Source organism: Sabethes cyaneus, chromosome 2 (genome assembly GCF_943734655.1).
Source record: "Sabethes cyaneus chromosome 2, idSabCyanKW18_F2, whole genome shotgun sequence".
NCBI lineage: Eukaryota > Metazoa > Arthropoda > Insecta > Diptera > Culicidae > Sabethes > Sabethes cyaneus.
The window spans coordinates 7,278,661-7,567,018 of record NC_071354.1 but is presented as its reverse complement, the minus strand read 5'-3'; the positions used below and the strand labels follow the sequence as shown (position 1 = coordinate 7,567,018).

At 41.1% G+C, this 288,358-nt stretch overlaps 6 protein-coding genes across 14 annotated transcripts in view; 4 read left to right on the top strand and 2 right to left on the bottom strand.

Moving 5' to 3' along the window:
* LOC128738698 (lysophospholipid acyltransferase 5) overlaps nt 1-3,272 on the bottom strand; it is a 21,054-nt gene extending 17,782 nt beyond the window's left edge. The window contains exons 1-4 of the mRNA XM_053834023.1: nt 3,143-3,272; nt 2,314-2,787; nt 2,012-2,236; nt 1,442-1,936 (exon numbers count right to left, since the gene is read on the bottom strand). Coding sequence (XP_053689998.1) covers nt 1,442-1,936; nt 2,012-2,236; nt 2,314-2,395 — 802 coding nt within the window. The 5' untranslated portion in view covers nt 2,396-2,787; nt 3,143-3,272. The remainder of the gene's footprint in view (nt 1-1,441; nt 1,937-2,011; nt 2,237-2,313; nt 2,788-3,142) is intronic.
* A 22,438-nt stretch (nt 3,273-25,710) lies between these two features.
* LOC128733547 (zinc finger protein 449-like) lies at nt 25,711-27,902 on the top strand. Its single transcript, XM_053827199.1, has 4 exons — nt 25,711-26,118; nt 26,180-27,339; nt 27,409-27,551; nt 27,610-27,902. Exons 1-4 carry the CDS (start codon nt 25,827-25,829, stop codon nt 27,851-27,853), a joined length of 1,839 nt encoding a protein of 612 aa, XP_053683174.1. The 5' UTR covers nt 25,711-25,826; the 3' UTR covers nt 27,854-27,902.
* A 3,269-nt stretch (nt 27,903-31,171) lies between these two features.
* Nucleotides 31,172-36,982, top strand: LOC128733540 (uncharacterized). The gene has a single exon (XM_053827192.1). The coding sequence runs from the start codon at nt 31,172-31,174 to the stop codon at nt 36,980-36,982; it is 5,811 nt and encodes a 1,936-aa protein (XP_053683167.1).
* Nucleotides 36,983-43,202: 6,220 nt separating this feature from the next.
* Nucleotides 43,203-47,243, bottom strand: LOC128737890 (centrosomal protein of 131 kDa). Its single transcript, XM_053832637.1, has 7 exons — nt 47,217-47,243; nt 45,262-47,134; nt 44,948-45,203; nt 44,024-44,888; nt 43,754-43,965; nt 43,399-43,692; nt 43,203-43,335 (listed from the first exon to the last, which is right to left on the bottom strand). Exons 1-7 carry the CDS (start codon nt 47,241-47,243, stop codon nt 43,203-43,205), a joined length of 3,660 nt encoding a protein of 1,219 aa, XP_053688612.1.
* Nucleotides 47,244-57,604: 10,361 nt separating this feature from the next.
* Nucleotides 57,605-75,358, top strand: LOC128734344 (uncharacterized). 2 transcript variants are annotated; one of them, XM_053828494.1, is made up of 7 exons: nt 57,605-57,710; nt 57,803-57,843; nt 57,922-58,144; nt 73,797-74,038; nt 74,111-74,234; nt 74,297-74,382; nt 74,441-75,358. In XM_053828494.1, the coding sequence occupies exons 3-7, from the start codon at nt 58,126-58,128 to the stop codon at nt 74,525-74,527; spliced, it is 558 nt and encodes a 185-aa protein (XP_053684469.1). In that variant the 5' UTR covers nt 57,605-57,710; nt 57,803-57,843; nt 57,922-58,125; the 3' UTR covers nt 74,528-75,358. The 2 variants fall into 2 exon arrangements, with proteins under 2 accessions (XP_053684469.1, XP_053684468.1); XM_053828493.1 differs by having other exon boundaries at nt 57,803-58,144.
* A 17,852-nt stretch (nt 75,359-93,210) lies between these two features.
* LOC128738018 (plasma membrane calcium-transporting ATPase 2) lies at nt 93,211-274,703 on the top strand. 8 transcript variants are annotated; one of them, XM_053832817.1, is made up of 4 exons: nt 93,211-93,658; nt 93,725-93,752; nt 95,401-95,996; nt 262,678-274,703. In XM_053832817.1, the coding sequence occupies exon 4, from the start codon at nt 263,558-263,560 to the stop codon at nt 267,152-267,154; it is 3,597 nt and encodes a 1,198-aa protein (XP_053688792.1). In that variant the 5' UTR covers nt 93,211-93,658; nt 93,725-93,752; nt 95,401-95,996; nt 262,678-263,557; the 3' UTR covers nt 267,155-274,703. The 8 variants fall into 8 exon arrangements, with proteins under 8 accessions (XP_053688792.1, XP_053688799.1, XP_053688798.1 ...); XM_053832824.1 differs by lacking the exons at nt 93,211-93,658; nt 93,725-93,752 and adding an exon at nt 94,025-94,486 and having other exon boundaries at nt 95,093-95,996; XM_053832823.1 differs by lacking the exons at nt 93,211-93,658; nt 93,725-93,752 and adding an exon at nt 94,025-94,665 and having other exon boundaries at nt 95,093-95,996.
* Nucleotides 274,704-288,358: the final 13,655 nt, after the last annotated feature.

Sequence of the window (288,358 nt, the reverse complement as noted above, 5' to 3'; positions counted from 1 at the left end):
CACAAATTCTAGACGGAACTCTTTCAGAATTCTATTGGCTAGCATATCCGGTCCTGTAGACTTAATGTCATCGAGCTCACGAATACCGTTTTCTACACATGCATTGGATAATTGGTACATCGTCAGTATCAACGGGCAATCCGGGGATGCTGCCAGTTGCTGCAGTAAAAACACCTTCGAAAAACTTCGCAAATAGTTCTGTCGATGATTGAACATCAGTAGATGTGACACCCTTGTAATTAACACAATCCGGAACGCCAGAACTCTTTCTTCTACTGTTCACAAATTTCGAAAACGATTTGGGCCTCTTTTCAAACAAAACTGAATGTCTGCGATATAAACCTGATACGATTCCTGATGGGCAGCCTTAAACATTCTCAGTATTTGTTTGTAATTTGTGTTTGTCACGTTTTGGTTTGAAGGAGACCGACGCATTTGTTTCAGAGCTGCTCTTTTCTCCTTTGTTTTACCATGGTCGTAGTTTCCCAGTTAAGGCGATTCATTCCGGGCTTTTTTAAATTCCGAAAAGATCCAAAACGTAGCATATTTTAGTCGTGGGTAAAATCAACAAACGAGGTTACCACGGTTACGATACCTTCGATATGTTACTACAATTACCAATTCCCGAATTTCAACAGCTGACTTGAAATAATGTCAGCATTTAAAACGTGAGTTAGACATTCAAAAACCTGCTCAAATTCTCAAAATTGTATAAAAAATTTTAATAAGAAATTTCTATAAAATGTTCATAATTTTTGTTCATAATGTCAGTATTCATAGAGTACACAAAAGAGAGCGAAAATATGCGCATATCAGATCAGATCTCCTCGCTAATGCTTCTCTTTACCGATAAGATAAGGACAATATCGACACAAAAGCATACATATTCGTACTTGGCTGAGCAGAGATTAGCAAAATTCCAGCATTGACAACAGATTACAGTGTCTCGTAAAAGTTGCAATCGCAAATGTTTGATTTTTTGTTGCCTTCTGCTTATCTAAGTGTGCCACCAGATGTACGGAAAACTGATAGCAATTTTTACGCTTGAAGAATTTAGTCGTTCGCTCATGCATATAAAATATTAGCACGTCATTGTTTCAACCTACACAAACGCCAGACTAATCAGCACTAAATGAATCAAGAATCAAGGCTGACGAAAGGCCACGTCAACCTATGCAAACAAACATAATCTTCCTGACAATTTCTAACGCTCGCATCGCGTGATTCTCAACCAATTTTGCCCTCACTCATCTTTCATGAATCATCTCAATTTATAAACGATCGTAAACAAATTGTAAACACGCTTATGGAAACAGATAGTCAACTCAGAGCCAGGCGCTAAGCTCTGATAGCGTCGAAAGCGAAAACGAAGCTGTCCACATGCGTGCGTGCGTAAGTCTTATCTGCTACTATCGATTAGATCCAAAAACGTAACACTTACCGAACAATACGGCGGCCCCTTCGGCTAGCAACCAAATGGAAATGTACTTGTAGAGCGCACAGCGTCCCCACAGGCCCATATAGATGTGTTTCATAAACAGTGATTCCTGCTCAAAATCCGCGGATAGCAGATACGAATCCGACACCAGCTGTGAGCCGACCTGGTTAACGATCAGATAGAACGTTCCTTGGAGGAACTTTTTGGCCGAATAGGCCGGTGCTCCCGTTGTGTGCTGCTCGTACAGACCGTCTATAAATCGTCGATAGCGCAGCATCGTAAACTGTGGTCCGACCAGAACCGTTGCCGGGAAGTAGGTAAATCCAATCAGCTCTAGCAGTGACGGTGGATCAACGCAACGGTCGTCCTTTTTGCCCAGCCGCTCCTTTTCGCGACTGTCGGAAATGTCGAACGCTAAGCCGATAAGCCGCAGTACCAGAACGCAGTGCGGCATCGTCCACTTGATGTCGTAGGTGTCTGACGTGGTAAAATAGTAACCTGGCAATCGAGGGCAGAAAAAGAAAGCGGAAAATTAAATCGTCACAGTTTGCTGTGACTTCAAATAGCTGTTACCGATGAGAAGATAACCCATGTGGTAGCAGAAGCTCAGCGGTACCAGTAGGATGCTGGTGGCGAAGAATGCGTTCAGTAGATAGGTTACCGCAACCGCTGAGGCGCTGTGGTACAAATCAAAACCATAGTTGAACAGCACAATTGCGATGCCGGTGCCGGCAGTGTAGAGATTCTTGACGAAGGCGGTAGCCTTTAAATTTCGATAGAATGCTCCCAACGGGTAGGCTGTAACAAAAGGATAAGCAGTTCAAAGGTTATGGTCATAGCCATCCTACTAAGCATATTTTCAAATCATCACTCACCAACGAGAACGGAAAGTATAAGTCGAATAGCAGGCGGCGAAGCCCCCGAGAGATTCGCTAGCGCTTCCACGAGATTCAGCATTCTGCCTGCTGACGTCGGCTATTTTTATGCGTATTCAACTTTTTTTTTTGCAATCTGGTGTGGTGCACCACCAGCTGTCCTTCGATAAGGCTTGTAGCAGTCAACCTCTAACGTACTGTACTACAAACGGGGTTCGGTAAACACACCGCAAGTTTCCTCCGCTTCTCGCCAGCCCCGGCCCGGCGGCAATCAAGAGAAATTCGCTGCTGTTCGGTTGCTTGATTGACACAACTTGCGCTGGTATTTTTTATTTTTTTGCGTCTACGGGCAGCTGGTGTTATGTTCAATTTTGCTGCAGAGCGGATCAACCGCAGTGCTTCTGCACATTTACACTTATATAATACTTTTCACTGTTGCAAGAGGTTTGTTGTTACATATCACGGAAGACGAACCTGCATGTAAAACAAAAATGTATTCCACTGAATCCATTGCACTTTCTCAAATTATCTTAATCAACCTAATACACGAGTTTGAATTGCAGTGCGAAATTCTTATAACAAAATGAAGTACACAAACGACACAAACACTTCTAACTTCCGTCTTGGTAATCGGAGAAAAGAGAATCTGAAATAAAACCACGGAGGCTACAACTAAAAGAAAACACCGATCGATGCGGCTCGCGTGGCTTATGATTTTCACTCTGCACGATCAGAAAATAATGAATTAAATTTATGCCTACACATCGCGCACTCCCTTAGTAGTACTAAGTTTGCTGAATGAATTCAGTTGAAATTTAAATATTCTTACCAAGAATGATCACGTTGATTCGAAAAAGTTATTCAGAGAAGCACTGCGATGGAAAAACGAAGCCACGTACAGTCCCCACCATCAGCAAATTGAAAAATATTTTACGCTCCGACAGCCAGTCACTGAGCCAGCAGCCGACTACAGGACAGATTGAATTAGCTAGTGACACTAATTGTGAGAGACTGGTGAAATCAACCTTTCTTTCAAAATGCAACGGGAAAACCAACGTATATTGAGCAGTTGCTACGGGTATATGTTTTGTAATTCGCGTTGACGAACGTAAGCTGCTGCCACCTCCAAAAGTTTACTGTAGGGGTGAAGCAGAATAGAAATTTGTTAAAGGAGCGCAAGAGATCGAAACATTTTGGCAGATTTTCAGCCACACTCACATATGGGAATTGCTATGAGTGTGCAATGGGTGGTAAATGGTTGAATAATGCGCTCCAGAACTACCACGAAGTTCCACAGCCTCTTATTCAGCAACTCCTATCTCTACCTCCTCGCGACAGAGAAGGGGGCACTCATACGAAGGCTGAGTGTAAACTCTCCGCCTGCGACGGTTCTTGTAGGAGGTAAGACTACTAAGAGCCAAAGCAGAGGGTCCAAAGCCCCTAAAGGAGGATGGTTTTAATAGCTGTTATCCATGGCTATTATGTTAAAACTTGAATGGATAAACCCCTAATCCAAGATGTGTCGCGACCCGTGCCGAGGGATGAGTGGTGAAGGGGGTTCTATAAATTCTCTCGCCGCAACGGAACCTGTGGGGTACCAGAGCGCCCTCCACTATAATTTGCCCTTGCTGCATCAAGCCGGTCACTGATGCAGTGGACGATTTCTTACCGTGCATGCTCTCTCTGCCGAAAAACAAAGAAACGAAAGAGGTGGAGAGGAGAATAGACGAGCAACAGGACTTGAACGATGCGCTAGCAGAGGTTCAGTCCTGATCCTCATCTGTCCTTAACACGCCGACTCGTTGTGAGTCGACAAACGAAGATGTGGCTCCAACTCTCTACTCACGGGTCGAGATTCACTCTGCCTGATCTCTGACTGTGTGCTGGAACAATCACTCTGTACAATCACTCAAACAATCTAAAAATATATAACGTCGAGTATGAGGGTTACTCAAAAGCTGCCGAGTCTCAATAAGAGAGATCCCAGCATGCTTAATATATAAAATACTAGCTGACCCGACAAACTTCGTATTGCCACAAATTAACCTGTGTTGTACATAAATCATGAATCTCGGATGATCTTTGTCACAATCTCGAGTTTTGCAAGCCCCCCAATGGGCGGCGCTTCCGACGGCGGGTCACCGGCAACACTCGCGACCGTCTCGTCCTGAATGATCTAGTGTTACTATAGATAGTTTTTGTGGTCTTGTATTGACTAATGTTTTATAGAAGAGTCTCGAATTTCTCGAGTTCGATTAGTTTTTGAGTTTCGCAAAAATTTCTGTTTTATTTGTATGAGAGTCCATATCCCCCTACCACAGGGGTGAGAGGTCTCTAACTATCGTAAAATAAATTCAAGACTCCAAAATCTCCCACATGCCAAATTTGGTTCCATTTGCGTGATTAGTTCTCAAGTTATAAGGAAATTTGAATTGCATTTGTATGGGAGCTCCCCTCTTAAAAGGGGAAGGGGTCGTAATTCACTATAGAAAAAATTTCTGCCATCTAAAACTCCCACATGCCAAATTTGGTTCCATTTGATTGATTAGTTCTCGAGATAAGAGGAAATTTGCATTTCATTTGTATGGAAGCCCACCCTCTTAAAGGGGAGATGGGCCATAACTCGCTTTCTAAAGAAAAGAGGGGTCTCAATTCACCATAGAAAAAAATCTTGCGTCCAAAACCACTTACATGCCAAATATGGTTCCATTTGCTTGATTAGTTCTCGAATTATGAAGAAATTTGTATTTCATTTGTGTAGAAGCACCCCCTCCTAAAGTTGGGAGGGGTCCTAATTCACCATAGAAAAAAATTTTGCCTCCAGAAACCTCCACATACCAAATTTGGTTCTATTTGCTTGATTAGTTCTCGAGTTATGAGGAAATTTGTATTTCGTTTGTATAGGAGCCCCCCCTCTTAAAGTTTGGAGGGGTCCTTATTCACCATAGAAAATATTTTTGCCCTCTAAAACTTTCACATGCCAAATTTGGTTTCATTTGCTGGATTAGCTCTCGAGTTATGAGGAAATTTGTATGTTATTTGTATAGGAGCCCCCCTCCTAAAGTGAGGAGGGGTCCCAGTTCATCATAGAAAAAATTTTTGTCTCCAAAAACACCCACGTGTCAAATTTGGTTCCATTTGCTTGATTAGTTCTCGAGTTATGAGGAAATTTGTATTTCGTTTGTATGGAGCCCCCCCCTCTTAAAGTGGGGAGGGGTCCTTATTCACCATAGAAAATATTCTTGCCCTCGAAAACTTTCACATGCCAAATTTTGTTCCATTTGCTTGATTAGTTCTTCAGTTATGAGGAAATTTGTATTTCATGTGTATAGGATCCCCCCCTCCTAAAACGGGGAGGGGTCCTAATTCATCATAGAAAAAATTTTTGTCTCCAAAAACACCCACAAGCCAAATTTGGTTCCATTTGCTTAATTACTTCTCGAGTTATGAGGAAAATTGTGTTTCTTTGGTACAGGAGCCCCCCCTCTTAAAGTGGGGAGGGGTCCTAATTTACTATAGAAAATATTCTTGCCCTTGAAAACCTTCACATGCCAAATTTGGTTCCATTTGCTTGATTAGTTCTCGAGTTATGAAGAAATTTGTATGGAAGCCCCCCCCCCCCTTTTAAAGAGGAGAGGAGTTATAATTCCCCTTATAAAGAGGGGAGGGGTCTCAATTTACCATAGAATAAATTCTTGTCACCGAAAACACCCACATGCCAAATTTTGTTCTATTTGCTTGATTAGTTGTCGAGTTATGCAGAAATTTGTGTTTCATTTGTATGGGAGCCCCCCCTCTTAGTGGGGGGAGAGGTTTCTAACCATCACTAAAACCTTTCCTGGCCCCAAAAAACCTCTACATGCATATTTTCATGCCGATTGGTTCAGTAGTTTTCGATTCTATAAGGAACATACGGACAGACAGACAGACAGACAGAAATCCTTCTTTATAGGTATAGATTAGCTGACCCGACAAACTTCGTATTGCCACAAATTAACCTGTGTTGTACATAAATCATGAATCTCGGATGATCTTTGTCACAATCTCGAGTTTTGCAAGTTTCTGAGGAGTTCAACCTTAGATGATTCATTTTGGCAGTTACGTAACTATGAAATACATCGCAGGTAACCAATAAGCATCACCAATGCTATTCAAATGTAGGCCAATAAGCATTTAAGTCGCCTTAAATCGGTGCGTACACATTTAATTCTAATGACACGCTTCTTTTGTTTTCCATGTAATAAGAAATTGACCCATGCTCTGCTTGATTGTCGCCACTGCAGTAGATGTAATACTTGAATGTCGTGCCTGCAATAGGATCTACTGCACGGAATTCGTTCTCCCGTCTTCGGCCATCGCACTTCCTGAATGGCAGCAATCTCGACCTTCGTCTCCTGCAGCTCTCTTGCCAGGATACCCATGCATGCCGGTTCAAGTAGCGTCCTGACATTCCAAGTACCAAGTTTCCAATAAACGTCTTTTTTCTTTTGCCTGGGTCCATACTGATTATTCCGTTGTAGTTCCTTTCCTGAATTTCTCCTAACATACGTTTTGTAGGCATACCGCCTTACGGGCGCTGCGATGCCTAGTCTCGCGGACAGGGCTGCCGTCTTGTAGAAGAAACTGCAGAACATGTTTTCTTTATATGCCCTCGTATAGCTGGCGAGACATAGCGTTTCATGGGTCAGCCGCCCGCACCGGTTCAGTCGTTGTTGTATGCCGCCCCTAAGCTGGAGGCAGACGCTCACGGCGATAGATGAGAAATGGTAGAATAATGCGCTCGAGAACCTCGCGGTTTATTTTATACATGCAGCTATAAAATGGATACCACGGAGAACCACAGCCTCTTATTCAGCAACTCCTCTCCCTACCTCCCCGTGGTACCATCCGGGATACGTTCCTTAGTGAAAATCGGACAACCGGTTGAAACTAGGGTCGAATACGGACAGGGAAGTAGGCACTCATGCAAATGCTGAGTGTAAATTCTCCACCTGTAAATGACGGATCTCGGGAGGAACAGGTTCGAATGAATCTTTAAATACTAGGAACTAGAGCAGAGGGTCCAAAGCCCCAAAAGGAAGATGGTTTTTATAGCTGTTATCCATGGCTATAATGTAAAACGTGAATGGATAAAAACCCCTAATCCAAGGTGTCATGCGACCTGTGCCGAGGGATGAATGGCGGGTGGGTTTACAAATACTCAGCCGCAAATGGGGCCTGTGGAGTACCAGGGCGCCCTCCACAGTAATCTGTAAGTGCAGATATGGTGGAAAACCCGTTCGCGAGAGGAGGCATCCAGCGTTCTCCACCAAGGGTGGAGAAGGATGCAACTAGAAGCGCTAGTGTGAGTGTCAAGGGCAGCGGTATGCCTACCACGTCGGACACAGCGATGAACGGCCCAGCGCCAATCAGGGCAATGGAGAAGAATAGAGACGCAGTACCTAAAGTGGTAGCAGAGTGACAGTAGCTCGATATAATAATCGAATTCACGTCAGGTCGCGGCAATTTCTCTACCTTGAAACTGGAGAACCTTGAATGAAGCGACCAAAATGCACGACCTCGTGGCGCGTGCAGGAGAGGCGAAGAAGGTGCCCGTGACGGCGTCGAAGACAGTACAGATGGACACCTACCCGTAGACGAAGTGACGCAACGCGGCCCAGGAGGCCACGGAAAGCGCTACCAGCAGCGGTAAGGCGTCCGCCAAGCGTCTGAGACAGTCCCCGGGTGATAGCATCCCAGGTGGACTGAAAAAACGCTTGATCGGTAAAAGCCCTCAGGCTAGCGGGTTGGCAGAACTAACCGATGAATCAGCGGGAAATCTCCAAGACGGGTGGCTCGTGCACCGAGGTTAAGGTAGAGGAGGCTCCACTAAAAAAAACAGCTCCATCTAAATCGGCAAGGACGCGAGAAGAAGGGCGACGCACTTATCCTGAAAACCGACGGGTCGAAATACTTGGAGGTTCTGAAGGCCATGAGAGGAGACGCTCTACTCAGGGATCTGGTCGTGCGGAGCATCCGTCGCTCACGCACGGGCGATATGATCCTTGAGTTAAAGAAGAACGCCACCAAGAAGAATTCCGCATACAAGTCCATAGGGGAAGGAGTGCTCGGGGACGGAGTGCAGGTACGTGCTCTTACACCAGAAGTGACTCTCCAGCTTAAGGGGGCATAGTACTTTTTCAATTTAAAAAAAATCGAAATTTTTTTATTGTTTATTTCGAAAGATTAACATTTTAACCATATGTGTTTCAAGTCATTTCGGTGAATACCAAAAATTGACAAAGTTACAGCTATTTGTACCGCGCATGTCTGGAGCGATTACATAGCGAATAAAAACTTCAACGTCGTTTTTCTCGAAACCAGGTATTGAAAGTCGGTACCATAAATATCTCAAGAACGGCTCAAGCAATTTCCATGATTCTTTTTTTGTTTCAAAGCCAACAAAATTATCTAGTGTTTGACCCATCCGTTTTTCGATATTACAATTTTTGGATTTTTTAGAAACATTTAAAGTCAATTTTTTCGACTAAAAACCTTACTTTTATTTTTGAATGTCCGCCATTTTGTTAGCGTTCGAATTTAAAAAAAGGGAGGTCAAACATGAGATAATTTAATATACTTTCATGTCGTTTTAAAAATTTTCAATTCAGATAAGCCTGGGGGGCGCTAATCCATGGTACCGCAAATCCTGTTTTTTTTCGAATGATCATGTTCAAGGAACCGTCGGGAAGAGGGGAAGAGGTTCTCATTTGCAAACAAAATTGTAAATATTAGTATAAAGTGCAATGTTTAGAATGCGAAAAACCCGAATCGATTCACTTTTCGCGTTATCGAGAAAAACATATTTGAAACAAGGCAAAAAATATGGTGTAAAAAGTACTATGCCCCCTTAAGAACAAGAATGAGATCACCGAAGTGCGCGAGGTCGTACAAGCTCTCAACGAACAATGTGGAGTCGTGGTGGCAACCGAGGCGGTTAGCCTACGCAAGGGTCCGACCGGGACTCAGGTAGCCACCATACGACTTCCGCTGGCGGACGGAAACAAAGTTCTGAAAGCTGCTAGGCTAAAAGTGGGGTGGTCGGTATGCCCACTGAGCGTGCCCAAGCAGTCGGAAGCTTGGTGCAATGTGACAATGAGAGATTCTCTTCGCGTCTCCTCTCTCCCGCTTTTCAGGGCTACATAAATGCACAGAAAAAAAAATTTTCAAACCTTTTAGCCATGTGTCACACTTCTGAATAAAACAGTGTTGCACATTTTACGGTTTTTACATCCGCTGGTCTATAATACAGTGTATTTAATTACATCTTTTGCTGCTTCTATATCCGCGGGTCTATAACTCAACGTCTCTATATTCCAATTTTTCGCAATGGCTGCAAAAATGAACGCTGCGATAAGAAAAATTTTAGTCTCGGCAAATCAGCAGAATTTGCAATATCTATCCAATGAAAAAAGTGAATGTAAGAATAAGCGAATCCGTCAAAAGGAAGAGCAAGAAGCTCTAAAAATACTGGTAAGCATATATTTACGCCATTTTGTCGCACAATTTTATTTGAAAAAGGATGAAACATCGAACGCAACAGCAGTAAAATCTCGCCAGGCACTTCGCAGAAGGATAACTCGTGGAAAAAAAACAACCTCTGTCGTCAAGCCACGACAAGTGAAAGTAATTCGAGGACGTTTAGCTCGAAAACCCAAGTGTGTCGACGCCCGATTGGTGGATACTTATCGGATTCGGAGAAAAGACAAAATTGAAAGTTCACTGAGCGGCTCGAAAAGCTCTTTAGAGCCAACAGATAACTTACAAATATTTCACAAGGCGGAAAATTGTGATGCGCGTAGAACTGAGAACAGCTCTTCGTGTCAAAAAATGAGCTTGTAAACAATGTAAATTTATCCTTTTTTCCTTTTAATTTGTAAAATGATAACACTGACCTATTTTGTAGAAGCATACCCGAGGAGACAATCGAGAGTCTGTAAGCGACGGCGACTCGGAAATCCCGGACACTGCCGAAGATTACCCGGATGATTCAAAGCAAATTGGTAAGTCAACCAAAGTGAAGTTAAACAATACATGTTGACACGTTCCATTTGCAGCTTGCTTTTGCGGACATCAAAATATAATCGTTGGCCTGCAGAAAAGGAACGCTGCGTTAGCGAAGGCCAATCGGCGTCTACATGCAAAATACAAGGATATCATTAAAAGTTGTATGAATCTAACGCACGCCCTTAGCTCAAAAGTTATCGGAGACGAAAACCGATGTGTTTTTTCCGCGGTACCCGGATTTCCGAGCACCGAGCAATTGACAATGTATTCACAGGCAGGCTGCAAAAGTGACTACATATTTTTAAAACTTCTAATGTTTGAAATATGGCCTGAAGGCTTACAAGGGTGTTCCGTCACAGGCCGCCCATCCAATAATCCTCTTGGCCGACGGACACATGCTTTGAAAATGTCATTGCCTGAGCAGAATCGAACGGCTCTTGAATCAAACAAAGTCGAATATGTTGCAGGTATATACTGTTTAACTTTTTTATATTGACGATTAATATATTTTGATTTTTTGTTTTAGCACGCTTTTATGAGCATCGGCTTCATGTAGGAGATTCGCCTGCTGTAGCAAAAATCAACTCTGATCGATCTGATATTATAATTTGATCAAAATATTTCAGAATTATAGCAGAATTTGCTCTTATTATTATAACACATTATTATAACTAACGAGACCAAGATTATAGCACAGCCTGTACAAAAAATAACTTGTAGCACAGTATCTCATTCTGTAATAATTTTGATACACTCAGCTGATCGGGATGAGATGCTGGAGCAGATCAACAAAGGCCTCTTTCCACGCCACGAGCCAAGGCACTGGCCTCAGGCCACTGAGTTGTTCCATGTATCTCATATTTCGACGTTCCAGTAACTCAGACCAAAGCGTAAGATGGTCGGCTTCTCACTCGAACATCCAAAGTAACGTGGGCGACGGTAGTTTAGAGGTCGGGGAGAAAATGACGGTTACGAACGAGGAACTCATTGAGATCGCTTAATCCCTAAAGGTAAGCAAGGCATCGGGACCAGACGGAATCCAGAATTTGACTATTAAAGCGCCTATTTTGGAAACTCCCGAATTATTCGGGGCAGTAATGAGTAGATGCCTGGCAGATGGCTACTTTCCGGATAGATTGGAAGCGACAGAAACTGGTTCTATTGCCGAAGCCGGGAAAACCTCCGAGTGTCCCCTCGTCATATAGGCCGATCTGTCTGCTCGATACTGCCGGCAAGATGCTGGGGAGGGTTATCCTTAACAGATTTGTACAGTACACTAAGCGTACAAACGGTCTGTCAAGGAACCAATTCGGCTTCCGGAAAGGCAATTCTACGGTGGATACTATCTTGTCGGTCACTAAGACAACCGAGATGGCCACGCTCACGTCACGCTCGACGTGAGAAATGCGTTCAATAGCGCTAGTTGATACTCCATAGCCAATTCGCTTCGGAACGTCCAAGTGCCGGTGTCGCTGTACAAGATTCACCGCAGGGGTTCCGCAAGGTTTCATACTGGGCCCGGTGTTGTGGAACGTCATGTATGACAAGGTGTTAAAGCTAAAGTTCCCAGTAGGGGTTGAGATTGTCGGCTTTGCGAACGACATCAACTTGCAAGTCTACGGTGAATCTATCCGAGAAGTTGAGTTGACGGCTGCCCACTCTATAAGTATTGTCGAAGATTCGATGCGCTCCAGGAAACTGGAGCTAGCGCATCATAAAACGAAGGTTATCGCGGTGAACAACCGCAAGTCGATGCAGCAAGCAAATATCAGCGTTGGGGACTGCACTATTTCGTCAACGCGGTTTTTAAAACTCCTGGGAGTCATGGTCGACGACAAGCTCAATTTCGGGAGCCACGTCGACTATGCCTGCAAGAAGGCTTCCACAGCTATTTCGGCATTGTCTCGTATGATGTCTAATAGCTCTGCGGTATATGGCAGCAAGCGAAGGCTTTTAGCCAACGTGGTCCAGTCCATACTTTTTTTTTGTATTGTTTATGCAGGGAGAAAATCTTCATAGACAGCACCTTCGCGGTGCCGAATAGGATTCACATGGTGCCAACATGCGCCTACCTACTAAAAACTCTCCTGCTGCCCGTTCCTGAACCCCTCCCGGAACTACCGTTAGGTTTTACTTCAGGAGGGAGGACGTGCCGAAGCACTCCGACTTGTCCGTTGCGTGTGTGGGTCCACACAACACCCTTGCCATTTCATACCGCCACTACCCTTCACCTAGGGCCTGGGCTGCCCAATCAGTCCGTTACTGACCCTAGCAAGCTATGTCGGCCCTGTCGTTGCAAACGTTCTAGCCGTTGCAACTCCGTTATCACCGCGATTGCCGCCCTATCGACGGCACCCCATGCACGCTGCTCAGCGCACATTCTCTGCACGATGTTGTCGGCGTTGGTGTCTTCTCCAACGACCGCAAGCATCACCTGCCGAGTGGACGTAAACCGCGGGCAGTGAAAAATCACATGCTCCGCCGTTTCCTCGGCTACCGTGCAAACGGGGCAAAAGGGTGAATCTGCCCGCCCGCGCGTATGTAGATACTTCTTAAAGCATCCATGACCCGACAGAAACTGGGTAAGGAAAAAGTTTACCTCACCATGACCTCTGCCGATCCAGGACGATATGTTCTGGATCAGCCTATGGGTCCACCTACCATGGTCGGTGCGATCCCATTCCGCCTGCCAACGCCTAATAGAGTCCAGCCTAACTCTGTCCCTAGCGCCCCTGACGTTCCTCTGCCTATGGCACTCGATATCCTCACCTAGGAGTATACATATTGGAATCATGGCTGCAATAACCCCAATCGCATCCAACGATATGGTACGGTAGCCGCACGCGACGCGCAATGCTAACAGCCTGAACACCTTGTTCAGGCATGCCTGATTGCGCTTACTCTCCAAAGCCGGGGCCCACGCCGGTGCACCGTATCGTAGCACCGACATGGCAACGCTGGCCATCAGGCGTCTCTTACTGCTGCTAGGACCGTAGCCGTTCGGCATGATCTTAGACAGAGCAGTGACCGCCGTTGACGCTTTACCACAAGCATAATCCACATGACTGGTGAAGTTCAGCCTGTTGTCTGTCATGACACCCAGGTACTTCACACTTCGTTTGGAGACAATCACCTGTCCCCCCACGATTATTTTTGCCTCTATGGCCGACTTTCGGTTGCTGACCATCACAGCTTCCGTCTTATGGTGGGCCAATCGCAGATTGACGCCCGCCATCCAACCCTCTATTATGCTTATGGCGTCTGATGCCAGCATTTCCACTTCCTCCAGAAACTCGCCTACCACTGTAAGGACGATATCATCGGCGAAGCCAGTGATATCGACCCCAGTGGGTAGTTCGAGCCTCAGCACCCCATCGTACATGGCATTCCAAAGCGTGGGGCCGAGAATCGAACCCTGTGGAACACCCGCTGTCACTTTGTACCTCTTCGCCCCGTCCGCCGTGTCGTACACTAGCGTCCGGTTCTCGAAGTAACTCTTAAGCAACCTGCATAGATGATCCGGTACCCTCATCCTATGCAGCGCTACCGCAATTGCACCCCAGTTAGCGCTGTTAAAGGCGTTTTTGACATCGATTGTGACTATGGCACAATACCTGTCGCCTCGCCTTTTCCGTTTCATAGGCTTCTCGGCCCTCTCCACTACGGACTTTATGGCATCTACAGTGGACTTCCCCTTACGGAAGCCAAACTGCGTGTTTGCCAGTCCGACATCACTTTCCACTACAGGCGTCAGCCTGTTTAGGATTACCCGCTCTAGCAATTTGCCTAGCGTGTCCAATAGGCAAATTGGCCTGTACGACGAGGGATCACCAGGCGGTTTCCCCGGCTTTGGCAGCAGTACCAATCTTTGGACTTTCCATTTGTCTGGAAATTCGCATACCTCTAGGCAACTCTGAAGCGTCTCTCTAAACATATCGGGATACGCTTGGATCGCCGCTTTGAGTGCCTCGTTCGGAATCCCGTCAGGACCGGGCGCTTTCTTCGATTTCAAACCCCTGGCAATTACGATGAGTTCCTCATTCGTGACCGGAGTGAGGACATCATTCGATTGACCGTACGGGGTCGGAGGCCACCAAACTGGATCGTGTTGCGGAAAGAGCCCTTCCACGATGACTTTCAGCTTTTGGGGGCAGGTTTCCTGCGGCGCAGATGTACCCTTCATCTTTTTCATTACCACCTGGTATGCACCACCCCAGGGGTTTGAATCCGCATCGCGACATAGCTCCTGGAAACAGGATTTCTTGCTACGCCTAACCTCTTTCTTAAGCGCCGACCTTGCCGCTCTAAGATCAACTCCCCGAGCTTCAGCATCTGCATCGGTCCGGGCCCTCTGCGCTAGCCTTCTCGCTCTGTGGCACCTGGAACGGAGCTGGGCAATGGTATCACTCCACCAGTATACCGAGCGACGACCGTTCATTGGCTGCCCCGTCCTAGGCATAGTGGTATCACATGCCCGTACTAGGACGTTGGTCAGCTCACGAGCACTCAGGTTCGAGCGGGTGCTCTCTGCACTGAGTGCTTCAACGAACAGGTCTTTGTCGAAGGCCTTCACTTTCCACCTCCTCCCTGTCGACTTCGCCCCGCGTGGCCGTAGCGCCCGTCGTTCAATCGTGTACCGTATAGCTTGGTGGTCACTATGCGTGTACTCATCTGACACCCTCCAGCCCATGTTGGCAAGCAACGTTGGGCTGCAGAAGGTGATGTCGATGATCGATTGTTGTACCCCCCTACAAAAGGTACTGACGGATCCCACGTTAGCCAGACTTACATCTAGCTTGGACAGAGCTTCCAGCAAGCTTTGTCCCCTCGGAGTAGTGCACCTGCTACCCCATTCGACAGCCCAAGCATTGAAGTCTCCTCCAATGACAACGGGCTTGCGGCCCGTGAGTTCGTCGGTGAGCACGTCTAGCATCCGGTCAAACTGCTCCGGCGACCACCTAGGTGGAGCGTAGCAGCTACAGATGCAGACGCCATCGACCACCGCGGTCACGAACCCCTCTTGGTCGGACGACACCACCTCCTGGATCGGGTATCTACCCATCACGGCGATCGCTGCCATCCGACCCTTATCGGTAACCCAGTTAGCGCCTCCACGGAGGACCCGGTAGGGATCCGCGATAATGGCAATATCGCACCCCGTCTCGGCTGCCGTTTGCCAAAGCAACTCCTGTGCCGTTTCACAGTGGTTTAGGTTAATCTGTATAACCTGCACCCTTATCGTTGCAATGCCCGCCTATAAGCCGCACACAGTGGGCCACCTGTGGCATGCTTATTTCCCGCATCGACTGTGCAGAGCATGCACCTGGGGGGTTTGCTACATCCCCTGGCGAAGTGGCCATCTTCGCCGCACCGCCTGCACAGCTTGGACCGATCGGGGGCCTTACACTTGGCCGCCCGATGGCCAAAGCCCATACACCTGAAACAGCGTTCGATACGCCGTTTCGACACCAGTGTACACACTGACCATCCTACCTTAATTTTGCCAGACGCCAACATCTTGTTGGCGATTGCCTCTGGCACGTTTAAGGTCGCAGTCTGCATATCACCGTATGCCTTCCTCAACCGGATGTCTGCGGGTGCCACATCAACCTTAAGCTGATCCCGCAGAGCATCACTCAGGTCCACTGTCGACGTAATCTCGTCGAGGTTTTTGCACTCGACCAGAACACGCTGCGACAGCGCCTTTACCTGGCCCGCTTCGCCCAGGGACTGCTCTACCAGTTTCTGGTAATTCGAACTCTGGACCGTTGGGTCCTTTTTGAGTTCGAAAAGCATATCCCCTGCCTGGGTTCGGCGGGTCTTTACTACGTTGGCCCCAAGCTCCTGCAACTTGGGGTCCACTCGAACCTTACGCAGTAGATCGGCGTACGACAGCTCACCTGTCAGCTTCACTACTAAGGCGTCGCCCTTATGGACGCGCCTTGGCTTTGGCTTTGCAGCCGCAGCCTCGCTCGGTTTCGGCCTCGGCGGTTTAGGCGGTTTACGCCTAACCACCTGCCATTCCTCATCCCCGGTCCCGGAAGCACCATCCGGGACCGCCTCCACACGTTCGCTGGTAGAGGCGCGAGCAGAAGTCCGCTGCCTCTTGGCTACCAGCGTTGGTCCATGGTCGGGCGTAGCCGCCTTGCGCTTGGCAAGCGGCGTACGCGCCTGACTAGGCATGGCCACAGCCTTAGCGGCTATGGCCAGCGCTTCGGCGATTTCGCATCGCTGCAGAAGCTCTTGCCTCTCCACCTCGGCAGCTATGACGGTAGAGCGGAGGCTCACCGCCAGCTTTTTAATGTCGAGGTGGACATTTGACCTTGAGTTGATGAACGAGTACAACTCGTCCACCAACTTTTTGGCTTCCTCCAGCTTGCTACTGGCTGGAGGAAGCCCAACTTCGCCCTCAGGAGGGTGCACCACGCCCTCCGTTGACATTTGCCTACCGCTGTCGCTCGCCTTCTTGGCTGAGCTGGCAGCGATGGCCACCGGCGTTCTAACTGGGGTGTTAGTCCTAGGTGGTGTCAACTTCCTCTTCGGTATCGCCCCCGTTTTCGGGGGGCTTCCCTGTATGGGCTGTGCCCCCGATTTCGGCGGGCTTCCCTTCTAGGGTCGCGCCCCCGATAACGGGGGGCTACCTGTCTTTGCTGTTAGTGACCTTGCCAACTTACTACTTTTTGCAAAGATATCATCTTTGCAACTAGTAGCACCCGTATTCGATCCCTCTTTGAAATTCAAATTTAGAAATTTGTCCATTCGAAAGGGTCCCAACTCTAGGCCGCTATCTCCACTCGTAATTTGTGTAGTCGCCTTAACGATCCCATGGTGATCTATGCAAGCAGGGAGGCCATGGCTAGGGACACTCCCCCATACCCTTCATGGGGGCAGGGATGTCAGCATCCGATCAGCGTTAGTCAGGAATGTATCATCTGAGCCTACACCACCGCACTTTGACGTGAGTGACGAGCTTTGAACGTACCTAAAGACCAGCTACGGTTTTAACGGGACGGAAGGCAGCTGTACCATTAGCCGTTTCGGGAAGGTATCACCCTTCCTTACCTAAGGTAGTAGAATAGCACAGCCGTCAGCCCTGTAGCGCCAAATCCAAACGTTTATTCCCGCCCGTCCAGTACACCGTAATTAGGATCTTCCTGGAACCGATCCTAATGTGCCCATGGCACTCCTGACCTGGCTTTTTTGCTTAAAGTCCTGAGCTCTAACAGGACGCTACTACGTCCGCAGCTGGCTTATAGGAATTGAGCCCCGCTCGCCTCTTTACACCACTGCGCCACGCTAACCGCAAACACTACGACGCCCGCAGCTGGCTTATAGGAGTTGAGCCCCGCTCGCCTCTTTACACCACTACGCCACGCTACCCCCAGGCACAAGGTGCCCCCCTTTCCCTGTTAGCACACAACTGAGGGTGCAACCAAAGACTGGTATTTGGTCGACCCTAGGCCCAGTTGCGTCCCGGCCGGTACCGCGTGGAGGTAGGGATAAGAGTTCCCGCTCTCATCGTAGTGGCTATTCGGAGTCGCGCAAAGTCGAATGCGACTTTGTTCGGCGCCTTAACCTCGCTGAGTTAGGGCCTTAACCGGCCGTCCAGTCCATACTTAGGTAAGGCGGACCGGTGTGGTCATCGGCGTTAGGAACCAAAAGCTACCTAGGTAAGCTGGAAAGTACCTATCGTCTCATGTGCTTGAGAGTGGCGAGTGCGCATCGCACAGTTTTATATGATGCAATCTGCGTCTTAGCGGGTATGATGGCCTATTGGCTATCATCATCAGTGAGGACGTAGAGTGCATCAACCAACGTGGAACTAGAGGCATACGGAGTACCACAAGATCGGCCTCGATGACCACATGGCAGCGGGCATGGTCTGATCCCACAAAGGGCAGGTGGACTCACCGACTTATTCCGGAAGTATCCACCAGGGTTGATTGGGTGGCTTTTTTGACACAAAAACAGTTTACGATTGCATTAAAAACAGTTCTTTCTTCAATTTTTTTCACACTCACTAACTCATATCATTTGATAAAAGCGGGTCAAACCAGTTCAGACCTAAGGTGACTAACCTTGTTTCAGACTATAACGGCCACATCCGGGTGCTCCTTGCAGATATGCTTTTCAAGGTCCACATCCTTGTGAAATAGCTCCCCGCAGTAGGCACACAGAATCGAGTACTCCTTTGCTTCACCGCTCTTCTTGTGTCGCTGAAAGTGAATGTAGTAGCCACTGCAACTGTTCGAGGTACTGTCGCAGAACGTGCACCGATAGGGCCGTTCGCTGGTGTGAATGCTTCGAACATGGTTCAACAGTCGGGCCCTGAAATAGTGCCATTAAGTTTAGGCTAATTTTAATGACGTTAAAAAAGTAGACTAACCTATTGAACGTCTGAAACGGGCAATGCGGACAAGGCAGATGCCGAATTCCGAGGTGTTTGTGTTTGATGTGAAGCCGCAATTGACTTTTAAACGTGTAAACAGCATCACATTTATCGCAGCTGAATTTCGCATTATGAGTTTCCTAGAAATAGAAAAGGAAAGCTTAACACAAGTTTTCAACAACGTTTGTCATCCCATAAAACCTCGTGATTCTTCCGACTAGTCCAAACGTAAAACACCCGATCGCAAATTCGACAGGGATAGCTCTTCTTTTTGGTGTGAATATTCATGTGGGTCGTAAGCTGCCGTTGATTCGGACACTTTCGCGGGCAAAATTCGCACTGAAACCCGACTCCACTGTGGCTGTTCAAATGATTAACCAGATCGATCACAGATTTACCGCACAAATGGCATTGCTTTTTCTTGCTCCTAGTCGGCTGGCTTTTGACATATTCCAGATATTTCTGCTGATCGCTGACTGTTGTTTCTTCTATACAATCCTCAATTGTTTCCGGCTCTGCTTTGAACAAGTCTTCGGGCGGAGATGGATTCTCCTGCGTACTGGCGGAGATGGATTCAAATGCGTACTCGACTGCTTCATCCAAGCATTCGATCACAGCAACCTGCTGGTCGGTTTCCAGAATAGGGTCCTCTTCAGTGATGCAATCTTCTTCTATGAAACATTCATTAAATTTTATCGGCATGAAAGCAGTACAAGCCTGCTTACACTGTTGAATGAAGATCAAAAGACTCTCTAGGAATTTGGAGCAATGTAAGCAAATTTTACTACTCATTTGGCCATCGCAAAGGATGTGCACTTGAATGGTTTCCTGGATGATTTCCCCATAAGTTTGGCTATTGTAAGTATCTTGCAGCAAGTCTTTATAAACCGTAAGCTGCGCTTGGCAGATTCGACACACTTTAACAATCGTTTCCACTTTTACTTCGAGTTTTTCAGGTGATTTCGGCCGGCATAGCTGGCGTCTTTTTTTCGAAATACGAAAAACTGGTTCGTTTTCTCGCAGCACACTCGATTTCCACAGCTGGGCAGCTTCGGCCGGTAGGTTGAGCGCTCTACCGGTTAGAAATTGTTTTCGCATCCTAAAATAGGCTTGCTTTAGGTTCAACACATCCCGGTTAAGAAACATTTTGACTGCTTTCAGTTCTGAGAGAATTTCTTCGAAGGCACACTCTTGCTCGTTTGGCGGAAGATTTTCTAAATTTTTTTGCAGGGCCAGCCGGACAATTTCCGACGATTCCGCCTTTAACACGTACGGATAGCATTGTTGACGTAGCAGGGTACGCTCAAGTAACGCGAACCAACGTCCGTCGTTCTCGGCAGCTAAAATAAGGGAAACAAGAACCATCACAACAACCGCGTAAGTTAACACAAATTAAAAAAAAACTCACCATCTGCATTATGTGTGGCAGTTCCCCATAGCTGCCTTGCTTCCGGTGGGTAGGGATTTAATTTTCTACTGAGAAAGTCTCGCTCCAAGCGGATGTAGATCTTCCGTAGCCTGTAGAGCTTTCGCTCGGGAAATTCGCCGTAGTGGGCCATACGCTGTTGAACATCGTAGAACAGATGTTCGGTGCGGTCGCCACCGCGCCGAGCGTCTTCGACCCCAATATCGATACAGGATTTTAACAGCGCTTGAAGCTCATCTGGTTTTATGTTTTTGTTTCGCTGTTTACTTCTAACTAGCGATTTTTCAAGCTCCTCTGCCATATTTATTAACTTAGAACTTTTCGTTTGAAACGACTATTTGTGAATAAATTTCTGCAAATAATACTTTTTTATGCAAAATTCTCAATGCAAATTAAAGCCGCAAGCCGCAAAATAACAAAACAAAATAAACCAGCAGTGTTACCAGATTGATAGACTATTTCCCCTATTTCTTATGCGCGAGGCTGATTTCGTTGATTTTCCGCTGAAACAAATTCTTCAAATAAATTTGAATATTTGTGTACTGACACAATCAAATATTGGAACAAATTTTGTTTTGCCGAGCTTTTCAAAATATTTTTGGCTGTTTGTGAAACAGAGTAATGTGCCAATCAAATTAACATATTTATTTTCGTAATGTCTTCACTTTGCGTCACCTCATTTGCTGCGAAACTTTTTGCGGAGTTTCCATCTATTTAGAGTCCCACGCGAAAATTATTAGCGTGGTTATTTCCTGCGTTTACCGTTTACCAGTTTTTCGTTATTGCCTCCCCACTACACCCCTCCTTGCTTGACAAGCATATTTTCAATGTATTTAGTAAGTACAGGATAATTTTTATTAAAAAATAAAATTTGCGTACGACTCGTAAAATTGCTGCCAGGTGCAATATCAAAGGGATCACAATGAAATGGCTTATTGAAATAGGTTTCATTATTTGAATTGCTGTCAAGATTAGTGATGTCCGTTAATCGTTCGATTAATTCAACTAGGGTAGTTGATCCAGTAGTTGTGGTAGTACCAATAGTTGCGCTACTATTCATTATTAATGCATATTTTCATCACCGTAGCATTTTAGATAAAACAATTACATTCATTATATAAAACAGGTTTTTAGAAGTATTGGTAGTTAGACTACACCATTTAAAATTAAAGCATTATTTGCTAAAATGCCAATTTTCCAAAATCTAACGCGCAGTTGGAGCGCACAACTATAGGCGCTCATCTATAGTTTTGCTACGATGTTTTTTCACTTAGCAACCTAGCAATGTATATGGAATAACACAATTAAAGGAACATCAAACTTAATTAAGGAAACATTAGCACAACTGTTGGTACAATATAATTGAATCGGAACATTCATTTTTTCTTTATAAAGCTTCTCGTACAACGAAAGCAATTGTCTTGGCTTGTGACAAATACCTTGTATTTGATAAATTTATATCCCACAAGCATTAATTGAAGCATATACCTCAATAAACAAGCAAAATGAAGGTATATTGTGCTTAGTGGCGCAACTAATGGATCATCTACCCTAATCGAATAACTATAAAAATATTCGAATAATTTTTAATCGAATACTGCCAGCACGAGTGGTTGAATTAATCGAACAGTTCAAAGGAAATGATATGAATGCGAATAATCCCCGAATAATGGCCGTTAATCGTTCATAATCGTTCGATTAATCGAATTAATGAAAAAAATATTCGAATATTTGTAATCGAATACCACTACTGTTTTACCTGACTCACTGCGAATATGCGTATTATTGAAATAAAACGTAACCATGCGTTTTATTCGTTTATAACGCATATTCAGTTAATATCGATAACAAACGATTTTTTATAAGTTGTGCTTTTGTTATTGCATTTAATTTGTAAAAAGTTGCATAAATAACAATTCAGTTTCACAATACAATTATTGCGTACTACTGGCACATGAAATATAATGTTTAAGTACGTTATTTTTAGTGATCAAAATTAACGATGTTTTCGATACAAGGGCGATATTTTTCGAAACCTTTCGAACCAACACGATCCCGCGAATACAACGCATTTCGCAGTGAGTCAGGTAACACAGTAGTACGAATAGTTGAATTAATCGATTAGTGCAGACAACGCTCGCCGATTAATCGGTAATCGAATAATTTAAAATTTTGGACATCACTAGTCAAGATCAATCCGGATATACTTTATATTGCGCACATTTGCCCCTATTTAGACTACCCCGATTTACACGATTATCACAGTCGAATGTCGCACACGATTTTGCTCAAGGAAAATGATGTAAAAAGAAGTGCAAGGAAAAAGAAGTCAAATTCATAAGTAGATTTAACTAAACGCCACTCTAGTGTTAGATTTATAGTGCAAAATGCGATATGTTTCATTAAATGTCACAGTAGTCTAAATAGTGATAAGTGGAGCAATATAATGAATAATGCAGAAAATCGCTTAGGAAAATAGACATGTTTTTCAAGAATGATTTGCTCAAATTCTTTTTAAAATTAGGCCGTACTACGTCTATGAAAATAGTTATCGGGCGTTTCATTTGCTGCTTTTGCGCCAGTTAGTGGCTCGCAATTCACGTTTTTTCTGGGGTAGAAACAGGCTTGATTTGCTCTTTTTGCTTTATTTTTGCTCTTTTGACTACAGCGTCCCAGTCAAACAAAATTCGAAACAGTGATGCATAGGCCAATTGTAGAGTTGATTATTATCTACAATATTGTTGAAGAAAGTATAGTTTTATCTTTTATATTTATGGCGCTATGGAGCTGATACCCGCTGGTAGCCGAAAGAACACTCTTTTCGCTACCAATGGCATTGTAGCTCTGTAACGCTATAAATACAAAAGATTAAACTATACTTTCTTCAATAATATTGTAGAGTATAAGTAACTCTACACTTGTCCTATAAATCACTTTTTCGAATTCTGTTTGGTTGATGCGCTGTAGTCAAAAGAGCAAAAAAGTAGAAAAAAGAGCAAATCAACTCTGGGTAGAAATCTAAACCGGCCATTGCTGTTTGGCGCCCAGCAATTCCTCTCCATTGTACTCGGTCGGTTTCCACTGCACTACTTAGGAGTTGGCCACCCTTGGTGAAAGTCATCCCTCTCGTTTCGATACCCGCCTGTCGTATCACCCCCTCAAGAGCGATGTTGAATAACATGCAGGATAAGCTGTCACCTTGTTTCAACCGTCGTCACGTCTTGAAGGGACTCGAAAGTGTCCCCGAGATGCGCACGAAACACATCACTTGATTCAAAGTAGCTCGAATCAGTCGCGTCAGTTTATCCGGAAAACCGTGCTCGTACATTATCTGCCATGGTTGTTCTTGATCGACTGTATCGTATGCTGCTTTGAAATCTATACAGATGTGATGCGATGCCTTGTAGGCGGCGTTATGCCGCAATAGTTGTAGCGGAGCCGATCATCCATTTTGTAGATGAGACAAACCTCTCGTTCCATCCATTCCTCTTTCCAAATCTTGGAAATAACCTCACTGGGCCGTTGCTAGCGTTTCTCGGCCATGTTTATTAAACTCTTCCGGTAGGCGGTCCTTACCAGCGGCTTTGGCGGTCTTCTGAAACCAAATTTCTCGTTTGAAATCATGGAGATCAGGTGCTGGTACATTACCGTGGACCCCCGTTCGTTTGACCGTTTTTAATCTGAACACTTTTGAAGTAGGACTACTTCTTTGATTTCTATATTGGGGTGCACTTTAGAAAAACGAAAAGGAAACATGTAACGAAAAGTGGTTATGGTTTGCACGCTTATAACTCAGTCATTCGTCAACAGATTCTAGAGATATTGGTATCAATCGATTGGAAATTTTTCAAAAAATCCATTACAACACAGTAGATTACATGTTTCCCTAACAGACGTTTAACAATCGAGAAAATATGAGTCGAATATTTAATATTTCATTATTTGCATTTTTTTTTTGCCTTCCCGCGCCAGTGCTTCCCTAGCACGGATGACAGAAATATATACGAGATGAGCTATGGGCGAGGGGCAAGACACTGTCGAAAATATATTACTTTTCCCTATGGAAATATTTTTCCAACCTTAATATTTTGACCTTTCCCACCCATAATATAACCGAAAGCCCTATAAAGTTACATTTATTTATACATTTATAGGGTTTTAATAGAGCCTAATATATTAATATTATGATAATATTATGAAGTGTCTTGCCCCTCGGCTATGGGTTAAACTTCCTTTCCTTACCTTCTTCGGTCACCGGCTTTCGTTGGCGAAGCATCAGCCAGCAGCAGCTAGCTTGCGACGCATCGGACAGCCAGTTTTCGAGACACATCGGTGGCAAATTGGCAATTTTAAAGGTTGTATTTGAAACTTTGCCTTTGCCTCGGTGTGCGTGATCAGTCTGTAGCCGACTTTCGTTGGCGAAAAATCAGCCAGCAGCAGCTAGCTTGCGACGCATCGGACAGCAAGTTTTCGAGACACATCGGTGGTAAATTGGCAATTTTAAAGGTTGTATTTGAAACTTTGTTTGCCTTTGCCTCGGTGTGCGTGATCAGTCTATTTCGCACGTATCGCCTCCACTTTGGTTCTTATATGGCGTGAAATATAACTTTTTCGTTCAGATATGATTCCGTATATCTCAGTTGCAACCGAGATATACACACCAAATGGTTTACTGGGTGGTGTGTTGCTATCTCTCTCATGTAGGAGTAAAGAGAGCAACTTTCAAATCGTCCTCGGTAAAGGGGGATTCCCAGCAAGTTTTTTGGCTCCTATCAAAATTAACAGTTTGATACCTATGCGTACCTATGCGTGGGACATCGAAAATGTGTGAGTTTGACAGCCATTTCACCCCGTAGATAAATACCAGCATTTCGGCACCAACTTTTCATAAGGGCCAATATCAAAATGTAAACAAATCGAGTGGGGGTTTCTCTCCCTATATAAGGTTTTGCAAGGTGACGTCACGAATGAACGCGATTCACCCATTTGACATTCACTCGTGGTTTGTTTACTAATTGTTAGTCGAATTTTGCAAACGCTATATTCATAAATGCGAGTTAAACGTCTCAAAAGCGGCTTGTCCTCCTCCGGCAGTGTTCTCCTCCAAACTACTTGAAATGGCAGTTTTTGTGCTTTTCTGACCTGCAGACGCCTTTAACAATATGCACTTAAATCATTTTAACCCGTATTCTAAGTCGATGTAAACAAACCACTGAAAGACGCCAAAAAAGCGAGGTTATGTTCGCCCGTGCAAAACAGAAACTCTATACTATAGTCCAGCAAAAAATAACCCTTTTGAAAAGTTGGTACCGATTTGATCAAATTTTGCTAACCCAAAAATTTTATGATTTATAGCAAACAGTGTGCTGGTCTGTACGTACCTTAAAACTGGTATGAAGATTTTTCGAAAAGTCTACTGGCATCCCTGGCTGCAGCCTGATGCACCACGGTCTGCAGAGCAGGAGCAGCTGATCTCCATTAAAAACATTGTTTTTGTCTCCATGTTTTGTTAAGTTCGGCTGGTACGATTGGTTTTGCGGTGGAGTGGATGTGGAATCTGTGGAATTCGTAATTCGAATGGTTTTATCAAATTTTTCTAATTAACCAAAGTGGATATAACTAAAGGACCTGGAGAGTAAACAACCTTAAACTATGTCCGGTACGCGCAACAAAAACGTGAGGCCGGATGAGCTTCAAGCGCTACTGCAGGCCTGTATCGATGTCGGGGTCGAAGCAGCTCGACAGGATGTGGGCCGAACCGGGCATCTCTTCTACGATGTTCAACAGCGTATGTCGCACTACGGAGATTTCCCCGAGCGTAAGCTCTACAGGCTCCAGAAGTATTACTATCGCGTTCAGCGAGAGTTTCTCGCTGGAAAATTAGACCCGTACCCGCCGGAAGCACGAGTGCTGTGGGGAAAGGCCGAACATGCAGATGCAGATGGTAAGTTTAATTAACTACCATTGATTTCCAGACAATTCCTATTGTAGTTATTGTTTTTCAGATCCCGACAATGATGACCGTTGGTCTGCGTTAATCGAAAGTACAGTGAAACGCAAGCAGTGTCATTCGTATGTGTCATACGAGGAATTACGGGAAATTATTACACTGGCTCGGCAAACAAATGTAGAAAACCTTCCGATAGACACGCATGATTATGTGTTCGAAAAAATGGTTTCCATGCTGAAAGAGAAAAAAATGTTTCTTAATCGGAATGCAGCAATGTTAAAGCAAGTTTATTTCCGACTGCGAAAACGGTTTCTGAAGGGTAAAACTGCTGACTTTCCACCGGAGGCTGCTAAGCTTTGGGCTTCAGAAACGGAAGGAGAAGTCGGTATTAAATTTGAAATTGTATGTTCGGACAATGAGAGCGAATCACTATCCCAAGTTTTCGATCTTGAAATTTCTGCGGAGGTTCCAGAAACAGCAGTGGATAGTCATAACGTCTGTAGGATCTGCCAGGCGCAGCCGCTTTCAGACTGTAAAGATTTATTGCAAGATACGTACAATAGCCAAACTTATGGGGAAATCATACAGGAAACTATTCAAGTACAGATTCTTTGTGACGGCCAAATAAGCAGTAAAATATGTTTGGAATGCTCCAAATTCGTCGAAAGTATGTTGATCTTTGTTCAGCAATGTCGGGAGGCATGTAACATTTCAAGTTCCTTGAAATTTGATGCATGTTTCGTAGAAGAAGATTACATGGCTGAGCAGGGCGCCGATCACACAGCTGATACCGCCGTGGAGTACTTGATTGAAAAAGTAGAGCCCGAAATTGATGAAAATTCGCTAAATGAACAACAAAGTCCCGCTCCTGCAGACGACTTTTTCAAAGCAGAGCCAGAAGCAATTCCGGATTGCACAGAGCAAACAATGAGCGATCAGCAGAAATATAGCGAATTTATTCAGAGCCGACCATCGAAGCACAGGCAGAAAAAGAAACAGTGCCATTTTTGCGGCAAATCCGTACGTGATCTTGCCATCCATCTGACCAGACACGGTGAAGCCAAACTACAGTGTGAATTTTGTCCCCGAAAGTTTCCCAACAGTAACCAGTTGAGAGTGCACGTTAATACTCACACGAAGAAGTACAGCTATCCCTGTCGGGTTGGAAGCTGTGATCGAGTGTTTTACAATTGGACTACGCGAAAAAATCACGAGGTAAAAATTGCCAAACAATTTGGCGGGTTTTAGAAACGTCATTTAATTTTATTGGTTTTCCATTCGTAGCAAACGCATGATTCCAAATTTAACTGCAAGGAATGCGATGCATCGTACGCCTACAAAAGCCAGCTGAGTATCCACGTCCGACAGAAGCACAAAGGAATCCGACATTTGGCCTGTCCACATTGTTCGTTTAGAACATTTATCAAGTAAATAAAGACGTTACTTTACCTTCAGTAGCAAAAAGTCACAAAATTTATGTTCTAGATCCCGGTTGCTGAACCACGTTCGAAGCATTCACACCAGCGAGCGGCCCTATCGGTGCACGTACTGCGAGAGTACGTCTAACAGTTCCACTGGCTATTACATTCACTTTCAGCGACACAAAAAGAGTGGTGAAGCAAAGGAGTATTCGATTCTCTGCGCCTACTGTGGGCTGCAGTTTAGCAAAGATGTGGCTCTCGAAACGCACATCTGTCAAGAGCATCCGGATGTGGCTGTCGTTATCTGAGTAAGCAACGAAGTGAGTGATTGTCTGTTTCAAATATAAGCTTATTCATACGGTGATCTCATGCCTATTGGGGCATCATGACATCTGTGGCATAGTTCGACAAAGAAATTATCTTATGCATTTTTGTTGTGAAAACGAAGGTCGTCTTAAACCTGCTGTCCTCGTTTAAATATTCGGAAGGGTTTAACCCCACGAATCCTTCTTGTTAAGAATTGCGTCTAACGTTCCAGCCGTACCAGACAATGTGACGTATACTGCCGCTATTCGCATAAAAGTCCCATTTTTTATGGAGTTGTCTAAATAAATGGGACTGTCCGCTACTCGCAGACATTTGGCGATGCCAGCGTTGCTGATATTGTTCAGGGTTTTGCGCGAGAAAAAAAGATAGGTAAGTATGTTTGTTTTTGTCAACACGCAGGCGTTGACAGTTCGGCATGAGATTTTCTGTAGGTGCGAGCAGCCTACGAAATCTCCGTAATCTCTCACTGCTGGCATCGCCAATATAGCGCAAGTAGTAAAACGCCTGTGGAGTAACAGCGTTTCGGCTAGAAAACATTGAACGTTGGCTAGAGAACTTTTTGTTCTGTAGTCAAATACAATAGGCGGGTGCTATCATAAATGTTTCTAAAAATAATTTACCTCAGTCAGTGATAATTGACTCTAAGCGAATTATCTACCATAGCTGATCGCGCTCAACTGTATCGTATGCTGCCTTGAAATCCTTGAAAATATCATACGTGGGCACGTTGTATACCCGTTCTTTTCTGGAGTATTTGTTGGAGAGTATTTGATCCGGAACATTTCTTTATCTCAAGGATGTGTTAGGATAAGGACGGCAAGACAAACTAACATTGCTGGACAAGTGGGGAAAACACGACCAAGATGAGGATTGTACGCGACGAACAAGTTTTGAAGCAGGACAGGAGAACAGGAGGAAGTCCAAAATCAATAAACAGTCGACGGAATACTGGTAGAATTTGTAAGAGCGTGTTAGGGACCAAGGAGGATAATCTTATTCTAGCAGCTTAGAGTCGGGATGGCTCTTGCTATATTAAAAATTCCTCTCCACTGTACTCGCTCATGGGCTACTCGTTGCCAATTCATTGAGCGTCTCGACACACACAGGTCCGCTTCAACCTGATCGATCCAGCTAGCATTTTGATATGTATATTAAGGTTACAAATGACAACCACGTACTGATATGTATCCAACAAAACCGTATTCGATGCGCAAAACCCGCTTATCCGTACCATTGAGGATACGCACTGAGGGATATTTATAAGCGATACACTTATATAAGTATTTGTTTACGATAAGATCCGATTAAGCGCGACCAGCTTCATACAGCTATACACCTAATACAGCTATATATCCTGCGATATATCATTCGTGCCCGGTGGCCTGATAGCTGGATATCCAACGAGGAACTCCATCGTCGATGCCATCAACGGCCGATAGCAACAGAAATTCGTGAACGTCGATGGAAGTGGATCGGAAACACTTTGACGAAAGAAGCAAAGTAGACTGCAGAGAAGCGCTCGACTGGAATCCGCAAGGACAGCGTAGAAGAGGCAGACCCAGAAAATCATGCTAAGAATCATCTTTAGCGGCGTTCCAAAGAACGGTGCATACCGGCAACTATCCTTGGTTTTTGCATCGCCTCCGGAAGGGCTGTAACGAAGAGAAGTACAGCGCGCGAGGTGGCAAGACCAGGTGGAGCGAGATCTAGCGAGCACTGGGTGCCCGCGGAACTGCAGACTAGCTGCCATGGACCGAGTTAGATGGAGGAATTACGTTATGCAGGCCTTGTCATGTTGTCATAAGATATCATAAGATATCGTCAACTAAGTAGTAAGCAAGTGGCAACCAATGTTGCTACCTGAAGAAAATGAGGAAGTAGCGTCAGCAAATCGTCTTGAACCGGGAGTAGTACCGACCCCCCGACCAACTAAGTGTAAGCTGGAAGAGGCAATAAATCTGGTGGACGATTTGTTCATCATGGCGAGGTTCAACGTGCATTTGGATATTAAGCAGTTGACTGTAAGCCGTCGTTCTACCATACAAGCTGCAGAAAAGAGAGAGTTGCTCAAACGGTGTTAAATGGCATGGCTACCATGTAAGTTATCGCTAAGCACAGCCACGAGCGTAGCATGGACCCCCTGAACCAATGCCTCAGGATCGGCCTGCCTATCCTAGTTTTCGCGGGTAAAGAAATGCTCGTGATAGATAATGGAAAACTCTTAATACAAGTTTATACAGGTTCACAAATTTATTCAGCGTTCACAACGGTTATTGTCTTCACTCTTCCCACTTCTTAAGCTATCTAACCTGTCTATTTCTCTCGTCGACGGGGCCCCGTTTCCACCACACACTCCTTCCTTACTCCTCCAGAATCCGTACTCCAGCCACTCCGTTTCCGTTCCTCTGCTTCCGCCAACACACTCTCTCCGCATACACTACGGCCCTTGCCGCCAAGTGTATCTTCGAACGGACACTATTGCCGGGATCGGGGGCCACTCAATCCAATTCTACTATGTAACGGTGTAACGGTGATCACACTCCGACGCTGGCGATAAAGCTTTTCAAAGATGACCCAGCGGGGTTCTGCAGTCCAATTAGCGTAGTTGATAGAGAGCTCTTTGAGCAATAGTATTTGCACTTGGTCTTTGTCACACACCTGCGGCGAGTGCCGATACTCCGCCGACTGGCAACCGTGACCGACCGAACGTCATCTGCATGTCATCCTCTGATCTGGACGATTGAGACCGTCATTTTCTTTCTCTAATCGCAAGCAGTACATGTGGAGTAAGTGCGGTGAAAAAATTTACTTAAAACCTAGTTTTTTTTCCTTATTATTAATTTCAAAAGTGCCTAAAATAGTATACCTTATATTAAATCTAAAGGGGATTTCTTACGCTAAACTATTATCTACTTATCTAAAGACATACAGGTAAAATTGTTACATCATGCACATACGATACAAAACTAACCTAAATTAAAACTATCTAGATCTAATCTACAACGCATACGGTTAATTATAATTGCTGCAACAAAAAGGCACTAAACGTGAGTAACGATAAACAAATTTATTATGTTAAAAATATTCTACACAAGCATATTGTTAAAATTTACACGAAAACTAGTTAAAACTTAAAACTAATGTACAATTGATTTGATTTCATCCCAAAGGGATTTTATAACCCTGTCACACAGTACAACAATAAAGTCGGGTTACGAAACCGGAAAATCGTCGCATTCTTGTTTGCTTACGCAACAATTTTATAAAATCCGTTTACGCGATCGGGAGGCTAGTTCGGTATGTCTAAAAAGAGTGATAGTCAAAAGCGGGGAGTTTCTCCAGCAAATCAACTCGCGGAAATAAACTGCGATATATGCAGAATGCCAGACGATAGTCGGATGGTAGCGTGTGATCTGTGCGGAAAGTGGTACCATTTTGTGTGTGTCGGTGTGGACTCAAGTGTTCAGGACCGTGATTGGAGCTGCGAGAATTGCACCGGAATCGGAGCGGCAGCTCAAGTCCCAGCCGGAACTTCAACACCAGCCGCCACGGGAGGTAAACCAAAATCCGGAAGCACGAAGACACACGATGTTGTTCCGGTTGACAGTCTTCAACGGCAGCTAGCAGAGATGCTGAAGAAAATGGAAAGGCAGCAAAAGGAATTCGAACGGGTTATAAAGGAAAAAGATGATCAACGTCGAGACGCTCTCAGGGAACAACGAGATAAATACGAACGAGAGCTACAGGTTTCTGATCGACGAGTACGTCAACAGCCTGTGACAGCAGCACTTGGTGGTGTACCAACTGCGAATTCAACGAGTAATCCCCTCCCGTCAGTTCATGTCAGCGGTATCAGCCAAGCAGATGTTCTGGTTCAAGAACTGCAGTTACTAGAGGAGAAGCAAGCGCTAGAACGAAGACATTTGGAAGAGAAGGGTCGACTATTGAAGCGATTTGGAGCGTTCGACGGAGGTGCAGCCGAAGGTGCTTCCGGACTCAACCCTCAGGCGAGTGCAGTTCAACCACCTAATAGTAGTTCGTTCGGAGTTTCTCTGTTAAACCAGAGCCAAGTGTCAGCGCGCCAAGTTGTCAGTAAGGAGCTTCCAAACTTCTCGGGGAGTCCTGAAGAATGGCCACTCTTCTTCGCAAGTTACGAGAACTCAACCCGAATCTGCGGTTACAGTGACGAGGAGAACCTTCTACGCCTCCAGCGAAGCCTGAAAGGGAGAGCATTGGATGCGGTGCGCTGTCGACTGCTGCATCCGTCAAACCTAGCAGGCGTCATCGCTACATTGAGGACACTATTCGGAAGACCGGAAATCATTGTCCACTCGCTAGTTGCCAAAATCCGTGATATGCCTGCACCGAAAGCAGAAAAGCTGAGCACGTTGATTGATTTTGGAGTCGCTGTTCAAAATGTCTGTGCCACTATTACGGCGTCGGGTCTTGATGAATACCTTTGTAATGTAGCGCTTCTACAGGAGCTAACGGAGAAATTGCCACCTACCGTCAGGCTCAATTGGGCATATCATCGTCAAACGCTGGCCAGCGTTACCTTGTCGGACTTTGGTGATTGGCTAGGAAAGTTGGTGGAAGCCGCCAGTGTTGTTACCATTCCATCCATTGGCGTCTCGAAACCGGAGAAACACGGTCGCAGGGAAAATAATTACCTCAACGTTCATTCGGACAGTACCAGTGAAGAACTCATCCCGAAGAATCGCTCTGTGGCTGCTTCGAAAAGTTGTACAGTGTGCTTAGGAGAATGCAGCGGCCCTGAATCGTGTCGTAAATTCCTGAACATGAATATCGGAGATCGATGGACAGTAGTCAAGGCGAAGAAGCTGTGCCGAAAATGTCTACAAAAGCATTTCGGCGCCTGCCATGTTAAAACGCCGTGTGGAAAGGATGGTTGTTCGTTCATGCATAGCAAGTTGCTACATGACGACAAACGGTACAAACCCGCAGTGTCCGAGATGCCAGCTTCGTCGAGTGAAGGTTTGACAACGCAGAGTTGCAATACTCATTCGAATACGGCCGGTAAGATACTTTTTCGCTACGTGCCCGTGACCATTTTCGGAAAGGGAAAGACAGTGAATACTTTTGCCTTCCTCGACGATGGATCGTCGGCCACCTTCGTGGAGCACAGTCTAGTGGAAGAATTGGGCCTCGAAGGGATACCCCATCCATTATGCCTCAATTGGACGGGTGGACAGCAAAGGGAAGAGAATGAATCGGTCAGATTAGCGCTGAAGATATCGGGAACATTCGATTCAAGCAAGGTCTACGAACTCTCGAAGGTTCACACGGTACGCAACCTTTCTCTACCGAAGCAGTCGGTCTCAGTGGAACAATTGGCATCCAAATACAAATATCTGCGAGGACTGCCACTAGACTCGTACACTGACGTATCTCCCAGGATCCTGATAGGAATGGACAATTGCCGCCTTGGTAACGTACTGCGGAGTTCCGAAGGAGCCGAAAACGAACCTGTAGCATCCAGAACCCGTCTTGGATGGCTTGTGTACGGACCTTGTACGACGATGTCAACAAACACGACCTATAGCGGCTGCCATAGTTTTCACATTTGTCCGTGCAATACTGAAATAGATAGAAGCTTGGACGGTGCTTTGAAGGAATATTTCTCAATTGAGTCTTTGGGAATATCCGGATCGTTTAAGCCGCTGCTCTCGAAGGACGAAGAGCGAGCGATGAAAATCTTATCCACAGAAACGCATCTGAATGAAAACCGCTATGAGACTGCACTGTTGTGGCGCTACGACAATGTGCGGTTGCCTGATAGCCGAGCAATGGCATTGAAGCGTCTAGCGTGCTTGGAAAAAAGGATGAAACGGGACCCCGAGCTAGCTGTAGCGATGAACACCAGGCTGAAGGAGTATGAAGAAAAAGGGTATATTCGAAGACTTTCAGCGGTCGAGCAAGCGGACAGGCGTCCCAACGATTGGTACTTACCGGTATTCCCGGTTATCAACCCGAACAAGCCCGGGAAGATACGGATGGTGTTTGACGCAGCCGCGAAAGTGAACGGCGTGTCCCTCAACTCAGTACTTCTTACGGGACCGGATCAACTGGTATCGCTACTTACGGTTTTGTTTAAATTCCGTGAATTTCGTTTTGCTGTAGTTGGGGACATACGCGAAATGTTTTTTCAAGTGCGGATGAGGGTGCAAGACCAGCGCAGCCAGATGATTTTGTGGAACAGTGGGAACCCCAATGAAGACCCCGTGACATATGTAGTCAGCGTCATGACGTTTGGGGCGGCATGCTCCCCAAGCTGCGCACACTATGTGAAGAACCTGAATGCAGACAGATTCGTGGAACGGTTTCCCCGAGCGGTTGAGAGCATCAAATACGAGCATTATGTAGACGATATGCTGTGCAGTGTGGAAACCGAGGAGGAAGCCGTACAGCTGGCCAGGGACGTACGTTTTGTTCATTCGCAAGCGGGTTTCGAAATCCGGAACTGGTTGTCAAATTCCAGCAAGGTTACGGCATCGCTACAGGAAGATACCACGACGGAGAAAAATATCAACCCGTGTACAGAGATGGCAACGGAGAAAGTGCTTGGAATGTGGTGGGATACTGCCAGCGACACGTTTACGTTCAGATTATCCCCCAAGCACGATGCGAAACTGTTATCCGGGGCCAGGATGCCCACGAAACGGGAGGTACTCAGAACGCTAATGGCGATATACGATCCGATAGGACTAATCGGAAATTTCCTAATGTATTTGAAAATCCTTCTGCAGGAAATTTGGCGCTCTGGATGCGCCTGGGACGATGAGATTGCAGGGAGTTTAGCTGAGAAATGGTTGACCTGGATCGCAGTGCTACCTGATGTACGGAACGTGCGTGTTCCCCGATGCTACCGAGTCATCACGTCCGCTAATACCACGAACGTTCAGCTGCATATCTTTTGCGACGCAAGCGAAAACGGAATCGCCGCCGTTGCATACTTTAGATTCGAGGAGAATGGTGTGATAGAATGTGCGATGATAGGATCGAAGACGAGAGTTGCGCCGCTGAAATTCCTGTCGATTCCGCGGTTAGAGCTACAGGCTGCTGTAATTGGAGCCCGGCTGGCCGGTAGCATTGCTGGCTCGCACCGAATTAAAATCTCACAACAGATATTCTGGACAGACTCCCGGGATGTGGTATGCTGGATACGCTCCGACCACCGTCGCTTTAGTCCGTTCGTGGCATTTAGGGTGAGTGAGCTGCTGGAAACTACCAGAGTAAACGACTGGCGATGGGTACCCACCAGATTAAATGTAGCTGACGACGGAACGAAGTGGCAGAGGTTGCCGGACTTACGACCCACAAGTCGCTGGTTCTGCGGGCCAGACTTTCTACGAAAACCAGAAAACGAATGGCCAGGAGAAGGTTGTGACCCAGGGACGACTGTAGAAGAGATGCGTTCAAGCGTTCTTCATCACATGGTGGCAAAACCGTTAATAGATTTCGTACGTTTCTCCAAATGGAAGCGCTTACTGAGGGCGGTAGCATACGTCGTTCGATTTGCCGCGAACCTTCTTAATCGTCGTAACCGAATACCTACTAAACTAGGACCGCTCGAGAAGGACGAGCTTAATCGTGCAGAGCAAATCATCTACCGAGAAGTCCAGCGACAAGTGTACCCTGACGAAGTTCGGCTTCTAAGCAACGTACCTTCGGACAAACCATCCTGGCAATACAATGTTCCAAAGACCAGTCCGCTACACGAGTTTAGCCCGGCCGTCGACGAGCACGGCGTTCTACGAATGCGGGGAAGAATCGATGCATGTGAGTGGGTGGACGAGAGTGTTAAGCACCCCATCCTGCTCCCGAAACAACACTTTGTGACCGATTTGATAATCGCCAGCTACCACGAAACGTACCGTCACCGAAACCATCAGACAGTGTTGAACGAATTTAGGCTCAAGTACTGTGTTCCTCGGTTGCGGTCAGAGTACAATCGTGTACGCAGAAACTGCCAGTATTGCAAGATACACCGAGCGGACCCGGAGCCCCCTGCCATGGGAAATCTGCCTCCTACACGCCTGGCGGCTTATCAGAGACCGTTTTCATATTCCGGGATAGATTATTTTGGCCCCATGTTGGTATTAGTCGGCAAACGAGTTGAAAAACGATGGGGTGTCTTACTCACCTGCCTGACGACTAGAGGAGTCCACATTGAACTCGCCCACTCGCTTTCGACGGATTCCTGTATCCTTGCTTTGCGCAATTTTATTGCGAGAAGAGGAACACCTCTCGAGATCATTAGCGACCGAGGCACCAATTTTGTTGGGGCTTCACGAGAGTTACGAGAAGCTTTGAAAACCGTGGACGAGGAGAAATTGATGACCAGCTTCACTGGGGCAAACACCAAGTGGATCTTCAACCCGCCAGCCGCTCCCCATTTCGGAGGTTGCTGGGAGAGGCTAGTGCAGTCGTTTAAAAAGGTTATGAAGGAGTTCAAGCCACCACGTCTACCATCCGACGAGATCCTCAGATCAATGCTTATAGAGATCGAGATGATCATTAACTCTAGACCGCTAACACATGTATCACTAGACACCGAAACTGAGCCCCCCTTAACACCTAACCACTTCTTGTTAGGGTGTTCGAATGGAAGCAAGCCCCCGATCGCATTCGACGACCGACCCATGGTGCTGAAGCAGTCGTGGAAGATGTCCCAGCTGTATGCTGACGTATTCTGGAAGAAATGGGTGGCTGAATACTTGCCCACCCTGACCAAGAGGACAAAATGGTTTCAACCTGCAAAACCGATAGAGGAAGGTCAACTGGCTTTGATTGTGGACAACGGACTCCCAAGGAACTGCTGGCCGCGGGGCCGCATCGTGAATGTCGTCCGCTCTAGCGATGGGCAAGTACGACGAGTTACAGTGCAAACTGCAAGCGGATTGCTGGAGAGACCGGCTGTCAAGATTGCCATCCTGGACGTCGATCCAATGGAGAATAAGCCGTTGCAACTCCAACAGCGTACTCGGGGGGAGTGTCACACACCTGCGGCGAGTGCCGATACTCCGCCGACTGGCAACCGTGACCGACCGAACGTCATCTGCATGTCATCCTCTGATCTGGACGATTGAGACCGTCATTTTCTTTCTCTAATCGCAAGCAGTACATGTGGAGTAAGTGCGGTGAAAAAATTTACTTAAAACCTAGTTTTTTTTCCTTATTATTAATTTCAAAAGTGCCTAAAATAGTATACCTTATATTAAATCTAAAGGGGATTTCTTACGCTAAACTATTATCTACTTATCTAAAGACATACAGGTAAAATTGTTACATCATGCACATACGATACAAAACTAACCTAAATTAAAACTATCTAGATCTAATCTACAACGCATACGGTTAATTATAATTGCTGCAACAAAAAGGCACTAAACGTGAGTAACGATAAACAAATTTATTATGTTAAAAATATTCTACACAAGCATATTGTTAAAATTTACACGAAAACTAGTTAAAACTTAAAACTAATGTACAATTGATTTGATTTCATCCCAAAGGGATTTTATAACCCTGTCACACAGTACAACAATAAAGTCGGGTTACGAAACCGGAAAATCGTCGCATTCTTGTTTGCTTACGCAACAGTCTTCAAATTGTAATACTTTTTTCACGTATTATATGTTTACTTGTCGACTGTTTCGACCAAGATAATATGCACAAAAGTTAATTGTGTCTCGCCAAGACCTTTTTAATGCCTGCAGGTTATTCCCCTTAGCCAAAGGACGTTGCCCTCGTCTTGTATATAAACAGTCCCCGATCGCCATCTTTTCGCCACCTACAGCCTGTCAGCGGTGTCCAGCTTTCTGCCTGTTTTCTCCCCTGGTGGCAGCGGGTGGAAACTCGATGGGTGGTGGGCTGCGTACTTGGGATATATGGCCCTAACTGTTGTGGGATATCTTGTGGGAGTTAACATTAACCAGAACCAGCATTTCCTACTTTTTTAAAATAAAACAACAAACAAACGAATAAAATAAACAACAAATCCATACAGCCTTCATAGCGGAGCCTACCGACGCTTACAACCAGTACCCAGGCTTGGCATACACTTTGCACTTTGATTTTGCTCTTTTGATTACTGCTCCTCAGCCAAGCAAAATTTGAAAAAGTGATGTATGGGGCGTTAATAGAATTTGCTTTTATCAACAATATTGCTGGAGTAAGCATTACTGTGCATTTTGTATTTATGGCGCTATAAGGCTGCTACCCCTTTGGTAGCAAAAAGAGCGCTCTTTTTGCTACCAACGGCATTGCTACCCTACAGCGCCGTGAATACTAAAGATAAAACTTCACTTTCTTCAGCAATATTATAGATAATTACTAGCTCTACAAATGCCCCATACACCACTTTTTCAAATTCTGCTTGGGTGAGGAGCAGTAATCAAAAGAGCAAAATCACAGCGAAAAGTGTATGCCACGCCTGTCAGTACCCCAGAGAGAATATTAACTCCGCTTATGGCTACGCGGAAAATAGTACACCGGGGGAGACACCCAAGTAAAGAAGCCACTGAGAGTGCCTCAGCCAGTACGGTTAATGATTTCCCGGCTGCCAGTAACGGAACTAAGACTAAGAACTAAGAGTGATGGATAGTCACGAGAAAATCGCTTGCCAAGAAGCCCAAAGAGGCCACGGAAGTTAAACCAAAGCAAAAGTGGGAACGCCTGCTCTATACGGTTGGATTAGGCAACAAACACGTGACCAGCGAATCAACGTGTCCAGTTTTCAAGAAAGCGGAAGCCCTGAGAAAGTAAGAAGAAGGTGATAGAACTAAACCCCACGGCGCAGCATTTTTCTGGTCATCGGCAACCGGGATGAATCCGATATTGCCATTATCGCAGACCCTTACCGGTTCCCTCGGACAACGGTTCCTGAGTAATAGATAACGGTAGAATGGCAGCGGTTGCTATCATAGGAAGATATCCCATACAAGAGGTGATATCAAATAATCAAGAAGGATTCGATCGTTATGGTCGATGACATCCACATCTCTGGCTGTGATGTTTCGCCTAGGTGGACACTAGAGCAGGTTGACCGGATACTAGACAAGTTTATTTGCTGACGACCTCACAGGCCGCAAACCAGTTGTGACCATCAAGCTGTATGGTACAAGCTTGACCGCCGCTAGTCGCCGTCGCGAGGGTTAAAGTCGACCGGTCGAAGATGAAAGGTTAAAGCCGTGGTAGCATCACTGCAGAGAGTAACCGCTCATACCTGCCTGCTAATGAGCTGACCAACTTTCTAATGAGAGTACGCGACACCACCATATCTAGGAATGTGCAGCCAGCGAACGGTCGTCGTTCGTTATACTGGTGGAACGAGATCTTCGGTTTCCTTCGTACCGGGTGCCATAGAGCGATGAGGTATTTGCAAAGTATTCGAACCGCTGCGGATACCGAAACGAGTAGGGTAGAGCTTAGAGCAGCCAGAAAGGCGTTTAAGAACGTTGTTTTGCTAATGAAAAAGCGGAAGAGTTATTTCCGCAGCTAGTTTAACGCGACATTGGCTTCCGGTCACTCTTCGGGGATCTGGAAGATTTCACATATAATTCTGATACATAAAAAAGGGTCTGAAAGGTGATGTAGAAAATTACCGTGGAATCGCTATTCAATCAGCTATTCCGAAGCTTTTCGAGACGCTGGTTTATAGTCATCTTTACGACACTATAGCTGAACGTTTTCCCCCTGTACTACAACACGGATTCTTGAAGAAGAAATTAGTGGTTATGAACCTTTGTGAGCTCACCTCAGTGGTCACGGATTGCATTGCTAGTAGGTTTCAAATGGATTGCATATACACAGATATGAGCAGAGCATTAGTAAAAATCACCTTAGAGGCAATTGAAGATCTCGGCATTCATGGCCCGCGTTATAACTGATTAAGAAAGTCTTTTAAACATAGCACACAATTTGTAAAACCTGACGGTAACAAATCTTGCCCATTTCCCGTGCACTCAGAAGTACCACAAGGTAGCCCCCTAGGACTCTTACAGTTTGTGATTCTAATAAATTTTTATGTCTGAAGCTATCTCATACGCAACCGTGCCGACAACGTAAAAAGTAGGTGTTCAGTAATTACATTTACTGGGAAAGCTAGTCCTGTAATCTTCGACTACGTTCACCGGGATAGTACTGTATCGCGTGCAGAATAAGTGTGCCTCAAACGTTTTGCGTTTGTCAGGAGATTCGTGCCCCTGATGTTCCGTTTGCAATACTGGCGTTTTGCAAAAGTCTCGTCATAAGCAAACAGGATTTCGCTGGCATTATTTGTCTTCTGCAGTATATAACGCATGTTCAGCGCATCACGAGAATCCAGAAGAGATTTGTAAAGTTTGCTCTTAACAATCTCAGATGAAACAAAAGACTTACAACGAAGATTGTCAGAGGGCAACTGCAGTGTTTTTGTTTTTATTTCATATGTTATTTGTTTGTATATGTTTATGTATATTATTTGTTATACCGTGTACCCCCGTTGGTATGACCTTCTTTAATCTGAACATTTTTAATCTGTACCCCGGTGGTAAGAATGCGTTCACATTAAAAACTGACCAAGCGTCACACACAATTGACGTTAAAGTTGACCGGTAAATTAAAAAAAGCAAAAAATCTTAATGCGTTTCCTCTTGCTCCGGAGCTTTGGCAATACAGCTCATATGCAACCTACATCTCTCCAGAACTACTTCGGGTAACTTTAACGTGAACGAGGGGTTATTTCGAAATGGCCATTACAAAAATTTACATAGGTTGGGTATGCCAGCATGGATGTCTGTTCTCTGTGGTTTTATATAAATTATAAAGTCGCCCGTTGTGCTTTGATTTTGTTACACTATTTTTGAATGAACCATTCGTACAAATATTGTTTTTGATTGTTTCTTGCAGTGCTTTAACATTTCTGTATATTAACTTACACAATTTTCTATTATTTAATGCTCTTTAATCAAATTTGAATATAGATCCCACTTGCCCCGGTATTTGGGCCAAGTGGGACCCATCGCCATAATTTTGAAAATTCTCCTCCAGATTCATTTCATGTAAATTGATAGGCCCTTTTCGTAATTAATCCTTCGAAGTGATACCACTGAAGAGTTTCTGTGCTGAAAGAATTTTGAAATAATCATAGGTATAGATAACACAGTGGAATAAACCCAAACTATACATTTTTAGGTCCCACTTACCAAGGTGTACCTTAATTCTTTTCATCTAGTTCTCTCCGCGAATTTGAAACGTCCCTGGAAAAACCTTTCCCCTCTATTGTGTTTTGTTCCACTTGCAGCGTCATTGATAGGTGAAGGAAAAAAGCTTTTCGTAAAATTCTGTACTTTAGTTTCAGAAAAACAAGACATACTCTGCGTCTTATTTTTTATTTTGTTAGATATAGTGTAGATGGTTGATAGTTGTTTCTTCCCCTAAGCGCGAATGATTTAAGTTTATTATAGGGTGCGAGGCCTATTGATCGTGTCAATAGTAAATGTTTCCTAGATGATTCAGGGTGAGACTGCCACAGGCCGCGAGTGTGCGCCGGTAACTCGCCGTCGGAAGCGCCGGTCACTGCGGGGAGGCAGCCCCCGCAGAAACCACTACTATTTAGGTGCATGCATTTTCCTAGGTTTACTGACTAGTGGGGTTTATTCCTTAGTTAAGTCCGAACGAGCGGCAGCGAGTAAGGACAGCATATACCCAACATTTGTGCAGGCTGATCACGGCCATTTTCGGCCGAATATGACGTTCGGCCATTCGTGTTTGAGTCTTTTGTGATTCAGCCTTTTGTGATTCGGCCATTAGATATATTATGCCATTTGTTATTTCGGTTATTTGTGTTTCGGCCATTCGTGATTCGGCCATTCGTGATTCGGCCATTTGTGTCTCGTCCATTCGTAGGTAATCCGTCTATGGGGTGGTTTACGGATTTACACTACTGCCAGCTTCCGTTTTTCTGCGTGTTGAGATAACGAAGACGGTGACTATTCTTGACCGGCGAGCGCTCGCTGATCTTCGGTAACGGTTGGCGAACGGCGTCTTCTTTGCCGGCTGGCAAAATGGCGTCTACGTGTCTTCAGAGGATGACGGATGGGCGACCTGAAAAGGCGTTCCAGGTGGGTCCTCTCAGGCGCTTCTTTCCTTGACGAATATAGGTTGGCGACGGACGATACCGACTTTTGCCAGACCGAGAAGGGAATCCTCCTTTAGAATTAGGGTCGTTGCTCGATGGTAGGCGTTTATGACCATGGATGATCAGAGGACCAATCGCTGGTCTTTTACGCAAGCTTCTGGGAATGAGTCGCCAATCGCGATTAAAAGTATGATAGAAAGTATATAAAAGGTCCTACAGGTGAGAGAAAAATTTACCCTTTAAACAAAATCTTTGCATTATAAGCTTTGTATTTCCCTAGAAATTACCTGAATGCCTGTCTCGGATAGTTAGCTTCATATAAAAAGGACTTTCAAAAGTCGCACTTTGGCAGATAAATTACTTAACTTTTTGTACTACATAAGCAATCGCTCGCCTGACTCGAAATGGTTGTTCGCGCATTATCGTAGACTGCTCATAGCTTAACTCTTTGGATTTTGGCGGTTTGTCGACCGCATTGTTATAGATGCCGAACGAAATTCCTACATATTTTTCGTAAAGCTGTGTCGAACCAGGCTCGCTGACTTGATTTGGCGGTCAAGCTCCGTTCATACGGTTTCGTGAGAGAAAATTTTTGTGTGATGTGTGGACAGGGAAGGACCTTCGTTTCTTTCTGTTATTGGCGTCGGAGGATCGGAAAAATGACTTTATACTCTTATTTTATACGATAAACAGTGGATGGGAAGCAATACGGCTACATTCGTTGCATTGCTCAGCATCAAATACATGCAGTACGTATGAATATTACCTTAAAGCTTGTTATACTACCATATTTATGGGAGGCTCCACCTTCAGCAGGAGTCAGGCAGACCTCATACTTATTGGGCGTGCGCTGTTGACGAGAATGTTCAACAGCAGATTAGGGACGAATGAAGGATAACAACCCAAGATCGACAAATGTGAGGCTATGTCCTAAATTTGACACTGGATCGATAATCGAGTTGTCGCGTAAAAAGAAAAGCAAGTTGGTAAATTTTATAAAATCAAACGCTGCCTCAAAATCTGTAAGCAGCAAGTTGTATTTTCGCAGCTGGTGCTTTACTCTATATTTACTTGGTAAAAATGCCTACAAAAAGTATATAGTTAAATGCAATGCGGCTGAAATTCTCCAGCACGTTTACGAAGCTTAAATGCAAACCTAAGCATGCGCCATTTACTGTTTACCTATGCTATTTTATGCAGTAATCGATTCGCTGCTGGCGAATAATGGCATCCTGTTTCAAGCATCGTTCCTTCAGAGAATTGACCTCTTTCTGCAAACTACTGATGGTGGCGTCCTTCTTGTCGATGGCCTGTTGCACTCTACAATACCAGTAAATAATTATTACCCTCTGCATCGGATGTGGCCATCCGACATCAACTCACCTGCAGTAGATCCGTTCAATTTCCCGTTCACGCTCCTGTTGCATGCTGACCAGATCCTTCTGAACCTCCTTGCGCGCTTCTGCCTTCATGGATTCCTTCTCGCGCAGCAATTCATCGCAGAGCTTTTTCGAGTGGTTCAGCTGCAGCTCGAGCTGTTTCGCCGAAGATTTCATATTCTGTATTGTGGCTTCACCCTCCGCCAGCTGAGCGCGGGTGTCCTGATAGCGCTGCTTGAGCAGCGCTTCGTTCGCTTCCTGCTCGTGCATTTCCACCTGATGCTTTTCCTTAAGACGACTAAAATAATTCGGTAAAAAAATTACAACGCCTGCGGCGTTTTTAACCTAAAAAAACTCACTTCATTTTGGCATCAAACTCCTGCTGATATTTTTGCGTCTCAGCATCAACCTTAGCGACTATCCGGTCGATCTGTTGATCTCGCTCCGCTCGGAGCTGCTGCCGGACTACATTCTCCCGTTCTTCCATGGCATTTTTGGCAGTCTCTTCGTGCTTTTTGCGCCAAATTGCAAAATCAGCTTCAAGCTGATTTTGCAATTTTGCTAACTCCTCCTGAAATGATTAGATTCATCAGAATATCATTACAGAATGTTTTGTGGACGATCGAAACCTTGTGTTTGTTCTCCCGATCCTTCAGCATTTGCACGTACTCTTTCCGAGCGAACTCCAAGTTTTTGGTGTTGTCGCATTTCAGCTCCTGAAGCTGCGTCTCAAAGTATTGGTTGCGGTTTTTGAGCTCCTTCAGGTTACGATCCTTTTCGATGTCGAACTCGCTCAGCAGGTGCTGACGTTGCTGTTCGAAAATCGATCGTTCCTCACTAACTTGTTTGTCGAAACGATCCAGCAGCGTTTGCCTTTCCCGTTCGATGAAAGCATCCCGCTCCTTCTGCAAACTTTGTTTGATGTCAGCTTCCTTTTGTTCGTACTGCAATTTCAACTCCGAAACCGCAGCCATCAGTTCGTCCTTATGCTGTCGCTTCAGTTCGGCCAGCTCTTTCTGGTGGGTTGCCGTCATCTTGTTGATTTCCAGCTCCAATCCCTTAACGGTCAGTTCCTTTATTTTCTTGGTGTTCTCCCTGACCCACTTCTCGCGGCGAATCTTTTCCGCTGCCAGGGCAGTATCCTTTGCCCTCTCGAGCTCCGTCTTCAACCGATGCTCCCAGCTCTGGTTCTGCGATTCGATTCTCCTCGTCAGCTGGGTTACCTTATCGCACAGACCGGACTTATCCTTGATCAGTTGATCGATAAACTCCTGATGGCGACCGATAATGTCCTCGTAGTGTTTCTTCTGTTCTTTCATCTTGCTGCCGAAGGCAGCCTTTTCCGCTCGCACTGCCTTCATCTTGTCCGCTTTCAGATTCACCAGATGGTCCTTCGAGAGGGCCATCGCGTTGCTGAGTTCGTTGGCCCGCAGCGACAGTTTGATTACCCGTCTAGCCAGTTGATGGATCGGTATTTCCAGTAGGTCGTTCATTCTGAAAATAATAACTTTGATTTTACGGTGTTTTAATGTTGATTTTTTTCTGAATTTCACTTGGGAATCGTCTCCATATAGTCTGGTTCTGCGGCAAACTCAAACTCCGAACGGTCCGATTCCGAGGGGGCCATTGTTTTCAGTGTCTTTTCACATTTCAGGTCCACCTGATCCAGATAGGAGAATAGATCTTTCACCTTATCCTTATCGTTGTTGTCGTGATGATGCTGCAGAGCTCCGGAGCTATCCGGCGAGTCACGGGAATCCAAAATATTACTCAATCGATATTCGACTTCCGTCTTCAGTGCTTGAAAGTCTAAAATAGAATATTTTTTGGAACTTTGGGATTGTCAAACCTAACATCAATCACTCACCGGACTTCGTGATTTCGTTAGCCAGCAGCGATTCATCGTCGTAATTGCTCTGCTGACTACCGGCCGCTTCCCGTCGGCCGGGATCGAAGTTGAAGTTCGACTCATCATCGGTCGCTATCAGTTGCGTTGTCGCTTTGCTTGCTTCGCCGTCGCTCGTCGTCAAAATCGCCAAACTTCGATCTTTGGCTGCGCCCAGTTCCTGCACAGCCCCATCGAAAGTCGGAACTAACTTCGGGAATGTGTCCTCGTTGCAGGACATCCAACTTACCACTTTGTCCATCTGAAACTCGGATATGTTACTGTCCTGGCGGCTGAGTGAGGTCGAATATTTGCCGGATGAGTTGTTCTTCTTCGGATTCCGAAGAATGGATTTTTGTCCTTCGGCAGATTTGGACTTATCCACCGTTGGTTTTCCGTTCTTTTTACTGGCCAGCACGTTGTTTTTCTGACTTGTTTTATTCGACTTTAAGTCGTTAAAGTTTTGCTCTTTAACCTTAAAATAATTTTTGATTATAGCATTCGAAGAACTGTCCAATTTGTTCTTATCTGCCGAAACAACCTCTTTGGTGGTGGATTTTCCAGCCTGAAGATTCTTATCCATCAAAAGTGGTTTTGTTTCGTTGTTGAGATTTAAATTTAAACAATCCTCTTTACTGTCATGTTTAGTTTTATCTTTCTGCTGGTCAATAATCTCGTTGATACATTCGTAATACTCATTGATGACGTCTTTCTTCCCTCCTCTGGCTCCACATCGCGGGCTCTCATTTTCGTTTTCCGTATCATCCGTGGCCGAGGTACAACTGGCAGCAATCCGGTAAGTCTCTTCCACGTACGTTTCCGTAACTTCAACCATCGTGTACTGTTTCGGATCATAACGGCTAGCACCCTCCGCCTGCACTAACTTCAGCTCCATCTCCCGCCGACGATTAATGTCTTCAATTTCCTTTTTGTAGTCTTCTATAATCTTGTTAGAATCGTCTTCTTCTCCAAACGACTCTGGAGTTGAACCAAATTTAACGATTTTATCAGTCTTTTCCTCCTTAGTCTCGTAAGCTGAACTGGCCAAATCATCCTCAAATTTAACTGAACTATTAAATCTAGTTTTGGAAGGAGCTTCAAAAGCAGACTCTTGAAAATTTCGTTCATCATAAACGGAACCCGAATTTTTGAGTTGATCCGATTTCACCACAACGGCAAACTCATTATCGTCGTAATCACTGTAGTCTATCTCGTACGGATCATTAGAACTGAACGACACTCTCCCCGGCAGATCAATCTTCTTATCCACTTTCTGCACCACGTCTTTCCCAGCCATACCAAGATTACTAGCTTTTTTCGAAACTGTTTTACGCGCAACCCTCCTCGGAAGTGGAGGCTTTTTATTAACCCCCGGATTAATCCTTAGCTTGTCTCCTCTCGACCAAATATTCTCCAACTCCGTCTCATTGTTCGATTCCTGCGTATCTTCATCCATGCTGCTTTCCTCTTCCGAACTACAATCGACAATCTTTTTCTTAGCCACCACACTGCTTCGCTTTTTGCTCTTGACCTTGGTGGGCATCTGCTGCTTCGTTGACCGGTGCTGACCGCTGCCTCCTCCGGTCAGGGTTTTCGAGCCCCAGTAGCGTGAGATCGGTTCGGCCAGAAGGGATTTTAGCAAGCTGGACGACGATGTGCTACGTTTCGATAGATTGAAACCGGCTGCGGGTGCTTTGCGTTCGATTTGACTGTCCGCCGATAGGGGACGGCGCACTTGCGCCGAAAAGGGTCGACTGTACAAGGCCGAACTGGGCCGGTAATGGTGCTGGCTCGTTCCCACCGGGGGTTGATGACTGAAGGTGGGGGTGGTTCGTTCACGCGTTGCTAGGTTAATCTGTGTGGATCAACAAATTGTAAAAATTTAGTTTACATTCTTCAAGGAAAAAAATCCCAATTTTTAGGATAATTCCACGCACCTGCGAGCCGTACAGACTAAGCTCCATAGTGATTCGACTGTCCTGCTGGCGGCAGACATAGTTTAAGCCATTCTAGCGACAATTTTCACACAAAAATTACGATTTAAAAGGAAGCGCGCAAAACCGATGTAAACACTGGACGTAGGAAAATTGCAATTCTGATTTGTTGAAGGAAGTAAAACATCGAGACGGCTCGTTGCCGGTGGTGATCGGTATCCTTGGTGGGCTGTCATGGAGACGCACGTGGTGCAAACAATCGCTCAAGCATGCGAGCTGAGTCGCCGACCAGTAGCAGCAAGCACGTGGCCGGAGGACGTCGCGACGCTTGATTGTGTTTTGTTTTGGTGAAAAAGGAAATGGAATGGTGGAATGCTTACGAATCGTATTGCTTTAAGAAATTAAAAACAATTTCTAAAAGAGATGGGCACTAAATTTTTGTAAAATCATGCCTAATGAAATAAAATCTAGAACCAGAGAGATATTGAATAACTTTAATGTGCAGTTTACGTTAGGAAATAATTATCAATTGGAAACAGTATTGTATTCGTCTCTGTATTCGAAAACAGTCACTGAGGAAGCCTGCAAGTCATAGACGAAATACGTATCTATCAAGAATAAATAACTTTGTATACTATGTGTATATGTAAGAATTAAATTGGATGAATTTTCTTTTTATTATTAAAATAAGTTTAACTACAAAATTGGGGATAATTTGGTCGACTGAAATTTTTGGAGCGTCTTAGTAAAATACGAAACCTGAAATTAAAGAAAAGAAAAAACTTTTTCCAAATTAAATTCCACTATTAATATTTATTCACGACAGATACGTATTTTGCCTGCGAAGCCTGCAATCACTAGTGTCCTAATTTAATTTCCATCTTCGAGATTTGATGCACCTACAAAGTCGATGGAGCTATACGTCTATGCTTAAATTTTCCAGTCGAGTTTTCTGGGTCGTTCGTCGTCGTCATAAGCACCATAGAGTCGAGGTGGCTCGTGCTGTTTCAAACTTCATTCAACTCTTTCAGCTCTTGGGCCACTCGTCACCAATTTCCCAGACGTTTCAAAAGTCGTAAATCATTTTTGACCTGTTCGAGCCATCTTACACGTTGAGCCCCTCTGTTCATGGTGCCGGTTGGGTTGTTTAAGAGATAGGTTTTCGTCGCACTATTGTCCGGCATCCTTACGACGTGTCCGGTCCATCGCAACCTACCGACTTTTGCCAGATATACGATGGAAATCTCTCCAAGCAGGGCCTGTAGCTCGTGATTCACAAACTCTCCGCTTTCAGTTTGTACTCCGCCAAATATCGTCCGCAGCACTTTCCGCTCGAATATGGCAAGGGCGCGTATGTCCTCCGTGAGCAGTTTTACAGCTTCAAGTCCACAAGGAACTGCTGGTCTAGAAAGAGCTTTGCACATTGTCCGCTTAGAACGACGGCATATGCTTCTTGAACTGAATACAGCGCTTAATCTCCTTATTAGTGTTGTTGTGGGCGGTCACCAGCGATGGGATTGTCTCCTTTGACCCTTTTCCTTTTATGTATTTGCTATTCGACGCATTTATTCGCATTTATTATTCAGTCTGGCGTAGATTGTCTCCGCCGTAGCAAAGTTCCTAACTATGACAGCATAGTGATTTGCGAAGCTTAGCAGTGGACTACCTTTGCTAAAAACCGTGCCTCTCGTTTCGTTACCCGCTCTTCGGATTACTCCCTCAAAAGCGACGTTAAACAGCATGAAGGATAAGCCGTCACCTTGTCTTAACCCTCACCGCTTCTCGAAGGGACTCAAGAGTTCCCCGAGATGCGTACGAAACACACTACTCGATATATGTGCATTATCTGCCATAGTTGATCTCGATCGTATGATGCTTTTAAATCAATAATGATGTGATGTTTGGGCACATTGTCCTCCAGATATATCTGTAGTTTACCAGCGTTATACCGCGATAGTTGCTGCAATCGAGCCGATTACCCTTTTTGTAGATGGAACAAACCATCGCTGGTGTGCCCAGAAACAGAAGGTGAGTCCAGCGCCGTAGCGTGCGCTTGGCCAGACTGGCCTTTGCCAAGGGCGCCAAAGAGGGCTACAATTTCAGTAAGGCATTAACAATAACGTATACTTTAAAAAAATGGCCTGATTTTAGCGATTTTTTAAGCAATAACCCTGTCACCTGATGGTGAATCCACCTATATATCGCTAATCGTAGCAACCCTGTTATGTACAGATAAAAGTTTGACAGCGTTATCAGTTGATTTTCATGCAGCAATGATGGCGAAAACAGTCAAACAACTACGCTCAATGCTTTGTTCATACTGCCAGCTCCTCCCCGGGGCGAAGAAATTGGACATGGTGGGGCACTTCGTCCTCTCCCTTGTGAAGAAAGACATCCTCTCTCTTTTGGAGAAAGGCAAAAGCGTCAAACGGAAGCCTGGTTCTAGCCATCTGGCGATGCTGCACGGTCGTAAATTACAGTAAACGCTGTAAAGGAAGACTGAGAGCAAAGCAGCCTCATCGTTCCGCGAATCGCAATGTCGTGGTCATAATAGGTGACAAGAGAGCTACTTGCAGGACTGCACCGACTAGCAGGAGACCGAGTACTTTACGTCCCCCACCAGAAAGGTAAGTGATGACGTCAAGTATATCTTCCGCACCAAGTTCCCGAAGTTCTTCTGCGATTGACAGTCAGCGAGAAGGGAATATCCAAGCCACTATTTTTCCTTCAGGGATTGCGAGGAAGGAAGAGATCGTCAAGAAGTATTACGCAAAATAGGGTGTGACCTTTAGGACGGACCTGGTCTCGGTTTATCATGCCAAGAGACCACTGAAGAAGATGAATCGGCTGAAGATAAACGTTTTACCGAGAACCGCCAAGTCTCCAACGTCCCTAAACTGTTACTGATAGAAAATTTGGACTTAAAATTAGACATGAAAGAGGGCTTGATCTGGGACTTAATAGAAATAAAAATAGACTTGAATAGAACATAAAATTACACTAGAAGTTATATTTGAAATTGAAGCTAAAAGTGGAATTAAATGCAAATAGAAATTGGAACTAAAGCGGAACGTGAAATAAGGCTTAGATTAGACTTAAGATTAAACTTGTAATTGGACTTATCTTGAACTTCAATTTGGATTAAAAATCGGAGTGAAAATTTGAATTAAATTAAACATAAAGTTACCCTTAGAATGAGACACAAAATTGTACTTGAATTTAGCTGAAAATTGCAGTTGAAATCTAATTTGAAATTGAACACACACTTAGTTTACTTTACTTTTTCGACGACATTCCGTTTATCGAATCTGTGCCGAACTCAGCAAACGTCTTTACCTTTCTCGGTCTTGGGCTGCCGCTCTCCAGTCGCCCCTAACACTCGCTGTCAACAACGCTCGTCCAACAGGTACGGGGTCTGCCTTGAAGTCTTCGATCTCTTCCGGGTCCGAATATTGTTTTAGCTGCTCTCTCATCCGGCATCCTTTCTACGCGGCCAGCCCATTGCAGCCTGCCGTGTTTTAGCCGCTACGCAATATCCGCATCTTTAAGTATACAAAAATGTGTATTTCATGGTCCATGCGCCTAGGAATCCGCCACCCTTCTTCTTCTAATATGCCGCCGAGAATTGATCGCACGTTCTTACGCTCAAAAACTACAAGACTTTGAATTATGTTTGAAATTGGGATTCAAATTGTACCTAAAATTGGACTTGAAATCAGAGTTCGCATAGGACTTAAAATTGAATTAAAAAATACGTGAAATTGGGCTTAAAGTCGTACAAGGAATTTGACTGAAAATTGAGCTTTTGACATTGGACATTTAATTAGGCATTAAATTTGAACTGAAATTTGATTGATTTGAACTTTAAACCGCACATGGACACGAATTTTTCTTGAAATTAAGATTGACACTTTTCGTCTTATTCTCTCACATATTGTAACTTTTTCTGTCCAGTTTTTTTTTCTAGTCCAGTTTTTCTACTTTATTCTCCTTTTCTTGGTTTTCGCTAGCACTTTTCTTCTTTTTCATTTCGTTTTCCTCCTTTTTCATCAGTTTTTTCTGTTCGACGTATCCCGTTCATTTTTATTATTTCCAGTTTGACATTACCAACTGTTTTCACACGTTTTTGCTAGCTTCTTTCCCTTTTTCTATCTTTCTTCCCTTTTTCATTTCCAGTTTTCGTCTGTTTCTTACTCTCCATCTCCTTTTCGTTCCGTTTTTTGTCTTTTCAATACCGCGTTTTCCCCCTTTTCTGTCACGCTTAATTTGTTTTTAACTCCCGTTTTTTATTTCAACTTCTCCTTTTAATCCCGTTTGACTATCTCCCGTTTTCCCAACTTTTCTGTCACATTTTTTTTGGCAATCTCCGTTTTTCCTATTTATCCGTCCGTATTTTCTCTTTTTGTCTTGTTATCCCTCGTTTTCTTTGAGTTGCGGACCACTCCTCTCATAAAATTAATACCAATACCAATACCTCCTTTTCTCTCTGTTCTCTGTTCCTTTTCTTTCCGATTCATGCTGAGACGAGACGTGTCAACTCGTAGCAGATTTTTAGTCCATTTTAGACCAGCCGATGATTGGACGAATTGGACTACTTTGCACGCATGAAAAAAGAGAAAAAGGATACACAGCAGTGTTGTCAAGAAGAACATATTCATAACATTTGACAAAAAGTTTGCTAAAAAGAAGACAAAGAAGCCATTTGTCACGTCTCGTCTGAGGTTTCATGCCCCATTTTCCGCCCTCTTCAGTCCTGATTCTCTTGTTTGTCTCTTTGCGGTCTTCTTTTTCGTCCTTTTGCTTCCGTCTTTCTTCCTTTTCAGGCCCGTTTTCCCTCTTGTCCTGTCTCGTGTTTTGTTATTCCCAGTCGCGTTTCGTCTTTTTCTTTTCCCATGCTCCGGTTTTCGCATTTTTTCCTGATAACCCCTTTTTTATCCCGTTTTCGCTTTCATCTGCTCCGTTCTTCCTCTTATTTTGTGCTACTTTTTCTCCTGGCACATTCTGCTCTTTCTTTTACCCTGTCTTTCATCCATTTTAATTTTTTGCTATTTTTTCTTTTTCCGTCGTGTTTTTCCTTATTCTCTGTTCTCGTTTCTCGAATGCCTCCGTATTAACTGGTTTTCTTATTATTATTTTTCGTTTTTCTCCGTTTGTCCTCAATTTCTTTACCGGTTTTACTTCTTTTCTCTTCCGTTCTCCCTGTTCAGTTTCCTTTTTTGCCTCTACCTTTTTGTCACACGTTTTTTCTCCCGTTTTCCTTTTTTACACATTTTTTTCCTGTCACTTTTTTCCCTTCGTTTTTTTCATGCTAGTTTTTACTCTTTTTTTTCGCGTTTGTCCAACTTTGTTACGTTTTCTCTCGTGTTCTTATCCATTTTTTCTCCTTCTGTACTGCCATTATACATACTTGAAGATGAACTTAAAATCAAAGTTGAAATTAGACTTGACAATGGACATGAAATTAGACTTGAAAATAAACTTGAAGTAGGAATTAAAATTGAGTGAAAATGAAACTTAAATAGCACTTGAAATTGTATTTGAATTTCGACTGGAAACTGGGTTTAAAATTGGACTAGAAATCGGTGTTGACTAGGGCTATAAATTGGGAAATTAGAATTGAATTGAGCTTTAAATTGAGCTTAAATTATCTTGAAACTAAATTTGAAATTTAATTTATGACTTGACTTGAAATTGAATTTGAAACTGGAACTATTTGTATGCAATTAGTTTACTTATCGCAAGAGAGAAATCCTGAAGGTGGTTATGAGCATATATTCGACACTCTCGGATTCCTCCCGTTCTTCACCATTCACGGAAAAGTCCTCATCCAGCAAATTTGAGCTTCAGGAACCGACTGGGATGACGCCATCAACGACGATCTAACGATTCGATGACGACAGTGGAAGGACCTCTTTGGGTAGTTTTCACATACCTCGATGCTACTTCAATCATTTTTCGACCAACTATCAACTGTTCCATGTATTTGTTAACGCCAGCGAGGTGGCGTACTGCTGCATAGCCTATTTCCGACTACTGACCCCTTCGGGATTTGGAGTGTCTCAGGTTGCTGCCAAATCTAAAGTTGCTCCCATAAAACCCTTAACTGTTCCTAGGATCGAACTGAAAGCCCCGGTTATTGGTGTTCGCCTTGCAGAATCTATTGCCTGCACCCATACCCCCATACCCAAATTCACCAGCGATATTTCTGGAGTGATTCAAGCACCGGTCTTGCTTGGATACAGTCGGAACATCATCGATATAACAAATTCGTCGCCTTCCGGATTGGAGAAATTCTTAGTCTGAGTCATCAAACCGAGTGGAGGTGGGTGCCGACTGAATTGAACGCTGCGGACGAGGCCACGAAGTGGAAAAAGGGTCCCGATTTCCATCCAGATAGCGTCTGGATGAGAGGCCCCGCATTTCTGTACGAGCAGGAGGCAGGTTAGCCTCAACGTCAAACTGTAACCACAGAGGAGAAACTTCGCTCGAGATGTCTCTCTCATTGGGTGCCAACACCGGCGATTGAACAGAGGCACTCAAACTTGAACCTCTTGACCAAGCGGATCTGAAAGATGCAGAAGCGATGCTGTGGAAACTTGCACAAGCTGAAGCATATCCTGACGAAATAAACATGCTGAAGAAGACACAGGGACCACCAGAAAAACGCCATGCTGTAGTTGCAAAAAATAGTCCCATTTACAAATTGTGGCCGTTCCTCGACAACGAAGGGAACTTGCGAATGCGAGGCAGAATCGGTGCTGCTCCATTTGCACCGTCCGAAGCTAAGTTCCCAACGATCCTTCCCAAGAACCATCTGATAACCTTTCTCATTACAGAGTAGTACCACTGCCGTTACCACCACGCTAATCGAGAAACGAGATGCGCCAACGATTTGAAATTGCCCAACTGCAATCGCTAATCTACAAGGTAATGCAGAACTGTGCATACTGTAGTGTTTTGTGAGCGAAATCAAAACCAGCTTCAATGGCACCACTTCCAGCATATCGAATGCAGCCGTTTGTGAGACCATTCACATCCGTTGGACTGGATTATTTTGGGCCTGCACGAGCAGGCAGGAATGGAGTGAAGCGGTGGGTGGCTTTGTTTACCTGTCTCACAATTCGCGCTGTGTACGTGGAAATAGTGCATAGCCTGTCTACAGACTCATGTATCATGGCGATACAACGTTTTACTTACTGCCGCGGAACACCTGCTGAATTTATCTCCGATAACAGGACGTGTTTCGTTGGGGCCAGTAACGAATTAAAAGCTATTGTATCTTGAGCAAATGCTTTGGCATCGACGTTCACCAGTGCGCTGAAAAAATGGACATTTAATCCACCTGCCGCTCCGCATATGGGCGGAGTGTGGGAAAGACTTATCCGAAAACGGTCAAAACGGTGATGGGGACAGCCCTGGATGCTCCTCGGCGACCAGACGACGAAACGCTGGCGACTATTGTTTACGAAGCGGAGGTAATGGTTAATTGTAGGCCGCTTACCTACGTGCCACTGGAGTCGGCCGGCAGTCAAGCTGGCGATGCTCGACGTGGAGAAAGGTGAACCTAGGAACGAACAGCTGGAGAGAGCTCAGTCAACCACCAAGGTTCACGGGCGGGGGAATGTCGCGACGACCCCCTGTTGACGCGGCGCTACCACGAACGTACTACCATGTCGAATGTACGATCGGTTTCGTCGATCAATCGGTCATGCCCTTATAAGAATAGTCGATCTGTCAGGAGAATGACCAGCAGATTCTTTGTGCATTCGAACAAAAGAAGTACTTACGGGCTTAAGTGAAATCTTAATTAATAGTCCTAATTATACCTACCGCTTATACATTTATGCTTATATTATCCTACATCTAATCGGTTAAACTTACATTGTATCCTACATCTAATCTAAAACTAACTAGTGAGTATTGGTCTTAATTACGATTGAAGTGAACTGAAATTAAGATTGTGACATGCAATGAATTTATCGACATTATAACCTATTTTCTACAGATGTGGTACTGGCTTTTGGTCACGGGTTTCGTGCGAAAATATTTATATTTCGTTTATTGTCGACGTTTCGAAGGGTATCCCTTCATCCTCAGTATGAAGGGAGGATGAAGGGATACCCTTCGAAACGTCGACAATAAACGAAATATAAATATTTTCGCACGAAACCCGTGACCAAAAGCCAGTACCACATCTATAACAAAACCAACGGTCGTTTTTATTATCATCGAAGACCTATTTTCTACTTAATTATTGTCTAAAATTAGAATTTGTCTTAAACTACGCGTAAGATAAAACCAGCGGAACTTAATTCTCAGTGGTCCAAAAAGCGAAATACGCGATCGTGTGGTATTGCGCCAAAACGTGAAGTTTTTCGCATATAGTGTTTTTAGGAACATTTCTTGGTATAACAAGCCCCTTCTTGTGACAGAAATCTTTGGGTGATTAATTCCCTTGAAAGTGAGATACGAAATTTATTTTCTCGTACATTCGAGATACAGGTTTGGTACTTTCGGCAAAGTTGTAGTAACTATCAATGCAAATAACTTTGTCAAAGACACCAATCTTGTATCTCTTAATCGAAATTATCTATGAAGGGTTGTTCGAGGACAAACCCTTCAAAACAGTGTTTAAACCCTGACTTATTCTGGTCAACTTTTACGTGTTCATAGTGTTCTAGTAAGTTGTTTGTCTTGCTAAAATCAACGTTTTTGTAGAACATTATTATACGCGATTTTCTGCAGTTTCGGAGATTTTGAGCTTTTTTGATGAAAAATAGTATTCCTTTGAGCTTAAATATTTCCCAAGGTGGCAAATGGTGGCAGATCCAACAACTCGTACTTAAAAGTACAACAAAAAGATGTGTTGCTTATTTTATTCCTAAAAGTTTCTAAAAGTACAATATGGGCAAAATTACACGTTTCCACACGGACCACTGTGCATTGATCGGGAACATCGCCAAAATTGTAAGCCACACTATATTATCTTAAATCTTAATTCTCTATAATAAAGCTTATTTGTACTTTAAAGCTATATACCACAATTCGGTGTTTGCTCTTAGGAGCTGGAATCACTCTACTATTCCCACAAAATGATTAAATTAAAAGGGTTACAGAAATTTTTTTATTTTTCATTACATTTTACAGAGAAGGTGCTCCAGCGTTCCCAAGCCATAGGCCCGCCAGTGTTCGAGGCTGCATGATTATGATGAAAGGCAGAGACTTTTTATGTTAGCCAAATTGAATCAAATTATCAACGCTTGTACGTAACATTCCATTTATTTTACTTTGGGTCTAAAAACTTATGAATGCGTAAAATATTTTCCACGCTTCTTTCGAAATAGTTAATAATCTCCTTTGGCAAGATGCTCGCAACGAGCCGTGTCAAGAAATGGATTCTTTGCCAAAATTGATGATGCTAATTATCCGCTACATGGCGATGACAGTATTCTATGCACTGAGTGTATGTGTAAGAAAAAAGTTACGAACAGTTAGATTCGTCACAGACCTGGAAGGTTTACAACATTTATTGTTTATTTATAACTTTACAGAAATTTTCGTTTGTCAATTTGTGGTTATTTGCCATATAGTTTTAGATTCTCTCTACTTAAGCTAGCTTTAAAACTACAGATGCAATTTTTTATTCACAGACCGATTTAATAGATTAAAATTGCCCTAACAATTAAAATTAATATTACGCATCTAACATCGATTCCTCGATTGCGATCGAAATTCCAGCGCAATAAACGCATAAAGCCTTGCTAGCACAGTGCAGTCAGTGACGACGTAGGACGTTGCTGTTGTTGCTTGTTGTCATCGCTATTGCATTCCACCGACCGGAGGGGAATCGATGGAATCGACCAACCTTACCTGCCGGCTGCACGTACTGCTGCGACTGCAAACGCGGTTGATTCGCTCTTATGAGCGCGAATCTCAGCATGCGCTGATGCGAGAAAAAATTCTCTATCCTCTATGTCCTATACGATTATCGCTCAATTCACCGTGGGAATTTAGTAGGAATAATGTTACTATTTATTGTACATTCAAAGCAATATTGTTAGGTGGGCAGGGTATGTGCTCTAATTTTGTCGAAGTCTAATCTGAGCGTATTTTTATTTGATTAAATGTGAATTCCTCTTGTATTAAAATTCGACAAAACCAACCAAAACAACTTTTCTGATACCGCAAGCATGCGCCCACCACCACCACCACCCAGTCGGACTGGTCCGCCCGTGGGCCGCCCCATCATCATCCGGTTGGATCTCCGCGGCGGCGATGCCGTTCTCTTTCCGTGCTCACACCATCATTATTATTAACATCATCGTCATCATCGTCAACGATTGCGGTGTGCGGTACATGTGAAATTCCGCTGTTGTCGCCGCCAGTAACGGAGAATCTCCCCATGGTGGCGGATGACAATCGCCAGCTGTTCGCTGAAACGCAGTATCTTGCAAGACCCCGTCGGTGCTAGTAGTTCGGTTTTACGCCTCGGAAGTGGTACCACTCTAGCTAGCTAGCGAGCGAGTTTTTTTTTAATTATTTTTTTTTTTGCGATCCCCCTGCTTTCCTTGGTTTGGTCTGTGACGCAGTGCGGAACGTGTGGAAAAAAACGGTTGCAAGAAGAGTGTGTGTAGGTGCCAGAAGGGTGCAACCTATACCCGTTTTTAGCCGAAAGTGAGATCATTCCACTGCTGCATCATCCTTTCAGGAGGTCGTGCGGCACAGTGCAACAAACGAGCCAGCAGCATTACTAATCGAGCATTCCCCTCGGGATAGGATAGGAAAGTCATCATCTGAATCGGATTGGTGTGTGGTCACAGACAGCAGGCGCCTCCTTCGATCGATCGTTGTGTCCTTTTCGGAGCAGAGCAACCCATAGCAAAAAAAACCTCGCCGACCAGTGTACGCGATAATGTTCAGCGGATTCACAGGTACGTAATAAAGTGACCAATAAACTGTGTGCATTCATTCAACGGACGGACGACAACCAACGGAATTCGGTTTCACCAGCAGCATGGGTTGAATATTGATTTTTTTCTTCACGTAATTTGCGTTCGAATTTAGCAGCTGGATTTTTCCTCGCATTTATCCAGTTTGAATTACGCATCATTTTATGTGCGGTCTTCAAGACGCGCCTGCTGCGGTTTTCTAAGCAGCGCGGAAGCGCACAACAGCCGTATAAAGTTTCAAGTGTTCACTACTAGAGTTTTAACTACATACTTTCAGTTTTTCGTTTCCGATTCTGCTTTTTACGGCGCTACAAAAATTCAAGGCTATCGGAACGTTTTGTTCAAAGGCATTTTTAAAAATAAAGTCAATTATTCATCACGCTTCGGCTGCCGCTCGCTTGGTGGCGCAGGGAGTGTTTCTACCTATGGCGTGTCTCGCTCACTAGCGCTGCTGTCACTCGAAGTGTTACACGCCACAGTTGGAACACAGTTCTCTGCGATACGGCCACGCACAGTTCAACAAAGTCAATAAAAACTAGCACTATTCGGTTATTAATTGTTTATTTATGTCTTTATTCTTCTTTGAATGCATTCCTTGCTCTCTATGACGGACAGGAGGGGCGAAGTGTAAGTATTCTATCCCCCTGCGATGGGTGTAATCAAATTAAAGCTCTCAACTCGAATAATCGAATCTAGACACGGACGTTCTTGTTGAAGGTTGCCTTCATACAGCAAGAATTCGAAAATGCGATAGACAAACTAGCGCAGCTCAACTGTGGTGACCCGTACGAATGACATCATTTCTCGCTGCTTCAGATTCCAACGCCAGAGCTTTATCTTGATCAGAACAACATACATAACTTTGGGTGTGTGGATTGTGAGCTGAATTGCACGTGCAACTGCCACGTTCTCACGGAAGGGCAAACGGACAGGCGCATTGCTTGCCGATTTACTTTGTAGGCACTGGCATATTACGTGTCCGTATTGGGTAGTAAATCGTAACTACATCGTTTGTTTGCCATTTCAATTTCAATTTGTTTTGTTTGCTTTATCGGACCAAAATTTTATTTTAAATATATATTTAGTCTAGCCAAAAAAACCGCGAATTGATTAGAGACTTGAGCGTTGGATTGTGACGCCCTGAAGATGGTATGTGTTTGCTAATCAATTGGACTGCCATCTGTGACAATGATGATCATTGCAAAAACACATTTTCTCACATGTTTTGTTGTTTTTCTTTGTTGTCTTTTCCACTTCGTCACGAGTCATTAAAAGCGCGTGCTTGTTTAGCATTTTAACTCTTGATTGTCCTGTTTATCAGAATATTTGTTGTTTTTTTTTCGATTAAGTTCTAATCCTGTTTAAACTAGTCGTGAAAAAAAACAAATGTTGTTTTGTGAACTTTCCAGTAAAGGGTTCTGTTTACCTTTCCACATACCTTTAGTTAATCGGTGAGTGCGAACATTTGTTCGCATTGGTTTGCTGCTGGATCTAAACGGTCTAATTCCTTCGAAATCACCCATTTTACGTGCTTAAAGTTCCATTGCGCTATATATAATTGGGCCAGTCGCAGAAAGCATTCTTTTCTGGCGTCTTGGAAAATGCGCAATTGCAACTAGGTAGGTAATAATGATCGAACGCAAGAGCTAAGCTTAGCTGACTAATGTTGTGCAAAAAAAAGAACCAGTCAGTCACATGGAAGTTGCGTCATAATTACGAGACAGATCACTGTAGAAGCACCGTTCCGGCATTAGCATTTAAAATAGAAAACATATTTTCTCGAATACTTTTTCTTTTAATTTGGTGTATATTTCGCGGGGCTATCTGACGCAGGAGAGTGTTTCACTGACCGAACCACAAAAAATCACGTCCCTAAGAAACATCTTATCCAGAAACTGCTGGATAGAAATTATGGTTGTTGCTAATCTTTTCATATTCTAGTTTTTCAACTAAATGATACGTTTGTCTTCAAATGAACTTTGTTTTTGATAAAATTCTCCCAAAACTTTTCATTCGATACTAAAATGGTTGAAATCGGTTTAGCGGTTCCGGAGAAAATCGGATCATTTAATTTTCACATTTTTGCATTCCATAGTGAACTACAAGGTGATACAGTCATGTTCCGATTACGACAGCCCCATGTTGAATTTAGGGCTGACAAAATGGGGAAAATGACCAAATCGATAATTTTTTTCGAAATTTTTTTAAAAATTCAAGACTTAAGATCGAGGACTTCTACTAAAAATTAAATTTTAACCCTCAATTGACCTACCAAAAGCTCAACGCAATCTAATAAACCGTGTACAGGTGTACTTACTTAGTACATCCATCCATTTTATTCAAGCTTTGCGTACTTGTTCGTTTTCTGAAATTGTTAGATCCTTATTTTGTATTTGAAGTTTGGGGTGCTCTCTCCTGAGAATCTGTATTTGAAGTTAGGGTGGTACCAAAAATCATTATCTGTGCCATGAGTTTTTGTTTAATTCATAACTTCGATTCACTGCACCGGTTTTAATCTTTTTAATGATTAATTAAAGGCATTTTAATGGACTTAAAATAAATATTGCATTGTAATCGAAATGAGCTTTTTATGAAAACATTGGATTAAAACCCACACTTGTCATGCTTCTAAATACATTGAAATATTCAAGTTTTGGTGTTTTTACGGTGTGATACCCAAAAAGATCCCAGTTTGGCCTTTCTACTATATGAAAATACAGGTATACCTCGATATAAGACAGCCTCGTTATAAAACAACCTCGATATAAGACAATTCGATATAAGACAATTTTGTTTTATATCGAAACAAATCCCTTTGACATAGCTGATAACGATACCAGAGCTGATTTTCCATTCCGAAATCGGTGCCATGAAGATGTTCATTATTTCAAAATAACCCCAAAAATAGTAAAAAACTAATAGTTCAAACAATAATAAATAGTTCAAAAACCGTAAACACATAACACAGAGCAAAACTGGCGACCGCTAATGCAAATTGTTTTTTGAAAAAACCATGTTTCGATATAAGACAATTTCGATATAAGACAACTTTTAGAAATTATAAATTGTCTTATATCGAGGTATCCCTGTATAGTATAAAGGCATAGGAATCACTCGAAAAACCGAAAATCGTAAGAAAGCCTAGCGGGACGAATGTCATATATGTCATGTGTGTGTGTGTGTGTGTGTGTGTGTGTGTGTGTGTGTGTGTGTGTGTGTGTGTGTGTGTGTGTGTGTGTGTGTGTGTGTGTGTGTGTGTGTGTGTGTGTGTGTGTGTGTGTGTGTGTGTGTGTGTGTGTGTGTGTGTGTGTGTGTGTGTGTGTGTGTGTGTGTGTGTGTGACGCTTGACTTTAGTCGTCTGTTTCTCGGAGATGGCTGAACCGATTCGTTTGCTATTACGCTTATTTGAAAGGTGTTATCACCTTGTAGATCACTATTGAATGGTTTTACGGTCCGACATTTTGTTTAAAAGTTATAAGCAAAAATGTAAAACATGATTTTCTCCGGAACCGCTCAACCGATTTCAACAATTTTAGTATCAAATGAAGGCTCTTGCTACTGCAAATTTTTTGTGGAGAGTTTTATCGCAAACAATCAAGCGGTTCAAAAGTTATGCTTAAAATTGTGCTTTTTCAAGGTGTCAATTAGTCGAACGTTTCTCAGAGATGGCTAAACCGATTTATGCGCTATTAGTCTCATTTGGTAGGTAATATAGCCTCATAGATCACTATTGATTTTTTTTTTGATTGGATGTTTAATTTGAAAGTTATGAGCAGTCGTGTACAGCATAATAAAAGTTACAATTATTTATAACGTATTTAACCAGATAATTAATCAGATTTCAATTATTTTAGTATCAAACAGGAGGCCTTAATGCTGTGAACATATCTGCTAAATATTATTAAAATTGGCCTTACCAGTCAAAAGTTATTTGAAAAACATTGATGAAATTATTTACAACTTTACTGATATGAACCAAACAGAAAAAAAACGCGATTATGTGTTCTAGCGTAAAAATGCTTAATTTTCCAGGTGGTGTGTCTTTGGAAAAGTTTATTTAAAAAATCTGGCGCAACTTTTTACACTATTAGGGTGACCGTAAATCTACCTATTAGGGTGATACAAATTTTTGTTTTTTTTTAATGCGTCCAAAAAAGTACAGTGTCTCCACAAAAGTTATAGAACACAGTAAAATAAGCAACTTTGCTGTACATAGCAACTATCCATCTCTTACTGGTTGCGAAGTGTAACGATTTTTTTTAAAATGCAGCGAAAATTAAAAAGTTGAGATATCGAAAAGCGGTTACGTCACAATTTATTTAGATAAGTAATTTTTACACGTCAAAAAAAATTCACTCAAATCGATCCTCTAAGATACTGCGAGACACGCAGAGTCGCTGAAAATATATGATTTCGAGGAGAGCGCGTTTAAACTATTGTACAGCACTGTATTCAAGTGATCCAACAGTTTTACTGTAAATTCTCAACGAGACCACGTACCGAAAAATACTATGGGCTCAACATTTCTAAAGATAAAAGCCTTCTGAAAATGCAAAACAAACAAGTTTTTCGATTTTCCAGTGAGGGTCCCCCTTCAGTTTCTGAATTCAGCTAAAGTACAACATATGACATCTTTAAGTAGGTACTCAAAATTGCAAAAGTAGCTCATTTGTTGACATATAAAGTGTCCAGGGTTACATTGGCCACAGCTGGACACATTCTAGGAACGTTCCGAATACATCCAGGAAAACGGACAGTTGCTCACTTAAACCAAACCCCAGAATGTCACCCCGCTATTAACTCAAAATAACAAATTATACAAATAAAAGGAAGACATTTTTTGATTGCTTTGGCATATTATACAAATTTATCAGTATATTACATAGACATGCATATGTATTGATGATAACTATCATAGTGTTATCAAAAAGTTGAGTTCCGAAGGCCTGTCGAATTCTAACTCAAATGACAAATGAGATGGTATAACAAAGGTTCCTTTCGCCAATAGGTGGATTAAATCGGGTTTTTTTATTTAAGAGTCGCCAAATTAAAAAAAAGTACACATTTTTTCCAGCAAGTACACAAATTTTGAATAAAATCGGAGTTTTTTTTATAGAATTACTAAATGGATACAAGGGTACCGGTGTGATCGGTGTGTGCTGGCTACGATTGTTGACTCTTGACTCAACCTGACACTTTTTTACATGATAATGTAATTTAATTTGTTTATGAAACATCAGATTAATTTACTAAAGTTTTTGAAGCGTCTTAGTAGAATACGAAACCAGGAATTAAACGATAAGAAAACTTATACATAGTAGAGTTAAATTGGATAAGTTTTTTTATTTAATTCCAGATTAATTAAACATAATCGTCGAGAGTGAGTTAAACTTCAGATATCTAGATAACAAAACGTGAAAAATAGATTTATATTGTTAGTGCATATTGAATCCTATTAATCTTGTACAGTACCATGTCGTTAATCCGAACATTTCGTCTTGTTTATCCGAGCGTGAAGAGCTTCAGAAATTGTCAAGAGATTTTATCGCAACTATTTGGTAAATATGCATGCTTTTTCCTAGGCTGTATTCATTAGATGTTATTCAGAAGGCAAAGAAAAAATTGAGTTCCTGATTAAGTGTAATGTGCAGTTGGAAGGAGAACCATATCGTTTCCGATATTTATTGGCGAAGGGAAAGAATCAAGAGTTCTATGTATAAGTTGTGGAAAATTATGTAGATAATCTGGTTTGGTAAATACATTTTTAAATACTACAGTTTCGAAGATTTTTTTCGATTGCGGGAAATGCAAGCTTTCGGATCCGGATTAACGAGTCGTTGCATTATCGAGTATAGAATTAGCGGGGGCATACTGCACAAGATTAAAGGTGCATCATTACAAGCTGCAATCACAGGCGACTGACACGGATGACATTAACCTTGCTAATTGGTTCCTTATTGATTGGTCAGATCGCTTTACTTGTCAGTTCCACGTGACCCCTAGTTTTAAAAGCAAAAAAGGGATCATTTTATGCAAAAACTCTCCCCAGGGAATCGTGTCATGTAGATTAAAAATTTGTAAAAATCATATTTAAAAGCACAAAAGTTAAACAAAATTTATAGGTTGATAAAATGAGGATAAAAAGCTGACAAAATTACTGTAGCGTAAAAGCGAACAAATCGTTTCAGCCGTCTCCGAGAAACAGACGATTAAATTCAAGCGTCACACACACATCCACCCACCCACCCACACACACACACACACACACACACACACACACACACACACACACACACACACACACACACACACACACACACATACACACACACACATACACACACACACACACACACACACACACACACACACACACACACACACACACACACACACACACACACACACACATACCAATGTCCTTTTCAGTTTCTGCTGCACTTAATTTTTCACCAGAAGAAAGAGGATGTTTTATGTGCTAGATTGGCTATGGGATGGATGAGATTGGGATGGGGGTTCAACTACTTCACTCCGAGCTGCAAAGGGTAGTACGAACAAAGCATCGAGTGTAGTTGCTTGACTGTTTTCATCATAGCTGCTGCAAATCAATTGATAACGCTGTCAAATTATTTCCGGACACAATGCACAATGGGCAAAAACGAGCTCGTAATCCCAAGAATTAGAAACCGCTGGTTTGGAATCTTACAAGATAGCTATTCTAATGTAATAAAATGCAGGAAATCGATTGGTGATGGTTTCATCCTGCGCAGACTTCGGGAAGTGGTACATTCTGCATTATTCGCCCCAAAAATCATGTTAAAAGCTTATTAAACAGTATAAAAGCTTATTTACCGCCAGTGAAATGAATTCAAATAGCTTCCAAGCGTTGTCAAAGCATCAGAAGAAACAAATCCCACTCATTCCATATTGTATGAAATGCAGGAATAGTCCATTTTGCCCAATTCACCCCTAAATACATATTAAAACCTAATTAAAGCGATTAAAACTAATTCAAAGACAGCGAAATAGACTCGAACACCAGCAGTACACTCGAAAGACATCAGGAGAGTTGAATGCCATCGATTTAGTACCGTGATGAATTCACAACCGGTCCGTTTTGCCTGATTCTCTCTTAGATATACAAAAACACGTTTATTTGCTATTGCGTAAAAAAATAGTAATTTTTCAATGATGGTGTATTTAGAAAAGTTTATCAATGAAATACAGCGTACCTTTTTAAACCACTAGGGTGATCTTATATTCATCTATTAGGGTGATGCAAACTTTTGTTTTTTTTTGAATCCGTCCAAAAAAATTTTTTTCTTCAGAAAAATTGTAGAACGCACAAAAATGAGCAACTTTGCTGAATATAGTAACTATATATCTTTTACTTGTTGCGAGATATAATGATTTGCTTAAAAAGTACACTTAAAAATCAATTCTGCACAATAACTTTGCATCCAATTTATTTATTGCTTTCAACTGTTCTCCAAAGTTATTCAGTATGATAAAATACACATTTTTTCTGAAGACTGTTTTTGCCTTTGAGTTAGTTTTAATCGCTTTAATTAGGTTATCTACGTATATGGGGGTGAATTGGATAAAAAGGACTATTCTTGCATTTCGCACAGTATGGAATGGATGGGATTGGTTTCTTCTGATGTTTTGACAACGTTTGGAAGCTATTTGAGTTCATTTCACGGGCGGCAAATAAGTTTTTATACTGTTTAATTAGCTTTTAGCGTAATTTTTGGAGAAAATAGGACAAAATGGACCACTTCCCGAAGTCTGCGCAGGATGAAACCATCACCAATTGATTTCCTGCATTTTTTTTACATTAGAATAGGTATCTTGTAAGATTCCAAACCAGCGATTTCTAATTCTTGGGACTACGAGCTCGTTTTTTGCCCATTGTGCAATGGGTGGGCTGCTGTGACTGGCGGTACATAGGTGGATTCATCATCAGTTGGATGAGTAACCGCATAAATAATCACTAAAATCAGTTCATTTTTTATTTATATTATATGTATATTATGTCCAAAAATTGGCAAATGTGGACAGTTATTTCGGTATATCATATATCATATATATCAATATCAATATCAATATATATATATATCAATATATATCAATAAAAAATGTGCTAATTGTTGGGTAATTTAGATTTAGCGATTAGTGAAACTTTCGCTAATTTGAGTTTATCGATTAGTGATTAGCGAGCTAACTTTTTCAGTTAACGATGCCCGTCACTGAGTATAACAAATGTAAAAATATTTAATTTACTTCGGATATGGGAGTTTGAGATTCCGTATTATCAAACTCCGGATGATCTGATCCTCGAATCAATCGGACCGACTTGTAGGATGATTTTTGTTTAAATAAGCGTAACCAACAAGAGGAAGGTTAGGACTAGGATAATTCTTTACTATGCAAACTGTCAGATTCTAGTATTTCATTTTCACTGCACGTATCTTATTACATATTCTGATTGAAATATGTTTTTTTTAATGAATAGTAGAAGGTGCCATAAAGCAGTTTTTTGCCTGATAAACGTTTATGACCCCTGCCCGAACGGACCGCACAGAAAGAGATAAAAAAGTTAGTGAGAGTTAGAGAGAGAAACAGAAATATACATAGTGAAAGTATTGCACTGTATGTTGGGCGCTAGAACGTTAATTTTGCTGCGATTGACTTTTTGTGGTTTGTTTTTATTGTTGGGTTTTCATGTTACACCGTCCTCCTTTTGGAGAATGATGCAACAGTGCAATTATCCTGAAAATGTTATTTCCAGCGATAGTCTTTGAAATAGACAAAGGAAATGGTAGAAGAAAGTAACATCAAAACATAGGTGATTTACAGCATCCCCAAGGCTGGATAAGACATGAAGGGATAAGTGCGGAAAATAAGATAAAGGGAGGGTCAGTGAAGCAGCACTTACTAAGTTCGTAATTCGTTCTTTTTTACCAAACTGAGAGATCCGCTATCATGGGAGCCATTCCTGTCATCGCTCCAATCTAATCTAACCTCATACCTATGCAGCCAATTCTTGAAAGCATTTAGAAAAAGACGATTACTTGAATCAATTATTTTTCTTGTCAACTGGCAGGCCAATTGCGCAACATGTACCGCAGAGAGAATCCTAACGAATTAAATGGAATCCAAAATATTACATAATTCCATTTTTGAAACAAAAGCGAAGGGAGAAAGCGTGGACATCCCGTACCAAGCTTTTGCTTTTTAATATACTAGCTGACCCGACAAACTTCGTATTGCCACAAATTAAACTGTGTTGTACATAAATCGTGAATGTCGGATGACCTTTCTCACAATCTTGAGTTTTGCAAGTTTCTGGGGAGTTCATGGGTGTTTTAATATACAAATTTTCCTCACAGTAAAGTAGAAAACAACTCCTCCCATTGCTTAGCCTGATAAAATAAAGCAGATAGCATTTAAATATTTGCCATCATTACAAACCATTTCGCCGAATATCATTTTGCGGAACACCAATTCTCCGCATAACGCGGAATATAGAATTTCGCGAAAAACCTTACGCAGGATGTACCGTTTCACGTAAAATCTTTTCGTAGAAAGTACCATTTCGCATGGGTGACCCATCTGAAGGAAAGTAATAGAGCTCAGTAGATCCAGGAAAATGCATAAACCTAGATAGAGGTGATCTCTACGGGGGACTGCCCCCCGCTGTGGCCGGTGCTTCCGACGGCAGGTCGCCGGCAACACTCGCGGCCTGTTGCCGTCTTGCGCTGAATTATCTAATGTTACTATTGACAGTTTTTGGTGGTCGTGTTATTGATTAATGTTTTATGAAAGAGTCTAAAATTTCTCGATTTCGATTAGTTTTTGAGTGACTTAAAAATTTCTGTTTTATTTGTATGATAGTCCTTATTCGGGTGCGGGGTTTCAAGCCATCATTAAAAAAAATCCTGCCTCCAAAACCCCCGACATGTCAAATTTTGTTCCATTTGCTTGATTAGTTCTCGAGTTATGAGGAAATTTGTATTTCATGTGTATGGAAGCCCCCCCTCTTAAAAGGGAGAGGGGTCATTATTCCCCTCCTAAAGAGGGGAGGGGTCTCAATTCACCATAGAAAAAAAAATTGCCTACAAAAACACCCACATGCCAAGTTTGGTTTCATTTGCTTGATTAGTTCAGAAGTTATGACGAAATTTGTATTTCATTTGTATGGGTGCCCCCTCTCTTAAAGTGGGGAGGGGTCCTAATTCATCATAGAACAAATTCTTGCCTCCTAAAATCGTCACATGCCAAATTTTGTTCCATTTGATTGATTAGTTCTCGAGTTATGCAGAAATTTGCTTTTCATTTGTATGGGAGCCCCCCCCCCCCTCTTGGTGGGGGGAGGGATCTCTAACCATCATAAGAACCTTCCCTGGCACCAAAAACCCCTGCATGCAAATTTTCACTCCGATCGGTTCAATAGTTTTCGATTCTATAAAGAACATAAAGCAGACAGAAATCCATTTTTTTAGGCATAGATTTGTATGGGAGCCCCCCTCTTAGTGTGGGGAGGGGTCTTTTGTCATCGAGAGAACCTTCCCTAGCTCCAAAAACCTCTACATGCAAATTTTCACGCCGATCGGTTCATTAGTTTTCGATTCTATAAGGAACATACGAACAGACAGACAGAAATCCTTTTTTATAGGTATAGATCTCGAGTTTTTTAAATATTGGTTTATTTCATGAGTTCATTAACTGCGCCCGCGTACAAAAGTTTATGAAGTTTTGGAATCTTTCGTTCCAGATCTATGCGATGCGATAATATTGATAGATTGATTGATAGCCAAACAATTGAATTAAAAGAAAATTTTCATATTTCTCAATGATTTTCTTTTTGCTAAAAAAAAGTTAGCGGTTTATTTAGCGGTACATAAATTTAACGGAAGCTAAGAAAAAAGCTAACGGTTTTAAAAATTAGCGAAACCGCTAACCGCTAACCAAAATGTTAGCTCAGCTAATTAGCTGTTAACGGATTAGCGGAATTGTGCCCACCTCTGCTCTGGCCAAAACATATTCCCGTGTAATTTTTTTTAATGAAATTCTGAGAACTGTCGGACCAAACCTGTATGATTTAAAAAATGCCCTTATGTAATGTATATTTCAATTCAAATTGGATTTCATAAAAATGATAACAAAACTGAGTAGTAAAGCAATATGCTCATTGCTAGTAAGCAGGATTATCCTGCTTTTTGTGCTCCAATTTTACTTCTTTGGCCGCCATGCGCCGTAAATACATAGGAGTGTGCCGTAAATCCATAACATAGAGTTTAGCAATTTGATAGATAATAATTACTTCATAAATGCCCCCTACATATTTTTTTCAAATTTTGCTTGGTTGAGATGGTACGACCAAAGAAGTAATATAGGTACCATTTTGCATTGATTGAAAAAATTATTCCAGGCTTGAATTTAAAGTCCCACGGTTCTACTGGAAATCCCGCTTATTCTAATGGGGAACTAACGGGTGGCAACTAAAATTTTGGAATTTTTTCGCTGCCTCTATATTCAACAACAAGCGAGCTCAGAGGGGTATGAGAGTATGTATGTGTTAGCTCTCTCTCTCCTCTTTTTTTTCTACGTGTCTTCCTCAGATTTGACCTCCTTGACCTAGGGGGGGTTCATGTCCTTGGGTACGAAAGTAACCCCGTTGGGTTTGTACCACTCCAGGACATCCTTTGAATAGTGGCACGAAGCTAGATTCGTAGGGCCCTCGTGTTGCTTCCACAGAGAAAGCAGACGGTTTTGTAGACACTCCTTGAGGTAGATCTGCCGGTTTACAGTTCCGGTAGTCACGAACACGCACTCCGTTTGCCATACGGGATCGCTTGCCAAATCATGTATTTCTTATTTGTTAGGAAGTAGTGAAGAAGCGTATGATGCGAAGAATGATAAAATTGGTTGAACTGGAAAATTACAACATATGAGCCAAAAATATATCGGGGAGGTGGGATTTGAATCCACAATCGTTCGGTTGGTACCCGAATGCCGAATGAATTTTTGCGTTAAGCGTCATCCGTTATATGTTGGTAGTCCAATATCCAATTTTGTTCCCCCAATTCTATCATCCCCCTTAAGTCTCATCATTCATGATGAGACAATGAGGCTTCGTCCGCATCTGGGTGTGCAGTTTCCGCGCTCGTGATTTTCCTACCGTATTTTGCCGTTTGTCACGATTTGCATTTTGTACGTATGCAGTCCCTCCCGTTCCTTGGCTCTCTGAATGAAAGACTTGGACAGATTCAACTTTTTGGTCACATCCCTGACCGAAGCATTGGGATTCTCTTTAAACATCCATTCTGACCGCATTCTCCTTCCGTTCGATGCGCAGAGTTTCGTAGTAACGTTTAATCACGCGACTCACAATCGAGTGCAAGATTCCGAGTTGTTTTACGATGTCCCGGTAAGATAGTTGAGAATTTTACAGATGCTTGCGCAAAATCAATTCGCGACGTTCGTTTTCGGGTGACGCCATTTTTTTAAATTTTCGAAAAACTGACAGCGATAAAAATACAGTGTCAACAATACACTCTAAACTGCTTCGACCCAAATTTTCAAGAGAAAATACCCAATGGGTAATTTTCTACAGCGTTTCTTCCGTGGTGCAATTTGATGTTGGACACCCTTTAATGTCACGTGGCTCAATGTATGCCTAAAACTACAGTTCACAGTTCACTTTTGCGGCTAAGCGATTCATAATAGCTCCCCACAATGTTCAGCAAAGTTGTTCAACTCTAACAGACAATTAATTTCAAATCAACGGCTTGTTCCAAAAGTTCCAGATTGGCTTGTAAACACATAACACTTAATAACTTTTTATGGGAAGGAGATAGAAGGATAATTTGTTTGACAAAGTTGTAGCTAAAGAATATTTAAGTAACTTTGCCAAAGATATAATAGGCGTATTTTTTATAGTTTCTCTCTCAGAGGGTGTTTTATAAAAAGATCTCTCAAAAATCACTTTTTCGCTCATTACTTCAAATTTAATGATTTTATTGCATCATAATGTTTTACAAAGTTGTTTCTCTTATCATAAGACACATTTTTGTAGAATAATATAGTACAGGCGGTAGTAAGATCAGGAACTGAAAACCACCTCGCACCTCCTAGCTTTGTTACCGAATTACACAAATTGATGGAGTGTTTCCAGACCATGCGGAATCGCTAGGTAGAGCCTTGGGATGGTTAGAGCTATGTTGGATGCTTTCTTCCTAGTTGCTTCACCATTTTCATAGTCCAATTTGTCCCCCCGGGCCAGCAAACTTAGAGCAAAATCAAATGGAGTTGTCCAAATTATGTACAGCTGCTGATGGGGTTGTCAGGCCCAGTAGAAGAATGTAATAAAACAAACGTGTTAATAGTATCTTTAAGTAGACAAGGCGTGAAGGGGAAAGAGCGGAAAATTGAAGCAACGCTTATTTAGAGTCTTGCAGGTCAAGTTGGAATCTACTGTTTCATCTGCGTTTAAAAATAGATCTGGTGTTCCTCAAGGTAGCAAAAAGGGCCCTTTGCTGTTCATATTATTCTTCAACGATGTAGTTAGGCTACTAGAAATCGGAAGCACACTTTTCTATGCTAGTAATTTTTAATTGTTTCTCGCCGTGCGTTCTATCGGTGATTGTCGTCGGATCCAAAGATGATTTATTCGTATTGTCCTTAGAGTTTTGCCTTATCAAGAATGTTGTCCACTACTTGGTTTGGACACACTGGAACGGTGTTGAAAAAAACACTTGGATTGAAAATTCTCAACAACAATATTGATTCGCCGCCGTTGCTTTCGAAAGTGTACATTGCTTTCGAAAGTGCACATTGCACACCGAATTCCACCGAACCACGTTTTGTTTGAGTACCAGTGCAGTGACAGTTGTTGAAGGTTGTTTGAAGAGTTGCAGAACTTTTCGAGTTTGGAGAACCTACTCGAATTTTTGTTAAAAGATTATTGAGAGCTGATGGTTTATAAAATTTGTTATATGACTTTCATCTGTCAGATGAATAAATATAAATAAATACTTTCCCCGGAGCTCTTGGAAACATAAGGTCGCAGTAGCCCTTGGGTTAAATTTTTCTTTGGTAAGCGAAAGAATGGAATGGAACGGTTTTTTATAAATAAAACCAGACTTAGAAGAAAGTATTATCTTTAGGTTTCACGATAGTGTTCATATTCTTCGTAGATGGCGTGAAAAAATACCATGAATTATTATTACAAATACTAAAACTTTCGTAGATTAGAACCACTTTTCAGTAAAAATAGGTGGTTTTTTGTTTTGTCTTAACATTGTCGGTAATACGAACCCAAGTTTCTTGGTCAAAAAAAGTCAACCACTGATAAATTGAGCGTAAATGACATAACAGAAGTTGCCAGGAGGATAAAAGTTATAGAATTACCAACTTGGATCGGCAGGACGCCAAAAGTTAGTCATTTGTGAAATTTCTCTATTTCAAACGATGTATGCCACCTGTTCCTGGGGCATGGCACTCGGTTTTGGTCGAACGAACACACTCGTGCTACCGGTTAACAAGAAGCCATGCGTCATCTTCTTTTCTGGGTCGATGGAGGCGCCTTATATGGCACCAGGAGACTTCAATGCCGCAACCGTTAATTCTATAATTCAATTCTCCTCCTTATATTTTTTAAAGATAGTCCTAAAATCTATGGCCCAATGTTCTAAAATCTGGTGAAGGTCTATTTTTGGAGACTCTTTCGGCTTTTTTAGCGCTTTGAGCTGAAAATGCTTAAAAGCCTCTGGCTACGAGTTAGCAAGTAACCATGCGTCATCTTTTTCTCTGGATCGATGGATGCGGCTTGTACATTATGAAAAACCTCAAGTCACCTGGAAGCTCCTAAAGCTGATCTAAATAGTTTCCTGAATGTGTTTTTAAATAATAATTATTGCTTGTCCTTACCCAAGGAACAAATAAACGCTTGTTTTGCACTGAATGCCATTAAAAATCTGTTTTAATGTCACCTGGGAAATAACAAATCACTTCACAGGGCTTTTTAAGCGCGATCTAATCTAAATGTAGAATATTTCTAATCAACCGAAGGAAATTAATTTATATTCCGAAGTAATTCCCAAACGTTCCAGTAAGTACATGCTACACCTAAACTTGAAACTCGTAGAAATGATTCCCAAACAATTTCCGTTGCAAATTCTATTGACGCTTAATTAACAGTGGGAAAAAATTTACTCTCGTATATTTAACTTCGCATACCGTTTGATTAGTCCGCTGACCTTGATGAATCTTTTACACCAAAGCGTGACATCATCGTGAACCATCCATCGTCTGTTACCGCCGCGCTGTCGATGTTCGCGTTCGCACGTCTCCGAGCAGTAATGGCAGCAGAGGAAATGAAACGCAGCCGCGGGTGGAGCACTAAATATGTATATGCGAGTTATTATTATTCACCTGTTTGTTTCGTTTTTTTTCTGTTCAGCTGTCATTGGTTTGGTCTGTTCCCTTGATTCCAAACTTGTTTAAATACTTCCGTTCGGAAATGTACCGGCTGGACATATGATATTTTTTGGAGACGTTTTATCTATCAATTAAACTAAGAACTTTGTTTTGTTTTTATTATTTACTAATTATAATCCCCTCTCTGCAGCCTCTCTGAAGAGCCTCGGCAGCAAGGCCGAGGGGCTCTTCGACAAGAAGAAAAAGGAAGCACAAGACATGGCTAACGAGAAAGTGCAAACCGCCCAAAGTATGGCCGAAGATCAGGCCAAAAAGACGCAGGAGGCGTTCGGCAAAACGCAACAGGAGGCCCAAGGCCTGGCCAATGCCGCCGCTAGCGAAGTCGAAGCTACTAAGCAGCAGGCAACGGCCGCTGCCGAAGGAACCGCCCAGGTAACGGAGACACTGTTTCAGTCGTTCCGTTGGATATCGAAAAACTAACTAACAATGGTTTATGTTTTGCAGGCCGCTGGAACGTTGATGGATCATGCCAAGGAGGCCGCCACGAATGCCGCCCAGCAAAGTGCACAAGTAGTCGAGAAGGCCATCGAGGATCAGATGAAGGCCGCTGAAGAGAAGGTTGATGAGGGTAAGTTCTCATACTTACCTTTCTAGGGTGAGTTTTTTATTACTAATAGTTTCACGTTTCAGGCATGAAATTGGTCAGCAATGAAGTGGACAAAAAGTTGCAAGACGCTAACAAGTATGCCGACGAAAAACGTGGTGAAATTGTGCAGGTTAGCTTAATTTCATACAAATTTTTAACATTGTTGCACAGCTAATGTTTTATTTTAGACTGTTAACGACACCGCTGCCAAGGCGCAGGATTCGGCAAGCTCCACGGCTGCCGGTCTGCTAGGAAAGCTAAACCTTGGGAAGTAAACATAACATCAACGCTGAACTAACCACACCCCCAAAAACAACCACGAATTAAGGCAAACGATTAACCTTTTCTTGACTCTCCAACGATGATATTACTGAGTAGTTGATTAGCAGCAGCCCAACAACTAGTGTAACGCCAACAAAGTCCGTTTCGGCACGACACGTGTCCGTCCAGTAGACAACTTCACTGAATACGGCTCGGTTTTCCTTAGTTCGGAACCGAGCTGCTTCTATTCAGTTCATGTCGTTTATTCGGGCAGCTTCATATATTTAACATTTTACTAGACATACCAGAAGATGATAAAAAAAAATCTGTTTCAGAAAACCATTGTTAATTATTACCACACTACTGTCAACACTGAGCCGCGCAAATCTCACAAACACAGAGAACAGAAAACTCAAACTTTTTTAACCGCTTCGCGGCGGAAGCAAGCTAAATGGCCTTATGATGCGAATCTCAAGCAAAATCGTGATGCAGAAGATAGATACAAACCAATTATTAAATGACTATTGAATACATATTTTCCGCTGATGCGCTTTGATGTTTTTTGAGAAGAAGAAAATCGTTATATAGTTCTTTACATTTACTCGAACATCCCCCCCCCTCCAAGGTCAGGGGTAATTTTCAAGCTTTGAAGAAATAAAAAATATATAAATGAAACTAGCGTGTAAGCATACGTTTGACAACAAACAAATGAAATGATGATATAACAATGAACATGAAAGCTATCTTTTGTCGATGTTTACCTTTTTTCTATTTGATAAAAAAAAACAAACAGTAGTTTTTAGCGCACAGTCAAATGCAGATGGAATACGTGAATAAATGTTACAAAAATTAGTACAGTGTTTGTTGTTCTGGACAGAAAAGCCTGTCGCCTGGATGTGAACACATGGTGGTGGCCAAATAAGGGGCCCGATTCTCACAGTCACCCCACCTAAATTTTTTAGGTGAGAGCACAATTTGCTCATTTGGGTGACTGTACAAATCAATGGGGCCTCTAAGATGAGGTGAGAGTGACTGTGAGAACAGGACGGGTGAGAGAAGTGAGGTGAGGTGACTGTGAGAATAGGGCTCATAATGCAAAAATGGAATGCCTAGATGAGCGATATTGTAGATAACAATTAGTTTTACAAGTATCTCATACTTAACCTTTTCAATTTATGCTTAGCTGATGTGATGTAGTCGTAAGTCATGCAATTATATATTCTTATTGCAAGGGTTCATACTAAATGTACCGAGCCGTATTTTTTCGATTACTCGCAGTAGTTAGGTTTAGGTGGGTTGTCTTACTATAAGGTCACGTTACCGAATCTTGTGATTGGGCTACCATCTTGGCTTTAGTACCGAGACAACACGGTCCATAATTCAGTAGCCGTCTTGAGACGCCCAGTTAGCTTCAGGGTACGATGATGGCCTAACAAGCCTAACTAGCCCCATAATCCAGCTTTCCACGAGCGATAATGGCGGCTGATGGGTACAACTTTCTGAAGGGCACAGTTCGGTTTTGACATTCGATGCAGGACCCGTCACTGCGGTTACTATGGAAGCCACTACGGTTGTTTACCGGTTGAGTGGAAAAATGTAAACATTGTTTAGTTTTCGCAGACCTGCTGAAAAGGATTTTAGTTATACGGAAGCGCAGTTTTGTGGCTATTCTTTGTTGAAATATTGTCACATTGACCCAATGCAAAGATTATTTCACAAAATGATAGCTAAGAAAGCACAAAAACTTGCTTCCCTTCAATTAAATTCCTTTACGGCTGGTCTGCGAAAACTAAAGAATGTTTACATTTTACACTCAATCGGAAAACAACCGTAGTGGCTTCCATAGTAAGTTCTCAACAGGACGTTTAAGCCCATGGCTTTGCTTTGCTTCGTATCAGACGCTGTTGTGAGCTACTCCTAACCTGGAATGCTCATTAGAAACCAGATTTTGGGCAACATTTGAGATCAGACTTTACACATTTTTTATTAAATTTTGTTTCAGATTTTATATCAAATTTAGGAACCGATTTGAATTGGATTCTAAACCAGATTTTGGATTACATTTCGATCGTATTTTAGACTAGATTCTGTACCTGAACCAGCTGTTGATCTTCCATCAGATTCTGGGGCAGATCCCAGACCAGATTTTGGATAATATTTTTGATCAGATTCTGAACCAAAACCAGGTTTTGGAGCTAGACCAAATTCTAGACCTGAGCCACATTTTGGTTCACATTTTATTTAGCAGATTTCGGACCAGATTTTGGATTAAATTTTGAACCAGATTCTGGAACTGCAACAGGTTATAAATAACATTTTTGATCAAAATTCTTGGGCCCCGGATTTTTATCAGTTTTTTCTATAATCTAAAGTTTTGTTACTAGCAGAAAATCTTATTATTTTATAACAAAACTGAAAAAAATTCTGAATCGATGGGACCTGTTCTGCAGTAGCAGCAACGGTAGTGATATTCGTAAACTATCAGTGTTGCCAAAAGATTGATACGATTCTGGAAATAAGAATTATATAGGTTTGAAATTCACTGAAACCTCCAATGGTGAAAACGTGATTCAATACTTTCAAGAAATGTATGTTCATAATTAATTTTTCTTTATTAGAAACAACAGAAAAGACAGCTTTTTCAATAATTTTTGACGATTTTCTCAGTGATTTAACGAAGCAACGATGTGTTTCAATGTTATTTGCTTTGGCAATACTGTTTTGCAGTCGGACCGTGTGCGCTGCTATGTTTGCCTCTTTTGTTCTCCCACCATCGTTATGATCAAATCTATTAATGCAGATGCCGATTACTAACAGCTTGAAGAACTAAAAGGAGCAAGAAGATTGTTATGCTGATATCCCCCCCTTAGTCAACCCATCGCTTGTAATAAGGTAAAACAATCAGTGATCCGCTTAGACTGCTTAAAAACGGTTCTTTACCCTAGATAGACTTTGGGCCAAATTTTGAAACAGATTTTCGACCAGATTTTGCAGCCGATTTTGAATTAGATTTTGGACCACATTTTTTATTAAATTTTAGACTAGATTCTGGATCTTGCCCAAGGGGTCGACCACTCAGCACATTGTGCCGCGGTACTCCGCAGATATCAAGCGGCACACCTCCGGTTCAATTTGACATATGAAATGGGAGCACTGCCAGTTGTTAAAATCATCTCACACGGTTTACCAAATCTATCAGATTATAACGAATTTAACAAATCTTACAATTCGGCACTTTCGGTACAGCACAGTTCGGCTCGTTTCAAGTCAGCTGACATAAAAACGGTTGTGCCGAGTGGCCGACCCCTTGCTCTTGCCCCGATTCTGGACCACATTTCTGATCAGATTTTAGACCACATTCTGAATCGTATTTGAGTCCAGATTCTGGAACTGGACCAAATTATAAACCACATTTTGGGAACCATTTTAGAGCAGACTCTAAATCACAAACCAGATTCAGAATCTGGACCGGTCTATTTTGGACCTGGATTTGATTTCCACATTTTTTACAAAGTTCCAGAATTTGTAACAAATTTAGGAACAGATTTTATTTTATTTATTTATTTATTTATTTAGTCGTCAAATCATAGTAGACCTTTTACATTAGTTATTACATTATATTAGTTCTATCACTACAACACAGTCTACAAAGAAAAGTGAACAGTGCAACTTTTAAATTACATAATATTGCTTACATTTTTTGCATCTAACGCGTAGAATTAAAGTATTGTTTTAATTTTAATTTAGACATAGTAAAGTCAATATTTTCGCAATGTTGGTTATAGGCGATCATAATCTGATTTAAAGGCCCGAATTTGGCATAGTTTGTGCGACAGTGACTTATGCTAAATATATTTCGGTTCCGCAATTGACGGTTCGGTACATAAAAGCTGAGTTTGGATAAAATTTCCATAGAATCTATACGGTGTGAAACAATATCGTTTACAAATGACACTTTGGCGAACTCACGTCGCTGTTTTAGTGTCTGTATATTTATAAGCAAGCAGCGGGCTTCATAAGAGGGAAGAGGAAAGCTTGTCCAATTTAGTTTACGCAAAGCAAACAGCACGAATTGTTTTTGTACTGATTCTATTCGTTCCTGGTGTATTAATGAAAATGGTGACCAGACTATGCTACAGTATTCTAATACTGACCTCACATATGCAAGATATAGTGTTTTTATTGTGTATGGGTCACGGAAGTCGTAGCTAAATCTTTTTATAAATCCTAGCATACTGTTAGCTCTGTTGATAATTGTGTTATAATGTTCAATAAATGTTAGTTTTGAGTCTAATATAACTCCTAAATCTCTGATTTTTTCACACTTTTCAACCAAATTATTTCCTAGAGAAATTGTAATGTTTGGCATGTTTCTTTTTCTACTGAAGGCTATTGATCTACATTTATGAGTGTTAAGTTTAAGAAGACTTTTGTTACAACAAATATAGAAAACCTGTATTTCGAGCTGGAATACTCTGACGTCCTCCTCGTTTGTTATTTCTAAAAAGAGCTTCATATCATCGGCATATACTAATACCCTAACATTTCTCAGCAAGAAAGAGATATCGTTCACAAATAAAATAAACAAAAGAGGGCCTAAATGTGAACCTTGGGGAACTCCAGAGGTTACTTCTAGAGGGTTTGACTTTTTCCCTTCAAATTTGACTATTTGCTGACGATTAGTCAGATAGGATTCGATCCATTTAAGCAGATCTGATTGGACTCCTATTTTTTGTAATTTAAATAATAGCATGGGTATATCAACGCGATCAAATGCTTTGCTGAAATCAGTATATAATGCTTCTACATAACTCCCTTTGTCCATTGCATTCAGCGAATAACTAACGAATTCAATTAGATTTGTATTAGTTGAGCGGCCCTTAAAAAACCCATGTTGCATATTAGATATTCTATTTTTGACTTGATTGAACAACGATTCATTAATGATTGCTTCAAAAAGTTTGGGAATACAAGAAATAATAGCAATACCTCGATAGTTACTTATATCAGATTTTTTACCGCTTTTAAAAATTGGAATGAGGTATGAGGCTTTCCATGCCTTAGGGAAATTGCCGGATTCTAGTGACATGTTAAAAAGCCAATACAATGGAGCTGTAAGTTCTAATGCTAACTTTTTCAAAAACACGGGAGGAATACCGTCGGGTCCGCAACCCTTGGAGGCATCCAACTTAGTTAAACCTTCTAAAATAACATGTGCTTCGATTTTTTTGATAGTGATATCAGTAGTAAATTCTGGGAGGAAATCGAAATATCTGTAATCCCGATCTGTTTCCGAAAAAGCAGTATAAGTTCCTTGAAAAAAAGTTGAAAATAGATTGCAAATTTCATCTGGGTTATCAGCAACCGTTTCGTTGAGATACATTTCTGTCGGATAATTGTTCGATTTCAATTTAGTTTTTACATAATTAAAGAAATTTTTTGGATGACGTTTTAATTCACTTTCGGTTTTGGAATTATATTGCTCGTATGCTGTATCAATGGCTACATTTAGTTGGTTACAAATATCTAAGTAAAGGGCCAGATTTGCGTTACTGCCATTATTCTTGTACCTTTTATGGGCTTTTTGTTTGCGATTTTTCAAGTTTTTTATTTGTTGGTTAAACCAAATAGGATATTTTGAATACCCATGTCGCCTGACTTTCTTTAGGGGGACATGCTCATTTATAATTTCATTTAATAATTTGTAAAAGATTTCTACAGAGGTATCGATACCTTCATCACAATTGAAAAGGGTTTGCCAATCTAATGTGCTAAGACAACATTTAATGATATCATAATTTGCCAAATGAAACTGGTGGACATCTTCATATTCCCAATCAAGGGGTCTCTTATTTTCATGTACGAATATAGAAAATTCAATGGCTGTATTTTTTTTTTTTTTTTCATGTTGGGTATTTTTATCACTGCGACCATTTGTTTGATCTATTGTGATATATCCCCCATTTTACTATAGCTATGTTGTCAAGATGACGCACCACTATTAGAAGCGACCGTCATTGTTTGACTAATAGCATTTGTCCAGTCCGGTGATACATTTCGGTTAAAGTGCACTACCGTACTGGGAATTGTTCTCCAAATATCAAAGGGTTCTAACAGCCCTCTGTCGAAGAACCTTAATCTTTTATTAAAAATTGCCGGACATCGGCATAACAGGTGTTCCGAGTCTTCCTTTTCTATGCCACAGAAGCGACATATATCATCTTGAAGTTTTCCCATTTGCTTCAGATGATAGCGGCTCGGACAATGTCCTGTTATTAGACCAGTATAGATGCTTAGATCTTTCTTTGAAAGCTCCAGTATTTTGCGAGTCATAGAAATGTTTGGAGAGATAAATCGTTTCGACTGCCTAGCATTGAAGGTGTTATTCCAATTTGATTCCACTTTCCTACATTCCCATGCCTTCAGCTCCATTTTTAAAACAGAAGCAGATAGGCCGCAAAAGGGCTCAGGTCCTATAAATTGATGGGAAGATCCGAATCTTGCAAGCGCATCAGCCCTTTCATTTCCATCAATTCCACAGTGACCTGGGACCCAATATAAGTTGACTTGGTTACGGCAAGATAATTTTTGGCTGTATGGAATGCTTCGTTTTTCCATAGTGGAGTCAATGAAGCGGTTACACAAAAGTCTTCATGCATGTTTGTGCATGCATGCATGCATGCATGCATACAGATTACAGATTTTTGTCATAAAGTACAGAAAGGTTCAGTTTTTTTGGGTGTCAAAAACCCATCTTTTTCTCTCAGTATTGTTACTTTAAATCAATAGAGGAGCATCTCTTGGCACGCATGCAAATGAAACAAAACGTGCTTGTATTTAAATTTAGTAAGAATACGTACAAACATCTTCAAAGAAATAAGTAATTTGCGACTTATGTATTTTTTAAATCCAACAAACCAGGTTTTCCTATGCAACAAATAAACCTAGTGGTACAGATTTTGGTACAGGTTTTTGAAAGCAAAAGTACAGACGAAAAAAATCTTTTTGCCTTCCAGTACAGATGAATATGTGGCAACACTGGCGCCAACAGATGCTACCAACCGGCGGGAGAAAGAGAGCTTTTACAGCCAGCTAAACAGCGTGGTTGAGAAAATCCCGAAGGGGGACATCCAAACCTACTTGGGCGACCTCAACGCGAAGATTGACTCAAACAACGCGGACCTTCAACGCGTTATGAAACGCCATGGCCTAGGAGAGATGAGCGAAAACGGAGAGCTGTTTAAAGAATTTTGTGGTAATAACTGTGGGAGAATAAGTAATACTAGAAAAATGTACTAATTTAATCGGCATGATACCGTAAAAATAAAATATCCTACACTGAGAAAACTTTTCGTATACAGTCATCCCAGTATTACGGGCCAGTTAAGCATGATGCTGCTACAAAATTATCGGTAGAAACACAGATTTAAATAATTTACAGATTATTTATAACTTAATTGGTTATAAATATACCATAGTTTGATGTTCTGTAGGCAATCTTGTTCAAAAATTACACACTTTTTTGCAGAACAACAAAATGTGAGCATATTCCATTCCCAGTATTATGGGTCACTTTTAAACCTGGTCAGAATTATGGGTCAATGTTCCCAGTATTATGGGTCAGTAAAACAACAGGTTTTATTTCGAGAAAATCGCACGCACGCGTGTGTGTGTGTGTGTGTGTGTGTGTGTGTGTGTGTGTGTGTGTGTGTGTGTGTGTGTGTGTGTGTGTGTGTGTGTGTGTGTGTGTGTGTGTGTGGTTCTCGCGATTTAGGGGTCTTGTTGTATCTTGTACTGCACTCAGCAACTGTCTGAGTGAGTTGAGTTTAGATTCAATTTTAGCTTCTTCTTCAGGAAGCTCATTAAACTGACTCAATGGAAGATGGATGGTACTCAGTGCTGTGTTCGGATTTCGAGTGGAATGTCAAGTTCATTCGAGTCACGCAAAGGGCTTCATCAAAGTGATGGTCTCTATGGCAAACCAAGTATACAAAAGGCGGCCTAAGCTAAACGGATACGATAGGCAGGGCATGTTGCAAGAATGCCGGACAACTACCCTACAAAGATGGTATTTGGCTCACATCCGGTAGGAATAAGGGCGCAGCGAGCGAGGCCCACAACCGAGTGCATTGGAGAAACATTGTTAACCAGGCTTTATCTTAGAACAGCAAGCCAACTAAGTACAGTAAGTAAATTCAGGAAAAAGAAAAATATTTGATCCTTGATTATTAGTTTTGGGTGGTTTCCAAAAATAACGCGGAACTGTACTGTACGGTAGATTGTGATCCCTTGCAACTTCTCGAACTTTTTCGATTTGTCTTGCTGGATCAAAAGCGTGATGCAATATATCAGAATCATAGAGCTTCGATTTCTGTATACTGATTTTCTGTGCACGTTTTTTTCGTTTTACTGAAAACAAATTACAATTATAGTCAAAAACAGCGAATACTGTTCATCTATATGCTTGACCCATAACACTGGGAAAAGTCAATTTTGCTCCCAGTATTATGGGCCATTGTTTAATTTCGTATATTAAAGTGGAAAATAAATTTTTCTAAGCGGTTTCACCGTAATTCAATGAATACATACCTATTCCCTCGATTTCCGTTCATTTTATGCTCAGACACACAAATTTACGCCGCTATTCAGCTTATAATTCACAACCGACTTTTTATAACAACCACAAAAATAGCAACAAATCGACAGTCGATTGGAGCCAACTGACAACTATCGAAAAATTAACAAAATTAACGCATTTGAACTAAGTGTATTGCTATCAAGCATGCAGCGGAATGTTGCTTCTATCTATTGAACTCATACTCGATAGTTAAATACTAATTTGTTACGTATGAAGCTAACGTAAAGTATGGACTGGCCCATAATACTGGGTGGCCCATAATATTGGGGTGACTGTAGTTTCTATGGGTCCCACACATAGATTTTTGCAATGTGCCCAGTTAATGAACTTTATATGCCAAACAGTTATAATTTATGGATACGCGAAACTTTTGCACACACACTTAGATTTTATCACCGAGCACGGTAAAATAAATTGCCGAGATCCCAACAGCTGAGATCTCGGTGAAAATCTCGGTAAAACATTGAAACACCGAGATCTTGGAAATCCAAAACATCAAACAACTGTCAAACTTTACCGACAATCTCGGTATTATTTTTCCAAGATATCCGGTAATCAATACTGAAACTCGGCTGAAATTGCCGAATATTCGTAAAGCGTAAGCGACCCAAACTGTCAAATTTTAACGAGATTTTCTGTAAAACACTAGCTGAAAATGCCGAACTACGGTATAGATCATTTTGCGATGACGTCATTTTGCCGTCAAATGACACCACTTGGTGGTTTGTTTACATGTTTTTTGTCACATCCAGCAGTTTCGATTTGAAATTTCGTGAAGGATTACTGCATCAGTTTCTGTAAAATGCATGTAAGGTACTTTCTCTTAAATAAAAACTATAAATTTCTATCATTATCTGCCGGACAAAGATAGAAAACTCAATTCAAAATTTAACACCATGTAAACAAACCACCAAGTGCTGTCAAAAAAGTGTGGTTAGGAGCTCCCGTGAAATGATCTATAGAGCTTTCCAGTTATGTGTGTATTGGTGCTTGAAAATGAGGCAAACAACAACAGTAAACAAAAGAGATGCATTCCTTTGTCACCAAGGTATAGAATGAATTTCGTCTTCCGCTGGCTTAAATACCAGCAAATTTTCAAAATATGTGCTTGAATTTGGAACAGGATGAAAAATTTGAGCGAAATATGTGCTCTGCTGTGTGGCAAACGGAGCAGCGCTACCAATAATCGCTATTTTTCGGTTTTTTCCTCCAGCATCAGCTGTTCCCCAAAATGAGGTAAACATCATGTATATACACGCGTATTTCGTGTTCGCTAGTGTGGGTGCTTGAGCTGTCAGAAAGCTCTATTAATATGCTGAAAACTCGGTATTTTTAAAGTTTATGAAAATCAATAAAATTTTGAATAAAACTATCATAATTAACCAATGTGCGCATTTTCTTATTTTAAACAATTATTGTTTAACAGTTTAACAGTGTAATAGTAGGGGAAGGGCGGTAAAGACGGACACCTTAAGGTCAAGAGTCAATATCTACTCAAATATAACTGTATTGATTGCAATTTTCATACAAACTGAAACTTTAAGTCTCTGTCTAATAAAGTTACAGCGTGTACTAGAAAATTTCTTCCAAAATTTATACTTTTTTTAATACTATAAACATTATGTATAAATCAGAGTTTCTGCGCATGGGCGGGAAAGACGGACACTTGATATGGGAAAGACGGACACTCGCGAAAAGGTGTCACGCGCCGACGAATTATCAGTATTAAGAATGATTAACATATTTTATCATGTATTTAGGAAAGAATTGGCTTGGGAAAACCCCCTACCCAATTCCCCCTTTGAGCGAGGAAATAAAATGGTTCCCTTTTATAATCTTCAATATTTTAATTGGTGATGAATTAATCGTTTCTAAAAGTTGGCCTATTCCAACTGTTAAATGGTTTCTGGATACTTTTACATGTATTATATGCAAGTATTTGCAATTTAAATCGTTGTTAGGCAAAATGAATACGGAATCTTTGTGTCCGTCTTTCCCTACCTTCGGGTGTCCGTCTTTCCCGACTTGGATACCATTTTTTCAAACTTTAATAACTTTTTACTGATTATTCAAAAATTCACTAGATTTCCAATGGACATTCAGTGAAGGGTCAAACTAACGTAATGTCGTCGATATAGCACGAAAGTATTGCTTTTTAACGATTTACCAGCTATTTTCTTCACACACAAAATTACATCGGTTAGCGTATGTAGGCATTTTTTCTTTGTTTTGCTTATAAATTTGACAGCTGCGCTGCTAGAAATCGGCAGTTTAATTCAAAAGTGTTTATTCAGTCTATAGAAACATTTCCCATCATTGGTTCGCTTCAAAAAATTATTGTTTATGAAATATGATAAGTGTCCGTCTTTCCCGCAGTGTCCGTCTTTACTGCCCTTCCCCTATAGTTAATAGTATAAACTATTGAAATATAAAGGCAAAGTTAAAAGAAATATAAAGGCAAAGTTAATGGTAGAACCACGTAGAACGAGCAAATTTTTCACCTGTAGTGGTTAATTTGCCTGTTGAAAAAATTGTTGCTCTGATAAACACAAAGAATTGCTTGTCGTTGGGCATGCAGTTGGTGGCAAATACATCGTAACATTCGCATAGTCTAAGAAAGCCTACTACTGCATGGCAGCAGCCAACGGGGATGTTGTATTCTTTCCATGAGATGACGCATTGGCCTCCACACTGCAACATCTCACCACGAATTATTAGCACAGGATTCACGTTATGGGTTGGGAGGGAATCGTTAACCTAGAGAAATGTTATTCATATTTTATCTTGCAAAATTCAGTACGGTAATTAAAAAAACTTACTCCAATCCATTGCACTAACCCGCTCAAAGGATTTTCCTGTGTTGCGGCTGCATCACGCGTGCGCTTACAGCCTCTGGTAGCGTTCTTAGACCGAATGATAGCCATTTTAACTTCACCGGTAACGAAACTGCTGTCGATCGCGCACAGTTAATTTTTGACATTGCTTTCCGAAATCTCGGTAAAACAGTTTGTGGCTTTTTTCAGTAGCATTTAACGAAATTTCGTTAAAACGATATTGAAGTACCTAGATTCGGTACTTTATTTTACTGAGCTCGGGGGTTTACTGTTTTACTGATCTTCTCGGCAAATAAGATTGCAGTATCTCGGTAAATAAGCTTCATTTCCGATATCTCAGTAAAATAATATTCCAAGTTACAGTAAAACGAGAAATGTTCACCGATATCACGGGAAAACAGGCCTATTTTTGTGTAGTTCGGTATTTTACTTTACCGAGACTTTATTTTGGAATTAAGTGTGCATATTATTCATATGCATATATTTTTTATGTGTATAATTGCACATACTATTCATATGCGTATAATTTTTATGTGTATTTCTGGGAGGATTGTGTTTATATGCGGCTCATGATAACTATACACTCAGAAAAAATTAAACGTCGAAGCTATAAGGAAACACTTATAGAATGGTGCAATAAAGGATGGTCTTTGGAATCTATTAGACACCGAACATGAGAAGTATTATTCGCGCCGCATGCATTCTATGTGATATGAGCTTTTGACGTTTATGTCAAATGTGGTATGTGTGTTATATGTGTGGTACCATAACTCCAATGTGTCGTCACATTTAGTTCTATGTTTCATCAACATATGATTTATAATGCAGTCGTTTACGTTATATTAAGCATGCGCAATTCTGATAAATGTAATAATAAATATAAAATATAAAAAAGTTTTTGAATAAAATACATGTTATCAAATATAAAATTCAAAGTTTAAATAAAATGAAAAATACATTAAAAATGCTTAACATGTATGGTTTCATATTTTATTGTTTATATATCTGTTGTGATATATCAATGCCCATCAAAAAAGTGCACAATTTTTATTAGGCATTTATTTCCATTTTCGAGCACGTTATTCAACACTGCTTCGCCAGTAGGAACACTAGTAGTTTAGGAACTGGCGTTAGAGGAAGGATTCTGCTGTCGTTTGTTGCTTTTCCTCTAGCCCCAGGCTGCTGTTCAATACGGCGACTCATCCGGTTGTGGCTGAGAAGCTAGGTGTCTATCAAAAGACTCGCTTGCCTGCGTTTGTTGATGATTGTCGTTGATAAGGACACATGGCGGATATCTTTGTTCGAGATGCGACTTCTGGGTAATATGCAGGACAGGATCGGGAATCGCCAGATTGCCTTTAGTTTTTCTGAAGTACCGCCACGTAGTTGCTAAGACGTATCATGGTTCTGTGTGGGAAAAAAGAAATTAAAACTATTTTATAGTTTTCTTTAGGAGATTCATCCCTCCTTACTTACGGTATCTAGAACGTAACGTTGAATACATTCTGTCAGATCCAAACAGAAACCGCTCAAAACGCTAGTCCATTTTTCGCATTGCTCAATAATGGACGATTGCAACTCATAAAAGTATTCGATGGACATCGACGCTTTTGCGGTATTATTCCCTGTACCTACATGAATAGAGAAAAAAAATATTACCAATTCCAAATAAAACCGGAGCAGTAAATTAAAAAATGTATTGTTTACTTCTGTCCATCAAGACATTACAGCAAAGTGCCCAAAGTCCTTCCGTGTTGCTCCAACTTTTCAAAATTGGAACATATTCGACATTAAGACATAGGACTAGGTGGCAATCGATGGCGGTTACTGAACTATGATTGCTGAAGCGCCGGTTGCGGAGCAGTTGCAAGCAAAGCATCTGGTGCTGCTCGAGAAACTGTGAGATCTGCCGCCTCGGCTCTAATCGACCGGTAACTCAAAGATTAATGCCATGGCGGTTCATCTCGTCCGTGTCGAGCGAGGCATGAGTAGTAACATCAAACTGTTATGTTATGTTACCAATTTTCATCGGTCGTCCAGCTAACTAAATTTGTTTGGCTAATCTAATCTAGCGCTTTCTTGACATCATTTGCATTGTGGAACTGAAAAGTTGAAAAAAATAAAATAAATAAAGCTGAATGCGACAAATAACAATGAATACTTACTTACTTATGAAACCGTATCCCTTTGATCGTTCTGTGTTCGAATGCAGCTGAATACGGTCCATTTTTCCGCGAAGCATATCTTTAGTAATCAGTAATGTTGAAATGTAACGAAACAACGTACAATCTTATCGGGCCAGCTGTTACCTTTGACGGAGCCACTGGTGGTGAATTTGCCAATCGATTCTCTTCTGTCTTTGCACCGAGATAGGAATTCAAAGCGGCCGTTGGCCGGATAACCCCAAGGCCAGTGAGACCGATTTGGGATCCTTGAACTCAATGTACACTATTCCTTTGAAAAACTTCGTTTTGTTGTGCTACCATTCGCACATTCGGTACTTTACAGACGCTGGAGAAAAATTCCTCCAAAGCACGGGCGCGGATTCGTTGCGTGAGCTGCAAACATAAAACGATTAAACTCACAGAAACAAAGAGTGAAAATCGTGAAAACACATACCTCAAATCTCTGGTCTGGCTGCGACGACGAAAATGTACGAAAACAAAACACCAACCAAGATGCGAAGGTACAGTTACTAGTTCGCTTTTTTGCTATTTTGAGACAAAAGCGAAAAAAGGCCTAGCCTATAGTAAAATGATTAAATCGAAATAGTGACATATGTATATTCCATAGAGGCCCACACATATGTTAGATGTTTTTTGAATTATTGCATGGATCTATAACGATTTTTAGTTAATAGTTATTAGTGTTGCTATTGAACTATATATTTTCATTCACAATACAGTTTAACACCTCACATAATTACAAGTTAACATTTATAAAACATGATTATCATTTGAATAGTGACATTAGGGATAATTTTCTCAACTAATACGTTTTATGAGATGAACTATTAATTTGGATTCTATGTTGGAAATGTATGAAAGTTATATAGTTATACTAATAGAAAGCATGTTTGTTTTATTTATGTTTAATATTCATTAATACATAAAATGTAAAAACCTATGTAAATAAGTCGTAATGCTTTTGTGGTATGCTTTGAATGTTCCGTGCATTATTGGTTTCAAGAAAAATAATAATAATTGATTTGTTATGGGAATCATAATTCAAAAGTAAAAGGGGGTTGCTTTAAATTTATATGTAGTAGGATTACGGATTAAGTAATTTGTCGGTATAAAACATCCCAAAGCTTTCACATGAAACAGATTACACGTTGTAACATGAATAAAACGTTTCGAATTTTTTGAGTGTAGGGAATTTCATATGGAAATTTACTATTAGTTATGTGTAGAATATTTTGAGTGTACACAAACAGAATTTATGACAACACTGGCAATGCACAAATGTGTGGGAGATTGGCATCGCTGGGCGATGTTATATGAACAGATGTTATTCACACTGACGCTCATTCTTGTGACGACTTTTGAAGAAGCAGCAAGCAGCAGACGGATGATCTCTGGACCATGTACAAGCAGCAGAAGGGAAACTGGTGGCTAAACCGGTTGCTGGCCAGTTGGGTGCGCTTTCGGACGGAAAACCACTGCCACAGCAAGCGGTCGTGGAGACCCACCGGCAGCAGGAACTCGGTTCGGTTGCTCACTACTCAGCAACAGTAGCAGTATGGAAGAAGCTGAACACGAATCGCCTTCTGTTTACGACAATAACCATATGGTCATTGGTGGGCCGCTCTTTCCCCATAGACCAGTACATAAAGTCACGTAGGTTTCCCGCGACGGCCGAACAGAAAACCAAATAAACCAGATCTGCATCAGCCGAAAATGGCGAAGGAACTTTCTTGATGTACGCAACAAACGCAGCGCTGATATCGCATCCGACCATCATCTTGTTATCGCGGAAATACGTTTGTGCATCGCACGTGTCCAACAACGGGAGGAGAAAGTCGGGTACCGTTACGACGTCCGCCGATTGGAGAATTTTGAGGTGAAAAGTGCCTTTGCGAACAACTTGAATCCCGAGCCTTGGAGTTGCCACCTGGGTGAACTAGTGATGAAATTCTCGGCAAAGCGCGCAGCGGGCGGAGGGAGTGGATTTCGGATGAAACTTGGAGGAAGATCGACGAGTGGAGAGAGGCGAAAGCCGGCATTGAGCGAGCGCGAACCAGATCGGCTAAGATAGCTGCCCGTCAACGATACGCCAAATTGGAGAGGGCTGTTAAACATGCTTATAGGTGGGACAAGAGAGCCTGGACTAACTCCCTAGCCGAACAAGGAGAAACCGCAGCCGCCAATGGTGATATCCGTTTGTTGTACGATATTTCTCGCCGCCTTAGTGGTGCCAGGATGAATACAAAGATGCCGCTAAAGGACAGAGCTGGTCAGCTATTAAATGACCGTACAGAACAGCTTAAGCGATGGACTGAACATTTTGAACAACTCTTCCGAGTTTCAAATATCAGAGACCAACAAAACCAGCAGTGTACGACGCCTACAGTTCGTCGAATAAATCGCGTGAACTCGGGGGTGCCATCGCTGGATGAAATTGTAGCAGCCATCAAAAGTATGAAATCTAAAAGAGCGCCAGGGATAGATCGTACTTCAGCCGAAATGCTCAAAGCTGACCCATCTTTGTCAGCCCAGATGATGCATCAGCTTTTCAGCAATATATGGGAAACCGCGAGATGCAGGGCATATTGGTCAAAGTCGCTAGAAAAGGAGACCTAACTGAATGCGGTAACTGGCATGGCATCACGTTGCTCTGTATTACTCTCAAAGTACTCTGTAGGGTGATTCTGAACCGGATCCAGGAGAAGATCGACGCTGCTGTCCGGCGACGGCAAGGTGGATTCCGTGCTGGCCGATCATATGTAGACCATATCACAACGCTCCGCATCTGCATTTTATCATCGCTTCTGTTTCTCATCGTTATGGATGAGATATTAGGGCGAGCAATTGACAGTAGACCACATCGAGGATTGCCTTGGAATCCTCTAACGATAGAGCAGCCAAATGACCTCGACCTAGCCGACGACATTGTCTTGCTCGCACAGCGCCGAAACGATATGCAGAGCAAGTTAGATGACCTCTCCGAGAGCTTTCAGGCAGCAGGTCTCACAGTCAATGTAGCAAAAACTAAGTCTATGGTAGTGAACACTGACAATTCCACCAACTTCAACAAGTTGGGCAGGTAGACGCCTTTCAATATCTTGGTAGCCAGACAACGCCCAATGGTGGTACCAAGACTGAACTTAGGGTTATACCCGGGTATAATAGGTTGTTAGCCTACAGTCCTAAAGGTGGGCGTTCCACGGTTACGTACGACAACCGAGGTTGCGTATCCCACTCGGCACCATGTGGAGGTAGGGATAGGAATTAGTGAACAGATGGGATAGATTTGCACATGTTCACCCTTTGCCAGGCCCCTGAAGTTAAAAGTAGGGGAACTGTGGGTAAAACCGACACCCTAATAATTTCCACAGGAATTACATATTTGTAGGTCAATTATTATCCGACAAACGTCCCAGAATCTTAGTTTAACTCTAAATCCCTCATTCCACGGGGTTTGTTTGATACATATTTCTAATGTTTTTGAAATATAATGAAAAAGAAAACTCTGTATCTTCAGGCATAACAAGCAGCAGTGCGGGTAAACTCGACACCCTGTCAGGGTAAAACCGGCACCTCATAAATATCAAGTGAAATCTTTGCTTAAAAAAATTATGATTCTCAGGGAAAGTGCCTATAGTTTGCCTAGCGACAGCGAGGAAGAATCAACCCCCTCCCCTCCTTCCCCCCTGGTTATTCAATTATCCTTGGATTCGTCTTTTTTAATTCAACGGTCGATAGCACTTTTAACATTTTTCACTTGTTTTTCGGCCCGGATTCTCAGTTTTAAACCAAAACATAAAAATAAACGCATTAAACTTAAAACACATACTCTCTAAACGCAGAAAGCCTGTGTCGTTTTCACCCTGACTAAAAGTGTCGATTTTACCCCGAGTTGAGTTGAGTCATCATTGAGTCAAAATTTCAGAACAATGGTTTAGAGCAGCAATAAACGAAAAAATCACCTGTATTTTTACAAAATAGCCTAAAAAATAATCGCTGATAAATCAAGGATGCAGAAACCGTCGAATTTTACAAATCTTTCTTCCTTAAACACCTAAACTCCACTTGCGAAATTTTACAAGGACTGCTTTTTCACTGCTTACCGGTCTTGTTTTGCTGTTTGTTTTGACAGTTATAGAACTTCGGCGGTGTTAAAATGGCTCGAAACGTAAGCAATAACAAGTGTAAAAAGAATGCATAAGATGATTTGCAAAAAACAGCTCATAACTTTAAAAATCGAAGGGTGTCGGTTTTACCCACAGTGTCGATTATACCCGGATTACCCCTACTTCATAAACTATTTTTGTTGTCCAAAAGATTAGACTTGGAAATAATAAAATACTCGGAAAAAAAATTATAGAATCCGAAATTAATTCATATACAAATACCTAGCATATTGACATCGCTGTTGTAACGCGAGGCACCGATGTTATGCATTATCCGGCGTTCACCAACCAGAATGTTTGATTAATTGTTTGCTAATTAAAGTACGATTATTCAACTGTTTACAGCGTTGACAGTCGATCAAAATAATTAATTTCTCGGTCTCTTATCAATCACACGTTTCCAACGGGCGACTATCGGTTATCATTTCTTTTGATAAAAATTAGGAATACCTAAACTTTATCAGCACACATATAAAATAATTTGCCTTTTAAACAGCTCATAGATATTTCAAATTGGTGGTTATTAGCTGATAAGGCATGAGATAAGGGTAGTAATGTTTTTGTGTAAGCTGCATGTCGCACTGTAAACGCTTTCGAACGAAACATGATGGTATCCGCCCAATCTTCGATCAGTGTATGCATCGAAATCCAGTGAATAAGGTGAATAATCGTCAGCCGTTGTCTCGCTCTAGCTCACTGTGAACCGTATGCAGCAACTGTCATCAGAATGTTGCGGACACTTTCTTCCTTTGAGGCTGCTCTCGAAACTGCCAGCATAAATCGAAAGGCCAGATCGGCGACATCGGTGATCGACGGACGGAGTCGGTCGAAAAACATTACTCATTGAGTCATTGCATTTCGTTCGCTCGGCTCGGCGTGGCGTGTGTGGTCGTTCGCTGTACTATCGCGCACTCAGTGTACTTATTTGACGGTCAGTAGTAATAAGAGTAATAAGTAGGCTAACCAAGCAAAAGATACTACAATTACAATAGCAGCAAGCAGCAGCAGCAGCCCGTGTTGCAATTGTTTTTTTTTCTGTTGTAGGCACTATTATTAAACGTTTGTCACATCAGGCAGTGCGTATATTTGTGAATGTGATTGCGGTTTACTACAGAACGGAGCAGAGCCCGTGGTGTGAAGAAAATGGTTACGACTAGTGCCTAGTATCAAATTTTTCTAATGCAAGCTTCTTGTTATAAACGGTGTTACCGCTGATCGATTCCGTACTCGGGAAAACGAAACAAAACAATAAATTTTAATCGAACCGTTTTCAACTGGCTAGTTCCGTGTACAGGAATTCCTGGTCGAAATTCACGCTACGGTGAGTGCTTTTTTTTTGCTTGGCTGCAATTGCAATGCAATGCTAAACTGTACCTTTTCCTTTCAGCTGTTGGTGTTAGTGTTTGTGGAAAAAGGTGCGATCCAATTACTCGCAATTAGGGGAGAATGTTTTATGTTTTGCATACCTAGCTGTGGCACAGACGAACGAATACCTGGTATTTTTGCAATCTTTTCCTTAACCAAGTGATTAGGTCGATCATTAACCTGACAACGTTGCTGTCGTCGTCGGTCGAGTAGGTGGTATTGGTGTTGATGGTGGTGGCGGTGGAAAAGCGATTTTTGGGCCTGCTCACACGAGCGGTGCGTGATGAAAACAAAAGACTTCACACACTAGTGCAGTGCAGTGAGTGCGAGCCCGACGATCGCGCACACGCGGAAACCGAATGCTGTGAGTTTCGCATATTTTGACAGAAGTAGCCGTCAGTTTTTGAAGTTTCTCTCTCCGCCGTCGCCGTGTTGGGTTTTGGGTAAGAGTATGTAAACAAAAAAGTGGGAGACGCTCATGGTTGGGAAAATTATATTGCACCTCAGCGCGGCGGACGGAGAAAATAGGACGAGATGAATAATTTTTCTGCTACTGGTGGTTGGAGGATTCACACTCGCGGTGAGAGTGGTCGAATGTTGGAAAAATCGCGAGAGCCTGGGGAGTGAATTTTCCATCAGCAGCACACAGCACGGACGAGCAGACAGCAGCGTTTCAGAGCAGAGCCAACGAGAAAAGGGAAAAACCTTTCGCAGTCGAGTTCTGTCCATTCTGGCATTGAGAGTGGTGTACGAGGAGGAAAAGTTTTTCTCCTTTCTCGACCTGGTGTGTGGTGTGAATTTTTCAAGAAGAAAAAACCCTGGTGAAAAGTGCTGTTCCACTGTCGAACGCACGTTAGGACTCGTCAGGACTGCCCCAGGGAACTTCCGCTGGCCGGCTGCATGATTATCCAACAACGGAAAGCCTACGGATTGAGTGCATTTAGTTAGTGGCCTCGGCTACATGTGTGTATGCAATTTTCCAGTGATCAATAAATGAGTTAATATTTCTCGCTCTGCCAGTAGGAGGATAGGGCCGAAGAAACGGAACAGAGCTCTTTGCTAAGCTGCCCGAAACGCGGACTGACTGGCTGGCCCCGTCGCGATATACATAGAGTTAGTGCTCTGCTGGTGTGATATAATGTGATTTTTCCTCCTATTTTCCGTGCGTTCAAGTGTGGGCCGCAAAGCTGAACTCGGTGTGCTTGGAATTCGACAGGAAAAAAAGAAGAAAAGATCGATTTGTGCTGGCTGGTGGCCAGTCCCGTGTATTGGTGTGCGCGTGTGTGTGTATATGGCCATCAGCTTTGCATTTGGGTTTGCAGTGGAAAAAGTGGCAAACTGCTAGCGGAAATTGTTCCATTTATGTGAGTTTCTTTTTCGATTTTTCTAGGGAAAAGTTGCGAGCACTACCCGTGCCCTTCTACCTTTACACGGATTTATCGGATCGGTGCATGAGTTAACCGTCCATGGCACGGAGTGCCCTGTGTCCTAAGAGCGTAAATCAGTGTTGACCCAAAATTTGCTAGCTAGACAGAAAAGAATTGTTCGACTGAACGAAAAACAGCAGAGTCCGAATCCGAAGTTAAGGAAAAGATAGCGAAAAACGTGAAAAACCGCGGTGTCTGTGTCTGTGCTAGAAATTCGAGGAAAATTATGTAATAAGTTGGTATATTTTCACTCTCCCAACATCTTCTGCAGAGCGGATTTTCCCTCACATCGATTTCGACGTCGGACGCGCTCCGGATCGCGCTCTAGAGTCGGTGAGTCTGTTGTTGCTCGAGTTGCCTGAGGGAAGATGACAATGATGGCTCCCATTTGACGGTCGCAGGATTAGCGTTTTTTCCTTCGATGAAGCTGCTCCGAATGGTGACCACACTGACTTGGACTGCAGCAAGCCACCAACAGCATCAACAGCGGAAGGAAAAGCGGAAAAGTGTTGTGTGATTTAACCACACAAACCCCCCGCGAATCAAAAAAAAAAAAGAATAATTCAAGATAGAGAGCTAGGCTCCACTAGAAAACAGTACTCCTTCGAGTTCTCCTGTTCGAATACTAGCAAAAGGAGAAAATAGGAGAGTAGAGCAGCCGAGCGAGAGCCAGCTGCTGGTGGAAAAACACACGCTTGTCCCTTCCACCCCGTGAAAGCAGCCAGGCAGAAGGCACTGAGCGGAAAAATCGACCGAGTTGAAATAGGACCAACATCTTTCTCCTCTTCTTTAATGGATTAGAATACAGAAGCAGCAGAAGAAGCAAAATAACCGCACTCACTAAGCTCCCGGTCAGCAGTTATCAAGGTAAGTACTTAATACTGTACCGTAGTACCATGCAAGCAAGACCTTTCAACCACTTGAGGGCAGTCTCTCCCGTTCAGCCATCACCTCGTACCCCCCCTTGCCATCTCCTCCGGTTTTCGCTTCCTTTCGATTCGTCAGCCAGAGCAGCAGGATCGAATCATCCTCCCACAAACTAGTCGATTGGCCATCGAAGGCCGAAGGTTGCCTTCTCAAGTGTGTCAATCCTCAATCCAGTGTCTCTCACTCGTCAGGCCACCACTATAATTCTACTATTTTCTCTTGCACTCTCGCTCATTCGGTGCCACACGGACCCTCCTGCAACCACCCACCCAATCCGATAAAGAAGACAGAAGTAGCAGCACCAGCACCAGCAGTAGCAGTGTGGCACACAATGTGCAGATTTTACATAATTATTGAAAAATCGATTTTTCCGCGCGTTCTCCCGACACAGGAAACCCTGCGTCGCATACCCTTTTTTCTGCTCCACTGCAAGCCGGGCACATATCAGTCGTCGCGTACTTCCAGGTTCCGTTCGCGTGTGACACAATTCTGCTGTCGGGTTGTTTCTGGAATTCCTAGCAGGCCGGACATTAAATATCACACCTCAACTCTTGCGGGCGCTACTCTCCCGGTGCTCGGTGCCTTATCTGATAACGAAAATTCCACACCCGTCCGGTTCGGACTGGTTTCAAACGGACGCTCGTATTTAAGCTCCAATCCCTCCCCACAACCGTGCCCGTGTCCGTGTCCGCGTCCACCGCGTTTTTTTTTGTCACCCAGCAGCGTCGTAGTTTATTTTAGGACCCACTAGCGGAGAAAATAAATGTCATTATTCTCACGCTCCACTTAGTCACAAATACAAACCGAAGCACACACAAGCACGCACACACACACACCCCGATCAGTCCGTCAGTCAGTCAGTCAGTCGCGCGTTCCCGCGACTTGTCTGTCTGTCGCTGCCTGCTGCTGGCCAGCGTTTGGAACACCTGTTTTCGCTTCGGCGTTCCATCGCAATCACACACACGATTCCCTCACAACCCCCCCATCCCCCACCATGACAAGCCAATCCATTTCAGAGTTGGATGTGACAATTTACGACGCTGCATTGAATCCATTGCTTTGCGCCTTCGGCGTGTAGAACATTTCTAGATCCGATTTAGCTGTGGTGTGAACGGAAAAAAGACGACACCAGCTGCTGCTGCTGCTGCTGTCTGCCTGCAACTCCAACTCTCAGCGGAGAGGTTCTTCGGCGCTGTGACAAACAAACGTGATCAATTTTATGGGCTTGATTTCGGTGCTGATAAAGTTCTAGCGTTCCTTGTTTTTCGTGTGTCTGTAGTTTGATGACGAGGATTTTTTGTGAAAATTAGATCAAAATAATAACGTACGGAAAGCTTTTCTAAGCAAAACTACCCATTTCGGATAAATTTCTATAAACAAACCAGAGGGGCATCCATGGGAAATCCTTTGTCATCATTCTTACAGGTGACCGATATGTCGATGAGGTCTTTAGCATCATTGAAAGAGATACAATCGAAAAGTTCTAGCTTCTATAAACGGTATAGATAAAGATATAAATTTCCCCTTTAAGTAGGATTGGTAATCTTTCGTTCTTAATTATCCTCGTTTGGACATAAAGAAAGGTTCAACCGTAAGCACTAACAACGGCAGGTCAGGTAATCAAATTCTTTTTGCTGCCGTGGTGTCGCGAGTCATTCAGATGACTACGGCAAAAGAATTTTATCCAGAGTACAGCAAGCTTTCCTAAAGGTTACACTTGGGAAGCAAAAGATGGAAGACACATCGTCCAATCCATCGTCCAAACCAATGCAATCGATTTTGCTACCCGGTAAAAGCTCTTCCTTGACTGCGTCTCAGTGAAGCAACGGGTAGCACTGGGAATGGAAAGGCCTATGCTCATTGAATTCGGGTTTTGAAGGGAGCAGCTGTAGCTGTGTAGCAAGTTTTTGGGAGTAGTGTTATCGAAGCACTCAAAATACACGTTATTGCGGGAGACCGCGAATCTCTTGGACCTTTACTTGCTGAGTTATCGCATATTCAAGCTTTAAATTTCCATTAGCTTCACCAGCCCATGGGATAATATAGGGTAAGCGGATTTTTGAAATCAGCACTTCATCTGAAAGCTTAAGTCAAGTACTATAAACTCGTATGGGTTCCGCTTGTCCCCAACCACCCAAATGAGAGTACGGCAAGCATATGTTTTATGTGTTTCGCGTTCGCTATCGGCTCGATACACGTCCATTCTTTTGTGTTAGTAGATAGACACATGGTTTCTTAGGCACAGTTATAGAAAATATAAAGGCAAACAACTTTGCTAAAGAAACCACATTTCTATCGCTATCGAGTGCAGAGCTATAGAGCATTTTCTTTAGAAATTCTTCAAAAATTAGTTTTTCATACTTAGCTTATGTTGGGTTGCATTTTACTAGAACATGTGGTTCTAAGCGATTATTGAAGGACTCAAAATACACGTTTTTACAGGAGATTGCAAATCTCTAGGACCTTTCCTTTCAAAGTTATCGCTTTTGACTCGTGAAGTTAAGGAAAAATAAAGCTAGAGATTTGCAACCTTCTGCAAAAACATGTGATTTGAGTCCTTCAATAATCGCCTAGAGCCATATACTCTTATAAAATGCAACCAACATAAGATAACGTGCATTTTGAGTGCTTCGATAATTGCCTGGAACATTGTATTGTTGTAAAATGCAACTAAGAAAAGCTAAGTATGAAAAACCAATTTTTAAAGAAGTTTTAAAGAATATGCCCTATAGCTCAACGCACGATAAAGATAGAAATTTTATTTCTTCAGCAAAGTTGCTTGTTATTATATTATTTACAGCTTTCCCGAAGAAACTATGTCTATATTGACTAGTTTTGAGCTCCGGTAGTACTGTCCACTATCAATATTCCGGACTGTACCGCTAGCCAGTTAAATTGCTGTCTTTAATGACGTGGAAAATAACCCCAGTGCAATCCGGTATATCTCCAGCAATATGAAACTCAATTTTATGAGTGTATTTTTTCATTAAAGACCAATCCACCGTAGTTCTTATGGGACTAGTACCAGAGAAATTGAACAAAAATCAAAAGTGTACCCTTTTTTTTGATGACAAGAATGTACTGTAAGTTTAACTAGAAAAGTTTTTTTTCCAAACCATCCTATAGGATTTATTTCGAATGTTTGGATCACCGTTCAATTATATGTTTGGGTTTGGTTGATTTTTTTCGGTGAGGAATCATCCTATAGGATGATTGGCATTCTGTTTGTTCTACGAAGTCGACTTAATATCGTCGGATCAGGATGAATGCTAACGGGTCATCCCGTGGAGACCTACGATACGAAATCTACACCGCACTCTCTCTGGTAACCCGAATTCTAAAGCGTCGTCGAATGGAGACAGTAGGTTTTCGATTGCATCTAAACAGATAGTTCAGGACGTTTACGTGGATGAAGACATTACCGGAGGAAGCACATGTTGATGCACGATGATGAGTCTCTAAGTAATCTGAGGATAAACACCGAGATGATCTCCATTGCCGCTACGCGACTGAAGTCCTCCTTCAATCCCGGGCCTGATGGAATTCCGCCCGCTCTCCTGAATAAGCACATCTCTTGTTAGGCTAGACCACTACAGCTTGTATTCCAGAAGCGGTCCATCTCCAGCGGTATTTTTTCGTCTTACCGGAAATCTACTTATATGCTTTCTGTGCACAAAAAAGGCACCAAGCGAGATGTGGACAATTACCGAGGAATTACATCGTTGAGTGCCATCTCTAAATTGTTTGAGCTAATCGTCTTGGAGCCACTTTTTTCACATTGCAAGCATTATTTGAGCGCGGATCAGCATGGATTGCTCCCTGGTCGATCCACTACTACTAATTTGCTGTGCCTTACAACGCACATCGTCGACAACATATCTGCATTGACGCAAACCGACGTCATATATTGATAAGCTCAATCGAAAGGCTTGGGATAGGCGGAACTTTCCTGCGATGGTTTCATTCTTATCTAACAGATCGTCAGTCGATGGTTGCCATCGGTGATTATAGATCCAGCACATTCTGCGCCACCTCCGGTATTCCGCAGGGTAGTCATCTCGGACCGCTCATATTCCTGCTCTATTTCAACGACGTGAACCTCGTGCTTGAAGGGCCAAGTTTATCATATGCCGATGATCTGAAAATAGTCTCCCGTATCCGCTCAACTGAAGACTGTATCGCTCTCCAACGCCAGCTGGATGTCTCCGCTAATTGATGTACCTTAAACAGAATGGTTGTAAATCTCTCAAAGTGCTCCGTAATATCCTTCTCACGTAAAAAAGATGCTGTTATTTTCAACTACACGCTACTATCGATCACTATCGAGCGGGTCGATCGTATCAAAGACCTAGGTGTAATCTTCGATACAAAGCTAACATTTAGACAGCATGTATCTTATATCGTTAACAAATCCTCTAGGACCATGGGATTCATTTTTAGAATCGCCAAAAGTTTCTCCGACGTCTACTGCTTAGAAGCATTATACTGTTTCCTGGTCAGATCGACTCTAGAGTACTGTTCTGCGGTTTGGAACCCGAACTACCACAACAGTTCTGAACGAATCGAATCCGTTCAGCGCCGCTTTCTGCGTTTTGTCCTTCGTCGGCTGCCCTGGCGAAATCCGTATCACTTATCGAGCTACGGAAATCGATGTATGATGATCCACCTAGATACTCTCTCTACACGGAGAGATACATCTAAAGCCCTGCTAGTGGCTGATACTCTACGAGGTAATATTGATTACCCTCAACTTCTAGAGCGAATCGACCTTAATGTGCAGCCTAGACAAAATACTGCTATGCTGAGGACGTCATACCACCGTACGAACTACAGCAAATATGGGGCACTCAGCGGTCTCCAAAGGACGTTTGACAAAGTATTAGTAGGATTCATATTCGATTTCCATCTATCGCGCCAAACTCTTCGTGAACGATTCAGCAGCTTCTTCAGCCGGTCCAATTAACTTGTCTATCCGTTTGGTTATGTTTATGTGAATTTATTACTATTTATACACTTGACCACTGGTTTTAAGAAGTTAGACCATCATTAGGACCATGTAAGTCTGTTGATGTAATAAATAAATAAAAAATACTAAATGATCAGCTCAGAGTCGTTCTGCTTTCTGCTAGATCTCGAATCGGGCTACGAAATCGGCAAACGATTGCTTGTTTGTAATTTATGATAGAGAAGACAACTGGGTTTGTTCTTGTATCAGGATTTATCACCGCGACCGCGATCGAGTGAGCGATATGTTATTAAATTTTATATGTGCCTCTGTGTGTTCTGAATTTACCCAAAATCTGCTATGCTCACTCGTTCCTCTAACCAGTACTGTCTTCAGTTATAACTGTCCCCGGCGAGGCGAGAACTGACGGTCCCCCCTCTGACCACTACATACTCACTATGAGGGTGGTCTTTTTGTACTGTCAAGAGGTTCCAACGGGTTAAGGTAGAAATCAGAATGAAGGGAGTATAATTAGAGGCCTGAGAATTAACCCATGCTCAGGTCACTTGATTCTACCAAAATTCGAACCCACATGACTAATACGGGTTACAGCTCGTTGCGAAAGCTTAACTTACGAGTACCGGAATCAGTGGGACCGTTCCATTAACAGCTTCAAAACTGCGTAATGCTGAAATCAATTTTGAATCATTAACATAACAAGAGACTTTTTTCCAAGGAAGTGAATCGGTTCATCGTTGCTCTCGACTTTGTTGGTTCAACCTTATCTTAACTACGGAAGGTATTATTCGGCTTGGAGGTTGATTAGCTGAGTCGGACCAGTCGACACGAATCATTGCGGTTAGTCATCAGTTGTGCAAGCTGCTACAATCTTAAAAAAATGTTAATTCCACAATCTATGTACAAACAAAGATAGAATTGAATAACGAAAGCACCCGCGTCGGTGGATTGTGGGAACCCGTGGTGTGATCCTTTAAAAACCATCGACTCTTCGAATTCTTCGAACTCCCCCGTCTCATTCGAAGATCTTATTTATTTTATTTATTTATTTTATTTATTCATTTATAAATGTCTATGAGCCTTTGGCTCGTTAAGACTGACTATAGTGCTATGCAATAAAAAATATTTAAACATTAACAGTAGAACTTTGTATAAACATTTGAAGAAAACCGTACGAATATAAAATCAGACATATTATAAGCTATTTTACTATATGCTACATTGATTTGACAATAAATCTTTTTTCAAACGCAATTTGAAGTTATTTACAGGAAGTAATTTTAGTTCATCTCTTAGGTTATTGTATAAGCCAGATGCTTTGTTGACTGCTGAATTTAATCCGAATCTGCTGCTGTAGCTACGGCCAGTTAATATGTTGCTTCGACCTCTTGTGTGATGTGTATGTTGTTCCGAGAGTCTGCTCAGCGCAGTGTTAGTGTGTATAGAGTTATTCAGTATACGATGAATGTGCAAGCATGCACTGGATTTGTAGACATTCTCAACCGAAAGCAAATGGTGCTTAGAGTGAATGAAGACCGTCGATGTTCTGCGGGAGTAGCCGAATAAATTTTTAATCGCTTTGTTTTGGATGACTTGTAGAGATTTTAACGCTGTTTTACTTGTACTACCCCAAACAAGTATGCCATATACAACATGGCTGTGGAAAAGTGCGTGGAACAAATTACGCTTAGTTTCCGCAGGAATGAACTCGCTAATTCTTCTGAAGACACCAGCAATTTGTGCCAGTTTGATGCCTAGTCTGCTGACGTGCTCAGACCATTTTAGTTCGCTGTCCAACCAGATGCCGAGATGCTTAAAGATGTCCACTTTTTCAACGGGAATATTTTTATAGAAAACATCTAGTTGACACGACTTAGGTACGTTGAATAGCATATACTTTGTTTTGTCGGTGTTTACAGTCAGTTTATGCTGGTTCATCCAAGTTTGCAAGGCATAAAGATCGTGATTGATGTCTTGCTGAAGTTGCTCACACAGTTCAGCTGCATAAACAATGACGATATCATCAGCATACATAAATAATACTCCACGAAGGGGAACATCCTTAAGATTGTTCACATAACAGTTGAACAGTGTTGGACCTAGTATGCTTCCCTGAACAATTCCATACTCAACATTAAGTTTACTGCTACATACATTGGCATCTTGGACAAATTGAGAACGGTGCACCAGGAAACTTCGAAACCACTGCATAGATTGACCTTCTACACCTAGCTCGTTCAGTCGTCGCATGAGAATTTTCCTGTCACATGTGTCGAAAGCCTTGGACAAATCCAGAAATACCGCTGCTACTTTTTTCTTTTTGTCGCAGTGAGACTGGATTTCAGAAACCACATCAAAAAGCGCTGTTTGTGTGTTAGATCCCGATCGAAAACCGTATTGTTTGGGTGAAATCAGATTGTGGTGTTCTAAATGCTTAATTAATTGGTCATTGACTAGTTTTTGGAGAATTTTATCCGTGACGCAGGGTATACTAATCGGCCTATAATCGGAAAACACGTTTGCCGCTGGTATTTTGGGGATGGCAACAACTTTCGATACTTTCAGATCGGAGGGCACGTGCGACTGTGAAATTGAGGCATTGATGACATCTCTAAGTCCAGAACATAGCTCTTCTGCACAGAATTTAAGTGTTGTTGTTTGAATCTGATCGTATCCAGCCGATAGGGATGCACGAAGCGAGGAAATCGATCGTTTAACATCTATCTCTGTCACTGGAGCCAGATGAAGAGACGCCGTGGTTTGCTCTCGACGTGGTTGTAGCGCAGTGTACGGGATTCTGTCGGCTAATTGTTTGCCAATAGAAGCAAAATAATCGTTTGCGTCTTCGGCAGTTCGTTGTTTCTCCTCACTAGAGCTACCACTGTGAGTGAGCGATAGAGCTTTTTTAGACTTGTTTCCCATCACTTCCCTAATAGTATCCCAAGTCTTTGCAATACTACTACTGTTGCGATCGAACTTTGCAGCGTAATAAAGCTTCATCTTATCGCGCTTCATTGCTGTTACCTTATTGCACCAGTACGAGTAAATGTTTCGAGTGAACTCATCTGAGATATTTCTTCGGTGTTTCGAGTACCAATAGCTCTTGGTTTTTATGCATGTTTTAAGCTCACGATCTATCCAAGGTTTTGAGTGTCTGTTACTGGTTTGTTCTTTGAGTGTATGTGTCGATGCTCTTGAGATGCCTTCTTGCAAATTAGTAATCAAGGAGTTGTAGTTTTCGTTGACGTCGTTTCGGTAGTCGGTGATGATAGGGCTCTCGCGTAGAAATTCACGCACGGCAGGAAGATTAAGCTTCGGATAAAATTCAATCGGTTGACGTTTCGCTTCGGTAGTGTGACTTAGTATTTCGATAAACATCATGTTGTGGTCGAACAAACAGTGTTGCAAATGTTGAATCGACATTTCAATCGTTATGTTGTTGGTAAAGATGTGATCTAAACAGGCATTATAACGCGTTGGTGTAATATCACAGAAGTGATATCCGTTGGAGAGCACAGTGTTTTTATACTTATTTATCACAGGCGTTGCGGAGTGCAAGTCAAAGTTGAAATCTCCTACTACGATGGTATTAGAACGTTGTTTAGTGAGGAAATCATCCATAAGTTCGATAAACTGGTCCGTTTCAAAGATTAGTGCTTGCGGCGGTCGGTAAACACTGACCAGAGTGATTTTGTGTTGGTTCCCAATTTCGACAGCTACGATGCTGTTGTATTCATCGCAGTAACTGTGAACAATTTTACAGTGGACATCTTGGTGAATAAACACGGCTGAACCTCCACCTCTCCTAGTGGAACGTGAAGCGGAGAAACACCTGTAGTTTTTTAGCAAATTTGATGCTTCTTCAGTTTCGTGGAACCATGTTTCTGTAACCGCTATTACGTCGATACGATTATGAATTTCGTCCAACAGAAACTCCAATTCGGTGAGTTTTTCCCTCAGGCTTCTTGCGTTGAAATAGAAAATTTTTAGACTATTTTCTTTGGCAAAACATAATTGACTAATCGAACTTATTGATCTAGTGCTTGGTTGGAATGGTAGGTGTATGGCAGGATCATTTTGTAGACTCATTTAACACTTTTATGGATGTAATTTCCTTCACTTTGGATTTTTTTGTTTTCCTGACCAGAAGTCTACCATCCCTGAACCAAGCAAATTTCAGTTTCCCATCGCGTTTGAGATCTCTTGCGTTTTTGAACAGGTACCTGTTGCGTTTTGTCAACAATTCGTTGATGTAAATATTACTGTTTCGTATATCACCGGTAGCCATGTTCAGTCTTGCTGTTGTAAGCTCTTTTTTGCCTTTTTTGTTTGCCATGCTCTAAGACACTGTTTGATACCCTGTTTTGATGTTTAATTAAATGAAATTTCGAAAATTTTAAATTTTTGCCAAATTCAATAAATTTTTGTAACTAAATATGACTCCAGACATGCCACCATAACTTTTTTATGGATGTATTAGGTCCCAATGATTGTGAAAAAAATAGTTAGGTACCTTGTTTCATCTATTATAACATTTCTAAAAATATTTTTTTGAATTTACTCCTGAAAAATGCCATTTTTCCATAAAACTCAAATGTGCGACCCCTAAATCGCGGCAACCAATGTTGACGTCATATAAAAGTTTTGTTGTGACACCCTAAGCTATCATTTGAGGGGTGAGCCCCCGGGTTTTCTGACATAGTGCTATTTTGGGACACTCTACTGTGCAGTCATGTGGGTGTTACTCCCCCCTTCCTGTCAGCAACCTCCTGTCATCAGCTTCCTCTTTTGTCCCACCGTCACTTAAGGAAGAACCGTGCAAACATCTCGGAGTCTTCCCCCTATTATTTCTCCCCTCTTTTGTCAACCCCTTCAGTTCTGATTCCCTTATATCAACGAGCATGTATGAAAGTTTGATAAAGAACGGTCAAGGCGTTTCGGTGCCCTCGCTCCTATTAAAGACCCTCCTCCCTGTCAGGGAACCTCCCTCTCTCGTTTTTGTAAACCCCCCTGCTGATTCTCTTATATCAAGGACCATGTGTGCCAAGTTTGGTGGAGAATGGTCAAAGCGTTCTGGAGTTATGGTGGAACATACAAACATGCAAACATACTCACGCTCACTTTTATATATATAGATGGGTCCACTCATTCCAGCGAAAATAACAAGCACCGGAGATTATATCGATCATATTTCCCATCCTCAAGCATATTTATGGGGCCGCATTTGCACTATTTCTTTATCTCATCGTTTTCTAAGACACCTAACGGACAACATCGTATAAACGATACGATCAAGCTAATGACTATTTTTTCATTAAAGTTTGTTCAAAAGAAGCCCAAGCTTTGATTTTTATGCAAAAATAATTAACTGAAAGAGCGCCAACTAAGAAAAAGTTCAATTTCTCTTTTTTGGTTTTCATATCTACTCAGTTATTTTTTCAAATTCAGATATTATCTTTTTTGTTTACATATATGTTTCTATAAATCATGTATAAATATTATAAAACTAAATAAGGTGTTCATAATGTATTTACGCACCTTAGGAAAGAAAATATAATTTTTGTACGCAATATGTTGCGAATTTTACTGGCAAATAAGAAATAATTTTTTGATAAATTCATGAGAAATTAAAAAATAATTATTGCGGCAGTAGAAAGGCTAGGTCACACCGCTAGGTGGATTAATTCGGGTTTTTTTTATTTAGATTCTACTAAGACGCATAACTAAGGAACTATAGTGACTTTAAATAATATTGTTGTTGTACGAAACCAACATATAGGATAATTTGCGTTCTATTCGTGCTACGAAGTCGACTTTATATCGTCGGTTGCAGTCTGCTCCTGCAAAGCATTATCCCGCGGAGACCATTGATACAATATCCGCACTCTCCCTGGCAATACGAATTCTAAAGCGTCGCCGAATGGCGTTTCTCTCAATTTCAAACCTATTTTGCCTTCGGAAGGCATCATTCGCAGCATCGGAGGATGGTTAGCTAAGTTGGAGTTATCAGTCTCCAGGTTGCTACAATCCTTAAAAAATCTTAATTCCACAATCTGTAAAAGCCGCACCCGTCATGTACAAACCCTGAAGGAATGCAATAACGAAGGAATAAATTTAAATTTTAGCTCTCCTACTGCCCCATTTTGGTGGGCAGTGGAAAGTCGCAGTGCGATCCTCTAAAAACCATCGAGTCTTAGAGTTTTAGGCAACTCACTCACACGAAGATATTACCACTCTTCTTGTGTAAATAGAACTAACCTAAGCCACCTAAGTGGGGCAACCTAAGCCCACCTAATCGGCTTTCGACAGCGCATCCAGCAGCAACTACAATTTTTCTTCAGACATGAGTAAAAAATTGGTGGTCACAAACGAGCGCGAGATGATCGACAGATAGATGCAGCTCTTCGATGGGCATCTCAATGGTGATACAACAGAAGAAGACGGAATGACAGTTAACCTAGGAGTGTCTATAAACAATAACAGCGAGCCGTCGATGAAATCCGGCGAGAAATCGGTCAGCTGAATAATAGAGCAGCCGGAAAGGAGCGACTCCCGGCAGAATTTAGTAGTAGTAGGGGAAAGCCACCATATCAGTTCAAGGACTTGCCAATGTATGTGGGTAGAATTACAGCAGATCCAAATTTGATTATCAAATGAATTTTACACTAATGTTGTTACAGAAGGGCCAAAAGGGATTGGGCGGACCCACGAGCAGAGGTACTTGTGCGCATTCCGGGGTTGTAAGAGTCGCCTTCCAGCATTAGGATCCCTCCATGTAATAATCAATTTCGCTGTACCAACTTTAACCCACGTGATGATTTGTTTGTTTTGAATTGAGAAGTGCCATATTAGCTTCAGACCTTAAGGATTCGGGTTGGCAATCCACTCCATCATTCAGCCTGCCACATTTATGATATCAATAATAATACTGTTAATAATATGATATTAAGATGAAATGCGGTATGTATGGTAAAAATAGAACAATCTCACCAGCAGTCCTTCGTATGGAATAGAGTAGCGTCCTTTGAGGTTCCATAAGTGCTTCTAATAGTTAATTTAATTTTTCATTCTGGTGTCCTTGTGCAGTATTAAGACTCGTTTTGGCCAAAGCTTTTACTATACAGCAGGAGATGCTTGATAAGCTAAAACGAAAAAAATAATTAAAATAACTTATTAGGCTTACCTATTAGCTAGGCCGTGTGGCTCCGTCGTCTGCCCAAAACCGCGGTTTTGAGACCAGGCAGCCGGGAACCACCCAGCATCGCACCTCCTAGCTTGGGTACTCAACAGAGCATTACCAGGTATGGCCACGTGGAGGCGCTAGGATGACTAGAGCTATATTGGACGCTCCTCATTTGCCTTCCCCATTTCATACCCAGGAGCGACTCCCGACAGAATTCTTCCAAAAAAGTAAAGAACTACTAGACACATCCACACTTCACTGAATAATTTCGAAGATTTGAGGAATGTTACCAGAGGAATGGAGCGAAGGCTTGGCTTGTACCATCTATTAAAAGCGCGTTCGGTTCGATTAATGTAATTACCGCGACATTATACTCTCTCAGATCATGCATTATGGGGGCTACGACGGATCAAATGTTAATATGCAGATGCAGATAATCCACGAGAACGGATTTTCGGAGTAATGTGTTTCGTGTGTCTCTTCTAATCGTGCAGAGGGTTGCGGTAAGGGGACGTAATGCTCTGTGTGTTATTTAATATCACTATTGAAGGTGTGATCCGGCGAGCGTGCATCTAAGCGAGAGGGACGATCTTCAACAAAAGTCTTAGCCTTCGCAGACGACCTTGAAATCATTATTAGAAACCTTGGAACGGCGGAGGTCCAATCCACACCAGACAAGGAGGCTGAGAGGTTTGGGCTAAAGATTAATACAGCTTAAACCAAATATATGATAGGAAGAGGCTCTAGAGAAAACAACGTTCGCCTTACGGATAGTGACTATTGACGGAAATGACCTTGAAGTGGTTGATCATGTGGTTCCCACCACTTCTCCGGTTTGTCGTCGGGAACTGCCCCATTTTGCTCATCTTCCCTATTCTCACAAACAGGAAAGGGGTGAGTACCACGCGATTCTCCTATATTTCATCAGCATGCAGGCCGTATCTTAATTGCGTCCGTTTTTTGTCTAGTTTCTGCCCACAGTGCAACGGTAAAAATTTTATCGGAGCCTGGAGCACGTTGGCTGAATTTTGACAACCCATAAAATTCAGAAGGAATACAGTAACGAAACCCACTGCCGCCCCCATTTTGGTGGATTGTGAGAAACTGCAGGAAGATCCATTAAAGTGAGTCTTAGGTAACTTCCCCATATTTTGCGAAGATTTTACCATTTTCTCGTGCAAACAGAAGCTTGTGTCGATCGGCCCCTCAAAGAGCTTTAGGAATTTAGGAATTGTTAGGAGCTTTAAAGTTTAACAATTGCTTAACAAAATTTTTTTGAATTTTCTCTAAGGTATATTTCCGAATTTTCTTCAGAGTTTTCTGTCTAGTGAATATTTTGATACAAACTGCCTAAGTAACATCTTTTTTGACATGCAAAAGTAATCAATAAAGATACTGAAAAAGACAACTTACTCAACATTTTTTACATCCCTTCGGAATGTACCTACTATCACTTTATTTACATTTTAGTTGTCTCATTTTATAACTTTTCTTTTTGTAACACAAAATAAGACCATTTTTTTTACTAATTTAGTTTATTAGGTCTGTGTATAAAGTTTGTGTTTTTGTAAAAAAATATGCTAGATAAAATCATTTCTTGCACATTTTTTTTTAATTTCGAAATGACCATTTCATCCGTTATCCTATTAACCGCGAGCCATAATTGCATTGCTGCGCAATACTTGGCTACAAAAGCAAGCAATCCGCAATCTCATCGGAATAGCAGCAATGTCAATTATCTGCCGATCTGCTTGCGAATCATCCCGTTTCGACCCAAATAACGTACTCCTTCTTTATGCATGCATTCTAATCATGGTCCCACTCTCATCAATCAGCAACCAGCTAGCTAGCTAGCTAGCTATCTAGCAACGGACCGAAAAGCATGGCCAACCAACAAACCCAGGGTCAGAGTGGCTGCTCCACGTGACATGACCTGCCGTGAGCAAAAACGGTGACGTCATCTCGCATATCGACGACGGGTCAAGTTTGCCTTGACCGATTCGATTAGCAGCAGCAGTGGCAGCAGCAAAGTTACGCAGAATAGCGTGGATAGCAGTGCGATAGGATTCGTAAGACGGCATGGAAAAGGGGTAGAAAAGAAGTAACATAACGAGCCAAATAATAAACCCCCAAGGATTGAAGGCGTACACAATGTTTATACGTTTAGTTTTACTGTTGACTTATTGTTTAAATTAGAAGCCGCCTTTCTTCGGGTACCTCTGCTGCAAGGCGTGTTCGTTTTACCGAAATACATTCGCTGGTCGTAATCGAACATTTGTCAGAATTAGTTCGATTTGTCGTTTAATCGACAGTGAAATATGGATAATCGAATAAACATTGTGCCCAAGCGTAAGCAGCACCAGAGCATGTAGATGTAGCAAATAAAGCCTGACATTGAGGGATGGCGTAAATTTTCTGGCAAATTTCTAGCTGTTTAGATTAGCGGAGAAAATCGGACCGGGAATGTCGTGAGCTGCAATTTCTCAACTCAGCTCAGGGTGTCCACGGCATCGCAGCACCGCGCCCGTACCGTACCGTGCGCTAATCGTGTCTCGTCGAGGTCTTACGTAATGCATTACTGACACCGGCCTACCAGCTTTCCGAAAGGTGGTGGTTTGTGGTTCGTTCTCAATTTTACTTCACTTGTTTATTTGAAGCATGAAATTCTGGCGGTCGGGGTTGATTTTTCCTCGGGCGGCGGTTTCGGTTTTCGCGCTATTATCATCAACATCACATCCGCTGGACGCCGCCGCGTGTTATGACTATCTTGGCTTCCGGTCGATCTAAACTTGAACCTAATTTGCGCTGGTTCTGAATCTAAATATTTATGATTGTTGACTTCCGACGATTTTATGCGGAGAAAAATAAAATACATTTTAGTACCATCAACCATACAGAGATTACAAAACAAAAATTTGAATCGCATTAGCACTGACGTTCGAAAACCGCACGACCAAGTGGCCGAAACCGGCCTACTTGCACAATATGCAAAAAGGGAAAGTAATACACTTGAGATTGATAGACTTGGCAGGGGAGGGGGGAAGGAATGCAGTGTGGGACGCAGCAAATAGAGCATCAAATGAAATGTAAATTGATTGAAGCCAGCTGATCGTTTAGCATTTGGTGTTCAACATTTTGAATGCCCCGTGCGTCGATGAGAATTTATTTTTCGGCTTTTTTTTTCCTGCTCGGTTATAAACGTATACACTCGTACACTTTCCCTGGATACAAAGCAAATGAATCGAGGTTCCGATTGCGTTCGGTTCGTTCCTTCCACCATCCAATGGTTAATAATGCAGTGCACAGCTCTCGCGAGGGTTTACGATGCTGCTGCTCGCTGCTGTTATTCATGCCGGTCCCGGGAGCCAACAGGATTATTATTGATCTCACATTGGGTGGGATACCCGACGACGACGACCGGGTGTGAGTGTTCTGCAACCATCCTCCCACAGCGTTCGTCGTTTCTCTTCCACTCAATGGGGAAACCGTCTTGGGAAATCCGCACGAAGCACTTCATGGCGGCACGGGACGTGCTTTGATTGAGTTTTCCTTTCGGTGCCCTTTCAAGATTCGTCTCGGATAGCGTTATTTGAAATATGCAAAAATTAGAAACGAAAAAAGAAAGGTAAAAGGCCAATCGGGCTATCACAATCGGAAAAGAGCATGGATTTTAGATTGTTTGCAGGTCGGTTTTTGTAAGTTTTTCTTTCTTTTTGTGGCATAGTGGAAATCTTTTTGGTACAAGGAATTAAAAAAAAAAGTTGCTGCGTGTGTATATTTATTTGCTAATTGCAGAAAGAGTTGACTAGCGAAAGTTCCAAGAGAAATAGCATTATTGATCGAGTACAGCTTTGGTGAGTGTACAAATGTATGTATCTTGATGTGTTAGTTCATTTTCAGGGGTAGTCAAGAACAGCTAAATATTAAATCTTAAATAAGCAGTCCTCTCACATTTCGGTAGTAAATATTCATTTTTACTTATCGCACTTATACACATCGCACAACAAACGCTCAAAAGCTTCAAGCACTCGTAGATCAACTTCCATCTGTAGAGCGCCAGGTTTGTGCAAACTTGCAGGGTAAGGAACTACAGCTGGCAACGTAATCCGGCTACAATTCGTCATTTTACTTCACGTTTTGACTCCCACGTTCCCTGCCAGCAACTATGTACTGCGTTTTGGCGGTGTTAATAAGTCCCAACCTCGCTGCTTTTCATATAAAAGGCCTAAAGGCATCTTCCACTGCACTACGCTTGATTCTGGTGATATCGACGTCATCCGTAAAGCTCACAAGAAGCTTGTGAGATTTCGTGATGATTGTCCCGTTTCTTTCCACGTTTGCTCTTCGTATTACATCTTCCAAGACCAAGGCAATATTGAATAGCACGCTAGAGAGTTCATCCCCTTACTTTACTCCATTCAACGTCACGAAAGCGGCTGAGGTCTCACCCGCTATTCTGACGCATGATTTCGATTCACCCTGCGTCGCTCGCACGAATCAGCGTAACTAGTTTCGCCGGAAAACCATGTTCTAGCATTATCTGCCACAGCTCATTTTGTTTGACCGAATCGTACGCCGCCTTAAAAGCCACAAACAAATGATGAGTTTGCGAATTGTACTCCCGCAACTTGGCTATTGGCTATTTTGTTTGACCGAATCGTACGCCGCCTTAAAAGCCACAAACAAATGATGAGTTTGCGAATTGTACTCCCGCAACTTGGCTATTTAGTAACTGACGCAGGATAAACATCGAATCCGTGGTAGAGTGACCCTCAGGAAAACCAGCTTGGTACTCGCCGATGCGAAGGACGCCACTAACGGTCTCAATCTACGGAAGAGGATACGGGAGAGCACGTTATAAGCAGAATTGAGTAATGTCCCTCGAAAGTTTTCAGAATCGAGTTGAAATTTGGCAAATGAGCCCATCCAACCACTCCACAGTGGTCCAATTTTGAAAAAACGCGGACATTAGCAATTGGGTAAAAAATGCGTAATTTTTCAAGGGTGGTGTCTTGGGAGAAGTTTAATATTAAAATATAACGCATCTTTCCACACTATTAGAGTGACCGTGAATTCACCTATTAGGGTGATACGAACTTTTTTTTTATTTTAAATAAAATAAAAAAAAAAATTTTCTTCGAAAAGTTGCAGAACATACTAAAATAAGCAACTTTGCTGAATACATTAACTATCTATCTCTTACCGGTTGCGAAATATAAAGATTTGTTAAAAAGGTGCGCTTAAAAATCAATTATGCTCAATAACGTTGCACACGATTTTTTTACTGCTTTCGAGTGTTCTACAAAGTTATTCAGTATTCTAAAATGCACATTTTCACTGAAGACTGTTTGTCGCTAGGACGCATATTTAATAAGTTATAAAATAAATAAAAAAAATATTTTTTTCAATTTCGGGCAGCTTCGCACAAACCAGACAACCATTAGGTGAAAGTATTATATTTTATCTATCAAAAAAAAAAAAAAAAAAAAATTTCCATCAGGAGCGCTCCAAAGGAATCTCAGAAAAATCAATTGAAAATTGAATACTCATTAAATATGCATCTTCGTGAAAAACAGTCTTCAGAGAAAATGTGTATTTTAGCATACTGAATAACTTTGTAGAACATTTGAAAGTAATAAAAAAATTGTGTGCAATGTTATTGAGCATAATTGATTTTTTTAAGTGCTCCTTTTTGGCCCATCGTTATATTTCGCAACCGGTAAGAGATAGATAGTTACTATATTCAGCAAAATTGCTTATTTTAGTATGCTCTGCAACTTTTTGAAGAAATTTTTTTTTAATTTAAAAAAACAAAAGTACGTATCACCCTAATAGGTGAATTCACGGTCACCCTAATAGAGCAGAAAGATACACTATATTTCATTATTAAACTTCTCCAAAGACACTTTGTCTCAAAGATAACTCATTTTTGCGTTATAGCAAACTGTTGTGATTTTGGCGTTCAAAAAGATATGGTGAGAAAAGTTGTTAGGACACAAACACATTAAAATAAGCAACTTTGTTAAATTCTGTAACTCTCTATCTCTTTCGCTTAACGAGCTATAAAGAATTTTATCAAAAAATAACACATTTTTCAGTTGATTTTTCTGAGATTCCTTTGGAGTGCTCCAGATGGAAATATTTTTTTTGATAGATAAAATATAGTACTTTCTCCTAATGGTTCTCTGGTTTGTGCGAAGCTGCCCGAAACTGAAAAAAAAAAAAAATTTTAACATTGCAAATTTTTTTTCATTTTATAACTTATTAAATATGCGTCCTAGTGACAAGCAGTCTTCAGTGGAAATGTGTATTTGAGCATACTAAATAACTTTGTAGAACACTCGAAAGCAGTAAAAAAACTTATGCAAAATTGAGGACATCAATTTTACCAATTCGTCAAATAATTTCTTTTAAGTCTACCAAAAATATGCAAAAAGGCTTTGGATTCAATCGTGCTGGCGAAATATGGATATTGACCAAACTCGTGACTTTAGTCATGACCTTGAAATGCGGTCAGGCATATATTAATATTTTATAATCTCTGATTACAGCTTGGTTCGACCCATGCACCTTCCAGCATTGGACAAAAGACAGGAGTCACAACGACAACTTGTTAACCATAGCTACCTATTACCCCCCCCCCCCTTCCTTTCCACCCTTCCCCTTCATTCCCGAAAAAATCCTTCTTCATTACTTTCCCTTACCGTCCCTTCATCAATTGTAGAATCATCGTTTCAAAAAAATATTAATATATGCCTGACCGCATTTCAAGGTCATGACTAAAGTCACGAGTTTGGTCAATTTTCATAGGAACGGAGCCTTTCTCCGAAGAACCGCGCTGAGAAACGCGGACTAACACGCTTTCGGACGAACAGCGTCACACGCAGTACCTTGCAAGTCGTAAGGGCCTGCATAGTGTCGTCGTCCTGAAAGTAAAATGACGTTAGATTAAAACTTCTCGGTCGGTGGTTTCTACAGTAGGTGGAGGAAGAGGCACAATTTGTGTGTCTAAAAATAGATCAACCCATGTCGCGCTATGGTTAATAAGGGGGGTTGTGCAGACTTCTTTTGTCCAGCGCCTCTGTGGTTCAAAGGTACACGGGTACCAGTGAGCGACACGCCCTGGCAGGTGTTGTGGGTTCAAATCCGGTTATAATCTCTGATTACAGCTTGGTTCGACCCATGCACCTTCCAGCATTGGACAAAAGACAGGAGTCACAACGACAACTTGTTAACCATAGCTACCTATTACCCCCCCCCCCCCCTTCCTTTCCACCCTTCCCCTTCATTCCCGAAAAAATCCTTCTTCATTACTTTCCCTTACCGTCCCTTCATCAATTGTAGAATCATCGTTTCAAAAAAATATTGAAATATGGATCCTCTAACCTACTAGTTTTTTTTAACACGAATGGACTCCGCTTCATTCCTTCAAAATGTGTGATCACTTTTATCACATTTGTTTTATAAGCATTGTTATTTGAAGAAAATTAGTACTTCTTTAATTAAATCGTTTCATTACATTTATAGATTTGAGACATGACTTAAATTAATTAAGGACGCATACTCTCGGCTTTCGTTCATCTATGTTTTCCCGTTTTTCATTTTTCTTCGTGGTGGTTCATTGTTTCGTTCCTTTTAACATCTGCCTTTCTGGCTACTTTACATTGTCTGTTTGTCTCTTTACTGCGAATGGTTGTTGCTTTTTATTGTCTTTTGTAGCGTTTTGGTTGCTCTTGATGGCGTCCTTTTGCCCTCGTTTGTGGTCTGTTTTGGCATTTCTTGTCGTTGTTTGACTGTCGTTTATTCGTCTCTTCATTGCCTTTTCTGCATATATTTTTAGTCGTTTCGTCGTTTTTCACTATCTCTATTGACTTTTTGGTGTCTTTTCTTTGGCGTATTTTCGATCATTTTTCGACGTATTTTAATTGTCTTTCGTGTTTTATTGGCATTGGCGTTTTGCCTGATTGTCATCACTTCTTCGTCATCTTTCGGTTGTGTTTTCGCCGCCTCTTCGTCGTCTTTTTGTCATCTATTCGCTGCCTTTCCTCTTCTTATTGCGTTTTTTCGTTATGTTTTTGCAGTTTTTCCGTCGTGTTTTGTCGCTGACGTCTTTTTGTCGTCTTTTCATCGTCTGTTCGCCATCTTTACATCATATTTTCGCTTCTTATTAGGGAGTAAATGTATTTTTGTGAAGAACGAACATTGGAAGAACGGGGAAAAACGATATGCAAACTGTGAAAAATCATTAGCTGTGCAGGCAGGTGGGACTTGAACCCACAATTCTCACTCTCACGACGAGTGCGATACCATTACACCATCAGTCAGTTTATCATATTTTTGTCGTCTGTTCGTCTTTTGTTGACCTCTGTTTTTGCATTTTTGGCCGCTTTTTTCAACGTCTCATTCGTGTTGCTTTTTCTTGGGTTTTTGACGGCTTTTTACCACTTTTGTCGCAGTTTTGGCGTCTTTTCGTTGTCTTCGTCGCACTTTTGGTATTTCTGTCGTCTGTTTTTGTCATGTTTTTTGTTTTCTTTGTCGTTTTTTGTCATGATTTTTTTGCTGTTTTGACATCTTTTCGTCATCCTATTGCTGTCTTTTCAATACTTTTTGACGTCTGTTTGTCGTCTCTGCCGCATTTCTCTTTTTTTGTTGCGTTTTTTTTATTATTTTTGTTGTTGTTTTGAAAAACCCCAGCGTCGTTTGAACGTATATTTGGCCATCTTTACATCGTTTTTTTTTGTCTCTTTGTCATATTTTATCGTCTTTTATGGCATTTTTCCAGTGTTTTTTTTATTCTACTTTTGTCGTCTTCCGGCTATTTATTATTATCTTTTCGTCGTGTTTCCGTCATCTGTTTGCTGCCTTTTCGCCATTTTTTCGTCATCTTTCTGTCGCCTATTTTCTGGCTTTTTGCCGTTCTATCGTCTGCTTTTGTCAAGTATTTGTTGTTTTTTCTGCGTATTCATCTTCTTAATGCCATTTCTTTGTCGCATTTTTATTGTGTTTTTGTTGTATTTTCGTCATCTGTTCGTCTTTTTCTGCGTCTGTTTTGTATTTTCTCGTTTTTTTGTTTTTTTTTGTTGCTGTGTCATTTTTTCTTCATTTTTTGCGATCATTTCAACATCTTCCGTCGTCGTTTCCTCATTTATGTATTGTCCTTTTGTCGCTTTCTTGCCCTTTTTTGGTGGCCTTGTTTGTTGTCAGTTGTCTTTTCACTGCCTCTGTGTTGTTCTTCCGGCGTATACTCACCGCTTCTTTATCGTGATTTAGTCGTCGTATTTGCTGTCTTTTGGTTGTTCTGGTAGTCTCATAATGTTGTCTTATCGATACCTTTTTGTCATTTTCTGTTTTCTTTTCTTTATATTCGTCATCTTTTTGGCATCCCTCCGTCGTATTTTTGTTATTTTTTCGTGATATTTTTGCCATCTTTTTAACATATTTTCGTCGACTATTCGTCGTTTTTTGAGCACTTTTTTCAGAAATTTTTGTCTTCTTCTTCAGCATAGAGCCGGGGTGGCTCGTGCTGTTTCAAGCACTCGTCTCCATTCAACTCGGTCTTGGGCCACTCGTCGCTAATTTCCTAGTCGTCTCAGAAGTCGCAAATCGCTTTTGCGCTCATCGTTCATCTTGCTATAGTGTATCCGTAATCTTTTCGTCATCTTTTTGACGCTTTTTGAATATCTTTTTGTCGTTTTTATCGTGTTTCTTACGTCTGCGTTCAACTTCGATTTTGATTTTGAGTCCAACTTTAACTTCATGTCCGATTTTTTTTTGGAAAGAGAGGAAGTGTCTGATACGTCTGAATGATTAAATGGATGAACTGGAAAATTTCGACATAGACCGAAAATATATTGGGTTGTGTAATGGCAGATAGGGCTCGCTCAAGCTCTTTTGGTTGGTACCCGAATGTTTTACTCAATCAACTACTGCCGTCCGTTATATTAGATAGTCTAATGCTTCATGCTGGATTTCAAATCCAGTTTATTTTTTTATTTATTTATTTATTTATTTATTTATTTATTTATTTATTTATTTATTTATTTATTTGTATTTGTTCATCTGACCTCAGAGGGTCTCAATGAAACTTGGGAGTAGGGAAAAGCCCACTTGAGGTCGACCTGAGTGCGCGTAAGAACCCACCTATCTTTTGACACTATTACAAATCTGACGTACATACTACATACAATTACAATATCAACATAGTACAACTTAGTTTAACACTGACACATTTCTAACTTAGCATATTACATTATGTGCCACTCGATAAATTGAAGTCAAACAATTTAAACACGTTATTAGACACACATCGCCCTAAGGGGTTCGTTTTGGCCATAATCTGTGCGGTGGAATGAAAGGCGCAGGAAATCACGAGATCTTAGGTTTCTGAGGGGCACATTCAAATCGATTTCGAATAGTATATTGGGAGTATATATTTCTCCAGTTAATAGCTTTCCCACGAAAATTGCTTGAAAAATATTTCGCCTCTTTGCCAGTGTGTCGATTCCGAGCAGTTGACAACGGTCAGCATAAGGCGGCAAATAGTTGGGGTTTTGCCACGGTAAAAACCTCAGAGCGAAACGTAGGAATCTGGCATGTACTGCTTCAATCCGGTTGCTTCAAATTTCGGTATAGGGACTCCATATTATGGCCGATGTCTCCAGAATGGAGCGGACAAGTGAGGAGTACAATGACCGCAGGCAAAACGGGTCGGTAAAGGTTTCTATTAGCACGTGCTATGATATGAGAATAGTGATGTTTAAAGGAAAGTTGGGAGTCTAGTAATACACCAAGGTCCTTAATTACTGAGACACTTTCAAACATTTCTCCAGATACTGTATAGTTAAACAATATTGGAGTTTTCTTACGTGTGAAAGAAATTACGGAACACTAATAGTAAATAAGTTTCGCAAGCACCAGTCAGAGAAAGAATCCAAAAATCGTTGCAGTTCAATGCAGTCCGTCATAGTTCGTACGACAAGAAATAATTTAAGAGCGTAAATGAGTTTACAACCAGGCGGGATGATAAAGCACACGTCATTGAAAGAAAAGAGAACAACTGCGGTCCCAGGTTACTCCCTTGTGGAACACCAGACAGGGTAATAAAACTGTCTGACTCAATGTGGCCTAATTTCACAGAGAGCGAGCGGTTAACGAGATAAGATTTCAGCCACCCAGTAAAGAGTGTTGAGGCTCCGAGACGTTCAATTTTAGCTAGTAAGATGGAGTGATCGACACGATCGAACGCAGCTTTTAAGTCTGTGTAGATAGTGTTCACTTGCACGTCATGTTCCACGCTTTTAATGCAATGCGATGTGAACTGCAGTAAATTTGTAGTTGTTGATCTGCCAGAAAAGAAGCCATGCTGATCCATGAAGATATATGAACTCACGAAGTAGTACATACCCAACCAGTATTTCAAATAATTTTGATCCAGCAGAGAGAGAGAGAAGTGATTCCTCGATAATTAAATACATCGTGTTTATCCCCTTTTTTGATCACAGGAAACATAACCGATTTTTTTCAACACTCGGGGAATTTTGCTTGCGACAACAATTGGTTAAATATCATGCTTAGTGGGACACATAGCGCAGTCGCGCATCTTTTAAGAATAACAGCTGGAATGCCGTCTGGGCCACTTGATGTGGAGGGGTTTAACTGTTTCATAGCTCCAAGTATATCTTCGTTGGAAAAATTAATACCACTCAAGCTTATCACGTCACAAAGGGCATCTTCTATTTGTGTCCAACTAGTCGAAGTCGAATTAAACACGCTCGAGAAGTGTTTCGCAAACAAGGTACAGATTCCATTAGATGTACTCGAGCTTTCATTTCCCAAAAACATACTGGTAGGAGGGGAAAGAGCGGAAAGGTGAGTTTGGTCTATTTCATAGGAACGGAGCCTTCCTCCGAAAACTCGCGCTGAGAATCGCGGCTAACACGCTGACAGACAAACAACGTCACGCCGACGCGTAAGTCGTAAGGGCCTGCATAGTGTCGTTGTCCTGACAGTAAAGACAAGTTAGATTCGTCGTTTTTTGAGCACTTTTTTTCGGAATTTTTAGTCGTTTTACCCTTTTTGAAGTCTATTTTGTTATTGTTTTAGCGTATTTTCGTCGTCTTGTATCACCTTTTAATCGTTTTTTGTCGTTGTTTCGTCATTTTTTCGTCTTGTCATCACTTTTTTCTCATTTTGTCTTTTTACTGTCTTTTTATCATCGCTCATCTTGCTATAGTGTATCCATAATATTTTCGTCATCTTTTTGACGCTTTTTGAATATCTTTTTGTCGTTTTTATTGTGTTTCTTTAGTCTGCGTCTTTTCGTCGTCTTTTTATCATATTTTTATGTTAATTTAGACGTAATAACATCGGCTTTGGCCGTATTTTCGCTAATTTTGCATCATATTTTCACTCTCCTTTAATCACTTTTTAGTCAGCTTTGCATCTCATTTCGTTGCATTTTCGCCAGCTCTTCGTTGTTCTTTCTTTAAATTTTAGTCATTTTTACATTGCCTTTTTGGTTATGTTTTCTGAAGGCTCACATAATCAAAAGTTTTTAATTATCGCTTAGAAGAAGCAAAGAGAATTAATGCAAATAAGACAAGGATTTCAGCTACTAGGTTATAAATATCACGATAATTCGCTTGGCAATAGTGAAGTTCTATCACACTACAGAAATCTTATTGGGAACTGTTGAAATGTACTAAGAAATAGAAACGAAAATATTGCACTTTTCTCCCATACTTTAACCACGAAAAGCTCAGTAATACTAATAATTTGAATTGACTATGGTCAGCCAAGCCTAAAGCCGGAGTCAAAACCTGAGAGAGAGGGAGAGAGAGAGAGAGTGAAGAATAATATTCCATCAACGCATGTAATGATGAAGACTGAAGAGTTCACATAACTTGAAAATGAGTTTAAAATTGGAAATAAATACAAAATGGTTCGATATTTGACTTAAACTGGATTTGAAATCGAACATGAAGCATTCGACTATCTTATATAACGGAAGGCAGTAGTTGATTTAGTGAAACATTCGGGTACCAACCAAAAGAGCGTGAGTGCGAGCCCTATATGCCATTACACAACCTAATATATTTTCGGTGTATGTCGAAATTTTCCAGTTCATCCAATTAATCATTCAGACGCATCAGACACTTCCTCCCTTTCTAAAGAAAAAAAAAAATCGGACATGAAGTTAAAATTGGACATAAAATCGGACTTAAGATTGTACTGAAAGTTGGACTCAAAATCAAAATTGAAGTCAAAAATGAAAGATTGTAAATCTTCCCTTTTTAATTCACTAATCACTACTCATTTAAGTAGGATAAACCCTCTTCAATATTCTGTTCGTTTCTTTCTCTCAGAAGAATTCTATAAGAAACTTTCATGTTAGTTCTTGAAGAATAAAGTTATACTGTTTGAAATATTCATCGATTGTAATCGTTTGACCTAGATCTTCGAGCAGGCGTTAGAGGAGATAGGTAGGGGATTGAGAGAGCCAGAGCTATATTTGACGCTCCTTCCAGAAAACTCTCCCTCTTTCATATTCTTTAGTAAATGATAGCAGTCATCAATTCATCTTACCCCGAAATATACTTAATTTTAGATCGTCATGCCACTTCGTTGAAAAATATCGTGAACAGCATGGGTCCCGAGAGGCTCCCCTGTGGTACTCCACTCCAGTTTTACATGCTCCTAATTTTACACGTACGCTGTTAAACCCATTTAGGAAAGTTATCGGAAGTGCTAGGATCGCGTAGTTTTTTGATGCAATAGTATAGGATGGTCAATTCTATCAAAGGCAACTTTGAGGTCAGTATAAACAACGTCAACCTGAGCTTTTTCGATTCAGTTTGTGTTTAACCCATTTGTGTAAATGAGAAATCCAGTAAAATGTAAATGTAATTGAATGGCTGGGTATAAAACTATGTTGATCCGGAGAGACATAGCATTTCGTACCGGAGCGTGTGAAACATTCTCCTCCAACAATTTCTAATTTTAAACGATAATTTAGAAAAAAGCCCAGTTCTGTCCATTGTCTAAATAAGTAAGAGGGGTTGCATTACTCTTGCATTTAAACCGATTGCAGTTGTGCAACTTATGGACACGTTCTCCACCGTGGAGGTATATATGGTAAATAAACCGTGTGTATGAAAGTATGTTCCGCCATAGCTCCGGAACTTCTGAACTGTTCATCATCAAATGTCGTTTGTCAAACACACGTTTTTTGGCATAATTTTTGATAAGCAAACTTTGAAATCAAAGCGAACCGGGACAGTGTCACTGTTTGGTCGGCACAAGAAGGTTGGTTGTGATTTCAGCGGTCTGGACAGTTATTCTATTGTTCATAAATTGTTCTCTAGTTTATGGAAGTGTGGATTCGAAGAAAACTACGACTTCCAACATAAAGTTGCTGAGTTACAAAACAAAACAATGAAAACAAAGCCGAACCATTGAAATTGAATTCATCGACTTTGGAGTGGAATTTTTTCCACGAATTTCTTCATTATCACCCGTTCGAACTGTTCGGAATGTCTTACTAATCAGTTTACCACCAACAGCAAACAAACAGATCGTATTGACACAACACTACTGGTTGGCTTGGCTGATCAACGAAGTGGATTTCGAGGAAACAAGCAAACAGAGCAGGTGATTCACAGCCGGGGCGAACGATGACACATCTAGTTGTAGTGCAGCGTCGAATCCGATCACAACAACCATTACGTCACGGTCTTGTTACGGTTGGATGGAAATAAAAAGGGAGTGCTGATATTAATAGCACATGATGATGATGATGATCATCAACTTCACCGTCTTCTTGGTCGTTCGTCATCGTCTTAGTAAATCGGCACCGGAGGCCAAAATGCTATCACTATCGCCGCCGAGCAGCAGGGCCGTTCGCCTTGATGAAGTCTGAAACATCACGAGATCCGTACCCGGCAGGAGACGGTTGAAAGGGCGAATCCTTCGTATCATCTGGGTGAGTCAGAGGCAGAACCGGTGTTGTAGGATGCACTGCCTATATGTCTATATGTGCAAAACTGCGAAGCTCGCGCAAGAAGGAAGCTCATTATCAACTTTTGCCCTACCGACGACGACCGGTGCCGCGCCGGTCCCGTGCCGGGAGCGATTCTTTCCGATGATGACGCAAAACGATCGCAAACCAACAACGAGACGGAAAGGCTTACTCTTTACTGCACTCTGATGATTGTTAACATTCGCCAGCTGCTGCCGTCAGTTCGTCACTGTTTAGTGTAAAACGAAAAGGTTCGAATTTCCCTTCCGTTCCGTTCGTGTTGAATCCGACCAACCAAAGTTTAAAAGTACCAACGCAACGTTGTGATATTCAGCTAAGCTCAGCTCAGCTCAGACGCATGCTTGCACGGTCGATGCGAAATAAATAGCTGACTGGTGTGAAATTTAGCCATTTATCGACGTCATTGGAGTATCACTCGGTATAAAGCACCAGACGTTGCGTTGCTTGTGCTGACTGCTTGGCAAAGGACGTTCAGTTCAAAGCGAAAACGCGAGCCGTCCGAACGGCGGAGGGCGGAGTCGGGAGGAAGATTACTACACTCGACCTGTTTAGCAGGTATCCATTCCATTCCTGCTGCTCGCAACGGATGCTGTGATACGCGGAGTCCGTATGACGTAGGTTTCTTGTGCGATTATAAATGCCACCCAAGCGAGCGAGCGAACGAGCGAGCGTGCGAGCAGGGCCAGAAGGAAGGAATGCTATTTCGTGTTTATCATGGCTGCACAAAGAAAACATACTCTCAGCTCAGAAGGAAGCAGTTACAATGAAAGCTGAAATTATCATTTTAAATGTTCCATAATAAACAGCAATACGCGCGGCTTTCCAGCTAATAGGCGCGCGAGCTGCCGCGCCGCGCACCGCATTCCGGACGCGCGCGCGCCAAAGGGGGAAAAGAAATCGCCGCGCTCGTAAAATACTGGCGCATAAAAATAATTGCCAATTTTGCTCCATTCTTCAAGCCGGAATCATTCCCGATGCCAATAAATAAATAAATTACGGACGGCTTTTTTTTCCTGTGCTTCCCCTTCCCCCCAACCGTCCTGACTGACGGATTGGTTCGGATCGGATGGATAAGCAGCGTATTCTAAAGGGGTCTTTCTGTGTGTGTGTGGATTAATAATTGTTTATCTGGAAATGTGGCACAACATTCCAATATTTTTCACTCCACGCCGGTCAACTTTGCATACTCGTGATACTAGTCTAAACGCATCCAGAAGCAGTTCACGGTAGGTTCGAGTTGCCAGCGAGCTGGAAAAAACCTTAGGTTTATTTGGTTCGGTTCTGTTTAGTTTTGCTGCTGTTGAGAACCTTCTCAATTTGATTTTTAGTTCAATTCTAATTTTTAATCATTAAAAAAGGACAACCGCAGGCGGTCACTCCCACGTAACGATGAGGGTTTTATAGCACTCTTATGATGGTTTTCATGACCAAAATTGATCACAAATCCATCATAGGATTGTAATAAAACACAAATTGCTTGGGCTTACAAAGCTTAAATTCATGCAAATCAGATTCACTGATCTGAATCTCACCACTGGCGTGGCCAGGTTTGGGCACAGTGGGGCACGTTCCCTACCCAGCGTTGCCAACCTTCCATACTTGTCTGGATTTTTCTGACTTTTTGATGCCAAGCCAGACAGAACAGACACTATTTTCAAATGAAAGAATGAAACGAAGAAACTTATTACAATAACTGGTTGAGCCCGAATCTTATGATCCGCAAGTCGCATCAAGCAATCAAATCGACCAGTTGAATCAAGCTGTTCAGTCAAGCAGTCCAGTCGAACTATCTAATCCAGCTAGTCCAATCGAGTTGTCCAGTCGAGCAGTTGAGTCGAGCTGTCAAGCCGTACAGTTACATCGAATAGTCTAGTCGAGCAGTTTAATCGGGCAGCCGATTCGAATGGTCAAATCGAGCAGTTGAGTCGAATAGTTGAATCGAGCAGTTGAGTCGAGTAGTTCTGTCGAGTCGAGCAGTTTTGTCGAACAGTTGAATCGAGTAGCTGAATTAAGCAGTCTAGTCGAGCAGTCAAATCGAACAGTTGATTCAAGCAGTCGAGTCCAGTGGTGAAGTCGAGCAGTTGAATCAAGTTGTTCAGTTGAGCAGTTAAATCGAGTAATTAGTCGAGCAGCCTATTCGAATAGTCGAATCGGTCAGTTGAGTCGAGTAGTTCAGTCGAACAGTTGAATCGAGGTGTCGAGTCGAACAGTTTAATCGAGCATTCGGGTCGAGTAGTAAGTCTAGCAGTCGAGCTGTTTCGTCAAGTGGTCAAATCGATCGTCCAATCGAACTGACTGGACTGTTCAGTTCAGTTGAGCAGTCCAGTGGAGCAATCTGATCGAGCAGTCAAGGTGACCAGTCCAGTCGAGCAGTCTATTCGACCGGTTGAGTAATCGAGCAGTCCAGCAGTCGACCTGTGAGGTGACTGAGAATACAATTCATTGCTACGGAAGCATGATGTCCTGTCAGGGGCCTGTTTTTAGTTACCGATAAACCTTTTATGATGTCCTGTCAGAGACTTGGTTTTGGCTACAGACAAGCCTCTTATATATATAGATTTCAGTTCCAAGTCCAATTGTAAGTCCAGTCATAAATTGAATCTAAAACTTAGTTTCAAGCATAATTTAAGCTTAACTTCTAGTCCAAATTCAATTCTAATTTCATGCCAAATTTCAACGCTGAATCCAAAAGTCCAATTCCTTACTTTAAATTCAACTTCAAGTGTAATTTCATGTTCATTGCCAAGTCTAGTTTCAAGTTCAACTTTAATTTTGATTTTCAGTCCAACATTAAATACAATCTGTAGTCCGATTCCATGTCCAATTTTAAAGCTTCCAATTTTAACTTCAAGTCCGATTTTTTATTTGGAAAGGGAGGAAGTGTCTGATGCGTCTGGATGAACTGGAAAATTTCGACATAGACCGAAGATATATTGGGTTGTGTAATGGCAGAGCCCTAACTCGCAGTCACGCTTGGCTGGCACCCGAATGTTTTACTAAATTAACTACTGCCGTCCGTTATATTAGGTAGCCTAATGGTTCATGTTCGATTTCAAATCCAGTTTAAGTCAAATATCAAACCAATTTATATTCATTTCCAATTTTAAATTCAATTTCAAGTTAAGTGATGGTGGAAAATTCCAAAAAAAAGTGGGAAAATTATGTTCTGTCAAATGTCAAATTCTGTGTAAATGGCAAAAACTGGATAAATTGAATAGAAAAAGACGTGAATGTGTGTGTTCGTGTGAAAGGGCGAGAGAGTGACAGAGAGAGAGAGAGAGGAGAACTGGCATTAAAAAGAGAAAGAAAAATTGAAAAAAAGGAAAAACAGTAAATGGAACAAAAAAGAAAACGGGGCAAAAATCGAGGAGACTGAACAGAAGAGGAGGGAGAACTGAATCGAAAAATGGAAAATGAGAGAAAACAACGATAAACGATAAAGAAAACTGGGAAAGCGGCAATGAAAATGAAGAAAAACTAGACAGAAAACGTTAAAAAATAGATCAAAAAAGGAAAAAATTGAATAGAAAAGCAGGAAAATAAAATAAGAAAAAGAAAATCGAAAGAAAACAAAAACAATAGATAAACGGGATGAAACGAAAAACAGAATGTGACAAAAAAAGGGATAAAGCAAGACCTGATAAGGCCATTGCAAATAATTTTAAAAGTTTTTGTCACTCCCCCCCCCCTTGGAAATTGACTTAAAAAATCGGGGGGCAAAAAAATAATTTGCAGGATTTGAGTTAATTTGGTTTTCATAAAGTCAATTGTCTGTGGGTTCTACAGCCTGAAAAACTCGAAAAATGAATGTACGAGTTGAGTTAATGCTTCTAGCACGAAACAGAAATGGAAATTCAAACAAAGGAATTTCCGGAAATCGGCCGAAAAATTTTTCTTTCGTTTTTGTCTGTTTCCGTAGATTTTTGTATGGAAAAAATAATGTACCGTGACCGCACCTAATTCTGCGCATTTTTCTTTATATAAGTATTTTTTAGCATTGTGCATAACTATGATCATTGCGTTATTTTTTTATAAATGTCTTGAATATTACGCCATTATTCACAAACGGGCCATAATATTTGAGAGCGAAATAATTTACGTGAAACATAAAGTATTTTTTATGGCAGAAAACATCGTCGTTAGCAGCAACGCTAAGATTATCCTTCTAGAAAATTAACAAATTTATGATCGAAATTCTTTGCAATGATCAAATTAGCCAGCATAATTAGAAAGAATAATTAGTTTTAGTCATGTTTTAGACAAAAAGAGAGATTGCATGCATTGCTTTCCTTAGAAAAATGCGATGCAATAATGCGCAGATTTAGGCACAGATTTTTTATTCATGTTCCAAATTCTGCGCAGTAATGTATCCTACGAAGAAATCGCGAAAGAATACGCAACCTCACCCAAATGGCTGAGGAATAGAGGCATGAAAATTCAAGTAGAATCTTTAACTTGCATTGATTGGACTCCTGTGCTGTGTCTCGGGGTCCGAACCTACGAGCGCCAGTTCATGAAACCATGTCTTCTATTTTTTTTTAATATCCAACCTCACGGGGCTGTCAGAGAGTGGGGAAGTGATTTCTATATGAAAACACAATTTTTAGTATTAATCTAAAGTGTAATGTTAAGTATGCAGAAAACCCGAATCAATGCGCCCTTAACACTATCGAGAATAAAATATTTAAAATGAGGCAATCAAAATGATAACAATATTCCTTTGCTACTCGGACAGCACAAGAAGGCCGGATCATGGATTGATTTATGGTAATAGCTAATGCCGGATTTTTTGGTGTGATTTCAGCGTATAAAGACATAAACAGTATGGCAGGAGTATTTATTTTCACTTTTTGGGTGCGCAGAATTAGGAACATGGACAAGAAAGTGCGCAGAATTAGGCACCGTGGATAAGTTTACAAAACGAAAAATATACTCAATTGTTAGTCGACTTAGAATTCCTATGTTTTTTACCAGATATTATAGATCGTAGCACTACACGCTGCTGCTATCTACGTTGTTAATCTAAATCTAGAATACTTAGAATAGCGGGAGAATCATAAAAATGTCTTAACTGCGCAGAATATGGTACGTTCACGGTATATATTAAAAGCTAGAATAGATTTGGTTTTCACGTTTAAACTTTAAGTAAAAATGCCTAAAATGAATATTTTTTTTTGTTCCCCCCCTTCAGTGGCCCAACACCGAAAGGACAAAAACTTTATAAAATGTTTGTAATGGCCTAATAGGAAGAATGGAATAAACAAAAATGAAAAAAAAAAATAGGAAAGGAGTTACAAGCAGAAAACAAAAACAGAAACCGGTAAAAGGGAAAACGGGCCTGAAAATGTGAAAAATCAGAAGAAAAAGACGGGAACCGGAACAAAGAAGTAGAAAAACAAGAGAAAAAACGGTTCAGGAATAGCTGGTAGAAAAAAGGAAAAGCGATTGTGGAAAAAGAAAGGTCATCGAGAAATATAGAGGGAAGATGGGACAAACAAACACAGCAATGGTGACAGAAAAGGTAGTAAAACGGGGAAAGATCAAGGGCGGAACAAAGGGAAAAAGGAAACAGAAAACGAGAGCAACCAAAAGGGAGATGAAGAGAAAAAGAGAGTGGAAAAAGAAAACCGATAGAGAAAGAGGTCATACGCGATATTAAAGAAATATACCACAAAAATGGAGAAATGAGAAAACGGTACAGAAAAAGGAAAAAAAGAAGAGGAGAGTAAAAAAAATTATCGGTGATGCATTCGTGTCTAAATATAATACATAAAAGGAACAACGAACCAAAAAAAATAAAACTGGAAAGAAAAAAGGAAAATCATACAGCAAAGGGACAGAGGGAACCAGCAACAGAATAACCGTAATAGAAAATCAGAAGAAACGGGCCATCTAAAGAGGAAAAACGCAACAGACGATGATGAAGAACGAGCAGCAAGGGAGTGTTAGAAAAAGACGAAAACTGGAAACGGAAATAAAGGAATGATAAACAGATTGTAAGTCCAATTCCTAGTACAATTTGAAAATTCCAGTAAAATTTTGTGTCATTCCTGAAAAACTCGGTTTTCTTGAATTCTGGTTGTAATTCGTTTCATGATGCTCCTGGAGAAATAAAACAGAGAAAACGTGGCAAAAACTGGACAAATGGGTTAGAAAAAGAAGAAAGACGTGTGTGCGTGAAACTGGCATGAGTATAAAACAAACAAAAATCGTGACAGAATACGAGGGAAAACAGGGTTAAAAACCAAAAAGCGGAAAACAAAAAACCGGACAAAAAAGAAAAAACGAGGCAAAAATGGTTGAGATTGGACAGAAAAAGGGAGAACAGTTTAGAAAAAAGCAAAATAAAAAAGAGAAAATCTAAACGAGAAAGAAACAAGAAAACCGAGAAAGTGAATCAGGACAAACTGGACACAAAAGAAGAAAAAATTAAAATGAAAAGAAAGAAAAAGATGGGAGAAAATGAAAAATTAAGAAACCAAAACAGATGAAGTGGAAAATGAAGAGAAGAAATTAAAACGGAAGACAAACGGGATAAAACGACAAACAGAACATGACAAAAAAGGGGACAAAGTAGAACATATCAATACGTAGAACGGATTAAACGGAAATGAAATAAAAGGAGCCGAAGGGACAGGAAACAAAATACGAGACTGGACAAGAGGAAAAACGTGCATGAAAATGAGAATCGGAAGAAAAAGGTGAAAAACGGATCAGCAAATAAGGACTAAATCAGGACTGGATAAGGCGAAATACAGAGAAAAAGGAAACAGCAGGTACAAACACCGAAAGAGAAGGGAATCGAGATATAGAAAGGGGAGGACAGGACAGAAAAAGAAAACAAAAGTGACAGAATAGCTGGGAAAATAGGGAAACAAAAAGAAGGAAAACGGAACAGAAAACAAGAGTAACCAAAAGGGAAAAGAAGAATAGCGAGAGAAAAAGAAGAACCCCCTTGGAGAAAACGAGAAAAAGAAGAGTAACAAAATAGGAATGGGAAAATAGAACAGAAAAAAAGAAAAACCAGAAAAATAAGGCCATTGCAAATAATTTTGAAAGTTTTTGTCACCCCCCTTGAAAATTGGCTTGAAAAATCGGGGGGCAAAAAAATAATTTGTAGGATATGAGTTAATTTTTATTCATAACATCAATTGTCTGTGGGTTCTTCAGCCTGAAAAACACGAAAAATGAGTGTACAAGTTGAGTCAATCCTTCTAGCACGAAACAGAAATGGTAATTCGAACAACGGATTTTCCGAAAATCGGTCGAAAATTTTTTCTTTCGGTTTTGTCTTTTTCCGTAGATTTTTGCAAGGAAAATAATAACGTATATATTAAAAGCAAGAATAGATTTGGTTTTCACGTTTAAACTTTAAGTAACAATACCTAAAATCAATTTTTTTTGCTCAATTTAAAAAATCTCTTTGTTTTTTTCGCCCCCTCCCCTTCAGTGGCCCAACACCGGAAGGATGAAAACTTTATAAAATATTGGTAATGGCCTAAATAAAATTAAAAGAAAATAAAGAAAAAACTTGTACAAAGATAAAATTACTGAAGAGAAAAAAACGAAAAATGGGAAAGAAAAACTAGAGAGCATAGAGAGAAAAGGGAATTAAAACCAGAATAATCGTGACAAAAAAGAATAAAAAACGGGCATCTAAAGAGGCAAAACGAAACAGACCAAGACGAGAAACGAGAAGGAGAGGAGAAAAAAGATTTAGAAAAAGACGAAAGCTGGTAACGAGAAAAGGAAAGAGAAAACGGATTTAAAGTCCAATTCCTAGTACAATTTCAAGTCTAATTTTAAATGCAATTCCAAGTCAACTCTTTCAATTGCAAGTTCAAATTTTGAGCTTAATTTCAAATCAATTTTATGTCCAATTTTAACTACAATTTCAAATCAAACGTCCAGTCTGATTCAATTTAAGTAAAATTTCAAATCCAAACAAAAACATCACATTCTCTTTTAGGTCCGATTTCATGCTTAATTTTAAGCGAAACTTCCAGTCCAAATTACTCCATATTCAAGCCCGATTTTCAATCCAATTTTAAACCCAACTTCCAGTTTAATTTGAAATAAAACTTCAAGCCCAAATTATTCCGAATTAAAATCTAATTAAATGCCCTATGTCATGTCCGATTTTAGGTCAAAGTTAAACCCTAATTTCTAGTCCTCTAGTCTAGTCTCAAGTTTAATTTTCATTCCAATTTTAACTTCGATTTTAAATACATTTGTACCTGAAAGTCCAGAGTTTTCTACCTAATCGGCCGGTATTCTTGTGATAAGTAAGTCGCCGAGTTACCTGCCAGCAAGGCCGAGTGAATCAGCTATCTGTCCAAAATCCCAGTTTTGAGATCAAGTAACAGCGAGCCAGCCATTGCCGGGACACGTGGAGTGGCTAGGTAGGAACTTGGGATAACTTTGGCGCTTTTTCATTGCCTTCTCCATTTCATAGCCTTTTTTCGTTATTTTGGGACCGTTTACATTTCAGCTTTTCCGCTTACATCCTCTGGATTTAGGAAGATGCTTCTCTACTCATACCACGTTGCAGGCAAATCTAATTGATAAATTTTCATACACACACAAAAATCAAACATTTCAAATTGAACTACTGATTATTGCCTGTCTGTTTTTTTAAAAATTTTTTAACTCAAATCAAGAGAGCGAAAGTACCGACGGTCAGCAGTGAATGACAGACGAATAATTACAATAGCACGAAAAAAAGCATGCACAACCACACCACCCATCGCACCCACCGCCACATCTCCCCGCCGCACCGCCCCGCACACAGTGCAGCTAATTGAACAGCAAAAATCCACGTGGAATTAGATTGGCTTGGGAAGATTTACGACCATCTGCTGAAGGATATTTACATTCAATAGATAAATACAATATTTTTCTGCTCATACGACTCGTCCTCCCGCGCCGCCGCACGGTTCGAGAACGAGGTGAAGCTGTGTGGTGTGCTGTACCTATCTGCTTAGTCTGCTCGCCGTGTAGTGAAAAAATGGCTGTTGTGAGAGATTATAATCGGAAATTGCTGGGCGCCAGTCATGCATGGAATTAAACCAACCAACTACACACTATACCTATCTATCTACCTAGCTACCAACCGATGTGTGCCCCGACGACGGTTGGCTCTGTGATGGGCGGCGTGTGTGTTGCTGCGTTGCTCGTTCTTCACCCATGAGATTGCGATTCGATGAAGCGCGCACGGCCGGCCGACCGACGCGGCGATGGAACGATTCAAACAACAAGAAGCATTGACGCTTTAATGACCAGCGCGGAACCGAACTATAACTGCAGAGAGAGAGAAAGCGATCTCATTCCAGAGTGAAAAAGGATTCTGACTAACAGGGAACCTTCGGAGCTACGGAGAAAAACGACCGACCGACCGGGAAATGCGTTGCCTGTTAAAGCTAATTACAAATGTTGAGGGAAGTGGTTTCATTACGACAAGGAGTGGGGAGCGTTGGGAGGTTACCCAAATGGGCCCGGGTAATCTAGCACCTGAACCAGGTTGCACTCACCTCGCCAGTGCGAGTGCGCCGTGAGCACTTGAAAATGCCTGTAGATTTGGAAATTATTTGTAAACATAACCATTATAGACTTCCTTCTATTTTAAACACATGTCGATAAATTCCTCCTAGTCTCGGGCTAAAATAAAACTCACACCCTTTCGTGTTGCTGCTGCTGCTGCTGCAGCAGCAGGCTAAGTGTGGGTAATGGATCGCCGAATCGCCCGCCACTCTGTTGTTCGATGTGATGTGAATACAAATTGCACTGCCGAACTGTGTGTGGCTTGTGGAAAGCGGTTTTCCTACAGGGATTTAAAATCTTATGAAAACTTTGCTTAGGTTTTCGCATACTGAACTGGCTGAAACGACCATCAATTTTCTCAACATTTCGATAAAATTTGGTGAACATTCTGCCGGCAGAAATTGTATTTTTCGTTTTTATGTTTGGTGAAAAGTTTTTCAAAAGTTTTTTCAAGTGGTGGTACTTTCAGAAAAGTCTAAATTATGGAAATTCTGTGAAGTATTTTTTTCTATTAGATTTTTTTGCAATTCTCCAGTACTATGCAAAATTTTATGAAAAGCATTTTCCAAGTAATATCGACATCGGGTGTACCACAAGGGAATAATATGGGCCCATTGCTTTTCTCGCTGTACTTTAGCGATGTGGCATTACTTCTAGGTGATGGATACTAGTGGGTGTACGCGGACGGTCTGAAATTATATCTAGCTGTACGGTCCATTAAAGACTGTCGTAATCTGCAAAAACTGCCGTCATTCGGAGAAATCTATTATACATATTTCCATTATCATTAATTTATTCTATTTTAAATTCTTTTTAAAAGGTCAAAAACTGTACTGGAAATCTCTGTGGCAACTGTACTTGGAATTATATGATATTTCCAATTATTTCATTACTGTTACGGATTGCAAATTATCGACTGCAAACATGTCTGACTTTGAGCATTGAACGAGTGCAGAAGAGGTTCAGAGCATTACGTGATCTTTCCTGGCGTGTTTCCGAAAATTTACCACCATATTCTTATCAGTGTCGTCCTGTGTTGCCACATTAGTTTGCTACCAAAATGATGAACAGAGATGTAAATTAGTCGCACATTCTTTAGTTGCTGAACTTTCGTGTTCCTCAACGTTCTGCTGGACTACTTCGGTCACAAATCAACTTCTCTATGCAGTTTCAGCAATTCCCCGGTGTGTTGGAAGTTGTCTTTCGTCATGTTTCCGGTTTTTCAAAAGAATATGGAAAACATAGATGTATGTACTTCTTTATGTGTTAGCTCGAAAGTCTTAGAAACCATTGTTTATAATTACCTTTATAATTTATAATTTTTACACCACACAGCGTGGGTTTTTTCCTGGTAGATCGGTTCCTACAAATTTGCTTTATTTTCCCTCATTATGCTTACGGACAATGAACCAGCTTGATCAGGTTGATGGTGTTTATACTGGTCTGAAGGCAGCATTTGACTATGTCGATCATGATGATATTCTGCTAGCTAAACTAGGAGCGTCGGCGGCTTTAATAGTAGCATGACTTGGTTCTTATCTACTAACCCTTCTGATTCCAAATTAGCCGTGAAAATTAAGTCTCACTCTATCTGACTGGTTTGAAAATTGCACAAGCGTTCCGCAAGGTAGTACTTTAGTACCGTTACTGTTTTCACTGCTACATAAATGAACCGATTGTTACCGCTTGGAAACGACGTACTGTACTGAAGCGAGCTGCTTGAGACTACACAAGAGCTGAAGTCCCACTCTCTATCTGATTGGTTAGAAAATTGCGCAAGCGTTCCTCAAGGTATTACTTTAGCACCGTTACAGTTTTCACTGTACATCAATAAACCGATTGTTACTACTGAGACGAACTGCTTGAGACTACACAAGAGCTGATCCACATGCTTGCAGAGTGGTGCACCCGTAATTGTTTGACGATCATTTAGCATCCTGAGATAATAACAGAGCATGTTGCTGTTGCTCCCGTGAAATAAAAACAAACATTGACCTATGTATGACTACGGTCTTTGTGGTCAACCTTTGTAAGGAATGTTGCAACCGATCGCGATCGCGATCGAATCTCAACTGCCACTGCCCTCGTATTGAACGCGATATGCCCCTTGGTGAAGACGCCGTCTTTGGTTCGAGCTGTTACAACCCGAATGTTTTTTAATCCTGACGAAAATATTTTTATTATTCGTCCTAATAGCCACTTCTAGGGAGGCAAATTGTCCTCTTTAACTAGGACCATAGTTCCAAGTTTGATGTCGTCGAGAGAGACGATTCTCAGGGCTTTCCCGCAGATCTGGTTTTAGTATTTCCGTGAGCGGTCTGCCAATCAGAAAATGTCCCAGAGGTAATGCTGAGAAATCATGCGGATCATTAACTAACGCCGTCAGTGGCCTGGAATTTAAGATAACCGCAATTTGCTGAACGACGGTATGCATCTCGTCGTAGGGTAATGTTTGGCTTCCAATGGTTTTGCGAAAATGACCCATGAAAGACTTTACAGCCGCTTCCCACAATCCTCCAAAGTTTGGGGAGCGACAGGGCGGGATAAACTTAAAGTCAATCCCTTCCTCTTCGGCGTACTTGCACGCAACGTACTAGCACTGCTGATCACAGCACAAGAAAAATCCTTCATGAATCGGACACATCAGTTTTGTAAACCATGTTTTTTCGCTTATCTAATATATTTGTTTCTCTCTAACGTGATTGTTTTTTGCATACTACTTCTTCTTCAGCAGCATAGAGCCGGGGTGGCTCGTGCTGTTTCAAGCACTCGTCTCCATTCAACTCGGTCTTGGGCCACTCGTCGCCAATTTCCTAGTCGTCTCAGAAGTCGCAAATCGCTCTCGACCTGGTCGAGCCATCGTGCACGTTGGGCCCCCCTGTTCCTGGTGCCGGTGGGGTTGTTGAAGAGGACTATTTTCGTCGCACAGTCGTCCGGCATCCTTACGACGTGTCCGGCCCACCGTAGCCTGCTAACTTTCGCTAGATGTACGATGGGAGTCTCCCCAAGCAGTGCCTGTAGCTCGTGATTCATACGCCTCCGCCACTCTCCGCTTTCAGTTTGTACTCCGCCAAATATCGTCCGCAGCACTTTCCGCTCAAACACGGCAAGGGCGCGTATGTCCTCCGTAAGCAGCGTCACGGCTTCAAGTCCATAAAGAACTACCGGTCTAATAATGGTTTTGTACATTGTTAGCTTCGTGCGGCGGCGTATGCTTCCTGATCGTAGCGTTTTACGAAGGGCAAAGTAGGCCCGATTTCCCGCTTGGATGCGCCGCTGGATCTCCTTACTAGTGTTGTTGTCCGCGGTCACCAGCGATCCCAAATACACGAACTCTTCTACCACTTCTAGTTCGTCGCCGTCAATGGTTACCGTCCGTAGGAGGCACACATTTGTTTCCTTTGAGCCTCTTCCTTTCATGTATTTGGTCTTCGACGCATTTATTTTTAGCCCAATTCTCCTAGACTCCGCTTTCAGTCTGGCGTAGATTACTTCCGCCGTCGCAAAGTTCCTGGCAATGATATCGAAGTCATCTGCAAAGCCTAGAAGTTGGCTACTCTTGGTAAAAATCGTGCCTCTCGTTTCGATGCCCGCTCGTCGGATCACCCCCTCAAGAGCGATGTTGAACAGCATGCAGGATAGACCGTCACCTTGTCTCAACCCTCGTCGCGTCTCGAAGGGACTCGAGAGTGTCCCAGAGATGCGTACAAAACACATCACTCGATCCAATGTAGCTCTGATCAGTCGCGTCAGTTTGTCCGGAAAACCGTATTCGTGCATTATCTGCCATAGCTTGTCTCGATCGACTGTATCGTATGCTGCTTTGAAATCAATAAAGATGTGATGCGTGGGCACGTTGTACTCCCGACATTTCTGCAAGATCTGTCGGATAGTAAAAATTTGGTCCGTAGTTGCGCGAGCCCCCATGAAACCCGCCTGATAATTCCCTACGAAACCTTGTGCTATCGGTGACAGCCGGCGTAACAGGATCTGGGAGAGTACCTTGTAGGCGGCATTTATCAGCGTAATACCGCGATAGTTGCAGCAGTCTAGCCGATCACCCTTTTTGTAGATGGGACAAACCACTCCTTCCATCCATTCCTCCGGTAGCTTTTCCTCCTCCCAAATCCTCGAAATAACCCAGTGTAGACATGCATACTAGCACCACACTTTAAATTAAAATTAAAAATTCAATACCACGAATTGGCGGGTGTTGATCTGAAATATTGAAAAATGATGGGAATGTATACAGGAGATGATGGTTATGATGGTCTTATGATGGTTAGAGATCCCTCCCCACACTAAGAGGGGGGGCTCCCATACATATGAAACACAAATTTCTGCATAACTCGAGAACTAATCAAGCAAATGGAACCAAATTTGGCATGTGAACGGTTTTGGAGGCAAGCATGTTTTCTATGGTGAATTAGGACATCTTCCCACTTTAGGAGGGGGGGGGGCTCCTATACAACTGAAATACAAGTTTCCTCATAACTCGAGAACTAATCAATCAAATGGAACTATACTTGGCAAGTGGGTGTTTTTGGAGGCAAGAATTTTTTCTATGATGAATTAGGACCCCTTACCTTTGTAAGAGGGGGGGTTCCCATACATATGAAATACACATTTCTTCATAACTCCAGAACTAATCAAGCAAATGGAACCAAATTTAGCATGGTGTTTTTGTAGGCAAATTTTTTTTTTCTATGGTGAATTGAGACACCTGCCCTCTTTAGTAAAGGAAAATAGGAATGTTAGGGCTTTTGACGAGGTCTTCCATAACCGCACTAAACACTAATTCGATTCTTGTGATATTGAAATAGTAAAATGACATACTTCCCAATGACAGCCAGGAAAAAGATGGGCACCGCATAATTCCCCGAAAATGTGTTCATAAAGTCATTAATACTTTACCGGGCCGGTTGTTTCTGGTTTGCGCCGGATTTTTTTTGCTTGTCTTTTCTCATTGTGCGTTGCTAGCACCTTCTAAAAACAGATAAGACGGAGTTAAACCTTATTTTTCAATCTCGATTTTTTCTACTAACTTTAAGGATTTATTACGACACTGCACTGGCCGTGCTCAAATGCTTTTAGTTTATGCATAGGTGAGCTGCTAATTACTTGTACTAATGAAAGACGAACCGGCCTGTATCTACGCAAACAACAGAAAAGAATCGATTTTGTAACCATAACCATAAATAATAAAACAAATGGTTAAATCCGTTCTAAAATACCTGGAACATATACTTAATTGGAATTTCAAAAAAATGATTCTGATTAATCAGAAAAACATTATATTAAAATACGTAATTGTAACCTCGTAATTCATTAGCTTCCGTCTCGGAGAGACTAGAAAAACGTTATCAATGTATATAATAGAAGATACAGTCCTAAACTAATTCCTTGTGGAACATTCTTGTTCAACTGTTGATTAAATTGAGTTTATTAATTTTTCAATTGAAGAAAACTAAAATTTACTAATTACACACTCCAATATCAACAAAGTTTTTCATTTATCTCAGAACACCCTACAGTACTTAGCCTAATTCATGCAACTTTTCTTAAAAATATATATACAGCCCTCCAAAACCTCGCGCCTTGAACACGTTAAAACGGTTCCCTTTTTTTTCTGTTTGTGTACCATATTTGCAACAAATCAATCAAACATTACGCTCAACTAACTTTTAAACGAGAGGAAAACGGTCTCTATCATCGACCGCCAGCGGCGGAACATCCCCCTGGAGCCGACCAACGCGGCCTGTACGGTACGGCGGTGGTTGTGATGGCAAACGTATCGTCAACTTGCCTTGACTTGGCGGTCGGTCAACCTGGACGGACGCGGTATCAGCGTCCAAGAAGAAGCATCGTGTCGCGCTCGTTGTCCGGTCCGACGACTGTCTGCGGCGTTTACGCTAGCTAGAAGGGTCCGCGCGCGGGACGCGAAGGTGGCCCATTTGCCTGCTCATCATTATTTATAATTCAACACTCGTTTCTTGGTGTGTTGGAGCAATATATTAGCCGCCTTGGCCTGCGGCCCGTACTACTCGCCGGCAATACCAAATCCCCAACGCGTCCCCCTCCACCTCGCGTTTCGCCATTGCTATCACACTCAACTTCTCCGACCTAGGGTGGTTCCGTTCTGCCGCAAGGGCTCACGTGTTTTGGCACAAGTACACGACCGACCGACCGGCCAGCTCTCGTCAGCTCGGTTCGACAGTTTGGTTGTTGTCTCGCATTTCGGTTCCGATCGGTGTCCGGGCTTCGGTGGTCCGGGCTGATGATGGCAGCGACGACGACGACGACGACGACGTCAGAAGCACTTCAAGAACTACTGTTTTCGAAATCGTGCTTTTTATGGGTGGATATCGCGCACCTTGCGCCACATTTTATCTAGAGCATGTAGAGTGATTTTTCATTGGAAACAATCGACAAACGTTCGTTTCGTTTCAATCAGTCGGTCCCGCTCTATCTTTCGTCCCGGAATGGGTGGTAAAAATGATATTTTTATCGTGGAGGTTATTAAATTCCGATTTGGTCTTGGTTCACTACTGGTGGACTCGTCGAGAACGGGATTGGGTCAGCTTGCTAATTAGGTTCCAGCTGCATCGATAAAGCAAAGCAAATTTGTGGGAGTCCGTGCCAGAAGGTCGTTTGGCCGGCCACACAACCCGGAAGGAGCGAAACGAACTGCTAGCGAATTCTGTGCAGTTTGCACATGTTTTGTTCTCCGATGGGAGGTGCACGCAAACTAATAATAAATTTTGATTGATTATTTTGATGCGCCTTGTTCGTGGTTTTGTCTGTCTGGCGGAGCAAATAATGGAATTGAAGTGTGTCGTAGTTCGCATCATTGCAGCCTGCACCAGCAGCTCACTAGTCGGTTCGGTTCGGTTGAGTTCTTGCGGTTACTGTGATTGAGTGACGGCACAAAGCGTTGGATGATTTTTGGTTTTGATGGAATTGAAACTCATATGCATCCTTCTATATATATAGCTCTCTAATGTGATTTTTATTACCTATTTGCTTATTAAGTGAACTCTTTTGCCCTGGAAAATTGATTTTGAACCAAAGGTCAAATTTTGGATGTTTCTCTTTTTGAATTTAATTTCGATTAGTCAGCCCTTGAGACGAGATCCTGATCTAACCAGCCGGTCGTCGAAGGTTTGAATCTCGGCTGGGAGAGGCTGCTGTCCTTTGCTCTACCGGTTGGCTGCGAAGTCTATTGAATAAAAAACAGAAGCTCAAGTTTCAAATGCGGGGAATGTAGCACCTAGGCTTTGCGTTGATACCCCAACTCTATTAAATGTATAGCAATTGATTCTAAAGCAATTATACAAATACCTATACCTACATACTAAAATTGTGTATATTTTTCTCTCTTTTACAGGTAAATAATCATGCCCTTCGAACAAATATGTGAGGTAACTATTAGATTCGATAAGTTTAAATAATAAATATTTGATACTAAGACGGCCATTTTTTACCGTGATGGTGTGTAAAAATGTTACACACAAAAATGTTGTAAAAGAATATTATAGGCTATTCCACTCTAAAAGAGCGGCGAATTCAGTACGGTGAAAGCCCAAGCAACAATGTGAGTTTTATTGTGCTCTTGTGGAGACCATTTTTGGTTTTAAATACCATCATAAGAGTGTAATAAAACCCAAATTGTTACCTGGGAGCGGTTGGTCAGTATATTGAGGATGGTCGCAGAGTTCTTAGTACTGCGCGAAAATTCACCAACGAAAGTAATTGCGGCGAGGCAAACTACGCAGGGACAATCTTATGAACCTCATCTGCACTCGTTCAAATCAGAGGTTCCAATAGAGTTGATGTGGAGTCTAAAAAAGGCACGCATTTTCGAGAAGGGAACGAACTAAGACGCAATATGGCACTTCAAGGCAATTTTGAAGTCGAAAACTATAGGCGATTCAATTCGGTGGAACGTCATAACCTTGCATTTAGAAACGCTGGTAGTACAATTGTTCACTATGCACCAATTTATCAAACGTATTGAAGATTATACAATCGTCAGCATAAACAGCATGAAATCAGAAATAGCGTCGTTAAAGAATAAAATGAACAAATGTGATCCTAAGTTACTGCCTTGCGGGGCGCACCAGATAGATTCGTAACCGGGGACGATACCTTCGGGCCAAGTTTTTCACATGTTCATCAAATGAGTCAAATGCAATTCTCAGATGTTCATGCTATATTGTATGAAAAAACGTCCTGGAAATTTTCGCCGAACCGGAAATCCGAATCCCAACTGTGACGAGGTCTTGGAGATAATATTAGACAATTTATCTTTGGATGTAAGTGAGGATTCAAGAAGCACACCAAGATCTTTTTCGATGTTCTCACGTTTTGAAAATATACCATCGACGACGTAGTCGTAAAGCGTTAGTGATCATTTGCCTCCAAAAGAAATAACACAGCATTTAGAAACGTCTAAAACCATACGATTTGTCTTACACCAAGCTGCAAAAGCCACTAGTTGTTGTTGGAGAGATAAGAGCATCACTTGGTTTGTTGATGACGTAATACAGTTTCAGATCATCAGCGTAAGAATTTTTGTAACAATCCCGCATCAGGTTTGCATCGTTCGTGTGTAACAGCAAAACAAACAGGCCAAGATAGCTCCCTTATGGAACTCCGGACTGGAAAAGAAAACGGAACATAACATCTTCTTAACTCTTAACTTAACGGACATATTCCTTCCGATCAGGTATGAACGCAGCCAGGAGTGTAGGCTACCATAAATTCCCAACCTCTCGGATTTCGCCAGTGCAATTTTGTGATCAATTTTGTCAAATGCGGTCGACAGCTCACTAGCTCAGTATAGATGGCGATCGTTTTGGGATAAAACCATGTTGACCTTGCCTTACAAGCATTTCTGGGTCATGAATTCAAGAACAATTAGTTCAAAAAGCGGCAATTCCTCGAAAGTTGGGTACGGAACGCTAGCATCCCTTCTTGTGAACCCGAAAAAGGAAAGAATTTTTCCAGCAGCTAGGGAAAAGAAGAAAATGCTGCTGAATTGCTTTCGAAAAAGGGATTCTCTTTGATCTATCATCGACGCCTCAACGTCTCCATAAAACATGGAAAAGGTGAGCGTCACGAAAAAATGAAAGATTTTGAGCGTTTCCGATCGATTTGCAATATTTTTGCGCCAATCGATCGGAAAATCTTCTACGCGTCCACATCCATAAAGAAAACTATTGATTCTTAAGTGCGCACTACTGAAGAACTGAAAATAGTGAAGTATTGTCTACCTGGAAATTCTCGCTTCCTTATTGGTTGGAAAAGAGAGATGGGCAAATTATCATTAACTACTGATAGTTATCAGTAAACAATAACATCACTAAATATCAGTAAGGTTTCGTTGTTATTGATATTTACTGTTCGTGTGTACACGAAATTTGCGCTCTCTATGCGTGAGACGCACCTACTACCAGTTTATCGCTGCTATCTACTCCCTGGATTGATCGATTGCTACTATTGTCAAAATTTAATCGATCATCAGAAGCTATAAAAGGCCGTTCAAATGTCATCTTGATCTCTTTTTCTGTGCTTCGGACACCGCGTAAGCTCGTGTCACCCGATCGACCCGATCGAAAATATCGAATTAATCGAAATTGTAAGTTAAGTTTAGAAATAAATACACGGAAACAAACTTGGCGCGAGTGATTTTCTTACGCGACCAACCCCGTTCGCTCTCACTGTGCTAATCACTGGTCCTTCGAGCCGGATTAGTGTCGAACTCCACTAATCCGGCAACTAGCGAGACCCAGGAGTTGGTCGCCATTTTGGACGCCATCGGTGGAACCTTTGTTGGCCAGACACCAATCGCTGCTGCTAATTTCAATTATTCAAGGCATTTCTTTTGCCTATAATAGGTAATTATCTGTCCAAAACACCTACAATTTCCCGTTCAAGCTACGCGGTCTTTGCTTTCCAGACCCGAGCATCATGGCAAACGAACGTCGTCTTAAGTCACTCAAGCTGCACCTACGGAGCGTTCTTACCTCGTTCAACCTCATCAAATCCTTCGTCGAGAACTACGTGGAAGAGGAGCATTCTACTGAAGTTGCGGTCAGATTGGAGAATCTCATTTCTCTATGGGCCGATTATAACAAAACTCAAAGTGAACTGGAAACGCTCGACGAGGCTTCCATCGAAGACCAGCTTAAACAGCGATCCGAAGTCGAAACTCACTACTACCGAGTAAAAGGTTTTTTACTCTCGGTCAACAAAACTCCCTCTACACCAGGCGCTTTGCCCAACAATCTATCCGCGGCACTCGTCCCTCCTTCGGCGTCGCATGTGCGATTACCAGATGTTAAACTACCAATTTTTGACGGAAACCTCGACCATTGGCTGAATTTCCACGATCTATACATATCGCTTGTGCATTCTTCACACGATCTCTCCAACATCCAAAAGTTCTACTACCTACGTTCATCTCTGTCCGGCGACGCGTTGAAGCAAATTCAAACGATCGCGATCAGTGCAACCAACTACCCAGTGGCGTGGAACATGTTGGTTGAGCATTTTCAGGACACGGGGCGCCTGAAACAAACTTACATAGATTCCTTGTTTGAATTCCAATCCATCAAACGTGAGTCCGCCTCTGAGCTACACGCGCTAGTAGAAAAATTTGAGGCCAATGTACGAATATTGCAACAGTTAGGAGAAAAAACGGAATATTGGGATATTTTGCTCATTCGTATGTTAAGTACCCGCCTTGACCCGACTACTCGACGAGATTGGGAAGAGTTTGCATCTTCTCAGAAATCAGTTTCATTTCGTGACCTTACTGCTTTCCTTCAGCGAAGAGTAACAGTGTTGCAAAATATTCAAACAAAGAATTCACCTGGGATAACACCTGTAGTCGAAAAGAAAGCGACGTCACGTCAGTTTGCCAGTCACGGTGCAAACCAATCTAATCCTCGAAAATGCATCGTTTGTTTTGAGTACCACCCACTTTACCAATGTCCAACTTTCACTAAAATGAGTGTCGATGAGAAGGAAAATGAAGTACGACGCCATCATTTATGCCGTAACTGCTTGCGCAAGGGACATTCAAATAAAGACTGTTCCTCGACTATTACATGTCGGAAATGTAGAGGTCATCATCATACTCAATTGTGCTCCCACGGACCCTCTTCCAGTGGAAAGACACCAGAGTCATCCAACAAAAATTTTCCGTTACAATCCTGCAGTGCTCAACCACAAACGTCATCATCAGCAACCGATGAATTGAAAAATTATGCTTCTATCGGACAAGGCCGTTCCAGTGTACTACTTGCCACAGCCGTAATACATGTTGTCGACGATAACGGCACAAATCACACCGCGAGAGCTCTACTTGACTCCGGCAGCGAGTGCTGTTTTATGACAGAATCGTTTTCCCAGCGAATAAAAGCAAAAAGGACGAGGATCTCCATCCCGATTGTCGGAATCGGACAAGCAGCTACGCAAGCAAGGTGTAAATTAATATCCACTATTCGCTCCCGCATCACAAACTACACTGCAACCGTTGAATTTCTCGTTTTACCTAAACTAACCGTCAACTTACCAGGAGTTTGTGTTGATGTTTCTTTATGGAACATACCGTCGGGGATCCAACTAGCTGATCCTCTCTTCAATGACAGCAACTCTGTCGATCTTGTGCTTGGTGCCGAGATCTTTTTTGATTTGTTCGAAGTTCCCGGAAAAATTGTTCTTGGTGATTCACTTCCTAAACTCGTGAATTCCTTGCTCGGATGGGTTGTTTCCGGACGAGCGAGCACCTGTCGGCCAGCCCCACGACTTACAGCCAATGTAGCAACAACTATCGATTTGCATCATCTGATGGAAAAATTTTGGATGCTTGAAGAGGATCAAAATTCGTCTTGTTTATCAGTCGAAGAATCTGCCTGTGAGGAGCATTTTAATCGTACTGTGACCCGTTCGCTCACAGGTCGGTACATTGTCCGCCTTCCGTTGAAGGATAACCTTATCGAAAATGTGACCAATAATCGACGTATCGCCTTGCGTCGGCTACATCTACTAGAATCTCGCTTGTCTAAAAACAAGGACCTAGGCGAGCAATACAAAAACTTTCTAGACGAATACTTATCCCTCGGCCATATGTGTCGTCTATCGAATCCCGAAGAACCGTTACTAAATTGCTATTATTTGCCACACCACGCCGTCATACGGCATCATGTAAGACCGCCAGTGGTCCATCTCTAAATGACGCACTAATGATAGGACCCATCGTACAACAAGACCTGAGATCCATTATCATGCGTTCTAGAATGCATCGTGTAATGCTGATAGCAGACATTAAACAGATGTATCGCCAAATCCTTGTGGACGAACGAGACACCCCGCTTCAACGAATAGTATGGAGATGTGAATCGAACAACCCTATCGACACATTCGAGCTTAAAACCGTTACTTACGGAACAGCCAGTGCCCCATATCTGGCAACGAGAACTCTTGTTCAATTAGCTACAGATGAAAAGGACTCATACCCCATGGCGGCTAAAGTTCTCATTAATGACTTTTACGTGGACGACCTTTTCTCTGGTGGTAGTACTGTGGCTGACACTCTCCAGTTACGTCATCAATTAGAATCGTTACTAGCAAAGGGCGGTTTTGAACTTCGTAAGTGGGCTTCAAACGAAAGCGAAGTACTGGATGGCATTCCCGTTTCACATCGCGCACTTCAAACATCACTGGATCTAGATCGTGACCAATGCTTAAAAACATTAGGACTTCACTGGGAACCAGCCTCAGACGTATTAAGATATAACGTTAAAATAGCACCACCCTCATTATCTACTCCGTTTACTAAAAGAGTCGCTCTTTCTTACATCGCCCAGTTGTTCGATCCACTAGGTTTAGTGGCTCCTGTAGTCACTACAGCCAAGCTATTCATGCAAGTTCTATGGACGCAAAGGGACGAAAAGGGCAAACCTTACCAGTGGGATCAAGTTTTACCTACCGCGCTTAAGGACCGTTGGCTTGCTCATCATTCGAAGCTACCCTTTCTCAATGAACTTCGTATAGACCGTTGCATTTTGCTGCCCAACACTGTTTCCATTCAACTGCATTTGTTTTCTGATGCATCTGAAGACGCTTACGGGGCATGCGTTTACGTCAGAAGCAGCGATGGATTCGGGAACATAAAGGTCGCACTACTAACAGCCAGATCAAAGGTGGCCCCATTAAAGAAACAAAGTATTCCGCGCTTGGAGCTATGCGGAGCCTGTATCGCAGCTGAACTTTACCAGAAGGTTTCAACATCCTTGCGAATAGCAGCAGACACCTTTTTTTGGGTAGACTCGACGATAGTACTCAGTTGGCTGAACTCACCTCCTTCTACTTGGACCACATTCGTGGCAAACCGAGTATCGAAAATTCAGCTCGCTACTCAGAATTGCACTTGGAATCATACACCCGGTCAGCAAAATCCAGCCGATTGCATTTCGCGGGGAACATCAGCAGAACTTCTTCTCACAAACACACTTTGGTGGCACGGACCCTACTGGCTACAGTTAGACAACAGCTTTTGGCCGAACCAATCTTTCAAGCACCACGACATTCCTACCGGTATTCCTGAGCATCGCGCAACACCCAAACCCATATTTAGCATCGCGGTTAAGCCTTCATTTATCGATGAACACGTTGAAAAATTCTCCAATTTCACTCGTTTGCTACGTGTGACAGCGTATTGTTTACGATTCGCGAATAATTGCCGTGCGCAATCTACACAACGACTAAAAACTATTATTGTTAGCGTGGAAGAAATCAACGAAGCCGAAACAATAATTATCAGACTCGTTCAACAACAAGTGTATAGCAATGAATGGAAGCAACTGCAAAACTCTCAACCAATTCCCGTTAAATCAAGCATTAAATGGTTTTACCCCATTATGGCACAAGATCAATTGATTCGCATTGGAGGCCGACTTCGGCAAGCTCATTTGCCATTCGACAGTAAGCACCAAATTCTTCTCCCGTCAACTCACGCTTTCTCCAGCTTGCTTGTGCGACATTACCATGACAAGCATTTGCATGCCGCCCCTCAACTATTGCTGACTATTCTTCGACTTCGCTACTGGATTACCGGAGCTAGGAATCTTGCTAAACGGATTATTCACAAATGCATCGCTTGTTTTCGAGCACGCCCGCGGCTCGTGGAGCAGTTTATGGCAGAGCTCCCAGCATCGCGCATTACAGAAGCTAGACCATTTTCAGTAACGGGAGTGGACTATTGGGGTCCAATTACGCTAAAACCGTGCCATCGTCGTGCTGCACCGAGAAAGGCGTATGTGGCGGTGTTTGTATGCTTCACTACGAAAGCTGTTCACTTAGAACTGGTTCCGGAACTTACCACTTCCAAATTCATGCAAGCGTTGCGGCGTTTTGTGTCCCGTCGTGGATTATGCGCAGACTTATATAGCGACAACGGTCGCAACTTTGTGGGAGCAGCAAACGAGCTACGTCAGCTGGTTCACACTGCAGAATGCCAACAAACTATTGCTCACGAGTGTGCATCGAATGGAATTCGATGGCACTTCAATCCACCAAAGGCCTCTCACTTTGGGGGTCTTTGGGAGGCTTCTATTTACTCTGCCCAAAAGCACTTTGTTCGTGTTGTTGGGAATCACACTTTAACATACGACGAAATGGAGACATTGCTATCTCAAATAGAATGCTGCCTCAACTCCAGACCGATAGTTCCATTGAGCGATGATCCGACCGATTTCGAACCGCTTACTCCTGGTCATTTCTTAACGGGCGCTGCACTTAAGGCTGTACCTGATGCGAACCTGTTATCTATTCCGTTCAATCGTTTGCGTCAATGGCAACAGACGCAACAACTTTACCAATATGTATGGAAGAGATGGCATACCGAATACTTATCATCTTTACAACGGCGATCGAAGTGGATTAACCCACCTGTAGAGATCACAACAAACCAACTGGTCATCCTTAAGGATGAAAATACTCCCCCTATGAAATGGATTACTGCACGCATCGTCGACCTTCATCCAGGACAGGACGGTGTAGTACGAGTGGTTACCGTTCAAACTTCCAGTGGCCGTTTCATTCGTCCAGTGGCAAAATTGTGCATCTTACCCATCACCGCTACTGGAGAACCATCGCCGAACGAACCAGACACATCCAACCAGGCAACAATTCCTTCCCAGAGTTCCTGAAATCAAATTATACAAGGCACTTTTCGGAAATGGACCAGGTGAGAACCAGTCCAATTCCATTTATTTGCAAAAATCCCGCTACCGGGTCGTTTTTTTTTCTCCAATTTATCAACCAGCGCGAAACCCAAATGAAGTGAACTTCGACAGCACTAGATGAATCTAAACAACAAGCTGGCTATCGTGACGACTTTACCAAGGGACAACCAATTAGCATCTTCCACTGGATTTTCAGAAAGAGCCCTTTCTGCGAGGCCCACGATGTTCGTGTGTACACGAAATTTGCGCTCTCTATGCGTGAGACGCACCTACTACCAGTTTATCGCTGCTATCTACTCCCTGGATTGATCGATTGCTACTATTGTCAAAATTTAATCGATCATCAGAAGCTATAAAAGGCCGTTCAAATGTCATCTTGATCTCTTTTTCTGTGCTTCGGACACCGCGTAAGCTCGTGTCACCCGATCGACCCGATCGAAAATATCGAATTAATCGAAATTGTAAGTTAAGTTTAGAAATAAATACACGGAAACAAACTTGGCGCGAGTGATTTTCTTACGCGACCAACCCCGTTCGCTCTCACTGTGCTAATCATTTACTAATATAGTGAAGTCGTCCCATTAGAAAAATTAGTTAGATTAAACTTATTGGTCGGTAGTTGCGTACGATAAACGTGGATGACACAATGTGTCCTCGTCATCGTCAGTAGCCTAAAGCCGGGGTAGCTCGTGCGGATTCAAGCAGTCGTCTCCATTTAACTAGAACTAGGGCCACTTGTCGCCAATTTCCCATTAGTCTCAAAAGTCACAAATCACTTTCGACCTGGTCGAGTCATCTTGCACGTTGAGCCCCCTGTTCCTGGTGCCGGTGGGGTTGTTGAAGACAACTGTTTTCGTAGCACTGTCGTCCGGCATCCTTACGACGTGTCCGGCACACCGTAGCCTACTGACTTTCGTCAAATGTACGATGGGATTCTCTCCGAACAATGCCCGTGGCTTGTGATTCATACGTCTCCGCCACTCTTCGCTTTCAGTTTGTACTCCGCCAAATACCTTTCGTTCGAACACGGCAAGAGGGCGCGTATATCCTTCGTGAGCAACCTCATGACTTCAAGTCCATAAAAAACTACTGACCTAATAAAAGTTTCGTGCATTATCAACTTCGTACGGTAGCGTATGCTCCTTGATCGTGGCGTTATACGAAGGGCAAAGTAGGCTCGATTTCCCGCTTGAATGCGTCACTGGATATCCTTACTAACATTGTCTGTGGTCACCAGCAATCCCAAATACACGAATTCAACTACCATTTCTAGTTCGTCGCCGTCAAGAGTTACCTTACCGATACCGTCCGTGCGAGGCACGCGTTTGTTTCCTTGGAGCCTCTTCCTTTTATGTATTTGATCTTTGACGCATTTATTTTCATTCTGATCTTCCTAGCCTACTGCTTTCAATCTGGCGTAGTTTGCCTCCGCCGTCGCAAGGTTCCTGGTAATGATATCAGTCATCTTGCCACCTTGTCTCAACTCTCGCCGTGTCTCGAATGGACTGGAGTGTGTCCTCGAGATGCGCACGAAACACACCACTCGATCAATGATAGCTCTGATCAGTAGCGTCAGTTTATCCGGGAAACGGTGTTCGTCCATTATGTGCCATTGCTGATCTCGATCAACTGTGTCGTGTGATATCTGCTCAACATATCTGCTGGGTGGTAAAAATCTAGTCCGTAATTGCGCAAGCCTCCATAAATCCCGCTTGGTAAATTACAAAGTAAAGTTACGATGAAGAACGCAGTTATATTGTTACAATTTCCTATTTTTTTGCTTCAATGCCCTGATGGGTAAAATTACGGATATTTACTGATAGTTATCAGTAGCCTACTGGAAATTACTGATAGTTATCAGTAACGATTTTTAATGATAGTTCCCATCCCAAAAGACGCCATCATAGTTTAAACGTTTTTTTTAAGAAAAAAGTGACAAAATCTTCTCGTCCCAACTGGTCAAAGATTGAACCTCTAATTTGATAACTGTGCTTGGGAAGTAAGCCAAAGCAAACGACAAAAGTCTCCTCGTCCCAACAGATTTCCTAACACCGCGATTGAACCTAGACCAATTTGATGTCCCTGCTTGGGAAGTAATCTAGAAAGAGTGAAAAAGTTTCCTCGTCTCTGCAAAACTTCTTACGATCGCAATTAAACCTAGACCTATTCGATGGCTGTGTTAGGAAAGTGTGCCAAAAAAAAAATTGACAAAAGTCCCTTGATCCAACAAATATCAAATTCTGCACGGCGAGATGATTATACCTAGGCGAATTTGATATCTGTGTTGGAAAAGTTCGATTCGGTTTTATTGCGCATGTTTGCCGTTTAATTGGAAGTGTAGTGAAGAGATGTGCAGTTGATAAAATGGGATCGAATTGGTAAAATCCCTTCAATTTGGGGGAACGATTGGTAATAAAACCAATCTTTAATTTCTGTAAGGTAATAGGAAAGCAATAGTTTGTGTTCTCGATTTGGTCAAATTGTTTCGAAATGCACATAGAAATAACTATGAAGTCTTTTGAGGATTGAATGTATAAAATGTTACATACAACGCATGTAGCAGTAGCATGAAGTATGTATACATGCTACTATTACTACAAGGGAACTTACGTAGCCCTACGTTACCTGACTTGTCAAGACACGAGTTGTACGGAACCTCTGTGATTTTTAAAACTTTTTAGATGTTTTAGGCAAGGAGGCAGGGTAATCAGGTCGTTTTTATATTCCCTTTGGAACAAACTGATCGATTGCATAGGGGAACTGTGGGTAAAATGAACGGGGGGGGGGTTAAAATGAACAGGCAGCCAAATTCCCAGTAAACCGATCAAAATCTGTTCCTGATCAATAGGTATCTTCTCCTAAAAGTATTTCAAGCTGTTTGAGACAATATATGGTGATCATAATCTTTCCAATGTGAAAAAAATGGATAAAGTAAAAAATATTTGCAGAAATCTGACGCCGATGGTAATTTCCACTATTAGTAAATAAGCTGTTTTGGCGTAACAAATTAAATTTTGACTATTGGTATCATTCAGTGTTGTTTGCTTCTCACTATCCTGTGCACTATGGGCCAGAAATTGAAATTTCGGGACAAATATATTTGCGGTTAAACGGCGTGTCTCAGCTCAATGTAGTCTCCGGCAACTTTTTGAATGAAAAAATGATGCATATTTTGAAGGGGTCGTCCAATATTTACGTGTTACTTTAACAACAATTTAAGTAATAACTTTTTGAGTAATTTTTTTTCACCTTTTTGGTTTCAAAATATTAAAGATAAACCAATTTCAAGTATTTTTTCTGAAGACATCAAACTTCTACCTCTTACCCATTTTCAGCAATAGACCTTTGTTTATAAACGACCCCTTAAATCACATTTCTTTATGTAACTGTTTTTAAGCTAAAAACCGTTTGATGAAAAATGTGTATTTTTTCAAGAGTGGTGTCTTCGGAGAAGTAAAATAATAAAATATAGCGCATCTTCCTGCACTATTAGGGTGACCATGAATTCACATATTAGGGTGATACAAACTTTTGTTTTCTTAAATAATTTTAAAAAACAAAGTTTTTTTCTCCAAAAGTTGCAGAAAATACTAAAATAAGCAACTTTGCTGAATATAGTAACTATCTATCTCTTACCGGTTACGAAATATAATGATGTGTTAAAAAAGAGCACTTAAAAATCAATTACACTCAAAAACTTTGCACACGATTATTTTATTGCTTTCAAATGTTCTACAAAGTTATTTAGTATGTTGAAATACATATTTTCTGTGGAGACTGTTTGACGCTAGAACGCATATTTATTAAGTTATAAAATGCATAAAAAAAAAAAATCCGCACTATTCTTAGGTATTCCCAGCCATGGTATTCCCAGGTATTCTCTGAAATACACATTTGGGCAGATAGCTTTAATAATTTCCTACAAATTGGTATGCAAACTAATTGCAGATACTTGCAGATGGCTAAGATATTCGGATTTTTTATCAGACGGTTTTTACCCCAAAATCAGTTATATCTTATTAATTGATGCATATAAAGCAAAACAGTCTTCAGCAAAAATATTCCTGTTTTATGTGCAAAATATTTTCTAGAATATCACATTGAGCTGTCTGTTGAAATAAACATGTTACAAGAAGAAATGTGATTTGAGGGGTCGTTTATAAACAAAGGTCTATTACTGAAAATGGGTAAAAGGTAGAAGTTTTATATCTTCGCAAAAATTACTTGAAATTAGTTTATCTTTAATATTTTGAGACCAAAAAAGTGAAAAAAAGTTTACTCAAAAAGTTATTACTTAAATTGTTGTTTAAGTAACGCTTAAATATTGGACGACCCCTTCAAAATATGCATCAATTTTTTATTCAAAAAGTTGCCGAAGACAACATTGAGCTGAGACATGCTGCTTAACCACAAATATTTTTGTCCCGAAATTTTAATTTCTGGCCCATAGTGCTGTGGATCTGTCAAAAATTCCAAATATTTTGATCAACTGTTTTCAACTGTTTATAATAAACACTTGAAAATCTGGTGACCTCGAATTTTTTAAATATTGTTATCTTTCATAAATAAAACTATGTTGTAAAATTGTTAGAAGAATACTTCTTAGCTAAAATTGTCAACTAGGGGAAACAGTCATCTCTGTCTTAACGTGAGAGACATCTCCGAGAGTTCTAGTCTAGGCAGCTATTAAATTTTACTACCAATCTGATTGATGCTCTTTCGTTTCACTTGAGTCAGCAGTTTTTTCCTATACTATCTCAAAACGATGCCCCAAACACCGATTTTATTTCTTTGTCCTCTTCACTGGCATACGAAATGCTACAGCATTGGTTCATTCTGGGTTTATTGTTATCCTACCCGCTGCTAGCTGATATTTACTAGCAAAGCGTGGCAATGGGTGTATCAATCCGGGAGGCACCCACGCAACCCACCGAGAAAGAGGGTCCATCATCGCACGTCGCTCTGATTGATTTCACTTGTATGATGTGGTTTATTAAATATGGTTCAACACTTCCATGCGGAATTTCCAGCCAGTCAGTTACCGCATCGCAGCAGGTGCACTTTGAGGGGATCACTCACTCACCCACTGACTCGCTAAGCTGCACTCTAACATGGCCCTCATTAGTGTTCATTTGAAATATTCTTGTGCCATGTTCTAAAATGTACACTCAGAACACGGACCAGCCACTGTACTGCACACATTAGTAGCTCCAACGACCGCAGCGCCATTTGGCATACGGTAGGAGTTAGTCCACGTTCGCCTGGCAGCCAGTGATTGATATATGCCATTTGGGGGACATAAAGAGCATAATAAGCCCTCCCCTATATACATACACACATAGAGACACACACACAAAGCATTACACAGCACTCAGAACAGAGCGGCTTACAAAGACATTGGATGACACATTTTACAGCAAGCAAACTGCACTGAACCCTTGCCTTGCAGGGAAGCTATCGTCAACGCGAAAGGACACGGGAAGAAGAAGAAGGTTGGTTCAGCCCCGAGGTTGGGGACATTTTTCGCTCGCTCTTGCTCGCTGTCTACTTTGTAGGTCGTCCGACCAATGCTACACAAAACTCGAGCCAAAAGGCACGTGAGGGACTACCAATCCTTATCAGACATTATTGGCCCATTTGAAAGCGAACAGCGGCGAACGAACGAACGAACGAACGAATGGCTGCGGTGCGGACGGAGTAGTGTGAGTAATAACATTAATAATAATAATAGTAATAATAACAATAATATTAATAAGCACCCAAAGAGAAACTCGGTAAACCGGTCAATTATCGCTTCGAGGGACGCACAAACACAGCACATTTGGAAAATGAATTGCTTCTTATCAGAAAGTTTACGTCTGTTTTTACCCCGCGCCTCTCCGTCCTTCGGACGGTCGGTGGTGGCGACGGCATTGTTGTTGTTGCTGATGTTGATGTTGGTGGTGGTAGTGAACATGAATCATGTTGGATAGACCCGTTACTGCGTAATGTACGGTACACGGTGACAAGCGACACGGTGCTAGATGAATTGACTTTTCGGCACGCTGAATTGTTATTATTAATCAGCCCTCTTGGCTTGTTATTGATTGTGGAAAGGTCAATCGGATGTAATATTTAATAGCGTAAAACCGAATTGAGTTGGAACCAACTAACCAACCAACCAACCAACCACCCACACTGGAGGCGCACATATTCAAGTTGACGTTATTGCCAATTGTGCCTGGAAATTGATTTATTTTCGTTGCCACCTATTCGGAATCAATCCGCAAGTTACCGTTGGTTGGTTACGTGCAAAAAAATTATTTCATGTTATTTGAATACTCCTGTACTTCTCCTGTTAATGTTCGATTGGTTCGTAGTGCCGATATGGGGTGCTGACATGGCCAGTTTATTGTACGTCTTATAACAAATTAGTCTAAAATCTACACCGAAAAAGGTAACTCGTTTGAAACGGAAACAGATAGGAAGTCGAAAGTTCACTTTTATTTTGTTTTCGTCAAACTTTCAACAAGATATTTGGGTAATCCCCATTCCTAACCGAGCGACTGGAGCAGTTTCCAAGCCGGGGAACTCAAAACTCACAAGTACACAACAAATTTTGAACAATATCGGTTCTCTTTTGAATTTTGAAAGAAGTTTTTTTCATAGAATTGCTGTACAGTTACATAGATTATCAAAACGTGTGTGGACTTCGAACGAAAATTGATGATTTTTCCATTGGCGTGGTAGAATAGAACTACGATTATGACTTAACAAAAAATTGATTTGATATAAATTAACCAAAAATGTCGGTGAGATAAAATTTAGACGAAACTGATACCAAACTCAGTAATGAAGAGACGCCTGGATGTAGTTGATGTTTAATTAGAATTGGAGGTTCGATTGTTATGAAATTAAGGATTGTTTATCCGCAGTAAAAATCATTAAAAAGAAGGTGTAAAGATTTTAGGCGTAATGTTACACTACACACCGAAATTAAAGTTGGTGACTGTTTCAAGCGACGACGACTGAAAGTCAGGCACGATTTGTCGATGTTGACTAGGTTAATTGGTAATAATGGTAATTCATTTGCATTCAAAGTTACTGGCCTTCTAGTGAATATTTGATAGAAAAGTGCAAATGAAACTTTAAAACCGATCGTCATGATGAAGTGAAACCGGTTTCACCGAAGCTTGTTTCATTGTTGAATGATGCTTTGTAATTAAAGGTGATGTTGTCGGGCCCTGATTCCCAGTCTTGAGTTCTGTTGCCTTCGGATAAACGTCTTTAAGACTTGACGTTTCTTGCGACACGGATTTCGCAGACGATTATTAGAGTACAATCCAATTACAGGGCAAGTGCTACAATCCTACTGACTCCAAAAGCCCCGCCGAGCCGAAATTCGAACATACGAACAAAAAAATGTTCATTTTTTCTACGGATCGAACCACCGATAATCGAATCCTCCGGAAAATGGAACCTAACTTGTACAACAATATTGATTTTAATTGTCTCGATTATTGGCAAAGAAATGCAAGGCAAAGCCTTGGTGCTACATTACGCTTTCGGAATTGGAACTTATGTTTTTATTCGACAAACTTCACAACCAACTGTCAGAGTACAGCACAATTGCGGGGTTAGTGCAACGGATTCTATACCATTAGCCCGAACGTCACAAGCCCGAATATCACCAACCCGAATAACAGATGCCCGAATGTAATACTAGCCCGAATGTAATACCAGCACGAATGTAACATTAGGAGCTCCGTAACCGCAAGGTTGCAGAATCGGCTGGCTGCGAAGTCTGTTATATAAAAATAGAAGGTTAAGCTTACACGGAGTGTAGCACCCAGGCTTTGCTCTCGGATCGGTGTTGCGAAGCCCACACTCATGTGGCCTAATTTCCTCACAGATGCGTATTCATTCTTTCGGACCCTCGCTCTTATTTATTTATGTACTGCAACGAGTTTTTGCGAGTGTGTGTTTAACTAACAGCTACGGTCGTCGCTCTCGTTTGTCGTTAAAGCCCGAGCTGCTGATACCAATTACTCGCGAGGGTTCGCACTCCCGCCCATGAATAAAATCGAGGGCGAAGATGACGAAGAAAGGGAAAAGTAATGCAAAACTTGTGTCACATTTCTCCATTAGCTTCACGGGCAGCTGATTGCTCATGAGGTTTTTGACTCGCGAATAAGCTACGCAGGAAGACAATGTGAGGGTGTGCTTGCGCCAGTATGTGGGTAGCAGAATGTCTGCACACAGCAACGGCGGCTGTTTCTTTTAGAACTGCTTGAGCGATGTAACCGTTGAATACTGTGCTTCTTATATTCTCTCGCGTGTGAGTAGGCATCGTTGACTTCTCGTTCGAGCCAGCCCCGCTCTAACCTAACCTATAAATACTGAAACAAAAGACCGCCGCTTATTCAGTTTGAAAACCGCAAAAAGCGGCTTCGCCGCTTTATGCTTCACAACAGTTAAATCGATGCGAGGACTAGGGAAAACTAACTAGTGGTCAGTAGACCTAGGAAAACGAATAGTCCTAGACAGATGTGATTTCGGCGGGGGCCCCGTGTTCTAGTGTTACATTCGGGCCAGTGTTACATTCGGGCTACTGTTACATTCAGGCTTATGACATTCGGGCTGTGTGCTATTCGGACTTTTCGTATTCGGGCTTTTCGTATTCGGGCTAGTGTTATAAAACCAGTGCAACGATCCTATTGCATCTCCCAGTCGAGACTCGAACATGCGACAACTGGCTTGATAGACCAGCGTCGTACCTCGAGAATAACTGAGAGGCGCTATTCGCAAAGAAAAGAAATAGAAGAAAAAAATAGGATTAAGTAAGTTTCTTTGTAGCGACGATATCCTTGCGTGTAATAATACGATATTTCATGCATACATGCTACATGTGTTGTATGTAACATTTATCAAAGTAGTAACATAGTACTCGTGCAATCTTCAATAGATTTCAGAGTTATTTTCAATGAAATGACGCATCTATACAGAATCAAATTACAACAGAACACTACAGCTGTAGTGTCTAGCACTTTTCCAACAGAGACATCTAATTCGTCTAGGCTTAATCGTCTCGCCGTAAAGAATTTGCTATCTGTTGGGACAAGGGATTTTTTGTCACTTTTTCTGGCGCACTTCCCTAACATAGACATCAAATTGGTCTAGGTTTATTGTGGTCCCAAGAAATCTTGTTGGTACCAGGCGGCTATCATTTTTTTAGGCGTCCTTCCCTAACACAGACTTCAAATTGGTCTAGGTTAATCGTGATACGTAAAAAAACTTGTTGGGACGAAAAGACTTCGTCACTTTTCTTGGTGTACCTCTGGGTAGTTCTATCACCTTTTTTCTAAAAACATGTTACAACATATGACGTCTTTGCCAATCAATCACGAAGCAAGGATTTGCATTACATTATTTGCATTTTTTCTATATTGCAACCTCAAGAATCAAAAGCGTTCTTTATTTGGGCCGACGCATAGAAGATTTTCCGATCGTTTAGTGTAAAAATATCGAAAATCGATTAGGAAATCGCTAAGCTATTAGTCTGAATTGTGGAAGTTTTAGTTATCTAGACAACAAACAGGACGACCCGAAAGGTGGTGAATAAAAAACAACAAACTACGATGAAAAATGACAAAAAATCGACAAAATGACGATGCCAAGTTGACGGTGCCTAAATTGCACCAAAAAGACGGAAACAACGATAAAAAACCATAGAAAAATGCAAAAACGGACTCAAAAAATGAGAAACAGACGACGGAAAAAAAGGCTGAAAGACGGCGAAAACCCGTCAAAAAATAAAATGATAACGAAAAGACAACATAGGGTTTACGTAAAGACAGCAAATGCACGATCTAAAGACGGTGAAGAGGCGGCGAAAAGACAGCGAAAAAATAATGAAAACGAGATGACAAATAGGTGAAAAGCTGATGACACAAAATGCCAAAAATGACGAAAAGATGACGAGACGGTTAAACGACAGCAAAACAGCGACAAGAAATTCCAAAACATACTACAGATAAATAAGCGCCAAAGAACGCAATCAAGAGCCAGCCAAAATTGCAATAACAAATCGATAGAAATAAACAAAAGACAATGTAAAGATGAAAGACGGAATTGAGACAGCCAAAATTGCAATAACAAATCGATACAAATAAACAAAGAGACAATGTAAAGATGAAAGACGGAATTGAGACAGTTGAAAGACGAATGAAAGATCAACAACGAAAGTCGAGTGTAGGCGTTCTTAATTGATTTAAGTGAAATATCAAATGTATCATGAAATGAATTAATTCAAAAAAGTGCTAATTTCCTTCAAATATCACCATTTTATAAAACAAAAGCTTTTTATAAAACAAATGTGAAAAGGAGTAATCATACATTTATTTACGTGGAGAAAAGCTGAGTTAAAAAACTATTTAAAATCCAGAAGTTGATTGGAAACGAAAGTGCTACGGATTTTTCCTCAGTAAAGTCTGGCAACGCTGCACAGTGGTCCAGGAGACAATTTTAGGCGGAAATTAAGGTTTCTAGCCTAAAATTGAGCTTCCAGACAAAACTTGTGTTCGACAAAGTTGTTGCATGCAGAAAGGCGCTCATTTGCGTGCTATCAAATTTTAGGGTGGTTCTTATTTTCAAAAAAATCGAAAATCTAACTTTTTTATTTCGAAAAATAGAAGTAAACATTGTTCGTCAAAGTTGTAGAGCTGTTAATTTTATGCAATTTAAAAAAAAAAATTTTTGTTGTATCTCTTAAATTGACTGATTTGGAGCCTTTTTCCTGAATCGATTTAGGGTGACTCTTAAAAAAACGGTTTTTTCGTTGTAACTTTTTAATAGCGAAATTTTCGCAAAAGTTGTCTTCAGATGACTTTTAGAACTCTTTAAGACAAAAATTTTGCAGCATAGAGCGTGCTTATCTATTGAGCCAATCATGAGTAATTAGCATTTTTATTTATAAAATACGCCTTTTTCAAATGTTGATATCTTTAGTGGGGGCAAACGAAAAAAATATTTTTTGATGGCATTTTAAAGAGCATACTTTGCTCTTTACTATATAAACGACTTGAAGATATGTTATTTTTTTATCTCGAATAAATTAAATTTGAAAACATCAAGTTTTACATATAATTCAACGCTTTTGAATCTATATTTGAACGCAAGTATGAGCTAGCGAGTACTAAATCGCATAAAGATGGGTTTTTTGGTTCAAACATTATTCCAGTGTGACAAAAAATTACCTTTCTTCACTATTTCTTTTATTGAAAACATCGGCAATGCTTCGTTTTTTAGCAACTAGTCTAGGCATCTATGTTTCGTGACTTTTTTGAACAGCGTGATTTTTTACAGAAATACCCATAAAAAATTACAAAATTATCAGAATTATCAAACACTTTTATTGATTTATTTATCTGCTTCAATTGTGGCCTGATTATTGTATGCGGTTGTTTATGCGCTTATTTACTTGAAAAGTGCTAAAGATGTCAAATACCGCAGAGAAACCATTCGTTCAGGCCTTACAGAACAATTGGGGATTAGCGGATAAGCAAACCTCGCTAGAAGGAGAAAACTCCAATTCTGGAAACGTTGGCAGCCGTTTTTAAGAGACAAAAAAGTTGTTGCCAATTGGTATTGCTGACGCCAGAGGGGCATCTGCTGAATCCACCCCAAGTTCCTGGTCGAACTACCGGGAACCGCATAGGGGCTGGGCTCTCACGACCTCTTTTCAGGCTAGCTGTGAAAAGCACGAAAGCTCTCAGAGTTGGCTCCGGGTCTACTTTTCAATCAAGGAATCTAAATCTCACCACTTACTACTCACAGAACTATTTTTATTAAAAAGTCTACAAACTCACTGTGCTCATTTTCACGTGGTCGGCCGACCATTCAGTTAACGATGACAAATTCATGACGTACTACGGCGGACTGCGAATGTTGTGTGGAATCGGAGAGCAGCTTCGTGATCCTATTGACTCAAACAACCTTTCCCAGCTGAGATTCAAGCATACGATGACTGACTTTTTGGACCAGCGTCTTACATCGGGGGTACATGGGAGGCGCATTCAGTATCTCAAATTAATTGAAATACTGAAAATCAATAGTTTCAAACATTAATACATAAACAACCGCATACAATAATCAGGCCACAATTGAAGCAGATAAATAAATCAATAAAAGTGTTTGATAATTCTGATAATTTTGTAATTTTTTATGGGTATTTCTGTAAAAAATCACGCTGTTCAAAAAAGTCACGAAACATAGATGCCTAGACTAGTTGCTAAAAAACGAAGCATTGCCGATGTTTTCAATAAAAGAAATAGTGAAGAAAGGTAATTTTTTGTCACACTGGAATAATGTTTGAACCAAAAACCCATCTTTATGCGATTTAGTACTCGCTAGCTCATACTTGCGTTCAAATATAGATTCAAAAGCGTTGAATTATATGTAAAACTTGATGTTTTCAAATTTAATTTATTCGAGATAAAAAAATAACATATCTTCAAGTCGTTTATATAGTAAAGAGCAAAGTATGCTCTTTAAAATGCCATCAAAAAATATTTTTTTCGTTTGCCCCCACTAAAGATATCAACATTTGAAAAAGGCGTATTTTATAAATAAAAATGCTAATTACTCATGATTGGCTCAATAGATAAGCACGCTCTATGCTGCAAAATTTTTGTCTTAAAGAGTTCTAAAAGTCATCTGAAGACAACTTTTGCGAAAATTTCGCTATTAAAAAGTTACAACGAAAAAACCGTTTTTTTAAGAGTCACCCTAAATCGATTCAGGAAAAAGGCTCCAAATCAGTCAATTTAAGAGATACAACAAAAATTTTTTTTTTAAATTGCATAAAATTAACAGCTCTACAACTTTGACGAACAATGTTTACTTCTATTTTTCGAAATAAAAAAGTTAGATTTTCGATTTTTTTGAAAATAAGAACCACCCTAAAATTTGATAGCACACAAATGAGCGCCTTTCTGCATGCAACAACTTTGTCGAACACAAGTTTTGTCTGGAAGCTCAATTTTAGGCTAGAAACCTTAATTTCCGCCTAAAATTGTCTCCTGGACCACTGTGCGCTGGCATTGCATTGGGATATTGACAAAAGGTGGGTGATCGATGACTAGGAAAGAGGTTTTAAGTAAGAAAAAAACGTTGTATTTCTTTGTCATTCAAATGTGAAAGTCAGCTAGTTTCACTTCCAAGAATTACAGTAAGAGAAGATTTGTTTGATGTTGTTTTTTTTCTTCAATTTGACTGGACTCTTTACAGTATTGAAATTTTAATACTAAATTCCAATTTACACTCCATCCACGTTGAACTAACTGTCGATGGGAATAGTTTTGACGTTATTGGTGTCTATCGGCCCCCTTCTTTTGATTTTCACAGATATCATGACATTTTGGAGGAATGGTTGCATAACTCTAATAAAAATACACCTTGCTACATTGTGGGGGACGTGAACGTTCCGGTAAACCTTTCCAACAATAACGTCGTGGTTAAATATAAGAATTTACTTGAATCATATGGCTTTATATGCTCCAACTCAAACCCAACTCGGCCAGCGAGCAACAATATCCTGGATCATGTTGTGTGTAAAATAAGTGACGCTTTTCGCCTACGTAACGATACAATTGCTACCAATTTAAGTGACCATTCGCAAATTTTGACCACAATATGTCTTACCGGCAAAAAACAAAAGCAAGTTCTTACTAAAAAAGTTGTGGACAATTTGAGACTTTCTACAATGTTCAACGAATATATAAACAATATTGCGTCTGTGGATGATGTTGAAACATGTTTTTCTGAAATCATCGGGAAATACAACCAGCTGCTTACCTCATGCACAAAAATATTTAACATAGAGATTCGTGCTAAAAATGAGTTTTGCCCGTGGATGACTTTTGATCTGTGGAGATTAATGAAAATAAAAACTAAATACCTGAAAAAGGTTAAAAGGAATCCTCATGATGCAAACCTCCAAACGATGCTTAACCACGTGACTAAGAAAGTAGAAATAACGAAAAAACAGAATAAGAAATCTTATTATGAAACACTTCTAAGTACCACTTGTCACTCGAAAGTGTGGAAAAACATCAACATAATTTTTGGGCGGTCAAAAGGGAAGCAAGAAATAAACCTAACTGAAAATGGAAATAAAGTTTCCGATAGGCAACAAGTTTGCGACATTTTCAACAAATATTTTTCGAGTGTTGGTGCAAATCTTGCACGCAACATAGTAAATCCAACGAATGCTAGCCCTGTTAGTAATGTCAGATGTGTAGCCAATACAATTTTTCTTCGTCCGTCTAGCTTAAACGAAGTTGTTTCTCTAATCAAAGAATTAGATACAAATAAGAGCTGTGGACCGGATAACGTAACCGCAAGAACAATTAAAAGCAATCCCGGAGCATTTGCATCCATTTTAAGTCAAGCCTTTAATAAGATCCTTGAAACTGGAGAATACCCCAACTGCCTAAAAACAGCTAGAGTAGTGCCAATCTTCAAAACTGGGAACCCCTTCGTCGCATGTAACTATCGTCCAATATCTACACTGTCGGTTTTTAACAAGATTCTAGAAAAATTACTCGTCGCACGACTTCTAGATTTTTTCAAAACTCACAACGTGCTCTATAAATTTCAGTACGGTTTTAGACAACAGTGTGGGACTATGATAGCTGTCACAGAGCTAGTAGACTGCATAATCAAAGAAATCGAATCAAAAAAACTTGTCGGGGGATTATTCCTCGATCTTAAAAAAGCGTTTGATACGCTAAATCATAGTATTCTAATGCAAAAACTAGAGTTATACGGAATCAGAGGAGTTGCAAATAATATCATTCGCAGTTACTTAACAAATAGAATGCAATTTGTGACGATCGGCGATGCACGTAGCTCATTGCAAAAAATAGAAGTTGGTGTACCTCAAGGTAGCAACATTGGTCCATTGTTATTTTTAATTTATATCAATGACATTGGGAATTTAAAATTAAATGGGATACCAAGGTTATTCGCGGATGATACGGCACTGTTTTACCCCTGTGCTGACATTGGCAGTGTATTATCGTCAATGAAAGATGATCTGCAAGTTCTGTCACACTACTTTGATGCAAATTTACTTTCACTTAACCTGACAAAAACAAAATATATGGTATTCCACTCACCTAGGAAAAAAAATAACTAATCACTTAAGCCTCTGTGTCAATGAAACTGTGATAGAAAAAGTTGATGTCTTTAAATATCTGGGTATTTACCTTGACTCAACGTTATCTTGGGATCGGCAAATCAAACATCTACAGCAGAAAATCTCAACTTTATCCGGAGCCATGAGGAAAGTGAGTTATTTCGTTCCAACAAAAACACTGTTATTGTTTTACTACGGTTGCATTCATTCCCAAATCCAATACCTAGCATTAGCATGGGGTCACGCCAGCAAATCACAACTCAAAAGAATACAAGTCGTGCAAAACAGATGTTTGAAAACCATATTTCAACTGCCGATGCTTTACTCAACTATTCAACTGTACTCGAATGATAACCATACCATCTTACCTGTCCTAGCGTTACGTGATATGCAGACGGTTATTCATATCCACAAGGTCCTTCACCAACCAAACTACCATCATAATATGTCTCTAAATGTTGGCAACAGACTTCAAAATACCCGACGAGCAAACTTTATACAGCGAAATAGAGCAACCACGAATCTTGGCCAGACGTGCATTTCGTTTTTTGGCCCTTCAATTTATAACACTCTACCTGATGAAATCAAACAGATCACCAACATCGATCTTTTCAAATACAAATTAAAGCAATTGTTCAAGTTAAACATAAGTAATTATATAATTTAAGCGCATCAACCTAACCCACGTAGAATAGAATTAACATTAAGATAACCGGATATCAATTTTTGTTTTTTGTTGAACCAGTAGCTTAGTTGTTTTCTGTAATTTAGAGCCCCTTAAAAGGAAATTTAATTCCACTGGGTGCTCATTGATTATTAGAATTAGTTGTAATTAAAATCTACTCCTTTTTCTCACTTATTATTATTTTATACTTTGTTATTTTAAATTGAATGTGTCCATTACCTGTGTGAGCTTTTTGGTGTGGGGGTGAGCGGAGGGTTAATTAAAAAAAAAAAAAAAAAAAAAAATTTTAGCCACATTATATTTTTTGTGACGAAATTGTGACTAATTCGGCAAAACAGAGAAGTTCTTCGACTTTTAAAAAATTCACGTTATGATTGGCTCATTCAGTCTGAAAGCAGTACGATAAAATACTGTACAAGACAAGTTGGTAGAAAGCAACATTTGGTACACTCACAGGGTAAATCTAATCAAAGCTTTAAACCAGTACCAGTATAGACCGTTTCAACTAATTTTTGATTAGCTTTCATACTGCTTTCACAGCATGAATTGAACGTCAGTGCGTAAAGAACGATGGTTCCATATTGCTTCCGCGTGGGTTGCTTTTGATGCGTGACGATGAGTGACAATGACGTTACCACATGCCAAATCACGTCATCAGTAGTTGATGATATTCAGTGCAAAGCTTCTCGAAGCTAGACTTTAGAACTGTCTTTTTCAATGGTTAAAAACTTGATACGATCATTTTTTTTAATTAACAATGCGGCGCACGTAATAAAAAATCTAGTTGATCACGGTCGTAACAGGTTCAAAATGCGCAATATTGTTTACGTTAATTCTCTACGTAAAAGAAATGATTTGTTGTTGATTCTGCGAATTAGCAAAAATTTCGTGTACGTTTGATGTCGACGTTTTGACGTCATCGATGCGCGTCCGACTCGATCATTGCGCTATAAAGGATAACCGGTGTGCGCTACATCAGTTCACCAGTTCTCACCATAGACGGTTACACCCTTTTTAACTTCGTCGCTACGCCGCGTCGCGGCGCTTGTCTTCAACACCCCACCGTAATGGTTTGTGTTGAAACTTTGTGTATCTATTTTGGCAGCGTGTTTCCCCTTGATAGATAGAAAGAACACCGAAAACAAATGAATAATCTCAGTGACCTACCTACCCTGCTTGGGTGCTTTGGGGCGAGTTGCCGGTTGATTGAATCGCTTCAATCGGGAGAAAAATCCGGTTTCAGTTTGTACGATCTCAGCAGCGGCAGCGGCAGCGTTGGCCGTCGTCGTCGTCGCGCATGTTTAAACAATTGCGTTCTGCAGTTCCTCCGCGGTGCGCGGTCCTCGGTCGCCGAAAGTGAGTCGCGAAACAATCAACCAAACCGCGCCAGTCTAATTGGATACCCCGCGCAAAGGCGGCGTTCTCGCGATCTCGAGTGTCGCCGTTCCGCCGTTTGAAGACGTTTTCAGCAAGCATCGGGTGCCACTGTCGACTGTGGCTGCCGTTGATGTACCTTTGGCAATCAGCGGAAAAAAAGAGTCTGTTTGTGAATTTCTAATTAGAAAACCGTTGTGTGTGAACTGTGTTGTGTGCCGGGTGCTCAACGCGCGCGGTCTGGAGAATTGTGTTGTGATATACCGTGACGCCAGTCGGTTCCGAGAATTCGGCATAGATGAGCAATATTAGCGCGCTAAACGACTGACTAAGGTCAGTCACGTTTCAGTGGAATGCTTGAAACTTGACATTTTCGTGCGAATGTACATTCCCCGTTCAACAGGTAGATTTTAAATTCGGGATTTGATGTTATCGAGTGTAATGACGCTAATCACAGAAAAGCACTGAAGGGTACAGAAACATGTGCGTCCCTGCTTGCACAATGACAGGTGTCGCATCGGCGGCGCATTATACTGAACAAATCGTGGTTTCTCAATATCGTGGATATCTAATCAGCACACGCTTATTGGTGTTTTCGAAATCGTGAAAAGGTACTTCGAAGAGCTGCGAATGGATTAATTAGTAACAAATTATAATGGATTCGTGCTAGGTTGGGGGTTTCCTGGTTGGAATCTTTTATTGGGTACTCCAATCGGTCAAACCATAACCGCAAGCAAATTCCGCTTTTCTCATGGTATTTTTATGGACATCGTAGAATGTTAATGATAAATTAGGCTTGTCATATACAGAGCATGTGCGTCAACTCAGTCGAAGTCAGTATTTATCATCTAACTTATGTCATTCAACGCACGCCACCCTACTAAAATTCTGTCACTTCTCATGGCAGTGTAATACACATATTTATAGGCAAAGCACGCTCGTTACTCACATTACAGTAGACCACATTAGAGAAGATTGCAAACTAATCAGTTTTGAGACTCGTCTGTTTCTAACATTAGTATTTTTTTTCGTGTTCTTGAACTTAGGATTCTAAAACGGTGATGATGCAATTGCAAAGCAATTATCATATTTAATGATTCAAACATATCACTGGGCTGTCAAACTATCATCACATCATACTATTAGTTTAGACTAACTGGAAGGATAATCTATCTATTACTTAAGAATGTTTAGACTTTCTGTTTTGTTTTTCTGATTTCTCAATCTACTCTTATCAAAATTGTTTTTTTAACGTTTCGATTGGCGATTTTTCGCTCTTTTTCCGGGATTATAATTTCTCGTTTGGTCAATAAACAGCTACGATCGAAAAACATTTTTGTATTATCTAGTCTATAAAAAACGTGGCATAATTTTCGAATTGAAAATTTAAAGGTATTTATTTAGATGGTATTTAAACCAAAACGGATGTTTCTAGAAAAATATGCCCCAGATTTAGATATGTCTTTCAAATAATCTATGATGGGGCTGGGAAAATTCTCGCCTAAAATTATGTTTGCAGACGTGATCTGCATCATTGAAAAATATAATAAACAGAAGAGGGCCAAAACTGCTACCCTGCGTTACCCCTGAATTGTTTGTGAATACAAATGATAATTCCGATCTAAGCTTGACTTGTAAAACCCTGTCACACAAGAACGATTTCCGGCACATGACATACCGCTGTAGAGCTTCTAAGCGTGAAATTTGGTACGCAGTATATGGTGATCAATTTGGTCGATTGCTGCTTTCAGAACTGTATAAATTAAATCAAGTTGTGATTATGTTCGATTTCTAATATGCAGTTGGACGAAGGCCCTGTAGTTCTTAGTGCAAATCAAAATAACAGTGCTAACAGCTATTTCAACCAATTTGGATTTGGTCGGTAAGCTAGTTATTCGGCTGTAGTTTTTAACGCTACGACTGTCGCCCCACCTAAAGGCTAGTAACATCCGTTAGTTTGTCTTGCATAAACGAGTTGCTTAAAAATGCAGTAGAGTGGAGCTGCCAGAATTTCTATGTAGCGACACAAAAGAACAACCGGAATGCCATATGGGCTAGCTGAGTATGTGGTGTAATTTAAAAAATTTCGAGATCAACAAGGTTATCAGGTACGTTCGCAGCAGCACGCATTGCATTCTCATTTGAAGAAGATTCAGCGGCAAAACCCGAGGAAAAAAATTGCTAAAGGCTCATATGAATCAAACCTCGAATAAGTTTTCACATCCTCAAGATATAGATCAGTAGTAAAATGCAGTTTACAAAACTGCAAAAAATTTCTGGATTCCTACGCAAATCAGTTTGAATTCCTAAAGCGTATGAAATTTGCCACCACTAATAGAAAGAAAGATGAAAGACCGTGGAAAGATAAATAATTTCAACGAAAACCCTTATGAAGAGGGTCGAAACGTCGGTAAATATGAAACAGCTGTTTTCAGTAAATATCAACTGTGGCGATGTAAAATTAAGTATTGCTCTATCTTGTGTGTTTACGGTGCACTCCCGGTTTACACTGAGTGCTGTGCAAAGAGCACACAAGGGTTTGCTTTTGTGCTAATTTTGTCTATATTGATTTCTTAGTTTTCTCCCTACGTTTGTCTACGACAGGTCACATAATTAGGTATAAGTTATTTTAGAGCGTATAAATAAAATTGACGAATTTACTAGGAAATGAATACAAGTTCCATTTAAATTAATTTCAGATTTAATTAATTAACAGATTAATTTGAAATTGAATGATAACTAAAACACTAGAGATTAGTTTGAAATAAAAAAAAGTTTAAATAAGCTAGGGGAAATGAAAGTACAGACATACGACTGACATGAAATAACCAGAAAATTAAATCCACATTATCAAAAAGACTATGAGAGTCATTATAATGTAATCTACGAAATATATCGTGCAAATTCCTTAGTTTTGCTTAAATTATATCTTGAATTATACTTCTTACTAGAGAGTATGACCAGTATAAGTCAATATCAAAAATGATAAAAAGTTGTATATCTTGAATTAGTTTCGTTTTGTCACAAATTTCTTCAACTTCTTCGCATTCGTCTTATCTTGCTCGTCTTTTCTTATTTCTACTCACTTTATTGTCTTATCTTTCTGCCTTTGCGTCTATTGCCAGAAAGTCCAACTTGGATCTTGGAACTATATAATTCAATTTTTTGGCACAATTCAGTTTGTTTCAGATGCATCTCGGCGCAAGTAAAAGGATTATGCTTTCCACAATCCTGGTTGGAGGGAGGGATATTCGGAATCAATAGCTTGGACGATCGCAGGATTTTAATTCCCCTTAGGAGAAAGTAGGAGAGAAAAAGAGACAAAGAGAGAAAGAGGGAAAAAGCGAGAAGGAGAGAAAAGAGATTGAAAGAAAAAAAGGTAAAAAGACTGAGAGAAAGAGAGATAAATAAGGAGAAACTAATAGAGAAAGAGAGAGAGAGAGAGAGAGAGAGAAAGAGAGAGATAGAAGAAAAAAGAAAGAGTAAAAGTAGGAAACGGGTGAGGAAAAAAATAAGAAGAGAGAGAGAAAGAGTGAAGAAGAAGACAGTGAGAAACAGAGGAAGAGAGGTAGTCGTAGCTTAACGGGAGAGAGAAGAGAGAGGATGAAGATAGTGGAGGAGACGCGAGAGAGAGGAAAGGGGAAGAGAAAGAGTGCGAAGGAAATGAAGAAGTAGAAATAGAAATGGGAATTAAAAAGGAATGGAGATGAAGTTAAAGATAAACAAAGAAGAAGAAGGAATGAATGAAAAGTGTATAATAAAGAAACAAAAGAATAAATAACCCAAAAGGGATAAAGCGATAATGAAATGAGAAAAGAGTAACGCTTATTGTAGCTTTCGACTGAGTATCTTTGCAGAGCCACTAGGTGAAAAACGACATTTTTCTGTAAGCATAAATGTTATATTGACCAAAAAAATAATTATTGTAAATGTATTGTTTTTATGGAATCCTTGAAAAAGATTTAATACAAATCGAAACGTTGGAAGTAGAAGAAAAACGTTCATTTTTATCAGCAATTTGATTGCAAAGCCGTAAAAAGTAATGAATGAAAGGAAAGTGTGACGAAGAAAGGAGCAAAGAAAGAGAAACCTAGAAAAGAGCATAAAATTGACAGGCAGACAACAAGCAGATAGAAGGAGAAAATACAGAAAATAATTAAAGTGATAAATAAGGAAGGCAAAATGTATGGAAAGAAGATGCAGAGAAAAATAGAGTACAGAGAAGGAACATAAAAGAGAGTCCAATATACAAAAAAGATGAAAAGATAAAGAAATGAAGATGTACCGTGAACGTGCCATATTCTGCGCAGTTAGGACATTTTTATTATTCTTCTGCTATTATAAGTATTCTAGATTTAAATTAATAACATTTTAACCAAAGTTGGCATAATTGTTCATTCCGACTCCACAACCAATTCCCAAAGTTTTATGCCGATTGATCAATCCCCCTAGCAGTGGCGCTACTTCCTTTTTTACAGATTTTCAAAGAAAGTCCGAGAATTTACCTTCCATTATCGATTTGTTAAAAATGCTGCAGAGTAGAACAGCCAGAATTGCTAAACAGCGAACACAGAAGAACACCCGGAATCGGTCAATCTGTAACTGTAACAGTAACTGTTAATGGTGTAATTTCCAAACTGTCGAGATCAACAAGCTCAGCAGGAAGAGGTTTGCGGCAGCACGCATTGTAGTCTCATTTGAAGAGGATTAAGTGTCAAAATCCGAGGAAAAAACTTTGCCTCATGCCTTTGTCAGATACCTCATCATATCAGGGTACATATCAGTAGTAACGGAATTTACAAAAGTTGATTTTTTCGGTTTCCTGCACAAATCTGTTGAAATTCCTAAAATATATAAAATTTGTCACCGCCAATAGGAAGCAAGAAGATTGGTAAATAATTTCAACGAAAAATTCCATGAAAAAGGACCGAAACGTCGGAAAATATGAAACTGTTGTTTTCAGTCAATGCCGACGACGAGTCTGAAACGTGAACTGATGTGCCCATTTCTTTCTTTTAAAGTGGTTTTAAAACCTGGCGGGTCATTTAACATCGCCCATTTCTTGATGGAAATTGGTGCTCCAAACTATTGTAACCTACAGTGAAACCGTTTTGTGTGTTGTGGAACAGGAGTTTTCCGTCCATTTTACTAACTACAGTATACTCTCGAAAAAGTTAACTCTCTGAAAAGTTAATTGTTCAGAAAAGTTAAGCGAATATCAGCACTCATGCAACGCTCTAAAAAGTTAATTTTTGCCTTAACTTTTCTGAGAGTTTGAATTTGTTGGTTGTCCAAGCGTTCGGCTACACACGTGTGTTTACCTTCTATCTTTATTTCTCATTTTTCGGTCTATTTTCGCGTTTCCATGGTTTGATACAGAGTCGCATCATAACTGGGATTAAATCTTGTACCGGAGAGTTGTAACAATAGTTCAATACGGCTAAAGTTACTTCAGGATTATTGATAACATATAAGCTCAAACTCAGAATGAATTTAAAATGCGAAAGAAGTACCAGCAAGAAACTAAAAATAAGTGCGAACATTATCAAAACGTAGCCGCAGGCTACGAAAAAAGAAAAGTAAACTAATGTAACAGACTATTTTAAACTTACTAAAAGGAACTAAGTATTATTTTATAAAGATCTTGCTACATATTTCTTTCCATTACAACTTCCAAATACATAAAAATGTGTATCCTATATCCTGGAATGCATTTTTCGCTTTTGTATTTATCATTTTCAATGATTTTTAGGACTGCTCGGAAAAGTTAATCGACCCATTCCCCAACCGATTAACTTTTCCGAGAGTCCACTGTATATAAATATTTTCTTGCATGAAATTTGGCGAAGAAATATACTGAAATAGCCAAAAATAAGACTTCCCAGCCATTAGAAATAACTTGTTTTTTTTCGGGGGTGAGGATGTCCCTGGTGCGGAGAATGATAAATTGGATGTACTAGAAAATTTGGATATAGAAGTCAAAAATATATTGGGCAAGTGGGGCTCGCACCCGCGTTCTTTCGGTTGGTACCCGAATGTTTTATTAACTCAACTACTGCCGCAACCTTGTTTTGCTCACTTAGATCTTATCTCAATATGTTAAATTTGAACATTATATTATTGTTTGTATTGTATTAATCATTTCTAGTTTCGATCTAAGTGTGTCTTTATTGACTTTATTTACGATTTTTTGCAACGGTTCAAATAATTATAAATTATTTTAAAGCATCTGAACCGAGCTCCAAAATTTACAAGGAAATCGGAGCCCGCCAGGGCATGTGGCTCGCTTGTACTTGTACCTTTGAACCGTAGAGGTGCTGGACAAAAGGAGACCGCAAAACCCCCCTTATTAAGGTAGCGACGTATCTGGTTGGGTTATTTTTAGACACAAATTGTGCCTATTCCTCCGTCTACTGTAGAAACCACCGACAGAGAAGTTTTAATCTAACTTGTCTTTACTTTTCAGGACGACGACACGATGCAGGCCCTTTCGACTTGCGTGACGCGGTTCGTCTGTCAGTGTGCGATTCTCAGCGCGGGTTTTCGGAGAGAGGCTCCGTTCCTAGGAAATAGACCAAACTCGTGTTTTTAGTCTTTGACCTTGAAATGCGGTCAGGCATTAATATTAATATTTTTGAAACGGTGGTTCTACGATTGATGGAGGGACGGTAGAGGAAAGTAATGACAATTTTTTTTTGGAGTAGAGGAGAAAGAGCAGGAAGGTGAGGGGGGGGGGGTTTATTGGTAGCTACGCTTAACAAGTTGTCGTTATGACTCCTACCTTTTGTCCAATGCTGTACCAGCGACCAACATGCCCTGGAGGGTGTTGTGGGTTCGAATCCGGTTATAATCTTAGATTATAGCTTGGCTCGACCCATGCACCTTCCAGCAAAGACATCAAATTGGTCTAGACTTAATCGGTGTAAAAGATCTCTTGGACCTTTTGGGACGGGGAGATTTTTTTACTTGGTTTCCTTTTGGAAAAGTAATCGAAATCACAGTAAACATGTGGCGCAATTTCCTGTCGTCCCTGCCTATGAAGCAAAGTGATCACGAAGAACGTGTATGGGGATATTCGACCTTGAAACTTTTCGTTAATTTTTACTAATTAGTTATTACAAAGTAAAATCGTAATAGAGACCTCATAACTGCTGCATCTTTCATGAGTCGATCGGTATGTAAACCATAAAAATTCATTCAAAATTGGCAGAGCTACTGGCGTTCACAATCTTTCATATTTTCGTGACGGTATGTAACAAGAATCTAAATTATGGAATAAAACCCTGCGGTGAGACGTAGTCCTACGTCGTCCTACGAATAAATGGCGAAAAAGAAACAAGAATAAACAGCGAAAAAGAGACACGGTGGTGATATAATAAGAAAAGAATAGTGATAAAAGGAATGGACAAACAAATACAAAAGACAATGAAATTGGAAGGCAGACAACCAGTAGATAAACGAAGGATAAAGGAAGATGAAGACAGATAAATGAAGGATGAGCAATTTTGGAAGAGGAATTGAACAAGTGGAGAAAGTGAACGGCTTTTTATAATTAATTTGTGTTCAATCGATTACAGTATTAGAAAGAATGAGAAGAATGTAGGTATGAGAAGAGGAAAATGAAAAGCATGAAAAGAGAGCAACGCTGTATTAATGCAAAAAGGGAATTAAGAAAGAAGAAAATGTGCGAAAAAAAAATGCAGAGAGAAAAGAAGTGGAGTAAAGGGAGAAGGAACGCAAAAGAGTCAAATGTAGAAAGAGTTGGAAAGATGGCGAAAGAAATAAAGATGCAAATTTTGTCCATGAGTATCCAGAAAAATTCAAATACTTTGAAATTTTTTATCATATACTTTTGTCCTTCGCTGCAAGATTATCTTGGACAGTTTTTCGAACTTTTCGAAAATAAACATTACTGAATTGTCTCGTAAACATGAACTTTTATTGAGATTCTACAGAAAAACTTTTTGTTGTTTTACTTTTAGAGAAAAAAGTTGTCGAAATTCGATTCGATTTTGATCAAATACTATAAATTCTGAACATATGACGATTTTTTTATATTTTGGTATCGAAAACTTATTCTGGTTTCGAACGTTTGGAATAAGAATACAGTAATGTTCCGATTTTGTCTACCCCAGATTTTGTCAGCTTTTTATCCCGATTTTGTCAGCCTATAAAATTTGTTTAACTTTTGTGCTTTTAAACTTGATTTTTAAAACTTTTCAGTCTGCTTGAAACTATCCTGATTCTCTGGGGTGAGTTTTTGAAAAAAATGATGCCTTCTTGCGAGTAATTCGGGATCAACATTAGGATATTTTTATAGTAAAAGTTCTATAGTTTCTGAACAAGCAAAGATAGAGGTATACTATGTTCAGTAATGTTTTGTATTTTTACTATTTGTATAACTTTGTAAAACTTAAAAAAGTCATACAACAACTATAAAAACAGCTAAAGTAGAAAAACTGTTTTTAACGATTTTTTCATTTATGAGAAATAGGATTTTTCTATCTTTGGTGAAGAGATAGAAGGTTACTGACTTCAGCAAAGTTTCTTGTAATAATATGCTGTAAAACATATCAATGTTTTATATTGAAACTGAAGAAAAATAAATTTTTTATTGCACTTTTAGGGGGATTAATCAAAATTTGAATTCCGCTGGATGATAGAACTTCCGAAGGTTCCTTAAACCTAAAACCAAGTTTTCCCACTCAAAGCAATTGTGCACCAAAAAAGGTTCTGGACCAGTGTGCTGTGCCCGGTTCATTGAGCTTTCGGTTGACCAAAAAAAAAAAAATAAATTAAAATTAAAATTTAATTTTTAGTGGAAGTCTTCGATATTGCAAGGTCAGCCCCATGTTGAATTTTGAGCTGACAAAATGGGAAACTGACAAAATGGGGATTTTTTTTTGGGCTGACAAAATCGGAACATTACTGAATTTCAAAAATTGTCAAATTATGGTGAGAACATAAAAAGCATTTAAATTATACTCCAACAAATTTTGTCATAAAAAGCGTAAATCGTCAGCTTTGCCAAAAAAACTAGAAGTTGGAAACAAAATATTTGGTTGTGAAAACTAATCATGTAAACTGAAAGTATATTACTCAATCGATAAAGATTTGCCATTGTCTTATGCCGAATTATTGGGATAATCACTAGGTCGTCAAGTGCTACGGCTGATGAAAGCAGTTACAGGCTAAACCATTCAAGTACCGTTCGTGTAGATGCATGTCTACCTACTAGTCGAGCAGAAGAAAAAATCAAGCTAGTCACTGAAACAATAGCAATAGGTACTCTTCGCTGATTAGACGTGTGAAAACTTGATATTTGACTGCCGAATAAAAATTTATCTGCGTGGTGGTGTAACTGAACATGCACTTCACCGGTAATCGCAATCTCCCAGGCAGTGTTTATTCCAGTTCATTCAATTTGCTTTCTTCACCTACTCGTTTCAAATAATTATTATAATTAACCTCCCAGTTGGTCTCGAGGTACGACATTGGTCTATAACAAGCCAGTCGTCGTATTTTTGTGTCTCGAGAGTGTCTGAGAGAGACTGTTACGAGTCAATAGAATCATTCGCATCATTAGCCCCGTAATTGTCCTGTAAACTAATAGTTGGTTGTGAAGTGTTTCGAACAAATAAAACAGAGGGCTAAATTCCGCCGGAAAAAGCCAAAACGCAGAACGAATTTTACGAAATAAATTTTATTTGAGAATGCGTGTCGAAGCATGCAAGTCCTCTTACATTTTGATAGTAAGCAGTGTCTGTTAGTTCGAGAACGTTTCCAACAATGCGGTTGGCGAGTTTATTTTTAATTTGTAGAATATTTAAATTGATGTAAAATTTATTTTTAAGACCGACACAAAACGTGCCAGCATTAAACAAAATGACTGGAAAAAAAACTTGATTGGTTAATCCCACTCTAGTAGTCTAGTTGCAGTAACGTGCTTGAGATAGTTGAGTTTTATTATCAATTCTTAAGGGTATCCGTCAGCAACAGAAAATTGCAATGCATTCGATTGAACCTAATGGGATCGTGACATCATCATCATCATCGTCATCATCCAATCCAGATGCACTTACTGTTGGTCTTGGTCGATTGATTCAACTCAACGTGCACCGATCGGTGAAAATTGCAAAATGTTTTCCCAGCTGTAAGTGCACAGATGATCCTTGGCGGGGGGGCGGTGTATTCTCGTCTCGGGCCATTATGAAGTAGTTTATAATGGATTGCTCTGCTTTGCTTGGCTATAGCGGAACGATCGGAGGAACAAACACTCCACTGCTTGAAGTGTGGTGGACCAAAATAGTATTATTCCGTCGTGAAGCGTAATTTGTATGCGCTTCGGTTTCTTCCAAGATAAGCAAAGCGGGTCGATTATTTACCGTTGGCATCGATGTGCACTGCATTGCAAGTAAGATTCTGCATTCAACGAAAAGCACTATTGGAATGGTGATTGAGCAAACGTATGCAAAAAAAGGCTTAATTCTGAAGGGTCTTAACTTGTCGATATTCGACCCACGGCGATAAATTATTAACTCAATAAAATGTCTGACACTTCGAATAACTTTACAACAGAAATCCTATGTCAATACAGCAATCTAAACAGAGTCCTTCGCTGACAGCGTTTTCCTACTTTCGCAGTTGAAAGGAGCCCGGTTTCGTACCTTTGTGCAGGGGATTTATGGCGGACAATACGCAACCGGAGGAGAACCCTTCCGGTCCCACCCATCCGACAACGATGAAAAAAAAACAGGGCTCCATTTCGATCGCTCAATTGTGACTAGCTGGCACGTGGACACAAACACGCACCACCACCCCGGTTCGGTCACCATTACCATTCGATGGGTTGACGGTGGTTGGGGAAAACCTGAAAACGAATCGCCGATCCCTTTTCGGTAAGGTGGGGAAACTAAATAAAACCAAACTGTGCCACAGTGGTGTTGTGGTAAACGAAACAAGAAAAATAGAGGAACAAAAAACACATACGAAGCTGGAATAAAAATGGCACACCGGTCCAGAACGAACGCAAAATTGGAGCAATTTCGTGTTGTTAATGGGGATTTATTGATCGGAGGGATAATCGGAGATTTTGCCATTCCCACCGGGGGCACAGCTGTGGACACGGAAACACGGTCGATCTGGAGTGTATGGCAAATTGAAATTAATAAAATATATCACTTGAATCACGTGCATCGCGGCATATCGCATGATGATGATGATGACGACGGGAATGGTATTTCCCGAAAGCGTCTTCGAGACTGAATTTTTTAAATGTCGCAGCAGTTACCACCGCCTCATCCCGGCCCGTTGGGAGGGAACTTATGAGTAGAAAGTGATTAATTATAATGTCTATATTTCAGAGCATTGAACAAGCGAGCGACGGTCCGAGCACACCGCACTTACGTCACGGCAAATAAACCGCTCTCAAAAGTAATTAAAAACTTTGGCCGCCGCCTAAGCTCGGTCCAAACCACCGTGCGCCAGTGTGTCGGGCAGGACATCGCATCACTATTTGGAGGGTGGCAGCTGCAGAAGAATAGAAGCATTTTTCACACTTTGCTCCAATCCGACGGCAACCGGTTTGTGGCCGTGGGAGCGGCGGCGGCAGCCGAGCGGTCCGGTGGTCGGTCAGAGGAAGACGATTGTCGAGGTCGGAAAGCCGAACACAAGAACGGAATCTCAGGATCCATACGGACGGTTCTATTTTTGAATCCGGCAACACCGAGTGTTACAGATTGGCCTAAACGAAGTGAGAGAGGGATAGATAGAGAAAGAGACTCTCGTGCACGCGATGACGATGACGACGGTGTTGTTGATGATGCTCAATTTGGGCGGCCGGCCGAGTGGGCGGTGGGTGGCTCCCCGAAGGGAGAGGAAAATCTCAAACGAAATATGTTTCGAGAATAATGAAATTCAAACCAGAACAGCACAGAACCAGCAGCCAAGCACGCGGGAGCTGGAATTTTTAGTGATGGCACGAATTTCGGTCAGGTCAAAAATTCATCGAGGGAAAAAGATACTCTCTCTCGTTCCCTTTTGGGCAATGGATGATGGGCAAAAGTCAATCTGCCTACGGCGCGAGTGCGTGCGTGAGTTGGCCGACAAGAAAGAAACACATGAAGTGTCGTTTTGTTTTATGGTTTGCTCGTTATTATAAGCATCTCTTTTTGCTGCTTTCTCGCGAACTGAAAACGCTGCGGTTCAGGTTGACCCGAGTCACATTTGCCAAGTGTCTGGTCCTTTCCGGTCCGGTCCGATCCGATCAGGTCCGGTCGCCGCGTTTTAACTTCGACGCAAGCAATTGCGATGCGTCGGCAGCTCAGTCCGTTTGGTTACTGATTGCGCGAAACTGAACACCGAAAGTATATATAGATGTACACCGATACACACATTTGGGCGGCATAAACAAGCCGATTGGCATAAACATGGTTTGATTTATAACGGGCTATACTACTGTACTGCGGGGCCAGCCGTTTAGCGTGTGGTTGATCAAGCACCCGCGTCGTCTGGACAAATTTTTAGTTCATCATTGACGGGAAACCTGTAGGGCGATTCGAGTTTGAAAAAATATCATTTCTGAAAAGTAGAGAACACAATAACCACAAAACATGGGGATTGGATTGGTGGTTTTATGAGAAAGAAGATGTTTTACCTCCCATTTTAAGAATTATAAAAATGTCAAATGCGAACACAACTAAGCTCAAAATACCATTAATTTTGCGAAAACTATGTTTGAAGTCAGCAAATGATTTTGCATAAGAAAAATGTTCTATACTCTAGACAATCTATTTTATTCTAAATATTTGAACCAGTGTACTGTTCCAGAAACCCCTAATCAATTGCCAATTCCAAAATTCGTCCTCTTTCGATTGCACACACATATGTATATGATGCAGCAAATTATCAGCCATTAGGCCGAGCCGAGGCTCTTTTTATCTTTAAGAACAGCAAACAACGTTTCGATGGCCCAGATAAAGTCGGACGAAGGAGTGGCATTGTCGTTGCGATTGACTACTACATCTAGCCGCTGTGTGGCATTACAAAAATGTTTATTTCTTTCGATTTGAATATTGGTTTACTTGAGCCATAATTAACCTGTATGATCCACCCACCCGTGGTTTGATTCTGTTGTTCGAAGATTTGTACCCACGTAAATCTAAAGAACTCAAAGTCAGACTTGAATTTTTTACCCCACTAGCGGGGCAAAAGTGCGAATGCTCGAATCCATGACATTAGCACAACAGTAGCCAACAAAACCATATTATCTCCAATCTGCGGTATGTTTTGGTGAGGAATATTCTCAATTTGCACCTTCTCTATTTTGCGCTGGTGTATTGAAGCCTCCGTCAGAGCCAAACTTTTCCAAACGTTTGTTTTTTGTTTCATCAGCGGAAAAACATTGTTTTCCTTCGGCCAGCATCTGTAGAGCACACAGTTTTCTGCAGATCTTCCATTTCCAGTATCTGTAATATAGTGCCTAAAGTTGTATATAATTAGCTATACATTTTTGCTTCGTCCATGAATCGCACTTCTGCCCCGTCCGTGAATCGCACTTTTACCCCGCTAAGCGCTTGACGGGGTTGGATTAAATTACGGAAAAGCGAAATGTATTTTGTAAATTCCTTTCATCGTATTTTCAAAACAGATATGTGAGTGATGTAAAACGCTGCTACAAATTTTCAACATTCCTTTTGTTGATATTGTATTGGCAGTGTAAAGAAAAATTACATCACAACCGCCCTAAAATAACATTTGCTAATAACTCAGCAACTATGCTTTCGTAAGCAACCAAAGTTTACGAGAGATTCAAGCTGTCAAGGTAGTCGCTCATCCATGCCAATGTAGTTAATTTACTCGGAATCTGCACCGATAAATCATTGAAACGCACTTTTACCCGCATCGCACTTTTACCCCTCCTTCTATATACACTCAAGTCGCTTTTTACGCGAAGGATACGTCCCGCGTAAATCAAAACCGCGTAAAAAAACCGCGTAAATTCAAAAATTCCTGTAAAAAAAACCGCGTAAATTCCGAAATTCGCGTAAAAAGCCACGTAAATTTCGAAATTCGCGTTAAAAAACACGTAAATTCCGAAATTCGCGTAAAAAAAACCAAAATTCCGCAAAAAAAATTTTTTGTGGATTTCAACATTACGCGAAAAAATGGGCGTTTTGAGCACATCTGCGTAAATTTCGAAAATCGCGTAAAAAAACTGCGTAAATTCTGAAATTCGCGTAAAAAACCGCGTAAATTCCGAAAATCGCTTACAAAAAAACGCGTAAATTCCGGAATATGTGTTTAAAAAATACCGCGTAAATTCCGAAAATCGTGTAAAACAAACCGCATAAATTCCGAAATTCGCGTAAAAAAACCGTGTAATATTCGAAATTCGCGTAAAAATAGTCGCATAAAAATACCGCGTAAAAAGCGACTTCAGTGTATATAAAAGTGAGCGTGAGTAAGTTTTTAGGTTTGTATAACTCCAGAACGCCTTGACCGATCTCCACCAAACTTGGCACACATGTTCCTTGATATAAGAGAATCAGCACTGGGGAGTCAACAAAAAAAAGGGGGGGGGGGGGGGGGAAGGTTCCCTAATATGTGGGGAAGCATCTCTAATAGGGAGGGGGAGGCCATAACTCCGAAACGCCTTGACCGTTTTTCATCAAACTTGGCACACATGTTCTTTGACATAAGAGAATCAGCACTGGGGGGTTAACAAAATGGGGGGAGGTTCCTTAATAAGTGGAATCAGAATACGAAAAGATGAAAGGAATGACAGGGTTGTTGTATCCAGGGAAAAAACACTGTTGCACCTTCTACTATTTTTGTTTATTAGGATAGCATGTAATACTAATCTAATAAATAAATAAAAAGCTGTGTTTAGAAAAGTACAATAACAAAACTATTCATTTCCTATGGCCATTGTTTAAAGCGCAAGGTGCAACTAGGAAAAATGGCTTTGTTTTTCTTTCTTTATAGGGTTTTATAGGGATTTCCGTAAAGAAAACAGATGTGCAGGTGGCCGGGTAGACAAAAAAGGGGGAGCTGATAAATGGGGAGGAACGTCCGAAAGAGGAACAAGCGTTGTATTTTTGCATTATAAGCATTTCGGTTACAATAACCGATGTACAAGTGGCTGTGAGACAAAGGCTGCCCGAGTAAGAGCGGGCACTCAGTTAGTACTCTGTATTTCTCGTCTCTTCGAAAACAGAAACTGATGAAGCCTGCAAGTGGTAGAATTTAATTGGAAAGTTTTCTTTTTTATTTAATTTCAGGACACTAATTTGATGTCTTAAAAGTAAAGAGTGCCGGAAATATATCTAAACTATTGGTATCAGATATCTGGATTTATCTTGCACGAAAACACACGAATAATGATTGATCAATTTAATGACAGGTTGGAAATTCTTTACATATTTTTGATTACATTTTTATGGGGGGGGGGGGTCATTTTTGGTCAATAGAAGCGCACAGTTAATTAAAATTATCAAAATAGCTATTTTGTGATTCTCGGCAAACCGTAGATCTTCTACTTCTAAATGCACTAAGTTGCTTTTTCCCAGCTATTTCTTTTTATTATTAATTTACACGAATTTCGAAGTTCACGCGAATTTGGATTTCATCCGGACTGCGTCTTACGGTAAGGTTTGGGTGGGTGTCATTTCAAAGAATCTTTCCTAAAAAGTGGTCAGGTTTAAGACGCTGATAGCTTAGCAGTTTCCTGTTCGATTTTCAATATTTTTCAAGTAAAGAAAACTGTTGTAATTTTCTTTTCCAGATCACTAAACAGTGAAAATTAACGAACGATTTCAAGGTCAAATTTTCCCATGCATTTTCTTTGTAATCGCCTTGTTTCACAGGCAGGGACTACAGTAAAATATAACTATCTATATCTGCTTGCTATGGTTATTAGTTGGTTTCATTTTAGACAAACAGTGTGTGGCAGAGTCTCCCCATCCCAACAGGTTGAAGATTCTTTACGACGATTGGACCTAGACATATTTGATGTCTCTACTCGAGAAACACGCCGGAAAAAAAGACAAAATCCTCTCGTCCCAATAGGATTTCTTTCGACCATAAATCAATCTAGACCAATTTGATGTCTGTGTCAGAGACGTGCGCCAGAAAAGTGACGAAATCCCCTTGTCCAAACCAGATTTCTTACGACTGCGATTAAACGTTTACAAGCATTTCGAAGTTTAGGTAAATTTCAGAACTTTTCCTGTTATTTTGTCGTAAATTTTGGAATTTGCGTAGTTTTTTACCCGAATTTCGAATTTTTTGCTGTTTTTCACGTGAATTTTGCGTTTTGCGCGGTTTTTATCTACGCAAATTTCTTTTTATGCAACTTACGCGGTGATTTTTGCGCTAATTTCGACGGTGTGTACCTGATTTTCCTAATGTTTCCTGTTATTTTTACGTAAAACTTTCGTTTTTGTGGTTGGGGGTTTTTTAGATATGCCAATTTTGAAATTTACGCATTTTATGCGAATTTTGGAAATAGCACAATTTTTCCATGCGTATTTAGGAATTTATCTGGTTTGGTATCATAATCATAATTTTGCAATTTTATGCGGGAATTTACGTGAATTTCGAAGTTTATTTTTCCAAGTAAATTTTGGGCTTATACACGAATTTTGGATTTTTACACGAATTTAGATTTTATCTGAAGATTTTAATTCAAAGTTTGGAGTACACCCGGTTGATTTTTATGCAAAACTAACTGATTTCCCGATCTTACATCTGTTATTGTAATGAAAATTATCATAATGCAAGAAACAACGTTCTTTTTCTTCATTTAAATGTTATGTGTCTACCTTTTGTCAGCACCCCCTCCTGTTGTCCCCCATCCACTTGTAAGTCTGTATCACTTATTTTCGGCAATCCACGTAAAGCCGGACAATTTTTTTTAAGTTTTTAAACCTCCCCATTGTCAATAGCCTGCCACGTTGCCAATTATGCATCTGTCTGCTCTCTGAAAATCCCTATAACGGAGGCAAAACAAAGCTTTTTTATAACTCTTCGGTGGACCCCCTCCCCACCCTTCTTTTTCCAACCAGTCACTTGCACAACTGCAATCGGTCGAAATGTTAGAGACACGCATTCATTTTTGCCTATGTGGATCTTACCGTGGGCTAAGGAACACCTACCCAACATTTTTTTTATTACAGGGAACATGTGATGCCAAGTTTGATGAAGAACCGTCCAGGCGTTTCGGAGTTATGGCGAAACATACTTTCATACTCATGTTCCTCGTCCCCCCCGTGTTGTTGGCTCCCTCGCAATCAACTCCCCCTTCTGTCGTAGTCAATTATGCATCTGTTTGCTCTCGGAAAATCGCTAGAACGGAAGAGAATTAAAACCTTATTTTGCAAATGTTCCTCCTTGGCGACTATTTCTTATCCTTAATATTTTACAGATCAGATCAGACCCCAGACACCAGACGAAATTGGATTAATTTAGCGCATCTTCAATGAAGTACCATAAGGGAGTATATTAAGACCTTTGTAATTTCAATTGTATTCACATGTTCCTTGAAATAGCCGCTTGAAAATCGTTTTTTTTTCACGAATTTAATTTACATAACTTTTTACGGGAATTCCAAAATTTACTCGATTGGTTTTAACGTAAATTTTAGAACTTTACGTATATTTTGTTTTTTGTAAATTTTGAAATGTCAGCGGAACTTCAAGGAACATGTGATTAGAATTGTCATTACAAAGGTCTTAATATACTATCTTAGGGTACTTTATTAGAGATACGATAAATTAATCATATATATTTCATCAGGTGTCTGGTCTGATCTGGTATGTAGAATATTTAGGATAGCAAATTGTTAACTTAAAATTGGTAACTTGTCCAGAGCTGCTCAGTGGTGGGGAGGTGAGGAGGGAAAGACAGTGAAGGTGCGGGTGGCAACCCCGGCTAAACTGCAACTCACCACGGACTCACGGTACGCTAATAGAGAACAACTGAAAGCGAAATTTCATGCGATGCAACAACCTAGGACAGAATTATTACGGGCCAGTCCACGCAGTTTGCTCAAAATCTCTATGCAGAGGTGAATTTTATAACACAGTTATCAAACTAACAGACTAAGAACTCCTTTCGAGTTAATTGAACGAGATCGCGAAATGGTGCAAAAGGGGCTGTCGCTGTTTTGAGGAACAAGATCTGAACTACAATTCTTAACTTTTATTCCCCCCTTTTACAATGTGTGGTTCTTGGCTGTTTCATCTTACTTGCTACTATTCATCTTAATCTAAGGTTTACTTATCGTGCTGGTGTTGGGCTATCTTTGAACAGGACGTTTCACGGCCGCGAAGCGAGGTGTCTCAACAGATGCCGATCCCTGGTCGGCCTACGCTCGCCGGCGTAGCAATGATTATAGATTGGTTTTCAGCAAATGCTGGCTTCTAGTTCTAACCAGCTTACCACCGCCTACGCTGGCCTTGCGTAGCAATGGCTTCGACGACCTTTGTCACCACCGGTATCGATGGCTGACGAATTGTTGGCCGCCACAACAATGGGCGTGTTGTTGGCCAAGATAAGAGCTGTCCTCAAACGAGGTAATGGCTGACGTGTTGGTCGGAATAAAGGCTGACCAGGACAAAAGCGGCCCGATGGCAAAGGCTGTTGATCTATGAGTTTGCACCAAAAGCTGCCCTCAAACGTCGCCTTCGGGTGGATAACTAGAACCAAGATAAAAAAGGTCCCTCTGGGACCTGCCGAGGGATATTAGCCACTTTCTAATTTAATTTTACGCCCACTTTACACCAGCACCCCAGCACTACAAAGTTTATACATATTTATACATTGTACATATAATTTACCTTTTTGTTTTATCTTTTTATCACTATTAGCTGTAGTTTCTATTGTGCCGTTTTTTTACAATTCTTGACACTATAATATAAACGTTTAGCCATTAGTTGTATACACAGTAGTCCATAGCATAACAATAAGTTTCAACTAACTATATAATTTTTACACAACTGACTATTCAATTTTTACACAAATGACACAATAATTTTATTCTACTTTTAACTATACCTTTTAGAACACTACTTCTTTCAGACACAAGACTTTTCTTCTTTATGAACCGACAATACAATTTGCACCACTTTTGATATGTACAATATCTTACTCTTCGCCACGATCTGCTGTTGTTTGATGTTTCAACAGAATAAAATTCCCTAAACATAAGAGTTGAGCTTTTTAAAGGATCTGTCAGATGAGATTCGGAGACGAAGTTTCTCCGAACCTCAACAATGCCCTATTGTAATGGCAACCCTTCTTATGGTTTTTGAACCGTGGCTTTGAATGCCGGAATCGTCTTTTCCCTTTGTATCTGTGAGCATACAAATATTGGTGACCACTCCGCCAAGACGCAAACCGCGCCCGGCTTGGCGTGATATCACCCCTATTGCTGTGAGTGTCCGTGGTGAATTCAGTGAACGCTTCTTTGTTAGAATGACCACTCCGCCCAGGACGCAAACCGCGCCAGGCTTGGCGTGCTATCACTCAAACAGCCATCTGCATTCTACCTCTCGGTAATGCTTTCCAAAGTGAATCATCCATCCGCCCGCAGGCTTGGATGGTTATCACCCACATCGTTGACAGCTCAACCGGAGAGGGATGCTTTTGCAATAGATATCTACTTTTGAGAAAACTTTGCTCCGTGAGTGGCCTCTCCGCCTAGAAGCGGCTTGGAGAGCTATCCCTCATTCTGTCAATGTTTGCTCAGAGGTGGACTTAGGATGTGGGAATAAACTGCGCAACTCTGAACAACATTATAATTTTGGTGAAGCTGAAATCTCAACTGTAACCAACGGTTACAAAATAGAGACATTGTTTTGTGACAGGGAAGCCCATCTTCGTTAACTGCGTTCACAATGTTATCATTAACGTTTATCTCTGTATCAGTGAAAAATCTATTTCGCTCGCGTAATCTTCTCTGTAGCGTTGCCAGAACCCGTCCAACTATGAATAACAACTGTTGTTTCACGTTTATCCTGTAGCCTGTACTTTGTTGCTTTGTTTTGCTTTGAGCCGTAGCTTGACAACTGTGTGATGGAAATTGCAAACTTATTGCAGTTTATTACCTCCTCCAGTAAATTACTTAAGTGCAGTTCTTGAAATTGCTCTTCTTGTTCTAGTCTGATGGCTGTAACTCACCGCTGCACAACTCTTTGTCAACTCATTCGTTCCCAGTGATCACGAAAGTAATCCAGCGTTGCAACTAAACGTGTTCCTTTCAGTTCTTGAACAGAGCGCAAGTACAGTTGCGGCGTGTTCCCGTGAGTTCCACAGCCTGTAATTCTGTGAGTTCGGAAGTCTACCAAAATAATTGGTTCAGTTTTTTAAACTGTAAAAAATCGATTTTTATTGATATTATTTCAAAAGCTTAACATTTTGAAAATACGTATTTGAAGCCGTGTGGATAAATTCCAAAAATTGATTAAAGTTAAAGCTATTTTTTCTATGGTTCCATTACAATTCCTTGTGACACCATTAATGATACTATGACTTCACTCAATCTGGTGAGCTTTTCGTCGTTTCTTTGGCTAATCTTTTATCACACAAACTGTTGTATTTTTGAGCTGCTGTGAAATCCCTGATCACTACAACTTAAGGGCATGGGCATAGAATTTTAAATTGAAATGAAGCATAGATAAATTGCATTTGATGGGCACCAAGTTGGCATTATTCGCAAGACAATTTTTTGCACTTTTTTGATAATATTTTCCAATATATGGCTAGCACAGCTAGCTTGAAGGAATCCAATCCAATCAGGAAGTCTAGTTTTCGATTACAGCAGTGGAGGTCGTATATAAGGCGAATTATAGGTGTAGAACTTACACTTCACATAAACCTTCTAAAATAGTTCAACGGTTTTTATTCGCATGATTTTAAAGGAAAATTTAAGGCCCTGAGATCTTTTATTTATGAAATAAAATTTCCCCAAAAAATTGGATAATGGAGTGGATGCGCATGGGTATGGGTACTACAGTGTTGCGAGGCCCACACTCGTGTGGTCTAACGAACACGCCACCGTAAGCATCCCTTTCGGACTCCCGCTCTTGATTCTTCATGCACTGCAACGAGTTTTTGCGAGTGTGTGTTTAGTTTACAGCTACAGTCGTCGTTCGTCGTTGCAGCCCAATCCGCTGATATCGATTACTCGCGATGGCTCGTACTCCCGTGAGTAGAATCGAGGGCGAAGATGAAGAATGAAAGAAAAAGTAATGCAATATTTATTTGCATTCCAGTGCGTCACTTGCCTAACGGCCAGCTGATTCCTCAGGAATTTTTTGTCACGTGAGTAAGTTAGGCAGGATGTGCGTATGTGAGTGTGTGGGTAGAAGAATGTCTGCACACCGCACCGCCGGCTATTTCTTTTACGCCTGTGTGCGCGGCGTAAGCGCTGAATGCTATATTTCTCATATGCTTTCACGTGTGAGTAGGCATAGTTGACTTCTCGCTCGATTCGCAACATTGGGGTACTATTTTCAACTACGAGAAAACGGAAATTTACGACAAAATACACAGAAATAGCCGTCTCCTTGTCCAAAAACACTAGAAAATGAAAAAAATAGTGATACAAAATAAATGAAGGCGAAATAAGCAGATGCCAATGGTTAGGAACTTTAGAACAAGATTAGTACTAAGTAGACAATTGAAGGAAAATTGGTACAAGCTGTAAATTAAAGATTAAGACAACATTGAAACAATACTGAAGCTTCTGTACTGTTTAATTCATAAATTCAATGCAACCGTGGCCGACTTTCAATCGAAAAAGCAAAACTGACCGAACAAAAATGTTTTAGAATTTACAGGTTTCGGAACTCACGGGAACACACCGCACTCGTGCTTGCGTTTGCGCCGAACGTTTTTTTTTGAAGTCATTGCATGTTGCATCGTCTTCTGGTTGAAACTACAGCTCCCTCACATTAACCGCCCTGAAAATCTTCCATAAAGAGGAATGGACTCTTTGCGATTATGATGACGATGCGGCTTATTTCTTGTGGAGTAAAAGAAGTGCGCCAGCGATCCATGGGTTGTATCGGGGAGCACGGGATGAGTTGGTCACGATCCTGAAGAGGAACAGAACGCTAGAAGGAGGGCAGAGCTCGCGGATAACTAGGACACCTAATTCAGGGTAATGAAACGTGTAAGTTCTACGAGAAGTTGAACTAATCCCGTTAAGGGTTCGCATCGAAGCCTAATATGTGCAGAGACGAAGAGAGAAACCTGATCATAAACGAGCGCGAGGTGATCGACAAGTGGAAGCAGTTCTTCGATGAACGTCTTAATGGCAATATAACAGAAGAAGTTCAAACAAAGAGTCACCGGGAGTGCCCACAAACGTTAATAGCGTCCCGGCTTCCGATCGTGAAGGGATCCGGCGAGAAATCGGACAGTTGAAGACTAGTAGAGCCACCGGAATGATCCGCCTTTCGGAATTCTACAAAAAATGTAAGGAACCATGTGGGTTTTATGGCCCGATTTCAAGGCAGTAAACGATATAGTTAAGCGCGAGGGGCTATGGCTACTAATGCACGAGAATTCGGCTCCATTAGAATCGTTCGGAGTTTTACAACAAGGGGATTGGTTCTCGGATATGTTATTTAATATCGCTATTGAAGGTGTGATCCCAAAATTATGCAGTTTCTTTCGTCTCTGTATGAATAGAAATGCCGATTAGGTATTTTCGACGTTCGTTGGTTAAGTAAAACTAAATAAACATACAACAAATTATCGTACTATAGAAGAAAATTTAGACCATCTAATCAATATTGTTAGAACTTGAAGCTTGATGTAAAATTTTAAATTGAAGATAGGCCATCTGTTCCAACCTGAGAGATCTATAAAATAAGCAGTTCGAACTTCAAACATAGTTCTCGAGTAGCAATATAACTATTGAGTAAGGTTTTCGTAAAAGCAAAATCGTGACAGTTCGATGAGGTGAGCACGAGAAAGAAATTGCTCGTTTATGAGTCCTCGCTCATTTCGGTAGTACATATATCGCAAGAGGAATATTGTGCATGTCTTTGCTTCATGTAAGGTTGTAAGGACAGAATTATTGGCAGTTTATTACTTCCACATGTAGTAATGCTTCCTAAAAGCTGCCCGGTTTATCACTAATTTTGGGTGGTTTATTCTATATTCTCTTCCATTAAAACGTTTTTTAGTTTCGTCCAGACGAGGTATTCAATTTATCAATCAATAGTTCTGCGGTCGTCATATAAATCCCTAAAATTTTCAGGAGTTTCGATAAATAAAACCTTCTCTTTTGTCGCATCGAGGTTTAAAAAATTAGCTACATAGGAAAGCACCTAGAACTGCACTTGATCCATGGTACATTTTTCACCATCCGGTTCGTGTTCCGCCTGGTTCGTCACTCAAAAAGGAAATTCTAATGCATTCCGTTCCTTTGTTCGCCGACTTCCTCTTCACTGGGACCGGCAGGCAAGTGAAAATGTAGGTCTTCCGTTCTGGCTTCGTACTCGAATTTCAATGCATTCCTCCCGTTTCGTTTCCAGGCAACCAACCATCAGCAAATTGCTCTCAAGCAGAGCCGAACGAACAAGTTTCGTGAATTTCCAGCCATTGTCTACAAAAATAAATTACATTAGTTCGAAAAGAATGTAAGTAAGCTTCCATCGAAATACCTGTTTTTCAGCACAGCAGCAGTAGCAGCAAAGCACTCTGAAAAGCAGTTGCCCTGTGGTTCCATCTGCCGTCTGTCTGACACAACCGTCAGCCGTTTGTTGTTATTTGTTGTGGTTGTTTTGTTACAGCAGCAGCCCGATGCTGTGTTGATGATGATTGATGCGAAAGGCTTTTAGTCGTCGTTTGCAGTGAATCCAAGTTTCCGGAGAATTTTCCGTCCACCCCGGGTTTTTGCTCCACAGCCAGGACAAATCCGTTCATCCCGTGTCTGTGTCATGTACCTACTTCCTTCGTTCGCTTGCTCACTCGCTCGCTCGCTCGCTCGAGGGGGTAATGTGCTCAGCCCGTGACCTTGGTGCAAATATCAATAATAGTAAAAGTAATAGTAGTAATGAAACAAAAACGAAGAAAAAAGTATAGCAAACATACCGCGAAACAACGGAGGACGGATCCACACCCACGCACAGCCGAGGCGGAAAAATCGGCTACTTTCCGGTTAGCACCGGTTGGACCCGGGGTTAAGTAGCACCACGCTAAAGCCTTGCTCCTGCTGGTCCTGGTGATTTTAGTGAATGGTGGTGATGATGGCACTGGGCATAATCACCAGCCGTGCGCCTTTAGCCAAGCGGAACCAAGTTTCGTTGGTGGCTGGCCTGTGAACGTGGCGAGTTTCTATGTTGTGGCATGATGGATGTTTTGCTTTCATTGCTTGCCAGTCATGGTCGGTGCCGCAGGTGAAGAACAGCTGGCAGGTGATTGTCGGGATTTGTGCCCGTTGCGAATCGGCTTTCCGGTAGGTGGAGCAGGAGGAGGGGGCGTATAGATCAGCTTGTTGTGGGCGTCGGGGACGGGGTGATTGCGGCTTTCGGCGTTCGTTACAGAGGTCGTTTTTTTTTCTCTTGCTATTCAGGACAGCAGCAGCATCGAGTGTTGAAATCTGAATATTTTTGCGATTTAAATCATGCCCTGGCGGGGCATTAGTGGGATTGAAAATGCTTCATCGCTGCGCTGCGGTTGAAATATTCAAAACCGTTCAGAGTGTATTCAAGCAATTTCTGTATTGTTACAGGAACATTTTTTACAGTTGTTGCAGGATTATCATTTACCATCTAACAAATATAATCAATTTCCGTAACAAATATATTGAAGGTCTGTTTTGTTGTTTTTATTTACAGGTAAAAAATGGTTCCCTTCTAACACATTTTGGACACGATGTAAATTTAAAGATTCATCTAATTTTGATCCGAATACTGAATTTTCACTTGAATAGACTTGAATAGAATGTTTATGTGCCGTATTGAATCTCTGTGATCTTTGTTCTAAATTTGACCAGGACTTACATATGAATCGACGTGCAGATAGAAATGAAATATTGTTATAAAAGATTCAGACGAAAGACCTCCGGTTTATTGCCAGGTTGTAAATTCGGATTATTTAATAGGTATGATTCCGAGACATTCACAGTGTAGTCAAATATGACTCATTTATATAAGCTTACATAAACAGCAGTAGCTATTATGCCTCTTATGAAATTAGGGATTCTTTTATGCTTTGCTTTTGGTGTCGGAGGTATTTTGTGATATTCATCCAGTATTGAATAATATTTTTACAAAGATATTGGGCCATTGCAAATTATTTTTATAGTCCAGCTCGTTGACCTTATCAACTCTCTCCAGTACATGACCATCAATGTTGTACTCGAACAATATTGGGCTGACAGTTCGGTGGAATGTCATTTTAAATCGTTCGCGTACATTAATTTATATCCATCGCCCAAAAGTAAGGTTACGTCATTGAAGTACAACGAGAAGAGCAAAGGGCCCATGTTACTGCCCTGAGGTACACCCGATTTGTTGACGAATGCGGAGGAAAAACATGAATTTAGCTGCACACGGTAGTGTTCGATTGCTTAAGTAGGAACTTAACCACTCGATGAAATGTTGCGATACACCGAGTCGGGAGAGTTTCCGTAAAAGTATTCGATGATCTATGCGGTCAAACGTAGCCTTCAGATCGGTGTTGTAAACGGATCGTCCTGGCATAAATCCATGCTGATCGAAGGAAATGTCGCTTTTCGTACGGGGAAGAACAACAGCGCTTGCAATTATTTCAAACACCTTACACGATGCGGAGAGGCTAGTTATGCAAGGATAATTTCTTATGTTTTACCGGTCACCGCTTTTAAATACTGGGAACATGTAAGATTGCTTCCAAATCGCCGGATCTGTTAAATATACGACATAACGGTTCTGCCAAAACTTCTGCGCACCGGTAGTAAACAATTGCTGGAATCCAATCTGGACCAGCAGAAAACGAGGATAGTTTTTTTTTGCGGCGAGTGCAATCATATCCGTTGTGACCCATCATCTGTTTGTGGACTTCAAGGCGGCGTACGATTTAGTGAAACGAAATGAGCTGTAATAGATAATGCTAGAGCACGGTTTTTGTGACGAAACCAGTAACGCTGATTCGTGCGACACGGGATGGGTCAAAATCATGCGTAAGAATAGCGGCTGAAACCTCAGCCACTTTCGTGACGTTGGATGTTTAACCCGCCATTCAACACTGCGTTAGAAGATGCAATAGGAAGACCCAACGTGGAAAGAAATGGGAACGAAATCTCACATGCTTCTTGGTTTTGCGGATCACGTCGATATCATCAGAATCAACCGTAGAGCAGTAGAAGAAACATTTAAACCTTTTAAACAGGAAGCAGCGAGATTGAGACTTCCCATTGATACCGCCAAAACGAAATACATGGTTGCTGGTGCTGGTGGAGCTGGAAGAGGAATGATATGAAGTAGTGGAGGAATTTATATATGTACTTTCGTACACTCGTCGCATGCTTTCGCTGCTCCGATCGTGCTTTCGCTGCTTGACATAAGCAGCTATAATTAAGCGAAGCTTTTTGCTTTTTGATGCTTAGTAGAGAAGCTAAATCAGTCAGCTAGCTTTGTTAACTTGAAAATATATTGCTGTGAGAAGAAAAGTATAAGTTTTACTGTCAGATCATCCTGATGGGATTTGGATTTGGTTAACAAGCATAACAATATATCAGAGAGAGTAAATAATAAATTTTCAGCACTTTCCGTAGTTGTGAAGGCTATGCGCATTAAATTTTATCGTACATATTGATATTTACTTAATTATTTTATATGATAATGTCTTAATGGATTTAAAGTACAGCGATAATCGCTGCTTAAATTGTCCAGTTGACTTTCCAAATTCGAAAAGCTCTTCTGCCCGAGTGAATGTTCGAGCACATGCAGTGGTTCGTGATATCCAAACGTGGTGCGATGAAACTCTGTATGCAACAACGCAATGGTTCGTTAAGATCTTTGCGAAGCACGGAAGTTTACCCGTGCAAGTAATGTCGATGAAATGTCATTGTTTTAGATTTTCTCGACTAGCGTCGCCTTTAGACTGAACTTTGCGGCGCCTTTCCAAAGTAGCCAAACCATGTAGACAGCAACGTGCTGGATACGGCGAAATATCTTCAGGATTAAACCAAGGCAAATCCCTAAAAGAAGCCATACGGATACTCCTTTTCTGGATGCGTTCGATTTTCAAAATTCTGGTGAGCTGATGGGGATACCAAATTACATTTGAATTTTGAAGTGCAGAACGGACTAAAGCGTAATACAAAGATTTTAAGCGATGAGGATCCTTGAAATCTCGTCCAAATCTAGCAATGTATCCAAGTTGCCGGGATGCTTTGGAAATAACATTGTAACGGTGAGCGTTGAACGTAAGTTTGGAGTCGAGTAAGATGCCGAGGTCGTCAACCTGATCAACCCTCCGGAGAGTATTTCCATCAATGTGGTGGTCGAACACAATCGGGCTCTGTACACGATGAAATGTGATTACCTCACATTTTGCTATACTCACAATCAAGTAGTTGATTACAATCCTCGATAGAACGCACGTTAAGATACAGCTTGAGATCGTCAGCGTAAGCAAGTATGTACCTGGTTTCAAGTAGTGCGGCTATGTCGATGGAGAATAGGATGAATAGAAAATAGGAAGAATAGTAAAGGTCTTATATTACTTCCTTGGGGAACACTAGATTTATTTGTAAACGCGGATTAAACGCGGTAGATTCCTGCTTAACTTGCAAGGCACAACACAACAGCCATTTCGAGGCTCCCGGTGCGGTGGTCAATCCTGTCGAATGCAGCTTTCAAATCAGTATCCGGAGTACACTTGTGCTTACACTTGTGGATGTGAAATCGAGTAAATTAGTACGGTATGTTAGGTGAGTAAAGTCAACGCGCCATCGAAATTTCGCTTTTTTTGAAAACCAGTGTTTTTTTAAACAAAACAAAAATGCTCAATTGAACCATCTCAAATTCTAGTAAAATCATTCTATGTGCTTCCTGCGACATGAAAACCGATGGATAATTACTTTCCTCTTGCAACTCAGACTTGGCCTTGACAGTTTTTTGTTTGTTTTGTTAGACTATGGTAATACGGTTTCGCGTAATTTTTTTTCCATGTTGAACTCCAATATTCTTTCAAATAGCTGCAATAAAAACCTGATCGGTTAGGGTGTTACCATATTATTCTATACCTATAAAAATGAATTTCTGTCTGTCTGTCTGTCTATAAACTACTGAACCAATCGGCGTGAAAATTTGCATGCAGGGGTCGGAGAAGGTTCTTATGATAGTTAGAGACCCCTAACCCCCCTCTTAGGGCATGAAACACACTGAAACACAAATTTCTGCATAACTGTACAACTGGTGACCGAACGAGAGCCATAAATACGATAGCCATACGGACGGTTGCCATACGTACGAATGCCATATAAACGAATGCCATAATGCATGTTTGCCATAATGGACGGGAGCCATACATACGGATGCCATAATGTATATTTGCCATAATGGACGGAAGCCATAATGTACGTTTGCTATAATCCATATATTCAACGTTTCCTAGATGATTCAGGGCGCGCCGGCCGCAGGCAACGGCGAGTGTTCGCCGGTGACCCGCCGTCGGAAGCGCCGGCCATTGCGGGGGGGGCAGCCCCCCCTCAGAAATCACACCTGTCTAGGTCTATTCGTTTTCCTAGGTTTACCGTCCTCTAGTTAGTTTTCCCTAGTCCTCGCGTCCTAAAATGAAAAGCGACAAAGCCGCTTTTTTTAAACTGAATCAATTAGGCCTCTTGCGACTTGGTCGCGCAGGTCCTTTAAGCTTTGAACTGGTCGAAGTGTAGTTCTGGGCCTCCATACCAAAAATATGAATTATGGCAAACGTACATTATGGCTCTCGTCCAGTATGGCAAACATACATTATGGCATTCGTCTGTATGGCTCCCGTCTATTATGGCAAACACACATGGCATTCGTCTGCATGGCAATCGTACGTATGGCAACCGTCCGTATGGCAAACGTATATATGGCTGATGGGGTGTCGTCGTTGTACTAATCAAGCAAATGGAACCAAATTTGGCATGTGAGGGTTTCAGGAGGCGGGATTCTTTTCTATGGCGTATTATGACCTCTCCCCCGTTTAAGAGAGGGGGGTGGGCTCTCATACAAATGAAATACAGCCCGGATAATCGAATCACCCGGATAGTCAAATCACTATTTTTGGAACAATTTTTTTGGTATGTCAAGTTTTTTGAGTTTTAGGTACCATGAATGTTTTATTTATTATTGATCTATCTTCCCAAAAGTCAGAAAATTCCTTTCTTACGATTTTTTCCACTGATGATTTTTTTTGGTTCAAAATTATTTTTTGTGTTCTTCTTGAAGACATTTTTGTTACAAAAAAGTGAATTTAAATGGGCGGAAAGCCGAAGGAAGACAAATGAAGACATTTTTCCTTGATTCGTGAAGACTTTTCAAACAATCATCTGGCATCCCTGATCTTGCCCCTAAGCCGCCCAATGATATTTCTCGTGTAGATTGGGTCTATCGCTGATTCAGCCTCGTGAACCGAAAAACCGTCGTCAAGGAAATTCACCCAAGCTGGAAATTCACAACTAAGATCGGAAAAAATCTCTTAAAACGGACAGCCCAATTCACCTTTCTCGCAATTAGAAAAGTGCATTCCCGGCACGAAATCGCGCATCATGACAGTGCCTCAGCGTCGTATCGCTCCGTGGTCTTCCGAGAAAATTTTTCGCAGATAACGACAGATGTTCCCAAGGCACAAATCGGGAGCTCATGGAACAAACCGATAGAAGGAATCAAGACCACCGAGCGCACTAGCATTTCTATCCCAATTGCCACACCACACATGGGTGGTGCTTGGGAACGATTCGTTCAACCGGTCAAAGTGGAGATCGTTCCAATTTTTGAGGCAGCTGGCAAGCCGGTACTGACGCCACACCGTGGGATGAAACCCAAATCTAGGTGGACAAAAGTAATTACGCTAGAACCGTTAGTCCTAGGTATATAGTATGTTCGGAGTAAATTTGTTATTTTAACTTCCGCATTTTTTGGTGTATATGACATTAGAGTGACCATCATAGTAAGCGAGTTCAAAATATAAACCTTTTTATGGTTTAAGTTAGCTGAATAAAATGTCCAGCAAAGTTAAAGAACATTAAATTATAAGTAACTTTTCCACTCTTTTCACGTAAAAATTGTGATTTTGGTAAGTAAAACGGTAATTTTTACTTCAATATTCAATACGGTCTAGCAAAAAAGGGCCGACCTGGACTGATGTGATCTCAATTAATTTCGGAGACCAATATATTATATTTATATATATTAAACATGTATACAAAATTTGATTTGCTGCTTTTGAGCAGTTTTTACGTTATTGGCATTTGAAAAAATCATATTTTTTTAGAAAAAATGCCTGTAGCTTCGGAACCGAAGGAGATAGCAACTTGATTCCTTCAAACAAAATGTGCGTTTTCCATGCGTGTGAAAGTGCTCAGAAGGCATGATTTGTGAGAAATAAACACAAAAGAAGATATAAAGAAAAAACGGATTTAGTAGGTCCACCTCGACCAAAAAAATTTAAATAGCTCCAGCCCATCAACCAGTAGAAATAGAACTTTATTTTCTTTAGAAAAGTTACTTATAATTTAATATTCTTTGACTTCGCTGAACATTTTATTCAGCTAACTTAAGCCATAAAAAAGTTTATATTTTACACTCGCTTGCTATGATGGTCACCCTAATGTCATGTATACCAAAAAATGCGGAGGTTAAAATAACAAATTTACTCCGAACATACTATATACCTAGGACTAACGGCTTTAACGTAATTACTTTTGTCCACCTAGAGTTGAGTTTCATCCCACGGTGCGCCAGATCATTTCTTGCTGGACGGTTCTTCCGAGGTAAAGATCTTTCCTACGGCACCTGTAGACAGCCGATTTGTGCTCACAAACAATGTGAAGTTGGTGCGCTTCATCTGTATAGAATTCTGACCCTCTGAATGAATGACCCACTGGGTTGATGAAACTTGAAACTTAATTTACAACTGAACTTCACATTGGAACTATTTTTATGCAATCGCAAAAATAGTGGCAGGTTAAACTAAAAACTGCGGACTTCTAGGTTACAGAAATTATTTGGTTGTATATTAAATTTCAAAGAGAAGGTAAGGCACGTGCTCCAGCCTGAGCACGCCAGTGATTTTAATCGAAATATAAAGTATTTTGCTTATGTGGTTGAATTACCTTACTAGAGCTCTTTGAATCATTCGCTAACAACAGAAGTGATGAAATCTCTGCCATTGCACACCTAATTTTATGAATGTTTCTTGTAGCATTTCTTCTCAGCTTTCCAATGGTGGTCTTAAAATAAAAATCGGTTGGGGGGCTAATTGCGAAAACGGCGATTTTTTTTTATAAAATCCAATATGACGACCAAATCCAAGATGGTCGCCATAAAAAATTACTACATTTGAAAGCCCTGTTCTTCTCTACAGAACCGGGCCATTTGTTAGTCGTTTCATGGCAAATTTATGAAATATCATATGATATGATATAGGGTTGCTCAAAATTCAACTTTTTTTAGGCCCCTTGGCGAACGAGAGGTCCGCTATTTCGAGGTATCAAAAGTGTAATTCTTATTTTTTAACCATTTTCAACCAATTAAGCACAAAAGTTCCAATATTTGAAGACCTCGTGTCAGTAGTGGCCCTGTTTCAGCTAGAATGACTCATGGTAATATAAGCAACCACCATAGTAAAATCAAAGGTAAGGATTAATACCGCAATAAACCCATTATAAAATGCAACTAAGCGTCTTCAGAATGGTTGCTTGGGTTAGGATCATCTGGTTATAGGAGCTCCATTGAAACAAGAACACCCAGATAGCGTTGCAACAGTTTGAGATCGTCCGTATATAGTTGTAGTGTGCATCATGGCGGGATGTTTTTTTTTTTGTGGGCAAAGCAAAGCAAAGGCTCGGAGCTACATTCTGCTGTTGGTACTTCTGGAATTCCTGGTTTTATTCGACAAACTTCGCAGACAACTGTTAGAATAGAAGGCCAACTGTACCAATTGTGAGGCTGCCATTAGTACATTCGGTACCAAAAGTGGCCACCAGTGATATGATAAATAGCAGGGGAACGATATTGCTGCCTTGGGGTACATCTATAGATCATCATAGCTGGAAAACTGTAAATCAGGCATGATGTGAGCCACTCATATTTACGTATTGTGTATATTTTACACTTGTATCTAAATTAATATGCAATCTATCTGGATAAAAATAAAATATTAATCACGGTGTTCATGTTTAATAGCTTGTATCAATAGCCATAATTCTCCTTACAAAAGGGAATTCCAGTTTCGGCACAAGTTTCAGTGTTATCGATGGTACGTTACTAGCAATTAACATAATTCCATTCGCTGGTTTGAGTCGCAAGTACCGATTGGAATCCACGAGAAATAATTCTCATTCAGTTGCCAGTTAACAGTCGCTTTTCGGAAGTGCTTGAAAATAGAACTATGTATGTACCAACCGCAAAGCTTTCGGTATCGAACTCCGAGTATTTGAAAATCAACTACTGACTGGTGAACGCGTAATTGATTTTTCGTTCCTTTCTATTGTGATATGTATGTGCAGCCACAGTGGCACTTGTTTCCAGGAGAACGCAACCGACTGAGTTGACGTAAAATGAGATCGTCGCACTATTTGAGCCCGACGAGTACGTCAACCGTCGTCGATTAGAGTTGTATTGCGAAACGATCGCAGCAGCAGCGATGCCTGAATTATGTATGACGTACGTAGATACACAATTGCCATTTCGTCAAATTTCCCTTACCATCGCACATCATAGCATCATCGCATCACCGCCGGTGTAGGGATGGTTGTTGCAGCGCCATCCATCCATCCGTGCAGCCGTGCAGCCAGCATTATCGAGAACGGAATGTGCGTCACCGGCTCTATGCTGCTCTTGCTTCTTTAATATTTGATGTATGCTAATGAATCGCTGCGGCGATTTTTTTTTTTCATGCTCGTGCTTGCTTGCCTGCTTGCTTGTTTGGACGCACAGGACAGTGCAAACGAACGAACGAACGAACGAACGGTGGCGTTGGGTGTGAGATGGTATAATAATCGCACTAATTGTTCGTGACCCTGTCGTTATTTATGATCCGCACTATGACCACTGCGCGATGTTTCGCCATTATGTGCTGGGAATCGATTGTGGAATCGGCTCCAATCGGTGTTGTAGAACTAAAGTCGGGGTAAAAGACCTTTGCTTTGGTACGAACCAGTTGTGTTAATTAATTTCGGATTTATAACAAAATGTGGCATAGTAATCGCCCACTGTGGTTAGAGGACAAACATATAATACAACATCGTTTTTTTCGCAACTCACTCGCCTCGGGTTGGTGACAATCGAAACATGATTACTATGTACCTATTTTTTTGCGTGACAATCTCCGTCTCCGTGCCGGACAGAACGTCATACTGTCATACAGTTACACAAAGGTACCTCCAACAACGGTTCGCATCGCATCAGCGGAATTCTGCGAAATGCAATTAAACGCTCTACAATTCAGTTGTAAAGCCGTAATTCTATACGAGAACCCATCGGGCACATGTACACGGTGTACGTACATAACAGCCGTTGGCCGGTCCCTTCGTCAAGCTACGTAGGTGCTAGCGGTATGTGACCTACCACAGTCTGTCTGGTGTGCTGCAGCCGTTTGTCGGTCATAAAATTGCCACCAAGTTGCAATCGAATAGTAATAAGTTAGATCGTTGAGGTTCTAGAATGTATTCGTAGACTAAAATGTATGTTCAAAACAGTAGATTGAGTGGAAATTTCGAAAATTTATATTTTTATGGACTTGAGAATAGAATAGGAATTATATTCGAAAATGGACTTGAAATTAAAATTCAAATTGCACTTGAGATCAGAGTTTCAATTAGATTTAAAATTGAACTTCAAATTGGAATTAAATTACACTTGAAGTTGGGTTTAAAATAGGACATGCATATGGCCTTGAAATTGAACTTGACATTGAACATTAAATTAGACTTGAATTCAGGCATGGACACTAAATTAGATACAAAATTTTACTTGAAATTGGGATTAATATTTTTCGTCTTACTCTTTCACACGTTTTACCTCTGTATTGTTTCTTTTTTCAGTCCCGTTTTTCCGCTTTTTGTTCCGTTTTTTCTTCTTTTCTGTACCTTTTTCTTAGTTTTCTCCTTTTCTCTCTTTTTCTCGCGTCTTTTTCTTTCTATTTCATTGTTACGTTTACTGTCCTGCTTTTCTCCCATTTTTTTTTGAAAATTTCTTTCCAGTTTTCCATCTTTTCTCTTACGTTTACTTCTTTTAAGTTTTCAGTTTCCAACTTTTTTTAACTCTTGATCTCCTATTCTTCTCGTTTTTCGTCTTTTGTCTGTTCCGTTTATTCTCTTTTAGAGAGCCCCGTTTTTTCTTCATTTCTGTTACATTTGTTATGTTTTGGTCCCCTTTTACCCCCTTTTTTGCTCTCCGCTTTACCTTTTTACCTTTGTTATACTATAACAAAGGTTTAAAAATTGGTCGAAAAACACGAAATTGATCCGAGGCCCGGAGGGCCAAGTCACATATACCAATCGATAGGGTTCGACGATTTGAGCAATGTCTGTGTGTGTGTGTGTGTGTGTGTATGTATGTAATGATTTTTTCTATCGCCTGTTTCTCAGAGATGGCTGAACCGAATCGTTCGCTATTACTTTTGTTTGAAAGGTGTTATTGTCTAGTAGATCACTATTGAGTTGCTTCGTGACACGACGTTTCGTTTAAAAGTTATAAACAAAAATGTGAAAAATACGTGACACGGGTTTCTCTAGAACTACATGACCGATTTCAACGATCTTAGTATCAAATGAAAGCCCTTATTAAAGCTAAATTATTCAGAAATTTTTAATTGAAAACAAACAAGTAGTTTAAAAGTTATGCTTAAAAAACCTGTTTTGACAAGGTAATAATTATCGCCTGTTTCTTAGAGATGGCTAAACCGATTTATGCGCTATTAGTCTCATTTGAAAGATAATATATGCTAATAGATCACTATTGAATGGTTTTTTGATTGGACGTTTAATTTGAAAGTTATGAGCAACCGTATACACCACACCAAAATTAACAATAATTTATAATGATTTTAACCAAGATAATTTACCTAATTTTAATTATTTTAATATCAAACGAGAGGTTTTGACACTACGAATATATATGCAAAATTTCATAAGAATTGGTTGTACCGGTCAAAAGATATTAACCCTCGAACACTCGCGCCAACTTTTGCAACACAGTTACTCGCGCGCACTATAACCCCAAACCAAAGAAAACGTGCGCACTAGAGGTTTGACTGGGAAAACTTGGTTTTAGGTTTATCGAACCTTTAGAATAGTTTCTTGAAATTAAAAGCTCTATCGTCTGGTGGAATCTAAATTTTGACTAATCCCCCTAAAAGTGAAATAAAAAAAATTATTTTTCTTCAGTGTCAATATAACAATATAGCTCTGCAAAGTTATAGAGCATATTCTTACAAGAAATTTTGCTAGAGACAGTAACCTTCCATCTCTACAGCTAAGATAGAAAAATCTTATTTATTGTATATGAATTTGTAAACTCAGTTTTTATATTTTTGCTCTTTTTGTAATTGTTGTATGACTTTTTCTTGTATTACAAAATTGTACAAATGATAAAAATACACAACTTTGCTGAATATAGTATACCTCTATGTTTGCTTGTTTAGGAACTGTAGAACTTTGATTATAAAAAATACCTTAATTTTGACTACGAATTACTCGACTACCAGCAGACGGATACATTTTAAACATTTTACATTGGCTAGTTTTGCTATTTTTTCCATTTTTCCATATGAAGAAACGAGAGAAAATTCCACTTGGGGTCAATTGCGGTACACCTCGCATGCTGATTGTTTCGTTTCTGTGATGGCGGTTTATGCTGATCTATTTTTCAAACAATTTAAATTATTAATGCATTGAATAATTATGACATTTTGCTCAGAATAAGTTTATTGAAGAATATTCGTTAGTTAAACAACGATTTGTAACTTTATAACAATATGGCGTTGAAAAACCTACTCGTGTTGTACAAAATACAACAGCGTGAGTAACCGAAGGTTAATAAAAATTGATTAAAATTATTCAAGAAAACTCTATTGATGTGAATCAAATAGAATGGCATTACAGAAAATTATGCATAGTTCAAAAACCTATAAACTAGACCTTTACTAGGCAATGTATATGTTAAAGAATAAGATTTCCTCTTACAACTTACTTTTATTTGCACTTACTCAAATTAATAACAACTTACTTATCCTTACTCAGCAATTACATGAAAAAAGGATCTATCAAAATTTAAAAGTGTTCCTATTTTGTTCAAAATTTGTAAACTTATTCAATTTTCAAAAATTTTATGTAAACCAAGGCATTACGCAACGTTAACCAATAGATGAATTATGTTCCGAAAACGTATCGATTTCTATCTCAAATACCAAGTAAGACCGTATAACAAAGGTTCCTTTCACCACTAGGTGGATTAAATCGGGTTTTTCTCTCTTCCGTTAACTTTTTTTGTCCCATTTTTCTGTTTAACTTGTCTATTTTTTTTGTCCCATTTGGCCATCGCAATCCCATTTCCCATTTTGTCTCTTCTTTCTTTCTCATTTTATATCCGGTCTGGGCTCTTTTTCCAGTTTGCCTCCATTTCTCTCTCTCTCTCTCTCTCTCTCTCTCTCTCTCCTTCTTATTCCTTTTGGTATCTCTTATTTTATGGTTCGTTTTCTTTTTCTAGCCTCATTTCCCCTCTTTCTTTCCCGTTACCCAACTCTTTTGTCATTTTTTCTCTATTTTTCTCGCTTTTCCTCGTGTTTACTCTGTTTCTCTGCGTTTCCTGTCCCGGTTTTGCCCTTTCCAGTTCCGATTGTCCTTTTGCTTTTCCCTGTCCGTTCTTCCCCCATTCCGTTTTTCGTTTTATTTCGTTCGGTTTTCCTCTTCCTGTCTTCCGTTTACTCCCTTTCTATTTTTTCGTTTCTATCTGTTCCGTTTTTTCTCTAATTATGTACTGCTTTTTCTGCTTTCTTGTCACGTTTTGTTTTTCCTTTTCCTTTTTATCCTGGTTTTCTTCCGTTTTCGTTTATTTATCCATTTTCGTTTTTTCTGTTTCTCAATTTTCCTGTTTAGCTATTTTTTTTTCCTTCTTTACCAACTTTTTTTTGTTTCATTTTTTTTTTCGTGACCAGTTTGGTCTCATGTTTGCTCGTTTTTTAATCTTTTTTCCTTTACTCTTTCGTTCCATCTTTTCCACTTTTTTTACATCCCGTTTTCTGTCCTAGTCCTTTGATTTTTCTTTCTTTTATGCCAGTTTTTTCGCGCATTTTTCCTCTTTTTCTTTCCCATTTCCCACCTTTTCTGTCACGTTTTTCTCTCTTCCGTCTTCTAACCATTTCTACTCGTTTTTCTTGCTTTCTCGGTTTTCCTTTTTTCGGTTCGCTGTTTCTCTCTTTATCTCTTCTTTTAATGTCCCGTTTTTCGCCCTTTGCAGTCCTGATTTTTTTCTTGTTTTTCCCTGTCCTGTTTCGTCTTTTCGTCTTTTCTCTTCCATTTTTCCTCTTTTTCTGTCTTTGCTTTCAGTCCCGTTAAGTTTTTTTTATATTTTTTTCGTTTTTATCTGTTCCGTTTCTTCTCTAATTTTATTTTTCCTTTACTCATTTCCTGTCACGTTTTGTTTTTCTTTTCCGTTTCATCCTGTTTTACTTCCATTTTTTCTCAATTTTCGTCTTTTTCTGTTTTCGTTTCTCAATTTTCTTGCTTTCGTATTTTGTTTCTTTTCCTTCTGTTTTTCTGTTCTTTTTTTATTCCATTTTCCCATCCCAATTTAATTTCCCATTTTGTCCCATCTTTTTTCTTTTATATCCCGTAATGCCTCTTTTTCTGTATTTCTCTTTTCCTCCATCGATGTTCCCATTCTCTCTCGCTATACTTTTTTTTCCTTTTGGTGTCCTTTGCTTTTTGTCCCGTTTTTCCTTTTTTAACTCGTTTTCTCTTGTTTTACTGCCCACATTTTCTGTCAAGTTTATTTTCTTTTCTGTCCTGTCTTTTCCAGTTTTCCATTCTTTATTCTCTAGGTTTTTCTTTTTTCTGTTCACTGCTTTCTCTTTGTCTTCTTTTTCTGTCCCGTTTTTTGCCCGTTTCGGTCTTGATTTTCCTCTCCTTCCTTCTTTCGTCTTTTCCGGGCTTCTTCTGTCTTATTTTTTGTCCCATTAAATCCTTTACTATTTTTTTGTTTTTATCTGTTCTGTCCTTTCTCTTATTATGTCCTGCTTTGCCACCTTTCCCGTTACATTGTGGTTTTCATTACCTTTATTCCTATTTGTCTTTCATTTTCATTTTTATCCATTTTCTGTTCTGGTTTTTCCCGTATTTTGTTTCTTTGTCCCATCTTTTTTTCTTTTGTATCTCGTTTGACCCGTTTTCCTCTTGTCGTTTATCGGTGTTTTCTTTCTTTCGCTATTCTTTTTAGTTTTGATTTCTCTTGTTCTTTGTTTGCTTTTCTCTTTGTTAACTCATTTCCCATTTTTTTTATTTCCCGTTTCCCACCACGTTTTTCAGTCACGCTTTTTTCTTGTTTTATTTCCCGGCCTCTCTTTATTTTTCTCGTTTTCCCTTCTATACTCGCTCGATTTTCCCATCTTCTGTTCGTTGTTTCCTCTTTCTGTTCTTCTTCAGGTCCCGTTTTGCGCCCTTTTCAGTTCTGATTTTTCCCTTATTCTTCTCTTCCCCTTGCCGTTTTTCGTAAGTTTTCTTCCGTTTGTTTTCTTTTCCTGTCTCGTTTTACCTGTCTTTGTTTTCGGTTCCTTCTGTTCCCACCTTTCTCTTGTTGTGCCCTGACTTTTCTCCTCTTCTATCACGTTTTGTTTTTCTTTTCTGTTTTATTCTGTTTTTGTGCTGTTTTCATTTCTTCTCTTCATTTTCGTTTTTTCTGTTCTCGTTTCTCAATTTTTCTGCTTCGTTTCCCAACCCGTTGTTGGTTCCATTTTTTCTTCTTTTCTGTCCATTTTGTCCTCATTTTTTTCTCGTTTCCCTCGTTGTCTTCATTTTGTTTTCTTCTTTTCTCTTTAGTTTTCCCGCTATTACTGTCCAGTTTCTTCTGTTTTTACCTCGTATTCCCTTTTTTTCCCGTTTTCATCACTTTCTTTTTTATTATCTTTTTACGTACCGTTTTCTGTCCCATTCTGTCATGATTTTTCTTTTGGCCTCACTTTTTGCCAGTTTTTCTTTTTTCTGTCTTTTCCTCTTTTTCTGTCTTTTCCTCTTTTTCTATCCCGTTTGTCCTGCTTTTGTCACGTGAATCAAGACGGGGGAAAAGTGTTTTTTTACGGTTTCTTTTTTCTCCTGGAGCAGCAGCAGCTACCTCTGAATAATTCTCATTGGGCCGGGGCCAGTACTGACACGAATTTTTCAAATATTGGAACTTTTGTACTTTATTGGTTGAAAATGGTTAAAAAATGAGAATTACTCTTTTAATACCTGAAACCAATGGACTCCTCGTTCGCCAAGGAGCCCGACATTTTCAAAAAATAGCTGAATTTTAGCAAACTTTAAGTTTTTTTTCCTAAATATGCAATAAAACAATTTTGAAAAGTCTCCAATATTAAAGCAGAACGAAGAATGTAAATTTTATTTGAACCAATAAATTGATTTCTGCTAATTACTTTTTGAAGATAATTTTTGAAATTACGTTTTAGTATCTAGATAATATTTTTTCGTAGCTTCATGTCTGGAAAAATATGCTTGCATTTTCATAAAAAGATATTTTCCACAGTGCAAGAATTTTATGAAAAACTGTATCCAAACTGAATTTTTCCTGAATTCCAGAGATTGGGAAACTAGCAATGCAGCAAAACCATTAAATCTTGCTATCACTTAAAAATGTTTTACGATCCCAAATCCACCGGGTAAATCCCCAGTAAATTACAGAACTTCCGTTTTTGCTCTCTTTCACTGTGGTCGCCCCTGGCGTGCTGGCGTTTGTTCGAGTTCCACACGAGCGGGCTTTACGATGGCCACATTTTTGACGTCCGAATTTTACACGAGAACATAATAAATGTGATTGCGATGTCGTGTACATACATACATATATACACACACATTTATCAACATGCATGCAGCGGTACTGTTCCGTTTTTTTACGATTCCACTTAATTAGGCATACCCCCGGTCACGAAACCCATTGAGGAAAAGTTGTTCCATGAATGATTTCGCGCTACTCTGCTCCGACGCCGTGTCGGTCCGGTCCGGGCGTCTCTTTCGTCTGGCGCCTTCGTCGCCGCCGCGCACTATATTTTATGATATCATCCGCATCGATTGTGTTTGGGGCTCTGCTGGTTCGGTCCTTTCTCTCTCTCTCTCGCTAAGCCCACTGGGAAAGACACCATGACGCTCCATGAATTGTTTCGCGCTGTTCAACCATGAGCCACCGCCCCGTTGTCGTCGGCCGCCGGCCGATCGGTTGGTCGGTCCATGGTAGAACGGTTCAGAGAACTTTCAGCTGAATAGTTTAGACTGAATATCTGCGGACAAGGGTGAAACGTTCTAGGGCACCGTTGTTCAGTCACCGGGACAAGAGGGACGACACGACGACGGTGGTCGTGGCGTTTTTTCGCGTGTAGGAGGGCATAAAAATACACGTTTCTTTTTGGCGTGGACCGCAAACAGTAACGGCCGTATGTTTACTGAATGCTATGATGATGGTGGTGGTGACGATGATGATGACTCAATGATGCCATCACTGGCATCGCCTTCGCGTTGTGACCGGAATTGTTCACTATGCCCGGTGGGGTTATGTGCCACATGACCCCGCCCAACCCCTCTGTCAGCCCCCACTTTATCGACCGAGGCCAAACAAAAACAGCGTGACTTAGCACGGCGCGTATATTCTCCCCGACACGCGCGAAATTAAATTTTGTTACCAGAAGAGAATGGAATGGCTATAATAGCGGAATAGTTTATTGCATATGAGTTTCCTATGAAAAAAAAACAAAGGTGACGGGAAAAAACCAGTGGGTGAGAAAGGGGGTGGGTGAGTTAACCGTTCTGATGTTTAATTTTTGTTGTGAAGTTCCAGGTGTGTTGTGCACAACCGACCGTCGTAAAAGGCGGCGACGGCGGCGGCAGTAGTAGTTTGTCTGGTTCTGGAATTCATCGATATAGTCATACTTTACCGTGGCTTATACCTACCGTACCGGTCATAAGGTAGTGGGAGTGGAGATGACTAACAGGTTCAGTAAGGTATGCAAATAATGCATTTTGAATGGCAATTGTTTGTCTACTGCTGCTGAGCTCGGTGCTTGGTGCACGGCACGTAGAATAATAATTTGCAGTTTGGTTTTATGTGATTTTGATGTAGGTATATCAGCTAATTAATCAACTGTCGATGGCAGAAAAAACTACAAGCACGATAGAATATGAAATAAAATTAGTAAAGTATTCAGTGGAACTTCTTCCAACGGTGGTGCTTCACAGCTCGGTATGTCAAGGCTGCATAAATGACTTTACAACCAGAGATTTTATCACTTCTGTTGTTAGCGACTGATTCAAGGAGCTCTAGTGAGGTAGTTCAAACACATAAGCAAAATACTTTATACTTCGATTAAAATCTCTGGCGTGCCCAGTTGCGATTGCATAAAAATAGTTCCAATTTCAAGTTAAGTTATAAATTAAGTTTCAAGTTTCATCAACCCAGTGGGTCATTCATTGTGAGCACAAATCGGCTGTCTACAGGTGTCGTAGAAAGAATCTTGACCTCGGGAGAACCGTCCAACAAGAAATGATCTGGTGTCAGTACCGGTTTGAGATCTGCCTCAAGAATTGACACGATCTCCACTTCGACCGGTTAAGCAAATCGTTCCCATGCACCACCCATGTGTGGTCTCATGAATTGGGATGAAAATGCTAGTGGGCTCGGTGGCCTTGGAAGTCCATGCTAGAACTTGATTTTTCCTATCAATTTGTTCCGTGAGCTCTCAATTTGAGCCTTGGAAACATGTGCCGTTGTCTGCGTAAAATTTTCTCGGAAGACCACGGCGTGATATGAAGCTGAGCTGAGCTGATCGTCAATGAATGACCATATCTTGTACATAGGAGTTGATTCGGTGGCGGTTTTCAAACGTTCCCTGTTGAACAATCTTCCATTAAAGATCTTTGATTCATTTCAATTCGCCTTGAAGACTCCCAGCCAGGGCTTAAACCGATTCTTTTTTTCTATCGCGGTCGAACCACCGCGCATTCAGATTCATTCCGTTCGTTTAGTGACGGAATATGAACGCCATGCATAAGTCATACCTCCGATTGTACAACAAAATGAATACGTTCTGATCTTTTTTACATTTTCGTCAATCATTTAGATCAATTTACCTTACCGTTTAAAACAGCAAATGACTACAAAAAAAATCATTCGACTGACAGTCAACTTGCAATCCCTTTTCAAGCGCTCCTTCGAGCTGTAGATTTTCCTGCCTTTTATTTTGGTGATAGTTGTCCACGTAGCGGAACACAAATGTAACCGATCGCTGAAGTTTCATCCACAAGTTGAATGGGGAGCTTTCTATCGAGTCTACTCGCGGCATGGAATAGTACAGGAAACAGGATGACTGCACTTGAGCGGAATTCTTTCTTCGACGACGTAAACCCACTGGTTATGAACCTTCGGGTTTTATTAGGAAACAGTCCACGAAACCAGGGATTCTCCATCAGGCGCTCGGTTCTTCAGTCAGTGACATTCAATTTAGTAGGAACTCATTTCCACCCCGGCGGATTAGTCGTTGTCAAGATTTCGATATGAAAGGTAACGAATTTGTAGTACTGTCGAATATACGACAGTGCTCAAATTACTCCAGTATAATCTTTGGATGATCAGCAGAATATGTTAGTTTTGAAAAGTCTCTAGTAGGCAAGTCCCGATAACATCGGCTTTCAATTCAAGTCGAGAAACGAAAAGCCTTTTTAGACGGGCGAACCTTCGTTTCCGAACTGTTAATTTTTAATTTTCCATCACCGTTTTTCTCTAAACGCAAGCGCATTGTGCAAGAAAATGCTGCCTGGCTGGAGTCCCAGGAAATGTGGATCTGTAGTGATTCCGGGATAACATAACGAAAATAGCAACCAGGAATGCGAATGCGTAGTTGGCCCAGTTTCGGGAAAAGGCTCTTCCACTGCTTTCACTACTTAGCCGTCAAGTTAAAGTCGAAACACTCATAAACTTCGTTAAACTGCATTGCCATAAATCTGAAAGGCTTGTAGAAAAAGCCTTGGGCTTCAACGTCTTTCTAAGACTTGATCCTTGTTTATCGACAGACTTCGCGACCAGCTGTTAGAGTACAGGACAGTTACGGGGCAAGTGCAATAATCCTACAGACTCTGGCTGTAGACGACTGGCTAGTTACCAGCATCGTACCTCGAAGCTAACGGGTCCATAGTTTCTAGAAGTATATACAATATTTACCGAAGAAGACCGAAGAATTCAGGGAATATTTCTCATTTATCCCTGAATTTTTCAACGACGTATCTGTCTCTCAACTATCAGATGTTGACGTATTTAACGCACTCAAAGGCCTGAATGCGTCAAAAGGACCGGGGCCTGATGGATTAGCACCCATATTTCTCAAAAACCTGGCCGATGGACTTACTACACCATTACAACGCCCATTTAACATGTCTCTGAAAAACGAAAAATTCCCGGAAATATGGAATTCTTCATATTTAGTCCCTATCTTCAAATCAGGAACAAAATCAGACATCCGAAACTACCGTGGAAATGCCATTATCTCTTGCATCTCTCCTAAACTATTTAAATCAATTGTAAATGAAAAAAAAAATTTTAGCAAGTAAAACACAGAATTACAAGTCAGCAACACGGCTTCTTTAAAGGCCGCTCTACTGCCGCAAATCTTCTGGAATTTGTAATTTTTACTCTGATTGCAATGGACTATGGCAGCCAACGTAGAAACGAACCGAAACTCTTGAAATGGCTTCAGTCATATTTAACGGAACGCATACAAATTGTTCGCTCTCAAAATGCCCTTTCGGACCTTATTCAAGTCACCTCTAAGGTTCCCCAAGGTTCCCACTTAGGGCCAGTTCTTTTCATTTTACACGTAAATGGTATTTCCTTAATACTTAACCGTTCAAAAGCAGTTGCATATGCAGCCGACATGAAAATATATATGGAAATAAAAAATACCCATGATGTCGCAGTATTTCAGAATGAAGTCAATGTATTCAACACTTGGTGCAACAAACCTTTACTAGACCTGAATGTAAAAAAATGTAACTCAATAGCATTTAGCAGGAAAATTCAGACTCCCTCTATTGACATATATTCAGGAAGCAGTATTGTAACAAAATGTAAAATTGTAAGGGCTCTAGGAATAATATTAGACTCAAAACTAACATTCATAGAACATTACAATTCCATTATTAACAAAACAAATAAAATACTGGGCTTTATCAAACGCTTCAGTCACAGTTTCAAAGATCCGTACACAATAAAACTATTAGAGTAGGGCGGGGCATAAGTGCGATGTTTGAAATTGTCATCAATTTTCGTGAGATATAAAGAAGGACAACAACATAACATAACAACATAATTTATAGTGATGCAGTAACTCAATGTCTTCACACTCAACTATAAATCATCTGCGGTAATAGTCTTTTGCAAAATAAATTCTTCTTTCTTCTGATCAAGTGTAGATTCGCACTTTTACCCCACTAGCGGGGCAAAAGTGCGAATACCGCGGGGCAAAAGTTCGAGGCTAGAATCCATGTAATTAGCCCAGCAGTAGCTAACAAAACCATATTATTTTCAATCTGCGTTATGTGTCTGTAAGGAATATTCTCAACTTGCACCTTTTCTATTTTGCGCTGGTGTATTCCAGCCTTCGTTAGGTCGAAACTTTTCCAAACGTTTGTTTTTTGTTTCACCAACGGAAAACATTGTTTTTCTTTGGCCAACATCTGTAGAGCACACAGTTTTCTGCAGATCTTCCATTTCTAGTATCTGTAATATAGTGCCCAAAGCTGTATATAATTAGCTATACATTTTTGCCTCATCCATGAATCGCACTTTTACCCCGCTAGGCGTTTGACGGGGTTAGATTAAATTACGGAAAAGCGAAATATATTTTGTAAATTCTTTTCACCGAATTTTCAAAACAGATATGTGAGTAATGTAAAACGCTGCTACAAATTTTCAACAAGTAATATCCTCCTGTTGTTATCGTATTTGCAGTGTAACGAAAAATTACACCAAAACCGACCTAAAATAACATTTGCACACAACTCAGCAACTATGCTTCGTAAGCAACCAAAGTTTACGTTAAATTAAAGCTGTCAAAGTAGTCACCCATCCATGCCAATGTAGTCAATTTACTCGTAATCTGCACCAATAAACCATTGAATCGTACTTTTACCCGCATCGCACTTTTACCCCTCTTTACTCTATACTTTTATGCGCCGTGTCGTAACCTTAGAACTCGAAAAATATTTCTGGAAAAACCATAGAAAACCAATCATGCGAAAAATGAACCAGTCAATAGCATGATGCGTCTTTATAATCAAAATTGCGAAAAAACTGACATCACTATGTCCAGAATCCAAATTAAACTACGACTTAGCCATAGGAATAATGTATAGTATATAAGTAAACATTGTATTAATATTATTGTATGACGTCTACAAATACTGGACGAATAAATAAAATAAATATTAAGTTTGCATTCCGTCTTCCCAGGTATAGGAAATTCCTAGTTCTGAGGTGTCATTCGAGAGCATACATGTGCACATTTGACTCAGAATGGCGAAGCGGTTAATATCTCCTAAAATCATTCTAGCCAGGAGCATGGCTTGATCGTAGGTATATCTTTTTTCCAGAGTCTTAAGCAAGCGGCAACGTTTCTCATACGACGGTATCTTCAAACTAAGCAGTTCGTTGCAGTCGGAATACATGTTGATTACTTTAAAGATTTTTACATCGTCGGCATAAAAAGGCCCACAGCCAGATGGCAGGAGAGCTGATAGTTCTATAAAAAGAGAAAAAAGCAGTGGCCCAAGGGTACTCCCCTGTGGTACGCCAAAGATGTTGCAAAACGAATCGGAAAACGCCGGACCCGATTCTCATACTCAGCCTACGGTGTGTTAGGTACGATTGTAGCTACTTGCAGAACGATGCGGAAACTCCCAGCTTCTCAAGTCCTGCAAGGAAGATACCGTGATTCACACGATCAAATGCTGTTTTCGAGTCCGTGTACACTGTGTCAATTTGGGATCCTTCACTCACAGATTCATAGAGACTGAACGCTTTGGAAAAAAATCTTGCTAGTCTTAATAAATATTGTGATGACAGCTAGCGAACAAAGCGTTGTTACGATTATCCGAACACTTTAGAGCTGGCGCAGAGCCAGAAATACCATAAAACAAAAGCAATTTGTATTCAGTTTGTAACTATTTATGACACATTATTTTCAATTTTAATTGCATGAAACTAGTTAGCTTTCTATAAATTTAATTATTCGATAAAGCAATCTGAAGTTCTAAATCATATAGTTATATCAGTTCCAGTTCCAGTCCCAGTCCCAGTCCCAGTCCCAGTCCCAGTCCCAGTCCCAGTCCCAGTCCCAGTCCCAGTCCCAGTCCCAGTCCCAGTCCCAGTCCCAGTCCCAGTCCCAGTCCCAGTCCCAGTCCCAGTCCCAGTCCCAGTCCCAGTCCCAGTCCCAGTCCCAGTCCCAGTCCCAGTCCCAGTCCCAGTCCCAGTCCCAGTCCCAGTCCCAGTCCCAGTCCCAGTCCCAGTCCCAGTCCCAGTCCCAGTCCCAGTCCCAGTCCCAGTCCCAGTCCCAGTCCCAGTCCCAGTCCCAGTCCCAGTTCCAGTCCCAGTCCCAGTCCCAGTCCCAGTCCGAGTCCCAGTCCCAGTCCCAGTCCCAGTACCAGTCCCAGTCCCAATTCAAGTCCCGGTCCCAGTCAACAAGAGGACGCAGTGATTAACTTGATCAAACACGGCTTTATATAAATAATAAACTATTTCCATTTAACAGTCTTTTAAGTTTCGTTTGTTTTATGTGTTTGAACTATTTTTGATGTAAAACGCATTTTTCTATTTTACTTTTCGTGGAATCCGACTATTTGAACATTTATAGTTTCATCGGTGTCATTGACTGTGATCCCAATTTCGACAGTGTTTTTGATCGCAAATAGCTGCAGACGAACGAGCCCTTTTGATCCAGTTCTTTTGTTACAAGTGGAAGCACCGACAGCAATATGGATAAAAAAAACTGTGCGGAGGTCGTCAACTACCTATCAATGATTTGGAGCCGGTGCGTTGCGGCTTCTGTGATTCCAATTTCCACATCGGTCAGCAGTGCACTATGGGCCAGAAATTAAAATTTTGGGACAAAAATATTTGCGGTTAAACGGCATGTTTCAGCTCAATGTGGTCTTCGGCAACTTTTTGAATGAAAAATTGATGCATATTTTGAAGGGGTCGTCCAATATTTAAGCGTTACTTAACAATTTAAGTAATAACTTTTCGAGTAAACTTTTTTTCATCTTTTTGGTTTTAAAATATTCAAGATAAACCAATTTCAAGTTATTTTTCTGAAGATATCAAACTTCTACCTTTTACCCATTTTCAGCAATAGACCTTTGTTTATAAACGACCCCTCAAATCGCATTTCTTCTTGTAACATGTTTATTTCAACAGACAGCTCAATGTGCTGTTCTAGAAAATATTTTGCCCATAAAAGATGAATATTTTTGCTGAAGATTTTTGTGCTTTATAATTGATAAGATATAACTGTTTTTAGGTTAAAACCCGTCTGATGAGAAATCCGAATATCTTAACCATCTGCTAGTATCTGCAATTAGTTAGCATACCAATTTGTAGGGAATTATTAAAGCTATCTGTCCAAATGTGTATTTTAGAGAATACCTAGGAATACCATGGCTGGGAATACCTGGGAATAGTGCGGATCTTTTTTTCATACATTTTATAACTTAATAAATATGCGTCCTAGCGTCAAACAGTCTTCACAGAAAATATGTATTTCAACATACTGAATAACTTGGTAGAACATTTGAAAGCAATAAAATAATCATGTGCAAAGTTATTGAGTGTAATTGATTTTTAAGTGCTCTTTTTTAACACATCATTATATTTCGCAACCGGCAAGTGATAGATAGTTACTTTATTCAGCAAAGTTGCTTATTTTAGTAAGTTCTGCAACTTTTGGAGAAAAAAAACTTTTTTTTAATTATTTAAGAAAACAAAAGTTTGTATCACCCTAATAGGTGAATTCATGGTCACCCTAATAGTGCAGGAAGATGCGCTATATTTTATTATTTTACTTCTCCGAAGACACCACCTAAAAGCCTAAAAGCCTAACCTAAAAGCAGTTATATCTTATTAATTAGTGCAGAAAAAGCAAAACAGTCTTCAGCAAAAATATTCCTCTTTTATGTGCAAAATGTTGTCAAGAACATTACATTGAGCTGTTTGTTGAATTAAACATGTTACAAGAAGAAATGTGATTTGAAGGAGTCGTTTATAAACAAAGATCTATTGCTGAAAATGGGTAAAAGGTAGAAGTTTGATATCTTCAGAAAAAATACTTGAAATTGGTTTATCTTTAATATTTTGAAACCAAAAAGGTGAAAAAAACTTACTCAAAAAGTTATTACTTAAATTGTTGTTAAAGTAACGCCTAAATATTGGATGATCCCTTCAAAAGATGCATCATTTTTTCGTTCAAAAAGTTGCCGAAGTCCACATTGAGCTGAGACATGCCGTTTAACCGCAAATATATTTATCCCGAAATTTTAATTTCTGACCCATAGTGCACTGTGAGAAAGGGTTTGCTGGTGTTTTATCAAAATGTACGGGGATTACGGACCAAAATAGATGACTCCTTTATTGCTGTGGCTGAATCAAACTTCGACATCATCGTTCTTACTGAAATGTGGCTCGATGAGAAAATCTACACTCAGTGCAGTTGTTCGGCGATTCATTTACAACAGCAATAGCTGAACAGCATTAAGGATCATATCAGTTCCATCGAGGCGGTTTACTCAGACCTCAGCCTTTCGGACTTCACGCTATTATTCGGCGATTATAATCAATCCGGTCTTATTTGGAGTTTTGCTGGGCATGCATCGCCTGTGGTTGACAGCTTGCGATCGAACATTTCGGAACATTTGCGCTGCTCTCTTAGACGGTTTCTATCTGCGTTAGACGCAGATAAACACGGCGATCAACAGAAACTCACGCCTGCTTGATCTTGTTTTGGTCAACGAATCTGCAACCTTGTTTTACTTAGTCCATGAAGATGTTGACCCGGTAGTTCCACCTGCCAGTGGACCTGCCAGGTCCTTTGAATTTGAAGATATTGTTGATGCTAGTGACTTGGACTTTCGAAGAGTAAATTTTTCTGCCGCTGCTGGATCAGACGGAATTCCTTCATGTGTTCTGAAGAAATGTGCAGCAGCTATTGTTCGCTCACTGGCGACGTTATTCGAAACTATTCGGCAGAATGTATTTCCTGAATCATGGAAAAAATTTATCATGTTTCCCGTGCACAAAAAGGAGATAAGAGGAACGTAGAAAACTATCGGGGTATCACATCACTTTTTGCCTGTTCGAAAGTGTTGGAAATCGTAGTCCACGGCGCACTTCTTATGTACAGTTCTCAGTACTTATCCGTTGATCAGCATGGTCTTTTCCCTAGAAGATCAGTTGCCACTAATCTAACGCAGTTTGTTTTGTTCTGCTTTAACGTCATGGAGGAAAATGCGCAAGTAGATGTTATACATACAGACTTAAAAGCTGCCTTTCGATCGTGTTGATCACGCCATACTGTTGAATCGGATGGAGAAACTCGAAACTTCTGTCGTTTTCATCAGATGGATGAGGTCTCATCTCACTGACCATAGTTTATGCGTCAAAATCTATCCGGTAGAATCGGAACTGTTTTGAAATCTATCAGGGGTTCCACAAGGAAGCAACTTGGGTCCTTTGCTTTTCACACTATTCATCAACAAGCTTTCTATACTGCTGCCTGCTGGATGTCGTCTGTTTTACGCGGACGGTGTTAAGATATACCTGCCAATAAAAACCACACTATCATCAGTGTACCCAAATGCAGTGTTATCTCGTTTTATCGCAAACTGAACCCGACTACCTTTAATTACTCTATTCTGCGCCATGCGCTGCAACGGGTTAATCATATTTGTGACCTGGGAGTGAATCTTGACTGTGCACTCAATCTCACCTTTCGTTTGCACTTTGAAGAGATCATCTCAAAATCTAACAGGCAACTCATTTTCATCTTTAAAATAGCCAACGAGTTCCGCGATCCGTTTTGTTTTCGTTCGCTATGCTGCGCATTGGTACGATCATTCATTACTCGAGATCTGCTCAATAGTCTGGTGCCCGTTTCAAGCTAACTGGATTGCTTCGGTTGTGAAACACCCATCGTTTTTGACGTGTTTATTAAACTAGCACTACCAAATTACTAACAACGGCTCGTCTCTGTGTACTCTACCTTTTGAGCAAACAACAATCAAAATACAGCTTTTAGAATGTTTTGTAGGAAATGTGTTCGAAAAACTTGCCCGAAAAAGTTTTTAGAATATTTTGGGATTGATTTTTTGTCTATCAAAATAAAATAGAAAAGGGCAGTAAAATGCATATGACTTTAGTTTTGAACCTCTATTTCATTACACAGACAAATTTTAAGTGAAATAATTTACTCAAAAAATATTACATAAATTTTTACAAACTCGTCGTTCGCCCCGGTTGTGAAACAGTGAAGTTCTCCGGTTATGAAAAATTCAGAAAAACGATTATTCAATACTTTAATGATCACCAACATTTTCAACACACTTTTCAGGTACACGAGAGCCAAATCCGCATATTTGAGATCTCGAACTTCCTGTTTTTTACATACATTGAGTACAATTTAGATTTAGATGGTTAAGTTAAGAAACTGATAAATTATTTTGCATTTAAGGTGTTTTCCGTTGATAAATGAATGTGATATTTTATTTTTATATCATATTGCTATATTTTCTTCTTTATTTTTATTTTCTTTTATGGATTTTTTAAAGTGTTTCACAACCGGGGACACTTTGTTTTTGGTCAAAAAATTCTATGTCTCCCAATTTCGCTGTAACTTTTTTGTTTCAAGCAAAAAATGTATGCTGTCTTTAGCAAAAACATATGCGTAAGTCTTCAATCTTTCAAATGCTTTAAAAAGATTTGGAATTAAATAATCCGTTCAAAATCGAATGTTAGTTTCTAAAATGCTTTTTTCCCAGTGTAGAAATAATTTTTATTTTTTCAATATTTTTTAATGAAAATTCAGAAGATTTTCTAAAAGTCACTCATAGATCATTTTTTTATAGGTCCTATAATTTTCCAGTTATATTTTTTATAATGGAAAAAAGAAAAAAATAATAAGCCCTTTCCCAATTTAGTCTAGACCAATTTTCGAAAAACTAAGTATGCAAAGTTTGACCAAACCTCGTGATTTTAGTCATGACTAAAATCCCGAGGCTTGGTCAAATGTTCACAGGAACGCACAGAACGCTGAGAAACGCGGCTAACACGCTGACAGACGAACATCGTTCACACACAGTACCTTGTAAGTCGCAAAGGCCTGCATAGTGTCGTCGTCCGGCCAGTAAACACAAAGTTAGATTAAACTTCTCGGTCGGTGATTTCTACAGTGTCCCATGTCGCCTACATTAATAAGGGGTGTTATGCAGTCTCCTTTTGTCCAGCGCCTATGTGGTTTATAGGTACACGGGTACCAGCGAGCCACATGCACTAGCGGGTATTGTGGGTTCGAGTCCGGTTATAATCTCAGATTGTAGCTTGGTTCGATCCATGCACCTTCCAGCTATTACCCCCCCCCCCCCTCCTTTCCACTCTTTCCCCTCCATTCCCAAAAAATCCTTCTTCATTACTTTCCCTTACCGTCCCTTCATCAATTGTAGAACCATCGTTTCAAAAAACACTTTCAGAATTCCACTATCATATCGTAAGCATTAGACTTCGGCCAGTTTTTGGTTAGAACAAAAGTTGGTGAACATTTTAGCATAAAACCTTCAAAATTGCAAGCGCTTGAGTCGAACATGACTGGTGATTGGCTTATTAGAACAGCATAAAGCCTCGAAGACAACTGTAAAGGTCGTAAAAGCAAGCTATACGTTGTGAAATGGTTATGATTTTCCGTAAATAAATTTTTTTGTGGTAGGTAAGCTTACCTTCGATTTTTTTAAATTAAATGGAATCTTCGATGTCGGTATAAAGCACTGATATTCTCTCAAACAGAAGATCGGTGGATTAAACACCCACAACTGCACGGTACCAACAACAAGCAATGGTGATAGAAGTTGATTTTTCCCCCGTGGCATTATTCTTTCAAACAAACCTAATAACGACAGGAACCACTTTCCTATTTCGGAATAGGTCGGCCATATCCTACTTGGCTGGCTGGCTGGCTGGCTGGTGGTCGTTTGTATGACCAAACCGAAAGACCGCACGAAAGCTGACTTACCACCGAACCGTCCGTCCGCCCGTACCAGTCAGGTCAGTAGTGACGTATTTTCGGCCGGTCAGCTCAACAATATTCCCGCTGGTCCCAGCGGGTGAGGACATATTGGTTAGACCGTCTCGATTCGAAGCGCTGCGCTACTGCTGCTTGCTGCAACCTGTTTGTGTTTGTTAACGATCCAACGATCGGTTCCATCGGTTTCGATTTTCGAAAGTCTTCGCTACTCTGCTGGCTGTCTTTGAGCAGCGAGAAATCCTACTTTAGCAGTGTGCTAAAAGTATGTCTTAGCTAATGCACGACTATGAGTTTAAGCACCACCGGCGCGGCGGCCAGTCAGTGGTCGAAACGTGAGACATAAAGAGTTGGAGGGACGAATGGGAAAAAAAAGATTAGCTAAGCGACTTACGCCGGTAGTTTTGCAAACACTTGTTGGTGAATAGTTGTGCTGTCGAGTTTAAAGTGACGACTTTGCCATTCGTGTAAAACCGACGTCAGCAGCAGCGTTTGGTAGTGCGTGAACAAATTAGTCAGTGTGGCATCGGTTTTGGTTTGGTGGCGATGCAGTGTCTAGTCCGTGCCGTGGGTACAAGGCAGAACCCCTCGAATAATTGCGCGTGACTGACGGCTTAAAGTGATGACCGTGTTTGGAATCCGGACCATGTAAGCATTGGGCGACTGACGACGACTGCCTCAGGGTGTCAAAAGGAGTCACCGTCGAGGCAAAACTTGACGCGTAAGTTGTGCCGGTCGCGTCAATTTTGGAATCGCATTACATTGATCATTGTACCGTGCAATGGTGTGTTTCACTCGACTTAGTTTTAATTTGATTTTAATGTGTATACTCACAAAAAGGAACGTACCAGTTTAGCAGCAGCTAGAACCGCATTTTTCCACTCCTTGAAATAAATCATCATCACCAAAACCACTGTTAGTTACTTGTTCGTTTCGTTCGTTCGTTTCACGATAACAATCCTACCGTACAAAACCGCGTCCGGTGGGTGCTCACTCAACAGCGCCTAGCGTTACTAATTGATAGATTTCTTATATACATATTTAAAGAGAAAAAAAACATTACGACGTCCCTCATAAATCCGGCGAAAAAATTCCGCAAACTGATGTCATAAACAGAGTGACACACAGGAAAACCGTCTACGCGGAATCGTGCGTACAGCAGCGTGATCTCTGTCGCTTTGCTTTGAAACCAGAGACGTTAGCAGCAGCAAAGTAGGCGTCGTTGTCGCAGTCACCTGCCCGGCTGTCGTATTCACGCAATCACTGTAACGAACTGGCGAGTGATGATAACTTTCCGCTGCTTCGACGCGGCGACGGTATGGATGGTTCTTCCATATACCGGTCCATGGGGTAAGGTTGAACCCGAAACCCGAAATGAACAATTTTCCCGAATTGAAATGCAATCTGCTTGGACATAAAAACATGCAGACTTAAATCCTGGTTAAAATCGAATTTTACGGGTCTTTTCCTTCGAAAATGTAGAAAAATACGTTTCTCATTCTACTATTTCCGGCAATATAAACAAAAGAAAACAAGTGGATTTAACAAGCGCGTTTTTTTCTTCAAAAAGGGTAGTCCCATCGATCGAGGAAGTTTAAGGTACCAAATCTTTCTGACTTAAAGTGACGAATCTGGCCATCTTTCGCGTTCCCGGGCGATAAATATTGTAAACTTTTTTACAATCGATGTAGGGAATGGTAGAAGAACATAATAAAACAAATTCCCCTCCCAGACCCTGTGGATCGCAAATATTGGGTTCGAATCCGGTTATGATTGAATCTTGTTATAGCTTGCTCCGAACAACATCAAAATTTAATAAATACTTGACCTCATTACAAAGTTCAAGACAAAAACACAAGGTGGGTCTACAGTAAAGTAGTTTCGAAGGCATTTCTTATAATTATCGTACCAATTTGGGCCGAAGAGTCGGAGAATTTAACAATAATTTACTGAACGACGTGCATTTATGAATGACGTTTTTCCGTTTAAGAATAAGGCCAGTACGTTACTCGTTTCTCGGGCTCATCCCTGTTTGTCACAGCTATCACAAATATCTTTGAAAAATGTCGGATTGATTAGGTCGGTCAGGGGCTTAGAGTTGGTAAGGGGATGTAAGCGGGATACCAGACCCGGTTATAAATACTGCACGCTAGCTCTCTAGTCTCGAGGGTTGGGATGCGGGTGCGACTTTATGGTTTGTAGCTTCTGTCGACTACCGCGAACGCTCAGGTCGTGCTGCACGCAATTTACTGTGTAAACCTATCTTGGAACAGTGTATAAATGCTAGGGGGAAGAAAGATAAAATTTGTTCCATGGGTCTAATCCTAATAAGTTGATAACCACTGATGGTTCGAGATTTTTCTTCTTATTGGTTTATTTGCGATGGTTTGTGTTGGAAAATTGTGGCGGTTAACCAGCGTTAGGCGGGATCGACGAATCCGAATTTGTCAGCTCCCGATTTTGTCTATCCCCGCTTTGGTCTACCCTCGATTTTATCAGGTTTTTATACCGATTTTGTCAGCCTATAAATTTTGTTTAAGTTATGTGCTTGATTTATAAAGCTTTTCAACCTGCTTGAAAATATTCTGATTCTCTAAGGAGATTTTTTGAATAAAATGACGCCCTTTTGCGAGTAATTCGGGGTCAAAATTAGGATATTTTTATAGTAAAAGTTCTATAGTTCCTAAACAAGTGAAGATAGAGGTATACTATATTCAGCAATGTTGTGTATTTTTACTGTTTGTACAACTTTGTAGAACAGGAAAAAGTCATCAACTACAAATACAGCTAAAATAGAAAAACTGATTTTGACGATTTTTCATTTACGAGAAATAGAATTTTTCTCTCTTTGCTGAAGAGATAGAAGGTTACTGTCTTCAGTAAAATTTCTTGTAAAATAAAATTTTTTTGCACTTTCAGGGGGATTAATCAAAATTTGAATTCCGCTCGACGATAGAACTTTTAATTTTAAGAAAGTCTTCCAAAGGTTCCATGAACTTAAAACCACGTTTTCCCGCTCAAAGATAATGCGCACCAAAAAAGGTTCTGGACCAGTGTACTGTTGACCAATTGAGGGTTAAAATTTAATTTTTAGTAGAAGGCTTCGATATTGCAAGGTCTTGAGCCATTTCGAAAAAAAATTTCCCGATTTTGTCAGAGATCCCAGAGTCTGTTCGTGGCGTCCGCGCAGGGCCGGAACGTCTCCGCCTGTGGGCATAGGTGAGTCAGTTATGGTTGGGGCTCTACCTGTGTTTTAGTCAGCGACATTGCCTGTCTCGTCAGGTAGAACTGGAGTTAGAGGTCTCCCTGCCACTCGGATGATAACCACACAAAAGGGCCCGGTTTATACGCTAGTTTACGAGTTTTATACGAGTTTTATACGCTATTAAACGACCAGCTCCAGAGGATAACCCAAAAAAAAGGAAAAAAAAAGAAAAGATCTTGAATTTTCTAAATATTATTGTCGTTAATAAGTCCATGCATGTGTGAACCCACTTTATACGGTAGTTTTGAAAAATGCTGTATTTTAAACCCAGTTTTGCTAAGAGCAGTGCTCGAAAAAATTGACAGCCCAAAATTGACATTGTCTCATACAGTTTTACCCCTGGTACTATTCTTTTATCTGTCAGCCCATGGACTACTGAGCTGCCGACAGTGTTTATCTTTCTCAGTTTTCTACCCTTCAATATAATTCATTTATGAATATCAGTACTGAATGATGATCTTGCTCTTGACTTATGTTTTAGGTCTCAAAGTTTAGTTTTTTAGTTTTTTAGCTCACATTTGATTTCATTCTCTATTATCGAAAATGAATGAATGTAGAAAAGAACACGAACATAAACGCAAGGGATTCGCTCGAATCGTTGGCTTCGGGTGGGCAATGCTGAGTTTATTTTATCTGTACTAACTAGAAACAGCAAAGAATGTGCTGTATGTTGCATCAATTCAGGCGTACTGCTTTAATTGAATATGAGATTTCTTAGCATAATTAATACGGCCTGTTGTTTTTTATTCGATTTTCATTTGTAAAATTTACTCATTTATTATGAGCTAAATTGCCCGATCTCACTCGGGGCCCCTTTGTCACTCAGTCACTTGTACATCTGGTTTAGTAACGAAAACTCTCATAATGCAAGAAACAATACCCTTTTTTCATTTGAATATGTCGACTCCCTTTGTCAGTTCCTCTCACTTTGTCCCCCAACCACTTGTAACTCTGTCTTCTCGGTAATCGCTATAAATCGACACAAAGCCTTTTTTACGTTTTTGAACCTCCCCTATTTTAAGGCCACCCTATTCCCCCTTTCAGAAAAAAACAACTTTTATATCTGCTATCGTACCAAATGCAAGAGAAACGCACCCCTTTACCCATTTGAACCTTTCTCTCCTCTTGAAAGAGACTGTCTCCCTCTTTTATCAAGCCCCTGGTGCTGCTTTTTTATGTCAAAAATACATATATTTGACAAGCGACATTTCATGAAGAACAGTCTAGAAGCTCTGGAGCTATGGCGGAACATACATTCATATTCAAGTTCCTCGTCCTCCTACATGTCGGTTCCTGCCCAATTAGGTCCCATATTCTGTCACGTAGCTAATTATGCTTCGGTTTGTTCAATGAAAATCACTATAATGGAAACGAAACAAAGGTTTATTTACCATATATTCCTCCTCTGTGGAATCTCCCTCTTTTCTCAATGTCAGTTGCACAACTGCAATCGATTTGAATGCAAGAGAAACTCAACCCCTTTTATTTATTTAGATCTCTCCTCCCTTGTTAGGCATTCCCTCCTTTTATCAACTCCCCAGTGCTTATTCCCTAATGTCAAGGAACATTTGTGCCATGTTTGATAAAGAATTGTCCAGGCATTTCGGAGTTATGGCCTTTCCTCTGTTATGAACCCCCTCATCCTGCTATGACCTCCTTCCTGTTATGAGCCCCCCTCTTTTGTCAATCCCCTGAGTTCTGATTCCCTTATGCCAAGGAACATGTGTGCCAAGTTTAATGAAGAACCGTCTTGCTGTTTCGCAGTTATGGCCTCCCCCCTGTTATGAACCGCACCCCCTCCTCTTCTTGTTAACCCTTTCGTGCTGGTTCCCTTATGTCAAGGAACATCTATGCCAAGTTTGGTGAAGAATCGTCCAGCCATTTTGGAGTTATGGACCCCCCTGTTACGACCTCCCCTCTCTGTGCTGATTCTCTTATATCAAGGAACATGTGATTGGTGGAGATCGGTCAAGGCGTGCTGGAGGTACTCACGCTCACTTTTATATTTTTTTAGATTTGATGGATGAAACATCCATGGGGAATCCTTACAACGGAAATAAGGAAAATGAATTTTTAACGTTACAAATGGAAATACGTGTACGTTGCGAAGCAAAATTATGGAAAAAACCTTCTGCAGAAGTAAAATCACCGATGGGTTTTTTACTCAATTTTGCAATATTGTGTGAATTATGGTCCTCCAGTACTGTTGGTCCTGGGCTGCCGCTCTCCACTCCCATCGAACACCAGCTGACCGTGCGTCGTCCTCGACAGCGCACATCCATCGGGTGCGGGGTCTGCCCCGAAGTCTACGACCTCTTTCTGATTTTCTGCTGAAAATAGTGTTGGCTACCCTTTCGTCGGGCATTCTGGCCACATGCCCAGCCCAGCGCAGATTGCCACGTTGTATTACCTTCACTATATCAACATATTTTTTGTATACTTGATACAGCTCGTGATTCATGCGTCTGCGTCACACTCCGTTTTTCATTTGGAAACCGAACATTGATCGCAGAATTTTACGTCCTCAAGCACTCGTCGGGCAGCTTATTAGAATTAGTTCTGTAGAAGCTTTGTGCCAATTTGCAAACTACGGAACTGGTTATGCAACCTGTAGAAAACGTAGAAATCCCGATTCGCGGCTGCAATTCATCGTTTCACTTCGTTATATATCGTTCCCCATGTAGCACCACCTCGGCACCAATACCGTTTGGACTCCTACGTTTCCTATCAGCAACCATGTACTTCGTTTTAGTGGTGTTAATGGTAAGCTCTAATCTCCCATTTAAAAGGCCTAAAGGCCTCTTTTACTGCTCTACGTTTGATACCGATGATATCGACTTCATCCGCAAAACCAAGAAGCAATGTTGAATAGCAGGCCCAACCAAGGTCACGAAAGCAGCTGAGTTCTCACCTGCTATTCTGACGCATAACGCTTGACCCGTCCAGCGTCGCACGAATCAGCGTAATTAGTTTCGTCGGAAAACCATGTTCTAGCATTATCTGCCACAGCTCATTTCGTTTGACTGAATCGTACGCCCTCTTAAAGTCCACAAACAGATGATGAGTCTACAAGTTGTACTCCCGGAACTTGTCTAGTAACTGGCGCAGGGTAAACATCTGATCCGTCGTGAAAAAACGCTCGCGAAAATCAGCCGACGAAGCACTCCGTTAACGGTCTCAATCTACAGAACAGGATACGGGAGAGCCCCTTATCGACAAAATTGAGCAACGTAATGCCTCGATAGTTTTTACACTCGGGTCGATGTCCTTTTTTGAAAATTTGCATTCCAACCACTTCTCCGGCATTTGTTCCTTGCAATGATTGCTTCGATTTGGTCCTATATAGTTGCTAAAAAGCTTATTACTGTCTTTTTCATTTGGCATCAAAATCATTAAAATCGGTTCGGTGATTCAAAAGCTTTGCAATTTTTTTAAAAAAGAAAGGCACGCAAAATATTGACTTTTGGAACCTTCCTACATCAAAAAAGGGCACACCAAGTGTGCAGTTTGTCACCGATTTTTTCACCGCTATTTTGAAAACGTTATTTCAAAGTTCTTTAGGAACTTGTAGTAGTAGTAGTAGGGGAAAGCCACCATCATTTCAAGCGCTTGCCAATGTATGTGGGTAGAATTAAAATAGATCCAAATTTGATTATCAAATGAATTTCATACTAAGCTGTTACAGAAGGGCCAGGGATTGGGCGGATCCACAAGCAGAGGCACTTGTGCGCATTCCGGGGTTATAAGAGTCGCCTTCCAGCATTAGGATCCTTCCATGTAATAATCAATTTCGCTGTACCAACTTTAACCCACGTGATGATTTGTTTGTTTTGAATTGAGAAGTGCCATATTTGCTTCAGACCTTAAGGATTCAGGTTGGCAATCCACTCCATAATCCAGCCTTCCACATTTATGATACCAATAATAATACTTATTTATTTATTTATTCAACATCAACAGACTACAATTGTCCTAATGATGGTTTCTTATACTATTATTAATCACACAGTCAAAAAATTACAAATAGACACAGATTTTCTTAAACGTCATTGATAGAGAAAGACACAGAAAAGTTTCGGCGGATAGTTTCACGTGACAGATTAAAATCAAAGACAGCGGCAACTCTATTGAAGACTCGCTCTACTCCGGTCATAGCACTGTTTTGTCCATAGTTGGTGCGTTGAAATGGTAGTCGCAGCATTGCGTCATTCCGCAGTGCCCTGGAACGTATATTCAGATTAATCGTACCCAAAATGGCAGGACAATCGATTCTTCCCTGCAACATATCAGCAGCAAACAAGCAGCTCTCGCGACGTTCCTTCGCACCTGAAGTGTCTCCAAATGGATCAACCGGCATCGTCTCTCGTAACTCGGCAATCGGAACGGATCTCGCCAAGGTAAATGACGGAGCGCAAAACGTAAGAAGCGGCGTTGAATCAACTCAATCCTAGTAAATCCGTTTTGGTAATACGGATGCCAGACGATGGAACCGTATTCGAGAGTCGAACGGATGAGTGAGCAGTATAATGCCTTAAGACAATACACGTTGGTGAAACCTTTAGCGATGCGGAAGACGAATCCTAGAGTTCTGGATGCTTTGTCCACAATGTAGGAAATGTGTCGTCTAAACGATAACTGACTGTCCAAGATAATGCCGAGATCCTTCACATGGTCGATACGTTGGATTTCAGTACCAACGAGCTTGTAGTTGAAAATCACTGGTTGACGGATTCGGACAAAAGAAATAATGGAGCATTTTTCAGGATTCACAAGCATGCAGTTCAAGTTACAGCAATCCATAAAGGTGTCAAGCTCTCGTTGAAGACGGATTGCATCGACATTGAGCGAATCCTCAAGTAAATTTTCAGATCATCGGCGTAGGATAAACGAGGGCCTTCAAGAACGTGGTTGACATCATTAAAGTATAGCAGGAAGATTAACGGTCCCAAATGACTGCCTTGTGGGATTCCAGACGAAACCGAAAATGCATTAGATTGAAAACCTTCAACCGTCACAATCAGTTTACGACCTACGAGATAGGAATTAAACCGACGCAGCACACTTCCGCTGATACCGAGTCTTTCCAATTTGGCAACTGCAATAGCATGATTGATTTTGTCGAACGCCGCAGATAAATCAGTATAGATGACGGCCGTTTGAGCACGGTCCGCTAAGCTTTCCGCAATATATGAAGTGAGACACATGAGATTTGTAGTGCTGCCGGCGATGAATCCATGTTGATCATCACTTAGGTATTGTTTGTAGTGTGACAGCAGCGGAGTCATGATTACAAACTCGAATAACTTCGAAATGGCACATAATGATGAGATTCCTCGGTAGTTATTGATGTCTTTCCGATCTCCTTTCTTATGAACAGGAAACATATGGGCAGTTTTCCATACGGACGGAAATACCCCGCTTGAGACGGACAGGCTAAACACCAGCTGAAGGGGGATAAGTAGGTCAGCGATGTGCTTTTTTAAAAACTCAGACGGTATGCCATCTGGGCCGGCTTTAGTCGAATATTTTAACGTTGAGGCGGCTCTAGAGATCATTGTTTCGTCGATAATAAGAGTACCCAGCGTATTCGCAGTCATTAGCGCAACATTGTTGGCAGCCTGAGTAACTTGGTCGTCTGGGATCACTTCATCGCAAAACGTTCGCCCGAATTTATCAGCAAATAGTTGACTGATATACTGAGGATCCGATGCGACCTCACCATTCAGGGTCATGGTTGAGGGAAGGCCCGATTCTTTATGCTGATCGCTAACATACTTCCAGAAAGTTTTCGGTTTCAACTTCAGATTACGCTGAACTCTGTGTAGGTGTCGTCTATAGCATTCCCGACTGGTTCGTTTGCATACAGCGTTCAATCTGATGTAATGCTCACGCAGCGAAAGGGTGCGGAACTTGGAGTATGTCCTAAGCGCAGCCCTTTTTTCCGTCTTCAGAATACGAAGCTCGCGGGTCAACCAAGGTTTACTATTTGGCGAATGTACTATCTTAGGTACATGACGATCGATTGCGTGCCCAATTATATGTGAAAGAGTCAATGCTGCTTTGTCGGCATTGTTTCCGTCGAGAACACCAATTCAGTCGTTAGTTGCAAAGAATTTAGCAATGCTTCGGTGATCAGCATTCCGAAGTCGTACGAAACAGGCGGGATAATTTTCATATGATCAGAATGATGGTAGTGGAGGGCTAGAATGAGTGGAGGGTGGTGTCTTACTAGCTTAACCAGAGGCGATGGAGCGAGCGAAATCACTGGGGCAACATCCTGTACGCTGATGAAGCAGAGATCCAGACTGCGATTGTTCTCGTTGGTCACGTAGTTGATTTGTCGCAATGTGGCAGAGATATAACAGTCGAGAAGTCGTAAAGCTCCGAGGTGTACAGTGGAGTGATCGGGATCCGGATGGAGAAAACCATTGCTAGATGGTTGCCACAGAAGTCCTGGAAAGTTGAAATCCCCGATCACAATTAGCTCGTCGGTTGTGGTAGCCATATCGATAACTGAAATAACCGACCGGGAGTGAACATCGATTAGAGCGTCATCGCGTACTCGATCAGGCGGAATGTAAATTCCACACACAAAAAGTTTGCTGTTTGCGAGTTCGATACACACCCACACCTGCTCAATACTGCTCCATTGATCATTTTCAATCACTTTTGATTTTAGTTTTTTGTTCACCGCAACAAGCACTCTGCCGCCCGCTGACTTTCGACTGTTTCCGGGCTCACGATCACAACGGAGGACTTCAAATTCGGGACCGAACACCTGACAAGAGTGAGTTCGCGGGTCAAGCCAGGTTTCAGTTAACATGATGATATCGTAGCATCCATCGGATGCAGCCAGGAAGTAGTCGTTCACGTTGCTGTTCATCCCTCCGGCGTTTTGATAGTAGATGAGCACGTCGTCGTCGGGGTTAGACTGCATGTTGGCCGAACTGAAAAAGGGTGTATCAGGTACCGGGAGTTCGTTACATGAATTGCAAGGGTACTCGCCTGAGGCTACTGATTGGAAGACTCGCGCACCACAACAAACCACAGGACCGGGACGGCAGTGAGGAGCGCAGGCTGCGATTAGCTCGACTGAGTTGGAAGGGCCGGGAGCTTCCATGTTACTGTCCACAGTGCGGCCCGGTTGCAGAGTAGGAGAAGAATAAGATTCGTTGCAGTCAGGATTCGCTAGTTGTACATTGCTTGTAGACGAAATAGGGCTGAAATTTTTCATTTCATCAACGAGGGAAAGTCTGGTTTTACACGCATACTTGCCTGCGAGTACAGGCTGGGAGACTCCTTCCAAACCACCGTGAAAAGGTCAAGACGGCTGAGAATACTGTTAATAATATAATATTAAGATGAAATGTGGTTTTTTAGGAACTTGTAGCAACAAACATAATTGTGAGAAACGTGATGCTCGACCCACAAATGCTGATGCTGAAGATGTAAAAAAAAACTTATGCCCAATGTACACAAATATGTAGGCCAGTTTTTTCAAAAATATTTAATATTTAATACTTGGTTGAAATAATCGCAAAATCACAGTTCTCAAAATTTTCTACACAAAAATCCATTTAGTTTCCCCTGCAGATGCCACTACTGATAAGGGATGAAACGTCGGAGAGTAAATAATTTGTTCTAATATGTACAATACAGCGACTGCGGAAGCAAAATCACATCCATCATGTCAAACTAGAATAATTTTTCTTACTTTCTACATGGATCTGATTCCTATTTAAAACATGATAGTTGAAATTCAAAATATTTATTTCGCTATCTGTTGCCTACTAAAATTATCCTCTCAGAACATCATCCGTTTATATTACATCTAGCTATATGAATGAGCAAATCAACATTTTTTCCAAAATAACCATGACCAAATACCGCAGCGAAAGTTACTGTTCGCAAATAAATAATTCTACAAATACCTTTCTTTAATGATCAAAAAGTTTGTATACCTATTGCTAATAGAAAGTTTCTCTCCTCTTTCCAGGTAATAAATTGATTGCTCATCAAATGACGGCAGCCCGCAAAGCTGAGGTTAGATCATTATTAATATTAATGAAACTACTTATAGCAACAATTACCTCTGAATAACCCGTCCCGTCAATATACATTCAAAACAACCCCCAGTAACGGTGTGCCGTTCAACCTCGGCTAGACACTGAAAAATCCTTACGGCTGTGGTCAATGCCTTCATTACCTCTCGCGTCCATTCTCAGCTCACCCTATCATACCTGGCCCGTCTGCCGCTGCTGTTGATGCTGCTGTTGCTACAGTTATGTTGGTGTGTGCAGATGCTATTTCGAGATTTCATTCAGCCGAAAGAAATGTTGAAAAACGATGCAGGAAAAATAGATTTGCAATTTGCACAGCAACCTGGTCTCGTCGATTCCGAACGGCGTCGGCAAAGCAGGCCAGGCCGCAAAAACGCCGCTGAGCTGTCAAATGCGTCAACCGAGTTTGTTATGGCGATTGTGTAAAATTTACCACTTTGCTGGTTGGTTGTGAGCGTCATACACAAACGTTCCAGCACGACGCAGGCAGAACGCGCAATGGTTCGGCTGGGTTCGATACTGTTACGATACTGTTGTCATAGCTTGACCTCAAATAAACTCGCCTGCTATCACATAATCAGCCCTTCAAGGACAATAGCATTTTGAACAAAGCGTTCCCTCTCTCAGACCCATTCGGAGCGATTCGATCGTAATCTAGTAGCATCCGATAATTGGACTTTTCCTCCATTCTGTACAGCATTCCAGCCCGCAGCAGCAGCGCAGCCATCCTTGAGACGGAATCCCATTTCAGGCTACTAGGATGTTGTCATAGTGTACTGCTCTTGCGTCGTTTCTCTTTTCCGAACCACCGCACCGCACCCGAAGGGCACACCCGTCGGCGGGCAATTTTACTGTCGTCGACTGTTGGGCGTCGCACGTTTCAGCTTATCTGGGCGCTATCTAATGCACATTCTGCACGCTCTCCGTCCGTCCGGGCCGGTCCGGTCCGGTCCTGCTCCGCCGCTTGGCAGACGCCAGCGGCGACACAAACTGATAGAGCTGTTATCTCTCGATGATCGGCTTGAGTCAGAGACAAGTTAACCAAGTATTACAGGCAGGCAGTGCCGGGCACTCTGACTAACACTTACTGTCGGCCCTGAGTGCGCACTGTTTACATTATACACAGCACACGATTTAATAGCCTCACGGTTCCGCTCGATACAAAAACTAATTGACATATTGTGAGGAAAGTAACATTCCAAAAAATGTCATTCACAGTTTTTTTTATTTTTGCGTTATGAAGATAAAAAATAAAAAAAAATAAACCATTTGTAAACATTTCCTATGTAAAGCCGTAAGATAGGCCGTTCCCCTCGGAGTACGGAGCAAGCAGCTTCTAATTCCTGACGTAGGCGTAGGTAATATTAGAGAAACATCCGAAGAGCCTAAGGCCTAGGCTTTGCGCATTGCGGAGATTGGCGAGTACGTGAAGATTGCCACATCAAGTGTGCGCTTATCGGGAGGTTATTTTCGCCGTTGCCAAGGTATCCGCATAGCCGTAAAGATAACTGCTGATGATTGTATTGACTTGCTCGATTAGAAGACGGACGCGCGAATCATCATCCAGAATCGCCACCAGCTAGAGGAGGGCGCATAGCAGGCTGTCAAAATTTATTGAGTGCAATCTCGTACCTACGCTCTAGAATCCCGGCAATCACCGGGAAGATAACTTTTTTTGCATAACCTAACCATCTATCTCGTGTGCCGCTGTGGTGCGTTGAAGTTGCACAATTCTCTCGTGTGCCGGATTGTTTTGCTAAATGCGGTATTTTTCCTGGTGGTAAAATTTGTTATTTTTCGGCCAAGGTGACCACGGATATGCGATTAATGCGGAAACAGGATGCGGAAAAATTGTATCTTAATTAAATAGCGGTCATCAAAATTACTACAGCCGCAACCGCGTTACTTCCTTTTCAGCATTAATGTAAAATTGTCGAACAAAAACTAGCATCTTAGCTGTTGTTTCGATTAACCGAAATGAATCCGAATCCAGTCCCCTGCAGCAGCTGATTAATCTACAGATGCAAATTTAACCGGTTGGTTAGCTGAAAAGCTGTTATCTGCAAAACCGCATTACAGAAATCCAGCTTTCAGCTGATTTCTCGTTACTAATAATGTGAGTCATATGCTGGCAATACGCACGCCACACTCACTCCCGGGGTGTTGAGCATCGATCAGTTCTTTCCGGTTTGTTTTTTTTTCTTATCACATTTTAGGTGATTTAAATGGACCTGGTCTGGTGGCATAAAGGCAACACACTTTGCGTGCAAAATTCAATCAATCTTAGGGCATCAGTTCTATCCGGTTCGTTCCCGTTATAAGTAGGGAATCGTTCAGGTAATGTGGGCCACCACTGCAGTGGAAAATCTCTTGTTTTGTTTTCGAATTCAATCAACCTTGAACCATCCTCGGGTGTAACTAGTTCTTTCTTGTTGACGGGACATTATGTTATTATGCAGTAGCGTTATCGATACTAGCGTGAATATCAAGCAAAAATGGTTTAGATAAGAGTCAATCATTTTTCTTCTTTGCAAGCAATGTAGCGGCACAAATCTTACCATCAGTGAGTGTGCTGAATACAAGTGCATCCAGCTTTAAATGATTTGAGAGTGTCCAAAAAGAATTTCTGGCAACAACAACAACAACAACATGACATACTTCGGAAAGGGATGTTATATTTCAACAAGTGTGTTACGTACCCAATCAAATTTAAAGCGAAATCCGAAACGTTTCTGGACCTTTGTAAATGAGAAGCGCAAAGAGAACGGCCTCCCTTGCAGTATGTTTTTGGGTGAAGACTCTTCAAGTACGATGAGCGATACCTGCAATCTTTTTGCCAAACATTTTTCAAGTGTATTTTCAACCGTGGCAGCTAATCCGGCTCAAATTGAAAATGCTGTCCGTGGCATACCCAGCAATGTGTTAAACATAGGTAATTTCAGCTTCTCAGACGAAGATATTCTTGCTGCATTGCGGAAGTTAAAGTCTTCAACATCTGCTGGGCCTGATGGAATTCCGTCTATTGTGCTAAAAAGATGTGCGGAAGCCTTATGTGCTCCACTGAAACTAATTTTGAATCACTCACTGTCGCAGTCGACATTTCCAACGCGTTGGAAAAAGTCGATCATGTTTCCCGTCCATAAAAAAGGTGATAAACAAAATATAGCAAATTATCGTGGAATTACTTCCCTATGCGCGGGTTCCAAGCTCTTCGAAATATTAGTTACCAACGTACTGTTTCGAGAGGCCAAAGCGTATATCTCATCTAACCAACATGGATTTTACTCAGGGAGATCGACAACAACGAATTTAGTAAAGTTCACATCGCATTGCATTAGGTTCATGGAAACAGGAGCTCAAGTAGATACCGTGTACACAGATATAAAAGCGGCATTTGACAGTGTAGACCACTCTATTCTATTGGCAAAAATTGAGCGACTTGGTGCATCACCCGCTATAGTACAATGGTTAAAATCGTACCTTATTGGTCGAACCCTATCTGTAAAAATTGGAAGCCATGAATCACAAAGTTTCACCAACCGCTCGGGTGTACCACAAGGGAGTAATCTGGGGCCATTACTATTTTCATTATTTTTTAACGACGTCTGCTATGTAATACCATCAGGTCGGTTTCTTATTTATGCTGATGATCTTAAACTTTACTGTGGTGTACGCTCGACGGCTGATTGTATCGAACTACAGCAACATCTCAACGATTTCTACGATTGGTGTGCTCAAAATCTGCTGATCCTGAGCGTGGCTAAGTGCGCAGTGATCTCATTTTCACGTAGAAAAAATCCAATCCAATGGAACTACACTATTTCTGAAGAGACAGTTAACAGAGTAACGGTAGTTAGAGACTTAGGCGTACTCTTAGACACTCAAATGACCTTTAGAGACCATTATTCTCATATAATTGGTCAGGCGAATAGAAACTTGGGTTTTATTATTAGAGTTGCCAAAGGATTTACTGACCCATATTGTTTACGAGCACTGTATTTTGCCCTTGTTCGTTCCATACTGGAAGCGTCAGCCGCTGTTTGGAGTCCATACACAGCTGTTTGGTCAAACAGGATTGAAGCAATTCAATCAAGATTTCTGCGTTATGCATTGAGAAGCTTACCGTGGCGAAACCCAATAGAATTACCGCCATACGTTGAACGCTGTCGTTTGCTAGATATGGATACCCTAGCTAAACGAAGAGACATATGTAGAGCAGTTTTTGTGGGAAAATTACTGACAGGCGAGATCGACTCCTCTTTTATCCTTGCACAAATTGGCATTAACATTCCGCCCAGAAACCTGAGATCATGGGAATTTTTAAGACTACAATACCAGCGCACTGAATATGGACAGAACGAACCCGTAAGGGCGATGTGTGAAGTTTTCAATAAATGTTATTTATATTTTGACTTTTCCATGACCAGTGTTAGTTTTAAAAATAGATTAAGAAGATTATTTAGCTTATAAGTTTTGTGAATTTGTATATTAGAAATGTCTGTGAACCTTGTGATATATGTAAACACTTATTGTAAACGTTCAAAAGAAGATGGGGTTTTTATGCCTTTTTGAGAGTCTATGTTAGATTTTTTCAAAAAGGCTTTTCCCCATCCAAGTAAATTCATGGAGGCCTACTTGGCCAGATGGATAAATAAATAAAAATGAAATGAAATGAAATGAAGACGGCACCTCATGCCAAACTTCGAACCGCACTCAGAAGTGATCGCAGGAACGTCTGCCGTTCTGGATTTGTGGTCACCGCCAAGCCCTGATCTTAATTCACTGGATTACTCAGTGGATTACTCAAGCACATTAAACATCACTTCTTCACACTGCTGATTAGGGGGTTTCAAAAGCAGCAGTCGCACTAAAGATCAGGCCATTCTGCAAGAGATTAAGGATTTTTTTATCTTGATCAGCTGGTGTTAGAGGATAGAATCAGCTTCAGCTGGTTGATCAGCTGGTGTTAGAGGATAAAATTTGTACCTTGGAGCGGCATTATTTTTCTCGTGCGCTATTTCTCGAATATCAAAATGACTTGTCATACCGATAGAGAAAGGGAAGGAATGTTAGTACTTACTTATTTTACCAGCCGAGAGACGGGGTGGATCTTGCGTATCAAGAATTCCTCTCCGTTGTTCTTGGTCCTGGGCTATTCGCCGCCAATTCGTCGAGCGTCTCGACACACGCAAGTCGGCTTCAACTTGGTCGAGCCATCTAGCACGTTGGGCCTCTCTATTTCTGGTTCCAGTGGGGTTCTTGAAGTGAGCAGATTTCACTAGACGCTCGTTCAATACAATTGCGACGTGGCCGGTCCACCGGCCTCCCAACTTTCGCCAGGTGTACGATGGGAATCTCTTCAAGTAGTGCCTGCAACTCGTGTTTCATACGTCTACGCCACTCTCCGCTATCCGTTTGTACTCCGCTAAAAATAGTCCGTAACACTATTTCGTTCAAATCCCAAATATACGAATTCATCAACTATTTCCGCAGGAGGCAAACGTTGCTTTCTCTAAAGCCTCTTTCTATGTTTGAAAACTGTACTCGTACATTATCTGCCACAGCTGTTCACGTTCAACTGTATCGTATGCTGCTCTGAAATCCACGAAAGATGATGCGTGGGTGCGTTGTACTCCATGGAGGATTTGACGGAGAGTAAAAATTTGGTAATTACAGCAATCGTGGCGATTGCCCTTCCATCCGCTCCAAGGTAGTTTCTCCCCCTCCCAAATCTGTGAAATTATCCCGTAAAGTGCTGTTGCTTGTGGTTCTTTGTCATTGTTGTAAAGTTCTGCCGGGAAACGGTCCTTTTCGGCACCTCTATTATACTTCATGTGACCGATTTCTCACCGAATCGCTTCAAGAATGGGAGCAGGAACGCTGTTATTGTTTGTAGTACGACCAACTCGCGTCCGTTCGTGACTAGGTTTCCCTCATCCTTACATATATCAGGCTTCGGTGTGTATCCTTTACGAGATTGGTTCACTTTCTCATAAAACTTGCGCGTCTCGTTAGCTCGGAATAGTTGTTCTCGCTTTTCATGACCTCTGTTCTTCTAACGTTTTTAACTCCTCAAGATCTTGGTCAACTCATTCCGTGCTCGTTGATATTTGACCAAATTCTCCCTCGTGGCAATGCTTAGATAGTTTTTCCAAGTTCTTTTGTTTCCTTTCCATTGCTTGATGGAATTCTCCGTCAGACCACCCAAGTAACAATTCCAAGTTTTATTACGTTCGTATAGTGGTTTTCATGACCAATTTCATAAAACCGCTAATAAAACTATGAGCTCCACCAGAACTTTCTGATGACCGCTATAAAACTGCTTTCTGACCAAGTGGCCCACTCCTCAGAATGTTTTCATAACCGCTATAAGAATCAGGTTATAAGCTCAAGTAGTCGTATCACGCTCTGCTCAAAGCAGCAATAAAACCGATTAAGCTTTCGCTGCTTGACAGCCATCGCCATAATTTAAAAAAAAACTTTTCGCTTTTCGCATTTCGCTTTTAGTATTTCGCTTTTCGCTTTTCTGGCAAAAGCTAAATAAGTTTAGGTTTTACTGACATATCATTCTGTACGATTTGGTTTATAGCGAATAAAAGATCCCATAGAATATTTATTAAATTTTGAGCAATTTCTTTGGCTTGCAGCATGTGCGCATTTAATTTCATCGTGCATATTGATATGATAGGTCGATAAAATGAGCGCGCCACTGAAATTTTGCAATTTTCGACAACTGGTTGTTTTAACAAATTGAAAATATTCAGTTAGTCAATCTCAATTTCTAGCAAAATCATTTTAGTTGCTTCGTCTGACAGGAAAACCGATTGATAATAACTTTTTTTCTGAAAAACACCTTACTTTGATGAATTGTAGTTTGCGAGCTAAAACAAAATACTAGAATATGGCAATATGGCTTCCCATAAAAAAATGATTTTGGTGTTGAACTTTGGTATTCTTCATAATAGCAGCAAAAAACTGTTTGGTCAGGGTGTTACCGTGTTAATCTATACCTATAAAGAAGGATTTCTGTCTGTCTGTCTGTCTGTCTGTCTGTCTGTCTGTCCTGTGTTCCTTATAGAATCAAAAACTACTGAACCAATCGGCGTGAAAATTTGCATGTAGAGGTTTTTGGGGCCAGGAAAGGTTTTAGTGATGGTTAGAGACCCCTCCCCCCACTAAGAGGGGGGGCTCCCATACAAATGAAACACAAATTTCTGCATAACTCGGGAACTAATCAAGCAAATAGAACCAAATTTGGCATGTGGGTGTTTTTGGTGACAAGAATTTATTCTAGGGTAATTTGAGACCCCTCCCCTCTTTATAAGGGGAATTATAACTCCTCCCCTTTAAGAGGGGGGGTTTCCATACAAATTTCCTCATAACTCGAGAACTAATCAAGCAAATGGAACCAAATTTGGCATGTGAAGGTTTTCGAGGGCAAGAAAATTTTCTATGTTGAATTAGGACCCCTCCTCACTTTAAGAGGGGGGGCTCCTGTACAAATGAAATACCAATTTCCTCATAACTCGAGAACTAATCAAGCAAATGGAACCAAATTTGGCATGTGTGTGTTTTTGAAGACAAAATTTTTTTCTATGATGAATTGGGACCCCTCCCCACTTTAAGAGGGGGGGGGGGGGCTCCTATACAAACGAAATACAAATTTCCTTATAACTCGAGAGCTAATCCAGCAAATGGAACCAAATTTGGCATGTAGGTGTTTTTAGAGGCAAGAATGTTTTCTATGATGAATAAGAACCTCTCCCCACTTTAGGAGGGGGGGCACCTATACAAATGAAATACAAATTTCCTCATAACTCGAGAACTAATCAAGCAAATGGAACCAAATTTGGCATGTGTGTGTTTTTGAAGACAAAATTTTTTTCTATGATGAATTGGGACCCCTCCCCACTTTAAGAGGGGGGGGGGGGCTCCTATACAAACGAAATACAAATTTCCTTATAACTCGAGAGCTAATCAAGCAAATGGAACCAAATTTGGCATGTGAAGGTTTTCGAGAGCAAGAAAATTTTCTATGGTGAATTAGGACCCCTCCCCACTTTAAGAGGAGGGGCTCCTGTACAAATGAAATACAAATTTACTCATAACTTGAGAACTAATCAAGCGAATTGAACCAAATTTGGCATGTGGGTGTTTTTTTTGGTGACAAGAATTTATTCTATGGTGAATTGAGACCCCTCCCCTCTTTATAAGAGGAATTATAACTCCTCTCCCCTTTAAGAGGGGGGACTTCCATACAAATTTCCTCATAACTCGAGAACTAATCAAGCAAATGCAACCAAATTTGGCATGTGAAGGTTTTCGAGAGCAAGAAAATTTTCTATGGTGAATTAGGACCCCTCCCCACTTTAAGAGGAGGGGCTCCTGTTCAAATGAAATACAAATTTCCTCATAACTCGAGAACTAATCAAGCGAATTGAACTAAATTTGGCATGTGTGTGTTTTTGGAGACAATTTTTTTTTCAATGATGAATTGGGACTCCTCCCCACTTTAGGAGGGGGGGTCCTATACAAACGAAATACAAATTTCCTCATAACTCGAGAACTAATCCAGCAAATGGAACCAAATTTGGCGTGTAGGTGTTTTTGGAGGCAAGAATTTTTTCTGTGATGAATTAGGACCTCTTCCCACATTAGGAGGGGGGGCTCCAATACAAATGAAATACAAATTTCCCCATAACTCGAGAACTAATCAAGCAAATAGAACCAAATTCGGCATGTGGAGGTTTCTGGAGGCAAAAATATTTTCTACGGTGAATTAGGATCCTTCCACACTTCAAGAGGGGGGGCTTCTACACAAATGAAATACAAATTTCCTCATAATTCGAGACCTAATCAAGCAAATGGAACCATATTTGGCATGTGGGTGTTTTTGGAGGCAACCATTTTTCCCATGATCAATTAGGACTTCTTACCTTGTTAGGAGGGGGGGGGGGGCTCCCATTCAAACGAAATACAAATTTGCTCATAACTTTAGAACTAATCAAGCAAATGGAACCAAATTTGGCATGTGAGAGTTTTAGATGGCAGAATTTTTTTTCTGTGGTGTATTACGACCCCTTTCCCTTTTAAGAGGGTGGGCTCCCATACAAATGAAATACAAATTTCCTTATAATTTGAGTACTAATCAAGCAAATGGAACCAAATTTAGCATGTAGGAGATTTTTGAGTCTTGAATTTATTTTATGATAGTTAGAGAACTCTCACCCATGTGGTAGGGGGATATGGACTCTCATACAAATAAAACAGAAATTTTTGCGAAACTCAAAAACTAATCCAACTCGAGAAATTCTAGACTCTTCCATAAAACATTAATCAATAACAAGACCACAAAAACTATCTATAGTAACACTAGATCATTCAGGACGAGCCGGTCGCGAGTGTTGCCGGTGACCCGCCGTCGGAAGCGCCGCCCACTGGGGGGCATGCAAAACTCGAGAAGTGACAAAGATCATCCGAGATTCATGATTTATGTACAACACAGGTTAATTTGTGGCAATACGAAGTTTGTCGGGTCAGCTAGTTATTGATAAACGGTAAAAATAGTGCTAAAGGGGGGCCATCAGCATAACAATCTTCTAGTTAACCTTAGTTCTTCAAGCTGATACCACTGAAAGTCACTATTATTAAGCTAAACTTCTGATAATTTACATAGAAAGTTGAGGCGTTGGAACTAATTCTAATCTGCATGCACGCATTTTAATCACCGAGATGCTTTCTTAAGCAGTCCTGAATTTTACACTCCACATTTCTTCTACAGGTATGTTAAAATTGAGTGCTTGACTTTTGGACATGCTATAGACAGTGCTCAAAGTAGCAAGAAAAAGATCCTTTTCAGCAGCAGCGAGTTGGCCATTCGCTTCAGTAGGCAGCAGCTGAAAAAATTGTTTTTTTGAAAACAATTTTTAATTCATCGTATTTCTTGTCGGACACAGAGTAAATTGTGTTTGTACCATGGTTTTGTAGAAGATTTAGAAGTATTTCATAGACAAAAAAATGATCTTCAAACTACGCCGTAGTCTGCAAGTTTGAACATAATTTTCTGTTACATAACCTCTGATTAAGTTCTTATGCATAATTTAGCACTAAGAGACTTGACTAAGGGGAGGTTTAAACTTCTATCAGAATATGCTTCTTACCCGAGCAACAAACGTTTTGTGTTTTAGTTGCCTGGAGTTGCCTGGGGTTTTAGAATTTTTACACGTATCATGGCTTTTATGACCAAAATTGGCCACGAAAACCGCAATAAGAGTGCAATAAACCTCACATTGTTACTTGGAATGCCAAATTTGGTTCCAAATGCTTGATTACTTCTCGAGTTATGCAGAAATTTGTCTTTCATTTGTATGAAAGCCTTTCATTCTAGAAGGGAGAGTGGTTTCGAATTACCATAAAAATATTCCTTCCCTTCTAAAACCTGCACATGCCTAGTTTGATTCCATTTGATTGATTAGTTCTCGAGTTATAAAGAAATTTTTGTTTCATTTGTATGGGAGTCGTTCCTTCCAGAGGGAGCAGGGATCTTAAGAACTGTCTTAAGAACCTTTCCCGGCCCCAAAAACCAAGTAGTTTCCGAATCTATAAGGAATATACGTACAGCCAGACAGACATTTATTTTTATAAGTATAGATTTGTTGAACTCTGGGCCTACATGAATGACTTAAAATTACGTAAATTGTCACAGATTACCGAGAGTTCAACTAATTTTTAAACTATAAATTATAAACATTTAGTCTAGGGAACCGTCGAAGCCGAAGATTTCTTGGAGCAACGTTAATATTGATTTGACTGACCAATCTGCAAACAAGTGGACCATCCATTCTAGCTGCTTCAATGGACCGCACCCGTAAGAAAATTTTCAGGTCATCTGCGTAGAGCAGTCTGCATCCGTCGGGTATTATGAAGCAAATATCATTGATGAATATGCAGAAAAGCAGCGGTCCTAAATTACTTCCTTGTGGCACATCGATCCAAGTTTCACACACAAATCACGGATGGCGAGATACGATGCTACCCATTTTACAAAATTGATTGGTGGCACCCAGGCGACCAATTTTAGCGATAAGAATTTTATGATTAACCCTGTCAAACGCTGATTTCAGGACACCTATAGATACTCCGTCTACTGTGACACCTTCACTCATTGCTTATTACCCAGTGCGACGTTAACTGCAGTAGGTTTGTAGAAGTAGATTTTCCATCAAATAAGTCGTGCTAACCGTTGGTTAGCCGGTTGGCATTATTGAAATACATTGAAACGGTGGGAAGATGAACGGTCCCAAATGACTACCTAGTGGGATTCGAGCTGAAGATGAAACGCTTTTCATCGAAAATCTTTAACTGTCACATTCAATTTATTTATTTATTTGCTGAAGATTCATCTGACGCTGTTGTCTACTTGAATAAAAAAACTAACTATATAACTCACCTGAAAGCACTAGAGAGCAGCTGTTGTTGCTTAAAATTACTACATGAAACAGAGAAATCGAAGAAATTGTATACGCTATTAAACAAACAACACATAACAAGAATGGGCTCATTCTGGCCATACTCGGTGCGTATGAAGTCCGGTCGAAGAAACTCTCTGTTTCGAAGAGGGCGTGGGATGGCACTGACGTTGATTTGAGCCAACATGGCGGGGCAATCCAATTCGCCGACTAATACCTTCCCAATGAATATGACCCTTTCAATTTTTCGTTTTCTCTCCAATGTGTCCATATTCAACAAACGACAGCGGTCTTGGTACGGAGGCAGATTAAATGTGTTTCTCCATGGGAGCGTATATTTAGCGCGTATCGAATAAATTTGTGCTGAACGGCTTCCAATTGGATCCCGAAATTCGTTGGTGACCCGAAATATAATTCCCAAATTTCTGTTGGATTTTGCAATTATGTAAGACTAATGCTCACGAGACGAGAGCTTTTCATCAACGTGTACACCGAGGTCTTAGATAACGGAGACTCTATCCAATCGATGTTGTAGTTCCGTATAATCGGACTCTTTTTACAGCTGAAAGAGATGACAGAGCATTTACGCACACTGATGATGACCTCGTTTATTTTGCACCAGTCGACGACAATCTTCAATGAAACACTGAGGAAGAGTTTCAAGTCGTCTGCATACAGAAGTCTGCTTCCTCTAGGTAACACTGCGCATACATCATTGAAGAATAGTGAAAAGAGCAAAGGTCCCAGATTACTCCCTTGTGGGACACCACAATTACAAAATTACAAAATGGACTTGAATGTGCGTTTCCTAGCCTCACAGAAAGACGCCGGTTAACTAGATATGACCTTAGCCAGTCTACAAAGTTAGACACCGCACCCACCGTGCTTTACTTTGGCCAACAGCAAATCATGGTCCACACGGTCAAAGGCCGCCTTGAGGTCTGTGTAAACAGTATCTATTTGAGTACCGTTTTTCATATTTTGAATGCAGTATGTGAGATTTGTGGTAGCCGATCGTCGTGGAAAAAATCCGTGCTGATCACAGGAAATGTGACGCTTTGCTTCATGAAATAAAAGCTTATTTACAAGAGTCTCTAGTAGCTTAGATCCTGCGCATAAAGAGGTAATTCCGCGATAGTTTTCTAGAGCTGTGCGATCGTCTTTTTTGAAAACAGGAAATAGAAACGATTCCTTCCAGGCATCTGGAAATGTTGACTGACTTAACGACAGCTTACATATTACGGTTAAGGGTGTACATAGAGATTCTGCACTGTTCTTGAAGATGATCGGAGGTATACCATCTGGTTCCGGTTGCAATGACGGTTATTGCTTCTTGATTGCAGCTGCCATCCCAAGTAACAATTTGGGTTTTATTCTAATCTTATGATGGTATTTAAGACCAAAATTGGCCTTGAAGACCACCATAAAAGTACAATAAAACTCACATTATTGCTTGGGATATCTGTTTCAGAGAAGCGAATATCCCGCATCTCAAGTATTTCCTCTGAAACATTTGGAAGAGCACGTCGATTATTCGTGTAGCAACTGTGTTTTTGGGAACACAGGGGGTTCGTAGTGGTTGATTTATTTCCGAAAAATCCATGTTGATCGTCATTCAGCGAATTGCAGTGTGATAGCAGCGCAATCATAATTACAAGCTTAAATAACCTAGAAGTGCCACACATTGACGAGATGCCTCGATGGTTATTGACATCCTTCCGGTTTTCTGTTTTGTGAACAGGAATTTCCTATTAATTATCAAGATAGACCCCTCTAGCCTGTTAGTTGTCTTAGAGGTATGACACTGGCCTAACAAGCCAGTTGAGCTGCGAATCGCGACTAGAAGTGGCTATAAGAGTTTTTAGGATCGCAGCACTAGCCATGCAATTATCCTGTACTCTAAAAGCCCGCGAAATCTGTCGAATTAAAACACGAAAGGTCAATCTCCGAAAGCGGAATGTACCACCCAGGCTGCGCTTTGCTTTTATGAAGATAAACTTCTTTAACTGCAAATCAATGAAACTCACTAATTTGATCGTCTAATTGCAGCGCACGTCCCAGTCAGAGTTGTTTTGTTCGATGAAAAAGAAGAATTTGAACAGCATGGAACTCATTGTACTTCCTTGTGGAACGCGCAATAGGTTGCAGAAATTGTGATTTGTCATATAGGGTAAGGAACGAGTTAAGGAGTCTCACCTATTTTAATCAGTTGAAAATAAATGGGCCTAAAATGCACTTTTTTATTCATATTTTCAAAATATTTTGATAGGAACATCTTGACAAATCACTTAACCATACATTTAATTCACACAAACACAATTTACTGGGTTTCCGACAAGAAATATGATGTATTAAAAATTGTTGTCCAAAAACGTACATTTTTCAGCTGCTGAAGGCAATTACCACCTTGCTACTAACCAATCCATCACATTTTTCAACACTGATTACAACCACTCTAAAAGTCAAGCACTCAATTGTCACATACCATATTATTCACTATCTTTTTTTCTATTATCTAAAGCTTTGTCGCTAGCCAAAAGTTTTATTATTTCATAACAAAACTGAAAATAAATTCTGAATTGACGGAACCTGTTCACCAGTAGCAGCAGCTGCAGCATGATTGATGAACTATAGTGTTGTCAAGACACTGTTTCGGTTCTGGAAATAAGAATTATAGGTTTGAGATTAACTGAAACCTCCAATAGTGAAAACGTGGTTCAATACTTTCAAAACAAATGTATGTTCATAATTATTTTTTCTTTATTAAAAACTACAAAAAAGACAGCTTTTTCAATAATTTTGGAAGATTTTCTCAGTGATTTAGTGAAGCAACGATGTGTTTCAATGTTATTTGCTTTGACAATACTGTTTTGTAGTCGGACCGTGTGCGCTGCTATGTTTGCCTCTTTTGTTCTCCCACCATCCTTATGAACAGCGAGTGAGACGTCAAACTCACAATTGCCCTTAGGAACACTGGAGAATAAAAGAGACGACGAATACCGTTTGCCAAACGGTGCTCCGATAAACAATTTAGACAGATGGCATTTTACGCATCTACCGACCAAAAATATCAAATCTATTCATGCAGATGCCGATTAGTAGGTCACGGATAGGAACGCGAACTTACTGAATAGGGGGAAAAGTTCGAGGGATTTTTTATAGGGGCGTATAAAAATTCAGATTTCAGGACTGCTTAGAAAAGCACCTTGAGGGTGAAAATAGGTTCGGTCTGATCAAAATTAGTTCCATCGCTCCAACCTATAGTGTCTTCCAATAGTAACAGCTTGAAGAACTAAAGATAGCAAGAAGATTGGTATGCTGATATCCCCCACTTAGTCAACCCATCGCTTGTAATAAGGTAAAACAATCAGTGACCCGCTTAGACTGCTTAAAACCGGTTCTTTACCCTATGTTGTGTCTCCCGGGAAAGAAGCCTTGCTCATCATTGGTTAGTCGGTAAGCATCAAAGAAATATAGCGGGAAGATTAACGGTCCCAAATGACTGCCTGGTGGGATCCCAGATGAGAATGAAACGCATTTTATCGAAAACCTTCAACTGCCATAATCCAATTTACAGTTTACGAAGTAGGAACGTAACCAGCACAGCACACTGCCGCTGATCTCTCTTCTGTTGGATGCTCTTACCACTGCGTCTATTATTTTGAACTATTTTGGTATGTCCTGTTTATTTCTTTTACTGTATGCTCCAAGCTTACCTATCACTTATTGAGGAAGTGATAGGCTGGAAGCTGGAGCGAGACAGGTGCCAATCAGGGATGACTTTATGAACCTCTAGCATTAGCAACGCAAACCAGATCTCCCTAGGCTCTGGTAAGCCCTTTTTGAGATATTGCAGTCTGCATCCTATTAGGGCTCCACAATTGCAGAGCAAGTGTTCCGAGGTTTCGCTCTCGGCATTACATAGGCGACAAATATCATCTTGTGCGAAACCGAGATTCCGAGCATCGATATTTACTCGGACAAGGTCCTGTCATAAGACCGATCTCTTATTGAGACTCAGCAAAGTTTGAGTAACCTTAATATTCGGCGTTATAAATTTTTTTGATTGAGCGATTGTACGGCCATCCAATTGGCCATGATTGTTCGGAGATTCCGCAGAATGGATCTGGATCCGTGTGAATGGAAACTTAGAGCCACATCTGGCTAGTTCGTCTGCAAGTTCATTCCCCTCTATAACGCAATGACCAGGAACCCAGTACAAATTTACCGAGTTCACTTGGCTTAGTTGCCGTAAGAAGCAAATGTAATCCCAGACAATTTTTGAGGTGCACTTAAAAGCTATAAGGGTTTTTAGTGCCGCTTGGCAGTCAGAGAAAATGCAGATATTAGCATGTCTGTATTTCCTTTTAAGACAGACGTTTGTACATTCTATTAGAGTAAGGAGGGGTAAAAGTGCGATGCGGGTAAAAATGCGATTCAATGATTTATCGGCGCAGATTCCGAGTAAATTTTCTACATTGGCATGGATGGGTGACTACTTTGACAGCTTGAATCTAACGTAAACTTTGGTTGCTTACGAAGCATAGTTGCTGAGTTATGTGCAAATGTTATTATATGGCGGTTTTGATGTAATTTTTCGTTATACGGCAAATACGATATCAACAGGAGGATATTACTTGTTGAAAATTTGTAGCAGCGTATTACATCACTCACATATCTGTTTTGAAAATACGGCGAAAATAATTTACAAAATATATTTCGCTTTTCCATAATTTAATCTAACCACGGTCAAACGCCTTGCGGGGTAAAAGTTCGATTCACGGACGGGGCAAAAGTGCAATTCATGGACGAGGCAAAAATATATAGCTAATTATATACAGCTTTAGGCAGTATATTACAGATACTAGAAATGAAAGATCTGCAGAAAACTGTGAGCTCTACAGATGTTGGCCGAAGAAAAACAATGTGTTTGCTGATGAAACAAAAAACAACCGTTTGGAAAGTTTCGATCTAACGGAGGCTGCAATACACCAGCGCAAAATAGAAAAGGTGCAAATTGAGAATATTCCTTACCGAAACATAATGCAGATTGAAGATAATATGGTTTTGTTAGCTACTGCTGGCCTAATTACATGGATTCTAGCTTCGAACTTTTGCCCCGCGGTATTCATACTTTTGCCCCCCTAGTGGGGTAAAAGTGCGAATCTGCACTTGATCAGAAGAAAGAAGAATTTATTTTGCAAAACACTATTACCGCAGATGATTTATAGTTGAATGTGAAGACATTGAGTAACTGCATCACAATAGAATATACTATGTTGTTGTCCTGCTTTATATCTCACGAAAATTGAACTTCAAACATTGCACTTATGCCCCACCCTACTCTATATATGTTAGATGATCTTCAGCACTTTTGTTCGAATGGATATCCCCCTTAATCTAAAACTGTCAAAAGTTAGTCATTGCTTACTATAGTGAAAAAAGAAATAACTTTTTTGTGTTAGGAAATATAGGGCCCTATTCTGTAAGTCACGTCGAGCAACTCGGCTCGACGCAGTCACTGTCGAGTGTCGAGTGCAAGAAGAACGGGCAGCATAGCGGCTCAATGCACGACCAAAACAAAGCTAGCTCAGGCGTCACTTGCTAACCGTTTAGTCACTAGCTTTTTGGCGAGTGACTCAGTCGAGTTACTCGACAAAATCGAGTCGCGTGTGACTTACATAATACCAAAAGTCGACTAGTCGAGCAAAGTGACACTCGTAGTGATGTCCGAAATTTTCAATTATTCGATTACCGATTAATCGGCGAGCGTTGTTAGCACTAATCGATTAATTCGACTATTCGTACTAGTGGTATTCGATTAGAAATGTTCGAATACTTTTTTCATTAATTCGATTAATCGAACGATTATGAATGATTAGCGGCCATTATTCGGGGATTTTTCGCATTCATATTATTTCCTTTGTACTATTCGATTAATTCAACTACTCGTGCTGGCTGTATTCGATTAAAAATTATTCGAATAATTTTATAGTTATTCGATTAGTTGAATTAATCGAACGATTAACGGACATCACTAGACACTCGACGTGACTTACAGAATAGGGCCCATAGGCATAGTTTTTATGACAAAGTTGTAAATAATATAAAAACAAGCAACTTTACTGAAGAAATGAAATTTCTATCTTCATCGTGTGCTGAACTATAGGGCATATCCTTTGAAACTTCTTTAAAAATTGGCTTTTCATACTTAGCTTTTCTTAGTCGCATTTTACAAGAATCCAACCCAAGCAATAATGTGAGTTTTATTGTACTCATATTACGGTTTTCAAGACCAGTTTTGGTCTTAAATGCCATCATAAAAATGTAATAAAACCCAAATTATTACTTGGGAATGTTCTAGGCAATTATTGACCCGAGCAAGAATTGACAACAAAAGTATATCAAAATTATTACATATTCTGCTGTTGATATCAACTAGAAAACATGTTTTGTTACCAACTCAAAATGGCACTTATGATGTATCAGACTTTGCTATCATTTTGCTTTCATTTTTATTGAAAGAAAATGTGTTGGCAGATTCTATATATGATGTAAATAAACCTTCAATATTTAAATTAATCTATTTTCACTTAAATTTTTTTTCTAGTAAAATGGTTGGTTCAAATTATATGATGATAGCAAAATGATGATGATATGATAGTAAAATGATAACTAATTCTGCTTTCCTATTAATATTGAGTGACAGCAAGATTAGTATTCCGTTTGATATTTTTGATAGCAAAAGTAGTATTCAATTTAATTTCACGGCGTGGAATTTTTGCAATCAATTTTGATATTTTAACCGCTAAGTCGACCAAAATGAAATCACACCGAGTATTCAAAATTCGTTAAATCAAGATATCAAATTTTGTTTTCAATTTGCTCTAAAACCCTACTCGGGGAAGCACTCAAAATACACGTTTTTACACGAAGACCGCAATTCTATTGGACATTTGCTTGCTGAGATATCGCATATTCAAGTTTTAAATTTCCATAGCTTCACGAGCCCATGGGGTAAAAAGGGCCAAGCGGATTTATGAAATCAATATTTCATCTTAAAGCTGAAGTCCGCTTGTCCCCAATCAACCAAATATGAGAGCACGGCAAGCATACGTTTCATGTGCTTCGCGTTCGCTAAAGGCTCGATACACGTCCATTTTTTGTGTGCTAGTAGATAGACACATGCTTTCTTCGGCAAAGTTATAAAAAATATAAAAGCAAAGAACTTTGTTAGCGAAATGACATTTCTATCTCTATCGAGTGCAGAGCTATAGAGCATTTTCTTAAGAAATTCTTTAAAAATAAGTTTTTCATACTTTTCATAGCGTATGTTGGTTGCATTTTACAAGAGTACCTATATGGTTCTAGGCGATTATTGAAGAACTAAAAACACATGTTTTTGCAGAAGGTTGAAAATCTCTAGGATCTTTCCTTTCAAAGTTATCGCTTATTTAAGCTTTATTTTTCCTTAACTTTACGAGCCAAAACCGATAATTTTGTAAGGAAAGTTGCTAGAGATTTGCAATCTACTGCAAAAATGTGTATTTTGAGTTCTTCAATAATCGCCTAGAACCATATATTCCTGTAAAATGCAACCAACATAAGTTAAGCTCTGCCCTCGATAGAGATAGAAATGTCATTTCTTTAGCAAAGTTGTTTGCTTTTATATTTTCCATAACTTTGCCGAAGAAACCATGTGTCTATCTACTAACACAAAAGAATGGACGTGTATCGAGCCTTTAGCGAACGCGAAACACATAAAACGTATGCTTGCCGTGCTCTCATTTGGTTGGTTGAAAACAAGTGGAATCCATACAAGTTTATAGTACTCGACTTAAGCTTTAAGATGAAGCGCTGGTTTCAAAAATTCACTTGCCCCATTTTACCCCCTGAGCTCGTGAAGCTATGGAAATTTAAAGCTTGAATATGCGATAACTTAGAAAGTAAAAGTCCCAGAGACCGGCAGTCTTCTGAAAAAACGTGTATTTTGATTGCTTCAAAAATTGCCTAGAACAATGTGTTCTTGTAAAATGCAACTAACAAAAGCTAAGAACGAAAAACTAATTTTTAAAGAAGTTTTAAATAATATGCCCTCTAGTTCAGTACTCGAAGAAGATAGAAATTTTATTTCTTCAGCAAAGTTGCACGTTTTTACATTATTGACAACTTTGCCGAAGAAACTATGTCTATATTTCCTAACACAAAAAAGTTATTTTTTTATTTTCATTATAGTAAGCCATGACTAACTTTTGACAGGTTGCGATTAAGGGGGATATCCATACGAACAAAAGTGCTGAACACCATAAATAATAAAATGAAAGCAAAAGACACTAGGAAAAAAGTTCCGCTTTTCGATCTTTTAGACCACTGTGCACTGGTACCAGAGAGTCTTTACAATTTAGCAATGATCAAAAGCATGCTTGATTTTGTCAAACGCCTTGGACAAATCAGTTGGGAACACAGAGGGTTCGTAGTGGCTAATCTACCTCCGATGAATTCATGTTGATCATCACTCAGCTAGTTTTTGCAGTGTGACAGCAGCGAAATCATAGCTAATCATGGCTAATCATAGCTTAAATGACGAGATGCCTCGATAGTTGTTGACATCTTTCTGGTCCACTTTTTCGTGGGCAGGAATTTCTTATTTGCTATCAAGGTAAATCCTTTAGCCTGATAGGTTTCCTAGAGGCACGATGCTGCTGTAAGGAGATGCTGTGAGAGGTAATAGGATCGTTGCACTAGCCACTCAATTGTCCCGTACTAGAACAGTTGGTTGCGAAGTCTGTCGAGTTAAAACACAGGTGGTCAAGTTACGAAAGCGGAATGTACCAACAAGGCTTTGCCTTGCTTTTATCAAGATAGGCATCTTTAAATGAAAATCAATGAAAATCACTAATTTGCTCGATTAATTGCAACGGACGACCCAGTCTGAGTTGTTTTGTTCGTTGGAGAAGAAGAGTTTAAATAATATGTAACCCATTTTACTTCCTTGTGGAACACCCAATAGGTTGGTCAGCAGGCTAGAGTTCTATTCTGTTTGTCGCAAACATCTGTCCCTTGGAATTCACCCCAGAAACAGGGTGTCCGGCTAACCGCAGTCTACTAACTTTTATCAGCTATCCAGTTTTAATTTTCTGTTTTCTATTCCTGCGCATTTGGATAGTTCGCGTTAGAAAGCTCCAAAAACTTTCAGGTCCTCAGTCTGTGGTGATCTTAAGCCGATCAAATCTCAAGTCTGATCGGGGCTTTGTACAGTGTCAACTTCATATGAACCGTCCGCGAAAATTTAGCGAAAAACAATCACTTTTCGGTTCTCAGAAGGAACGATACGCTCGTTGATGGATACGTAACGGTCAGTAACGGTTTATTAAAAACTGTCGGTTAGCTGTCAGCTGTCGTTCAAGAATACTTTTTGTTTTGTAATTAGCTATGAACATCAGTTGTGCAGTTATTCTATAGATGCTATAGTTTGAAACAGTTAACCTGCATTCCTCAGGTTGTCAGTGAAAAATCGTTCGACATAGTGAAGGGTATAAATGTAAAGGAACCCAAAATGCTTCCTTGTGCAACCTCTGACAGGTTGCAATTAGATTTAATGTGATGGAATTTTGGCAGAAAATCAGTAATTAATTTTTGATATATTTTTGAACCGATCCCTGTTTTAAACAATTTGGAGAAAACATTTATGTTGTTATGATGGTGTCATATCGGTCACACATCTTTTTAAAAACATCCGCATGAGTAATGAACCTAAGCAGCAAAGAAAAGGGAAAAAATCCCAATAACGGCAGTCACACTGTGCGTGCTCGCTCCCGCTTGCCGATATTTTGGTCGTAAACACAAAAATACTACAAGATCGTATATATCTCGACTGGTACGATCAACGCGTGCGTCTCTGTTCCGCTAGCGAATGCTGTCAAATATGCTCTGCTCTACTGTTGGTGCTGCTGCTGCTGGTGGTGACACTGCGACAGTACAACCCGTCCGAATGATAAGAAGTTTTTGTTTTCTCGATAACACTATCAGCAGCAGCGGACCAATGCAGACAAACTACTACATGCGGCAATACGCGCTCTCTGATGAGGTTGATGAGAAGTCCAGTATTATGACGACGCTGTTCGTCTCGTTCTTGCGCCCGCTTCGGTTGGTTATCGAGCGCCCTCCAGACGATTGGTCCCGGAGGTGGTACCCGGCAGGTGCGGTACAACAATATGACATTATAAATAGAACCGGATGAGGATTTCCAGCTTTCATACTAGTGTTTCACGGTTGTGATAAGCAAGTTCGCGCAGACAGCGCCGATCGGATCGTGCAGCAGGTAGCCGCCGCTAGCAGATACACGGTGATTGATTTCCTCTGAAATACAGTGATCTTATTAGGCGCGGAGTGAGAGGTAATCCGTCAATCCCCGATAATCAAGTGTCGATTGAGTACCACCGATCGGGATCGGGTGTGTGTTTGTGTGTGCCAAGTCAAGTGTCTGCAGTTCACCATCATTAATAGTAATTACCAACCAGAAGCCAACCCATATTGGCTATCGCTGGTATTGGTGCTAATTCCCAATCAGCATCATCGTCATCGTCATCAAGAGCGAACGTGTGTTGGGATTTATTTTTTTTTTGTTCTGGTGTTTGGAATTTATTAGTTGACTGGTACCGGTCGGAAACTAGTATGGCTTGTGATGAGAATAGTCTTTCGATTTATCGGTTCGGTGTGTTGTGTGTTAGACGGTGATGGGTGAATGCCAGGTGGGTGGCAAATCCAATCCAACTCAACCTCTAGGTCTCTCCCTAGTATAGTAGACGTCCGTGAGTGAATGGAGCCGCATGGAGCGTGTAATGCGTGGTGAACCGACACACAGGGATGGAAATTCGGAAAATGTGTTGCAGGTGGATGTATTTTAAGATCAAAGAACGGACTCCGGGAGACTTCGGCGTGGTGGTGGTTAGAGGAGAAATCTGCTTGCTTTGCTGGCGGAATTTTAGCATAGCACATAGAGCAGGAATATAAAACCACCCACCAGCCAGCCAACCAGTCAGCCAGCAGCGCCGCTGTCGGTTCCGTATGTACAACGAAAAATATCAAAAAACAAAAAAAAAACGACCAGACCTGGAGGAAACAAATGCTCGCGAAATGGCTGGTTGCTCTCGTGCGGGGATAACGAAATTTGTTTCATTTGAATATTTGAGCAGCTAGCTGGAACGGGGTCGGATTTATTTCCCCAGAGCAAAACGATTTTCCTCGCCAGCAGTGCCGCAGCCGCAGCGCAGGTGTGAGACGTGAGCGGCACTGCGTTCGGGTTCGGGAAATATAACCTTCGTGGACACTAAAACAGGGAAATAGCTGCGAACCGAATACTCCTGTAGTGTAGTGTTCCTCTAGGAATACAATTGCACTGGGAACGCTTTTATGGCAGCAATGTGAAGAATGCTATATGGTACATACTTGAATTTTTCGGAAAAATTGTTTGCAGTCTCTAATGTTTTTTCATTCAAGTGGCCAAAACTTCACGTTCTTCTTACGGTGGCCGGTTTCCAAGGACTTGCCAGCAAATTATTGGACAGTTAGTATGAGCCTAGTTTTCGTTATTGCTGATTGGCATAGTTTTGCAATTAATTTTTAAAATATTTAAAATTAACTCGTTACCACCGGGCTTAGGGAATGTTTGAAATATTTGAAACAATGACATCAAGATGTAATTTAAATGATGCTTATTTACAAATCCAGTACGTCCCGAAGTCCCGTCGAAAAAAATCTATGTTTTGAAGATGGAAATGGCACTAATGTTGATTTGAGCCAGGACGTTGGGACAATCCGAGTAAAACCTGCCCAATTTTATTCCTTCAAATGTGTCCAAACTCTACGAACGACGACGGTCTTGATACGAAGGTAGATTGTAAGCGTTTCTCCATTTGGTAAATTTTGTGTGCGTAGCGAATAAACTAGGATGGAAAGACTTCGAATATGAACGACTAAATATCTGTGGAAAGGCTCCACACCACAGCTGCCCTTCAAATGATAGACCGAACGAGGTAGTAGCACAGAGCGTGCGAGAAGTATTGATCTCGCAGTTCGTTAGGAATTCGCAATTATGCAGGAGTAAAATTCACGGAATGAGAGTTTCTCGTCAGACGGAGACTCTACCCAGCGAGTCGCAATACTGAGTAGCCGTCGGAGCTCGTACAATAAGTAAGATTCACAATAAGCTTCAAATCATCCACATAGCCGAAGCCTACGTTCTTGAGGTAACACTGGCTGCGAAGAAGTGTGAAAAAAGCTATGATCCAAGAATGCTCCCTTGTGGAACATCTGATCGATTGCATAATTCGTTAGAAATGGCATTGCATAGTCTCGCCGAAAGACGCCGGATAACCAGTCATAACGTCAGTCAGTCTGCAACACTATCTACTTCAGCACTTTTCTATTGGACTATGTAGACGGTATCGATTTGAGCACCGTTTTTTATGTTTCGGATGCAGCACGGAGTGCCCTCCGTAAAATTTGTGGAAGTCGAATGTCCGTGATGGTCATAGGAGAAATAAGGCTTTGCTTCATGAAACAGAAGCGTATTCACGAGGGTCTTCATTAACTTCCTATTGACAGTTTGCCACAACTGTGCGATCATCTTTGTTGAAAGCGGTCATCTGGGAAGCATATTGACTTAGCGGCTGGCAACATATTGGCGTTTGTTTGTATGGCCCCATCGCTGCAAACGGATGTTTGCTGAAATCCGCACTGCATTTCTTTTTACTATAATCGTTGTTGAGTGAGTGAAGTTTTTTTATAAAATTATCTATGAGTGCTTATATATATTTTGGGTTTACCATTCCGTCACAGCTTGCTTTACTGTACCCACTTGTACCTCGACCCAGTACTATCTCCTGTTATAGCTGACGTGACGTTACATCGTTCAAGGCTCGAAGACATCAGACACGAGTCAAGTGTTACGATGAATGAATCCACGAAAATGCATTCACAGCGACTACTCCAATGTGCTCATTGAATCTGAATTTCTAGTCGTTAATGACATTAAGGTTGCTGACTGATTGCCCACGATCCAGAATATGAGTACTCCTCATTAATGAGTACTTAATGAAGAGGATTTAGTGAATTAGTAAAATGTTTTGATCCTTTCGTAAGGCCATGTAGTTTGTAACTGATTGAATGACTCGAGTATATCAGTGCTTCTAATTCAGGCACGAAGATGTTGAAAAGTAATGGTCCAAATGAGCTACCTTGGGGTATGCCAGATGGAACACTAAAAGTTCGAAACGAAATGGAGAAATGAGTTTAGCCATTCTATGTTCCAATCCGAAAGGGCCTTCAACTTTTCCATACCAAGAATGTGAGATACAGTGCTAAAAACGTTTGCGAACGTTATGATTGACCGGCGCTTCATGAAGCCGTGCTGGGTCTCTCTGAGATGAATGTTGCAACTGCGCTCTATAGAGCGCTCTGAACAACTTTTTGTGAAACCTTGCCAAACCAACAGAGTAGTGACATTCCACGGTAGTTGGAGACGAGGCTTCAATTGCCAGACTTGTGAATAAGAGCAATGCAGGCTGATTTCCAGGCAGACGAAAAAGTTCTTTCACGCCGCGAGAGGTTGAAAATCAGCCAAGCGAAACCACGAAACTGGCAGCCGTTTTAATTAGTTGTTTTTGTTCCAGTTAACAAAATACAGGAAATGATACCGTTAATGCATAGCCTTTGCATGCGCGGTGACTTCAGAGCTTGCTGGTATGCATAGCCGTAAGTAGGGAGATTGATGGTGTAATTTTACACCATTGAATGCGAAATGCTATTTCCTCAAGGTTATCACAGTTGCCCATAGGCATTTTCAGAGGTTGATGAATGCAATGCTTTTGCTAGCTTGAGAGTATCGTAGTCACAGCTGCTTAATAACAACCTCAATTAAGTAATTTTAATGCGTAAACCTCTCACGTTCTGATAATAAATCGAGGACAAATGGTCAGATGTTTCGTTTGCGTCAGCGGTTCCGGCGGTTTACCAGCAAATTCTGTTCACACAAAATAAATGATTTGAAATTGCAAGACTCCTTCTTTATGCTCGAACCAAGAGAACTGCAGGACGCTGGCGGGACTGGGTCAACTGTGCTGAGGGGATCAGTGGCTTGAAAAAATATTTACAGACGTGCATCGCGGTGGTGGTCGGTTGAATGTAAACTGCTGGCGCTTCTCGGTGATGGTTGGTAAATCAATTGTGGATACGCTGTTGCACGGGAGCTGATCAAGACAAAGATTGTTTACATCCTTGCCATCGGTGCTTTGCCAGGACGGTGATGTTTATCAACCGTAGGCAGCTAGAAGCAAGGATCGCATCAACTCTGAACTGAAATCGAAAGAGAATTAAACTTGCTTTTTTGGCAGTTTGTAAAATCTCTTTATCATCAATTCAGCACATAGGACCGAGACGACTAGTACAACGGCTCGTGTACGATAAAATCCTGACTGGTTTAACAATCGCTGTCGCAAGATTCTTCCTGATACGCGAGTAGTTTAAGAACGAGAATGGTTTGCTGCATTTTTCTTTTCAGAGCGAGCATTTAGAGACTAAACAATTGGCATCTATCTTGATACGCTGGAAGATTCCAAGGGTAACACGACGCGAAGTCTTTGGAAATTTCGGAAATGATGCCAAGTTGTCGGTTTGCCGGTCGGTCGGACTTGTAGTGCGCATGAAAACTAAGCTTAGGATCCAGTAGAATACCAAGCTCCGTTACATGGTCTACTCGGTTGAGAATGGTACCGTCGATACGATAATCAAACATAGTCGGATCTGTAAAACGATGAAAGGTCATAACGTTGCATTTTGCGAGCGCACCACTACGTAGATTTTCTAATCATCGGCGTAAAAGTTAGCATCTATAACCCAGCTAGAATGCAACATCGTTGAAGAAAATGACGAACAAAAGTGGTCCCAAATTGCTGCCTTGCGGAACCAGATATATTAACAGACTGTGAAGAGGTATTTGACATGAAACATTTTCCCAGTTAGATAGGATGAAAACCACGACACAATTCTGCGCGAGGCGCCCATTCGCAACAATTTACAGAGCAACACTTTGTGGTTAATTTTATCGAAACCCGATTTCAGATCCGTATAGATGACATCGACTTGCGCTGTGCCTTCCCTAACCGTCGAACAAGTGGTAACGAAGTCTAACAAGTTCGTCGTTGCGGATCTACCGGGAACGAAACCATGTTGGTCAGAGGAGATATAAGACTTCGTGGCTTGTAGAATTTGGTCGCTGACGATAATGTCGAACAATTTCGAAGCGGTGGAAAGGCTGGTAATCCCACAGTAATTCCTGACGTTACGACGATCACCACTTTTATGTACGGGAAGCATATGTGACAGCTTCCAGCTCGCAAGAATCCCCGCTCGAAATGATCGGTTGAAAATCAAGGCTAATGGACCAGCAAAAGAACTAGCACAGCAACAACAAAAAAACAACTACGAGGATTTCATCCGGTCCAGGAACGTAAGAGCTTTTTAACTTTTTTGACACAACGACAATCATGGCGGTAAAATTTCGAACGTATCCAAGTCTACAGAATCCAGTGAGGCACTAGACGCGACAAGCTCGGCATCTGCATCGGACGATTGTTTAGCTTGAAAGACAGAAACAAAATGTATCGCAAAGAAATCACATGCTTCTGTTTCACCTGTAGATTCTTTGCCATTGTAAGCCATGTTGGATGGGATTGGCTGATTTGTGGTTCATGAACCCCCAAAAGGATTTCAGGTTCCGGCGCAAATCAAATCGTACGTACGACTTATCAAGTGTAGCATTTAGCTTTCTATAATTGTCACTCGCACTCTTGAAGATGTTTCTTTACTGTGCACCTCGACTAGTGACTTTATAGACCTTTGGTCCGGGAAGTATCTTCATGTATGTTTCGCCGTCCTTGAGGGCACATCCTTTGTACTTCGTAAGAACCTTATAGTACTTTTAGCCACTAGAACCTGCTTGGTTGGTTTGGTTGTTTACTTGCCGGAAAAGATTAAAATCCTTCTTGCAGACATTGGATTACTTGGCGATAGGGCTCTATCCTGTAAGTTACGTCGAGCAACTCGCCTCGACTCAGTCACTGTCGAGTGTCGAGTGCGAGGAGAACGGCCAAAACAGAGCAAGCTCGGGTGCCACTTGCTTTTTAGCGGTCAACTCAATATTCGAAGACATCAGACGATCTAGATGAGTACTCCAATAAGTTCTTAATGGAGAGAATTTAATAAATTAGTAAAATGCTTTGACTCTTTCGTAAAGCCATGTAGTTTGTAACTGATTGGATTACTCGAAAATTTTGTAAGTCATCCGCGAACGATAATGTGGGAGTGCTTCTAATTTATTCACGAAGATGCTGAAGAGCAACGGTCCGAGAGAGTTGCCTTGGGGTATGCCAGATGAAATACTAAAGAACGAAAAAAGCGGAGATATCAGTTTTGCTCTTTTGTGTTCCAATCCGGAAGTACCATGTACTTCATCTTTTCCGTAACAATAATATGAGATACAGTATTAAAAACTTTTGTCAACATAGCTAGAGGCAATCCATATGCTCGGCCGTTTTGTTTCGACCCAGTAGACATAGACATAGCACATTAGATTAAAGGTGATTGACCGGTGATTCATGAAATCCTGCTTGGTCTCAGAGCTAACTGGTGCAACCGCATTTTATAAAGCACTGTGCGCTAGTCTTTCTGAAGCTTTACTAATCGATCTTCAGGCTTTTTGAATGGAGCAATGTAGGTTGATGTAGGACAGTTTTATGGCTCATTGCTCAAGCGTAGCCAGGGGCACATATTAGTTTAGCCGATGGTTTGAATGCCAACTAGCACTCTACCATCCCGAGAACGAAGGCCGGACTGGAAGTGTATTAGAGGGAATTTCGCTGCTATCCATATGTTGATGAAATTATGTTTTCGTTAGGGAAAGAATGTCGTATTCAGCTGCTTAATAACAACCGTGCATTTTAATGTGCAAACCTCTCACGTTCTGATAATAGATCTAGGACAATGGTTAGATGTTTCCTTTGCATCAGCGGTCCTGGCAGATCATTAGTTAATTTTGTCCACACTAAACAAGTGATTTGGAAGACTCTTTCTATATGCTCGGACCAGTACATGACAGGGATGACTGCAGGACGCGGGCAGGACTGTTCCGACTGTGTCGAAGGGACTAGACTAGAGGCTTCCGAAATATTTGCCTATGTGCATCCCGGTGGTGGAGCTTCCACAGAAAATGTTAAATTACCCATGGATGCCCCTCGAGTTCGTTCGTAGAAGTTACTTGAAAATATGATTGCCATCACTTTACTTAGTTGGCTTGGCTGCGCCCCTGGTCGTCTTGTTCCTACCAGATTTGAAGCGAACACCATCTTTGCAGGGTAATTGTCCGGCATTTTTTAAATATACCCTGTCCCACGAATCCGGCCAGCTTTAGCCACCAGGGTCAAATTCTTGAGGACGTTTATAGCCATGGCGTTGCTTGCTTTGCTACGAACTGACTAGATTTGTTAAGGGTTGTTTTGATGCACCGCTATGTTGAACAGTAGGCATAAAAAATGACAAATAAACTTTCATCGAAATCCAAGCACAGCAGTGTGTTCCTAGCGAAGCTGTTTTCGTCCATGATTTTTCATAGCTCTTTTCGATCGATTGTATCATATGCAGCTTTGAAGTCAACGAGCAAATAGTGCATGGGAATTCTTTAATCACGGCTTTTTTTTGAGCTTTTGGAGTGTAAATATTTGATCCGTGGTTGACCATCCTTCAACAAAACCAGTTTGATAAATTTCCACAAATCTGTTCGTAATTGGTGATAGTCGGCGGAAATTGATTTGGGACAGCACGATATTTCTAACAGACCAACTTGTCGCCCTTATTGTGGGTTCTACTCCGGTGGCTGTTCCGTATACCAAATTCTAATTATTAGACAAGTGACCAGCTTTTTTGGTCCCTTTTTAATAAGCTCCGCTGCGATACCATCTCTTCCAGCCAATTTATTGTTCTTTAGCTGGATGATGGTCTCACTTACTTCGCCTATCATTGAGGCTGGACACGGCGGGATATTGAATGAAATATTTCGGCCGCTTTAGTAATAGGGTAATAAACTTGTAGTTTACTGCATTTACTTCTTTATGAAAATCCATGACAGTAAGAATAAGATTACAATTATAATATAAGCATATATCTACGAAAGATAATTTTTATACTGGTTTTTACCTCATATTTCTTGATTATAAATACATCTTCATTATAAGGTGCGAGACGTATTTACCGTGTTAGTAGCAAATGTTTCCTAGATGATTCAGGGCGAGACGTGCGTGTGCGCCAGTGACCCGCCGTCGGAAGCGCCGGCCCCCCGCAGAAACCACTACTATTTAGGTGCGTGCATTTTCCTAGGTTTACTGTCTATTAGGGATTGTCCCTTAGTTAAGTCCGAACGAGCGGCAGCGAGTAAGGACAGCATGTACCCAACGTTCGCGCAGGTTGAAGGATATGAATATTTTCGGTCGAATATGACATTCGGCCATTCGTGTTTCGGCCATTTGTGATTCGGCCATTCGTTATTTCAGCCATTTGTGTTTCGGCCATTCGTGATTCGGCCATACGTGATTCGGCGATTTGTGTTTCGGCCGTTCGTAGGTAATCCGTGTAGGAATCTATGCTGGAAGAAGGTAGGGGAAGACTGTCCAGAACGCACCGGGGGGGTAGAATGGCCCATGCTATTAATTGTTTAAAAACGCGGAAACTATTTGGTAAAATTATGAATGCGCATTTTATTTTGGTGTAAAACAAGCTAATTCATAATTGTGTAGAATGTAAAAGCATCAAACATAGCCACATGCAATAAAATCAAGCGATTATCCGCGATCTCATTCCACATGTAAGAAATCACGGTTTTCTCTTAAGCTTTTACCACTAGTCGGTATGCAAATTTCATAATAAATACAGTCTATCTAATTGATATACTGTCATACTCGATGATTCATCACAAAAACGGCATTATTTATTAAAATTTTATATTTAATTTTATTGTTTCGGATTATTTATTAAAAATGTAGCAAGGATTGTATAGGACTTAGAATTTGCCTTGTTTTGCTTCTATAATTATATTGATGTCATTATAGACGCAAAACAAATATTTTTCGTTGGTGGCAATATAATTGCCACGGCCTTATAAAGGGTTTAACTTAATTGTACATTGTATAACTTACAATATTTCATCACACATGAGTTGGAGAAAAGTAGATGATAAAATTTTATTGCCAATTGTGTTGAGATATGAACCCATTGTATCCCAGCAAACAAGCGTATGTAACAAACGCTATAACGAACGCTTCCGCCATTTCGGCAGCCTAGTTTTAGGAGTTTATACAACACGTGATTGAATGTAAATTTTTTGGTTGCGTTTAACGCCTAGCTGGGCAAACTTGGTGCGTTTTGTCCACGGGCTTTGGCGTTCTGCCTCACATAATGATTTTGACTCTTGCCAAAAATCGTCAAAAATAACAAAAAAATACTGGTTTTTGTTAGGAAATTTCACCAGGAGTAAGTGTAAAAAAGATCTCAAAGTCTTCTAGAAGTTGAAAAACGTGGAACAAACACGCCGTTGCTCTGCAAAATGATGTTTTGCTTAAGCGGTGCATTCTGCACTACTTTACCCTACTGCGTACAGCCATATTCTTGGAGGCGAAAAAGTCGATAAATCTTAGGCCCATTTAATTGATCAGTTGATGTGCGCTAAGCCCTCCAATCATCGGCTTGTGTTCCTGGTTTGTGATATGTTTTGGGCAGCGATCGTATTCTTTTTTGTTGTCATCGGTATTTCCGAGATGAGGGCTGTGCATGTTGATGATTGTTATGTTGAAGAACCGGCCCTTGATTCTCAATCTGCAACCTGCAACCTGCGTTGATTGGCCGCATCTCGCCCATTACTATGAAAGCTGTACCCAGCTCGTTTGTGTTGTCGCAACTCTGATAGATGTAATGTCCGTCTCTGAACGCTCTGAACGTACGAACCGTTGAACTTTTCCTGCACACCTTCTGCAGCATTACGACGTCGAAGTTGCGGCCCTTCAATGCGGCGAAGAGCACTCGAGTGCTCCGTTGGAAGTTAGGATACCGGCAGTTCCACGTTCTGAGTTTCCAATCCTTTTTCGTCGCATAGGTTTCTCTCGTTCCAGTCCGAACTTGTGTGTTCATCGTTCGTTCATTGCTTTTTGGTTTTTCATGGTGGTGGCTTGCAAGGCTTGCCTGCCCGTGGACCAACGAAGCTTAAAAGAGGCCTCTTTCTCTGTCAGCATACGACCTTGACTTCCACCAGGGTTGGTTACACGATCTGCACCAAAGCTACTCGAATCCCGGTTGGTGCAACGAGGAGGAAGAGGTAGGAGTTGGTAAATAAGTATTTCAAAGACAATTCCCAACCTTATAACGTCCTTTTACAATGAAAATCCTTATCAAATCAACTGTTTTACCTAATATGCACCATTTGCCAGTGCCAAAAGACTGATTTTAGCCGCTTTGTAACCAAAACAAGGGAGTCTACGGAACAATTTTCCAAGGAACTGACAAATACCAGTCGCACCTCACTCATCCCTTACAATGTACGTGTATTACGAATATTTGGTTTAAGTTCCCAAGAGCTACCATCTGTTCGCCATTGTTTGAAGGCAACTATAGAATCCATCTGCAAATCTGCAGCCACAAACAACTCGATTGATGATTCAATCGTTGGGTCGAATCCCTTTGATTTCGTGTTGAGTTGCTCGGGCAAGCCCAAGGTGCTCCACATCATAACATGTCAGTATTAATGCCGGCTCGATGTTCGTAACAAAGCGATTAAAAATTCACGATCAGATAAGATTACAGTAACTGATCAAAATGTCGTGATCTATTTATTCGGCCTGGGGAAAGAATTAGAACGACGCTAATCAATGTAGGCCTTGAAATCAAAATCAACGCAACGAAGCAAACGAGCAGAAAATTAAAATGATTTCACCACCTTGAATGTTGTTATCTGGTGACATGTAAACATTTTATTTTGGCAAATTAATCATCATCAGATGCAATGCAATGGCAATTGCAGTGCCGAAAACTGCACTTTGAAATGCACGACAGCTTGGGCCGGGTGGCTGCGGCCTGCGGGTGTGGTGTCGGCCGTACGAAGGGATCGCATTCGGTGTAGTCCTACACATCCGGCATGGGCATCAGTCAGCACTTCAGCGGCAACAAACAATCTGCCTGTACCGTCTGCCGCCAAGGTTTGTAAATACATACCTTGTGCTTGTAGATACTTACGATAGGCGGCGGTTATCTTGCCGGTGCGATTGCGACAGATTTGTTGCGTGAATTCTCACCGGTTTGTCACCGTTATGATGCCATTAAATAGGTACGTGCGCGCTCGTTTGAAAGTTTGAGCCGTCATAAATCGTCATAAAGCGCAAAATGTGATGACGCGCAGATGATAATGACATGGTCAAAAAATGTTGAAATATGATAAAAAATTGTTGAAAAAATTACAGTTTTTAACTAAGTTTGATTGGATTTCACGTTGAAGCAGAATTCGCTCTTTTGATTGCCTGCATGGCAATCAATTTACTTTACTTACAACGTGCAAAAACTGGGCTTTTCATATGAATAGGTAGTCACTCTCAGGTAATCACTAATGTCAGCTTTACCGCGAAAAACTTTAGAGAGCGACAAAACAATCAAAGCAAATTGAAACCAGTTTATCTCGGCCTGCTGAGATGTTCACTTTCAGAAGTAGTAAGAGTTATTGTAATTTTATGTCAAAACAAAAGTCCGTTTCTGATCCCTTTTTTCTCTCTGTTTTCAATTTCAGATAACAATCGAACAACGCATGTGTGGATTTCTCCGGAATCGATAGCTACCGATTGCTGATCGATCGATTTGGAATAGCGACCCGTTCCGGTTTCGAAGCTTTTGAAAAACGAAGAAGAATCATTACCGAGCAGTGAAATGTTGTTGTTATAGTGTTTACCTTAAACGACAGTACGCTAGCGTGAGAGAAGGTGGGGTGTCGGAAAAGTTTCCTCATATTTTTTCGTTGTTGTTGTTGTTGAGCGGAACACTGCGCCAAGTTGTGAGAAAAATTCGTTACAAACGGAGCAAAACGACGACGAACACCCGGACAGAACAATGGCAGTTAGTTAGAAGTGTGTGGTGCGACACGGGTTTTATTGTGAGTTGGACCCTAGCAGCAGCAGCCGCCGAAGCAGCAGAGGAAGTGGAAGGAAAAGCGACGCGACGCCGTAGAAGAAGACGACTGCTGTTTGCACCGAGAGGGCCTCCTCCTTGCTGGTTCCTCCGCTGAAGGAGGGAAATTCGACGCGTTCAAGCAAAACAAAAAAAAAAAACGAGTCTAAGGGCGGAAGTTACACACTTCTCACACTCACTGATATATATAAAAAATAGATTATCTACTACCTACTGTTACTACTAAATCTACTACTACTACTACCACTACTGAATACGCTCTAGTGAGAGAAAAAAAACAAGAAAAGAGAAGATTAGTGTTTAGGAATTCGTTGAAAAAAAACAGACAAACAAACAAAAAATCTACTACTAACATCCCCAACGCTTTAAACAAACCAACAAAAAACAAAAAAGATTTAAAGAAAACACACAGCCCAATATTAAAATAAGTTAAATCGAAGTTAGTAAAGAGAATAAAAAACAAGCAAACAAAGTAAACAGCAAAAATGGCGACGATAGACGGACGACCGGCTCAGTACCAGATCACGCTGAAGAACCTGCGCGAGATCATGGAGCACCGGGGCCGGGATGCGGTGGCCATCGTGGCCGAGTACGGCGGCGTGCACGAGATCTGCCGGAAGCTGTACACCTCGCCGAACGAGGGCCTCAGCGGTTCGAAGGCGGACATCGAGCACCGGCGGGAAACGTTCGGGTCGAACATCATCCCGCCGAAACCCCCGAAATCGTTCCTGACGCTGGTGTGGGAAGCGCTGCAGGACGTGACGCTGATCATTCTGGAGATTGCGGCCATCATCTCGCTGCTGCTGTCGTTCTACCAGCCGGCGGACGACGATGAGCCGGCCCTCGAGGAGGAGGAGGAACATTACGCGTGGATCGAGGGGCTCGCTATTCTGGTGTCGGTGTTTGTGGTCGTAATAGTGACGGCGTTCAATGATTACTCGAAGGAGAAGCAGTTTCGAGGGTTGCAGTCGCGGATCGAGGGCGAGCACAAGTTTTCCGTGATTCGGGGCGGCGATGCGGTTCAGATCAATATCGGTGACATTGTGGTTGGTGATATTTGCCAGATTAAGTACGGTGATTTGCTGCCCGCGGATGGGATACTGATTCAGAGTAACGATCTTAAGATTGACGAGTCTTCGCTGACGGGCGAGTCGGATCATGTGAAGAAAAGTGAGTCCACCAATCCGATGGTTTTGTCCGGGACGCACGTTATGGAGGGAAGTGGAAAGATGGTTGTCACGGCGGTTGGTGTTAATTCGCAGGCTGGTATAATCTTTACCCTGTTGGGGGCGGCCGTTGACGAGCACGAAGCGGCAGCGAAGAAGCAGAAGAAGGACGCCAAGAAGAAGAAGCTGAAAGATGGCGGCGATGAGATCACGAACAACAGCCACCATCCGTCGCTGAAGCCGCAAACGACAGTGGATTCGATCACTTCCGATGATGGGGATGAGAGTAAGGCTGGCGGAGGTGGTGGTGGTGGCCATGGTGGAAAGGAAAAATCGGTTCTACAGGCGAAGCTAACGAAACTGGCCATTCAGATCGGTTATGCCGGATCGACCATCGCCGTGCTGACGGTTATCATTTTGATCATTCAGTTCTGCATTCAAACGTTCGTTATCGAGCAGAAGCCGTGGAAGAATTCGTACGCTAATAATCTGGTTAAGCATTTCATCATCGGTGTGACCGTGCTGGTCGTTGCCGTTCCGGAGGGTCTCCCGTTGGCCGTCACCCTGTCGCTGGCCTACTCGGTTAAGAAGATGATGAAGGACAACAATTTGGTTCGACATTTGGACGCTTGCGAGACGATGGGCAACGCCACTGCCATTTGTTCCGATAAGACGGGAACGCTCACGACCAACCGGATGACCGTCGTGCAGTCGTACATCTGCGAGAAGCTGTGCAAGGTGACGCCGAAGTTCGGCGACATTCCGCGGATAGTGGGCGAAGCGATCGTCGAAGGTATCTCGCTCAATTCGGCCTACACAACGTGTCTGATGCCGGGACAGAATCCGGGCGATCCGCTGCAGCAGGTTGGCAACAAGACGGAGTGTGCGTTGTTGGGATTTGTGCAGGGAGTTGGGAAGAGCTATCAGAGCATTCGGGATGCCCATCCGGAGGATTCGTTCACCCGAGTGTATACGTTCAATTCGGTGCGTAAATCGATGAGTACGGTTATTCCGCGACCGGGCGGAGGCTATCGGGTGTACAGCAAGGGTGCGTCGGAGATTATGCTGAAGAAGTGCGCTTTTATCTACGGACAGGATGGGGTGCTGGAGAAGTTTACCCGCGACATGCAGGAGCGGCTGATTCATCAGGTGATCGAACCGATGGCGTGCGATGGGCTGCGAACGATTTGTGTCGCGTTCCGCGACTTTGTGCCCGGCAAGGCGGAGATCAATCAGGTGCACTGCGATGGCGAGCCTAACTGGGACGAAGAAGATAATATTGTGAGCAATTTGACGTGTTTGTGTGTGGTTGGAATCGAGGATCCGGTTCGGCCGGAGGTACCGGATGCAATCAGGAAGTGTCAACGGGCGGGAATAACCGTTCGGATGGTTACCGGTGATAATATTAATACGGCCCGGTCGATCGCTACCAAGTGCGGTATCATCCGACCGCAGGATGACTTTTTGATTTTGGAAGGGAAGGAGTTTAACCGGCGGATTCGCGATAGCAACGGAGACATTCAGCAGCATTTGTTGGATAAGGTTTGGCCGAAGCTGCGGGTATTGGCCCGCTCGTCACCGACCGATAAGTACAATCTGGTGAAGGGCATCATCGACAGTAAGGTTTCGGATAATCGCGAGGTGGTCGCCGTCACCGGTGACGGTACGAACGACGGACCGGCCCTGAAGAAGGCGGATGTCGGTTTTGCGATGGGAATTGCCGGCACGGACGTGGCCAAGGAAGCGTCGGATATTATACTTACGGATGATAACTTTAGCAGCATCGTTAAGGCGGTTATGTGGGGTCGGAACGTGTACGATTCGATCGCCAAGTTTTTGCAGTTCCAATTGACGGTCAACGTGGTGGCAGTTATTGTGGCATTTATCGGTGCTTGTGCCGTGCAGGATTCGCCGCTGAAGGCGGTCCAGATGCTGTGGATGAATTTGATTATGGACACGCTTGCGTCGTTGGCGTTGGCCACGGAAATGCCGACGGCCGATCTGCTGCTGCGCAAACCGTACGGCCGAACGAAACCACTGATCTCACGCACAATGATGAAGAACATTCTGGGGCAGGCTCTGTACCAGCTGGTGATCGTTTTCGCGCTGCTCTTCGTTGGCGATTGGTTCCTGGACATCGAGTCGGGTCGAGGCCAACCGCTGAATGCCGAAGCGACCCAGCACTTTACCATCATCTTCAACGTGTTCGTCTTCATGACCCTGTTCAACGAGCTGAACGCGCGCAAGATCCACGGGCAACGGAACATCTTCCAGGGTCTCTTCACGAATCCGATCTTCTACAGCATCTGGGTCATTACGCTGGTGTCGCAGATCTTCATCATCCAGTTCGGCAAGGTGGCCTTCTCGACCAAGGCCCTGAACATCGAGCAGTGGCTGTGGAGTGTGTTCTTCGGCCTCGGCACCCTGATCTGGGGCCAGCTCGTTACGTCCATCCCGACCCGCAAGATGCCCAAGAAGATGGCGTGGGGACGCGGCGAAGGCGCCGAGTACGCCGAAGCGATCCGGCTCGGTGAGGAGCGCTACGACTCCATGGACAATGACAAGAAACCCCGTGCAGGTCAGATATTATGGATCCGTGGCCTTACTAGGCTGCAGACCCAGCTTCGTGTTGTACGTGCATTTCGATCCACATTAGAAGATTTAGAAGAACGTCGTTCCATTCATAGCTTGCATAGTCTTAGAAGTTCACGCAGTCATCCCGGAGGCATGAGCACGAGTGGTACAATGACTAGTCAAGGTCTCTCAAATCTCTTATATCCACCAGGTTCCAACATCCCAACCGGCCGGCTAATAGGTACTAATGTTGGCGATCTTAAGTATATTGATGAAGATCAAAGACTTCATAATAATCAGCATATTATAGGTATAAACAACAAAGTAGAATACAGTATATAAATTTAATTTATATATCTTACCACACACGCATATGTATTCTATTCTATTATATATACATATTTGGAACTTCGTATGTTCGATTCAAAAAGCAAACAAACAAAAAACAATATAGGAACTTCAAACTGATCAAAAAAAAAAAAAATCAAACAAAACAAGAAAAAAACAACAAGGAACTTGAAAAATTCCAAGGAATCTTTCATTCTTTTCTCTTGTCTTTGAGACACACGTTGCCGGATCGACTTGCCGGAGAGCAACAAACCTACTACCGATCCTCTAAAAAGTAGGAAAGAATAAAAACAAAAATCAAAACAAAGCAAGCAAAATTTACCAAGTGCATATTACTTTGATTGATTTTAATTCTAACCTTTAATTCTTCACCCTTCTATAATCTCGTGCATATTGATTAATTAACCATTACCTAATTATAATCGGTTTGAATTCTTTCTCACTTTTTTTTCGATTCCACTGTGTATTTATTTTCCATTGTGTAACCAACCGAATTAATTTCAGTAAAAAAACGTACGTTCCACTTAAGTCTGTACAGAGTATATTTACTACCATTTGTCCACTACTATTATATTGTTTGTTTAGTTTTTTCTTTCTTTTTAACTTCTAACCTCTAACGTTTAGTTACTTACCGGTATCTCCACACACACCCACACACCATTCTCCCCTTCCGTGCGGTTTTACTCTACTCAATCTAGAAGTTGTAACACTTTTCCCCCTTTTTACCAGTTTAAAAAGCTATTATTAAGTACAACACACTACCGTTTTATTATTTTGTTGGTTTGATTGCGTGTGAGCGTTGTTCTATATGATAATAATTACCTTAGCATTGTTGTAAAAACAATCCTTTTTAGCGGTTGCCTCGGAAACTGATTGGTGTGTAACACAAAAAGAAAAAAAAACCGATCAAAGCAACCACGGTCAGTTTCCGAACCAAAACACAAAACAATCTGTGGTTTTCGTTTTCTTTTTGTTTCTTATGTTAAGTTTCGAACTAGGTTTTCCCTGCGTAACAGTTAAAGCAGTTAGAGCACAAAGTTAGAGGACTGTTGCGCGTTCAATCAAGACTAGAAGGACACACACAAAAAAAAAAAAACAGATGAATCAAACACTTGTACACATTATAGTTTTTAGCGAACGAAAAACGAAAAATAACACAAACTTATTATAACTACAGCTTGCTGTAGCTGTTGTAGCAGGTATGCAAATTTCGAAATTGCGAAAAGTGTTCCCTGTCACTTTGCGAGCGTGTCCCGCTCAATCAAGCGCGTTGTTGTTTCTTTTTTTTCCCCCAAAGAAAAAAAAATCTCACAGTCAAAACATCTTCTGCACCCCCGCCCGTTCCGAATCCGATTGCAGCAAGCGGCTGCGGAGCAGCCCCACCGAAGAAGGATAAATAAACGAGATTTATTTCGTTTGCAGTACTTAAACCATCTCCGGTCCTCTGGTCCTTTCGCGTTCGCGTTCGCGTTCGTTGTTCATTTCCGTTGTTCCGTTAGCTGGCAGGCCCATCCACACAGCATCCTTCCACGGGGAGGAGGGGTTAATCATTGAATGGAGGGTTGCATTTTTTATGCGACCGACCCCACCTTTAGCTGGTTGGTTGGCTGTGGCCAACCACCGGGCAGCAGCAGCAGCAGCAGCAGCGGTGGTTGTAAATTTAGAACTCAATTCCGGGTTTTCCCCCTCCGCACCACATTCATCGGTGGAAATTCCAACCGATCCTACCGGACCGGACCGACTGACTGTGTGTCATCCATTCCTTCCATAGAACGACCGACCACAGCACAATCAAAGTAGGCCACTCCGCTGCTGCGCTGTGCTGTGCTGTGCTGTGTGAATGGAATTGAATGATGATGGCATCGGTTGCCATCTTCGGCTGCTCTGCTGTGAAGGTGGGATGGGGGTGGAAACTGCACCACACTGAAAGAAATGCACGTTTTGAAGTTTAGCCTTTTAATTTTTGCTTTCAATTCTTCCAACGCAACGTAAGAGAGAAAAGGAAATGGTTTTATTTTATTTGGAATTGGCAATTCTGCTCTCATAACGAGTCAGTTTTCGAAAAATGCTAACGTCAGGGAACAATGCCAGCGAACAACGATTGGGTTGGACGTCTTTTTTTTTGCTTGACCCTTGCTGTGGAGCTGGGTGGGTGCCCCTACCCACTTTCGGCACACTCTATCACAACGGTTCGATCGATTTTCCCTTCGGATTTTGCTCCCACAACAACGAACGCTTGCTCCACTGGAAGCTATTTTTGTCGTTTAGATTTCAAGTTGGTTCGTCGGTAGGTACCAAAGTTCTTTTAGCAAATTGAAAACCAACAACAACCGGGACACACCAATGCCGTACTACTACCGTACCGGAAGCACAGGGAGCGAGCAGGATGTGCCAGTCTGGGCTTGGTTTTATTAATATTGCTTCGCCTTCTTTCCTCAAGGGATTTCCGGCTGAAAATCCGTGGAAGCACTCGGTGGTAGGGGTGGTCGGTCGGTACTCGGTACGGAACGGAACGGACGGTACCATTCAATTAAATAGTCGACACTTTGGTTTGACCCGAATCGGAGTTGTTGAGAAAATTGTTGAAAATTTTATTGGCATGCACTTGCAGTGACGCAGATTATAAGCTAGAAACTAAATGTGGTTTTCAAGTTTTTACGATCTGGATTCGACCGCCAGTGGCAGAGGTTCTTTAAAATGGCTTCGAAGGGCAGGAAATGCTTTGTTCACTTTTTGGCTGGAGTTTGATTTTTTCGATTTGAACATTTCTGCCAAAAGTTCAGATATCTTCCAATAGACAAGAGTCAGTTAAGACAATAACTGTTTAGAAGCAAGCCAAACCATTCATCAACCCATTTCACCACATTTTCGTAAGAATTGCTGCACCGCCAGTGCGTGTCCCACAGTTGCAAATCCTTGACCGGTTTTGCAGTATGTGATGGAGCATTATCATGCAAGAAAATCACGTTGTGTTGCCGTTTCTCTGTATTCTGGTCGGCTTTCACCTAAATTGGTTCCTTCTAGCAGCATAAAACCCGGGTGGCTCTTGCTGTGTATCAAGAATTCCCCTCCACTGTACTCGTACTAGTTGGACTACTCGTCACCTATTCTGTTCTGTGATCGAAGCGTTTTGCGGTGGGAAAAAAGCAGGCTTGACTTCCAACTGTGACCAGAGATTCCAAATTTATGAACTTATCTTCCAGTTCAGTGCCGTCAATAGTTCCTGTTCTTAGGAGGCGTTTCGTTGTTTTCTCTAGAGCCTTTTGCTACCATATAATCGACGCATTGATTTGTAACCCAATTCTGCTAGCTTTCCTTTTAAGTCTGGCGTAGATTGCCTCCACCGTTCCAAGGTTTCTAATAATAATGCCGTCTGGTGGTGGTCTGCAAAGGCTGGGAGTTGGCTACTTTTGCCGAAGATCGTTCCTTTCGTTTCGATGACCACTCGCGCTCTGCTCCAATCGAAGGGACTCGAATCCAGAGTAGCTTTGATCAGCCGCGTCAGTTTGTCCGGAGAACCGCTCTCGTGCATTATCTGCCATGACTGTTCGCGGTCGACTGTATCATACGCTGCCCCTGAAATCTGCAAAAATATGTTGTGAAGGCACGCTTTATTCCCTCATTTCTGGAGCATTTGTCGGACTGCTTTTCACCCAAAGCTCGATTCTCCTGTGCTTATCCAAGATTTTTGACGTTTAGGATTCTCGAAAGAAATCCACTTTCCATGGCTCCTCACAATCCTGTGGAGGAATTCAGATGTTTGGAGATGACTTTTTCAGTCATACTCAATTGCTCCGTGAGTCATTGTTATGTTTGTCTGTCATCTTGGTCCAAAGCGGCTTGGAGTTCACTGTTCCTGAACGCTATTCGTCTCTCACGACAAGCACTACGCTTTTCAAAAGCATGTCCACTGTAACCTTCGACGAGTATTCAATATCATTCTGCAGTAGTTTTTTTTCTCAGAAAAGGAACGCCTTGGACTTAAACGTCTTTCTAAGACTTGATTCTTCTTTATCGCAGACTTCGCAGCCGGCTAATTAGAGTACAGAACACAATTACAGAGCTAGTGAATCAATCCTACTGACTTGATCTAGCAGCACCGCCTAGCAGTGTTGCAAAGCCCACACTTGTGTGGTCTAATTTTCTCGTTCCAACGAACACGCTGGCTTATGCCATCCCTTCGGACTCTTGCTCTTATTTATTCATGCACTGCGACGAATTTTTGCGTGTGTGTATTTAGCTAACAGCCTAAACGGTCGTCGTTCTCGCACATCATTGCAACCCGAACTACTGATATCGATCACTCGTGAGGGTTCGCACTGCCACCCCCGTTAGTAATTAGTAATCGAGGGCGAAGATGAAGAAGAAAAGAAAAAGTTATGCACAATCTGTCTTCCAGTGCGCCATTAGGCAGCTGATTGCTCACGAGTTGTGAATAAGCTATGCAGGAAGACGACGTGAGGTTGTGCGTTCGCGGGTGTGTAGGTAGCAGAATGTCAGAACTGTGCCCTCGAAGTTAATTGAGCGGTTAAAAAAATCAATAGTCAGCATTGAAACGTACTCCAAATCGTACTGCCCGGGTACAAAAGCCGAGTGGTTCAAAGCTCTTCAAAGTTAGGCTGTAGAATAAAACTTGTTTTGTTTCGAATTTCAGTTCTTTGCAAGATGTGAAAACAAGGCAATGTTGTCAACCATGCTGTATGATGAGGGATTACTTTGCATTGTGCCATGTCAGGGGCGGTTCGTCTCCTCATCTTCAGGGACGCTCTCGAATCCCTCTGTGGCACCCTCGGTAAGGGTCGAAGCGAAGTGATTGCATATCCTGCATGCTTTTAGACTTCGCTTTTGAGGAGGATTCAACAAGAGGGCATCGAAACCAGACGACGATGTTAACTGAGTGTGGTATCGATTCAGTGGATTAAGCAAGGGTTAACTCTTAGAAAGGCGTTTTATACCCATGACTTTGCCTGTTTACATTCACAGTTAGGGTCATCTGTTGGCAAATGGCTCTTTGCCTGGTATATAAAAGACGAATTGCTATCAGTTGCCATCATTGCTTTGAGCCATGTTTGGGGGGGGGGTGGTTGTTGACGGCATCATTCTCCTCATCCTGGTGAGCGGCTGAACTTCAGGTTAGGAGCAGCTCACGACAGCGTCTGATCCGGAGCTGCCGGCTACAGTAAGAAACGTGTTGTCCCGACACTAAAGCCAAGCGTGATAGACTGCAAACCAGTTAACACAGCTCTGGGTTAGTTTTACAAGAGTTGGGAATGGACTTTGTTGTGTCTCTGTTTCGTGCGTGCCTCAGGGACGTTTCCGAATCTCTTTGAGACTCGGCGAAGGTAGAAGCGAGGTAACGGCTAGTACTGCATGCTTTTAGACATCGCCCTTGAGGGGGTGGTCCATCGAACGGACACCGAAACAAGACTTAGACGCCGGTCCGGCTGAATGAAAGAATGAAATCAGAGTTCTCCTCTGCCGATGGTTAATCGCCATGGCTTTTACCTGTTGCCAGGGTAGATTCTCATTTACAGCCTCTGGGTTTGTCTCTTCTACGTTGTCCGTCCGGATTTCAGAAAACCCGTGTTTCTTCACTGTGTTAACCTCTCATCACTGCAGCACAGAGTGCAAATGCAAATTTCCAAATTCTGCTATACCGGTTGTCACCCAAGGTCTCGTAGGGGATCTAACAAGTGGGTTTCACGGAAATTCGTGCCACTGCGCAACGAATTTTTAGCATCCGATAGATCTTGCAGAAATGTCTAGAATATAACCTGCTCACCCATCACATATTTGAGGGTTTCAAAGCAGCGTACGATCTAGTCGACCGAGACCAAATATGTCAGATAATGCAAGAACACGGTTTTCCGACCGAACTGACAAGACTGGATTGAGTAATATTGAACCGAGTGCATGCTTCTCAATGAGGGGGTGATCCGTTCAGCGGACGATTTTAGCATAGGTAGTCAACCCCTAGACTTGTAAGATGACTTTGATTTTAAAGGTAGAAACTTTGGGACGGCGGAATCAGTCTACGCAATTTTGGTTAGTCTGGAAATACATGGAAGTTAGAGGCTCAAAGTAGTCGATTGCGTGTCTCCCCTCGGACGGTAATCGTTGATGGCGATCAACTAGAAGTGGTAGATGATTTCGTGTATTTGCAAACTTCAAAGCGGAAAGTAGCGAGGTTGTAAAAATCACAAACTCATGCGTTGTTTGGAGAGATTTCCCATCGCTCGATCAGGCTGAAAGCGACTGGCGACTTCTGAGACGTCTAGGAAATTGGCCACGAGTAATCCAGGATCGAGTTAAACGAAGAGAACAGTTTGAAACAGTTCGACCAACCCGCGGGGAATCGTTGCACTAGCCTCAAAATTGTTCTCTGGTTCGCGGGTCGGTATTGTATTCATAACTTCTAATTGTTGTCAATGAACAAAGCCCATCAGCAACTAAAACCCTATTTCTAAATAGTTACTTTGAAATTTGGCGTGCTTTTACACAAAGTTGCAGCAGTCAAGCCGGACAGTAATGTTGGGACCGTCAGCATCGGTTAAACAATCTTAACTTGCAAAATCAATCAATGAAAGTAAGCGGCCCAATCGAACTTGTTAACAATGCCAAAGGCATGAAATTTCTTTCAGTGTCATTTTCGTTTGACGTTGTGCCAACCATCCATCCATCCCCTTCACTGAATTCAATCATAGCAAACTGGGTGATTGATTTTTTCCAAACACAAAAATGCGGTGAAAAGTGCAGTGTTTTGGAAGACAAAACAAAAACGAAATTTGCTTTTTCTCAAATGGGCTCTTTACTATGTGTGTTCAAGTTGTGATAGTTTTCATCAAGCAACGGAAATTAACGCGAAAAGTTCAATGGTGTATTGTCCTTTTGTCCACCAAGAAGAAAACTATTCCTCAGTCTGGAAGCCGTGAGATGTAAGTAAGCTGGGAACACTTTTCGCAGATTAGTTTCGGTTTTTGCTACCAGCAGGTTTTTCTTAAAGTGGTAAACCACGACCACCTTTTTAGGGCGCTGCTGGAGCTCTAAATAACGTGGTCAGCACAGTCTCCAGCAGCATTTTACCGTACCCAAAAACAAAGCTAACGACGCGCCATACCCTAGTGTTAGATCAAGCTCCCCGTCCCCCTCCCCCTTCCCGTTAGTAGCAGGTAGGGAGCAGTAACCGCAAGCGACATACGGACCAACTTAATTTGTTGTTAAGGACGCCGCACTAAGCATATTATCTAGCAGTTTAAGTTTATGTTAATAACAGCCCATAGAAGAAGAGTTAAGTGAGGTTTAGATATCTACACACACAGCTTCTAGAATTGTTTGTTAAGGAAAAAAAACAAAAAAAAACTAACCATTGTCGAGAGGAAACAAAAGCACACAGAAGATTTATAACTTTGTTGTTGTTGTTTTATTTATTTGTAACATTTTGCAGATTTTTTTGCTGACTAAGAACAATTAACGTCTAATAAACTGAGCGTAGTAGTAGAGTAACGCACTACTGCTGCTAAAGAAAAACCTAAACCAATTCCGTTTTGATTTGTTGCTAACACTTTAGTTCGTAAGTTTGTACTAACAGACAACCAGAACAACCTCCCTTCGGTTTTTTCGTCAGTATTTTTCGTTGGTATGCTCGTGCGTGTGTGTACGTGTACGTGTACGTGTACGTGTGTTGATGTCATCTTACCATTCTCTCGAAGGTGATTCCCCGGTTAATTTGACTGGGAGAAAACTAGTTTCTTTCGTTTTTCATCTTTATCTGTGTGCTACTACTACCAACTTTTTTCCATCGTTTTCCTAAGTATTTTCTCTTCTTTATTTTATGTTTGTATCGCTAGAAAACAAAACTTTTCAAAACTTAGAAGAGATGGAGAACTGTAGTCATTGTAGTACTGATGAGAGACTTGAAAGAGAACCGGCCAAAACAAAAAAAAATAACATTACAAAATGCAAGCAAATGTAGTCAATCATAGAGCAAATGAAAAAAAAAAAAAAAAAGAATTGAGAGTGACCACCTGTGTGACGAAGAGCCCGACGATGATTACGATGAAGCTATCTTTGCAATCGGAAGCTAGGATGTACTGCATGTGTATGATAACCGTACCCCATTCTCATATCCCCTCTCCATCTCGCTCGCTACTGGCCGCCCGCTGTATGTATGTTATAACCCGGATTCCAACTTAAAACTCAACTCGTTGTACTCGTTGTACCCACCCACGAACAAACAAAACATACAAAACACACAGACACACAAAACCCCACACGCTCACACACCGGTTCTTTGTTGTTTATCCAAATCCCGATACAACAAGCCTACTTTAAATTGACCGTTCCCATCGCGGCGATATTCACTCTAAAGTTTTTCAGCCTTCCGGAAACCTTTTTCGGTCTGATCCCTAAAAAAAAAATTAAAAAACCACAAGCATTCTCCACCCGATAACAAACCTTTTCCCCACATCCACTTTCCCAGCTTTTTTTTTTTATCGGACCACCTCTCACATCCGGTGGGAATTATCTCATTAAGAGGTTCTACCTTAAACCGACGAAACATGGAAGAAGAAACGCAGCAACCGCCGCCCGGGCAGTTGTTTTGTTGTTATTGTTGCTCGCTACCAACCGCTACCATCATCGCTGGTAGAAGTTTACCGCAGCAGCAGCAGCAGCAGTAACAAAAACCATAGGTTTATCCATGGCAACAACGTACCGGTCAGGCAGGCAGACAGAGGCAGCAAGAACAACAGAGGGGAGAAAAATAAATAAACAAACAGTCGCACCTATGCTGGGGTGCTTGCTCGCTTACTTAGATCTAGATGGATGGAGATACAGCAACGGGAGCGCCCGCTTGGTTAGGCTTCAAACTTCAATGGAGATGCGTGGTGATCCACTTGTTAAGACTCCAAAAAGGGAAAGGAAAATTGGTTTAAATTTTTTTCAGCAATCTTTTTACGGTTCAGCACTTACCTAACACCGTTCAGTCAAATTAGGAAATATTCACCACGCGTCTTATTATCTGTAGAATAGAAAACAACAGTCAACCGTTTGACAAACCATACAGTAGCGCTCAAAAGTCACTTAAACAAAGCAGTTCTGCTTAAAACCTATTATTTACTTTAATTTCAATCCTAAAATAATTGCCGTGGGATTGCTAAACAGAATCTGATTAGACTCGAAATGTTGCTCTAAAACTGTGGTTGGTTTCGTTTGAACTACCCGTACTTCACTGCAAATTTCCGCGAATCAAAATACCTACCTCCCCATTCCGCAATCATCGGAAACGAATGTAATATTTTAAACTTGTTGCTTTCGAGCTTCCTTTCCGAGGATAGCCGTCGTTCTGGGAATCCTCCATCCTACAAGCGTTGAGAGTTGAGTTGAGTTGAGTCTCGTATTTATATTCTGTGTAAAATGCTACTCAGGTTCTCCGGTTTTTAGTTAACCGTTAAAAATTAACTCATTCATCGGCATCAAAACAGGAATTAGGTTCCTTCACGTGCGTGCAGCACATACAAACCAGCTGCGGTGTCCAGGGTCCGCGGTCGTGGACTTAACCATTGTTCATTTAGAGCGCCTTCCACGAATGTCCGTCCCTATTTGGCCTTCTTGGAAGTGATAATTTTAGCAACTACCACCGTGCTTATTCAACGAACGCAAATGTAATCGTCGTTTGCCATTTTTAGACGTAAACTTTTTGCTCTCGGCATAAAATTCACAAAAAAAAAACATACAAAATTGCTCAAATCGTATCAAACGTAATTGATCGAGTCAGTATAGTCGCACGCACGCACAGCAACGTTGCAGTCAGTGTTGTTTGACCGAGTTCGCTCGATTGGTTCCCCGGACCCAGACCCCGGACAGACAGACAGTGTCTGCCGTGGGTGTCTTGTCACTTGTCTTGTCAGTCTCAGTCAGAAGTATGGCATTTTTCCTAGAAACTACTAGTCCAACTTACCTTTGCGTTGGAGCACCAAACACCCACCAGGGAACTCGCGCCCACGGTTCAACTGCCAGCGGAGCTCGATCGGACCAGACCGGCTCGCTACTGTGCGTGACTGCTAATTCAATATGGTTTGAAACGGTTTTAGCGGTTTTCGCTGGCGTTTCCTGTGAACGAATGTAATGTATAAAGTACCCCCAGTAGTAGTTGCTGTTGCTGCATTACAGGGTGTGGTGCAAAACGATTTTATTACAATTTCGTGACTCGACCGGCATTAAAACAAAACCGGGGTAAGCCTTATTAGGTACTGGCTCTGCTCAGCCCGGTTCGATTTCCTTTTAGCGTGAAAATTGCTTCCGGTTCATTCTGTTTATGGGTTTTCATTCCCGTTCATTGCGCGTTTTGAACTCAGTCCGGTCTCACAGTTATATGCACTTGCACCGTGCACTTGGAATGTTTCGCATGTTCTAGACCAAAATATATCTTTGCCAGTCCAGAATATGTCGTGGTGCTTCTAAAAGCGATATGATTACTTACCTTTTTCGCACGCGGGTCTGCAATAGATCGCCACAAATTGCTGGAACTATTGGTTTCAAGAAGATGGCGCGACATGCCGACGTTGCATACATTGTCGGTAAACACTTCAATTAGCAGATGACGTTCAGTAAATCCCCAGAATATCGTATCTTGGCAAGCTCAACAGTTCGGCTTCTGTGTAACGATTAGTTGAGGAACTAACTGGGCAAAAACCAGGCTAGTAGCTCCAATAAGATGACGAATCAATAATGAAAATCGGCTATTCCGACGATCATCGGATTCTGATTACACCTTAATTTACCATATTGTATGGAAATATTTGTAACTCATTGTGATGCACACAGGAAAAAACAGGCCAAAATGTGACTATTTTTCAAAAGAGAACCAAACATGTGCCAGTGCAAGTTAAAAGCTTTCCCGATTGACCGCCAACTCAGTCGTCGTAGGTTCGAATCTCGGATTACTGCATTAGCCTCACGATCGTCTCGAAAGCTAACAGCCGACTGCCAAGTCTGTCGAGTAAACGACAAGACGACATCACAAAAATATAAAATTAGTTCAACTAACCTGCTAGCCGTAATAAGATCTTGCAACTCGAAGCACTAAGCATTGCATTCTATAAGATCTATTACTTTTTCGGGCATTAATTACACTAAATACTGAGGTTAGTGACCAATTAATATTCATCACTATGTTTTCACTTTTTCGCCGGAGGTTTTTCATTAATTTTTTTTCAGTCGTTTCAGTCGTCAAATCACTCACGAAACTTAGCTTGAGGCATACAAAACTTTAGTTTACCAACCGAACAGTTATTTAGAGAGATATTACAATCATTTTGCCCAAATTATTCACTAGAATTGATGGGAAAAACTTCACTTCGTTTCGATAGGCAATTTCGAATCCGCGACCGTCGTTGTTGTACGTTGCCAAGGGAACGGACGTTTATTTGGAGTGATGCCAACGTAAACATTTGAGCACGAAATTGACCAATTATTTTCGCTATTAAATTAAAGGTCGTAGAGTGTCGATAATATACTTAAAAAATTCACTGATAGTAAAATTCACCGTAAACAACATTTTATGTGATAGAATTACTGTCGGATCTAGTTCAACAGCAAAAATAGATACGCGATTCTACGTTTCATAATTGTTCATAGCAGATTAGTACCTACTACTTTAATTCTCTGCTGTGAACCGATTCAAATGAGTGGTTCATGACACTAAGAATAAAGCATGATTTATAGTACGAAAACGAACGCTTATTTTACGAATCCCTCTGTTGTCTTCTAACACGAAGTAGATTCGTTAAATCAATGAATGTTTCGTACATATAGACGATGGTGTACTCGTACAAATCATTGTATTTTGAAAAATGCTTCAAGTCGCTTTTGGCTTGTAAAGTTAAGGAAAAAAGCTTAAATAAGCGATAACTTTGTCAGGAAAAGTCCTAAAGTTTTGCAACCTTCTGCAAACACATGTGTTTTGAGTCGTTCAATAATCGCCCAGAACTATATATTCTTGTAAAATGCAACCAACATAAGCTAAGTATGAAACACTATTTTTTTAAGAATTTCCAAGGAAAATGCTCTATAGCTCTGCACTCGATTGAGATAGAAATGTCATTTCTTTAGCAAAGTTGTTTGCCTTTATATTTTCTATAACTTTGCCGAAGAAACCATGTGTCGATCTACTAACACAAAATAATGGACGTGTATCGAGCCTTAGCGAACGCGAAACCCATAAAACGTATGCTTGCCGTACCCTCATTTGAGTGGTTGAGGACAAGTGGAACCCATACAAGTTTATAGTATTCGGCTTAAACTTTAAGATGAAGCACTGATTTCATAAATCCACTTGCCCCATTTTATCCCATGGGCGCGTGAAGCTATGGACATTTAAAACTTGAATATGCGATAACTTAGCAAGTAAAGGTCCAAGAGATTTGCGGACTTCTGTAAAAACGTGTATTTTGAGTGCTTCGATAATTTCCTAGAACATTGTATTCTTGTAAAACACATCTAAGAAAAGCTAAGAATGAAAAACCAATTTTTAAAGCATTTCTAAAGAATTTGCCCTATAGTTCAGCACTCGATAAAGATTGAAATTTTATTTCTGCAGCAAAGTTGCTTGTTTTTATACTGTTTACAACTTGGCCAAAGAAACTATGTCTATATTTCCTAACATAAAAAAGTTATTTTTTTATTTTCATTATAGTAAGCGATGGCTAGCAAGGGGGGCTCCGTAGCCGCAAAGTTACCGAGTCTGCTTTGACAAGCGAGTGGTCGTGGGTTCGAATCTTAGTAGAATCAAGCCATTCGATGTCAAGTGACTTTAGCAGTTTAGCAGTAGTTTATTCTCAGGCCCCTCCACATACCCTTCCTTCATGCTGAATTCTACATTTACCCACTGAAGCCTCCTGACAGTGCAAATGGCCCTCCTATAGTTAAGTGTACTGGTCAGAGGTACAACCCGAGTCGATAAATGTACTGGTTGAGGAAAAATATTCGAAGACAATTGCCAATTTTTCTTGCGACCGGTCTTGTTTATGTTACTAGTACACAAGCACCAAAAGAAATGCTAGAGTAACGAAAACAACTTTTGTTCTTCGTTCTTCGGTTGTCGTACACAAGGAATCAATATCATTGTTCATACTCCGAAATATACGACAAAAGTGAAGAGCAATAAACCAGTTATTCTCTGCCTCTGAAACAAACACATAGCAACCAGAATGTATCATGACAACAAAATAAAAGGACAAACAATTGTTGCCTCACGGGTATGAGCAGGATATTCTCGGTGAGAATAAATTTTGGACACACTCGCTCTCACAACCGCTTGGTTTGGTCTCGCAGGTATACAATAAAATATATGTTTATCGCATGTCGGCTGATTAAAAGCAATGTTTTATCAGTAACTTTAACAAAAGTGACAAACAGTAAAAAACTTAAGAAAAAGACTAGCTTGCTTTGACCCAAAGTCTGGCGTACAATTCTTACCAGTGGTAAGTTACCAACGTAACTACCAAACACTGATTAGGATATCTTTTGTTGCGTACAATACGTATTGCATACAACAGCGTGTCTCATTCGCAAGCAACAGCATGTTTGTCATGAAACATCCGTATCCACGATAAACAGCTACGATATTTTGTTGTTGTCCTAACTTTCATGTAATAGTGACCAATTTTCATCATGTATTGTCCCAACATATTGAAGCAGGGACATATCATATCTGTGTGACATTTTGTGTGACTGATCATCGCTCGTAAGAAAATGTTTGCTTATTATGATGTACGCATTCGTGATAGTTTCGACGCTTACAAGGGATAGACACTGTCGATACATCCTTTTCAGAAAATAGCACAAACCATTCCTTCTATTGATTCCCCCGGTAGTTTCTCCTTTTCTCAAAAGCTGAAAATTGTATAATTAAGTGCCGTTACTAGTGGTTCCTTGCCATGCGTGAAGAGTTCTGCATGGAGTCGGTCTTGTTCGGTGGCTCTGTTAGGTTTGACTTATCGGCTTTCTCGCAGATCTCCCCAAGATCGGGAGCCGAGACGTTGCTATCGTTTCTGGTCACTTCCAGGTTACCTTTCCTTAAGTCTCCTTAGGTTGTAATTATCATTGTGGTGCCAATGGAAGAACTACGTCCTCCTATCAACCATCTTGCACTCGTTTGTGATTACATGTCAGTTTTCAGTGTATAGCCGAGTTTACGAGAGGTTAACCCGTATTTCAATACGGAACTCTACAGATTTGGTGCCTCATCCAGTAAGCGCGCGTAGTTCTCGGCAGCTTTCGGGTTTTCCAATTGTCGAATGTTGTTCGAGTCAATACGACATTCCGATTTGGTTCGTTGACCAGGTGAACTCCAGATTAACTTATGCGTATCTTTGCGGGGAAAAGAATGCCTCTGATAACCAGGCTTCAGGTAGCGGCGAATTGATGCACCGCCGGCCATTATCACTCATGTTGGCAGGCTGTCAGTCTCAGGCTTATCCCATACCCTGAAAATAATGTTAATTCTCAGCGTTTTACCGGCAAAGCGCAGAAGACGAATTGATCTCCGAAAAGTGCCCCCAAATGAGCGTCAGTTTGGTTTCATCTTTCTTTTTCTACCGAAACGCTACCGAATGTATGCTCTCAAGGTCACGGAGGATGTCGTTTCAGTCCATATGGGATTGCCTCTGGCTGATACTTTCTCTTGGATACGGAACAATTAGTTTCTTGTCTTCAGTGTACGACGAGGAGATCAGCTCTGTTTGTTGTTATGCTCCTTCTGCGCAAGATTTAACAGGAAAGAGTATTCAGGCGTTATTCGGAGGGAGAGTAAACGGTTGAACAGAACTCTGTAAGGTTATGGTGAGCAAAAGCAAGCCTGATTAGTGTAGACGTCACTTCCCTAACGTCTTGGTTCTCTCGTTGATCGCCTTCCAGTCCATCACGTGATCCTGCATTCTGCCCAACACTACAGAGCCCATTTCCAGTTGGTTTGAGTCCCACCGCTTGAGTAAACTTGAGCAAGCTTCCACTCTATGGCCTTGTTTCGATGCCGAATATTCCTAGTCGACTTTTCTTGTTTGTTCATAGCAATTTTGTTCAAACCGGATGCCTTACTATAGAGTCTCGTGATAGACTTGCCACCTTGGGTTTTGCATTTGAGACAATACGTTTCTTAATTCGATGGTCTGCTCTCCTGGGTCAGAAGTTGTCGTGAGCCGCCCTTAACACGATGTACCACCTTAATGTAGAATCACCGTCAAGAGCCTCGCCTGAAATAGGAACAAACTTTAAAGATTGGCAAGCCTTCCCCATTAACATATCAGCTTAGTTTCCACCGGGGTTCAATATCCAGTTTCCATAAATGTTGCTCGAATTTCGGATAGTAACGGGTGGCAACTAAAATTTTGGAATTTTTTTCTCAAGCTGTCAATAAAAGATGGAGATTAAATTAAAGATTAAAGATACATTATCTATTGTTGAAAAAAAATTAGTGTACATTTGAAAATGGTCCGTAATCGGCTGTTCGGCGAAACTTTCGTTTGACGTCGAAACAGGAGCATTGTACGGCCGTCATTTCAACTTTGCGAATGCATCTTTTGATTTTACCAATCACCTGTTTGCAATTCGTGGTTCTCCAGTTATTTTTGTGCACCAAGGAACTCAAAATGTCGAAGAAATCTTCGATTGGGCGCACTGAGACAAATTTTTCTGGTCGTGATTTTTGGCTAAAAATGGGATCGAATGGGTATTTAGGAACGATTGTGTTTTTTTGGCGTAGTGCGATGATGCTCTATCCGGCCAAAACACGTATTGTCTATCTGCATGATGTTTTTGTAGAAACGGGATCAAAATTTTCTTCAAACATTCGACTGGTGTACATCTTAATTGATAGCCAAACCAGAGGGCTTGTTGTTGAAGGCACGGGAAAGAGAACGATGTCCTTCTGCGTCCGTAATTTTGGCTGGTCTTCCACTACCCTGCTTGCGAATAGTTGTTGGGCATCTTAGCCGCAACATATTCGCTTTTTAAATATTGTACCGTAAACTTTTTGCCGAAATTTCTGAGGCAGTTCGTAGAAGTGTCGCGTCCTCGCGACTTGGCCGATCCATTGTAGCCAAGCGAATTTTGCCAAGTAAATCACGGGAATCTAAGCAGTTCATGTGCCTTCGCCACTCCCCGCTTTTTGTTTGTACTCTACCAAAAACCTTCCGCAAAATCGTTCGTTCGAATTTCCCAAAGTTTCAAGCAATAACGTTAAAGTCATCTGTGAAACCTAGAGTGGCCTACTCTTATTGAAAAACATACTCCTCATTTTAATGCCCACTCGTCGGATTGTCGATGTCAAATATCATACAGGACAGTTCATCCCCTTGCCATAACTCTGCCCGGTTGACTCGAAGACATCCCTGAAAAAACGCACCTAATACATCACTCATTCCAGAGTGGCTTTGAACAACCGTGTCGATTTTTTAGGAAATCCGAGGACGTGTATTATTTGCCTTTGCTATTCCCGTTCGACTGTATCGTACGCTGGCTTGAAATCCACAAAAAAGTTTTATAAGGGCACGTTACACCCCCAACATTTCCGGAAGATTTTTCAAGGGGAATCGATGTGATCCGTAGTAGCGCGAGCCCCATAAAGCCGGCCTGGTACTGTGCTACGAATTTACTCGCTCTAGACGATAGACTTGGAAACTTGGATCTTGGAGAGATCTTGTAGGTGGTAATGAGGACGATGCACGTTCAGCTGGTGATCGAAGGGATTGGAGAACAGCAGCGCAGGACCGACAGTACTGGAGGACCATAATTCGTTCGGCGTAGGATCGATAACAGACCATTGCCATTAAAGTGAAGTAGTAGTTGTTCTAATACTTCTAGATCTTAGTGCTTCTTTTGATACTTTTTTCTCCTCTAGGTCGTGATTAACTGATTTCGCACTGCTCGGTGTTTGGTCAAATTCCTCCTTCGTGGCAATGCCTAAATAGTTCTTTCCTCATCATCGCATGCTAGCATTTCCGAACAAACCAAAGCCTTCTTTTTGTGGTGCCGCGGTTGTGGCCTCTAACCAGGTGTTTTCGATGGTCGTAACATCTAACTCTACAGAGCTAGAGCCTCAACCGGTAGGTGCGCGTTATTCTGCTCAGCTTTCAGGTTGTTCAACTGCTGAATGTTTAATCGAGGAGGAAGGCTTTGTCACAAATGGTACACCGTTCTTGATTTTCAGCGCGCGTTCGAATCTATTATCCGTACTCCATAGCGTATGTTGGTAATGCTCGGAGAAAACCGGCCATCGATGGCTGATTTGAACTCCTCAGGTGGCGTTGTGGATCTTTGTGGGAAAAGAAAGTGTTTCTGATCACTAGGCCAGACAGTTCCTTATTTCATACCTAATTTCGATGCCGATGATTCCTAGTTGAATTTTCTTGATTGATCGTAGTCATTTTAGCGTTCGAGATGTCACGTTTCTTAATTCAATGATCCGCTATGGATCAGACGTTCGCGGGAGTCACGATTGCCATGGAATATAGACGCTCAATAGGTTCAGGTTCAATTATGTTCCTCCTTGAATCACCGTCAAGGACCACTCCTGACGTGGGAACAGCCATTTAAAGCATGCAAGCCTTCCTCTTCAACAGAAACATAATACTTCTCATTTATCTTTTTCTCGACATTCACCTTGAATAACTCACACCGGAATGATGATAGGAACTCTCCCATGGGTACTCCTTTGGTTTGTTTATAGAAATTGCCTCACTCGTTCTCCAACATACACAAGGGTGCGTCAAACATCTTGCTTCTATTTGACTTTTACCGGCAACTGATAGTGTTTTGTGGTGCATTTCAGATGGTCTGGAAGGACTCATCATAAAAGGAAAAGCTGAGATCTCACATCTACCAAATAAATGCATTGGAAGTATCGGTTTCGTACCCGAAAATACTCAAACGTGATTGGCTGGAAGCTTCACTAAAATTGTTCAACTTTATGTAAAACTTCCAGCAGTCCAGCAGTGTAAAAATTCATCTTTTTGTAAAAACCACATAATAGGCACACGTTTTGTGAATCGATTGGTATGCAAACCAGCAAACCACAGAACCATGATGTCTGTAACATTAAACGCCGATTACGATGCCAGACAATAACCGTGCATCAAATGCGTTCTGGTGCAAAATGTGCTACGAATGTGCTCTCCTACCAAATACGAATCATTCGTATTAACAACATTTGCGGTAGAAAAGAAGCCTTTAAATGATGATTTTTTATTAACTTCATATTTTCTAAAAAAATATGAAATTTTGTTCTCAGTGTGGTTTTTAGCTTGTTCACAAAGTTGATTGTTCATGAACCACGCGGTAATCAACGATTCATAAACAAGAGTTCTTGTTACCTTCGCTGTGGTTCTTTTCCGAGAGCGCTTTTCTGTGAAACGGTTTAAAAACGCTTGAATTTTCCCAGCTTTAGAATCCTCGGCTTTTTTCTAGAATTCTTTTTGTTTAAAATTCAATAAATCGCTCTTGGAGAATGAATTATACTTCCTTTCGTAAAGTCCTGCGTCAAGCCCGCGTTCGTGTCCTTGCGCACAAACCATTCTATTTTTTCATCAGTTGAAGTCGTTTACAGCAAATGACCCACGTTGTTCTCTTTTTCCTCAACTTCTTCTTTAGCAGCTGAGAGCCGGGTGTCTTGCTGTCTAGTGCAGTATCAAGCACTTGTCTCAACTCCACTCAACCCTGCGCTGGATTCAACAGACCACGAAGTCTGATATTTCCTTTGTCCAATATGGTTTCATTCGCGTTAGATCCGTAACAATGAATTCGTTAGAATTCACTACCAGCTATAGAAGACAGAGTGTTGAAGTTGCTATTATCCATAAGGATTTGAAGGCGGCCTTCAACAAAGTTGATCTTTTTTTTGCAGAGTTACCTCGAATAAGAGCCTCCAGCAAACTAGTAGTTCAGTTTAGCATCCAGTTTATCTGAAAAAACACTGCATATTTTCTCACCACTTGGTAACAGCTCTGACGGTCCTTCAAGGGAGCAATTTGGGATTGCTTTTGTTCGTCATTTTCCTCGACGATGTTGCATTCTCGCTTGGTTGTAGGCGCAAGCTTTTTTACGCCGATGATTGAAAATCTACGTAGTGGTTTCCACTTGTGTCCAAATCTGTGTTCGTTAATTGGTATCAACTGAACTGTAGGCTACTGTAAAGCGCAGAAGAGGAAACGAAGCCCTCTCTATCGGATGTTTTCTCCTCGGAAAAGCGAAGAGTATTTGTTACTTTTATGGTGCTTTGCTCTGCCACCTCAAGAGTGCTGGATTTTTTACTCTCTTCCTGCCGGAACTCTACAGAACACATGTACTTAAAGCCAAGTCAAGTACAAATCATTTTATTAGGTACAATGCCGATATTCGCTATTACCTTTAGCGTACGGAGCAAATACGCTCTCGTCGCTAGGATGTGGAGGGAAGATTTGCCCTGAATGAAAAGTGTGTTCAATCACTGCGTCGACGCCAGGAATGCGAGATTTCTGTGTTTCTTTACTGTAGAAAAGATGAGCAAACAGAAGCCTGCTTTGACGCCATTCCACTATGGGCCAGAAATTAAAATTTCGGGACAAAAATATTTGCGGTTAAACGGCATGTCTCAGCTCAATGTGGTCTTCGGCAACTTTTTGAATAAAAAATTGATGCTTTTTTTGAAGGGGTAGTCCAATATTTAAGCGTTACTTAAACAACAATTTAAGTAATAACTTTTTGAGTAAACTTTTTTTCACCTTTTTGGTTTCAAAATAATAAAGATAAACCAATTTCAAGTAATTTTTCTGAAGATTTGAAACTTCTACCTTTTACCCATTTTCTGCAATAGACCTTTGTTTATAAACGACCTCTCAAATAACATTTCTTCTTGTAACATGTTTATTTCAACAGACAGCTCAATGTGATGTTCTAGACAATATTTTGCACATAAAAGATGAATATTTTTGCTGAAGACTGTTTTGCTTTATACATTAATTAATAAGATATAACTGATTTTAGGTTAAAACCCGTCTGATGAAAAATCCGAATATCTTAGCCATATGCAAGTATCTGCAATTAGTTTGCATACCAATTTGTAGGGAATTATTAAAGCTATCGACTCAAATGTGTATTTCAGAGAATACCTGGGAATACCATGGCTGGGAATACCTGGGAATAGTGCGGATTTTTTCATACATTTTATAACTTAATAAACATGCGTCCTAGCGTCAAACGGTCTTCACAGAAAATATGTATTTCAATATACTGAATAACTTTGTAGAACATTTGAAAGCAATAAAATAAACTAGTGCAAAGTTATTGAGTGTAATTGATTTTTAAGTGCTCTTTTTGGACACATCATTATATTTCGCAACCGGTAAGAGATAGATAGAGACCTTATTCAACAAAGTTGCTTATTTTAGTATGTTCTGCAATTTTTGGAAAAAAAAACTTTTTTTTAAATTATTTAAGAAAACAAAAATTTGTATCACCCTAATAGGTAAATTCATGGTCACCCTAATAGTGCAGGATTATTTTATTTTATTATTTTACTTCTCCGAAGACACCACCCTTGAAAAAATACACATTTTTCATCAAACGGTTTTTAGCGTAAAAACAGTTATATGTTATTAATTAATGCATATAAAGCAAAACAGTCTTCAGCAAAAATATTGCTGTTTATGTGCAAAATGTTGTCTAGAACAACACATTGAGCTGTCTGTTGAAATAAACATGTGAAACAAGAAATGTGATTTGAGGGGTCGTTTATAAACAAACGTCTATTGCAGAAAATGGGTAAAAGGTAAAAGTTTCATATCTTCTGAAAAAATACTTGAAATTGATTTATATTTAATATTTTGAAACCAAAAAGGTGAAAAAAAATTTAGTCAAAAAGTTGTTACTTAAATTGTTGTTAAAGCAACACCTAAATATTGGACGACCCCTTCAAAAGATGCATCATTTTTTCATTCAAAAAGCTGCCGAAGACCATATTGAGCTGAGACATGCCGTTTAACCGCAAATATAATTGTCCCGAAATTTTAATTTCTGGCCCATGGTGCATTCACAGCAGATGATCTACGTTATGTGCTCTGTTACTTTCGATCGAAAGTTGTGCGAAAATCAACTAAATAAATGCAACTTTCATCGTTTCTGTGTTCACTGAACTTGTGTTCTAAGTTTCCCAGATTTTTTGTATCC

Coding starts and splice junctions, on each gene's coding strand:
- LOC128733547 (XM_053827199.1), top strand. CDS start 25,827: ATGTCCGGTACGCGCAACAAAAACGTGAGGCCGGATGAGCTTCAAGCG. Junction 26,119..26,179: donor CGAACATGCAGATGCAGATG/GTAAGTTTAATT, acceptor ATTGTTTTTCAG/ATCCCGACAATGATGACCGT. Junction 27,552..27,609: donor TCGTTTAGAACATTTATCAA/GTAAATAAAGAC, acceptor TTTATGTTCTAG/ATCCCGGTTGCTGAACCACG.
- LOC128733540 (XM_053827192.1), top strand. CDS start 31,172: ATGTCTAAAAAGAGTGATAGTCAAAAGCGGGGAGTTTCTCCAGCAAAT.
- LOC128737890 (XM_053832637.1), bottom strand. CDS start 47,243: ATGGAGCTTAGTCTGTACGGCTCGCAG. Junction 47,135..47,216: donor TTAGTCTGTACGGCTCGCAG/GTGCGTGGAATT, acceptor TGATCCACACAG/ATTAACCTAGCAACGCGTGA. Junction 43,693..43,753: donor GAGTTTGATGCCAAAATGAA/GTGAGTTTTTTT, acceptor GAATTATTTTAG/TCGTCTTAAGGAAAAGCATC.
- LOC128734344 (XM_053828494.1), top strand. Junction 74,235..74,296: donor TGAAGAGAAGGTTGATGAGG/GTAAGTTCTCAT, acceptor TTCACGTTTCAG/GCATGAAATTGGTCAGCAAT. Junction 74,383..74,440: donor AACGTGGTGAAATTGTGCAG/GTTAGCTTAATT, acceptor GTTTTATTTTAG/ACTGTTAACGACACCGCTGC.
- LOC128738018 (XM_053832817.1), top strand. CDS start 263,558: ATGGCGACGATAGACGGACGACCGGCTCAGTACCAGATCACGCTGAAG.